This window comes from Oryza sativa, chromosome 4 (assembly GCF_034140825.1).
Source record: "Oryza sativa Japonica Group chromosome 4, ASM3414082v1".
Lineage (NCBI taxonomy): Eukaryota > Viridiplantae > Streptophyta > Magnoliopsida > Poales > Poaceae > Oryza > Oryza sativa.
The window spans coordinates 32,621,804-32,892,151 of record NC_089038.1 but is presented as its reverse complement, the minus strand read 5'-3'; the positions used below and the strand labels follow the sequence as shown (position 1 = coordinate 32,892,151).

Sequence of the window (270,348 nt, the reverse complement as noted above, 5' to 3'; positions counted from 1 at the left end):
GTGAGCCTGAGGAAAATGGTGAGGAGGATGAGGAAGAGCCTGAAGGCCAGGAGGGTGGTGGAGGTGATGACGACGATGACGATGATGATGACAATGAGGATGACGACGACGATGATGATGGTGGTGAAGATGATGATGGAGTAGATGAGGAAGAGGAAGATCAGGACAATGAGGATGATGAGGAAGATGATGATGAAGACTCACTTCAGCCCCCAAAGAAGAGGAAGAAGTGAATATCTTCATGCGGCTATAGTTACCAACTTACCATGCGCTGAGCTGTGCTTGGTTTTCGTCATGTTCTCGGAATCGAACTTGCATTAGGGAGTTAAGAAAAAAGGGCTCCACACGTTCAGTAAGTGTGGATTTGTAGGAGCTTTATGATTTCAAGCAATTAGACAGAACTCTGTTGTCATTGTTGCTTGCTTCTGTGGAGTTGAACAGATGTTTCGCTAACATAATTCGACCTGAATGGTGAAAGCCTGAAGATTGAATATGTCACAAGTTATTTTTACTTCTTTCATGCAACTCAAAATAAAAAAGTTAGTGAGAAAAGAGTGACGTTAAAATTAGGAATAACAGCAACACGGCCCGTAGCCATTTGTGCCCTGAGTGCCTGAATGTGAGTAACTGAGTATGTGACCGGGTTCTTCAGATCTACTTCTAGCGATGTGATAATGTCATCCGGATAATTTCAGAAATATGTTTCGTTTAGATGGAAATTTTAGGAGTATTAATAGCATGATGAATATGTATTCGGGCGGTCAGACCTTCAACACAGAGTTTGAGTCCAATTTAATTATTTCTCGTGCTTCCTTATTTTAGACTGGGATTTCTCGAGTACTAATTAATTTCTAAGTCTAATTGGACATGGAAAGATCCTAGGAAGCAAGTCCATCCCTACTATGAATACAAGGGGGCTAAACCCGATTGAAACAAAAACTAAACAATTGCCAAATTCAATTAAGTATCAAACCCTCTATATTCTACGTCTCCCTCTTTCTTGCTACCTATTTTAAGTCTATTTTTCTCAAATCTCCAATTGCTTATCATGTCTCATCTCTACAGCATTAGAGGACGTCCTAATTGGCTTGATGAGCCTACGACAAACCGGTATGTGTTTACTCTAACAGGGTCCCACTTGGGTGCTCGTTAAGCGGCATCTATCACTCCCTATGACGCGTGCGTCTCCAGGTTCAAGGTGTTCAAGGTGTGGCTGCACATTTCTACGTCAACCCTTCCATCTTCATTAAGTTCTTTTACGAAGTTATCATTTGGCTTGTACTTATGATATTCATACCGCTTATTAGTAACCAAATACTCCCTCCATTTCAAAATGTTTGACACCGTTGACTTTTTAGCATATGTTTGACCGTTCGTCTTATTCAAAAAAATTTGTGTATGTAAAACTATATGTGTATATGAAAGTTTATTTAACGATGAATCAAATGATATGAAAAGAATAAATAATTACTTAAATTTTTTGAATAAAACGAATGGTCACATACATACTAAAAAGTCAACGGCGTCAAACATTTTGAAACGGAGGGAGTAATAATTTATCGGTATAACTTTTATATATGTATCTTAGCGATTTAAAAGCAAATGCTATAAAAATAAGGCATGATTAAAAATCACAAAATTGACTAACAAAAAAGTTTTTAAAATTAAATTCCGGCTTATAAGCGTAAGTATAAACGGAAAGATGGGGTTGTCACTCTCTACTAAAAGTCTAAAACCTTGGCTCGATTGTGGTGAGATATAATTGTTCAGAATGCAAGTCTATCTACTGTTACATTCATGTAAAAAACTTAACATACGAATTACCTTTTGTTTCAGGCGGAGAGGTGTATTTATATGTTTTTTTGTAGCGGTTAGATAACTCCAATTAGAAAGACATTTATTTATATCCGTTATGTAATGAAATACTCCACGTAGGTTGTTACGCCACGAGTAGCGACAAATTTCTCCAACACTACTGGGCAATGCTTAATGGAAGACGACTCTAACACTTTTCTATATATAACAAAAACAACATATTTCTTATCCACTATCCTTTCCTACGTGGTGTTCGTTTAGTGACGTGTACGTTTACTATTGGAGGAATAGTACGATTTTGAAATGGAATATTACTAGATTCCTACATCATATTAGATTCTTTTCGAGGCCACTTTGTTACCATCTCTCTAGTACTAACATATAACGTGAAAGTATATACCATATTTCTCAATCGAGTTCTCTAATACACGATTTTAAGGGTTTTCTGGGGCTAATCTTTTTTTTTTCTCTTAACTCTTCGATTTTTTTACGTCCAAATGAGTAATAATAAATGACGTGTAATAACACTTTTTTTCCTCTAAAAAGGCAAAATAAAAAAAAGAAAAGAAAAAGAAATAGCGACGAAAACACAACACAAACGAAACGCTCTCGAGCCAGAGTCACCCCCTCTTCTTTCTTACCTCCCCCAAACCCTAGCCATCCCGATCCATCCACTCCTCGAGATTTCGGCGGAATGCCTCCGCCGCCGCCGCGGTCTCCTCGCTCCCTTTCCAGCTAGGGCTCTCCCTGCCCACACCCTCCCCCGCCCGCGAGATTTGCGCGCCCCCGCCCAGCGCCGATTCGAGCTGCTCCTGCTTTGCTGTTTCGGTGGGGGAGGCCATGAACAACAGCGCGTTCAGCGAGGAGATACTCGCCGAGAAGCTCGCCAAGCTCAACAACACGCAGCAATGCATCGAGAGTATCCTTTACCCACCCAGCTTTCCTCGTGCTAAATCTTCGCGAGAATTTGGGTGTTTCTTTAGGGGTGTGTGTCGATGTTTCGTGTAAAGTTGCAATTTTTTTTTACACTTCATATCTTGCGCCCTTTCACGATTACTGTTGGGAATCAAGTCTCCCTTCTTCATTTTTCCCTCCTGAGACTGTGTATCATACTTGTATCATACTATCGTGTTATGTTTGTCAATAGCTAGCAACTTCCTTCAACTTTAAGTGGATATATCTACGAGTTGCAGATGTGCGGGTAGCACGCAAGAAAGCATCTTGTAGCTTGAACAAGTGCGGGTTCTTGTGTGTCCTTTTTACACCATTGGTAGAGAGGGTTCTTGTGTTGTTAGTAGCTCTCTGATTGCTATACTGTTTATTAGTAAACCTACCGAAAATAGGTACATGTTGACTTAGAATCCTGTGACATATTTAGGTGGCGCAAATCCATGGTTTTGTTTGTCTGAACATGTCTTTCCATGATCTAATTTGTTCCCTTGACTTTAATTCTTCGCGACTACTAGCTCTTTCGCATTGGTGCATATACCATCGGAAGAATGCAGAGCAAATTGTCCAGACATGGGCGAAGCAGTTTCACAGCTCTGGAAATGAACAGAAGACCCCTTTTCTCTATCTTGCTAATGATATCTTACAGAACAGTAAGCGCAACGGTACAGAGTTTGTAGAAGAATTCTGGAAGGTTCTCCCTGGTGCGTTGAAAGATGTAACTGAAAACGGTGATGAGCGCGGGAAGAAGGTGGTCAGTAGGCTGGTGAGTATAATTTGTCTACTGATAGGAATTTATTATATCTAGTTGGAGATATTGGTGATAAGAGCTATTTGATGATTACTGCTGTATATTTAATATATTCTTTTATAAAATCCTCCAATATCTAATACGAATAACCGTGAAAACTGCAATCATTTAATACTGCAGTAATATGTGCTGTAGGTTGAAATATGGCAAGAAAGGAGAGTTTTTGGTTCACGTGCGGGGGGCATCAAGGATGTGATGCTTGGAACTGTTCCCCTGCCTGTATTAGATATGACCAAAAAACGGTCTCACGGTTCCTCAATAAAGATCGTCAAAAGAGACTCTCGTTCTGTAAAACTTGTAAGCTTTTTTTTTCCTACCCCATCTGCTAAATTATGTTCTTCAGCATTGGAAAGTGTTATGAAAATTCTCTTAAACTCTTATCATTTTGTTTTCAGAGACTAGGTGTTGGGGGAACCGCTGAGAAGATTGTATCTGCACTGCACACTGTTCTCAGTGAACAAGCAGATGAAGACTCTGATCTGGAGAAATGCAAAACCTCAATGCGGCGTGTTGGAAAGATGCAGAAGGATGTTAGCAGTGCTTGTAGTAAAGGTGCTTTATATTATTTGTTATTGACATGAATCCTCCATCTTAGCTGTCTTAGTACATATTCTCAAGTTATTCCTTATCTGTAGGTGATGATCCTCGTCGTGAAACCCTTTGCACAGAACTAAAGGAAGAGGAGGATAGCATGACAGAATGCATTGAAAAGCTTAAAGTAGTTGAAGCAAATAGAGCAACTGTTGTGTCTGAACTGAAGGAGGCATTGCAGGAACAGGTCAGAAACAACTGTTGTGATTATTTATAGTAATGCATTTCCATTTTCCGTATGCAATTGAGTTGGTATTTGCAAAAGCTTACTTGTAATGTTATTTCAGGAATCTGAGCTGGAGAAAGTCCGTACTCAGTTACAGGTAATGTTGTCTAAACATCACAAATTTTATTAAAGACTGATGTTGTAGCATGTATTGATGTAAAATATATTATTCCTATGTTTTGATTAACAGCTGGCTGAAGCTATGGTAGAAGAAGCAGCCGACATGCAACGGAAACTCAAGAACGAGCCAGTCATTCCTTCGTCCAAGCACTTATCCTCAGTAGAACCAGGAAAGCCACTTTCTAATGGGCAGGCGAAGGATCAGCAGAAGACAGCTGCTGCTATCCTCGCAGACAAGATTGCAGCATCATCAAACTCTCAGCAGATACTGCAATCTGCACTTTCCAAGTTTGCTGCTGAGGAAGCCAAAAATTCATCCGAAACTCACCAGGATAAGAGGCTGAAAATTGAACATTCCTCACAGGTCCCAAGTGTCGCGAATGCTGCCGCTTTTGTTCCAATGCCACAAATGACCACCACAACAGCACAGCAGCCCCAGGCAATCTTAGTTCAGCAGACTCCTATGCAAAACCAGCCTCCTGCACCTCAACCCCAATACAATATCTACCAGGCCCCTCCCCATCAGTTTGTCCAGCAGCCTGGTGGTGTAATGATGGGCATGGCGTACAATATGAGCACCATGGCTCCACCACCGCCTCCACCGCCACAGATGATGAACCTAGCAAGGCCCTCACCTTCAACACCCCAGCCACCAATGGGTATAATGCCACAGACTCAGCCGCCACCGCCCGCACCAACGATGCTTCAGCAACAAATGCCGATGAACGTCGGACCACCAATGCAGTTCGCCCTTCAGCAGTCCGGCGCGCCGTCTTTCAGGCCTTTGCAGCCGCCCCCGGGGATGCAATTCTTCCACCCCCAATCTCAGTGACATTTTTGGTAGTCCAGCTCCTGTTAAAACTGTCGCGTTTTCGGTGTTAGTATTGACTGGTAGACAAAAGGTTCTGACTGTTGTAGGGTATACTGTTTGGTTGTTCTTTACCTGGAGATGTTGTACATGTAATGCGAGGAAACTAACAGGAAGATTCAGTTAAGTGTTGAGCCTTTGCTCAATCCTGCAGAGAAGGGCAGAAGACGTCACCTGTTTGTGAGCTCCAGATTGGTTGATGGGCTGACGAACTGGGCAAGTTCGCGTCAAAATCGGCCCGTTGTTTTCTTTTTCTTTCTGGGAAATGGGAATAACGCGGTCGAGATTCGAGATGATTGTAGTTTGTATATGCTGCCCATTTCTGTTGTTCTTTTTTTGTAAGCAGCAGGACAAGTTCTAGTAAAGAGGAAAAAAAAAACCCCAGAACTTTGGATTATGATGATTCGCGAAATACCTTTTCGATTCGAACTGGAAGTGGCCAATCTACAAATGCGAGTATCAGCCAAGGTGATGTTTGGTACACATTCATGTATCGACCGTATTTTCATGTCCTCCGTAGCTAATAATCTCTACCATCCTCACTATTCTTCTATTTACAAAAAAAAAAAACATAACTTTCACCAAATGAACTTCAAATTTTTGATTTGAAAAACATGGTAGTACATTTCATTTTTTTATAGAATATCAAACTGCTGCATCTTCCATCTTTCTGACATTTTTATGGGAAACATTTCGAGTGGCTTTTCTTGTAAAAGAATTGCGTAATAGGCGTGGACGCTCTGAATGGGATAGACACGTGACTGGGCCGTGCGGTGAATTTTACATTTTACCCCTCAGATTAGTTTACCTTAAGCACTCCGCTACCCCACCTCTCCGGAAGCTTTCATTCGCGAAGCCGCACAACACAACGCAACGCCGCGCTTCCGCCTCTCCACCCGCCGCCGCCTCCCTCGCCGGCTTGCCGCCGCCGCCGCGGTCGCGAGGCGGAGACCTTGCGGGACGATCGGAGCGACGTCCCTCTACACCCCTCCCCCTCCGCAGCGGCGAGAAGAACAAGGGGGCCGCCCGCCATGCTGCGCCGGTAAGGGCACACCCACACCCTGTAGATGTTTGTCCCATCCGAGTTAGGGTTTCCTGGCCTAATGCTCGTTCCTCCCCGCCTCTATTGCAGGTGCGTGCGGGATCTGTACCCGCTGCGGCCTCTTAGGAGGATCCCTAGGCCGATCTCCAGCGAGGTTAGCATTTCCGTTTCCGTTTGTTTGCGGTCGATCAAGTTGTTTGTTCTGTGAGGCGCTTGCTGTGTAGGCAAATCGGTAGTTTTCTGAGGGAGCTTTACTTGGGGCACTCTTGAATTGGCATGCTTACTCATTAAATTGATGGAATGTGTACTGATGCGCGAATAGATAGAAAATGCTGCTAATGTTTACAGTTGTATTAACATAGGACCTTAGTGTCTCTGTGTTTTGATATGGGCCTAGCAAATCAAGGACTATTTGGAGCATAATGCTGTTACATTGAACCAGTTTTCTGCTTGATTTGTCTAAGGTCTTATGATGATATTGGGGACCTAAGCTAATAACCATATCTATTTGTATCTTGCATAGCTGCTATGCTGAATTTTGTACCAGTTTTACACATTGTAGGTATTACGTATTTAATGTTGTGGAACATCACATGAACTAAGGAATTGTTGTGTGCGATTTTCTTTTATCTATATTAGATTGATCAATTGACTAGTGCAATCAAATGGCCCTCCTAGAGTATAGAAAGCTTGATTTATTTATTGATTAAAAAAAACTTCTGCTGTGATTCTGTGAAACTTTCTAGTTGATGCGAGACACAGTTCTGCAGTAGTTGTTCCGACTATAATAATGTTTGGAAGGCAGTTGTTTGGATTCAAAGAATTTAACTTGATGTGGTACCAAAAGATAAACAAAATCCACTTAGACTGCCCTTGCTTGAACTATGATATTTGTAACTTGATTTAATATTTTTCTTTATTTAGCTGTATATGCAGTTTGTTTACTTCTCTGTGTAAAATGCTGATTATCACATAAAGAAGCGAAAAACACAGAAAAGTCCATGGTGAATTCTTGTATCGGAAAAAAAATAACCATACTATCTTCTCATGATAATATGTAATGCTACTTATTCTGCTGGGAGCAGTATTGACGCAAGGACAACCTCAGGCTCAGTTGATGACCTGTCAAACTCTGTGCATCTCCATCTTTTTCTTGTGCTCACTCCATTTTGTACACACAAATGCAGTCATTTTTCATGTGCATTGAATGCACAATTCGATAGCAGATTACTAGATTTGGTAATGTGTTTGCAATCTGTTGCTTCTTGTCTATCCCATTCGTGATGCTTTTGCAATATGTTGTTTCTTTTCAATCCCATTCATAATGCTTTTGTGATATACTGTAATGTTTCTTGTTGAATGTTGATCCCATTAATGAGGTATAGAAAAAACACAAAAGTCTCTACGGAAAAGAGGCTACTTATGATTTCTTCTGTCTGTTACTGTCATAAACCACTTTCTTCTTACATAGTATTTTTTGGGGGCCTATAAATGACACACATACCTTTTTAACAGGTCCCAAGTCCAGCATTTCTTCGACCCAGAAGCAAGTCGACAAAAGCTTCCCAACAGAGTTCAACACAGAATACTGTCCCTGGCCCTCAAGGAGAACCTTCTCAGTCAGGAAGCAATGTTCCGAAAGTTCTGCTTGGAACTCTGATGGTCGGCGCTGCTGCTATGGCTGCTTATCAAGCTGGCTACATAGACGATCAATTTAAGGATATAATATTTCCCTCTACAATGAAGGAAAAAAATATCAGAAAGATATACGATGATCTGAAGGCTCCTTCTGAACAAAAAGTTGATGAGAAGCAAGTAGTATCAGATCCAAATGTTGACATTGTTCAGAACAGTAACAACGAGGCTCATCCTCAAAAGGACCTTCCAACTGAAGGGATGGGTCCACCAGAAATTCCAACCACTGATGAGCAGACTGTTTCCTCTGAAGAAAAGGAAAAAGAAACCCTTGCCCAGGGGACACCGCAAATTCCAGATGAACATGGAGCTGCTGCTAAACCACTGTCCCAAGATATTCCTGTTATTGACATAAATCCAAGTGTTGATGATAAGGCAACAGGAGAAGTTCTTCCTGAACAAACTGACAAGACAACCACTTCAGTTTCTCCGGTACAATCGAGCCTAGCAACAGCAGGTCCTTCCCATCATGTACACACAGATACAGATGGACCAAAGGTTTGAACTTCAGTGATCTTCTCTATTATTATTATTTTTGTGGGGAAAACTTATGTCTACTTGCTATATGCCCATCCTTACCATCATATTTATTTTGATTGGTCGACTGCAACATCTTCTATTTTTTAACTTTCCATTTTGGCAACTGCATGACTTTTGTGGGTTGAAGGATGATTAATAACTTCTTTTGCGTATAAGGATTCTATACTCTGGAGCGATGGTTTACAAATGAAACTACTTGTCTTATAATATATATTTTTTGAGCAATCAATGGAAGGCTGAGTCAGTCCACATGAGTTATGTTAAACTTAAAGTCAATATTGGATTACATCAAATGGAGGACAGATGGGGGACGGGGAGGAGGCGTTTGACTGCTAAGTTAACATGAATGAAGGACTTATACTGGAGTAGGACTGACTCAATTGGAATCTCCTTTTGGACTTGAGAGATCCTTTAGAATGTAAAATTTGAAATGAATTCCTATGGTGCTTCATTTAAAACAAATTTGTGTTGTTATGGACTACACAATATGCAGATCAAATGGCACAATCGGTTGGTGCCAATCTATGTTTTAGTTCTTATGATTACTCTTTAGCAACACCCCCACCAATATGTGCATTTAGCATCATCTTGCCAAAGTCTTATGCTTTCATATTATTTGATGATGCAGTTTCTGAATACTGAATAATGACACTGGCACAACAATCTCATCGAACTAATCGTTGTCTGCAGGATCCATCAAGCGCTGGTGCAGTTGAACATAAATCTCTGGCTGAGACATATTTACTACAAGAACCTGATAATTCTAAAGACATGGTACGCTCTCCTCTTTAGTCATTGTTGTGGTACTAATATCGATGAAATACTTTCTAATTACAAGGTTGATAGAAATAATTTAATGGTACCTTTTCAATGTTAATATATCTGATGTTTTCTGTTATCAGGGTGCTAAGGAAAGTAAACACGATGGTGTTATTAGTACGGGAACTTCTGATGATGGGAAAATTGTACTTGATATCATAGAGGCTATTCATGCTGCTGAAAGAAAGCAGGCAGATGCAGATGCTTACATGTATTCAGAAGAGAAAAGGAAGTTGAAGGTTTGCTTTCGATTTCATATTATGACTGCTTCGTTATTTACTGCATTGAGTTTCAACACTAGCATGCCTTTGTGATTTACAGTATTATGTTCCCTCTTTTCTTCTGTTGAACTGATGTTTTGTGGATTTGTAGCAGTTCCAAATTTGACAAATGACGTTTATAATTGATTCTTTTGATTTTATACTATTACATTTTATAATGGTCAGTACTCTGCTTATGTTTTCTCAGGAGAAATATGAAAAGGAGCTGAAGGACACCAGGGCTCGGGAGCTCATGTATGCTGAAGAGGCAGCAATTCTGGACAAGGTCTGTGACATTTTATATTTTATTATCGCTAGTCTCTTTGATCATGTTTCCATAAACATTGTATTCTGCTGGATGCGAACAATGTTTCTCACCGAAAAAAGACCTGCTCAGCTATATAAATATACACAGCTTGACGCATACCTATATCTCAAGATTTAGGTCCTTTTTACTTTTCATCCTCTATCTTTAAGACTTTGACCATAGGTTTTTTAATAATAATATCATGAAAAAAATTACATAAATATTCAGATGCCATGTGGCTAATATACATATATGGAGTTTTAAAGTTCGAAGTGTTTGACTGCACGAATACCATGACAACCTACATTTGGAGAGGGAAGGAGGAGTTAAACCTTTTCATTTTTTCTGTGGATATGTAATTTAAATTTACACAAAAAGCAAAATTTTTTTGCTCTATATGCCTTCGCTTCACTTCACTAGACCTGTATATAATCTCTCTTTCCTATAGAATGCAGATCGTGTCTCTTGTTTATATTTTAATTTCAGATTGATTATTTTTTTGTGGTGGTTTTAATCTTCTTTTCTCCTTTTGTTTTGTTTTAGGAGCTGAAGAAAGAGAAATTGAAGTCAGCTGCTGTGATTAAGGAACTGCAAGAAAATGCTGAACAAAAGCTAAGGGATGAGCTGCAGCAGAAGGTCTGTCAGATTTGTTTTCTATCTGCTATAAACTCTCTGCCCTCTTTATGCTAATCATTACATAGTTGACATTGGTATGGCTAATGTAACAGGATGAGGAAACAAGTCAACAAGTTGAGAAGGTTCGCGAGTTAGCAAAGGCTGAGCTTGCTGCAGCTCTTGCAAAAGAGAGAGCATCCCAGATCGAACAGATTGCTGAAGCAAATCTCAATGTATGGACTTTTGCTATCTTTTATTTTATTGCAGGCAATGTTCTAATTGGCTATTAGATATTAATGCATGCTGTGACCCCATGTTTAAGCACTCACCTAGGTAGCAGCCTTGATAGCCTAAAATATTGGTGCAGATTTATATTTGCAGCTGGTGGGTTACCTTGGATGACTTGCTCTCCTTCTTTTGTGGGTGGTTAGGCCAGGAAAGACAGATGATTTAGTGTGCACATGTTTAGTGGTAATGATTAGAACACTGAGGGCAAAGGATAATGTTATATATTTCCTTTTGCAATTGAAACCACCATAATTCCCTCTTCATAGTAAATTAACTTACTTTTTTAGAAGTTCTTCCTCATGATCTCTGTGTTCATAGCGTGATAAACCTTATGGGTGTGTTCACATATTTTTTTTTTACTGTGTTCCTCTGTAAGCTATCTGGTTGTGCCTATTAGGTTGGCTTGCTTATAATTTGTGATGTTGCAATACACTAAAGCATAATACATTAAAAATTAGTGTCTTAGCATGTCTTAGCATGCTAAGATAAACCTTATGAATGTGTTCACATATTTTTTTTTTACTGTGTTCCTCTCTAAGCTGTCTGGTTGTGCCTATACTGATTAGGTTGGCTCGCTGATAATTTTTTATGTTGCAATACACTAAGGCATAATACATTAAAAAAATAGTATCTACTCCCTCCGTCCCAATATAAGTGCGCCTAGGTTTGGATGCCTGTCCATATTCGTTGTACTATGAAATGTCACATCCGGTCCTAGGTGCACTTAAATTGGGACGGAGGGAGTACATGATATCCTGAAAATTTTCTCATCAGATCGTACAATTAAATACGGATTTTGACATTCAAATATCTTCTTGAGGTTATATGGTTATATCTATCTCAAATTCTCATGATTATTCGTCCAGACAACATTAGGCTCTGACAGTATGCTGTATTTACTATCTATTTGTCTTGCAGCCATAACTCTACACTCTATATTGTGCTAACATATTGAACGTATGGAATTACTGTTTGTTCTATCGATATGAAAATCGCTCATCAAACTCCTCATATCATGCAACTCTACACTCTATATTGTGCTAACATATTGAACTAGAACCAATGATAGCACGCAAATTTCATCTATTGGGGTCCTATGCCTTATATGTTACACCTTTCAATTCTGCTTTTATTAGTCAGTTTTTCCCTAAATATTGACCATTAAGCATAATTTTATATTAATTGGTCTAGTTTCTCCTGGTGAAGCAATATGACATAGTGAACTCTCTTATCCTATCTCCTGATATGTCTTTCATTGCTAGAACAACAATTTGTGCAATACATGGAAGTTCAGATTGCTTGTATTTTTTTAATTTCGCTTTTTTTCTTTTTGCATATTTTTCAGATAGATGCTTTGTGCATGGCGTTTTATGCACGATCTGAAGAAACTCGGCAGAGTCATTCGGTTCATAAGCTTGCTCTGGTAAGATCCTCACTTTGATGCCATCCAAGTATTTCAAGCTTAGTTATCATCTCACTTTTTTCTTTCAGGCTTCCTAAGTTCATGTCAACTGAACGTGTAACTCTTCTTGCAGGGTACTCTTGCTTTGGAAGATGCTCTATCCACTGGATCACCAATCCGGACAGAGGTGGATCAATTGCGCAAATCTCTTGAAGGTATTGATAAGGACTCACTGTTAGAATTGGCTCTTTCATCAATTCCAGAAGATGTTCTCGAGTACGGATCAGATACCCCTATGGATTTGAAACAAAAGGTAAGTTCCTTGTGTTGCAATAAATGATTACAGCTCATAGCCTTATTACTTAGTGTGCCACACCGCTCGACATTATTAATTCATCATTGTGTGAGAATTCTAATGATGCCTCCACCTTCTTGCTTGTTTTGCTCCTAAATACCTGCTCCAAATATTAACTGTTGTTAATCATGAATGCTCGCTGAGAAAAACTGGCTTGGCTACCCAATAATTAGTCCAGAATAAATGATATATCATTATTTCTTGTTGCAGTTTAATTCCTTGAAGGAAACAGTCAGGCATTTCAGCCTTATACCAGCGGGTGGTGGTGGTATGCTGACTCATGCTGTTGCTCATGTGGCTTCATCCATTAAGGTGAAAATAAATTGACGTTGTTTTCTTACTGATCATCAATTAGCTTTTTTATATTGATGTGACTGAAATATTTTGTGTGCTGGTTCTGAATTTTCTGGTCAACTACCTATTAGTAGTGTCTATTCCAGGCATTGTATTTCCTTACCACTTTTGACTTGTAGTGGCCCTATTTGCCCTAGGGGATCTTTACCAGCTTTGATTTGAGCACTTTTTTTTAGATTTCCCTATTGCATTGTTGCCTGACACTGAACCGTCCATTGAATAGAATAAGTTTCTTCAGCTAGCTGGCTATCAAGCTTCCGTTTTCTTGTTCTTAATTTGTTTGGCAGTCAAGTGATCTCAAAAATTCCCTCTTGCATGATAAACACTAACAGTGGTCTGTCATATAACATCAAACTGGATTTCTAAATTTTGTGTAAATGGTTTTCAGATCAAAGAGGACCAATCTGGAGACGGAATTGAGTCTCTTCTAAACAGAGTGGAGAACTTGATTATACATGGAGACTTGAGTGCAGCAGCGGAGGCCTTGGAAAGAGGGTTACAAGGGAGTGAAGCAGCAGAAATAGCTAGCGAGTGGGTGAAGCAGGCAAGGAAACGTGCAATAGCAGAGCAGACGCTTACTCTCCTCCATTCTTATGCTTCTTCCATCACATTCTCGTGATTTTGTTCATCAATGTAGTATTCAACAAGATCTGCGAGTTACAGACTTACGTTACTCAGTCCAATCACAAATATCTTAAGACCATATTGCAAATACCTGAATATATAGGAGCCAGAGCCATTCCTGTCAGGCGGCTGCTGAACTTTCCTCCTTTTAACAGAGCTAATAATTTTTGGCATGTAGCTACAAGCTACTTGGCATTCTTGATGTTTTAGTCGCCAGTTGAGGCACAATTTGGATAGAATTGCCGATTTTGCTGCGGATGTAAATTTTCTTCTGTACAATGATGATGATTTTCGGGGGTCGAGTTTATGAAATCAGAAATCCTGATGCTGGCTAGTAGGAGTACATATTTACAGAGAAGTGAGCGAGCTTGGCTTTCGTTTTTTAGAGTGGAATGTTAGTGTTTCCGCTTCTGCTCATGGTTTTTGCTAAAAATTTCTCCTTAAGACAAACCTTCAAGATTGCACCTGTAATGCAAATGTTGCATGGCCGCATGGGTACCTAAAAAGAAAGTTATAGATAAAATAAACCTAGCTTAGTCATTACTCCCTCCGTTCCAAAAAAAAAGGCAAACCGTGGGTTTTCGTGCCAACGTTTGACTGTCCATAAAAAATTTTATAATTATTATTTTCATTGTTGTTAGATATAAAACATGATTAATACTTTATGCGTGACTTATTTTTTTAATTTTTTCAAATAGGACGGATAGTCAAACGTTGGACACGGAAATCAGGGTTTGTCTTTTTATTTTTGGGATGGAGGGAGTACTCATCTATTGCATACTGTTTGAACCTTAAGGCACTTGTATTGTATTCAATGCAGCACGTTCTCTAGACAAGCACCCTCACCAAATATTTGCATGATTGCATCTAAATTCTAAAGTAATAACTGAATTTTGACAATAGATATACTCCATGTACGTTCTAATAACTTCCTGTTCCAAAAGGGGGAAAAATCTATTCTAGAGTTCGAACAAATGATAATTTAACCAAACTAACAGTAACACAAACACACCGAACTGAAACGCACACGTAGACCTTAACACTCCAAGGACATCGACTTCCGCCTCTCGTCGCCGGAGCTCGTCGGCGGCGGCGGCGGCTGCTGCTGCTGCCGCCTCGCCGCCGACCTCCCGCCGAGCCCGAGCTTCCGGAACAGCCTACTCAGCGCGCCCTTGGGCTTCCCGATCCGGTGGATCTCCTCCCTCATGCTCGAGCACTCCTCCTCGAGCTCCACCACCCGCTGCCTGATGTCGTCCACGCTCATCGTCGCCGACGACGACGACCGCACGTTGTTCCGGGCCTCGTCGTCGTCGTCGTCGCCATCCTCCTCCTCCGGCGGCCCCGCCCCGAAGTCCAGCTCGCCGCTCCTCTCCGGCGCGTACCGGCCGGCGGCGATGGGGGAGCCCTGGTCGACGTTGTCGGCGACGAAGAACCACCCGGCCACCGTGGTGCGCAGCCGGAGCTGCTCGAAGAAGAGCACCTGCACCACCACCCGCAGCGGCAGCCGCTCGTTCTGCGCCGCGTGCGTGCACGCCTCCAGCGACAGCTTCTGGCAGTTCATCAGCCTGCACAGCTGCTCCCTCTCCGACGCCGTCAGCCACGAGTGCGCCTGCGTCCACAGCCAGAGCATCACCACGTTGCTGCTCTAATGCAGTTCGAGACATGAAAGTTATATAAAAAATATTCATAAAATTTGATAATATAGATTAGGGTTAATATGGGACACTACACAAACATGGAAGTTTAAATTCAATCTATACAAGAGGAAAAAAAACAAATTATATCTGTTGTACATGTATTATTAATTGTTAGAATTTTTTTTTCTAATTGTACATCAAATTTAGGCTGTGTTTAGATCAGTGGTGTAAAGTTTCGGCGTGTCACATCGAATATACGAACACACATTTGAAGTATTTAACGTAGACTAATAACAAAACAAATTACAGAATCCGTCTGTAAACTGCGAGACGAATTTATTAAGCCTAATTAATCCGTCATTAGCAAATGTTTACTGTAGCACCACATTGTCAGATCATGGAGCAATTAGGCTTAAAAGATTCGTCTCGCAATTTACACGTCATCTGTATAATTAGTTATTTTTTTCATTTATATTTAATACTCCATATATGTGTTCAAACATTCGATGTGATAGGGGGAACTGTAACATCCCGGCCTAGGGCTTAATAAGATTAATAGAATACTCATATCAATAAGTTGCAACTTCTTTTCCGGAAGCCAATTTCCAAAGAACGACGAATGAGCACAAAGTGTGCAGATGTGTTGGTCTGTGAGGGCACCTATCTGGCCCGGCCTGGGAGAGGCTATGAAAGCTGCCAGATGTAAGTGGGCCCGACCTGGGAGAGGCGGGTCGTTACAGGAACAAATTAATTTTTTACCATGAGATCTAAATATGGCCTTATTCTCACATGTTTTTTTATAGACTTATGTTATCTCAATTAATTTGACTAATTTTTTTAATATTTTTTCCATAGAAAAATGTCCAGTTCAAGACTCTGTCTCTCCGAGCGTTTGCTTACCTTGAGGTAGATGTCAATGGCGCGGTAGATGCCGTCGTCGATGGCCCTTGCGTAGTCCGGGACGAGCTCGGCGATGCTCTGGAACTTGGAGAGCTTGACGTTGGTGTCCGTCGCGACCTCCGCGAGGTAGCCGTCGACAAGCTTGGCCACCGTGCTGATCGGCATGAGCTCACCGGAGGGGCCGTCGACCAGCTGGGCTTCGTCCGTGATCTCCGGCGAGGCGGCGAACGCCGACGTGTTCGCGGCGACGAACTGCTCCAGCATCCGCTGCACGCAGTCGACGTCGTAGAGCGTCTCGACGGCGTAGCCGGTGTTGGGGATCAGGAGGTCCTCCAGCGCCGCCTCCTCGAGCTGGTTCCCGGCCATCCTCTCCAGCGCGTCGCGGCACGCCGCGCCGGCGTTCAGGATCGTGGCGGTGCGGAGGAGCCCGAGCAGGAACCTCGTCGTGGCGACGCCCCTCTCGACGGGGAGCAGCGCGACGATCTCCTCCAGGAGCGCCCTCTGCTCCACGTCCGAGAGCACGGTCCCCGACGCGCCGCCGCCGCCGACGTAACCGGAGTGGCGGGTCAGACCGGAGAGGTGGCGCTTGGCGTAGTGCGTCAGCGAGCCGGCGATGTTCTCGGGGCTCATGCCCTTGGACCTCATCGCCGTGATGAGCCTCTTGTACACCGGCAGCTTCAGCGACGACGCCTGCTTGTACCACCAGTCCGGGCCCGGCGACCTCGGCTTGCCGGCGGTGGCGATGCCGTTCCACATCACCGTCTCCTCGAGGCCCCTCGCCGTGTAGTACTCCACCATCGGCCAGCCGAAGAGGGTCGGGTCGGCGCAGGCCTTGCTCGCCAGCGCGTCGATGCAGCGCGGCACGACGAGGAGCTCCTCGGCGAGCGGGAGGAGCGCGCCGTCGCACGACCGCAGCGCGCGCAAGGCGTCGTCCCAGCTGCCGAGCACGTCGCGGAGGAACGCCTCCGCCTGCTCGACGAGGTTGCCCTCGCCGCCGTGGTCCTCGGTCATGCCGAGGTGCTCCGCCGCGCACCGCAGCGCGACCACGTTCCCGGCGTCGAGCTCCGCCCTGACGTCGTAGCAGAACCTGGCCGCCAGCTCGAACGCCGCGGCGCCGCCGGGGACGTCGTGGAGCTTGACGCTGCACGGCTCGCCGTCGTCGGCGCCGGCGGCTGCTTCGCTTATCAGCTTTTGCAGCGTGCCACTTCGGCTCATCAATGGGAACTGGAAATGGAAGAGCAATTTGACACACGTCAGTAGAGAAAAATCTTAAAATGTTCAGATTATGCAGAATTTAAGGCTTCTGTCCCTGTTCTTGAACATTTCTTTTTAATCTTTGTAGTAGTTAATTCATTCATTTAAACCCTCAAATAGCTGTCACAAAAATCAGATAATCCATCAATATATCGATTTCAGCTACCTCAAACAGGACATGGAACAAGAAAACAGGATGACAGATGATATCTTTTCATCAAGAAACCAAATTGTTGACGCATGTGTAATGAGTTCAATTTATTGCGCATTTGTACTTCAAGACTCAATAGTGAATTTGCACTAGAAAAAGATAGGAGATTGAAAGAGAGATCAGTGTAGCAGATGTACCTTGTGGAGATGGAAGGAGAAATCTCCAACCTCAACGACCACATCGCTTACAAGCTCAGTCATGCAAGTCCTGCAAGATTGAGAAATTTTGATTTTGTCAAAAAAAAAACCAGGATAACATGCAATTCCACTAGCAGAGTGCAGGAAAGAGACCCAAAAGATTCTGCACTGTTCATCTCAAATATGCTCATCTATTCTGTTAATGTGTCAAAGTTTACATCTCAGTTTATTTTCTCTGTTATGTGCTACATTCGGTCAAAACTGAAAGTTAAGTTCATCTTACAGGTGTATTATGATCGAGTTACTGTCATCTTAACCTGATCAAAGATAGCGATATTTTTTTTGGAAAAAAAAAACCTGAAATGAAGAATTTTCATGGAAGAAAATCCATGCAGTCTGTGCGCTACAGGGACACAATCAACAAGTCATATGTTAGGATCACATTGAACCCTAACGAAGGCAAATATATATATACATATATATAGAAGTTAACGAATCGTTTAGGAGATGAACACACGCAAAGCGTCTCAAACATGAACAAGGAGATGATTGGGGATAGATACGATAGGGGATAGGACGAGCGACAGGTGAAGAAGTACCAGGAATTAGGATCTTGAAATTGGAAGCAGTCGGCAGGTTTCGATCCGAGAACCTTCGTAATCGCCATCGCCAAATCCGATCTCAAACCCTCAACGATCGATTAATAGGGATTAGATAGACTGAAGAACACAATCAATTCCGCCCCAGAACGACGCAGCAACTGCACAATTTCGCATTGATCTCCCAAATGGACCTGATCGTGGATGATGAGGAGGCGAAGAAGAAGAAGAAGAAGGTGGTTTGGCAATGGCGGCGAGCTTGTTCGTTCGTCAGTGAAGAACTGGGCAGAGGATTAAATCATCAAACAGAAATGGAAGGTGGCGAGACGAACACCGTGGAATCCAGCAGTTCGCTTCGCTAAAAAACTACGTTAGATTTGCGTCAAAAAAAAAAAAACTACGTTAGATTAGCACCTAGCTGCTGCGTGCGTGGTGTGGGGCCTCTAAAACCGCGCCGTGATTAGTGAAACAAACTCCCCGTTTTGGTCAGTGTCGAACTACTATCTCGATAGGGAACAGTCAGATTTATGCGCTGGAAAACGCGTGTGTTGCATGCACATGTCTTCTGTTTAATTATTCATCTGATGATGATCATGGATAGTCATTTCACTAGAGATAACAAAAAATCCTGGCCAAAATTATGGTGTCAAGACTCAAGAGCATTTCGGGCTTATTTATATTGTTCCTTTACAAAAACAACAAAATTCAGTAAAATTAGAAATAAAGAATGTCTAAATTTGTCATGACTGCGTTAAAAAAATTGCAACGTACCTCTATCATTATTATTTCCAAAAGAATCTGTAACGCGAGTAATTTGGCCCATGCATGCAGCCCATGGGATAATTCACCATCGCGGCATCAAGCAGAAAATCACGATAAAGAGAGAATATCGGCCAGAACTCTGTGGCAAATGAAATCTGCAAAGCCACTCACGTTTGTAGCAAAACTGAGTATGCAACCCAACTTTGGGGCATACTAGCAATTTTTTTTTAAAAAAAATTCTAGTAGGCTATAAAGCAGAAACAGCTTGGTGCAATGAGAGTAGTATAGTCATTGAATCTTGTCTAGATACAATTAATCATACATGTGGATGTACATCTCTTTATGATCAGAAAAGAATGGAATTGGTTTGCTATGTCCTGTTGATTTCAAGCGTTGCTTACTTGTATTACTATGTGGTTAATTAATCAGCATTGTTGGCATCAACTATTCATCGTAAAAATAGAGTCACGTATCACGTAAAAATAAAATGAAATGGATGCGGCCGTTAGATTACACGTGTGGTTAACTTCTGAATTTTCTGAATTCTGAAGCAGCTATCAGTTCAGGCTGGTGATGCGACGTCACGGTTGTGCTCCCCGAAGAGCCGATTCAAGAACATGGCCAGCCTAACTCCCCCCTGCGCGATTCGTCGTGTCACGATCGGGAGCCGTGAGCCGAAGTAGTCATCTGGAAATAACAAATTGACAATCCCATGACATCAGCTAGGTTCAGACTTCAGAGATGTGTGCTTGTTCTAGCAAAGGCAGCATTACCTGACAGAGTTTCGCCTTCACGGACATCGTTGTACGCCCATTTGCAAGCCAAATTTATGCTCTCTGTAGCGTACCTGTTGTATGATAGAAAAATATGATTCGAATGCAAAAAACCAAGGCGATTCTTTCTTTGTTAAACAATACAGAATTGTGGTTTCAGAATTTTGGATTGTACTGACTTGGTTGAGCAAGACAGGAGATCCTCGCAGTCTCCCCAAGAGGATACGTCATCAGACCACGTTCCCTGGAGATGAAAAATTGCAGAAATTCGTTCGTTCAAAATAATTTTGCAGGAATTTTTCTCATGTTTCTTTGCTTGGAAGAGTTGTTTTCAGGCAGTTCTCTTACCGTGGTGAAGTTGTGCACAAGGTCCTTTTGAAACGCATCCATGTCCTTGCCGTAGAATTCAGCAATAGCTGTGAGTATCATCTCCCTATCCCACACCTGAAAAAACACCAGACAGACTTGAAAAGTAAGTAAATTGAGCTTAACGGCAGGTTTTTCACATGGAAGGAATTATGTGCAAGGATCAAGGAAGTTGATTACATGATGGAGATTGGATTTGTGCCTGAACCAGCGTAGATTAATCGTATTGCCCCCTTGGTCGCTCGTGAACCCAACATGCATTGGCTGGATGGACAGATAAAATAGTTAGTATGTTGATGTGTATGAACTGTTGCAGGGAGTGCATGAGAGTAGACTAATTGGTAAGGTTACCTGATGAACATCTCCCATGAAGTGTGACAAGAATAGCAGTGCTTCAGTCATGTTATCTGCGTTACAAGCAGTTACAACAATATGAAAGAAAATGAACAGTCAGACAAGAGATACATGACAACTAAACTATATTGGTTGATATGATATACTACAACTGCGTAGTTCTCACATTTGCGATCGGCGCTGCCGTGATTATAGTGCATAAGCTGAGAGGTGAAGTTCGCGATCGCGCCAGCGACGCACATATCCTCCGCACCATCCGCGCCATGGCAATCCCCTGAAAACCCAAACGCGACAGACAGATCAACATATACACCATTATCACAGCAGATTCAGAGTATAGCATAATTCAGAAACTGATGGAGGAGAAGAGTTGCCTAAGCGTACTTGAGTAGACGAAGCTGCAGGCTTTGTCAGGGGTGTCGATGAAGTGGAGAGGGCTCGTCCACCTGTACTTGTACCAGTGCCTGACCTGATCCGGCCACACGCACAGCGCCGACAGGTCGCCGTCCGCCTCCTCCGTCAGCAGGTTCCTCACCGCGTGCGCCGCGGCTGGCTCCAGCAGATCCTGCATCCAACACGGCATCATAATCATCAGTCATTCAGCCTAAATGTTCAGGAATGGTTCGATTGATAGTGATCATTCACCTGCGCGATTCGGCATGTGAGCATGTGACCCTCCTTGCTCCACGAATGAGCCACCGGCGCCGACGCGAGGACGAGCACTGCAGCCGCTGCCGCTGCTAGTAGAAACGATGAGCACTTGTCTGATGCCATTGATCAACGAGACGAGCTTGATCCTGATGAGAGAAAACACCGGGACACAGCAAGTGATATAGAGCAGCATGCAGCAAGCGGAGCAGTGGGAGGCAATGATTTAAGCTTAGCTTAGCTAGCCTTCGTTGAGTGCAAGCATTGTGTGGCGTGTTACCCCGCATGCTTTGCTTCGCACCATCAACCAATCGCCGTTGGGGGTGGTTTCGCCTTTTTGAAAGAGCTACTAGGTTGCTGGGCCTGGGCCGAAGCAGATTCTCTCGTAATGGGCCTCATCAGACGGCCACGGCCCATTTCTCGCTTCACATGGCCGCATTAGGCTGGGCTTAAGGGAGGCGAAACATTTCGCGGGGACGAGGATAACGTCTGCCCAAGCGGAGCGAAAGGGATGACGGGCGCCGCCGCCGCCGTCTCCCCGCTCGTCGCGTGGCCCCGCTCCGCGCCCGCCTCGCGGGGCGGCAGGCGTGCGGCGCGCGCGTCGGCGTTCCACCCGGACGTGTCCCGCGCGGTGGAGTCGCTGCAGGCGGAGTTCCGGGAGGTGGACCGCGCGCTCGCCCTCAACTCCGCCCGCGTCTCCGCCGCCTTCCACGCCGCCCACGTCGCGCCGCACGTAAACCTCCCTCGTCTTCTCTCCTCCTCCGCCGTATGCGGCTCGCTGTCAGGTTCAGGGTATGACGCGCACGCGGCATCCGCGAATTTCAGCATTTCGGTGGCTCGACGGGGTACGGCCACGACGACGGGGGCGGCAGGGAGGTGCTCGACTCCGTCTTCGCCCAGATCGTCGGCGCCGAGGCCGCCATTGTCCGCCCCCAGGTTCCATGTCCACACGCGCTACCATTTCTCTCTGACTCCCCCCATTTCTCCATACATTCCACTCCACTCTCTCCACTGCTTCCATTGCTGAGCTCCACTGAGCTTCTTGTACCTACACCGTAATATATTGACGCGCAATCCTTTTGCGCGTTCGTGAAAAACTGAGCTTCTTGTACTAGTGATGAGCTCTTTGTTAATCGGTTCCAGTTCTTCTCCGGGACGCACGCCATTGCCTGTGCTCTGTTTGCTCTTCTGAGGCCTGGACACGAGGTAAGAGATTAGAGAACACCTGGATGAACTGAGTTTTCGCATTGCTTCTGCTAGCTTAGAAACTGGGAGCTGATGAAAATTTAGAAAATGTGTAGCTCCTGGCTGTCGCTGGTCCTCCCTATGACACCTTGGAGGAGGTGATTGGGATCAGGGGGTCGGCCAATGTGGGATCGCTCAAGGATTTTGGAGTGGCATACCGAGAAGTTCCGGTTTGTTGATTTCTTCACCTTACAAACACCAGGAATGCTTTACATTGTGCTATTTGTGAGTTACTGATGTGGCTTCAGTTGTAGCTTGCAGCAGATGGTGGCCTTGATTGGGATGCTCTTGCAAATGCTGTCAGACCTGAGACCGGATGCGCCTTCATACAAAGATCTTGTGGTTATTCGTGGCGCAAGAGCCTAAGCATATCGGATATCCAGCGAGCTATAGATTTGATAAAGGCAAGATGATATGTTGTGAATTCATGGACCAGCATGTTCTGTATGTGCATTAACTAATGCATATGGTGATATTTGCTCATGGAGTCATGTTTTGGAACTCATTGCAGATGCAAAATCCAAACTGCATGGTTATGGTTGACAATTGCTATGGTGAATTTGTTGAGACGTCAGAGCCTCCAATGGTGGTATGTTCATGCTTGTAGCCACCTTAAGCATTAGATTTTAGTTACCTGATTGGGTACTTTCATGGCAGGGAGCAGATTTGATTGCGGGTAGTTTGATAAAGAATCCAGGTGGGACAATTGCACCTTGTGGTGGCTATGTCGCAGGGAAGAAAGATTTGGTTGCGGCAGCAGCAGCTCGCCTGTCTGCACCTGGACTTGGGGTAGAGTTTGGGTCTACACCTGGACATGTGATGCGGGCACTGTTTCAAGGCTTGTTTCTTGCTCCGCAAATGGTTGGAGAAGCTGTCAAGGTAAGTTATTTATAAATTTCCACATCTTTAACCAATAAAATGAAAAAATAAAACAGCATGCAAGATATCAAGTGACAGTCTTATACCATCCACAGGGAGGCATGCTTATTGCAGAAGTCATGTCAACCAAGGGCTATAGAGTTCAGCCACTTCCAAGGGTTCCTCGCCATGATATTGTGCAGGTTGGATCTACATGTTTAAACATCACTTCACCAGCACAAAAATATTCATACAGCCATGATAGTGCGGCATATATGGCTGAAGGAACCATCCAATTAGAAGTTTGATTTTGAGTACTGACAGAAGGCCAACCAAGCCTTAAAAGAGTTTAGAACACTGCAGTCTAGGCATTTCAGTGATAAATTATCTCTTCATTTTCTCAGGCAGTAGAGCTTGGCAACAGGGAGAGACTCATAGCATTCTGCGAAATAGTCCAACAAACTTGCCCAGTAGGATCATTTATTAAACCAACTGCTGGGGAAACTCCTGGTTATGCTTCAGAGGTTTGTTTATATGCTTTCCTGCATTGCATTGTGCTTATTGCTTTATCTTTATCAATGCTAGGGTGGTTTATTTCATTTATTTGTTTCTCACTGAAATGATTTCTTTTCCAAATACTCCCTCCATCCCAAAATATACGGGATTTTGGGTGGATGTGTTACATCCATCCAAAATCCCTTATATTTTGGGACAGAGGGAGTACTACACATTGTTCTTTTCTTTTATGTTCTAAAAAGACCTTTCATTAGTGTGCTATGATACAAGAATGGTTAATCAAATTGAATCAGGTCATTTTTGCTGATGGGACATTCATAGATGGAAGCACAAGTGAGCTATCATGTGATGGGCCCTTAAGAGATCCATACGCTGTATTCTGTCAGGTTAGTTGAAGTCATGCTTCAGACTAGTTACATGTACCAATCTTTCACCCTACTATCATCCATCCCTAGTGCTGATGGTTCCTTTCCTCTGGAAATGTAACGGTGCAGGGAGGAACACATTGGACACAATGGGCTCTTGTCCTCAGCGACGTTCTGAAGATTATATAGCTGTCTGTTGCCAAAAGTGCATAATACTTTCATCTTCTGGAATGGGTTGCCTTTTTTTTGGTATAATTGATTGCTAGGTATATGATATTGATTGAAATGAAAATTGTCAGGTGAAGTTCATAATTCTGCTTGGTATTGATGTTGTCAGTTCTGAAAGTTGTCAACTCATAATTGGGATTACTGACTTAATGCAGGAAACAAACATGGCGCACGTCTTTGGTTGAACTGATGAATAGTATTAAAATTTTAAAGAAATCGAGATATTCACAGTTGTGAAGAGGTCAGCAGGCTGCATTGATTAGAGTAACTTCGAACTAAAGAATCCCAAGGACAGATAGCCAAAGCATCACAATTCACAAGGACAGCTAGCTTCAGCCATTGACTTGCCAGTTCATTTGGGCTAGAACTGAGTTGTATGGTTTACTAGTTAGAAACTTCTTACTTGGAAGCGATGCACTAGTTCTACGAGCTTGTAGCTTCAGAAGAGATAGGGCCAAGATGGCTCTCACAGTGCATCATTCTGGAGGATATTTGTGTATAATGAATTCATATTGCTTAGAGTGCCAGCCTGCCAGGACTCGTTTGCGATTGAGATCAAATTTTAGAGTATGCTTTTCCACGTTTCTCTACGAAATATTTTTTGCTGAGGATTATGGCTTCCTGAGTTCGTTTGTAACAATTCTTCTCATGAAGCCATTTTTGTAAACAGTTCGTTTGTCAAAATTATTGTCATGAATTGCTTATTTGCTTATTTGGTAGAAATCCCAAAGATACGGACCACTTTCCTATAGAAAGAAGAGTTCAATGGACTGTATGCAAAGTTGTGGGTTTGTCCAAGGAATAAATTTGTGATCCAAGACATCCTACTCTGGGATCAGATACAAGTGCAGGCATCCTAGCTATTGCCAGCGTCTTACGAGACACTAACAAAAGTCAAGTGCCAAACTTTATGCTCCTAATCTCTATAAGGACTAAATAATCAAATTTTGAAGAGCATGTGCCTCACCTTGAAGTAAGTGAAGCATAGCAGTATACGCTAGCTAACAGCCTGCACCTCCCAGTGCCATGTTTCTCCATCACTAAGCAAGTTACTTTTCTTTCCAGAATCCAAGCAACCAAAAAGACAAGTTCAGTTTCTTCATATTGCTGCCATAGTAGTAGCCTCATTCTGCAGTAAACAGCACAAGATACTGGAAGGGTGTCAATAAGAGGGGGCATGGATTCAAGCAAGTACAGATCAAGAGGCTACACGATGGCAAGCAGCAACAACAAGAGGCCACCTCCTTACCTCCTCCTGCTGCTGCTGGCACTCGGCGCTGCGGCGCTGAGCGTGGGCATCCTGCACAAGATGAGGGAGCGCCGCGTCTTCTCCATCCTCCTCCAGGAACGCGATCAGCAGCTTATCTCCCTTCAAGCCCTCCTGCAGGTATGGATATATTTCTGGAATATCATGCATCGAATTCTTATACATTGGCCATCCAGGAAGTTGTAGCCAAAAAATAGTCTAGCATTATATATTTTTTAATCAACACATCATGTTCACATAATACAAGTACTGAAATAAATTCAAGCTCCCCTAAGAGGCTAGAAGCTGTACTCCCGGAGAATGTGAATGTGTACTCGGTATCCCTGTGCATATTAATATTCCCTCCGTATTTTAATGTATGACGCCGTTGACTTTTCGACCAACGTTTGACCATTCGTTTTATTCAAAATTTTTGTGCAAATATGAAAATATTTATGTCATGCTTAAGAACATTTGATGACAAATCAAGTCATAATAAAATAAATGATAATTACATAAATTTTTTGAATAAGACGAATGGTCAAACGTTGGACAAAAAATCAACGACGTCATACATTAAAATATGGAGGTAGTAGATGAAGTATACACCTCACCCTGCACTACTGCACTCACAAAAGTTATGTAAAGCCCAAGCTGTGTAATCTGGAACTAAAATTCAAACTTGCCAAAGACTTCCATACTGACAGCGTTCCAGAGAAACTTCGAGCTAGATACATCATATCAGAAATCCGGAGTATTACTTTCAAATAGACAGAGATATATACTCAACTGAACATCCTCTTAGTTCAATCTATAATCATTCCGAAAGGTAAACACTGCAATACCAGTAGCATTCTAGATTTTTTTTTAGATAATAGATACAAGCACTCTAGATATGTAAAACTTAAGAATGTATGCCTTTCAGTTACTGGGTTCTATAATCATTTTTTGGGTCAGTTCAGATACCTGATCTTTGAATTCCATAATATATCGTTAATCACATAGTAATGTTTTATTTTGCCAGAAAGAACAAGAAATCAGTAAAGAGATGAGGAGAAAGATGGATGAATTAGAAGCCAAAACATCTGTCCTAAGCATTGAGAGGACAGAACTGAAAAACAAGCTCATGGATTCTGAAACCACCACGACATATCTCACAAATACCCAGAAAGAGCTGGAAGCGGCTCTAGTGGAAAAAGAGGGTCATATCAACCAAATGAAAGAGAATGCGGCTGCTTCAGGCCCTGAACAAATGGCAGCTATAAAGGAACTTCTGCAGCAAAAAGAAGCTGAGCTTGAAGAGATCAAGACCAAGTTGCACGACTACAAGAAATCAGATACAAATATCAGCGAGAGCATTTTGGTTGGCACAAACAATGAGAATACAACTTCTGACACAGCGGTACCTGAGAATTCTGCAAACCCTGGTGACTCTGCTCCAGCAGAAGAACATCATTCTTACGACAATAGTGCGTCAGAGAGTAACCAAGATGAGAGCACTGGAGCAAGCACAAACAACGAAAATGCAACTGTTGATACTGTGGTGGTCGATAAGTATGCAAACTCTAGTGATTCCACACCTGCTACTACAGAAGAACCGCATCCCTACAACACCACTGCATCAGAGAGCAACCCTCAAGAAAATAGTTCCCCAGAACAACACTTTATAAAGCTTAGAACTAACAGGGAAGATGATGAACCACAAGACAAAACAACAGGTGATGCCAATGATAATTCAAATGATGCTCTAGAGGGAAGCCACTTGGGGAAATCTGAACTTCCTCAGTGGAGCCCCAAATTGGCAGATAGTCAAGATAATAGCACAGAAGAACTAGATAGCACTAGACAGTTGGAGAACTCACAAGGTGAGGCCAACTATGAAAGCAGAGGCAGTAATCTGCTGGAGAAAGAGGTGGAAGCCAGCAACGAAGTTGAACCAATGAAGGAAACCAGTCCTGAGACTGAGCTGGAGACTTCGAAGGATAGCTTGAGTGAAGCCAACCAAAACAGTACACAGGCTGTTGAACCTGTGGCTGATCCTGCAGATGTGAAGCCCCGTATGCCCATATATAATGATGAAACAAAAGAGACAAGCAAGAGACGTAGGCGGAGAAAGTTTAGATCCAGAAGGAAAAAGAGGACCAATGCTCCTTCTACCAATGTTGATGGAGAAGTCACCAAAGTAAGGTAGCCACAGCAAAACCAAAAAGATACTTGGATTTGGAAAATGACTGCAATGCAATGATGAATCATAAAAGGTATAGATAGGAAAACTGCAAAAACAATTCAAAAGAGATGACCCAGATAGCTGCCATATGCTAAATAGCCCTGAAGAGAAGGAAAGAAAATAATAGCTAAGCAGCTGCAGTTACCAGTTTGTAGCCGATGGCAGCACAAATAATATTTCTGTTCTGAATATTACACTTTGTTTTGTGTAAACACTTTCTTGCACGACAATTCATCAAAAGTTCTGTAAGCACTAAATTTCTCTCTGAGGTTAAACATGATAATCCTTATGATTACTACGACATCATGTCATAAAGTCACATTTCCTGGATGAGCTAACTTTGTTTATACTTTATACTAACATTGCATGGCCTCATAAAGGGCATGCAAAGTGCAAAACAACATTTAGAAAATATATACGATAATTATGCTTTGTGAGACATTTAAACAATAAGCTTTACTCTGAACATCCAATAAATATATATATCTCAAAACTTGCTGTGACACCACAAGAATTTTAAATCAAATCTACAATTATGCCCTCAATTTTCTCACCCAAAAAATCAAAATTGAAAAAATTACATTGGTGGTTGCGAGTTATGAATGTATATAATGGACGCTGCTCAAATAACAGCCTAATCCATGGCAATCTTGGCTCTTTCTGATGTTTACCTGTGCCAGTCACATCTGTGGTTGCTGTACTTCATCAACTACAGGTAGTATAAACGGCCGCCCATGTCTAATCTGAGGATGTAATTTCAGGACAAAGTTAATCAGTTCTGTTACTGTGTTCACGTGTGGCTGTTGAGTAAGGCATTGAAGCATTTCCACTAGGAAGTTCACAAAAAATTCTAATGTTGATACACATTCATTAGTGCGTGAAGCACCGCTGAAGCAGAGGGTGTGAATAGTCTACATAGTTATCCCAGAAGCCCTTGTACTTCTCCATCCCAATTTTTAGCCATGGCTTCATATTTCCATTGTAATGCAACACTGCACCTTCTTTGATAGTAGCGGGATCCACTGTTGTGTAGCCCAGTCCCAAGACATGCCATTTGGGGTCCAATGGCTCAACCAAGCCATAGAAAGCAAGAAGACCAGGTGGTAAAGATCCAAGCTTCCATAGGGTATGATCAGCATTGCGCTCTTGCCAGTAATGATATATACCTGTCACATTCTTATTCCTCCACATCACAAGATCAAGAACATTCATACCAAATGCCCAGCCACAGGCATCAGGATCAAAATGAGCACGGATTAGAGGATGGGAATGGTTAAGATACTTATGGAACCTGTGAAATGTCTCCATGCAAGTCTCTACAGCTCCCATAACATTTCCATTGAGGTTGATGGTAAACAATTCCGACAAGTCCTTTTGGACAACAATGTCATCATCAAGAAATACGACCTTACGCAATTCTGGATAGATTTCTGGGATATAGAACCTCAGGTGGTTAAGCATTGATAAGTACTTAGGGTTCCTGAATTTGACTGGTGTTCCACGATTACCACTGCCAGAGAAGTAGTAGTTCTGGGTGGCAGCATCCTGGAGCTGTTTAAGAACAGGAACATACGATGAATTGAGCCAAGTGAAATCCTCTACCTTTTGAATCTCCACAGTGGCTCCTCTGTAATCATTCAGGGCGAACCACGCCCTCATGGGAGCATAATTCACCTCGTCAGTCACCAAGTGAAAAACAATCTTTTCAGGGCGCATTGAATTTAGAGTTGTAGAATTGACGACAACAGAAACAGCAAGGATGTTGTCCGAGAAAACACAGTAATGGTAAAGGCTGTTATCCCTTAGGTTGCTCTGTACTGCTGGGCTCCTCTCAGTAAACTTCCTCTGGAGCTCAGTTGTCTTGAACCATTCCATGGTTAACCGGACTCCAAGGCAGTAAAGCCCCTTTGGAAGCTCCTCGGCAGCAATCTGCCCATACTTGGTGCTCTTTTCCGCCTCAGCTTTCGATTTCTCCTCTAGGGATTGAATCTGACCCTTCAACTTCATGATTGTAACTGCACTATCATAGCGGAACTGCTGCGCCTGGAAGAACAACACCGACATGTCCCTAATTGCCTTCTCCGCATCCTGCTCCGTCACCGTGCCACCATGGGCTGCAGCATGCGCAAGGATGCTCTGCGCCCGCCGTATCTGCGAGCTAAGCTCTGCTGCAAACTGCAGGTTATTGGCTTCCTTCGCAACGACGAGGTAGGTTTTTGCAAGGGAAATCTGGTCCATAAGCTGCCTTGAAAACGAGTGAGCACTCAGCATTTCGTCGGTCATGTTGAACGCATCCGTAACGCCATCGAGGTAAGATCTCTGCACATTACAGGAGCCACGAATTTCAAACGCTACTCATGATCATGAACTAATTAAAACCGGATCAACTCAAAAGCCAAATGCAAATGAGCTAACGAAATGTGAAGCAAAGTAGATATGAGACGCGATTCGCTCACCTGATGGAGGAGAGGGGAGGTGGTGGCCGCGGATCTGGACGAGTCGGTGGAGGGGAGCACCACCGGGTCGGGGTCGGGCGAGCCCCGGAGCGCGAGCAGGAGGAAGAGGCAGGCGAGGGCGAGGAGGAGGGTGACCGCGAGGCGGAACCACCACGGGCGCTGCTGCCACCGGCGCTTGAACGACGACGGCCGCCGCTGGTCGAGGAACGGCCGCCGCCTCATCGGATCGCGCGGCCGCGCCGGTGCGCCGCCGGTATCCAGCGGGGCAAGGGCAGGGCACGGCACGGCACGGCGACGAGATCTGGGGGGACGCGGTAACCGCTTTGTGCGGCGAAGGTTTTTGTCCCCCCCGCCCCTCCCTTTTCCTTTTGTTTCTCTCGTGCGTCGCGTCGCGCCGCGCCTTCCCTTCCGCCCAGATCTCGCGCGGCGCGGCGCGGCAGAGGCAGGCAGCTTCGCCTTCGTTGCGTTGCCTTGCCTGCCTCTCTCTGCGTGCGCGGCTTGACTGCTCCACGACTGGTTTGGATCTTGTAACTTGTCGCTCACATGATCGCATAGCATCCCATCCACTGACTGGGTAAGTTTGAAAATTCACAGGGCTTTTCCCGGTTCACCGTTCTCTTCATCAAATGTTAGGTGAGGTAGGAAAAGAAAAGGAAGTCCATTCTATACCATCCCAATAGCACGTCGTAAAAGAATTGATAAACTTGTGTATTATTACTCCGTATTACTCCCTCTCTCCCATAAAAACTCTATTTTTCAGTCTTTATATAACATTTAACTTTTCATCTTATTTAAAATTTTTCTATCATCAGTATTTCTATTTTTATTAGATGATAAAATATAAATAGCACTTTATATGCGACTATATAAAAAATCCATAAAAAATTTAAGTAAGATGGGTAGTCAAGTGTTGGAAAAAGAAAAAAAATGAAATCTTTATGGGATGGATGGAGTATATAAAAGTATAGTGATAAACTATAACAAACTCAATATTATCGAATATTTTTTAAAAAAATATGCAGACAAGTGTAAATTGTTTTTTAATTAGTTATGGTTTGGTTTACCCATTTTGATTTGTTTACTACAGGTAGCCATTAATTAGGAAGTTGATAGATGGTTGTGACAATAATAATATTTTTACTAGTATGATAAGCTGGTTTTAACTGTTTTGGAAAGGATACCAACAAGGATCTGTGGCTGGGGGAAGTAAAAAATGAAACATGGTTTTGATACGTAGGAGCACATGTCTGCATGAAGAAAAATAAATACATAACTTCATAAATTAATAGCTAATACCAATTTCCCGGTTAGTACAATCATTTACACTTGCCAACTGATCCAACAGATTCATTATTGTTCAATCTTAGTCATGCATTTATTGTTTTATTTCCTACTGGAGTACATAAAGAAGAATAACCACCATAACCTCCCTCCATTTGACAAAAAAAAATTAGATTAATTTGAATTTAAGCAAAATTCAAATAATTTACTGATAGTCACCTTCATGGCAGATAAAATTTATTGTTTCTAGCTCCGCCACTGCATTTACGTAAACACAAGTGTGTTTCAGCTGTTGAAATATATGGTATTATGCGCAAACGGTAACACGTATGTCTTCCTTGTGTCTACTAGTGTAAAAGCGGAGCCGTTCTCCACCTTCTGCACTACCGTATTCTCTCAATAAATAAACTAAGCCTCTGTTTGTTTCAGCTTAAAATTATTGTAATATATATTATTAAGCCAGATTACTGTAAGCTGAATTATAATAAGCCGACATAGAATAAGCTTTGAGTTGTTTGTTTCTCTGGATTATAAGCTATTTGTTAGCTGGTAGCCACCCAATAATCTAAAATAAGCATCTTTAAAGTGGATTACTAGATTATAGAGTGGATTATCGAAAGAAAAAGCAATCACACCACATATTTCCAGAAGTCTAATGAACGAGGCTCCAGAAGTCTAATGAGATTAAGGAGGATTTGAAAGAGATTAATCTCACACCTATTATGGTGTGAAATTAAACGAACAAGGCCGAAATGTGTACTAGGCCGGCCTAATTCAGATTCCCAATAGCCCATAAGGCCCGCACCATACAAGAGCCCAGCCCTATATCTAAAGCCTTCTCCTTCCCTTTGCCACCATCCGTACCGACCGAACCGACCACGACGAGCTCGAACCATCGAAGCCGAAGCGCGCACGAAGCGACCCCCCCCCCCCCTCCTCTCTCTCTCTCTCTCTTTCTCTCTCTCGCCTCGCGAAACCCAGCGAGCCCTAGCCGATGGCCTCGCCGGAGCGGGAGGAGGAGGAGGCCGCGCGATCGCCTCCGCCGAAGCGCCCCCGCCGCGACGGTGACGCCCCGCCGGAACCCCAGCCTGCCCGCGTGGGCCTCAACCCGGCGGACTGCGACCTCGGTACGCACGGTTCTTCCTTTGCAGGTTGCAATCGATCACGCGCTCTGCTCACCACTCCCTCTTCCGTTGCTGTGTGGCGGCCAGATTTCGACGTCGGCGGCGGCGGGCTCCGGGGGGAGGCGCTGCATGATGGCGGGTTCGCCTACTGCTGGTCGGGCGCGCGCGCCACGGTGGGCGTGAGGGGTGGCGGGAAGTACTGCTTCGGGTGCAAGGTCGTCGCCGAGCAGGCCGTGGAGATGGAGGACACGGCCGCGGACCAGCAGCACCTCTGCCGCGTCGGGGTCTCGAGGGGCGGCGACCCCGTGGGGGCCCTCGGGGAGACCGGCCACAGCTTCGGGTTTGGGGGCACGGGGAAATTCTCCCACCAGGGCAAGTTTGTGGAGTATGGCGTCAAGTTTGGGGTTGGGGATACGGTTGTCTGCGCCGTGGACCTTGATTCCAAGCCGTTGGCGTCGATCGGGTTCTCCAGGAATGGGGAGTGGCTTGGCATTGCCAAGCACTTCGATGCAAGTGACAAAGGGCTGGGTTTGGTTGAATCTCCTGTGAGCTCAATGCAATGGGAGTCGGCAATCTTTCCACATGTGTTGCTGAAGAATGTTGTTGTCGAGATGCAATTCAGCAAGGAGGATGGATTGCAGCTTGTTGATGGTTATGAGCTCTGGCCCTCAGCTTGTGTCGATGGGAATGCGGTATCTGGCCCTGTGTTTGCAGAACAAAAAGAGTGTGAAATCATGATGATGGTTGGTCTCCCAGCTTCAGGGAAGTCAACATGGGCAGAGAAGTGTATCAAGGAGCACAAGGAGAAGCGCTTTATCCTTCTCGGGACTAATCTTGCATTGGTGCAAATGAAGGTTCCTATGCTTGTTTCACAACTTGCATGCTCTATGATTTCCACTATTTTCAGTTTATGACTTTCCTTTTGCAGGTGCCAGGATTGCTGCGTAAGAATAACTACGGTGAACGCTTTGAACGTTTGATGGATCGTGCCACAATGATTTTCAACACATTGCTGACCAGGGCTGCGAAGATCCCTCGCAACTACATCATCGATCAGACTAATGTTTACAAAAATGCCCGTAGTCGCAAACTAAGGCCATTTGCAAACTACCGTAAGGTAAGCTGCGAAAGGATAACAGTTTCACAGTTTGCCGTGTTGTTGCTGAATTAATAAATGTCAATGTTGGATGCGTTTGTGGGGTGTTTAATTTCATATACTTGTTGTGCAACAGACTGCTGTGGTTGTGTTCCCATCGCCAAGTGAACTCAAGGTCCGGGCAGCAAAGCGTTTCAAGGAAATGGGGAAGGATGTGCCAGCTGATGCAGTAAATGAGATGACAGGTATCCAGCCAAATCCATCACTGCTATCTCGAAATGTTCATTGTCTATGTTCTATGCATCAATTACTTACTATATTGCCATAAACACCTATTTTCAGCTAATTTCGTCTTACCACTGTCCAAGGACATGCCTGATTCTAAAGAGCCCTTTGACGAGGTTGCTTGGCATTGCTGTACTCCATCTTTTGGTTACTATCAAGTTTTTCCTTAGCTCATTACACTTTTCAACATGTGCAGGTAATCTTTGTAGAGCTTTCCAGGGATGAAGCCCAGAGAAACCTGGATGAGATGAAACGTTTGCTGCCAAAAGCCTCAACTCCCAGCTATGCCAATTTCAGTAACCAAAATGTATGTTACCATTATTGCTGCTTATGGATTTGGTCCTATGTTTTGTCATCATGGGTTAGCTTGATCTTTTGATTCATGTACAAGTCCTAACGTAGATGCTTACAGGTGAGCTCAACATATAGTGGGACTATTGCTGGGACAATGCCATCTCTGTCACCAGGTTATCACCGACAAATGGACAGTCCATATGGAAGTGGTGTGCAGACACCAAGGGCCTTGACACACCAACAGGCAGCATGGGGTGTTCAGGGTTTCCAGAGTCCAGCAGGGATTAACCACCATCAAGTCCACTTAAGCAGCTACCCAAATACCCCATACCAACATCAACAAATCCAATCAAACCATCCAAGCACCCCATACCAACATCAAGCCCAATCGACAAGCTACCCAAGTACCCCTTATCAAGATCAAATTCACTCGAGCTACCCAAGTAACCCAACCCAACATCAAATTCATCTGAACTACCCCAGTACCCCAAACCAATACCAAAGCCATTCAACATATCCAAATACCCCATTTCCCGGTCATGGAAATAGCGTATATGATTCCAATGGTGGCCCAGGTCCATACAATCCTAATCCTTACAGCATGAACACCGATATGCAACAAAGAATTCAAGCTCCCATTGGTGACAGGAACCAGTCCTATGCAGTTGTGTCAAATGAAGCCTATGGGAGATCTGGCTATGAAGCGGCAAATTCTGTTGGAAGGCCTATCAATACACATCCTGCCGTGTACAATTCTGGCAGTGGCAATTACATGCCCTATATGCAGCATTCTCACGGTAAGTGGCTAGCTCAGGCTCTTTCTTTTCAGTTCATTTTGTTACAAGCTAATTCAACTTGGTGGATTACAGATTCACTATACAAACTCTTAAAATTACGAAGTGAGAAAAATAAGCTCTGTAACTAGAAACTTTTATAGCACATTTGAGTACATTAGCACTCATCATCATAGGGTTCTTTGACCTATTAATTGGCTACTTGGAATTAGAGATTATGTTGCTACCCGTGAAGTAAAACTACAGATCTTTCTTTGACTGACAGTGTGCTAACATTGAAGTAAAACTAACACATCTTTCTTTGACTGACAACAGATGTGCACAACTCTGGATCACAGTACTCAGCTCCAGTCCCCAGGCCTCCTTACGGAGCTCCTCCACCAAACTATATGAATCCACAGACGAGCATTTGGCATATCTAGCAAGGCAGCTAATTTGTGGCGATAAGCGAACACTGGACATGGTACCAAGAAAAGTAGTTTAAGTAGATATGCGCGAGTGCGTGACCTATAGGTTCCAGGGAACCTTTGGCAGTTCGGCTCGCAGATTTTTGTATAGTTATATGCACGCATAAACCATTCTCCGTATGTATCCAGTTTACGACTTTTGCATGATCAATTAGTATTGGTTTGGCCAACGCAGAGTGTTATGTCGTGAACAACTTTCGGACGCTCGGTCAGGTACGCCTGAATCATGAAAACGTATATTCTAGTCTCTGAAGAACACCTACTATTGATGATGAGAATCCCTTGTGCCCGCATGAATGTCATGTTGCCAATGTACAAACTGACATCCAGCATTTAGCAGCTACAAGCACGTAAATCCATGAGGCTAAGGAATGTACAAATCACGCGAGTTGGCGTTCCAGTAGTTCATTGGAAACTTAATTTGCCAGGCAGACTTAGACTAACAAGAGGTCATCTCCTCCTAACAGCTCCGTAGTTCCTAGTGACCTGCAGAGTAACACAAAGTCGTAAAACCAACAGTTTGTAGGTCGTATTCTAAAAAAAAAACAGTTTGTAGGTCGTAAAACCAACGGTTTGTAGTATCAGTGCGTGTACACAACACAATGCAAACAATTTAATGACAAACCACAAGAAGACCCGTCAAACTGACAAAATGTCAAGGTGATTCACTTACCCGAGGTGGAGGTTTCTTCGGCCTGTCATCTTCATCATCGTCATCATCATCTTTGCTCATCAGCATGCTCTGGATGGATGAAATATCTGCTTTTCTACCCCTTTTTGCAGTAGCGCCTCTACCCCTACCTCTACCACCTCTAGGAGCTGCCCTTTTCCGTCCAGTTTGTTGGGGACTCTCCTCCGGTTCCTGTGAGTATTCAAGAATATACAATGTTTCAGTTCACCAGGTCATTTGCCACGAGCAAAAGCGCACATTATATTTATGCGTATTAATACAGAAAAAGTACAGAACTACAAATAGAGGAAATGATCATACTGAAGATTCAACAACTTCGTTTGCTTCATTAGTCTCATTTTCCTCATCTGAAGAAGATTGCACTTCCTCACTGCGGATAGCAGCACTTGACCTGCAAAATATTGGATGGTAAAATTAGCATTGGAGCATCTACTGCAGAGTTAAAACCAGGGCACACGATTTCAAACACCTTTAACACTCAAAATGCAAATTAGACTGTACCATGGCTATTCCATTTTGGCATAGGTTGCACAGTTATGGTATAAATGCAAGGTAGCAATTAATTTAATAACCTTGATTGGCTGAAATTCAGAGTGGTCTGCTTCATTGAGGCCGTCCCTCTTCCCCTGCCCCTTCTGGAAGTTCCAGTTTTGGCAACATCGGTAGCATCTTTAGAGGGTCTTGTAAATCCAGATGCTTTCCTTCCAGCATTAGTTGTTCTTGCACCGAGAAGCATCTCCCTGGTGTCTTCATCATCACTGAAAGAGTTCAGGTTACTTTGAGCTGTAACAGATCTACCTCCAGTATCCTGGTCAAGTATCATAAGAGCAACAAACAATCAGCAACAATGAAAAAATGGCATACAACATTAAGGGCATAAGGACATTGAAACCACCAAGTTTTGAGAGCTTGACGTGAACCGTGAATCTTCCTTGGAGCGGAGGGACCTTTCCTTCACACGTTCCTAAGTAGTTAAAAATATTAACCTTTTAATCACCCCACAACCTCATAGGAACAATAGTAGATTGCTCCAAATACCTGCATGCACTCGCCAACTTTGACTATTATATCTTCTTCCTCTATTTTAAATTTATCTGCCTCTGAATTCAATTTAGTCTGCAGGTTTCAACAAAGGATTTCAATTTTAGATGCATGCAATTTTATCAGGCAGCAAGCAATCAAATAAGAACTAAAAAAGGCTACCTCTGTATTCTAGTCTCATTTCTATTAATGGAAATGGAGAGCTACGGCCCTTTGATAAAAAAAAAGAACTAAAACCAACAATAGAAAATGTAGCAAAGCATACTCTGGTTTCTTCAAGATTCCGCTGCAAACAGGCATAAAACGCCATCTTGTCATCCTTGCTCACAAAATCATGCAATGCAATGTCCAAGTCATCAACTGGAAGAATCTCCATTTTCTGGAAACAAGATTTGTGTCATGAAGCTTATATTGTTACTCTAATATTTTTTTTTAAAAAAAAGAAGGATGTAAGAAGCTATCCAAAGAATCTATAGAACAAAATCAGGAATTCCAGACCCACAAACCCAACTAAGACAATTAAATAGTCCTTGTTTCACAGTACCACTGTTAGTCTCAGGCTATTATTGTAAAAAGCTCATATGGTGAAGTGTAATGGGACCAGATAGAGATGTCGCTCATTAAATTATTGGCTGTTATTCAATAGCTACCATAATGGGCCTCCTAGCCAGAAGTACCTTTCTTGCCATTATATTTCTGAAAATTTAATTATATTTCAGCCTAATACTGTAGGAGTCAAGAATAAACACATTACCATCCATTTAGTGCATAAGGCAGTATAGGAAAAAGGCAAGATCTTTGTTTTACATTTATGATCATCATATATACAACTAAATGGAATCCCATCAAGAAAAACAGATAGCAGCAATTATTTCTCCTAGGAGAAGAGCAAAACTGCAAAATAATACAGAATATGTAGTTTCAAGAAGTACCAAGTTATTTTCGGCAACCAAAGCTTCAATAGTTTGTTGGTTTAGTTCCTCGGGACGAAGTTTCTCAGAGTCATCAATATTGCCTACTGTATATATACATAGACATAGTCAGTTAAACAAAAAAGTCAGAATAACATGGCATCTGTTGCTCCTCATAGCTTGATGCATTCTGCCACTATGTAAATAACTTGTGCACTGTCTTTCTTAAACATAAAGGAATACCTCCAGTAGTCTGACGCTTTTTTGCTGATTTTGAGAAGATAAGAATATCCTGGGGGTTTGCAACCTTACAACAAGAAGCTATCAAATAAGCTCATTCAGGTAAGAATTCTGAGTAAGAACCTAATTAGGGACTCAGATACCTTCCCGACATACTTCTGACCAAATCGTTGTGGATTAATTGTTGAAAACCCAGAGTAATCTACCTACAGAACAATATGAGCACTTTCATTGTTCCTGTCTTGATTAATTTGTGCGGAGTACATCTCTTCTGTTTTTTTTACCTTGATTCTAATTAGTGGAAGTTTGGTCTCTGGTCTACTGGCTGTTGGCTGACTACTCTTCTTAATAAGATTTCTTACCTGAAACAATTGAGTATTATGAGATTGAGGGTTAACGACTTCATTCAACAAAGAAAACTAGACTGACAACAAACGGGCAAATAAGCCAATGTTGAACCAATTCCACACCAGCATGCCACCATGCTTCTCAATAAAATGGAAAAGATTATAACAAATCATGGAAAACTGAAAACTCACAATTTTATCCAAATGTTCAAGAACAGAGGCCTGATCATTGGGATCAACATCCACTTCATCTTTTAACACAACCTATATATTAGGACAGTGAGACCCAAGCACTGAAATAAGCATGAAATGAGGGGTATCATACCTCAGCATAGTGAAAGGGCCTAACGGATCTCAAAGGTATTTTGGTTGGCCTATACTGGTTTCCCTGTTTAAGAATAAAAATGGAATGAGAAAACACCAAACTGAAGTTTTGTTCAACATGAAGAGGAGAGCTTTCAATAGGACCTTGATTTCTAACAAGAGAACATGCTTTGGTTTTGCTTCACCATCAATCAGGGAGGTTGCAACTGATGAGCCTGGTTGAGTGATGTGAAAACCCATCCCAGGTACCTCCTATAAACAATTGATCATATGACAAGTGCATATTCACGTTATTTTTTAAAAAAGAAATCAAATAAAATCCAAGTCATTACCTGGGGATCAATAAGGCATTCATGCTCATGGCCCCATACTATAAAGTCCAGAAAACGTGGTAAGAAATGCTCATTGATTGCGCTTTTAGGGTTTGTTTTTATCCTGTATGATTTCAGGTTTCAATTTTCTTTTCAGTAAGCGGCATGAAGATTATAAAAAAATGAACAAGAATATTGAACCAGTCAGATACTGACATTCCACTACAGTTTGTCACCATTCATTCACCGCCCATACCTATTCTGATGAAGAACAAGAATATTGAACCAGTCAGATACTGACATTCCATCTTGAGTTTCAGGTCGCATCCATTGTACAGCATGAGGTGTCTGAATAATTGATATAAAAATATGATATCAATGTTCAAATGATCAAGAAAGTTTCTTGCTCTAGTGCTGCCAAGTTGCGAATTAACTTCAAATTCTTAGAAAAGTCAATGGAAATGCACCTGAAACATCCTGTTTAATCGTTCATCTCTAATGTTTCCAAGGCCATAGAGCGCAACAAAAGTTGTACCCTGAAATAACAGGAAAAACAGAGGATTAACATGTGAGAGTTCATGGTTTGCCTGCAGCTGAAGTAGCGCACCTTTTTTACGAGTACAGGATAGACTGCTATTTCACCAACACCAGAGCCACCAAGGTCCATCTTCCCAAAATAATTTACAAGATTGCAGGCTGAGAGAATATCAATTGCAGAGAGATTATCCTACAGAGAGGGGCAAGAATGCATGAGAAAAGCTGGCACCCATCATAAGCATAATAACCATAATAACAGAATGTCAGAACGAGATTCTCATACCACACCAGCTGGATCATCATGGTTTCCATGGATAGTGAACACAGGCAATCCAACATTGAAGTTTGGATCTTCATAATTTACTTGGCCGAATCTGTGATTGTACCAAGAAAATTCATGTAAGAAAATTAAGGGGAAAATGCATATCTGCATACACGTATGATATATCAAACCTAAATTTCAGCAAAAGTGACACTTTTATGAAAGATTACATTGAGGGATCACCAAATTTAGAGTACACTCAAGAAAAAAATGGCATGATAGAGTGATATAACTCATCGTCAAAACCTGTTTGGAAAGTTGATTGTCTGATCACTGACAACCTGGAACTTCACTGGCTGGTCATTCAAGCAGTAACGCCGTAGAATCTCAATGGTCTTAACTAAGGTTGAACGTGAAGGTTTGTTCTCATGGAAAAGGTCACCACCAAGTAGCACAAAATCAACCTGCAATTCAGTATGATTTCCATCATATTATAATTCATAATTCATAAATAGAAGGTTATCCCCCAACAGAATGAGCAGGCCAATAAATTTTGCAACACAAGCAGAAAAGAATGGAAAAATGTGCAGCTCCTACAAACCTTATTCTGCTCTGCTAATGAGCATATCTCTTCAAACGCCTCAAATGAATCAAACCTACGAATCTCGTCCTTTTCCATGTAGCCGAGATGGCAATCGGTTGCCACAAGTACACGGAGTGTGTTGCTTTCGTCTCCCCTGAAACACAAGTTGACAGTGAATATATAATGAGTCAAGCGTCATGTCTGTCGCAGTGTAAGTATCAGGTGACAGTTAATAGGATGCTCTGTGCAACCAAATAGTTCATTCTAAGCAAAGCCCAAAGCAATTCGACATAACAACCAATATCAATGTACTTATCTAATACCATCGCTCCACCAGCCACCAGATACTAATGGCTTAAATATACCATGAACATGATAACTCACATTGCCGGTGTTGGTTCAGCTTCAGACTTGAGCCCAAGCACTTTCCTGATCAAACCCTCACTGCATCGATAACAGTAAACAAGCAGCAAAATGTGATATCAAAACACCACGATTGGTTCCATACGTCCATATTCTATTAGCCGAATAGCATCCTCTAATTTCATACTAATCCACTAATGAAATATCTGACCAAAGCAAAGGAACTCACCGGACCAAACCAAACCAAACCAAAACCCTGCGAGCACCGGCGAAGCTTAGGCGACGACAACGCGGTGGCGGCTTCCCCTACTTCGCGAGCAGTTCGGAGACCGTCGTACGGGCCTCTGCTCTGGTCAGCGTCGGCGAGCTGCTCGGGGACGGCGGGGTGGAGGCGGCTAGGGGGCGGAGCATCAGTCGTCGCCGGGAGGGGCGCCGCGGCGGCGAGCTGTGGACGAGCGGCGGCGGCGGAGTGGGCTAGGTTGTGCGCGCCCTTCTCGATGTAGCAATAGCAATGGGCCGGCCCATCAAGGCCCATTAATATCAATACACGAGCCCACTTTCCATATACACGGCCCGTTTTCCTCTAGGGTTAGGTCAAGGTCTCTTCCCCTCCTCACCTCTATTAAATCCGCAGGAGAGGCCGCCGCCACCACCACCGTCCGCATCGCGATCACCCACCACCACATCACGCCGGAGAAGTAGTCGGCGGCGGCGGCGGCGAAGGCGAAGATGGTGTGCATACGGCAGGCGACGATCGACGACCTGCTGGCGATGCAGGCGTGCAACCTGATGTGCCTGCCGGAGAACTACCAGATGAAGTACTACCTCTACCACATGCTGTCGTGGCCGCAGCTGCTGTTCGTGGCGGAGGATTACGGCGGCCGGATCGTCGGCTACGTGCTCGCGAAGATGGAGGAGGACCCCTCGGAGCCTTGCCACGGCCACATCACCTCCCTCGCCGTGCTCCGCTCCCACCGCAAGCTCGGCCTCGCCACCAAGCTCATGTCCGCCGCGCAGGCTGCCATGGACCAGGTGTTCGGCGCCGAGTACGTCTCCCTCCACGTCCGCCGCTCCAACCGCGCGGCCTTCAACCTCTACACCTCCACGCTCGGGTACCAGATCCACGACGTCGAGGCCAAGTACTACGCCGACGGCGAGGACGCCTACGACATGCGCAAGCCGCTGCGGCAGCCGCAGCCCAAGAAGCACCACCATCACCACCACCATCATCACGGCCCCGGTGGTTGTTGCTCACACGATGCTCCTCCCGCGGCATCTGGGTCTTCTCCGCCGTCCTCTAATTCGCCAGAGAAGACCGATTCATGATGGGTAAGACTCTTGATTAATTTGTTTATTATTATAGCTATAGAGGATGTGCAAAAATCGAATGAAATCTTGAGGTAGTATTTGCCATGTGCGTGCCTCTCCTCACCTTTGGCTCCTTGAGATTGTTCTTTCTCATGGTTGCCCAGTCATGGAGGCAAAAATCGATTTCTGGTGAGTTTAACGTGGGAGATAACAGTAATCTGGTGGTTATGCTTCTAAAATGTCTCACCACATTAATTATTATTTTTTAAGTCTCTGTTTGCTGAGAAACGTGGTTTAAGACAATCTCGGCAATCATGTTCAATGCTTTTGTTTGGTGCGTAATTTAGTACGGTTTTGATTGCTTTTTCTGAGGTTATCACGCTATATGAATTGTATGAGATAAATTTGAAAGCCCTCTTTACAGTATTCTTAATTATAGTGCAAGCTTGTTCAAGCAATATTTGAGTTGCCATCTGTTGTATTTTTTTTGTTTCATTAGTAGACTATGAAGAGTTGCCCAATGTGTGAGATGTAGGTAGCTTCAAGGGCCTGTTTTTCAGGTTTGAACCTACTTGGGGTCCTACATTGTAATGAGTTATATGGGCTTTTTAAACTGAAGTCTACTATTAAGTAGCTCATGATTTTTTGAATTGTAACTCGCTTTTGTAGCCATAGTCTTGTATGTAAGAGAAGATATTTTAGATGGTAATAGAATGTGACCTATGATGCAGTGCCCAAAATGTGAGATGTAGGTTTCTCCAAGTCCCTGTTAGTCAGGGAGAACCTACTTGGGGGGCCTACATTATAATGAGATTAATGGGCTGTTACTGAGGTCTGAACCTACTTGTTGGTACTCCTATTTGTTACAAGTTTTTACTGAGCATTATTACTTGATAGAGATGTATTCAAACTTATGTTCATGTTTTTTGCGAATGATGATATTGTCTGCAAAATGGATGCCCTGTGGACTCAAGTCCCTGTTTCAGGGAGAACCTACTTGACAAATCAGTGGATAACATGACATCAACAGATAAATCTGATGCATTTGATATTCTGTTGAATTTTTTAGTCATAGGGAAGTCTTGTTGTGCTCATCATGTATCCTATCAAAGAGCCATGCCCTGAGTTTTGTGCCTTTTCTAGTTGTTATCAACGATGATCATGTCTGCAAAATATATATTCTGTGGATTCAAGTCCCTGATTCAGGGAGAACATACTTGAGGAAGCAGTAGATAGTATGACATCAAGTGATAAATTTGAGGCACTATCTCTTAACTCATGCTTGTGGCCCTTGTTAAGTTGAGGGTGTGTGCAATGCGCTGTTGCATGATATTGTTTTCATTCAGCTTTACTGGGCCTTTGTTATGATTTAATTCCCTGTTTTGTGGGATGCTGCTCTCCCCCCTGTTTCATTTGTTATGATTGCTTCACTTACGAACTGTCAATGATTGTTCTGTCTGCAAAATGGATATGTTGTAGATCCAAGTATCTTCTTTTAAGACAACCTACTTGGTGAAACAGCATGTAATATGACATCAACTCTTTTCCTGTTTTGATTCTTTTATGCCTGAAACAGCATGCAATATGACATGAACTCATACATCTCAGACATTTGGTGTTTTCCTGTTTTGATTTTTTTTATGCCTGAATAGTGAGCATAGAGATATAAGTTGCATTATTGTGATTGCAGAAGGAAATGGAGAGGCTGAAGGAGTTGGTGAGCCCGTTGGACTTGCATCTGGTGCACTCACTCTTTTGATAAGAAGTCCAGCGAAATCATTTCCTAAGGAAACAAAAGATATGTACTGTGATTATGTGTGTTTGTAGGCATCTTTGTTGGCCGATGATTCACCCATGGGCCAGGGTCCACTGTAATTCTGTTTGATGGACGTACAAATACTTTTGTTAGCTACTTGGCATTTGCTGTCGTGCCTGTAATATCTCCCCATACTTGCGGAATTTTTTTTGGCACATCTGGGCATATGTACTTGGCTACATTCTGTAGCACGCATAAAGTCATTTTTGGTGTATCTCCTTGACTCAAAACACCTGCGTGAAGTTATTGTTTGCCAAAAGAAGTCAGATGACCTTATGAACAAGCTCCTAGCCTTACACTATCGACAAGAAGTATTGGGGCTTTCTAGGATTTGCAAGTACTTTGAAAATTGATGAGTAAAATGTTCAACTGAATGCTAGAAATGAAAAGTTGAAAACAATCCGACAGCAATTTCTGATCCATATATTCTTGAAACTGATTCTTCGTAATTAAGCTGTGTTTCTGGCTTTGGTCTCTGGCATACAAAGGAAGTGATACAGGTCGTCATGTACTGACATGTAAAAAGCCCAATTAGGCACAACGAGTGTCGCAAGACAAAGGAACCCTCTTTAATTCAAAGAAAGTGATCAGTGAGCTCTATCAACCGAGAAAAATGTTGACTTGATGAACCCTGTTTCTCGGTGGAGACGCCGGCAAGACCACCAAATCACCATCATCCATAAACGGATGATGGAGCTAGAAACCAGGGTCGTCCCACTGCAGGACAGCTGAGCCCACGTTCTGCTCCCTCTTGAGCTTGTCCTTGACGAACCAGTCGCAAACAAGGCCTGCGTTGAGCTCCTCAATGGGGACGCCTTCTTGCTCCGAAATCACTCTCAAGAGATTCAACGACGATATCTGTCACAAAAAATCACATGGTTACTCGTCATCGTCAACGGCTCGTTGAGACAAACACCTCACCTAAACTTCACAACTTTGATATGCTAATCTGCTCGCCACTGTAATATCTTTGCAATCGATCAGTAGAGATGCACACTTACGGTGAGGCGGCAGAGGAATCGCTCGTGTGTGCTGAGGCCGGACATCTCCACCAGCCCGGCCTCCTCCAAGCTGAGAAATGTTCTCTGCTCTTGCTCCCCATCACCACCACCGCCATTGCTCCGCTCTTCCTCCTCCTGCTGTTGCTGCTGCTCCTCTTCTTGGCATCTCCTCCTGACCACCAACCGCGACGCGGCGCTGGCCCTCCTGAGCTCCCCACCCGCTCCCGCTGCACAATTGCATCCAGTTAGCACTAAGCAGTAAGCACACACGCGAAGAACCGATGCAGTGGGAGGTAGTGTAACTTGTAACCACCTGCAGGGAGGCAGGGGGACGCTCGCCGGAGCAACGGCCGCGGGGACAGCAGCGCGGCCGGCCGAAGTTGATGGGCCTTGCACAAGCCGACCGCCTGCCGCATCGCCTCGATCCGTCGCGGCACGTCCCCCCCTGCTCAATTCCGGCGACACAAGATCAGCTTGGGAGAATCGAACGTGACACAAACACGAGGGACAGGAGGAAGAGGTGGTGTGCAACCGGATAACGTTAGCTTGACACACAGCCAGGCCGGGCCTTCGTATGATCACATGGGCCTTAGATTCGTCCATGTTAAGATTCGAGAGCCCAAAAAGGATTAGGCGCCGAGAGAAGAGAACTGTGTGGGATGCATCAGCTCGCTAGTGGCGCGCGTCCTTGTCACCTTACTCCATATAAACCCATATTATCCCCACGAATCCCCACGAATCTGCCAGTTGCGCACTTGCGCGTGTGGGACAAAGACGAGACGGGACGGGCGCCAAGATGGTGAGTCACCAACCCAGCCGGGACAGATAGCGAGGAGCAAGCGGCTGAAGGAAGCACCCGGTATCGCGGGAAAACCAGCGAGCGCGGCCACCTGTTTCGCGCCACCCCCACTGGCCTCCCTCCAGTATAAATCCAGCTCCACTCCAACCCTCCTCCTCAACAACAACAACAAAGCATCGTTCAATTCAGTTCACAAATCACAACAACAACAGCGCGAGAAATTTAAAGAGGAGATCATCGGATCAATCTCATCAATGGCGGGTGCAGCGAAGGCGTCGTGGATGGTGGCGATGAGCGTGGGCGCCGTGGAGGCGCTCAAGGACCAGGGCGGACTCTGCCGCTGGAACTACGCGCTGCGGTCCATCCACAAGGCAGCCAAGGCCAACGCCGCCGGCGTCTCGCAGGGCAAGAAGCTGCCTGCCTCCGCGGCGGCGGTGGCGGAGAGGAGGAGAGCGGAGAAGGCCGAGGAGGGGTTGAGGACGGTCATGTACATCAGCTGCTGGAGTACTAATTAGTGTATAAACTCGAGATACTAGTACGTAGCTAGAGCTGAAGTAGCAAACCATGGCTTGAGATTTGGCCGGTTGCTTCCTTGATGTGTATATATATCAAGATGATGATGAAAATTTCTTGTTACTAAATTGCCCCGTGGTTTTTTTGCCATGTGAATTGCGATCACGTTGGCTCGTGGATTTGTTGCCCCTGAATTTCAGTCTCTCTAGCTAGTGGCTAAGGCCATCTCTTATTTGGTTCAGATGACAGTAATTCATCCAGGTCTCCAAGTTCTAGGATTTTCAGAACTGCAACTTATTTTATCAAGGAATCTTTAAACATACGAACAGATCACTTAAAGTTCTTCTGAAGCAACTTAAAGTTATCAGGCATGCATGGATCTTGGAGGAATCAGATGTGCAGTCAGGGACCATAGCACAAGACAGGCGTCTTCTACTGGTGCTACCAGCAAATGCTGGAAGCCGGGAACACTGGGTACGTTGGAAACCACGTGATGTGAAGAAGTAAGATAAACTGTAGGAGAAAAGCATTTCGTAGTGGGCCATGAAGCCTTTCAGGACATGTATTGCAGTATGGGCCGGCCCATTACGCAATTGGACGACAACAAAGACTAGTATTAGTACCACCTCGGCTATCCACATAGATCAAAGCTGATTTAAAAGAGTTGTGCAGATGATCCGTGGCACGACCTTACTTGAACGGGATCTGTTCTATAGGCTCGTACCGTTGCATCCTTGACTAATAAGGAGGCAAGCACTTAAGCTTGGTTGATGACGCATGACCTGTGGGCCAGAGCGTGATTAACGGCCGGATCACTGGCTGATTTGATCCCACGGCTGTAGAGGATCGTTTCTTGCCGGGCCTCGCCTGGCCAGGATGGCTCTCAGGTTCTCTGACAGGCTCCCATTTTTTTTTTCGTTTTGCATTGAGTTTTCTCCGTCGCATGTTTGCAGTTTTATTTTCCGTTTTGCATTGAAATTTCTCCGTCTCATGTTTGCAGCGTGTTCAAAAAGTACGCAGCTGTATTTCACTTATTTACGGCGCCACATTTTCATGCCGTTTGTGCCAACTATCCCGAGCTAGTGAATACAGCTTGGCTTCACACAACACTGGTGACCCGCTGACCTGCTCGTACCTCGTACCGTCGTACGGCACAGCATTTGGAATTAAAGGGTGTGATCGATACTGCTTGCTGCTGCAGCAACTGTGGCTGCAAGAGCTAAAAATGGCTGCAGCGGCAGCAGCTGAAAAACAGCCACAGCCATAGCGGCAGCAGCAGATAGCAGTTCCGATCAGGCCCTAAATCCAAGTCCTACCTAAACAGGATGCTCCATTGAACAGCCAAACCGGCCTCACATGGTCTATCCAAGGACTCTACCACATCAGCTGTCTTTGCATCCCCATGTTCCCAACCCATCTTCCTCATTTTCCGCGCGCACGTTTTTTAAACTACTAAACGATGCGTTTTTTTTAAAAAGTTTTCTATACGAAAGTTGCTTAAAAATCAAATTAATTCATTTTTTTTTAAAAAAATTAGCTAATACTTAATTAATCACGCGCTAAAGGACCGCTTCGTTTTCCGTACGGGAGGGATTGGCTTCCATCACTGGACTCCGAACACAGCCATGTCCTCCAGCTAACGGTTTTCCCTACCAGCTCCCATAACTCCGCTCTAGCTCACCGTCACCCAAAGACACAAACATTAATTTTTTTAAAAAAAAAATGACTTCGACTTATATAAATAGAAACAATAACGATCAAAAGTGTATACTATATTTACAGTCGTGATTTGTTTTATGTACACTTCTATGGATACAATTTTAATTTTCATGTCCGTAAAGTGAAATATTACAAGTTTAATCTATCTTATTATTTTTCTAAAAAATATGATTTTTTTAATTGGTATGTACAAAATGAGTGTATTGTGTATGCCCATTCTTCGAGGGACAAAAACCACCCTCAATTGTCTAATTGAGCATACTGCACTAAGTTTTTTTTTTTAAGAAAAGGGAGAGTGGATTGTATATGCTGCATGGACAAGAGAAAGCGTGTTTGCTAGCTTCTCTAACATCGACGAAGTTTACATGCAAATAAAAAATTCATTTTTTTGGAAAAACAGTTGCCTCAAAGAGGTGAAGTTCATATGAGCATGCATACTGTGTTGGACCAAGGCATATACCATACCAACTCAATCTGCTAGCATTTGATCTTTGACTTCGAACAGCTAGCTTTAGGAGGGAAAGGAAAATGTGCTCCTCAGCTGACAAACTCATCCAGCCCAACGATTTTTATTATGCAGTCACTTGTTTAGCATCTGAGGAGCTGCAGTCTGGTCGCAACTCATGTGCTTCTGTCACAGATCCGACTTTACCAATAGCCAGCTAAACAAATTAACGCACCTGACCCGAACCAAACGATAGTTAAAACTTTTAAGCCACCAATCAACGCAATACTCCGAGTCTCTGAAAAATCCATTACCTTCGCAGTGGCGGCGTGCAAGGCACGAAGAAATCAAGTGAACCAAGTAAGCTCATGTCAATTGGCAATTGCCTATAGCACACAGAAAATGACTCAAGCAGAACGCTGCATTTCCAGCACCCGGATCGGAGATCACACAGCCGTACAGGCCGACAGCCGGGAGCGCAGCCAAAATCACACGGATATTCCCTCGTGTCGACCGCGTGATTACTGGAGTGTGACATGTGCATCGAAAAGCTTGACACAATAGGGCACTTGTATATCTTCGTGGAATTTTTTTTATTTTTAAATTTTTTTCTTTTAATATTTACAGAAATAATCCATCAGCGTAAAAAATTACAAAAATAGACCCTGCCGCCCTCCACTAGAGCGGCAAGCTGACGTGGCAAACGAGGGAGGGACGGGCGGTGACGACAGACGGGGGAGGGAGGGTTTTTTTCACGAAAACCCTTGCCGTTCTCTATTAGGGCGGCAAGGGGCCCCATGCAAAAAAGCCAGCCCGGGCCTAGTACTTTTTGCATCTGGGCCCCTTACCGCCCTATAGTAGGGCGGCAAGGGGTCCAGATGCAAAAAGTACCAGCCAAACTTTAGGGGCTAAATGCAATTTTTTGCAGACGGCGCCGTCGAGCCGCCGTCTGCTACGTCAGCTTGCCGCCCTCCATTAGGACGGCAGGGTCTATTTTTGTAATTTTTTGCGCCAATAGATTATTTCTGTAAATATTAAAAGAAAAAAAATTAAAAATGAAAAAAATTCTATCTTCGTGAGACTCGGCCCTCTACCTGCGTTCAGCTTCGTCGGCCCAAATTCCAGGCCCATTAGCCCAGTTGCATACTCCATGTTGCAAGTTGCAACAGTTGTGTGGGGCACGAGTCCTCGTCACGTAACGTTGTTCCTATCTTATTTCCGCCCGCACCCCGCCCCACGCGAGACGCGACGGACAAACCGCTTCCCCGCCGCGATGTGCCGATGATGCAGCAGACGAGACTAGACGAGACGAGGCGGGCCACCACTGAGCCGGGACGCACCCGGTATCTGGGAAAACCAACGCGCGCGGCCACCTGATTCAGCCCGCACCACCTGATGACCCCCTCCCCCTCCCTTCAAGTATAAATCCCACCTCCACTCCCCACCAGATTCTCATCAAACATAGCACCAATCACCAATCACCTATCAGTAGTACTTCACTGCTCGCTACTAGTCCCCTGAATTCAGCGATCAGTATAACAGCGGGAAGCTCAAGAAGAGATCGTCGATCGATGGCGGGTGCAGCGAAGGCGTCGTGGATGGTGGCGATGAGCGTGGGCGCGGTGGAGGCGCTCAAGGACCAGGCGGGGCTCTGCCGCTGGAACTACGCGCTGCGGTCCATCCACCGCGCCGCCAAGGCCAACGCGCGCGCCGGCGTCTCGCGGGGCAAGAAGCTGCCTGCCTCCGCGGCGGCGGTGGCGGAGAGGAGGAGAGCGGAGAAGGCCGAGGAAGGGTTGAGGACGGTCATGTACATCAGCTGCTGGAGTACCAATTAGTATAGCTGTGCCTTCTACTCTTCTACTACTAGCTTTGCTATAGGAGTCAGGTTGGAACTTGGAAGTGGCAACCATGGCTGAGACTTGCCGGTTGCTTGTTAATTTCCTCCGGGTTGTATATACCACGATGATGATGATGAAAACTTCTGTTACTTGAGTATACTTGATGTCTCGATGTCTCATGGGTTATCAATGCTTTTGCCTTGAGAGATTTTGACAGGCATTTTTCATGGTTGTACATGATTTGGATTTTGACGGGGAAGAACCACTAGTATTTATCTTGACAAAAATGATACGACAGTATGAACCCTGCACTTTGATTACAACAATAAACATCCACGTTGAAAGTTGAATTGCTGATGAGATCATGATCAGAGATCAGTCATCAGGTTGTCAATACATTACCACGCACGAAAATCAGGCAGTGGCGCCATCAATTTATCCAGTCCTATGAATACTCCTATCTGAATAATTCCTTCTTGTTTCCTTCGTTATACCACTCAACCAATCCTAATTTCTGCCATTCTTTTTTTTACCAAATTAAACTGATGTAGCAAAATCACAATACAGTTTCTTTCCCAGTTTGTGCTAAACGATATTGAGTCGGAGGAATTGGATCAGAGTCATCAGACTGGTGCGGAAAAGCACAGGTGTCTTCTGTCTATTGCATACCCAGAATGCAATGCATCAATAAATTAAGCTGGAACGAGAAGTATTATGCAATTATTAAGCCCCTGACATCTTGGAAAACCATGTGCTCCAGCCTCTGGTTTCCCCTGTCCAGCAGCCTCCCACAACTCCGCTCTCACCATCACCCGAAGAAAACGTCGTCGGGCGATGCGAGTTGGTGCGTGAAAAGAAATGCTCACTTGTTTACTCGCTCACCAAAGAATGCAAGTACAGGATCCAGAATCATATTATACTCCCTCCGTTTCGAAATGTTTGACGCCGTTGACTTTTTAGCACATGTTTGACCGTTCGTCTTATTCAAAAAATTTAAGTAATTATTAATTCTTTTTCTATCATTTGATTCATTGTTAAATATATTTTTATGTAGGCATATAATTTTACATATTTCACAAAAATTTTTGAATAAGACGAACGGTCAAACATGTGCTAAAAAGTCAACGGTGTCAAACATTTCGAAACGGAGGGAGTAGTAGATTTGGCAGATTTTGCTGAAACTTTGAGAGCGAGATAGGTAGGAGTACAGTACAGAAAGAATTGCTTTGCTTCCTTACTCTGAAGAAGTTTTACCTGTTGCTGAGAGAGGAAAAATAGCTCACAGTCTGATCGTGCTAAGCTTTCATAAACCCCAAAATTCAGGCCCATACAGGTACTGGCCCTGCGTGGCATCTGCAGCGACACGCGTCCTTATCGGTTACTCCTGCCCATGTGGGCTCCTCGCAACGGACAACCATCTCCCATACCGCGAACAGAGACAACTCGGGCCACCGAACCTGGACGAATGCGAATTCCGGCCTAATCAAGCAGAGCAGAGCACCCGGTATACTGGGAAACCAACGCGCGGCGCCTCCTGTTTCGCCCCAACCCCGTCCTTCTCCTCTCCACAGCCTCCTGCCCTCCTCCTCTATATAACCCGCCCCTCTCCTTCCTCCTCATCCTCAACACAGCATACAATAGTTCACTGCAAACCAAAAGAAGAAATCACAAACAATCCGGTCCAATTCTCAGCAAGAAAGAAGAGATCGATCCAATGGCGGGTGCAGCGAAGGCGTCTTGGATGGTGGCGATGAGCGTGGGCGCAGTGGAGGCGCTCAAGGACCAGGGCGGACTCTGCCGCTGGAACTACGCGCTGCGGTCCATCCACAAGGCGGCCAAGGCCAACGCCGCCGGCGTCTCGCAGGGCAAGAAGCTGCCTGCCTCCGCGGCGGCGGTAGCGGAGAGGAGGAGAGCGGAGAAGGCCGAGGAGGGGTTGAGGACGGTCATGTACATCAGCTGCTGGAGCACCAATTAGTATAGCTCTGTCTACTATAGCTAGCTAATAGTAGTAGGATAGAGTCGGGTTTGGAAGGGGCAAGCATGGCTGAGACTTGCCGGTTGCTTGTTGAATTCCTCCTGATTGTATATACCACGAAGATGATGATGATGAAAACTTCTGTTACTTGAGTATACTGGTGTCTCGATGCCTCATGGGTTCAAAATGCTTTTGAGATCTTGGCAAGCATTTCCTGTAGCATGCAGTACGTGATTTGGTTTTTGAAGGGGAAGAACTACTTATCATGACAAAAACGAGACGACCGTACGAACCCTGCCCCTTGATTATAACAAATAAACATAATTGGACATGGCATAGTGCTACAAAGCACTAGTACTCCTGGACATGGCGTAGTACTCATACTTCTACTTCTACTGGATAGCTACAATTTCTTCTAGTACGTTTGAATTGCCGATGGGATCATGATCAACTTGGCAGTGGTGCCATCAATTTAATTTCAATCCTATGTGGATAATTCTTTCTTGTTTCCTTCTTTTTTCGCGAATGAAGATTGCACATCAATATATTAGAATAACTAGGAAGGTAGCCCGCGCATTTGCGCGGGCATGCATCGTACGCTATGTTTGAGATAAATATAAGAGCGAAATATTAAACGGAGAACATCTGCCGTGAGATATTAAATTGTTTTCATCAGTATTAATTGCTTAATAAGTTTCTAACCTATTAGTAATATCATATTTAAATAATATCTATAAGCAATTATTTATAATCTTCTTTATCATTTAAAAATAAAGTAGACTTTTTTTTAGAATACATGTCAGCGAAAGTAAATGGATATCTATTATAATAGTTCATTAAGAGATGAATTGGGTGGGACATGAAGCTCCATTAAATGTATGGGTTTATATAAGCTAATACGATTGATGTAATTTGAGAGGTGATCCATCTATGAACATTTCAAGTAGGGTGGGTGAGAGGCTCCATGCAACCTAATATGGATACGATAATAACGAAATATAATTGCACAATAATATTTTGGAAATATCATGTACCATGGATACATGCTTAACTTTTATATAAGATAGATCTAACGGTTATAACTAATAGTTCACCGGTCTAAAAGGCATATAAGTATTCCAGTAATGTAGCTGAAAAATTATGGTTATTTTAATATCCAACGTTATTGCGAAGTGAGCGTGGCTCAATTAATTGGTTAGGTTTCTTTTGGTGAAACATGCCCATGTTCAAGTCCTAGACTTGACATGGGTGTTCGCAGTTACGACTAATTATTCTTTCAGTGGTAGGTGACATACCCGTCGACAGCGAGACGCCCGTGGTGACATCGTCAGTCTCAAAATGTGCTGGCTTAGTCTTTTGGAGGTACTCAAAAGGGTAGGGTGTGCGCGGGCGGTGTTTCAAAAAAAAATCCAACATTGTCTATTGTTTTTATTTTAGTTAATAGCTAAGAAATAGCAAGGAGACAACAAAACTTATTTGCTTTTTTCTTAAATATATATGATCCAAAGTAATGAAATTTTTTAATAATGTAGTTAACTTGATTATTTAATTTTAAATTATATAGTAAATAATCTAATTTATCTCCTACTTAAACTACATTCTATCTCATTGGTTGAGCTTATGCCGGGCACGGAAAACAATGTAGGTCATCAACGCAATATTAATTAAGTATTAAATATTACAAACATTAAAATAGATAGTTTTAAAAAAATTATAGAAAATATTTGCAAAACACACACACAGTTTAATAGTTCGAAGAACATGCTCAAGATAAATGAGGGAGAGCCAATCTGATAAACACTTTAGAACTCAACCTTAAATTTATTACTAAATATGTACAAATCAAAAGCGTATATTAATTGAGTCATTAACGGCTAACTATGTTTTGCGAGAAAAAATGCAACATATTTTTAAACAATACATTTTTTATTTGAGTTTCTGACAATATGTCCCAAGTAATATTTTAATTACTCATTGTTTCATCTTGAACTATCAATGTAGACCCACTGATGCAAATAAAATCTATCTATACTCAACAATTGTGGTGTGAAATGATATGTTTATTTGATATTTTATATTATATTATAGATCTATTTTGGGGTGTGTATGTTTTATGAAGTAATATATTTTTCTTATGCTACCACCTTCATTAAATATTTGACGTTGATCATCATAAAGAAAATAAAAAAAATCCAGAGGAAGTATAATAGAAAAATCTAGTTTAAAATCGTTGTTTTCTTTCGGTAGTTTCACTAAATATTTAACGTTGGCAATGTTTTTTAAAAAATACAGAGGAAGTTCCAGTAGTACCTAGTACGTATACATGCAGTATGCTTTTTCTATTTAACTCGTACGTACGTATATGCCTTCTTGGCTTATTCCGGCCATTATATTTAGGTAAGTATTACATGGTAAATTAGGAGAGATAGATTACTATTAAATAATGGATCTAATCTAACGGTGTAAACTAATGGGTCCACCAACTTAAATGAAAATCGAGGGCTAGTTTTTTTCTTTTCTCAGAATTTCTAAGATTTTCTCTATTTTATTAGAGCGCCATGTGGCAGCTTGATAGCGTTTTTAGAGCGCCATGTGGCGGCATGCGAGCGTTTTTAGGAAGTTTAATGGACTTTTAGTATATAATAGAAGATAGAAGATAGATAATAGATAGATAGAAGATAGATAATAGATAGATAGAGTTCTTGTTACGCAATCAGCCAAACCGGTCTATACCAAGGAAAGAAGAAAACAGAGACAAAAAAAACAAGGAAGAAAAAGAAAAACTCGTACGACGGGTTACACTACTCCAAACAGCGGAAGGGAGGCAGAACCACGCTGTACTCCTAACAAGTCCCCAAAGGAAGCAACGTCCACTAACGACCACAGCCGGTCATCCGAAAGGATGGACTCTAGAACCACCGAGACCGAAAAGAGCGCAAAAACTGACTCTTTCTTATTTCCTTCTTTACAACACATCAATGAATCATCCAATCCTGATGCCCTGTTTCTTGACCAATTTAAAACGATGTATTTCCCCTCATCAAAATAAAAGAGATTTCGGTTTACTCCCCTTATCAAAATATGAGTTTTTGGTAGAATTGGATATATCATAGTATTAGTAAATCTGAAATCCAAATAAATTCTCTTATAGTTTCACTTATGTTTTAAAATGGAGGGAGTAAAGTTGCAGTTTCTTTCACAGTTTGTGTACTAGTGTGTTTAGTTCACGCTAAAATTAAAAGTTTGGTTGAAATTGGAACGATGTAATGGAAAAATTAAAAGTTTGTGTGTGTAGAAAAGTTTTGATGTGATGGAAAAGTTAAAAGTTTTAAAAAAAAGTTTAGAACTAAACTCGGTCTAAACGAGACCTATTCAGGAGATATTGGATCAGATTCGGGCGGAAAGGGGTCTGGATTGTATGCCTAGATTACAGTGCATCCGTAAACATGGAAACCATGTGCTCCGAGCCTCGGGTTTCGGTCCAAGCTAGTACTAGCCTCCCACAACTCCGGTCTCGTCACCCGCATAAAATGGTGTGCTCGTGTGATGCGAGTTGGTGCGTGAGAAGAAATGCTCATTAGGACATTTCACAGTGCGGTGAGTTGGCGTGTGGTAATCTTTATCCACGTTAGCAAAATGCATGTGTGGAGGAGAAATGGAGGTGGGGCCCGTGACTACACCTGGTTCGCGCATTCTTCTTTAGTTCCGAGAGCCACGTTAGAGCGTAACAACTTTTGTCAGAGAAAAACGAATCACATGCATCGCTCCGTGGCGAGAAAGCCGGAGAGAGGGGGGCAGAGAAGCTCGCCGGAGAAACCGCATCCGCGCCGCGTCCAAGCTCCCACTGACGTCGTGCTATCAGTGAAGGAGAGAGCGGCGCCAACTAGGGGGAGGAAGAGCCGCGACGACGGTGGGGTGAGAAGCTGCCGGAGAGGAGCTTGAGGTCGTCCACCACCAGATCCACACCAACGAGTTCGATGACATCCCGTTCCACGCCGGTTGTGAAAGCCCATAGGGGCGCCGGCGGAAAGGGGGGCATGGCGGCGGCAGCGGCTTCCCGCCCGCGGCGGATGAAGAGGTGGGGCGCGGGCGCGCGGCTGCGGTGGCTCCCCGCCCACGGCCGTCGCCGTCGCCGCTTGGCCCGCCGCTGCGGAGCCCATCGTCGTCCTCCGATCTGCGCCGACTACGGTTGTCTCCTCGACCCCGAGCTCCGCTGGCTTCGTGTTGAGGAGAGAGAGGGGGAAAGAAAGCGTCAGTTGATGGGGAGAGTATGGGGAAAAGTAAACTGAGAAACTTTTTTTATTTATATAGACCCTACTTGAGACTATATAGCACCGTGAAAACCTGTGGCTAACATTGTGTTTTGGTGTTTTTGGGTCTATATGGCATACGAAGTCCGGCAAAATGCCCTGTGAATGGTCTTAGGCTATGTTCTTTACCATAGGTTTTCCAACTCATCTCCCTCGTTTTTTGTGCGCATGATTTTCAAATCGCTAAACGGTGTATTTTTTGTAAAAAGTTTCTATACGAAAGTTGTTTAAAAAAATCATATTGATCCATTTTTGAAAAGGGAATTAGCTAATACTTAATTATTCATACGCTAATGGATCGTTCTATTTTCTGTGTGCACCGTTCTGGTTAGGAACACGCCTGAGCCAACACAGCCTTAGTTTACTCGTTCACCACGAATAAAAGCACAAATTTCTTTCCCATTAGTGCAAGTACAGACTCTAGGATGCAGGGGAATCACAAAAAGGTACTGTAGTAGATTTGGCAGATTTTGCTGAAACTTTGAAAGCGAGACAGTGCGGAGCAGAAAGCATCGTTTGTTTCCTTAAACTGAAGAAGTTTTACCTGTGTATGACAATGAGGGAGAAAAAAAAATTAAAGAAACTAGGAAGGTGGCCCGCGCGTATGCGCGGGCACTTATATTATTAAAAGGTAAGATTATTGTTTGTTCAAAAATTTTGTCTCATAGATTTAGGGCAAACTAAAGTTTGGATAATTTTATTTTATAATAATTTAAGGGTTCTATTTTTCTTAAGGTATCTTAGAAAACCATTCACGAACTTTTGAGTAGGAGATGGGTTTAGTACTTACAACTTTTAAATCATGTTTTTTTCTCGAGTAAATAAGAAACTATTGGTAGTTAATTATCATACAGTCTATCTATATACATACCGTGTAGTATGGCCGCAAATGAAAAATGCGAGTGCAAGATATTCAAAACTCTTTTGATTAAATCATCTCATGAAGGCGTGTGATATAGTAATAAAGGGAGGGAAGCATATGCATGGGAAAAAAGAAGAAAGAGAAAAATGAAAAAAAGGGAGGGGATGCGTACGAACCCGCGCACGTAGGTGCGCACCTATGCTGAGGTGGGACCCCATAATATTTAGTTTGTTCTAAGATCAATTTAATCTAACGGTTTATAATATTGGACCTACCGATTTAAGTGAAAATTAAGTAATAGATAATTTTATTTTTTTTCTTAGAATTTCTAATATTTGCCCTAATTTATTAGAGCACCACGCGGCAGCTTGAGAGCATTTTAAGAAATTTTAAATGACTAATTAGAATATTAACTGCGCAATATATATGTATGGGATATATGGTAATATTTGTTCCAACTTCGTCCTTGTTTATATAAATGTAGAGAGAAATTAATTTTGTGGCTAGCAAGCCATTAGATGTCTAACTAATAGCAATTAATTTTGACACCTATTTACAATTGTTCAGAGTAACTCTTATATATTCATCTTACGACTTCGATAATCCATTGATCACCAATTTACTAATCACCATGACTTGCATGAAAAAAAAATATGTAGTAAGGTTTAGGATAGCTGAAATTGATGAATTATATAATTTATGTGATAGCTATTTGAGGGTATAAACGAATGAATTGACTTCTAAAACGTTAAAATGTTGTTTAAATAAGACACCATTTAGAAACTTAAAAAGCGTGCAAACAAAAATCCAAAATATGGAATCGGGAAAATAATTAATCGCTGCATCACACCTTTAATTTTCTTTTCATGTTATTAATAAAATTAATCATCTCCATATATGATTTGATATGTGGCAAAACGGTAGCGCTACATCGGTTGTGATCACCTTAGATGTCTCAGACACTGCGCTTTGTTACATGTGCGAAAGGCAAAGGTGCAGACGTATATTGTGCAGCGAGCAAAAAGAGAATTTCGGACGCTTTATTTATTAGCAAACAATAGATCCGATGATTATAATAATATGTCCACCAGTTCTAGTGTAAGTGTAAATGAGTTAATATAGATTTTAAATTGTTATTTTAATGGGTACATAATATAATGGTGTAGACCTTACTTTGAAACAGTGCATTACGTGAGAATAATAGACCAATGTAATAAAAAGTAGATCCGATGATTTATATAATGGGGCCATCAGTTTTAGTGCACGTATAAATTAGTTAATATAGATATTGTTTATTTGATAGGTACATGATATAATTGTGTAAAATTTATTTTAAAATAGTGCATTATTTGAAAATAGTAGTACAAAGTAAAAAAGTACACCGGTTTAAGTTATATGATGGTAGATTATTTGTTTGTAAAATTATGATTAATTATTTAAAAATATATCCATTATATATATAAATGGGAAAAATAAGAAAAAAAAGAAAAAAAGGAAAAAAAAGGGGGGGAAGGAGGCGTACGTATGTACGTACGTATATACTACACCTGCCAATGTGTGGGAAGAGGATAGGTGGGACCATGGTATTTAGTTTGTTTTAAGATCAATTTTATCTAACGGTGTATAATATTGGACCCACCAATTTAAGTAAAAATTAAGGGATAGATGTTTTGCTTTTTTCTTAGAATTTCTAGGATTTTCTCTATTTTATTAGAGCGCCACGTGGCGGCTTGAGAGCGTTTATAGAAAGTTTCATGGACTTTTAGTATACATGATATAATTGTGTAAAATTTATTTTAAAATAGTGCATTATTTGAAAATAGTAGTACAAAGTAAAAAAGTACACCGGTTTAAGTTATATGATGGTAGATTATTTGTTTGTAAAATTATGATTAATTATTTAAAAATATATCCATTATATATATAAATGGAAAAAATAAGAAAAAAAAGAAAAAAAGGAAAAAAAAAGGGGGGGGAAGGAGGCGTACGTATGTACGTACGTATATACTACACCTGCCAATGTGTGGGAAGAGGATAGGTGGGACCATGGTATTTAGTTTGTTTTAAGATCAATTTTATCTAACGGTGTATAATATTGGACCTACCAATTTAAGTAAAAATTAAGGGATAGATGTTTTGCTTTTTTCTTAGAATTTCTAGGATTTTCTCTATTTTATTAGAGCGCCACGTGGCGGCTTGAGAGCGTTTATAGAAAGTTTCATGGACTTTTAGTATATAATAATAATAGAATAGATGATTGAATAACTATTGCTGAAGGAGGAAGAATGGTTTACAGTGCTGAGCTAAACACAAAACTCAGGCCCATGCAGACACTAGCCCTTCGTGGCATCTCAAGTGACACGCGTCCTCATCGGTTACACTGCTCATGTGGACCCTCGCAACGGACAACCAGCTTCCATACCGCCAACAGAGACGCCTCGAGATGAGGTGGATGCGGGCCACCGAGCCTGGACGAAAGCGAATTCCGGCGTAATCAAGCAGAGCAAAGCACCCGGTATCCTGGGAAACCAACGCGCGGCGCCTCCTTGTTTCGCCCAACCCGTCGTTCTCCTCTCCACACCCTCCTCTATATAACCCGAGTTCCCTCTTTCTCACCAGCACAGCATCAACTACTCAGCATTGCAACAACTCTACTGCAAACCAAATCAGGAGCAAGAAACCACAGGACAATCCGGTCGATCTTAGCAAGAAAGAAGAGAGCTCGATCAATGGCGGGTGCAGCGAAGGCGTCGTGGATGGTGGCGATGAGCGTGGGCGCCGTGGAGGCGCTCAAGGACCAGGGCGGACTCTGCCGCTGGAACTACGCGCTGCGGTCCATCCACAAAGCAGCCAAGGCCAACGCCGCCGGCGTCTCTCAGGGCAAGAAGCTGCCTGCTTCTGCGGCGGCGGTGGCGGAGAGGAGGAGAGCGGAGAAGGCCGAGGAGGGGCTGAGGACGGTCATGTACCTCAGCTGCTGGGGTCCCAATTGTTAGATAGATCTCTCTCCCCTTGAGCCCAACGGCTCAAGGGGGCCTTGACCGCGCCCTGATCGGGGGCGCCCAGCCCAATGGCTGGTGGGCCCCCGTCACACTGCGCCATATAAAAGAGGGGTGGAGGCCGGCACGGCACATCGTACGAGATTCACCGCCGCCGCCAACTCCACCCCACAAAACCCTAATCCGATCGAGAGGGGGCGCAGCCAGTGACGGGAAACGCCACCGCCGCGCCACGCCTCATCGCCGGGACGTCTACGACCACCACTGCCGCAGCCGTCATCACCGTCGACCTCACCGGCGCCGCATCCACGTCAAGCCGCGACGACAACGACGATGTCTGGCGCCTCTTCCTCCACGAACTCCTCAACCGGTCGGTATCTAAACCCTCTCCCTTTCATCTACAATGTCGTTCATCAAACCCAAATAGAACCACCCGACTAGATCTAACCTAGGTGATCCTAGAGCAAAGTATAACAATGGTATCAGAGCAACCCTAGTGTTTAGATCGTTTCGGGGAAAGAAATCCAAAGAAAGAAAAGCACAAGATCCGCACGGATCAAAAGAACCAAAAACCCTAACCCTAATTCTTACCTCGTCGCCGGCCGTCGTCAACGCCGGCAACGGAGGGGGGGAGGGGCAAAGAGGCGCCGCCTAGGAGCCACTCGACGGCCGCGCGCGCACCTGCACGCGCGTGCCGGCGAGGGGGCCCGCGGCGGCGCCGCCATCTCCGTCGTCGCCATCTCTCTCTCACACGGTGGGGGTTAGAGACGGTGGGGGGAGCGGAGAAGAGAAAAGAAAGGAGCGCCGGCCATGGCGCGGCGGCGCGAGGGCCGCCGGCGTCGGCGACGCCGCTCGGCGCGACCGCGCCCGCCCGAGAGAGAGAAAGAGAGGAGAAGCTAGGGTTTCGGCGGCCGGCCGGGGCACGAGGGGTTTTGATCCCCGTTTTCGGCGCCCGGCCGTCCGATCGCAAACCCTAAGATCGGACGGCCGGCGGCGGCCGGACCGAAATCGGCCCAAGTGGGGAGCGCGCGGCGGCGGCTTTCCCGGCCCAGGCCCAGGTTGCGGCCTGGGGGAGGGGAGGGGGCGCTCGCCCGCGCGCAAGGTGGCCATGGGCCGACCGGCAAAGGCCGGAAAAAGTCCATATAAGGTCCCTCCGGGGCCGAAAATGAATAAAAGAGAACAGTAGCAATTTTTCCATTTTATTTTGTCAATTTTTCATGCAAATTTCAATAGAATTTTGAATAGATTTTTGCATGTTTTACCTCAGTTTAAATTTGAACCAACGGGAGAATTTTCACAGAGAGAGAATTACAGAGATTTTGCTACTGTTCATATGATTTTATATAGTCTTCCGCTGCAAATAGATGAAATTGATGAAAATTAGTGTTTCTAAAATTAAATTTCGAACCAACGGGAGAATTTAATTTTAGGAACATTAATTATGTGCTATGATGTTGTAATTTTCTGACCAACGTTGTTAATTGCAATATTATAGTTATGGTTATATGTGTTATGTCTAATTCTGCCCAACGGTGATGTAGGCTTAATGCATAATATTTTAATGTTAATTTTGTTCTCACCGCACATGATTATTTCAGGTGGCTACTCCTTGATGGGTTGCATTAAAGATATTCCGACCCTAAAAGGAGATAACTACGCAGAATGGAAAAGAAAACTCGACCTTGCTTTTATCTTGGGAGAGGTGGACTGGGTATTGACTACCCCATGTCCTATAGAACCTGCTGACCTTGTCAGAGGTGAAAATGAGTCAGATGCTGACTGGCAAAAGAGACAGAGGGACAATGCTCCTCTCGTCATGTCGTATGACATTGAACAAAAGAAATGGTCCTTAGCCAACAAGAAATGTTTGGCTGTGGTAAAGAATACAATTGAGCCTACCATATTGGGCTCGATCCCAGAGTGTGACGCTGTCTCAGAGTACCTTGAAAGAATAAAGAGTCAGTTTACTGGCTCTTCAAAGACTTATGCTACACAGCTGATCAAGCAGCTTGTGACAGAAAGGTACCATGGAGGTGGTGTTAGAGACCACATACTTAGAATGAGCAACATGGCTTCCAAATTGAAGCCAATGGATTTGGGCATAACAGATGACTTTCTGGTCCATCTGGTTATGGCCTCATTGCCAAAGCAGTTTGACAATTTTATTGTCAACTACAACATAAGTCCAGAGAAATGGAACTTTGAGAAGCTCATTGCTAATTGTGTGCAAGAGGAGGAGAGAATCAAAGAATCAAATGGTGGTTCAATAAACTATGTTAAAGATAAGAAAAAGAACCACAAGTCTCCCACCTCAAAAGGTAAACAGTCTCAGCATCTGCCTCAACAACAACAGTTCGCTGTTGAGAAAGATCAATGTCTCCACTGCAAGAAGACAGGACACTACAAGAAAGATTGTCCTGACTTTTTGAAAATGATCATGGCAAAGAAAGGTGAGAACATTATTACATTTGTAAATGAATCTCATTATGTTGGTTACTCTAGATCCACATGGTGGATTGATTCTGGAGCAACTATTCATGCTTGTAATTGTTTAAAGGCATTCCGTTCGACGAGGACTACGCAAAGAAGAGAAAGCACCATTAGAGTTGCCAATGGAGTTGAAGAAAAAGTTGAAGCTGTTGGAGATCTTCCTCTAGAGCTCGCGAATGGCTTCATACTTTTACTTCGAGATGTCTTTTATGTTCCTTCTTTGCAAAGGAACTTAATAAGTGTATCAAAGTTGGATTTTGATGGATATGATTGCCGCTTTGGAAGTGGCAAATGTGAACTATGGCATAATAATGCATGTATTGGTCTTGCTGTGTTGCGAGACGAGCTTTATTTGTTATCTCTTTCTGAGAATGTGAATGTTGTGTCCTCGTTGACAAAAGAAAACAAGAAAAGAAAGCGAACTCCCGATGTCTCATCGAAATTATGGCACTGTCGTTTGGGCCATATTTCGAGGGGGAGAATTGAGAGACTAGTTAAGAATGAAATTCTTCCTCCATTGGAGTTCTCAGACTTAGAACAATGCATAGAATGCATTAAAGGAAAATTTGTAAAGAGCATCAAAAAGGGTGCAAAACGAAGCGCAGGAATTTTAGAGATCATTCATACAGATATTTGTGGTCCATTTCCTGTGAAAAGTGTGGATGGCTATGACTCGTTCATAACATTCACAGATGATTACTCCCGCTATGGTTATATTTATCCAATTAAAGAGCGATCAGAAGCACTGGATAAATTTAAGATATTCAAAGCTGAAGTTGAAAATCAGCATGATATAAAGATTAAAGTAGTAAGATCTGACCGTGGGGGGGAGTACTATGGTCGACATACGCCTTATGGGCAAGTCCCTGGACCTTTTGCAAGGTTCTTGCTAGAGAATGGAATAGTAGCCCAGTATTCAACACCGGGCGAACCTCAACAGAATGGGGTAGCAGAAAGGCGCAACCGTACGCTTATGGATATGGTGCGCAGCATGATGAGCTACTCCACACTACCACTCGGTTTATGGATGGAGGCGTTAAAAACCACCATTCATATTCTCAACAGAGTTCCAAGCAAATCGGTGCCCAAAACACCGTATGAGCTATGGACAGGGAGAGTACCCTCGCTAACTCACCTCCGTGTGTGGGGGAGTCCTGCAGAGGCCAAAGTATTTAACCCAAATATTGGGAAGTTGGACCCCAAAACAGTCAGTTGCCATTTTATTGGCTATCCTGAAAGATCAAAAGGCTATCGTTTCTACTGTCCAAACAGTTATACAAAGTTTGTAGAAACGAGACACGCCGTCTTCTTGGAAGACGAAATGATTAGGGGGAGCTCGGTAGTTTGAGAAATTGATCTTGAGGAGAGGCGGGTGTCTGTACCTGCTCCGTCGACTCAGGAACCTTTCTTCTCTCTACCTGCTGATGTTGTGCCTGCAATGCCTGTCATTGAGGTACCAGCACTGACGGAGCTCGTGGCTCCTCACCGGGAGACCGCGCAGGCCCCCCTTTGCCAGTTCGGCCGGGGGCTTAGGGTGAAATCTCAAGCTCTCGCTCTCCCTCTGTATCTGGAAAGATCGTCTGCCCGCAAGACACACGAGACACGGCGATGTATACAGGTTCGGGCCGCTGCGAAGCGTAATACCCTACTCCTGTGTTTTTGTGGATTTGTGTATGAATGAGCTACAAAGTGTGAGCCAACTTCTCCCCCGTTCTAAGCTCTAAATCTGGAAAAGAATCAAAAAAAACCCCCCTCTCTATGGGCAAGGTCCTCCTTTTATACTTCAAGGGGATACCACATGCACCCTTCCCTTTCCAAACTGGACTTTTCTTCTCTTTATGGACGGAGATTGGTATGGTTGCTGTCCGAATGACACTCCGATGGGACAGCCCACACCTACCTCCACTCCCGGCGGAGACAGGCGCAACGTGGGATCGTGGCTGCCCGTTGCTGACGCGACCAGTGCCAGACCGGTCATTCTTGTCCACCACGCGTCAGTTTAACAACATGCATGTTTGCCCTTCCTTGTGTAACACCTTGCCTGTAATGGTTAGGATGAAGCCTGGTATATATCGATCGGGGTTAACGTGCCATCTCTGGGATGTAACACGCTAGCTCCAGCTGGGGACGAGTGCTTAGAAGCTCACACCTTGACGGGATGGGGTAAGGCGTGCGTCAGACCGCCAGTCGCCACCTAACCCGTGATCTGACCGGTCTGTGACTGGTCACAGACCGGATAAAGGAACGCGCCGTACTGCGCTGCATGCAGCGTGACACGCTTGACCAGACTGCAATAAATGCTGTTAGGTGAGCACAGCTGTGCTCACTTATCCCATATATGTGGCGCAGACTTCCTTAAGGGGGTCGGGGTGCCTCGGCCCTCGGGGCCGGGGCAAGCGCAACCCGACCCCCCCTCGGGGGAAATCAGGAGGAGGGCGGACACCTCACCCTCGGGCCCGACGTCCCCGAAGGTGCCAGGCCACGTGGGCGATTGTGTCTGCCTCAAGCCTCTAGTCATGATACTCCCGGTCCCATATCACCGACAGTAGCCCCCGGCGTTATGCCAGAGCAATTTCCCTTCCCAAGGGAAGCGGTCAGGTGTGACGCCACCCTGTGACAGGTGGGACCGGTCTCCGTAGTTGGGCAAAATACCCAACGGTCTCAATCCATGCACATTGGTATTGGTAACTTTGGTTGTCCATAATGGGCGGTCTATTCAAGACTGCCACACCACTTGAGCAGCGCGCGAATCTGGGTGAGCAGATTCGTCTCGCCCGGAGATATGGTAACGCCGCTTCGGTCGGCGAGCGTAATTAACGCGCGCACGATACAATCCATTTCGATTGCCACAACCGCATATCCACTCAATGCGCCGTAAGCGGGCGAATGGGATTAGTGGAAGCGTGGGCACGGGAAACGAGGGAGCGAGATAGCGAGATACGAGGGAGCGAGGTAGTGGGCGCGAGAAACGAGGAGTCAGGCCCAGCGATGGCAAGGGTATAAAAGCATCGAGAAAAGGATTTGCTTCCTTCCTTTCGCCATTGTTCCTCTTGCCTTCGCCACCTGAGCTCTAACTCTTTCTCTGCTACGCCCTACTTTCGCCACACGCGCTCGTTCTCAATCATCTCTTCCTCCGCCGCCATGGCACGGGGCTCTGCTCTGCTCGACGGCAGTGTACTACCGCCTTCCCGCATCGTGAATGAGAGGCACGCCGGACTGCCGCGCCGCTTCATGCCGGAGTCCGCCACCGGTCGGGAGATAGTGATGCTGGGCGAGGGGCGCCCGGCACCAGACTACCCGGGGCGGTCCATCTTCTTCCTCCCCTTCGCGATGGCTGGGCTGGTCCCGCCATTTTCTCATTTCTTCATGGATGTCCTGGAGTTCTATGACCTCCAGATGGCGCACCTCACCCCCAATGCGGTGATGACATTGGCCATCTTCGCGCATCTGTGCGAGATGTTCATCGGGGTGCGCCCCTCTCTTCAGCTGTTCCGGTGGTTCTTCACCGTGCAGTCGGTGTCACCGCCGTCGGTGGTTGGCGGCTGCTACTTCCAGCCGCGGGGGCCGGTGCTGAACCGCTACATCCCCTGCGTCCTTCGCAAGAAGTGGGACGACTGGAAGAGCGACTGGTTCTACACCCCCCTCACCAACGAAGCGCGCCTCCGACTTCCAAGCCAGCCCCCGGCACAGGTCTCCAGCTGGCGGGCACCAGTAGATCTGGGGGAGGACTACGACGCCGTCCTCGACCGCCTGGCGGGCCTGCGATCCCAGGGGCTCACCGGGGCCATGGTGTACGGCGATTACCTCCGTCGCCGGATTGCGCCGCTCCAACGGCGCGCCCGGAACGCCTGGGAGTACACTGGGCCTGAAGACTACATGCGGACCCACCAGGGAGCCAGATGGGATTGGGCTCCCGAGGACTTCAAGATCGTGGTCCAAAGGGTGCTGAATCTTAGCTCCGCGGAGGCGTCTCGCATTCCTCAGGAGATCCTCCCCCTCTGCAGCGATCCCGACCGCGCCTCCATTCTAACCATTATGATGGGGGTCGGGGCCTCAGAGGAGAGAGCCCCTAAGGGCCACGATGGCGCGGGCGAGCGCCGCCGAGGGGAACAATCTGCCCCAGGAGGGAGTCGTGCTCCTGGGCCCCGCGCCGGGGGCTCGGGGAGCAGCCGCCCTGCCGACGCCCAGGGGAAGAGGAAGCTGGGAGGAACACCTCCCCCATCTCCTCCCCGAGGGGGCGGGGCGGCGCGTGCCAGCAGTCGGCGCCCGGAGGGGGCCGCGCCGACGTCGCAGCCCGAGGGGGAGCGCAAGAAGAAACGGCTCCGCAAGACGGGGGAGACGGAACCATGCCGGGGGAACCTGATTTCTCCTCCAAGGTGGCCATTCAACCGACCCCCTCGCAGGTTCGTCTCACTCTCATTGCAACCACCTTTCTCCCAAAGAGAAGTTTTTTCTTACTCATTTTGTTCGTCTTTTGGTTTTTTCTTCTGCTTCAGCGATGTCCCGTCGCATTCCTCCCGCCACCCCAAATCCGGCCAGTCCGAGGCCGAAGATCCAGCGGCCGCAGAGGAGCGGAGGCGAGAGTCTGACCGGCGTGAAGCCGCAGCCCGCCTTCGGGAAGCTGAAGAGGCCGCCCGGGAGGCCGCCCGGGTTCGCCAAGCGGAGGAAGCTGCTCGGGAGGAGGCCGCCCGGGCTCGCCAAGCCGAAGAAGCTGCCCAGGAGGAGGCCGCCCGGGCTCGCCAGGCTGAGGCGACAGCTGCTGCTGGCGCGTCACTTGGGCCTACTCCCTCGGGCGGCCCTCAGGCGACATCCTCTGAGGCGGCTCGCGACGAGGCCGCGGGCGCATCGCCTGGGCCTACCTCACCGGGCGACGCCCAGGACCAAACGGGCCCGGGGGACATCCCCGAGCCCAGCGCATCCTCCGGGGGGCCAAGCCGCGTCGCCTTTTCTCCAAGGCGGCTCTTCTCCTCATCTTCTGTCGCCCCGCTGAGCGCCGAGCCCCTTCTGCAGGCCCTGGCCGCCGCAAACACCGCAGTGCTGGATGGGTTCAACACCCAAGTGGAGGCCCTGCGTGCAGAACGAGCGGAGCTCGAGGCCGCATGGGCGCGTGTTGAGGAGGGGCGGCGCTCGGTGGACGCCATGGTGGAGGTGGGCCGTAAGGCTCACCGCCGTCATGTCTCGGAGCTTGAAGCCCGGAAAGCGGCGCTGGCGGAGATCGCCCGTGAGGTGGAGGAGGAGCGGGCGGCCGCCCTCATCTCTACCACCGCGATGATCGAGGCGCAAGACACTCTCCGCCTTCAGCACGCAAGCTGGGAGGCGGAGCTGAAGAAAAAGCTCGACGCCGCCCAAGGGGTCCTTGACTCCGCCGCTGCCCGAGAGCGGCGGGTAACGGAGACTGAAGCGGCGTTTCGGCGGCGCGAGGAGGCCCTTGAGGCCCGTGCCATGGCGCTGGAAGAACACGCCGGCGCCGTGGAGAGGGGCTTGACGGACCGCGAGGCCGCCGCTGGTCTCCGAGAGGCGACGCTGGCGGCGCATGAGGCCGCCTGCGCCGAGGAGGAGTGCGCGCTCCGCCTCCGCGAGGACGCACTCGCTGAGCGGGAGCGAGCTCTCGAGGAGGCTGAGGCCACGACCAAACGGCTGGCGGACAGCCTGTCCCTTCGCGAGGCGGCGCAGGAGGAGCAGGCGCGCCGCAATCTCGAATGCGTCCGCGCCGAGAGAGCCGCACTGGAGCAGCGGGCTGCTGACCTCGAGGCGCGGGAAAAGGAGCTGGACGCAAGGGCGCCTATCGGCGGGGCGGCCGCGGGCGAAAGCGACTTAGCCGCCCGCCTCGCAGCTGCCGAACACACCGTCGCGGAAATGCAGCGAGCGCTGGACTCCTCCACCGGGGAGGCCGAGGCCCTTCGCTTGGCGGGCGAGATTGGGCCCGACATGCTTTGGGATGCGGTCTCCCGCATGAAGCGCGCCGGTCGGCAAGCAGGCCTCTGGAAAGGCCAGACGACGGTGCCCCCCACCAATCTGGAAGGCCTCGCTCCGCACCTCAACAGGATGGCCTGGGTCCTCGAACGACTCCCCGAGGAGCTCGAGAAGACCATCAAGTCATCCTCGAGGGACCTCGCCCGGGGGGCGGTTGAACTCGTGCTAGCGAGTTACCAGGCCCGGGACCCCAATTTCTCTCCCTGGATGGCGCTGGAGGAGTTCCCTCCCGGGACCGAGGACGACGCGCGCGCGCGCGTCGGGGATGCTGCTGACCACATCGTCAACGGCTTCGAGGGCTCGGCCCCTCGGCTCGCGTTCGCCCCCAGCTCCGACGAGGAGGGCGACGCCAGCGGCGAGGACGACGGTGGCGACGAGGCCGGCGACCCGGGCGCATTTGAATGAGCCCCCAGGCCCCCGCCAATCTTAACTTTTTTCTTGTTCTTTCTTCTAAGGCCTTCATGCCTCTTTTTTGTACAATTTAACTTAATCTGCAATGAGAAATGATGAAAAAATTTTTGTGTTAGTTTTATTTTGCTATATATGAGATGAGGATGATCTGTGCCGTGGTCTTTTTGCGTCTTAGCTTGAAATAAGGGCCCGTGCCCAAGTCCCAGTCCTCGAAAAGCGCGGGTCGGGGCTAGTGCCTGGGGAGATCCGCATGTCGAGACTGGCCAGGCCGGGAACGTGGTGACCGAGGGTTATGGGTGACCCGATTGTGGGTTTTTGCCGATTCCCCCCCGGAGTTCACCACGCCCCGGGGCACGGCTCGGTTCTGGGCCCCGTTTGGCGATTTTAGCTGACCGAACCGAGCCCCCGAGGGCAAGGTTGAGCACGAGTGACATTATTTCAAGTCAAGATTCTTCAAAAGGAAAAAACGGCACAGACACAACCTTTAGAAAATTGAAACTGCTTTTATTGAAATGCTGAAATAAAGGAAAAAGGGATATATGTGCATGTGTGGTAGCCCCCGGCCAATCCTGCACACCCGAGGGGGGTGCGGGGTTGGCCCGAGCCAAAACCTGACACCCGACCCCCCCCCTTTCAGGGGTAGAAGCGACGAAGGTGTTCGATGTTCCACGGGTTTGGCAGCTCCGTGCCGTCGCCCGTGGCCAGCCGTACCGAGCCCGGCCGGGGGACACCGATCACTCGATACGGACCCTCCCACATTGGTGAGAGCTTGCTCAATCCAGCACGCGTTTGGACGCGGCGTAGGACGAGGTCGTCGACGCAGAGTGATCGGGCCCGGACGTGGCGCTGATGGTAGCGCCGCAGGCTCTGCTGGTAGCGCGCAGCTCGGAGGGCCGCGCGCCGCCTTCGTTCTTCCAAGTAGTCGAGGTCATCTCTACGAAGCTGATCTTGATCAGCCTCGCAGTACATGGTGGCCCGAGGAGACCTCAGGGTGAGCTCAGATGGGAGAACCGCTTCTGCGCCGTAGACGAGGAAGAAAGGCGTTTCCCCGGTCGCTCGGCTTGGTGTGGTTCGGTTCGCCCAGAGCACCGCTGGCAACTCCTCGATCCATGAATCGCCGTGCTTCTTGAGAATGTTGAAGGTCTTGGTTTTGAGGCCTTTAAGGATTTCTGCATTGGCGCGCTCCACTTGGCCATTGCTTCTGGGGTGGGCAGGTGAGGCGAAGCAGAGCTTGATGCCCATGTCTTCGCAGTAGTCGCCGAAGAGTTCACTAGTGAATTGGGTGCCATTATCCGTAATAATACGGTTAGGCACTCCAAAACGGGCCGTGATGCCCTTAATGAATTTAAGAGCAGAGTGCTTATCGATCTTGACAACCGGATAAGCCTCGGGCCACTTAGTGAACTTGTCGATCGCAACATACAGATACTCAAACCCGCCCGGGGCCCGTTTGAACGGTCCCAGGATATCAAGCCCCCAGACAGCAAATGGCCATGACAGTGGTATGATCTGCAGGGCCTGGGCCGGCTGATGGATTTGCTTGGCGTGAAACTGACACGCTCTGCATCGCCGGACCAGATCGACTGCGTCATTGAGAGCTGTCGGCCAATAAAATCCTTGACGAAAGGCCTTGCCAACCAGGGTACGCGAGGCGGAATGGGCTCCGCACTCGCCCTCATGGATGTCAGCAAGAAGCTCAACGCCTTGTTCCTGAGGAATGCACTTCAGGAGGATTCCGTTAGCCGCGCGCCGATAGAGGGTCCCTTCTACCAACACGTAGCGTTTGGAAATGCGTTGTACGCGTTCACTCCCTTCGCGGTCCTCAGGTAGAGTCTTATCTGCGAGGTATGTTTGGATCTCAGAGATCCAAGCAATCAATCTAAAGGAGCTTGGAGCGCTCCCTTCGGGTCCCGAGGCCTGGACTCCGACGGGCCTCGGGGGCCGGTCAGGCGCATCCGTCTCCCCTAAGGGGTCGGGTCGCGCCGACGGCTGAGTAAGCCTTTCTTCAAAGGCGCCCGGTGGGGTCTGGGCTCGCGAGGACGCGAGCCTTGAGAGTTCATCGGCAATCATATTATCCCGTCTGGGCACATGCCGAAGCTCTATCCCGTCAAAATGGCGCTCCATACGCCGTACTTGGCGCACGTAGGCGTCCATCTGCGGATCAGAGCACCGGTACTCCTTACAGACTTGGTTAACAACCAGCTGAGAGTCACCTAACACCAGGAGGCGGCGGATCCCCAGCCCGGCCGCCACTCTGAGTCCGGCAAGGAGTCCCTCGTACTCTGCCATATTATTGGTCGCTCGAAAGTCGAGACGGACCAAGTATCTGAGGACGTCTCCGTTCGGAGAGGTCAACGTGACCCCTGCACCGGCGCCCTGGAGAGACAAAGAACCGTCGAACTGCATCACCCAGTGGGCGGTGTGAGGCAGCTGAGAGGGGTTCGTGCTGGCCTCGGGTATTGAGACAGTCTCTGGAGCCGGGGTCCACTCTGCCACAAAATCGGCGAGGGCCTGGCTCTTGATAGCGTGGCGTGGTTCAAAGTGCAGATCGAACTCAGAAAGCTCGATTGCCCATTTTACCACTCGTCCTGTACCCTCTCGATTATGCAAGATTTGACCGAGGGGGTAAGACGTAACCACAGCGATCCGATGCGCCTGGAAATAATGGCGCAGTTTCCTCGAGGCCATCAGAATAGCGTAAAGCATCTTCTGGGCCTGTGGGTATCGGGTCTTGGCGTCCCGGAGGGCCTCACTAACAAAGTAGACAGGGGCGTTCTTCGTCCGAGTGGCCCCTCGGGGCGTTCTTCGTCCGAGTGGCCCCTCGGGGCGTTCTTCGTCCGAGTGGCCCCTCGGGGCGCACTCGTCTTCTGTGCCGATGACCTCGGGGTCGGAGGACGACAGGAGCGGCCTTCCCACAGTGGCCTCGGGGCCGTCCTGGGGGTCGGGGGCTCCTGGCGTCATCGGACAAGCGGGCAAAGGGCCAACTCCGGTCGTCAGGGGCCTTAGGCCACCGTTCGGCTCGGGGGCCTCTTCTCCCTGCTCTCTCCCGGGTCGAATCGGTACAGGGTTAGCCTCGGGGTCAGAGGGCGATAGGTGCGGCCTCCCCGCAGTGGCCTCGGGGCCTTCCTGAGGGTCGGGGGCGCCCAGCACCGTCTGACGAGCGGGGAGAGGGCCGACTCCGGTCGTCAGGGGCCTTAGGCCACCGTTCGGCTCGGGGGCCTCTCCTCCCTGCTTGCTCCCGGGCCAAGTCAGCACAGGGTGGGGGTGCGCGGAATGAGGATTGTCTTCATCGCGCTCCACAGCCAACGCTGCACTAACTACTTGGGGGGTCGCCGCTAAGTAAAGTAGCAGGGGCTCATTTGGCTCCGGGGCGACTAGAACCGGGGGAGAGCTGAGATATGCCTTTAACTGAGTAAGGGCATGTTCAGCTTCCTCCGTCCAAGTGAACGGCCCCGAGCGCTTGAGGAGCTTAAACAAGGGAAGCGCCTTCTCTCCCAGCCTTGATATGAAACGACTTAGGGCGGCCATGCAACCAGTGACGCACTGCACATCCCTAAGTTTGCTGGGGGGGCGGATCCGCTCTATAGCTCGTATCTTCTCGGGGTTGGCCTCAATGCCTCGGGCAGAGACCAAAAACCCGAGAAGCTTGCCCGCAGGTACACCAAACACGCACTTATCGGGGTTCAGTTTTATGCGGGCGGAGCGGAGGTTCTCAAAAGTTTCCGCTAGATCTGAGAGTAAGGTCTCTTGGTTGCGCGTTTTTACAACCAAGTCATCGACATACGCCTCAACATTACGTCCTATTTGGCTACCCAAAGAAATTCGAGTAGTACGCTGAAAAGTAGGACCTGCATTCTTTAACCCGAAGGGCATTGATGTATAACAATAGGTTCCTACGGGGGTAATGAACGCAGTTTTTTCCTCATCCTCCCTAGCCATGCGAATCTGATGGTAACCAGAGTATGCATCTAGAAAACACAAAAGGTCGCACCCCGCAGTGGAGTCGACGATCTGATCTATGCGAGGCAGGGGGTAAGGATCCTTAGGACATGCCTTGTTAAGGTCGGTGTAGTCGATGCACATCCGAAGCTTGCCGTTCGCCTTGGGAACGACCACCGGGTTCGCCAGCCACTCCGGATGGATGACCTCACGGATGAACCCGGCCTCCAAAAGTCTAGCCACCTCCTCGCGGATGAAGGCTTGACGTTCCGGGGCTTGCCGCCGCACTTTCTGCCGGACCGGCCTTGCGCCCGGCCGCACGGCGAGACGGTGCTCAATCACCTCCCTGGGGACCCCGGGCATATCCGCTGGTCTCCATGCGAAGACGTCAGCGTTTGCCCGCAGGAAGGAGACGAGCGCGTCTTCCTATTTGCCATCCAGAAGACCACCGATCCGTGTGGTCTTGGATGGGCCGTCGCCCAAGGCAACCTCCTTGACCGGGACCTCGTCGCATGTGGCCATCCGCTGCCTCGGGGCGGTGGGGGCAGAGGGGCCAAGCCTCTCGTCACCACCCTCGGGCTTGGACGCAGCAGCGAGGCGGTCCGCGCGCTGCTCCATGCAAGCAAGCGCGACTTTAAGGTCGCCACGGACAGAGATGGGGCCACCGGGGCCCGGCATCTTCATCTGGAGGTAGGCGTAGTGGACCGCCGCCATGAACTTCACCAACGCGGGTCTCCCTAGGACCGCGTTGTAGGGCAGACTGAGGTCCGCCACATCGAAGCTCACCCGCTCCGTGCGGAAGTTGGCGGGTCCACCGAAGGTGACCGGTAGGTCGATGTGACCTAATGGCCACGTGTGCCCCGGCGTCACACCGATGATCGGTTGAGACGGCTGGAGCACCATCCCCGGGGCCTTGATAGCATCAAAGGCCGCGGGGGAAAGGATGTTGAGAGCCGCTCCTCCATCTATGAGGACACGTCCCAACTTCACGTTGCAGATGGTGGGGGAAACCGCCATCGCAACCTGCCCTCCCCGGGCAATGCACGGTGGGTGGTCGGTCTGGTCGAAAGTGAGAGCAACCTCCGACCACCGCGCCCGACGCATCGCCTCATGGGTAGGGGCCATGGCCAGAAGCTCTCGCTTCATAGCCTTGAAGCTCCGGCGAGAGACGTGAGCACATGCTCCTCCATCGACGGTGGCAATGGTGGCCCCAGGTTCTTGGAAACCTAGGTCATCATCACCATCATCGATGTCAACAGCGGGGGCCTTCTGCTTGGCCTCACTTCGCCGTTTGCCGGAAGGAACCGCCGGGGACTTGCCCTCACGGCGTTCCTGCCTCCTGTCCTCCTCCCATTTCCTCGTTCGCTCGGCCAGGTTTTTGACCGCACGACAGTCCGCGAGATCATGGAGGGAGGTGTTGTGGACAGAGCACCACCTGCCGGCGAGGCGCTCCCTGCTGGGTGTACCAGCCTCGTTCTTTTTGTCGCTCGCAGGCCTCCCCTTTCGAGTGGCCCGCGGAGCGCCCTCGACGGCGAGGACATGACCCTCGTCGCCGGAACGGTCCGGCCTCTTCTTCCTCCTCCTGTCACGCCGCCCTGTCTGAGCGGCGGATCCGGGGGCGGCCGAAGCTGCCACTCCGGAACCGGAGGAGTTCCAGGTCCAGGCCTCCTCCTTACGAGCCACTCGGTCCGCGAGCTGAAAAAGCTCTGCGGTAGTCTGGGACTCTTTGGAGGCAATCTTTTCGAGCATGCGGTTGTGCCGCACACCCCCCCTGAACGCGTAGATCACCGCGTGTGCAGGGATGCATGGTATAGTATTGCGGACTTGGCAAAACCGCTGAATGTACGAGCGAAGCGACTCATCATCGCCTCGCTGTACTGCATGCAAGTCCGCTTCTTCGCCTGGGCGCGGATATGTGCCTTGGAAGTTCATGGTGAACTGTTGGCACAAATCTTCCCAGGAGTGGACCGACGCGGGTGGCAGGTTCATTAGCCAACCCCGCGCCTGTCCTTTTAGGGCCATGGGAAAGAAGTTCGCCATGACCCTGTCGTCACCCCCAGCGGCCTCGATCCCGGTCGTATAGACCTGGAGAAACTCGGTGGGGTTGACGCTCCCATCGTACTTCTCGGTGATGGTGGGCCGGAACCTTGGGGGCCAACGGACATTCCGAAGACTCGCCACAAAGGCTCTACAGCCAACACCACCGGCCGGGGGCACGGAGGGCTGATCTTCACGTCCGTGTCGAGGTGACACTCTGGACGAGGAGGCGCCCTCCGTTGCACGGGGAGTACGCCGGCTATTACGCCGGCGCTCGATGTTGAGGCGGGCATCCGGCTCCCCATGCTGATCCTCCCGAGTCGACGGTGTCGACGAGGGAGTGGCAGCCGAATGACGTGCAGCCGCCGCCGCTCGCCGCGCCCTCCGCCTTGATGACACGGAGCCGGTGGTAGCGGCGCCGGAGGTCTTGGTGGTGGCGGACCGTCCACCAGCACCCAGGCGCTGCTGTGCCGTCATGACCAAGTTGGCCACGTCTTCCAGCCATCGTTGGGCTGGAGACTCCGGGTCATGGACGACAGGCGGGTGTCGTAGGAGCGCGCCAGCAGCCTGAAGCGCACCCTGAGGCGTGCTGCCGTCGCCGTAGACGAGGAGGCGACGCTCCCCATCTCGCCGTTCTCCTGCATCACCTGCGACTGGTGATGCCACGGATTTGTCGACCCTCTCAAGCGCCTCCCCCTGCTTAGGGCTTTGGCGCGGAGGAGGTGGGGGAGTACGAGCTCGACGGCGTGGATTCGGCTCCCCGTCGTCGCCGCTCACACTCGGAGAGAGGTCGTGCGCTTTTCCTTGCTCGGCCATTAGGCTGAACAAGAAAAACTTGGCGCACACGGAAGAGTCTGAGAGCTCAGAAAACACACGCTGAGCCCCCTACCTGGCGCGCCAGATGACGGAGCTCGTGGCTCCTCACCGGGAGACCGCGCAGGCCCCCCTTTGCCAGTTCGGCCGGGGGCTTAGGGTGAAATCTCAAGCTCTCGCTCTCCCTCTGTATCTGGAAAGATCGTCTGCCCGCAAGACACACGAGACACGGCGATGTATACAGGTTCGGGCCGCTGCGAAGCGTAATACCCTACTCCTGTGTTTTTGTGGATTTGTGTATGAATGAGCTACAAAGTGTGAGCCAACTTCTCCCCCGTTCTAAGCTCTAAATCTGGAAAAGAATAAAAAAAAACCCCCCTCTCTATGGGCAAGGTCCTCCTTTTATACTTCAAGGGGATACCACATGCACCCTTCCCTTTCCAAACTGGACTTTTCTTCTCTTTATGGACGGAGATTGGTATGGTTGCTGTCCGAATGACACTCCGATGGGACAGCCCACACCTACCTCCACTCCCGGCGGAGACAGGCGCAACGTGGGATCGTGGCTGCCCGTTGCTGACGCGACCAGTGCCAGACCGGTCATTCTTGTCCACCACGCGTCAGTTTAACAACATGCATGTTTGCCCTTCCTTGTGTAACACCTTGCCTGTAATGGTTAGGATGAAGCCTGGTATATATCGATCGGGGTTAACGTGCCATCTCTGGGATGTAACACGCTAGCTCCAGCTGGGGACGAGTGCTTAGAAGCTCACACCTTGACGGGATGGGGTAAGGCGTGCGTCAGACCGCCAGTCGCCACCTAACCCGTGATCTGACCGGTCTGTGACTGGTCACAGACCGGATAAAGGAACGCGCCGTACTGCGCTGCATGCAGCGTGACACGCTTGACCAGACTGCAATAAATGCTGTTAGGTGAGCACAGCTGTGCTCACTTATCCCATATATGTGGCGCAGACTTCCTTAAGGGGGTCGGGGTGCCTCGGCCCTCGGGGCCGGGGCAAGCGCAACCCGACCCCCCCTCGGGGGAAATCAGGAGGAGGGCGGACACCTCACCCTCGGGCCCGACGTCCCCGAAGGTGCCAGGCCACGTGGGCGATTGTGTCTGCCTCAAGCCTCTAGTCATGATACTCCCGGTCCCATATCACCGACAAGCACCTGTTGTTACCCCTCCTGTGGCAACAATGAATGAGAGTGAGGAACCTGTTATACAGGATTCAACAGAAATGGTTGCCACACCAGAGGAGGAGCTACAACAGCCTCAAATAGATAATGTGCCAGTACAGGAGACTCATCAAGAGCCTCAGGTACAGGATGTGCCAAATGTGCAGGCCCCTAGAAGGTCTGAAAGAGTCAGAAGATCGGCTATCCGTGATGACTATAAAGTTTATAATATAGAAGAGTCGCATATGGAGGATGATCCCACCTCATATGAAGAGGCCATGAGAAGCGCTCGCTCATCTGAATGGTTGGAAGCCATGAAAGATGAAATGAAATCAATGAAACTAAACGATGTTTGGGATTTAGAAGAAATTCCTAAAGGAGCCAAAACAGTAGGCTGTAAATGGGTCTACAAAACCAAATATGACTCCAGAGGGAATATAGAAAAGTTTAAAGCGCGACTTGTGGCAAAAGGCTTCACGCAACGAGAAGGGATTGATTACAATGAGACATTTTCTCCAGTCTCTTGTAAAGATTCCTTCAGGATTATAATGGCACTAGTGGCACATTATGATTTGGAATTACATCAGATGGATGTAAAAACGGCATTTCTAAATGGAGATTTGGAGGAAAAAGTATACATGGCGCAACCGAAAGGTTTTGTCATGAAAGGAAACGAAAATATGGGATGTCGTCTAAAGAGATCCATTTATGGATTAAAGCAAGCTTCGAGACAGTAGTACTTGAAGTTTGATGGGACAATAAAGAAATTTGGGTTTCAAGAGAATGTCGAGGACAACTGTATTTATTCAAAGTTTAAGAATGGGAGATTTATTTTCCTAATTCTGTATGTGGATGACATTCTACTGGCTAGTAGTGATGTCAGTCTACTGCAGGAAACAAAGAAATTCTTGTCCTCAAACTTTGACATGAAAGACCTTGGTGAGGCTTCATATGTTTTGGGCATAGAGATTCACCGAGATAGAACAAAGTATGCATTGGGACTTTCTCAAAAGACATATATAGAAAAGGTGTTGAAGAAATTCAACATGTACAGATGCAGTGCTACACCTGCTCCTATAATGAAAGGCGAAAAGTATGGGGCATCGCAATGTCCCAGAAATCAGTATGAGCTCAATGAAATGAAAACAAAGCCATATGCGTCAGCTGTAGGAAGCCTACAGTACGCGCAAGTGTGCACACGACCTGACTTGGCATTTGTTACCGGGTTACTTGGCAGATTTCAGAGTAATCCAGGCCTAGAGCACTGGAAATTGGTAAAGAAAGTCTTGCGTTATTTGCAAGGAACAAAAGGCCTCATGTTGTCTTACAGAAGATCAGAATCACTCCAGATAGTGGGGTACTCAGATTCTGACTTTGCAAAAGATAATACAAAGTCAACATCGGGATACGTGTTTACCCTGGCAGGAGGAGCTATTTCATGGAAAAGCTCAAAACAGACTATCACTGCAGGGTCTACTATGTATGCCGAGTTTATAGCATGCTATGAGGCAACGGGGCAGGTGAACTGGCTAAAGAAGTTCATACCCGGTTTAAAGGTGGTTGACAGTATTGAGAAACCACTAAAGTTATACTGCGACAACGAACCCGCAGTAATGTACGCTCACAACAATCAGTCAAGTGGTGCTGCCAAACACATTGACATAAAGTACTATGTTGTGAAGGACAAAGTCCAGGATCAAACAATCAGTCTCGAGCACATTAAAACAGAAAGGATGCTCGCGGATCCGCTCACGAAAGGCCTACCACCCAACGTGTTCAAGGAACATATAGCCGGCATGGGTTTAAGGGAAGCCTTATGAATCCTGGACTACAGGGCCCAAAAGTAAAGTATCTGTTTCTGAATAGAGATGTGTATAGTGGCTGTCGAATCCATCGGCGATTGACCGTGACGATGAAACATGCTCTATTTACAAATCTGTGATGGAATAGAAAAAGCTAAAAGAAAAAGTGAGATCAAGGGGGAGAATGTTAGATAGATCTCTCTCCCCTTGAGCCCAACGGCTCAAGGGGGCCTTGACCGCGCCCTGATCGGGGGCGCCCAGCCCAATGGCTGGTGGGCCCCCGTCACACTGCGCCATATAAAAGAGGGGTGGAGGCCGGCACGGCACATCGTACGAGATTCGCCGCCGCCGCCAACTCCACCCCACAAAACCCTAATCCGATCGAGAGGGGGCGCAGCCAGTGACGGGAAACGCCACCGCCGCGCCACGCCTCATCGCCGGGACGTCTACGACCACCACTGCCGCAGCCGTCATCACCGTCGACCTCACCGGCGCCGCATCCACGTCAAGCCGCGACGACAACGACGATGTCTGGCGCCTCTTCCTCCACGAACTCCTCAACCGGTCGGTATCTAAACCCTCTCCCTTTCATCTACAATGTCGTTCATCAAACCCAAATAGAACCACCCGACTAGATCTAACCTAGGTGATCCTAGAGCAAAGTCTAACACCAATTAGTATATAGCACGATCTAATTAGCTAGGAGTGAGTCTGTAGTAGCAGCCATGGCCTAAGAACTTGGCCGGTTGCCTCCTGATTGTAATATACCAAGATGATGATGATAACTTCTGTTACTCGAGTACAATTGCCTCCTGTCCTCCTGGAACCATTTGCCTTTGCGAATTGCTACCATGTTAGCTTGGGGATATGGATGCTTTGAAGTTTGAAGTAATTAAGGTCACGTTTGGCAGAATTGCAACACACTTGCTACGAAGGGGCCATGGAAGGCAAATAAAATTGCTAAGAACAACCACAAGTTCTTCAAAGTAGTATAATCTGGTAACAACGGCACTAATGAAGTACTAGTATAAATGAAGCTACTAATTAAGCGTGGGGCCTGGAGCCTTGGAGGAGACAGGAGAGTCCCGGACCATGACACTGAGTGAAGTTGGGCTGTTTGGTTATTAACTAACATTTATACCTCACTTTAGGCAAGTGTGGCTTGCCACACTTTTTGTGGCTAATAAATTATGAGCCACACTTATGGCAAAGTTAGACAAAGAATTCAGTCTATAACATGTGGGGTAAGATGGTAAGAAAGTATGACTTGCCATAACTATGGCAATGAACCAAACACAAGGCTAAGGAGATGTGGCAGCCTAAAGTATGGTGTGGTAAGTTGAAGTATTGAACAAAACGGCCCCTAAACATTTCTGTTGGCGTACTCGCACCCGGTATATGGGAAACCATGTCCTCCAGCCCCTGGTTTTCCATGCCACCTCCCATAACTCCGCTCTCAGAGTCACCAGCAGGCAGCAGATCATAATACGCTTCCCAATTCGACGACATGCAGTCTGTTGAACGCGTGCAACACTGATGTGAGTCTAGTGCAGGAAAAAGAAGCAATCGCTCGGACGCTCGCTAAAACTCCAGTCTTCTAGGACGAGCCAGCCTACATTAGAAGCCCCAGTACTCTAGTAGCAAGTACTTGCGAAAACCTGTGTGCTACGACAAGTAAATTATGCTTACTGTACATGAATTTACGTGGTGAGTGTAAATAGATATACTAAATTGTAAATTTATTATTTCGGTATAATAACTTGGTTAGTCCCTACGAACTTACAATAATATGCGTAATTCATTTTATGATAGCCCTCTAATAGATCCACTCCAATTTTTTTTAAGCTGAAATCGTTTGGTTGAGTTCTAACCTCAGGAAAGATATAGCTAGAGTGGAGTCGTGTCAAACAAACACTTACTCAAACGAGAAATTAAGGACTTTACTTATGAAAAAAAAAAGGAAAAAAAAAAGAAATGTGCTGCTAAATTGACAAGCTCATGGACTCCCCGTAGATCCGCGATTTTTCCACTGCTTCGTGGGACCCACATGGAAGTGGCACGTACCATCGTGGGATCCACTACTCCGCTACTCCTATCCTATCACTGCACGCGTGGGCCAGCCGCACGCAGCGGGCCAACTCCAACTCATCCCCAGCCTCCACCATGCCGCAAACAACCAACCAGGACGAGACGAGGTGGGCGCCGGGCGTGTGATGAGCCACAGCCAGCCACCAACCCGCGCGGAAAGCGACGAGTGCGTGCAGCGCCACAGCTAAGCAGTGGAACCACCGGTATCCCGGAAAAACCAACGCGCGCCCGCCGCCTGTTTCGCCAGGCCACTCCAGTATAAAAGACCGCACCACCCCCCACCCGCTCTCCTCAACTTAACCAACACAGCATCAACCCACTACAGTACAACGAGTCCACTGCAAGCGAGGAAAATTTCCACAGATCACCAGTGAATCAAGTCATCAACCTTCAATGGCGGGTGCAGCGAAGGCGTCGTGGATGGTGGCGATGAGCGTGGGCGCCGTGGAGGCGCTCAAGGACCAGGGCGGACTCTGCCGCTGGAACTACGCGCTGCGGTCCATCCACAAGGCGGCCAAGGCCAACGCCGCCGGCGTCTCGCAGGGCAAGAAGCTGCCAGCTTCTGCGGCGGCGGTGGCGGAGAGGAGGAGAGCGGAGAAGGCCGAGGAGGGGTTGAGGACAGTCATGTACCTCAGCTGCTGGGGTCCCAATTAGCTAGGCCATTAGTGTTAGCTCGGATGGATCTCGATCTGCTCTGCTGGGTGTCCGTTTGACGGTAGCAGCCATGGCCGGAGACGTAATTGGCCGGTTGCTCCCAGCTGATCGTAATATATCACGATGATGATGAAAAATTCTGCTACTTGAGTACAATTGCTTCATGGGTCATTTTGCCTTTGTGATTGTGTCGTCTAGAACAATTTATGAACTGACCACTTTTACGGTCATGCACGCAAAAATCCGGCCGTGTCATCAATTTAAGATCCAAACTTTCTGGGAGAAAGGTGTTCTGTTCTTTTGATACTGCACCGTAAAATTTATGATCGAAATGATGGAAGAAATGGTAGCAATCTAGTTTGTACTTAATACTTACCACTTGTTACTGAATGATAGTCAGATCTGTAATTCAATTCAATTTGGTATGGAATTTTTTTAAGAGAATGGAAAGATTCTCAACCTTTGCTTAAAAGAGCTACAGCCGCTCTACATAATTCACTGAATGGAGAGCATAAAAAACATTAAAGATCTAAACAATAACTAATTGTCCCTAACTAATAATACCAACATAAAATATAGAAGCATTTATTCAAGTTTATTTGTAAATCTCCATCCGAATATAGTAAAAATGTGTATGACCATTGTCTCTAGCTTACGGCATGCAATATATATAAGTATTGTGGAATGCACGAACGAGAAAACATAGATATAACAAAAATCGATAAATGCAATAACAAAACATATGATTGTAAAACAAGAAGAAGAAAAAAAATTAGAGAAATAACCGTTTGATGTAACGTGAAAAAAGTTCACATAAATGTTCTGATAAGATTGGACCGTATGTTAAACTTCCTCTAATACTTACATTTATGGCTAATTATTTTAGTGTTACTCTCCCAGAATATAAGAAGTTTTAGAGTTAGACATGGTTATTAAAAAAGTACTCTCTCCGTCTCATGAAACATAGTACTGGATGTGACATATTCTAATACAACGAATCTGGACAAATGTATGTCCAGATTTTATAGTACTATGATGTGTCACATCCAGTTCTAAATTCGTTTTTTTGGGACAGAGAGGGTAGGTTGAAGGGAATGGTGGAGGATTGTGACTGAATGAGTAGTGAAGTTAGACGGAAAAAGTGAATGGTGGATGGTTATGATTGGTTGGAAAGAGAGTATTGATGGAGAAGTTGTTATATGTTAGGATAAATCCTGATAGCTAAAAATTGTTATATTTTGAGACGGAGGGAGCAGGTGATATAGCACTTGACATTCAGATGTTTGTGATGATTTCGTTAATCTTAAAATTTATCGGCTCAATTCATCGGGGGTTCTTAATGATAAGGTGTATGTCCAATCATTTGTTCCAAATAACGCTATAAAAAGATATGAATCCTATAACATTTATCTGTTCTAAACTCTAAAGCCAAAAGAGGCCTAAAGTTATCTATTATATTATTAAAAGAATAGAAAAAGGAGCCTCCACGTTCGCTCTTATGGTCTAAAAATTCTCACATTAATCGGAGAAAAAGAAAAGGCAGAGTCCATATAGAAATACAATTTAGAAATAGTTGAAATTCGGAATTGAAAAATAATGGATATTAGAAAAGGAGACTAGAGTCCATATAGAAATACAATTTAGAAATAGTTGAAATTCGGAATTAAAAAATAAGGAATATTAGAAAAGGAGACTAGAGTCCATATAGAAATATAATTGAGAAATAGCTGAAATTCGAAATTAAAAAATAGGGAATATCAAAAGAGGAGACTAGAGTCTATATAGAAATACAATTAGGAAATAACTGAAATTCAGAATTAAAAATAAGGAATATTAGAAGTAGAGTATAGAGTTCATATAGAAATACAATTAGAAAATAATAGAAATTCGGAATTAAAAATAAGGAATATTAGAAGTAGAGTATAGAGTACATATATAAATACAATTAAGAAAAAAAATAGAAATTCGGAATTAAACAAATAAGGAATATTAGAAGTAGAGTATAGAGTCCATATAGGAATTTAAAACTAATTAAAATTTGGAATAAACATAATAAAATTAAAAGTAGAGTTTAGAGTCCATATAAAAATATAATTTACAAATAACTAAAATTCGAGATTAAGAAAAACATGTGAAGAAGAGTTTAAAGTCAATATAGGAATACAATTTAGAAGTAACTGAAATTCGAAATTAAAAATTAAAGAATATTGAAAGATGAGTTTAGAGTCCACATAGAAATACAATTAGAAATAATAAAAATTCAGAAATAAAAATAAATAATATAGGAAGAAGAGCATAGAGTATATATATAAATACAATTTACAAAAAGTTCGGAATTTAAAAAAAGAAATATTAAAAGATGAGTCTAGAGTCCATATAGGAATATATATAATTTTCAAATAACTAAAATTTGATATTAAAAATAATTAATAACTAACACGTATATAAAATACAATATGAATATTACACATTAGTAGTTTTGTAAAGTTATTATAAAATTTAAAATTATGTTGTCATTTTAATATATTTGAATAATATATTAAGAAAACATATATGCTATTATATGAGAGAAAATAGAATGATGCTTTTGGAGGCCACCATGCTAGTTTGAAGTAATTAAGCACCAGGCAGGTGGCTTCTAGTGGTGTGTTTGTCTGCATCTTAGCACGCATGCGGTCAGCATCGTCAGCAAAACGCTGGGTGCAGCAGAATGCAGCACCTGGTATACTGGAAACCATGCTGTCCAGCCCCTGGATTCCCCCTGCCCGCCTCCCATAACTCCGCGTTCACCGTCACCGGAAAGAACATGTGGTACTAATTTGTTACTAGTAACAATAATCTGCACCTAACGCATGTGATGTGAGTCAGTGCCGGCAAAGAAACGATCCATCATCCATATAGTTTATTGCTCACCAAGAAGGTAAGAAGATCACAAGATGCCTCAGGCCTCAGATTAGTAGTATTATTTTTTTTGATGAAAAGATTAGTAGTATTGCTTTGAACGGATTAGATTAGTAGTATATGGCAGATCCTTATCATCCTGTGTGCTGCAAGGGAGACAGCGGTACTTACTTACTTCTTTAAAATTATAGTGTACCTGCATAGAGATTTGAGATAATAGTGACTAGAGAGAATGAAACAAGAGTCGGCAGTTATTTGAAATAAGAGAAGTTCCCTGTGCAGTGTATATGCTGTATTAGACCTGCTTTGGTCGCAACACATGTGCTTTTGTCAAAACCATTGGAGATACAATAAACCACTTACTGACATGAAGCAGTACATAACGCAAATTAAACTCTTTAGACCAGAAAAGATCAAACAACACAAAATCTAGTCTACTTTTTGACTTGCAGACATGTGGATCACCCCCAGAAAAAACGAAAACAGTTCACCTCTACACAATTATACATTGCACCTGCGCATCTACTTCCCTGCTAGCCAATGGAAGAACTCCATTGTAGAATACCAACTTTCTAAATGACGGGTATTATTCCACTTTCTTAAACAAAAACCGAGTATTTGGACTCCTTAGTCCGTACCATAGTCCAGTACATAATAACGGCGGCACACGCCCTGGTCTCGTTCGGCACCAGAATTTCAACCGGGCACGGCAGGCGGCCGGAGACGAGACGATGGCAAACGTCACGGCAAGTGGCCAGCTAGCTATAGGCTATAGCACACGGACGCCCACAACCACAACCACAAGAAGCACACCGTACGCGCCGCAATTTGCAAACCTCGTTCCGCGCGCGAGCAAGAGCGCGGCCAACCAGAGCCACGCAATTCTGCACCCGGTTTTCTGGGAGCCCCCCACCGATTCACCCGCACGAGTCCAAAACCGCGCGTACGCCCACGCCACGCCACGCCACCGGCAGCGACGGCTCGCGCTCTAGCGATCACTAATCGGGTCGCGCGAGCTTGGTCTCTCCCCTATAAAACCACGGCTCCGCGCCACCACCATTCCGGCAGAAGGCAACACACACCCAAACACAAACAAGAGCATCATCTGAGCGTGCAGAGCTCACACAAACACACGTACAGATCGTTCGTACAAGTGCAACAAACACATGGCGAGCGGCGGAGGGAAGGCGAAGGCGTCGTCGTGGGCGGCGGCGATGAGCGTGGGCACGGTGGAGGCGCTCAAGGACCAGGCCGGACTGTGCCGCTGGAACTACGCGTTCCGGACGCTCCAGCAGCGCGGCAGGCAGCAGGCCGTGGCCGGGACGAGCGGCGCCAAGAGCGGCGGCGGCGCGCGTGCGCTGCAGCCTGCAGCGGCGGCGGCGGCGAGGAGGAAAGCCCAGCAGCAAGAGGAGGAGCTGAGGACGGTCATGTACCTCAGCAACTGGGGCCCAAACAACTAATTGTTACTGAGCTGATCAGTCAGATTAGGATCGTGTTAGGTGGTTAGATTGGTTTTGGTGCTTGCAAGATGGAACTGCTTGTATATGCAGACGAGTTTTGCACAAGATGTATATATACGATATATATGATATGGCAACTAATCAAGAGCTTTGGTTATGCACAATTCTGTTTCTCCTGTCCTTTGTGTTTGGCCATCCAGACGACGCATTGTCACTTCGCTTGAAAGTTGGAACTTGCCTTGATGAATCTGGAATAAACTCAGAATCTGAACCCGTTTTCCTCCCATCCTCCAGGCGTGCATCAGATTAGCAGCAGACCAAAGAATTCTTCAGTATCAAGTGAACTAACGCCATCAGATGAGTCATCCGTCAACCAGTATGACGAGGAAAAAGCTCATTCTTCAGGCAGAAAAGGAATTCGCCTGATGGTCGTTGCTCACTTGTTTTTCGAAGTGATCCTTTCCTTGCATTGGTGGTTGGTAGGATAGATAATTGAGTATCCTTTAGCGGTTCAGCAACACTGTGCACGGCTTTAATCAATTTGTTCTAATCCAAAATCGACTTTTGTCTCGCACAAGATGGATCCTGAAACCAACAAAATACCCGGAAAAAATGTCGCCATCGATACCACTTCCCATCCACCATATTCCAATGCTACCTGTGTGCTGCAACCTTCAAGTGGCACAACAGGGAAGAAGTACTCTCATGCACGACGCTTTACTCCAACACCTCCAAAAAGTACACGATAATACTGAAAATGTCCCCATCCATCCCCATTTCTTCAGAGTTCAGAATTCATATATCCCTCCCCTCTGTGTGCTACGTCTCCTCCGATACATCGCGCTTTCCTGCTCCCTTTTGGATTCAGTTACCATTCCGTTTTGTCCTTAGCGACAAATTGCAACTGAAAATTCAGTTGATGGAATACCACTACTCGCAGTGACGAGAGCGCACAACACATCCCACATACTGGCGCACACCGGAAAAAGAAAAACACGGTCAGGAGCAGGTGCAGTGAATAGTTGGTTGAATACAGCCGCCAATCCAGCATCAAAACCGATGGTTTTGGAACACGACGGAATATCACTATGCTCTCCCTGTATATATACGCTTACCAGCATTAAGCTTTGTACGTGCAAGAAACTTCAAAGGTGGTAAAGATTAATCTCTGAGTTTGAGCGATCGATCCATCGACCGATGAGCCTGAGGTACGCGAGCAGGGTGTTGCTGAGAGCGGCGGCGCAGGCCATGAGGGCCGCGAGGCAGCCGGCGCCTGCGGTGGCCAAGCCGGTGCCAGCGGCGAAGCCATCGGCGGTGGCGCCAGGCACGGCTCAGCGGCAGCAGGCGAAGCGGCTCTCCGGTGGCGTGGCTGAGCCGGCGGAGAAGGCGGCCGTGGCGGAGAGGATGAGGCGGCGGCGCAGGGAGAAGTCCGAGAATGTGATGCAGCTCGTGTGCTGGGGACCCAGTTAGCCGCGATGCTTCTGTTGCTGCTGTAGTGCTGTGACATCAGTTGAGCAGAGTGACTAGTGTGATTTGTGCCTTATGTTCGTTTCCTTTTGTAAGATGGTAGAATCTGTGAAATTTTGACGGTATTGTATTCTGCAAGATGCTATGAAATAGTGAAGTACTGTTCCTTTTCTGAAATTTTGTTTAGCCAATTTCATTTTCTGAACTTAGGAATGTATGCATGGCTCTATTTAGGATTTCTCTTAACATTCTTCGCTCTAAGGAGCTAAGATGTTCTTTTTGCTCGGATTATGTGAAACACTGCAACATCCACTGCCAAAAATCATCCTCTTTTCCCCCTTCTTTCTGTCTTTTTTTGCAGAACATACAGAAGGACGAAAAGGGTACATGCAGCATACTGAAATTTCAAGATTGGTAGTAAAAAATGTCAAAATGGAATCAGTCCACCCTGGAGAAGCCGAGAAGACGGGAAAATGATTCACTACTTGTAGAAGAGGGGAGAGCAAAACAATCTTCAGATAATTGATCCAGTACTTGCAGAAGAGAGCACAATGATCTTCAGAAAAATCACTACAGGAAGTGTATACACAGACAGACTGACTAACAGTATTTACAACAAAGAGAAGAGGCTTAACAACACAACCGAGGTACAAGAATAAACAGTACTAGTATTTTCTGTACCATAGATGAACAGACAGACAGTATTAACAAGAAGTCAACAAAGAAGGATTAACAACACAAGCGAGATCCAAGAATAAACAGTATTTTCGGCATCCATAGACGATGATTCACATACTTAATTACATCTTCATTCACATCTGAGATTTTCACAGACGCAGAACAAAACCTTCACACCACCGTATGCAGATAAGCTATCGCTAGCCTACACATCTACTAGTACTAGTCTTCATCAGGTGTTGGGACCCCAGACGGAGAGGAACATGACGGTGCGCAGCGACTGCTCCGCCCGCCTCCGCTTCTCCTCCGCCGCCCTCGCCGCCGCCGCCGCGCTCACCCTGCCCTTCTCCACCGACCCCGCGGCGGGTGCCCTGCTGCCGCCGCCGCTGCTCCTCGCCGCCGCCGACGACGTCGACGTCGTCGCCGACTGCGCCTTGTCCTTCACCGACCTCCCCGCGCCCTCCCGCACGGCCTGCGCCGCGCGCGCGCCCACTCGGCTCATGTGCCTCAGGCTCATGGATCGATCGCCTTGCACGCAAACTTCTTCTCCGGGATCTCTCTCCTTTGCTTTGCTTTGGTTGGATTGTGGTTTGACGTGGAGGAGGAGGAGACGTGGGGGGTTTATATATGCGGAGAGGAGAGGAAGGCGATGGCCGCTGGGAAGCTCGGCTTCTGGTGGGCGGGGAGCGCGCTTAGCCGCTAACCGGCACACGGGTTTCGCTTTCGCTGGCGTGCGATAGTTATCTTCTTCTGATGATGACGACGAAACGGCGGGCGTTAGCTTAAGCTCCGCGCGGGTGAAGAAAAGTCTAGAACCCGTTTCGCGCGTCGCCGATCATTATCTTATTACTACTACTCTACTTATAGGTGCCATCTGGGACGTGTACATTAGTTGATCAATAATTGTTCTTTTGTACTTTCCGAGATACACAGCGAAAGATATTTTCACAGAAGATAAAACTCGTGATATAGTTCTAAAAGTAAAAACAAAAAAAAATCCGTTTTACTCCGTAAACTATTTCATTGCTTCACTCAACATCTTAAACCTTTTTTTTTCTTATTTTACACTTTGAACTATTAAAAACAGGTCACCTTCCTCTCTAATGATATTGCTTCTTTTTTTTTCCCTACGTAAGTCATGTTTCTCAATAAAATTTGGTAGGATTAATAGATACAATATAGCCTACCTATCAACATTTTTCATAATTTTTTATCATTGTATATATATTCGAAGCACTAAACCTGATTTAAACATCGAGGTTTTAAATTTCAAACAAATAGTCATGAACTTATTTTTTTAAAAAATGAACTTTAATAATCGTGTTGTCTATGGCTATATAAAATTTCAATCTAAAATACAACTCGTATAAAGAGAAACAAATAAGGCAAATGCTTTTAGAGTGAACCATCTATCTTCTATTATATTATTAAAACAGCCTTAAAAGAAAGCACCACGTTCGCTGTGGAGGCTAAAAATTCCCACATTAATCGGAGGAAAGGAGAAAAATATTAACCGTTAGATCATAGTATATCTAGATTTTAGCACCTCAGATCTAATAGATAAAGATATCAGAGTTGTACAGCTAATAGAAATCTTTCCACGGAAGCTTAAAGAAACATACTAGAAATAGGAATCGGAGTAAAAAGGAGAAACGTACTTAGGAATCAGAGTAAAAAAAGAGTTCGAGATCAATACGACTAAATAAACGGCCTGTACATATATGTGAAACCAACCAATCTGAAAAGGAAAAGTTTATTTCTAACCGGGATATTTAAATTCGTTTTGTCTATATGAAGTATTTGAACTTTTTCTCATATTAAAATTAATGTATTGATCCACAGCTTGCGTTCCTTAAAAACGAACTCATGTCCATGTAAAAATTAGAACAATACTGCCTCCTTAATTAATACGGAGAAAAAAAAGAAGAGTCTAAGTAGAAATACAATATAAAAATAACTGAAATTCGGAATTAAAAATATACAATATTGAAAGAGGAGTCTAGATAGGAACCTAATACATGATTAATTAAAATTCGGAATAAAAATAAAATAAATTTTGAAAATAGAAAGAGTAAAAAATAAAAGTTCGAGTAGAAATACAATTTAAAAATAACTGAAATTTGGAATTAAAAATAAAGAATATTGAAAGAAGAGTCCATACAAGAATCCAATACAAAATTAATTAAAATTCGGAATAAAAAATTGAAATTAAAAAAAAGAAAAGAAAATAAGAGTTCAAGTAGGAATATAATTTAACATTAACTTAAATTCGGAATTTAAATATAAGCATTATTTCATGACTACATATAAGAACCCAATAGTAGATTAATTAAAATTCGGAATAAAAAATAATATAAATCCAAAATTAGGAAAATTAAAAATAGAGTTAAAGTAGGAATATAGTTTTGAAACAACTGAAATTGAAAATAAAAAAAATAAAAATATCAAAAGAACACAATTCAAAAAATAAAATAAATTCTAAAATTAGAAAAATAAAAATAAGATTTCAACTGGGAATACAATTTATAAATAACTAAAATTAGTGATAAAAAACTATTGAAAGAAAATACCATCTAAAACAAATGACAAGATTATTTAAGTAACAGACCTCTAGAGGAGCAGAGTGGTGGCTGTTGATGAGACATCTAAAACTATTAATAAAACACCAAATAGAATCCTAATGACGATTAAAAGGAAAGACGACTGGCAGGTCGTGAAGCAATCGATTCAAGGCGGTTGGCGATGACTTCAAGAAAGTAAAAAAATAAACCCCAATGATAATCATATTTGATTTTTAAAATCTTAATTACAATAAAAATGAGAGGCGGCGGGAGGGTCGTATAGGAGTACAATGGCAGACCCGCCGATGGTTGGTGGGTCTTTTAGAAAGTAAAAAAATGAATTCCAACGATAGTTATGTTAGATTTTTATAATCCCAATTACAATAAAGAGTATGCGGCGGACGGGTCGTAGAGAAGTATGGTGGTAGCGTTTGACGGGATTTCTAAAAATTATAAAAAAAACATGAAACCCAACGAGACAATAAACTTTAAAAACTATAAGGTTAAATTTTTAAAGGTTCGGGCTTCAAAAAGTAAAAATAAAAAACCTCAATGATAATCATGTTTGATTTTTAAATCTCAATGATAATAAATAAGAGTGGCAGCGGGCGAGCCGTATAGGAGTACAGTGACAAAGTCGCTAACGTTTTGACGGAACTTCTAAAAAGTAAAAAAATGAACCTAAACGATAATTATGTTCGATTTTAAAAATAGCAACGACAATAAAAAGAACATGCAGTGGATGGTTGTAGAGGAGTATAATGGCAGCTTTTGACGGGACTTGTAGAAATTATAAAAAAGAAGCCTAACATGACAATAAACTTTATAGTTTTTAGATCTAATTTTTAAAAGCTCCAAGGAGAATGAATAGAAACATTGGTAGATCGAGTAAGCTAATAAAGAATAATATGACAGAAGTAAGGGGTAGTAACTGGTGTGACTTTTAAAAACTATAGCATTAGAAACACGAGAATGATAAGGTATGTAGTGGACGGTTGTAGAGGAGTATAATGGTAACGTTTGACGGGACTTATAGAAATTATAAAAATGAAGCCTAACAGGACGATAAACTCTATAGTTTAGATCCAATTTTTAAAGGTTCCAAGGAGAATAAATAGAAACAGTGGTAGATCAAGTGGTAGATCAAGCAAACTAATAAAGAATAATATGATAGAAGTAAGGGGTAGCAACTGGTGTGACTTTTAAAAACTATAAAATTAGAAACACGAGGATGATAAGGTTTGGTTTTTCAAAATCTTAAGACATCGAAATAACTATTTAATAAATTTTAAGTAAAATCATATTAAAAATATATAATTTTATATGGGTGCTAGCCGTGCAATTGCACGGGCCACCCAGCTAGTTTTTAATAATTTAAGGGGGGTAAAATGAGAAAACAAATAGTTTAAATGTTAAGTGAACAAGTTCGGGTAAGTAAAATGGACCGTTTTTTCAAGTAAAAAGCAGCTTGACATGAGTAATTTACACTTCCCCGCAAAAAATGAGTAATTTACGCTAGCAAACCTATACAGAGGGTTCAGGACAAGAAGTTTGTTTTGGGACATGATTTTCTGGGAATAGACCAATTGCGTTGCATGAAAATATGACATTACTCGGAAAATTTTGCAGTTCTCGAATACAGCCGGTCGAATCTACACAGGGCTGATAACTAATAAACTAGTAGTATATATAAACCCCCAAAAAGGCAGTATCGCTAACAGTAGTAGCGAACATTCTGAAATCTGAACTCTGAATCACTTATAGCTCAGCTAAGGTGAGCAACATCAACCTCATCAGGGAACTTGAACGTATCAGCTGCACCAAACTTCTTCCTCCCCTCCTCCCACTCATCTTCGTCCTCCAAGCTGTTGCGCTCGTCGTCGTCGTGGTTGCTACAGCACATCGGCGACGAGGGGTCGTTGACGCTCTTCGACTTGCACGGGTCGCTGGCGAGCATGGTGACCTGACGGAGGTGAGAGATCTCGACGACCACGGTGTCATCGTCCTTGGGAAGAGGCTGCTTCCATGGCTCCCCATCGATCCTCATGAACGTGTGCTCGGCTGCTCCTTTGTGGAACTCGAACCGGATTCTATGGGCCTGAAAAATGTGAAATGTGTGACTGCATCAGCAATGCTAGCTGAAATGTAGGGAGTTCAGGAAATGGGTTGAGAACAGATGCATCACCTGTGCTAGACGAGTTCCATGGCCATTAGGGGCAAGCAAGACAAGACCGTGCCAGGCATCGCGAAAGCCGACAACCTCGATAAGGCCGTCGTCGACAAATGGTGCAGTCAGGTCTCTCTGCATATTGCCATGAAAACTTATAAATTCTTTGCCCATGGCAAAGCCATTAGGAGTGAAACGACAACAGAAGAGGCAAGTGCTCTACTTACATCTTGTACTTTCCTGGTGCCAGGTGTTCCCCAAGGATTCAGTCCTCCAGAAAAACTTGGCAGATTCAGACAGACGATTGATCGAATGCTGAAACAATAGAGGGAATATATGTTGATTTTCATAGCTACATTCTGTGGTGATGATAACATTCTAGAAATGTGTCTAAGAAACTTGGAGATGGAAAATGGGGTTGGGATTTTGGAAGAACCAGACATTTTAGATGAAGCAAAATGGAAATTGCCTTGTACAAATACACTGCAAAGGAAGCAAGGATTTATTTACCTGCGAGGAATCTTAAGCTCTTCCCATTGGCCACCAGGTCTTTTCATGATCCGCACCTTTGCAAGTTGAGCAATGTTCCTGAAAATGGGAGCTGTACACGTCATGCATATCCGACGTAAAGGCATATAATAGCTAAGCGTGGTACTTGAAATGCTAACACCGATCAATGAGGATAATTTGATCAATATCAGGGGCATCATGGTTGCATTAGTGACAGGCTACCTCGAGGATGGGTGAGTTAGTGAAGCAGCAAACCATCCTTGTTTAAGTCCAAGCTTAGCATATGTACTCTGCATCAAAGAAATGCATCACAACATTCAGCATAAACAAAATGAAATGTGCCACAAGACTTGCCCTACAGAAACGAGAAGAACCTGATTTGTTAGCTGGTTCTTGAACTTCTCGGGATTTCTCTTCCTCTCAGAGTGAAATTCGTAAGACACTTGTGCATCCATCCCTGCAGTATGTGAAGTCATGATGACCATGTTTCTATTACTGCCTTATTAATCATGATATGCTTAAAAGATACTAAAATATGTTCTACGATAATATTGTTAACAAGTCCTGATTAAAAGGTACTGGATAACAACGGTGACTGTTTGATATCTGTTAGAGCAAGAACTAGCATAAACCAAAAAAAAAAAAAAACATCATGCTGTGCCTTGGATACCAGAGGAACTCTTACCCATACTAAAGTAATTCCAAAATCCTCCACGGTATGTGTGGTAGCCCTCCTGAACAAAAATATAAAAGAAAAAACTGCTAAGCAAGCTTAAAGATCTATATATTCAGTTCTCAGCCTGTCCAATTGTCCATACTATTCAAAAGTGAAAGTCCATGGCTATTGGCTACTACTTCTGTAATAGAAAGAATCAAGTAAAAACAGTATCCACAGTGAGTTGTCTTACCATATTAAGTGAATCGCTTCCTGATACACGGTGGAATGCATGCAATGAGTGAGGCAGCTCTAACGGAGCAATAGGTTCACATGGACCTTCCTGTGGAGCTCGCATCCTCATGATGATATGCCAACTTAAAAAAGTACATTCAAATGAGTGTTTTCTTTCATATGCAGAATATATAAGGGATTACATTTTACTCATGTTTAAAACTAAAAATGACTGCTACACAACATATATGAAAGAGCTGTCGCAGTGAATTATTGGGCAGGACTTGTACTTTTCACAAGCATGACAGAAAAAACAGAAACAAATATAACATTGTGTGCTTGAGATATTACCTATCAATATTCATTTCTCTTGCTTTTTTAACTTGTCCAAGAAATGATTTCACCGCCTCTTGGTCAGTGGTTGGGTTCTTCTTCCCCTGCAGTCAAATTAAATTTAATAGAGGTATAAAACTAGATGCCAGGGAAGATTCAGAGATCATGGCTGCAGATTATGCAGACTAGGTAAAAAGACGGCCAAGGAATCCAGATCAAACTAACAAGAAAATCTCAGATTCAGTAATCTTCTACTTTAGAATGAAAAATCATGCACCCCTCACAGCTCACAGTCAATAAGACATAAAATTTAGGTATCAAGCGTATGATCACTATTTCACTATTAATTCAAAAATGCATGTTTCTTAATGCTAAACCTTCTTATGTTGTCAAACAGCTCAACAACAAAAACAGCTCGTATATGATCACAAATTCACAACAAGCGTGAATTATCTAAAGGGAGGAGATTATCACAACTGAAGAGAATATATGTGTTGGAACAAAACAATAGTCATAGACATACCCATCCAAATGAGAATGGAAGGTTGTTTCCAGTTCCCAGAGGCACAGTTGCAATAGGAGGTGGGTGAGAGAGCTTAAGGTCACTAACTACACCAAGCAGCCAACTTGCTGTGCCATCACCACCAGCAACCTATTTCAAAGATCATTAGTTAAGAGGACATATCCTAAAGCAAAAAGATCATTCTTTATGTTTTCTAGTTAGGCTACTCACAATTAGTCTTAGGTTGCTCTGAATTTGAAAAGCAATAGGGTCGCCATTAGACTTGAGCTTCTCAAAGTTGCAATACAATCTGTGAAGCACCTTTTCAGGAGCCTCTTCTGATAAATCAAAAACCTGTAAAAATTGTGGATCCAAATATGAGATAATATGAGAGAATGATATGAAGTCCTACTATGGCTCAAGGGAATCTTTTCAGCATTCCATCTTCCCAAACTACTAGATTAGGTACCTGCGCTTTATTGAGAAGCTCACGATACGTTTTGATCAAACTGCTTCCGAGTTGGCCGCCACTTCTAGAGTTGATGAATACTACTACAGGGCAACATGGTGCCTGATCAACGAGGACTTGTTCAGAGTCAGGATTCAGAATGTAATCAGGGATGCAGTAGTCTGTTAATGGCTCGCATGGCTTAGAGCAGGAACCATTAGTGCCATTTGTATGTCCATCCATCCTGCAAAACATTTTTATGAGTGAAAAGAGATTAGACATTATTGATCTATGCGCTTCACGGAACCCTTTTTCCACTTCCACGATTGTTCTTTTTTTTTTTTTGAGCAAGGGCATAAACTTCCACGATTGTTCTACAAACGATAGTATGTAAGTAGAAAATTTTCTGATGTGGAGTGAGCCTGAAAGCCTAAATTTTACTACTGGCTATCCCACCATTGCTTGATGGGAAAAATCAGATCCTCAAAGGAAAATGCGACACTGGCGCTTTACGAGATTCCTACTAAAAGATTCACAATAATTGTTCGATAAGAATCTTGTCAAGTAGGAATTAATAAAATAATGGAAAATCAGTAAAACGTGGCAGTATCAACACCAGAAAGAACGGAATTGTTCATTAAATGAACAGAAGGAGTTGAAAGGAAAAAAAAAAGGATGACAATGCTCACAAAAAAGCACAGCCTTTTAGAATAAAGAACGTAGATCGATACAGACGCCAAGCGAAGCATGTTCCGTAATAATTCTACTAAAAGAGAAGGAAAAAAAGGGTAATTTTTTACATATCACAATGCAGCAGTTTCTCTTGGTAAAACAATGCCATAATCTTCACAGTTACCAAAACTGAAAATGTCTAGTCCTGTCTGCAGGAAGCGTCTAGCATGAACCATGGGATTGGAGAACACAACTGCCATGGACCGAAGCCAAAGAAGCAAATTGGAGATCCTCAATTCACAGGGAAAACCGCGTTTCTTGGACCCATACTATCATCGCCCAAATAACCACACCATACGGATCTAGCGGGGGAAAAAAAAATCTGCCGTACAAATGCATGAATTCGATTCAGAATCTTACGGCAACAACGGAGATGGAATTCGGATCAGCAGCAAGCACATCAAAACTCAAAATGCACAGGCCAATATGCAAGAAACCTCAAGACAAGATCCCTCGCAGGAGGACTCATGAAGCTCGGCGCCTATGGACATTACCTGCGATCTCAAGATTTGGGGGGGCGCCTCCAGTTCGTCTTTCGGCGCGTTTCCGACTCGCTGAGGACTGAATTCGGGTTGTCTCAAATTTGGATTTTGAGGAATATTAATAGGGCGATGGTAGCGAGGACGAAGGGGAGAAGAAGAGGACAAGAGAAATATAGAAAGCGACCTCCGTTCGAAATTTCCTTCTCTACATGGAGTTGGAGTTGGGCATTATTGCCCAATTGTCGTCTCATCTGTCCCAGATCTGCATCATCCATTGGCACCCATGAGGCCATGATGACAGATGCTTCTGACTTTTCTGGCTTTTTATTTATACTTTTTTGCCTTTGCGTGCATCACTGTATTCAGGTTAGTGAGCAGATTACAGTGAGCAAAGATCGATTTCATCAGATTTAAGGTTATATTATTCAGACCTGTTTATGTGGTCGAGGGCTTCAGATTTGTTTAGAGTAGAAAAAATAGTTCATTTTTGCATGGGAATCTAGATTCTAGAGAAGTTGCCGTGTTGCTGACACGGTTAAGATATTTTCCATCACCCATTAAGAAAGACGAGTTGACCAAACACAGAAGTTTCCCAAGCGTTAGAACCTGCATTTGAACATTCTATATATTTGCTGCTTATTTCCTTCTGTCGACAAACGGATTAGGCGCCAACGCAACTACTCCTTCCTCTCGTCTGTCTCTACATGTTCAATTCAATGCCCTCACAAGTCTAACGTAAATCCAATCCTAAGTCCAATTTTCAGAGATGCCAAATACCAACCATGTATGCATCTAGAACTGATCAGTGCAGTAATACAAGTATTGAACTCGTGCGCGAATGAACACGCGACGACCAATCACATGAGCCGAACCGCAAGTTGGACAGTAGCAGTATTTGATTAAGGCCAACCACTCTAGCTTAGCAGTCTCGCTAGTCGCTAGGCGACGCGAGAATCTGTGCTTCTGTAGATTTTCTTTTCGCCGGAACACTACAAGAGGAACCCCCCTCTAGCAGCGAATATATGTGTGGCTAAAGGTCTAAATAAGCGTTGTAAGGTCCAATAGCAACACATTGACTATGTGTTGCCTATGCCGGCGTTGCTAAGGTCTATACGTTGCTACGATCTATAGCCATACATACATAAGCGTTGGTAACGACATAAATAACTGTTGTAAGTGAGCAATAGGATGCAACTGGAAGATACTGTTCACATTTACCAAATACATATTACTTACTTGCCAATTTGTAATTAATAATTTACACTACGATCTTATATAGGTTCCATTTGGACAAGAAAAACTCATAAGTACTATAAGAAAAAAATCACAATATATTAATTCACAAATCTCTTATAAGTACAACTTGTGTATACACCACAGCATATTAGTGAGTGTAGTACAAACATATGTTGAATCTTGCAAAAAAAAAAAACATCATCTTGAATTTTCTCTGTGACCAGATCAACATTAGTTTCTGTAACTTGGGCACTTGGCAGCAACAACAATATCTTCTCCTTAGCAATTTCTTCTTCCTCTATCCCATCATCCTCAAGGCAACACTTCACCATAAAATAGATGTCACTGGATTACAGGAAAAGATATGTAATGGAAATGAACATTTAACATCCCATTACAGCTTGGAAAAAATCCGAAGTATGGGTTGGCTTTCCCTGTCAAAAAATTGCACAAACTATCAACAAGATAGCCCAAAACTGCTATACACAATTGGAAATGATTCCAGGTATTTCTAATTAAATGCCAATGTTTCTATTAGTTTATATAGCTCAGATAAGAACACAAAGGGATAACTTATACACCACGACAATTAAACTGCAATGACATATTCCTAGTAAATCTTACCATTGTTCATGTAGCAGAATGAGATCTCAATTTGTCACTTAACAGCCAGAGTTACTCTTTGGATCAAATTATTTGCTTTCACCAATGGCTAAATTTTTGTGCCAAGCATCTTTGGAACCATCCCTGGTTAAGAATTCTCTGCTAATAATTCTTCACACTGAAATAAATGGAACTTGGACATAAGAAAAGCAGAATATTTCTGTGGCATGAATACACTCATCTTTTAGATGATAGAACAGCAACAAACAACTGTCCACATGTTAAATTTATGTATCTGGTAGCAGGTAGTAATTGGCAAAACATAACTTAAACTAATTAAAAAAAGTCGACAATCTGAGCTATGAACTTTATATCTTTTTATGGTTACTCTGCACTGTATAATGATAAAGTTAATAAAAAAGGCATGGTTCATGTCATTACCACATACCAGAGCAGAAAAATAGCCACAAGATTCACTAATCACTTAGCTTACATTGCAATTCCATCGAGAAACTTGGGGCATGATCAATAACTAATAACTAAGTCACTAGGGATCAACCTGCAGAGAAAGAGGGCATCATTACTTGCCTATCGCAGATATAAAGCTCTACAGGATTTAGGTGTGTTTCTTGCAAAATTAACGAAGTATCTAGAGCACACAACAGTCCACGTCAGGGAATAATGATAATTCGTACATTAGAAGCCGCAATCACATACCAGATCAGCTGAGAACAGCAGCGGACGAGATGGAGCACGATGTGGCGGTCCAGGCAACAGGGTCAGGGGATTCAGGGGCCATCGCGATCGGGGCAATGAGGCGGCGGCGTGCCGGTCAGCCGTCGGCGCAGCACGGGAGAGGATAAAGCGGCGACATGCGGGTCGAGGCGGCGCAGCGTCGACGGCAGAACTGGAGGATGCGGCGGGGTCAGGGCAGGGACGAGGCGGCGGTGCTCGGGCCGGGGCGGCGCAGCATTGACACGGCAGCGATCTGGGATCACGATCCTTTTCGATCGGGCGAGGATTGTGAGGGGAGGTTTTTCAGGAAAAGATAATGGTTGGTTGCGTTTCTGTTGACTTGGGTCGCTGGGCGTGGCCGAGTGGTTGAAAGCGGATGCTTAACAACGATTATCACTTCCGTTGCAGCCTATACGTTGGTGGAGGGGTATTCCTGTTGTAGTGCCGTGAGTGGGGGGAGCACCGGGCACGGGCGGCGGTTGGTGCGCGCGCGAGAGAAGCTCGGCTGCTTTGCGGTTTTGGGCGCGTTCTCGCGTTGGAATTCGTCGCGCGTTCAACGCCGATGTTTGTGTTTCCGAGCGGGTTCTGTGTGTGGTCGCGGTGGCGTTCGTTCTCATTACCGGTGGGTTTCCACCCGCTGACGGACGCCTGACGCGGCGCGGCGCGGCGCGTGCCACGGTGGCGCATGTGGACAGCGCCATCAGAGATAGGACGAGAGAATATGTGATGGACTGATGGTGGAGTGGGTGGCACGGCGACGGGAGCAGCAGCGTTGATGCGGACGCCCGGCGAGGGGTGTGGATGCTTAGGCGCGTTAAACTCCCTACGGTGTGACGGCAGTGACGCGAGCTCTGCCCGCAGGATGTGGTAAACTTGGATAGTGCCGTCCGATGTCTAGATCTTTATTTTTTTCTCTCCTGGATTTGCTTACATGGTTTTTGAAGGAGGGAAAGGAAAACAAGTTCACTGACATGACGTCAAGGAGAAAGAAGAAGGGGGGGTGTTTTCTCTTCTTTTGAATGCGACAGTTCGTTCGTTGGTAAAAAGAAGCATGGTGGCCGTGTATAAATGGGCCTTAATCCCAGCCCAATCAAGCGTGAAAAGGATGAGGATTTGAACTTAAATTCTAGCCCATACAGATAAATGGGCTTGAATTGAGGCCCATTCTAAATGAAGCCGGATTGTAGGTTGTTCCGCATGGGAATAAGTTCACTTGGGTCCCTTTATCTGTCGTCCAGTCCTATTTCTATCCTTTGGTCGCAAAACCAGATACAACTCATCTCTCAACTTACAAAACCATGCAGAAAAAGTCCCTCGGCAGTATTGTGCCCGGTTTTAAATGATGTGGCACCTACGTGGCTCCCTTTGACTAGCTCCTTGTCTCACGTGGCATTGACATGGTGGTGACGTGGCAACTTGATATGAAAAAATATTAAACCCCATGGGACCCACATGTCAGTTTTAGACATAAAGTAATAAAAAATGGTGGGGCCCACGTGGGCCCCGCATGTCACTCACCCCTACCTCTTCTTCCTCCCCTCTCCCCATCTCCCCTCTCCGGCCACGGTCACGGCGGCGCCGGGGACGACGACCTCAAGAAGACTCCGCCCGCGCGTCCGCCCGTCGCTGCCCCAGTCCATCCCGTCGGCTTCGCGCTGCCATCCGCCCCCCGCTCCGCCCCGCCCCGCCGGCTTCGTGCCGGAAGACGACGACGACGAGGCTGGCGCCCTCCGCTTGGCTCCGCCGCCCGCCGAGTCGCAGCCGCACGTGGACGGGAGCTCGAGGCAGCCCGCCGCCGCTGCCGCGGAGGAGGAGGAGGAGACCACGGCGCTCAAGACTCTGCAAGTTCCATCTAGCTTCTTCGTCGTCGTCGTCTCAGAATTCTCTGCGGATGGAATATTCAGACCTGTGGATCGGACAAAGTGTACTCGTTTGAATCATTGATCATAGCTGGAGAAAAAACCTAGGAGCTGGGGATAACTGATATGATATATATGGAAGATGTGATCATCTCAACTAACAATCCATGGTGTTGCTGGTTGTAGTTGCTAGTACACGTTTGATGGGAAACATGCAGGGGCGGCAGCAACCTGCACGGCTGCGTGGACGAGGGCGCCGCGGCAGGAGCAAGCGGCGGAGATCCCCATCGTGCTGTTCCCGTCAGTGGTCTTCCCGGCGCGACGGTGCAGCTCCAGGCGTTCGAGTTCAGGAACCGGACCATGGTGCACACGTGGCTCCAGGATCGGCGTCGTGTACTCCGGCGGGCGGCGGCGCCGCGGCGGAGTGGGGGGCGGGGTGGCGGCCGGCGAGGTGGGGTACGTCGGCGGCGACCGGTTCCGCGTCGTCGGTGCCGTCAAGACGAAGCCGTACGTGGTCGCGAGGATCCGCCGCGCCGCCGCCCCTCACTCCGCCCCGCTCTACCACCCACGCGAAGCTTCTTCGTCGACGGCAATGGCTGATATGGGAAGGTAGGGGAGAAGGGTATAGAGAGGAGAAAGAAATTGCTACAGCCTACATACGGGGTCCACGTGGGCCCCACCATATTTATTTTGTTGTGTAGTTGACATGTGGGCCACCGTGGGCCCCACCATTTCTAAATTAATTTTTTTTGTGTAGTTGACATGTGGGCCCGCTGTTTTTATTATTTTTTGAGATATAATTGCTACGTAAGTGCCACGTCAATGCCACGTGGGACGGAGACCTAGTCAAACCAGCCACGTAGGCGCCACGTCAGCCAAAACTGCTATCCAAACCACCTTAGGACCTGACCTTATGTGCGCTGGTTTTATAAGTTGGGGGATATGTTGTATCCGGTTTTACACTTCAGAGACAAAAATCAGACTGTACGACAAATAGAGGGACCTAAAGTGAATTTATTCTTTCCGCATGTGACAACTAGATCTGGCCTGCTTACGGTATAGGCCGCTAACGGCAAAGCCCATTAGTCGGACTGGCCTCCAGGGGAGGGGATTCGCTGCCGGCGAGGTGGTGTGCCGCGGCGACGGCGGAGGCGACGAGGCCGAAGCCGCCGGCGGTCTGGCCGGCGATGGAAGGGGGGGGGGGGACCCGCCGGCCGTAGGCGCGATGGGTCGGCCGCCCAGATCCTCTCCACCGTGAAGATCTCCCCATCTTATCCTCGGCGATCTGCGTTTCCCTTGCTCGGAAAGGCGACCCAGAATCAGTAACTACGTACTACTCCTCCCTTATTTCACCTCAGATTTTAAGCGATATTTTTGGTATAGGAATGCACGAAATGTCATCCTGCCTGCATGAATGAAGAAATTTCTGGGTTGTTAGGTCCCGCAAAAATTTAATCCCAGTTCCATCCTGTTCCCACCTATACCCGTATAGACAATCTACAGGGATTGTGAGTTAGGGATCGGGAAGATAGTTAGAAATTTTAGTTATTCGCCGCATATGTTGACTAATCTGATAATCTGCAAGGACGTACATTTCCGCGTCTCAATTTTCATTTTTTTTTCAGCACTTGGTCCATGCTAGACTGTCCCGAGATTTCTCCGGCTGCTGTTAATTTGTTGCCACTTGCCAACGAAAAGCATTGCTCTATGAAAAAAATGCATTGCCTTCTTCGCTCCTGTCCTAACTCCTAAGCAAAGCTAGGAGGTGGCATGGTCAGATAGTGACATCCTAAGATTGTTTATTCATGATCTCGTCAACAAATACTGAACTTGTCAAGAACATGGAATGGTTGAAGTGGTCAAGCGAAGGATAACAGTGTCTAATACATCACGTTCCATTGTCTTATAAATTTATCAGTTTTTATTTGTCATTCTACCAATCTTGTTGACCAGTTGTTCTGTTTGATAAGAACGGAGCATTGACAACATATTATCTTGCAAATCCACGAAATTTCGATGTTGACATGCATTCCTCTAGGCAAAGCATAAATGCTCAATTGTCTTAGTGAGCGCTGATACTGCCATCTTCCTTATCGGCATCATGCTCATGCATTTCTGTGTGTTTGGATGCCTGAAGAAATTTGTCATAAAGCAAATGGGTAATATTTTTATTACTGACTTCTTCACATGTATTTGGATTCCTTCTACGATGTCATTAGTGTTTCTTTCTGTTGTATGATTTAGAGGAATAATTTGTATGATACATGCCATTGTTCAGATTATGAATATACAAGGCTAAGACTTCATAATATTCTACGGCCAAACATAATTTCATGACAGTTATCTCTTAGTCTTAGAGATTGCTGATATAGTTCAGTTTGCGTTAACAGCTGTCTGGTAGGTTTATATCTAATATTTTTACTAATCTGCAGGCATAAGGAGAATACAAGCACCACGGCTGATCACAAAAGAAGCTGGACCACCTGCAGATGAAGCTATATTCAGAAGTGATTCAGTGAAATCCGCAGTTCTAAGCTCACCACTAGTTGAGTTTAGCACGATTTATTCAGCAACAAATAATTTTAGCAACAAGCTTGGTGGAGGCGGATTTGGTTTTGTTTACAAGGTATGGTCATTTAAACATTTTATCATTTTATCCTATCTTGTTAATATGAATGAAATTGTTGTTTTTACTATCTTTGTTCTGACCTGGAATTCAAAATCGTAATGCTATAAGATCAATACCTGAACCAACATAGTTGATATTACTTCTAGGGGGTACTACCTGATGGCCAGGAGATTGCTGTCAAGAGGCTGTCAAACAGATCCAGTCAGGGATTGGAAGAGTTCAAGAACGAGGTGATAGTTCTATCCAAACTGCAACACCGGAATTTGGTTAGGCTCTTTGGTTGTTGTGTTCATGGAGAAGAGAAGATGTTGCTGTATGAATACATGCCCAACAAGAGCCTTGACTCATTTATTTTTGGTAACGTTTAGTTTGATTCCTGCAAATCCTGACGTTCTGATTTTGTTTAGATGTAAGCCAGTAACTGAACTTGTCTGCTAATTTGGTGCTTTCATGTGAATCTTATTAGATGAAAGTAAGAGGCTAATATTTGGATGGAAATTGCGATACAAGATTATTCAGGGAATTGGGAGAGGATTATTGTACCTTCATCAGGATTCCAGGCTCAAAATTATTCACAGGGATCTCAAAGCGAGCAATATTCTGCTTGATGATGATTTCAACCCCAAGATATCTGACTTTGGTATGGCTAGAATATTTGGTGAACACCAACTTCAAGCCCTTACCCACCGAATTGTTGGAACCTAGTAAGGCTCTTTTTCACTTTTGTTCACTAGAGTAAAATTGAACAAAAATTCTACGATCCAACTCTTAACTGTACTGACCTGCCTCACTAAACTACTGCTTTCTTCTTGCATCATTAACTCTATGATTTTACTACATTATTTAGATCATAACAAAATCCACCTGCTAGTTGACATTACGAGATGTCCTAGAAGGCAAACTAAATGTGCTAAAATCTGTGAGATGCAGTGGCTACATCTCTCCAGAGTACGCAATGGAGGGCAAATTCTCTGAGAAATCAGACATCTTCAGTTTCGGCGTGTTGATCCTAGAGATTGTGAGCGGACGAAGGAACAGCTCATTTGTTGATGAAGAATGGTCAATGAATCTCTTGGGTTACGTAAGATGATACTATCTTCTTCCCCTTGTCATTTTCCAGTTAAATGGCAAACTATATGGTAATCAATACACGTTTTATGATTGGCATCTTCTAATTCACTGTACCCATTTCAGGCGTGGACACTGTGGAAGGAAGGCAGTGTCTCGGAGCTGATCGATCCACTCATGGGCACCATATGCTCTTACGATGAAGTATGCAGATGCATCCAGGTTGGTCTTCTGTGCGTGCAGGAATTACCAGGTGATAGGCCAAGCATGCCCCTGGTGCTCAGGATGCTCAGTGGGGATGTTACACTTCCTGCTCCGAAGCAAGCTGCATTTTTCGTCGGAAGGGTTCCTCTGGATGATAACAATACTGGATCGGGGAATCAGTTGACGTATACTCAATTGCAAGGCAGATAGCTCCTTGTCAGTGCCTCTGAATCTCTTGTTCAACTTGCCAACCTGGATTACTGAAGTTGGTGTCTCTCATTTTCCCTGTTTGTTTGTTGTTAACCTAGTAATAAACCTGTTATTATTTTTGTATATAGGTTTGCTTGTAATATGTGGAACTGTAAGCGTATTTGGGAATTGGAATGCCGTTTGTTTATACATCTGGGTATCAGGGTATGCAACACCAGGAAATTTATCCTCCTGTTGTGGGCCTGTTTGGTTGATGCCCTGAGCACCATGCTTCTGAGAAGTTCTTGAATGTTACCTGGCCAGGCGGCCTGAACTTTTGCTTGTTTGGTTTGCCGCCGCTGCCTGAGAAGGGAAAAAGTGATTTGGGTCTGATAATTCACTAGTAAGTTAAGTGCTAAACAAGAAGACGCAAATTTCGGCGAGATTGCTTGACAGTTCCAACTGAAATCGTAGCTTTCCAATAGCAATTAATCACATACATAAAAAAAGGGAAACCAAAGGAGTACAAGGATTAAAAATATCCCCAAATCCAAGCAGCAGTCGGCAAGCTTCAATCGGCAACAACGACAGGAGCGAAAAGAATCACAGCATTGGCTGAAGCTTCGCGCCAAGATGTTGCAACAACGACGGGATCCGAAGAATCGACAGCCGCCGCGAAAGACGACGGGATAAATCTGGTGTCGCACGCCGGCGACGGCAGCAGGGGCTTTCGCGTAGACGAAGGCGACGGTGGCATGGACTTCACTCGGCGGCGATAGCTACGGCGGCGGAGGCAGCCAGGCAAGGGCTTCACGCAGTGGCGGCATCAGAGCTTCACGGGAGGGCAGCTTCATTCTGCTGGCTGCCGAAACAGATTATGATGGTAATCTTCTGTCCTCGCTGCGCCTGAGGCTCAGGCCACCGATTTGACTCAGGCTAATCACGCGTCTCCGTGTTGAGTAAAAGAGTGTCAGGCTAGCAACCAAACAGAGCCTAGAACGAGTCAGGCTAGTCTCAGGTCAGGTAAATTTTTTTCAGGGTAGCAACCAAACAGGCCCTAGTGACCGGTTATCAAATCTGTTTGCTATTTTGAGTAGGATTTGAGTGTCTGTAAAAAGTCATTTGTGAGACATCGTGCACGGGAGACTTTTGCCTTGTGTTAACCCATTGGATAACTAGGATGCATATTGTGCTTCTCCATTTCCTTTTTCAGGCCAAAAGAATGTAAAGCTCTGCTACATGGTTACGTGTAGCCACAGGTCGTGCTAAGACGAAGAAATCTTTGGAACGAAGCAGTCACATTGACCTGCACTTTTTAAGCAATTTTTTCACACCCAATTGAGTGCAAATTAATAAATTCAGCCAATTAGTTGGAGTACGACTTTGAGAGAATTTAGATATTGTCGTATGGGATTTGATGTACCTCTTTCAAATTCTAAATAGACAGATCCGGACTACCTGAATTAACTAGTTTATCATCCAATATTCCAATCCAAATATCCAGAAATGCCTATGATCAGTATACATGACCATCCTTCATGGCCATCTGCTGCATGAGCTAGCCTTTCTGCATGCAACAAGAGCTAGAGACATTTTGACCTTGTCATGAGGTCAACCAGGCAATCGTCTAACCTACTCCGCCTGGTCGCCTTCTTCTTCCTCCTCTCCGGCCAAACGTCGGCCGCCGCCGCCGCGGGCGTCGCCGACAAGCTCGACAAGGGCCAGAACCTCACCGACGGCCAGACGCTCGTCTCGTCCGGCGGCGGCTCGTACACTCTGGGGTTCTTCTCTCCCGGGAAGTCGACCAAGAGATACCTCGGCATATGGTTCACCGTGTCCGGCGACACCGTCTACTGGGTAGCCAACCGTGACCGCCCCCTCGACGGCAAGTCCGGCGTGCTGCTGCTCAACGACGATGGCAGCCAGCTCGTCCTGCTCGACGGCGGCTCTCGCCGGACGGTGTGGTCCGCGAGCTTCTTGGCCGCCTCTGCCGCGGTGGTTCAGCTTCTCGACTCCGGCAACCTCGTCGTGCGCAATGGCAGCGGCGGCGACGCCTACCTGTGGCAGTCGTTCGACCAGCCGTCGGACACGCTGCTGCCCGGCATGAAGATGGGCAAGAGCCTGTGGAGCGGGCAGGAGTGGTTCATCACGGCGTGGCGCTCCGCTGACGACCCGTCGCCGGGCGACTACCGCCGCACGCTGGCCACGGACGGCCTACCGGAGCTCGTCCTGTGGCGAGGCGGCGGCGGCGGCGGCGCCACCAAGGTGTACCGCACGGGCCCGTGGAACGGCAGGTTCTTCAACGGCGTCCCGGAGGCGTCCAACTACTCCGACAAGTTCCCGCTGCAGGTGACGTCCAGCGCGAGGGAGGTGACCTACGGCTACGGATCGGTCGCCACGGCCGGCGCCGCGCCATTGACGCGCGTCGTGGTGAACTACACCGGCGTGGTCGAGCGCCTCGTGTGGGACGCGAGCAGCCGGGCATGGCAGCGATTCTTCCAGGGCCCGAGGGACCCCTGCGACAGCTACGCGCGGTGCGGGCCGTTCGGCCTGTGCGACGCCGACGCCGCGGCGACGTCGTTCTGCGGCTGCGTGGATGGGTTCACCGCCGCGTCGCCGTCGGCGTGGGCGTTGCGGAACACCTCCGGTGGGTGCCGGCGAGGCGTGGCGCTGGACTGCGCCGGCGGCGGCGGCGGGAGCAGGACGACGGACAAGTTCAAGGTGGTGCGGGGGGTGAAGCTGCCAGACACGCGCAACGCGTCGGTGGACATGGGCGCCACGGCGGCGGAGTGCGAGCGGAGGTGCCTGGGAAACTGCTCGTGCGTGGCCTACGCCGCCGCCGACATCAACGGCGGCGGCTGCGTCATTTGGACGGACGACATCGTCGATCTTCGCTACGTTGACCGCGGGCAGGATTTGTACCTGAGATTGGCTAAGTCTGAATTTGGTATGTGCATTGCTTTATTTTCAATTTTATCTTGAAAGATTATGTTCTAAAACAATAATGAAAATGGGTTTCAATCCGAGCCTATATTTTGAATGAAAATGACCCCAGATAAAAGATTAGCGAAAGAAATGTCAAAGTAACAGTTCTTTTTTTTAACAAAGTAACGATCCTGATGTCACCGTAAAAGAAATGCCGACATATGATACTCTCTCGAATATAAGTCACTCTCACCTTTTCTTTTTCCTATTCAAACTTTTTTAAGTTTAATTTAGTTTATAGAAAAATATAACAATATTTTCAATACAAATAAACATATTATCAAAATATTTTAATATTATATTTAATGAACCTAATTGATGTCGCAATCTCTTTTAATTTTTTATATAAATTTGATTTAATCTAAAGAAGTTTTAACTAGAAAAGTCAGCGAAGGGAGTAATTCTGAGCATGAACTGATCTCTCTCTATGTCTTTTTTTTTTTGTCTGAGTAACAGTTGAGACCAAAAGGTCTCTGATTGTACTAGTTGTCCCACCTGTAGCTGCTACCATTGCTATTCTTTTGATCGCTTTTGGGGTTTGGGCTATTTGGTGCAAAAAGAATCACGGAATTTTAGGTAAATCCAGGCTTTTAATCTTAAGGATATTTATTATGAAGTTCTAAGCTAACAAACTGTATGCTAAATTGCTAATACCACAGATGTTATTCCAGATAACCCTTCTATGGGCGTTGCTTCAGTCAATCTAGCTACTATAAAGTCTATTACTGAAAATTTCTCAGAAAATTGCTTGATTGGTGAAGGTGGATTTAGCACCGTTTATAAGGTGAGCCTCTCTCTTCAGAAGATAGACACATGTAACATGAAAGTTGCACTAATCCTCATGAAAAAAGAAATTAAACATAAGTTGCAAATACTTAATACCGTACACTGGCAAATGCCAAAAATGCAATTGCAATCACCTGAAATTTGGAAATGACCAGGGAGTACAATCTGACGGGAGAATGGTAGCCGTGAAGAGGCTAAAGCAGTCAGCTCTGACGAACAAAGGCAAGAAGGATTTCGCCAGAGAAGTGGCAGTGATGGCCGGGCTCCATCACGGTAGCCTTCTCCGCCTCCTAGCTTACTGCAACGAAGGCAATGAGCGTATACTGGTATACGCCTACATGAAGAACAAGAGCTTGGACAACCACATTTTCGGTACCCACCCTGTTCTATCTGAATTCAGCTTATTAAGCTACATCACTGACCTGATCATAAATTCACCATGACATGAATAAATAATGTCACCTTCCATGTTCTTCTTCATTTCAGGCCCGTTGCCGCGTCGAGCTAATCTGCACTGGAGAAGAAGACTCGACATAATTCAGGCCATCGCGAAAGGTGTCGCGTATCTTCACGAAGGACCAGACGGGAGTGTAATCCACAGGGATCTCAAGCTGAGCAACATTCTTCTAGACGACGAATTGAAGCCTAAGATTGCAGACTTTGGCACCGCCAAGCTGTTCGTCGCCGATCAGTCAGGCCAGACCCTCGTGGTCTCACAGTAAGTAAACTAATGGCTGTTCCTAGTAGCAATGTTGCTCAAGTTTTGATTTGAAGCCTTGAATTGAATTCGTGAATTGAAGAGGTTATGCATCTCCGGAGTACGCGTTACGAGACGAGATGACGCTCAAGTGCGACGTCTACAGCTTCGGAGTCGTCCTCCTGGAGACGCTCAGCGGCGTTCGCAACGGCTCAATGCAGACGCTTCTTCCACAGGTAATCAAGCAGTGCACTGAACACATCAAATCTTCATTGCAAGACAATGGCATTTGGATCCTTCAGTTAGACCTCTTTCGTGCATACAGGCATGGAGGTTGTGGGAACAGGGCAACCTCATGGACCTCCTTGACCCGGCAATGGCGAGGCCTGCACCCGACGATGCAGAGCTCCTGTACGATCTAGAACGGTGCATCCACATCGGGCTTCTTTGCATCCAGGACATGGCGGACGATAGGCCGACCATGTCCGAAATCGTCGCCATGCTGACGAGCAGGACGTCGCAGATGGAGCAGCCCAAGAGACCGACACTTGACAGCAGAGCCGCCATGCGTCCGCTTCGTCAGAGTGATGTCCAAGGCTCAACCACAACCGATCTCACCTAATGCATGCAGACTGCCTGGATTGGCCGTGCTCAGGTGTAGTAGAAGAGAAGGATTTTCTTTTCTCTGCTTGTAATTGTATGCATGTCTGTGTTGACTTAGTTTCTCTTTGTAGATGTCTCTTCTGCTTGGCTGCTTGTGACTTGTGTCATTGTGTGGTCATCTTTTTTTGCAGATATTCCATTGAATGGCTGATGTATTCATGATTCTAACTACAGATTAACATGATATGAGGAGCAGTTAACTGGAACCATTTTCCTTTTTTTTGGTTAACTTGTTGACAAGCAGCAAAAGACGTTAAGACCCTGTTTAGATGGGACTAAAACTTTTAAGTCGCTATCACATTGGATGCTTGGATATTAATTATAAATATTAAACGTAAACTATTAATAAAACTCATCCATAATCTTGGACTAATTCACGAGACAAATCTATTGAGTATAATTAATCCATGAATACCCTATGTGATGCTACAGTAAACATTCTCTAATTATAGATTAATTAGGCTTAAAAAATTTGTCTCGTGAATTAGCTTTTATTTATGTAATTAGTTTTGTAAGTAGTCTATATTTAATACTCTAAATTAGTGTCTAAATACAGAGATTAAAGTTAAGTCCCTGGATCCAAACACCACCTAACTTCTCAACGGTAATCAACAACCCGGAAGTTGGCGTGCCGTAAAGCACGTCACGGGTAATCCGGCCCGGCCCATTCCAAAGTCACGATGGTAATGGGCCAATTTTATACATGTGCATACGTTTTGTCTCATGTAACACATGATTTTCATCCCACGAGAGGACATCCCCTGTTATTTGTAAATCATTTAAATAGTTATAAATATATTTGAAAAAAATAACAACATAGATTAATATGAAATATATCACTCCACAAACATGTGTCAGGGTTACGGGTTAGGTATACCCTTTACCCTTTGATATACGTCTCATATCGGTATGGTATACCCACGCGTATACGGATACTCTCCGCATATATTAAGGAAACCCCTCACGGAGTTTACAAATGGAAGGAGTTCTACTCGGACAAGACTGGGTCGTCAATGTATCGTGTAAGGTTCGATGTTTCCGAGTTCTACTTGGAAACCGCCTAACCTGTGATATAAAAGGGACCCCCTGGGGAGGGCCTGAGGCATCGAATCTCAGAGCCAACACAACCCTCACAGCCTACGAAGTCGGAGCCTGCAAGGAGCCAAACCGCTAGGGATCTAGTCGAACCAACTCGACTATGATCTCGCTGGATCCGTCGATTTCCATTGTTCCCTTTGTAACCTGTGTTTTCCATCATATAATCCCACATCAACTGGATTAGGGCTATTACCTATCAAGGAGCCTGAACCAGTATAATCTTTGTCTTTTGTCTGCTTGATGTCGTATTACATAGATCCTTGTACCAGCGTACCCCAATAACCTCTATATCCGGTCTACGGGTATCACCCGTCGACAGTGGCGCGCCAGGTAGGGGGACTTGGTACTCAAGGTTCCACTACTATGTCATCCAGCCTCGTCGACAATAGCGTCAACACCAACCTCAGCCAAGTATTCCCTGCTTCAACGATGCTGGTGTGGACTCAAGTCGGCGAAATCGTCTTCCCGGTTTACACCACAATGCCGATCTCAACCGGTCCGCCAATGACTAGAAACGAGAACGCAATGGCTACAAACCAAGACGACTCCATGTCGAAAGATCCTCCCGCCGAGGCGGAGAACGGAACATCGACGACATCCGAGCTCGAGAAGGATTCTAATGCGGCCAAACCTTGTCGTTCCGACATGAACCGCGAGCTGACGAAGATGACTTCCGAAGTGACAAGGTCCTGGTGTCCTATCCACAAAACCAGGAAACACACTTTGTGTCACATCCTGATTTTCGTTTCAGGATTTATAAATTATTTAATAAATTATTAATAGAATTTATATTAAATGTTCTTTAATTTACAAGTGAAGTTAAATGTGGGAAATAAAATTTCCTAAATATAAAGCATGGATGGATTTAATTTTTATTAAATTCTCCATGATTAAGTCAACTCTCTGAAATTTTCTCGGATTTTTCAGAGCTCAACTCTTAATAATACAAAGAACAGTTCAGTAATTATTTGATCATTAATGATCTAATTATAATTGTTAAAGAGCTTTTCTTGTTTAAAAATCCTTAAATTATAAATTGTTGTTTAAAAGGAATTATTAGAAATGATTTTAAAAGCTTATAAGAGAAGATCTAATTTTAATTTGTTAAATCTCAATATAAAATTGGGCTAGATAAAATTTCATTAAATACTTTGCTTAATTCTATAATTCCTAGATTTTTCTGGGATTTATTTGAGCTAAGGAAGTATTTTTAGTAAATGGAATTGCATTTAAGAAATAATTTAAATTGAAAAAGGTTTTAAAAGTCTTCTTTTGGCTTTGGGCCGAAAGTCGGCCCAAAACCTCTCTTCTCTCCCTCCTCGGCCCAGCCGGCCCAGTCCGCCGAGCCGCCGCTCTCCTCTCTCTCTCAGCCGCTGACAGGTGGGGCCCGCTTGTCGGATCCGTCTTCCTCGCGTCGCCGCCGCCGCCCGAAACCCTAGCGCAAGCCGCCGCCGTCTCCTTCCAAATTCGGCCGCGTCTTTCCTTATCCGGCCGAATCGTTTGAGGGAAAATGATCCTCGGGATCTCCTCTACCTTTTCTTCTTTGGAAGCTTCGCCTAAATCGGTTTGGAAATCGATGGATTCGAGTTCGAATTGGATCGGTTTTCCTCTCTCCAAGCCGAGCTTTCCTTCGCCGTCTCCGCCGCCGTGGGCCTTCGCCGCCGCCTCCTTGCACCTATTTAAGGACCCCCGAGCTCTCCTCTACCCGTAGCCACCCTCGCCTTCGCCTCTCGTCGTCGGAAGAGCTCTAGCGCCGTGTGCCCTAGCTTCGCCGTCGCCGCCGCCGCTCCAGCCGTGCGCCGCCGTCGTTTCAGCCGTCGCCGTCGCTCGGGAAGACCGCCGTCGGGTTCGCAAGGTCGTCGCCGTCCTCGTCCGCCCCTTCGCCGTCGCCGGAGACCGCCGGAGCTTCATCGCCGTCGTCAACCCGAAGGTTTCCGCCGCTTCCTCCTCGTCGCCGTCGCCGTCCGTTGCTTCTCCGCCGCTTCTTTGGTCACCGGTGAGTTCGCCGCGTCGCGCTCTACGTCCTGGTGCTCTCCGTTCGCGTCGCCGCGCCGTCGTTCGCCGGCGAGCATGCGAGCCCGAGCCGCCGAGCCGCCGCCGCCGGTGGTGACGTCATCGCTGACGTCATCCAGGCCGTCCGCCGTAAACCGCCGTGGACCCGATCGATCTCGGCCGTCCATCTTGGATTGGTTCGATCTCGGCCGTCCGTTCGCGTGAACCGCCGCCCGTGCGCCCGGTCCACCGAAACCCTAGCCCGCTGACGCAATAATCCTTCTTTTCCTTTTCAAAAATAATTCATTATTGCGTCATAATTCAATTAAAATCAGTTTAAAGGTTTTAATCCGATTTAATCTTTAAAAATTCATATCTAATTCATCTTAACTCAGTTTAATGTGGTTCAAGTTGCAAAAGTTGTATAAAATAAAGATCTACATATTAAAATTGTCCATAAATTGAATTAAATTTATTTAATTCTTTTTAAATGGGCTTTAATTAGATTTAATCTTGTAAAATTCATAATAAATTCATTTGAAGTCAGAATGAGGCCGTTCAAGTCTCATAATTCATCTAAAAATATGATCTACATGTTTGTTTACTTTTTATGTATTGTTTATTTGGTTTTTATTAGTCTTTTTCCTCGTTTTGCGTGATAGCTTGTCGTTTCCGTCGTTGCGAAGGTTCGCGAGTGCGCCGGAAGTATTCAAGAAGATTAATTGAAGACCGATTATTGCAAGGCAAGTCACACAGATCCTAAACACAATCCTTTGAGCATGTTGATCCTATATTTAAATTCTCTATTTATTTCAACTGTGCATTTATTTTCGAATGTCATTGGGTGGAATTAACCTATTCTTTGTTATGGCCCTTTTGTTCTTGATTACTTTATTCCTTGATACCTTGGGTGATTATAATTGGACTAGTTGAGCTTTATATATATTGGTTCAACTAGATATTAGATATGATTGCTTAGCCATGCTTAGAAACATTAGCACACATTTGGGATAACTAATGTTTCACTATCACTTATGGTTATATTTAATGGTAGCTCACGATGGTCAATCGTGATTGGTTAATTAATTACTTGCCAACTAAAACTTGATAATGGTGGGTTGTGAGCACATGGTTTTGAGAGTCGTGCTCATGACAATTAAGGACCGGTTCGCGAGCTACTGTTGTGAAACATTAACCGTGCCAACCACAAGCCAGCGTGGGCAACGGCTTTATCTTTTGTATAGCATGGTTCATTGCGGGGCACCAGACTGAGAAGTGGCGGAGATAAGCCCACGGGGGTCGCTGGGGAGTCCATGCCTTGTTTTATAAGGGGGTGATTATGATCCAGGAATGGTGCGCTGCGGTGGATTGTGTTATGCAAGGGGTACTGTCACAGCCCCTTTCCGAGGTACCGTGGTGGTACTGAGGCACATGGTGACATGATGTGGGGCTGTGTCTTGTGGGTACAGTGGTACACCTCTGGCCAGAGTAAAACTATTCGAATAGCCGTGCCCGCGGTTATGGGCGAGTTGAGCAATGTTTTTCGTGATTAGTCCCACACCTCTCACCATAATTATAGATGTTATAACTGGTAATAATTTGCTTAGCTCCTGGTTTGGAGTTAGATCTGTTCAGCCGGGTATGGTTGTTCAGAATGGTTGGGCCTGTGCAGCATGGGTGTGCTGTTCAGTGTTGGTTAAAATTTCTGATTAATTACTCCACTGTTTTACTTCTCTTAAATGTTTTGCTAAATGCTGCTTTTGCAAATGAGCCGATATTATGCCATCCTTTGGTATCCTTGTGCACTTGCATATTTGCTGTGTGGCTTGCTGAGTATGTCATATGCTCACCTTGCAATAATCAATCAACCTCAGTTGAAGAAAAAGGATCCAGAAGGAGAAGACGTTTGGCTTATACCCCAGTTGAGCTGCCTGTGGGAGTGGAGCCGGAGCTTCGCTAGATTTTATTTTCCGCTGCAGTTTTCTTCTTGGTGAGGACTAAGTGCCTCTTAAGTAAGTATTTATCGGTTTAGTTAATTTGATGAATCTGTATATTAAATTGTCAGTTTGTGTACCTCGGCTGATTCCTGGACGAGGATTTTATGCACAAATAAGTTCGGAAATTACTAGTGAATTTTCGGGCGTGACACTTTGCAAGCCTGCTGAGTTTTCCTCAACATCCGCGCTGAAATTCGCGCCTGCAAAGAGCGTGGAATTCAGCGTATTTCTCCAACTCGTGATGTCTATTGTCCTATTCACAAGACAAAGAATCACGACCTCTCAAGTTGCAAGGTCTTTCTCAGCACCATGAAAGCGCCATCTCCTAAGGTCCAACAGTCACACATCCCCATCAGGGATAAAGACAAGGAACGAGGAGCGACGCCAACTTCAGATCGATTTGTTGGGGTAATCGATATCGATCCTCACGAACCATCAGTCTTGCACCTTCTCGAAGACTATGGATCATCAACAACGAGCACGCCGCGGGAGGTATTGGCTATCGATGATGTCGGCACGTCAGCGCGCACCAATGCAGAAGCGGAGAATCAATTGGCCACCCCGGCCCAGCACATCAGAGCCGTCAACGCTATACTGAGGGAAACCCCCTACGATCCTGTTTTGAACGACGATATCACGCATTGGACAGAACGACTACGGGAATCAGTGACCAACCTCAGCAACGCGTCCGAAGAGGCCGCCGCCGCAGCGCACCCGGAGCAACCACCAACTGGCGATGCCAATGGTGAAGACCCTGAACGGAGGGAATCGCCTCATCGAGCCACCCCTCCACCTCGCGGCACTAGCGATCTCCGAGATCACCTCAACGGCTGCCGAGAGGCACGACGCGCACGAGACAATGAGAATCGTTCCCGGCGTCATGTCTCTTCACGGCGCCATAATAACGAAGATCGAGGAGACCGCTCAAACGAAGACCGAGGCCATGATAACCGCCACAACCGCCACGATCACAACGATCACGAACGGCGGGTGCCAGACGATACTGGTCGAGGACGTCGCCATAACGATGACAATGATGGAGACCGGCGCCGAGACAACAGCGGGAGATGACGACAAGATTCTCGAGATCCAGGCCGACATCCTCGTATTCGTACGCCGGAACCAAGCGACCCATCGTCATCGTCATCATCCTCGTCTTCCTCATCATCAGACAGACATCCACGAAGGACACACGATCGCCGACAACCCACCGCCCCCAGCGCTGGGTGTAGGGCTTTCAGTCGTTCCCTACGTGATGTCCGATGGCTTGAGAGATTCTGACCCGGAGCAATAGAAAAGTACGATGGGAGCACCGACCCAGAAGAGTTCCTTCAAGTCTACTCCACAGTACTCTATGCTGCCGGAGCAGACGACAACGCATTGGCGAATTATTTGCCAACTGCGTTAAAAGGCTCTGCACGTTCATGGCTGATGCATCTTCCGCCCTACTCAATCTCTTCGTGGGCAGACCTGTGGCAACAGTTCGTCGCCAACTTCCAAGGAACCTACAAGCGCCACGCGATCGAAGACGACCTACACGCGTTGACACAGAACTCGGGTGAATCCTTGAGGGAATATGTTCAGTGCTTCAACGAGTGCAAAAATACAATCCCCGAAATCACCGATGCTTCTGTAATTCGCGCCTTCAAATCCGGTGTCAGAGATCGCTATACTACCCAGGAGTTGGCGACAAGACGCATCACAACCACTCGGAGATTGTTCGAGATTGTTGAGCGATGCGCCCACGCAGATGATGCGCTAAGACGCAAGAACGATAAGCCGAAGACCGGGGGAGAGAAGAAACCAGCCACGGACGCACCTGAGTCAAGCAAGAAGAAGAATCGCAAAAATGGGAAAAGGAAAGCTCAAGCGGAGGTCCTCGCAGCAGAATACGCGAACCCTCCCAAGCACCCAGACCCACAAAGTAGCGACACAAAGAAAGCATGGTGCCCCATACACAAGACGGACAGACATTCTTTGGAAGATTGCCTTGTTTTCAAAAAATCGCTCGAGAAGCACATTGCATCTGAAAAAGGCAAACGAGTACGCGTGGTCGAAAAGGACGCGGAGGAATATGTGTTCGCGAGTAGGACTCCTTGTCTCTGGCAGAGGAATAGAAGCAAATCCCGAGAAGATCAAGGCAATCGAGAACATGAAGTCGCCCACAAGACTCAAAGAAGTACAGAAGCTAACCGGATGCATGGCAGCATTGAGCAGGTTCATCGCTAGGATGGGAGAACGAGGGCAACCTTTTTTCGCTTTGCTGAAGAAGCAAGACAAATTTGTATGGACACAGGAAGCCGAAGAGGCATTCGTTGCACTCAAGCGCTACCTATCAAACCCCCCTGTACTTGTTGCCCCCCAACCTAATGAAGAATTATTCCTCTATATTGCCGCCACGCCATATTCCGTTAGCACCGTCATCATTGTCGAGAGAGAGAAAGTACAACGACCAGTCTATTACGTCAGCGAAGCTCTCCACGACGCAAAGACAAGATATCCACAGATCCAAAAGCTGCTTTACGCGGTCATCATGACATCAAGGAAGCTACGCCACTACTTTCAAGCCCACAGAGTCACAGTTGTCTCCTCCTTCCCTCTCGGTGAAGTCGTGAGAAACAAAGACGTTGTCGGCCGCATTGCAAAATGGGTAGTCGAGCTGAGCCAGTTTGATGTCCACTTTGCGCCACGAACAGCCATCAAATCCCAGGTACTCGCCGACTTCGTAGCCGATTGGACTATGCCTGATAACAAATCAGACAACCAAGTCGACAACGAAACGTGGACAATGGCGTTCGATGGTGCACTCAACAGCCAAGGAGCAGGGGCAGGGTTTATCTTGACGTCTCCCTCCGTAGATCAATTCAAGCACGCAATCCACCTCAACTTCAGGGCGACCAATAACACAGCCGAATACGAGGGACTACTAGCCGGGACAAGAGCTGCAGCTGCACTTGGGGTCAAGCGACTAATCGTAAAAGGGGACTTCGAACTAGTCGCGAACCAGGTGCACAAAGATTATAAATGCTCTAACCCTGAGTTATCCAAGTATCTCGCAGAAGTCAGGAAGCTAGAGAAAAGGTTCGATGGGATCGAAGTCCGACACGTCTACCGCAAAGACAACATCGAGCCAGATGACCTAGCACGACATGCGTCTAGACGAGAACCGCTCGAGCCCGGCACCTTTCTGGACATCCTAACGAAGCCATCAGTAAAAGAGGTTAGCGGTGAAGTTAGCCCGGTCACCCCCGACATTAGCTCGGAGGCCACAAAGGCAGAACACGCCGTTGCCGATATCGAGACCACAGACGACTGGCGCATCCCACTAATCAAATTCATCAACAGCGAGGAGTTGCCCGAGGACGATACAGTGGCCCAACAATCTATACAAGAAAGCGCCAAACGGGGTACTTCTCAAATGTGTCTCGTCCGACGACGGTAGACACCTCCTCCTTGATATACATGAAGGCATTTGTGGGTCACACGCCACCGGTCGGACATTGGTCGGGAAAGCTTTTCGACAAGGGTTTTTCTGGCCAACCGCCCTTAAAGATGCATGCGACATGGTCCAGCGATGTGAAGCCTGTCAATTCCACAGTAAACACACAAAGCTATCCGCGCAAGCGCTCCAGACTATCCCTCTTACTTGGCCGTTCTCGTGCTGGGGGCTAGATATACTCGGGCCATTCCCACGAGGACAGGGCGGCTACAGGTTCCTATTCGTGGCGATCGACAAATTCACTAAATGGATCGAAGCAGTACCCACGGGAGAAATCAAGGCCGACAACGCCATCAAATTCATCAAGGGTATATTTTGCAGATACGGACTACCGCACCGCATCATAACCGACAACGGCTCCCAGTTCATCAGCGCTGATTTCCAGGATTACTGCATCGGGCTGGGAGTCAAGATATGCTTCGCCTCGGTCTCCCACCCTTAAAGTAACGGACAAGTCGAGAGGGCAAACGACATATTACTACAAGGGATCAAAACCCGCGTCTACGACAGGCTCATGTCACATGACAAAAAATGGGTCGAAGAACTCCCATCAGTACTATGGGCCGTACGCACCACACCGACAATGTCTAACAAGGAAACACCCTTCTTCCTCGTGTACGGCTTCGAGGCCATGCTCCCCAGCGAGCTACGACATCAGAGTACACTAGTACAGAAGCATTCCGACGAGGACCAGGAGGAGCAGCGAAACGTCGATGTAAATCTACTCGAGGAACATCACGAACGAGTTGCCGTTCGAGCAGCCAGCTATCAATAGACCCTCCGCCGTTACCACGAGAAGCGCATCCAAGCATGCATACTTTCGATCGGCGACTACGTCCTCCGACGGGTTCAAAGCCAAGCAGGGCGAAACAAACTCTCACCCAAATGGGAAGGACCTTACACGATCACACAAGTCTTGCAGCCAGGCGCATTCAAAATCGCAGACGGCGATGGTCGCGAGTTAGCAAATTCTTAGAACATTGACCAACTACGTAAATTCTATGTATGAGTCAATACCATCCGTACCTGTAAGGCACCTTACAGTATCAATAAAGCCTATTCTTAGGCCCATATTACAATCAAAGTATTTCCGCCCGATGATCCCTTACCCTGATGACACCTAGCGTTGAAACCTATCCTCATGTCCCTTTACGCCGTCTTGACAAGGCCTCCGAGGAACCTAAGGGATCTTCGGCTGGGGACGCCCAGAGCCGATAAGGCCTTGTCAGATCCTGTAGAGACGAAAGACCATGTAAGATCTGGTCGTGTAAGAGTTCTCACCGTGCGTATTAACCAAGCCGCGAAATCGGAAATTAACTTTCCAACTTCACGGCTGGGAGCTAGGATCAGAGCTTATTCAACCAAGGCAGATCAAAGGTCCAAGAGCCTTATCCTCCGAGAAAATTCCTCCGACGACAAGGCTGGGGGCTAGGGAGAGTGTTCGACTCAAACGACTGACTAAAGTCGTGAACTGAGAACATACTCTTACACACGACATCCGGAGTAAGAAAGATTTGTTAAAGATAGATCTCTTCTCTATTTCACAAAATACTTCTTACAGTTTTAACACAAATCCAAAGCTATATTACACCTTTTTCCTGAGATATCTATCACAGGGTACGAAGACTACCAAGAAGGCCAACGCCAGTCCATAGACTGGAAGATCTTCTCCGCCAACGGCGCCATCGACCTCGCCAGGTGGTCTATCTCCGCCGGAGTCCTCCGAGAATGAGCAAAACCCTCACGGAGAAAATCGAGGTCCAGGTGCGGGCGATGATCTCGTAGGCAAGCCAACACGTGCCCTCCGGCATATCGGCTCGATCGACGACACTCCTGCTTCAAGGCCTCGTCGATACGCTTGCCGACGCCATCGAGTTGAGCACATGCTCCGTTCAGCCATGAGATGTATCCGGCCGCCGACTCCTCGGGATCTCCATGGGGCACTCGAAGTTCTCTACAGACCTTGGCCATGGATGTGCAGCAACTCTTCAAGTACGAGTTGAACCACACCTCATGACCCCGGAGCGTTTCCACAGCCTGCTCTTTCTTCACTGCAAGCATGGTTCTCTCGAGTTCCGCTACTTCAAATTTTGTCTTCCAATATTGGATACGACGATCTTGGCCAGCAAGAGCACTCTCGAGATCTGCTCAATGTGGGAACAACTAAGTCAAGCTACACGCCTCTTTCGAGAACATAGTTGATCTAGTCGGAAGAGCAGAAAGGGATGAATGGGCTACTAACCTAAGGATGTCGTCGCCATCTCCGTCCCCGTAGCAAGGGTCTGGTCTACATTGTCGGGCGACGCATGTGGTTCAAACGCAAGAACCGGAATAATCGCTGGTGACTCGGGCTGCCCGCGCTGCTGGACATCCTCGTCATCAACATCTCTACAAGGGACAAAAGTTCTCAAGATCAACATACAAGAGTAAGCTAGAACAATAATTGCACGCACAAAGGCGATTAAGATTCAGTTTTACACAGCATGTCTTGGGAGTACAAGAGGTCCTACTCTTCAAAAAGGGGGAGAACAGATTCCCCCAGATCACCGACTTCTTCCATCACCTCCTTATGCGTGTTGCTAGCCGCCCCCTGATCCAAGATCTCGCGCAAATCGAGTTCAGGATGTGCCAGCTTTACACACGCGAGGACGTGGCACGCCCCGGTGTAGATCCCGTTCGACGTCTCCTCCCCGATCCTGGCCGCATGCTTGGAGGGGATCTCCCTCATCGCCGCCGCCAGCTCCGCAAGAGAAGATGTAAGCGAGAACTCGTCGGGATTCGCCGGGATAGTAGACTTAATGCCGCACTCCCCGGCAAGCTGGTGCAGGCCAGTGTGTGTGACCCGCAATGAGCCACGGATTTCCGACAGGTTGTTCCCGAGCTTCGACATGCGGTCCTCGAGCCCCTGCCGTTGTCGCTCGTTGCCGGCCACCAACTCCCTCATCTTCTTGAGGTCTTCACGAGCCTCCGCCAACTCGCGTACCTGCCGGTCAGCACACTCGTTCGCCGACGCCGCTGCCGACCTCGCCTCCGCAATCTCACGGCCAATGCCGCGAGCACCAGCCTCGAGGAGGCGCCCCATCTCGACCTGGAGCTCCTCCCAGGTGAGGATGGCCGCCGGTGGACCACGACCAGCCGCAGGATTGCTGACTGGGCCGCTTGGTGTCGCCTCGCGTCTCCCGGGCGCAAGCACGACATCCGTCGAGGCTGCAGTGGGAGACACGCCGGAAGTCCCTCCAGACTCGTCTTGCACCGCCTTCGCCCGTGCCGCCCTATGAGATAGCTATGGTTCAGATAACACTCGAACAAAATCACGGAGACTTAAGTTCATCTACTTACTTCTCGCCAACCGTCACAAGACGTTGTCGTCGTGGAGGCGGTAGAGACGCGTCCGAGGCCTGAAAAACGGTCGATGCGAAGTAAGGCGAAATTCTTCTGGTTGTACGATCTGATGACAGGATAGCTTACCGAGGGGGTTGATGCCTTGCGACGATGTCCGCTTACAGAGGAGAACTTCCTCCCCTTTGTCGGAACATTGCCACCACTTGTGGTAGCAGCAGCAGCATCAGACGCCTCCTTGGCGACCTTCTCTTTCAGAGATGCCGTCACCTGATGGTCCGCGAGTGGCCCGATGATGTCAGTCAGAGGAAGAGCCTACGCTTAATCAAGTCATAAAGTGATCTCAGAAGGAAAACGCAGGATGCCTATCGAGAACACTTACGTTGATGGCAGCATCACGTTTGGCCGCCCCCTTTTCACAAAGGGGAACGGGGATGTTACTCGCCGTTGCCAGGCCGCTGATCATCACCTGGCTGACACGACGTCCCACGGTTTCGCTGTTCAGTCCTGTGAATCGAGAACCAAATTTTGATAAATCAGGAGGAACGTGGACACGAGCATGTTAGGATAAATGCAAGAAAGATACCCCGAGGAGAAACCCGGGTCGCGTCCTCCGGTCCGGAATAGTCAAAGGCTGGGTGGACTCGAGCCTAGAGCGGCTGGATCCGTCTACCAATGAAGTCTGCAGCGACTTCATACCCCGACAAGCCTCATACTCGGAGATCGTCGACAATGTCGATGAAGGATTGGAGAGAAGGGGTCAAAGGGGGCTTTGCGGTCCAAGACGGGATCTTGTCCGGTTGTTCCTCAGGAACAACAAAGACAGGGTCCGAATCTTTGATCTGAAGGTAGAACCACCTCGTCCACCACTTGCTGCGAGAAGAGGGACACTGGAAGGGGATGTAACGCGACTTCAGGCCATCCCGAAGTCGGAACCCGACGCATCCAGACACCCTGTTGGGCTCCATCCAACGCAGCTCATAGTAGAAGCGAAAGAGATCGAGAAACGGCTCTACCCCAATGTAGGCCTCACAAAGATGAGAAAAGATGCTAAGAAAGGCGATGGAATTGGGGTTCAGGTGGAGCAGAGAAAGACCGTAGAAGTTCATGACTAAGAGAAGAAATTCGGAAGGCGGAGGGAGAAAACCGCAGAGAATGTAGTCTTCAATCGCAACCATGCGACCTAAGACGGGCTGGGGATTAGTACCTCCTGCTTCCCTTTCCATGGTCCCACGACCGGGAAGGGCGCCGTCTTCCTGAATCTTCTTCAGCGACGCGCTGGTGGAGGATGATTTGCCAAGATCCATCGTCGATCGGAGATCGCCGGAGAAGGGGCTAAGGTCGACGAACTAGGGTTTCTTGTGGAAGCGGAGAAGACTAAGAGCGTTTGCAGGCGGGATGTTTTCTGCACGATGGGCGGACTTCAAAATGGATCCCCAAAATTCCTTTAAAGAGACGCACTACCGACGGTGCGAATTCCAAGGAACGGAGAGAGATGCCCGCCGAAAATTTCTGGGTCCGTTACGCGCAACAGTTTTTTGGACTTTAGTTTAAATTCGCTCGTGACCATTGGGTTTCAAACGGTGTTCTCGACTACGTCATGTCTCTACGGTCCTCGCACCAGGAACGACAACAATCTCGACACAGGAAGTCGCGAATGGTTACACGAGCTCATTTAAGCAGAAGTCGGGGGCTACTGTCAGGGTTACGGGTTAGGTATACCCTTTACTCTTTGATATACGTCTCATATCGGTATGGTATACCCACGCGTATACGGATACTCTCCGCATATATTAAGGAAACCCCTCACGGAGTTTACAAATGGAAGGAGTCATACTCGGACAAGACTGGGTCATCAATGTATCGTGTAAAGTTCGATGTTTCCGAGTTCTACTTGGAAACCGCCTAACCTGTGATATAAAAGGGACCCCCCGGGGAGGGCCTGAGGCATCGAATCTCAGAGCCAACACAACCCTCACAGCATATGAAGTCGGAGCCTACAAGGAGCCAAACCGCTAGGGATCTAGTCGAACCAACTCGACTACGATCTCGCCGGATCCGTCGATTTCCATTGTTCCCTTTGTAACCTGTGTTTTCCATCATATAATCCCACATCAACTGGATTAGAGCTATTACCTATCAAGGGGCCTGAACCAGTATAATCTTTGTCTTTTGTCTGCTTGATGTCGTATTACGTAGATCCTTGTACCAGCGTACCCCAATAACCTCTATATCCGGCCTACGGGTATCACCCATCGACAACATGCAAGATCAAATTCAACTTCTACATGTTACAACAAAAATAACAAATTAAACTGAAAATAGTTATCGCATATTCGCAACTATATTTGTTATTTTTGTTACAACTTGTAGAAATTAAATTTAAAGTTGTTTGTTTGTGGAGTGATATATCTTTCCCCCTGTAACTATAAGTGGATTAATCGAACTGTACCGCTAGCATCCTGTAGTGTAGCAAAGTTAGCTAGCAGTTCTACGCGGGAAGGAATCGCTGGTTTTCTTCACTGACCCGTTATCTGACCTCATCGACATGGCAAAATGAAGAGCCAAGCCAAGCGTGTTGACCTCAAATTATTGACCTTAATCACTTACTTTAACCATTTATCTGTGGTATTTTTATCTCAACGATCATGCATGAACGCAAAAAACAAACCCAAAATATATTGTACGTGTAGGTGCGGCTAGGTGCACACTCCTGCACAAGTTGTAACTTACTCCCTCCGTTTCACAATGTAAGTCATTCTAGCATTTCCCATATTCATATTGATGTTAATGAATCTAGACATATATATCTATCTAGATTCATTAACATCACTATGAATGTGAGAAATATAAAAATGACTTACATTGTTAAACGGATGAAGTAATTCCTTGGATGCAAACGCTACTAATACAAAATGTTTGTGCTCTCTAATCGATGAACATATTCGTTCAAAAAAAAATGATGAACAGATGACAAAGTCAGAACTTTAATTTGACTTTACCTTACCAGGCTGTACATACTTGCGTTGTAACCTCTGTAGTAAACTGCACTAGATTAGCCTTGATAACTGATAAGCATTGCAGATCATGTATAAATGAGTAGCTCATGAACTGAGCAAGAAACCAATTAGCGTCGTGGTGATTAATTAATGGCGAAGGCAACGACTGGCATCTGCCTCGTTGACGTCATCCTCTTCTCGTTCTTCCTCGTTGCTCCCAGAGCCTTCGCCGCCGCCGCGGCCGTTACCGACACGCTCCGCGGCGGCCGGAACATCACCGACGGCGAGACGCTCGTGTCGGCCGACGGCACGTTCACTCTGGGGTTCTTCTCCCCCGGGGTGTCAGCCAAGAGATACCTCGGTATATGGTTCACGGTCTCCCCTGATGCCGTTTGCTGGGTGGCCAACCGAGACAGCCCTCTCAACGTCACCTCCGGCGTGCTGGCGATCAGCGACGCCGGGATCCTCGTCCTGCTCGACGGCTCCGGCGGCGGCCATGTCGCGTGGTCGTCGAACTCGCCCTACGCCGCCTCGGTGGAGGCGCGGCTGTCTAACTCCGGCAACCTGGTCGTCCGTGACGCAAGCGGCAGCACCACCACGTTGTGGCAGTCGTTCGATCACCCGTCGAACACCTTGTTGCCGGGCATGAAGATGGGCAAGAACCTGTGGACCGGGGCCGAGTGGGACCTCACGTCGTGGCGCTCGCCGGACGACCCGTCGCCGGGGGCCTACCGCCGCGTGCTGGACACCAGCGGCATACCGGACGTTGTCCTGTGGCAAGACGGCGTCGAGAGGTACAGGTCGGGGCCATGGAACGGCCGGTGGTTCAGCGGCAACCCGGAGGCGGCGACGTACACGACGAACCTGATCACGTTCCAGGTGACCGTCAGCCCGGGGGAGATAAGCTACGGCTACGTCTCCAAGCCTGGGGCGCCATTGACGCGCTCCGTCGTGCTCGACACCGGCGTGGTGAAGCGGCTGGTGTGGGAGGCGACGAGCCGGACATGGCAGACGTACTTCCAGGGGCCGAGGGACGTGTGCGACGCCTACGCCAAGTGCGGGGCGTTCGGCCTGTGCGACGCCAACGCGCCGTCGACGTCGTTCTGCGGCTGCCTCAGGGGGTTCAGCCCGACGTCTCCGGCGGCGTGGGCGATGAAGGACGCCTCCGGCGGATGCCGGCGAAACGTGCCGCTGCGCTGCGGCAACACGACGACGACGGATGGGTTCGCGTTGGTGCAGGGAGTGAAGCTCCCCGACACGCACAACGCGTCGGTGGACACGGGCATCACGGTGGAGGAGTGCAGGGCGAGGTGCGTGGCCAATTGCTCGTGCTTGGCCTACGCCGCGGCGGATATCCGAGGAGGCGGCGGTGGTAGCGGCTGCGTCATTTGGACCGGCGGCATCGTTGATCTTCGGTATGTCGACCAAGGGCAGGGTCTGTTCCTGAGGTTGGCAGAGTCTGAATTAGGTATGTGCTGAATTTTATCAGAGTGATTTCAGTTCTGCACGTCATTTCCAAGCACATTTCTTGGCTTAGCTGACACATTTAGTAAGGATCAGGTTCGATGTAATATTAACCATGGCTATCTATTGATGATTAACTCTGGAAAACTTTTGAGCTATGACAGATGAGGGTAGGAGCCGGAAGTTTATGCTCTGGAAAACTGTTATTGCTGCACCAATATCTGCCACGATTATTATGCTCGTACTGCTACTTGCTATTTGGTGCAGAAGGAAACACAAAATCTCAGGTAAAGTGCTATTCTCCAATGGCTTGTATACGCTTCACTTTTTTTTTTCATCGGCAACATTTGCTTCGGTAAACTCTAGTTTTGTGGTTTTTTTTTAGGATACTCTAAATCTGTGGTAAAATTTGACCATTTTTTAATACATCTTTTTTCCCATGAAGAGATAAAAACTTCACAAAAGATGATTTTATCCTTGAGCCACCTTAGAAGATTAAATCTGAACAAATTTTAGCTGAATTTAAATATATTTTACAAAATTCAAAACTTGTTCAAAACTACAAAAATGAGAATTGTTATATTTTAAAAATAGAAATTGAACATATATTGTCTGAGTTTAAACAAGTTTTTTAAAATGTTTTTCCACAATTTGGAATAAGTTTTATATTTTGCAAAATATGTTTAAATTCAAAAAAAAGCTTGAATTTAAATCTTGCAAGGTGGCCAAGTGTAAACTTGAGAAGATTAGGAATATACGCAAAACGAGGTGGGCCATTAGCGTATGATTAATTGAGTATTAACTATTTTAAATTATAAAAATGGATTAATATGATTTTTTAAAGCAACTTTCTTATAGAAATTTTTTGTAAAAAACGCACTGTTTAGTAGTTTGGAAAGCGTGCGCGTGAAAAACGATGTGTTTTCTCACCCAATATCACTGGAACGAACGCACTAGTTATATCTCACCATTGGAATAGGATATGTTAAAATAATAGTCAGAGCATATTCTGACTAACAACCATAAAATAAGAGTGTCTTGAAGCAAATGTCTGAGCAAATTTTGCCTTCTAGATTACGCTTACAGAAAGAACAAATTTAAGGTAAGCGTTAGACATTTCCCAGGAAGTTCCAGACCCAGACTGATTCTTTTTATATTGCAGAAGGTATACCTCATAATCCTGCTACAACAGTTCCTTCAGTTGATCTGCAGAAAGTGAAGGCGGCCACTGGAAATTTCTCACAGAGCCATGTGATTGGCCAAGGAGGATTTGGCATAGTTTACAAGGTAACCTCCTTTCCTTTTTCTAATTTCTACATGATAGAACATACTCGCTCGGTCATGATTCATGAACTCTTGACACTCGTGTGCTTCCATTTTTCTAATGAAAATTCCTTGTAGTGAGGTTGTCAAAGAGTCAATGTGGATGATTTTTTTTTGGAGGAATGTGGATGAAATTTATGTATTCTCAGTTGCTTACAATATAAATTGTATAATCTGTAGGGCCAGTTACCTGATGGGAGAATGATTGCTGTAAAACGGCTACACCAATCAACCCTCACCAAGAAAGGCAAGAAGGATTTCACAAGAGAAGTGGAGGTGATGGCTAGGCTCAGACACGGCAACCTTCTTCGTCTCCTTGCCTACTGCAGCGAAGGCAGCGAGCGTGTGCTGATATACGACTACATGTCAAACAGGAGTTTGGATCTCTACATATTTGGTACTTAGAGAAACGAATATACAGAAAAAAAAAAGGCTGCATTCTTACAGTTTATACAATTCTCGTATGGCATTTGCTAACTTGATGTACCTTGCACTGGCAGGCGATTCTGGCCTCCGACTCATGCTCAACTGGAGAAAAAGATTGGGCATCATTCATGGGATCGCCAATGGTATTGCGTACCTGCACGAGGGATCAGGCGAGTGCGTCATCCACAGGGATCTGAAGCCTCCGAACGTACTGTTGGACGACAGTTTCAGACCCAAGATTGCAGATTTTGGCACCGCCAAGCTATTCACAGCAGACCAGCCAGAGCCTTCCAATCTCACCGTTGTGGTTTCACCGTCAGTTACTTCACACCCTCCATTCTCTTGCTCATGAACAATCAGCCAACTGGTCATGTTTCGTAGTATTACTGTGTCACTGACATGGTCGAGTTACATTTCCATGAAGGGGATACGCATCTCCGGAGTACGCATGGCGAGGGGAGATGACACTAAAGTGCGATGTCTACAGCTTTGGAGTCGTTCTTCTCGAAACCCTTAGCGGACAGAGGAATGGTCCCATGTACAGTCTCCTTCCACATGTAAGCATCACCATATATACACCAAATCACCAAATATACATATACATTTGGATTAATTCACCAAATCGGCTTTGTGTGCAGGCATGGGAGCTGTGGGAGCAGGGCAGGGTGATGTCCCTCCTTGACGCGATGATCGGTCTCCCTCTCTCAGTCTCAGGGCCTGATCACACCGAGATGGAAGATGAACTGGCGAGGTGCGTGCAGATCGGGCTCCTGTGCGTGCAGGATGCGCCGGAGGAAAGGCCGGCCATGTCGGCGGTCGTCGCGATGCTGACCAGCAAGAGCTCACGGGTGGATCGTCCCAAGAGGCCAGGGGTTCACGGCGGCAGAAGCAGGCCACCGTTGCGCGAGTCGGAGCTGCTGGGCGCCACCGACATTGACGACGATCTCACGTAGTACAACTGTACAGGGTTATATATATAGTCCCTCCGTCTCTACGCCATTTACTTTACTAAACATGTTTTACCGTTCATCTTATTTAAAAGATTTAAGTAATTGTTAATTATTTTCCTATCATTTGATTTATTTATTATTAAATATACTTTTATGTATACATATATTTTTATATATTTAAAAAAAATTTCGAATAAAATGAATGGTCAAACGTGTTTAAAAAATTCAACGACGTCAGATATATTTAGGAATGGAGGGAGTATATGGGTTGTGCTGTTCTAGCTTCTATACGTGTCGAATCATTGAGCCAAACAGAAGTTTCTGCCGATTTCTTTTCCTTTTTTTTTCCTTTGCCAATCAGGCATGAACTGAACTACCTTGTCTCATTTTATATAGTACTCCCGATTTTAATGTTGCCATTCAAATCTGCAAGTTGTCAAGAATATACAAGATACTCGGAAGACAATGCCTTCCTCGCACACAACTCAAATAAAATATTTTTACACTCATTGACAATTATGGTACTACTAGTATTCTGCAGCAGTGCAAGTGACTACTGACCATTCGCATGCTCCAAAGTCCAAACGGTGAATCAATCTGTACTCTCCATTTCATATTATAAATTATTTGACATTTTCCCTAAGTTAAAATTCTTTAGGTTTGATCATTTTTTTTAAAAAAATAGCATCTATAATATTAAATTAGTTTCATTAAATTTAATATTAAACATATTTTGATAATATGTTTGTTTTGTATTGAAAATATTACCATATTTTTCTATAAATTTAATCAAACTTAAAAAAGTTTGATAAGAAAATCAAACGACTTATAATATGAAACGGAGGAAGTATATGCTTGCAGAGAAGACAAAAATGTTCATGGGTAAACAAATTAGCAGGTTGGCTACAAAATGTAATTGCTAGTTATGACTCAGACGCTACCTGCAGACTGCAGTTACAATTATCCTCCGAGACACAATACAAATATATATACAATCACACTCATCAGTTGTATATTCTCTTTTGCCAAAAATCGATGATGACCAAGTCAGCTGCTTAACCTCCAAATGCCAATCCATATAAATATTAGGTTAACCTCCAAGTGATACCAGCTTTCAATCTCCAGTCTATATGTAGACGACAGAGATGCAAATCTAGCTTAAGCATCCAGGTGGTTAATTACCTTCTCTACTAATCAGCCATGAGCTCAATGTTCCTAATCATCCTATCATGCATGCTTCTCCTTTCTAATTCTGGCAGAACAACTACAGGTGCAGAGCTAGGTGACACTCTTGGCAAGGGCCGGAACATCACCGACGGCGAGAGGCTCGTCTCCGCCGGCGGCTCATTCACGCTGGGCTTCTTCTCGCCGGCGTCGTCTTCGTCGTCGAGCACCAGCCGGAGATACCTCGGGATATGGTTCTCCGTCTCCGACGACGTCGTCTGCTGGGTCGCCAACCGCGACCGCCCTCTCACGGACACCTCCGGCGTGCTGGTGATCACCGACGCGGGGAGCCTCCTCTTGCTCGATGGCTCTGGCCACGTCGTGTGGTCGTCGAACACGACGACCGGGGGCGGCGCGTCCATGGCGGCGCAGCTGCTCGAGTCGGGAAACCTCGTCGTCAGTGACCGCGGCAATGGCGGCGCGGGCGCTGTCGTCGTGTGGCAGTCGTTCGACCACCCGTGTGACACGCTGCTCCCCGGCATGAAGATCGGCAAGAACCTGTGGACCGGCGCCGAGTGGTACCTCTCGTCGTGGCGTTCGTCCGGCGACCCGTCGCCGGGGAACTACCGGTACAGGACGGACACGAAGGGCGTGCCGGAGAACGTGCTCTGGGACGGCGACGGCGAGGTGTACCGGACGGGGCCGTGGAACGGGCTGTGGTTCAGCGGCATCCCGGAGATGGGGACGTACTCCGACATGTTCAGCTACCAGCTGACGGTGAGCCCCGGCGAGATCACCTTCGGCTACTCCGCCAACGCCGGCGCGCCGTTCTCCCGCCTCGTGGTGACGGGCGTCGGCGAGGTCCAGCGGCTGGTGTGGGAGCCGAGCAGCCGGGCATGGAAGAACTTCTTCCAGGGGCCGAGGGACCTGTGCGACGACTACGGCAAGTGCGGGGCGTTCGGCCTGTGCGACGCCGGCGCGGCGTCGACGTCGTTCTGCAGCTGCGTGGAGGGCTTCACCCCGGCGTCGCCGTCGCCGTGGAAGAAGATGAGGGACACCTCCGCCGGGTGCCGGCGAGACGCGGCGCTGGGCTGCGCCACGGACGGCTTCCTGACGGTGCGCGGCGTGAAGCTCCCCGACGCGCATAACGCGACGGTGGACAAGCGCGTCACGGTGGAGGAGTGCTGGGCGCGGTGCCTCGCCAACTGCTCGTGCGTCGCCTACGCCCCCGCCGACATCGGAGGCGGCGGCGGCTGCGGCGCCGGGAGCGGATGCATCATCTGGGCCGACGACCTCGTCGACCTGCGCTACGTCGATGGAGGACAAGATCTCTACGTGAGGTTGGCGAAATCTGAGTTAGGTACGAAGCAGGTAGCAATGTATTTTTTTTACGAAATTGCTAAAAAAAACTGTCGCATGTTTTTTGGTAAAAACTTTCAAAATGAGCAAATCTAATAAGATTTGACAAGGCTAATGCTGATGAAATGAGTGAGAGTGAGTGCTGATATATTTGTGGAAAAAACTGTGACAGGCAAAGATGGTATTCGGCAACGGCGGCCTCCAGCTGCTGTGGTTATTGGTGCATCCATTGCTTCAGTTGTTGGGGTTCTTCTCATTATTTTGTTGGTCCTCCTATATGTGATTAGGAGGCGTCAGAGGCCTAGAGTATCAGGTAACAATTCGTAATACTCTGAAAGTCTGAATTCCTGATAACTATTTTGTTCAGTTTACTGGGATTTTTTTTGCCCCTTGAGATGATGACCCATCGTTTCTCCCACGTCAACTGAATAGTCATGAAAAAAATTGATAAGATAGATTAACATATGATATATTGCTCCATGAGACAAATTAAACTTCTACAAATTATAAAAAAAAAACTTCTAATGTATGAATACTTTAATTTGTTGTTTTCTACAATTTGTAGAGGTTAAAATTTAACTTTACATGTACTATTTTTTATATTTTTTCATAACTATTTAGTCGACGTGCACAAACGAGAATTTGACTTTATATGTAATATATTTTATAGTTCTTTTGTTTTTTTAATAACTATTTGACGATGTGCTACAAACGGGAGGCGTCTAGAGAGGAGAAAATCATCCCCATAGTTTTCTACTCCCTCCGTTTCAGGTTATAAGTCGTTCTGACTTTGGTTAAAGTTAAATTATTTTAAGTTTAACTAAGTTTGTAGTTAAATATAGTAATATTTATAACACCAAATTAGTTTCATCAAATATATAATTGAACATATTTTCATAATGTATTTGTTTTGAGTTAAAAATGTTACTACTTTTTTTTCTACAAACTTAATTAAACTTGAAATAGTTTGACTTTTACCAAAAACAAAACGATTTATAATATGAAACGAAGGGAGTGCTTTGATATACAAGAAGGTGTAAATCAATGCAATTATATTCACCAGATGATGATGCGGGCGTTCCAGCTGCTACTGCTGCTGTTCATGCTCGTCCTAATCCTGCTTTGGCTGCCCCTTCAATTAATCTGTCTAGTGTGAAGGAGGCTACAGGGAATTTCTCTGAAAGCAATATCATTGGCAGAGGTGGTTTCGGCATTGTCTATCAGGTCTGCACTTTTTTCAACAATTTGACACCTTTATGTACGCAAACTAAGTTACGATTTGACTTCACTACCACAAATCTTGAAATGCAAAGTCTGCATTGAAACATCTGATTTTACAATCACCAGGGGAAGCTGCCCAGTGGTAGAAAGGTTGCTGTAAAGAGGCTCACACAGTCTCTTGTTACTGACAAACGCAAGGAGGATTTCATAAGAGAGGTGGAGATGATGTCGAACACAAGGCACGCCTACCTTGTTGAGCTGCTCTGTTACTGCCAAGAAGGAGGCGAGATGATACTAGTCTATGAATACATGGAGAACATGAGCTTGGATCTCTACATATTTGGTACCCATTCCTAACCAAAAAAACAAATTCATTACTCACTGTAGTCTGTTAATCTTTGTAGAAATGTGATGCATAATTATCTTCTGTATATTCCTGTAAAGCTCTGATCTTCTGCATGCTTATCACACGGGCCTATTTGGAACTGACAGGAGAAGATCGTAGACTGCGAGCCTCTCTGAATTGGGTGCAAAGATTAGACATAATCCGCGGGATCGCCATAGGTGTCGAGTACCTTCACAACGTGAAAGTTATTCACAGGGATCTGAAACCATCCAACATACTCCTAGATGACAATCGGAGACCTAAGGTAGCAGACTTTGGCACTGCCAAGCTGTTTATCAACGACCAGACTGATCCAACATTAGTTCTGTCAGCGTATGATTTTTAACTTCATTACTTCAGCTAATGTTCCTATTCAAGTTTTTCTGGCATTTTCTGCATGTTTTCCTTAGAGGTCTCAACTGACCGACAAGCTTTTTTTTTTTTGTTAATGAAGGGGCTACATAGCTCCAGAATATGCAGCTCAAGGAAATCTGACGCTCAAGTGCGATGTGTATAGCTTTGGAGTTGTGTTGCTAGAGATAATCAGTGGTAAAAGGAACAGGACATTACCAACTTTTCTTCGTGAGGTAAGTGAACATATAAGTCGCACAATTGATTTGCCTAAAGCAAATAAGCACATAAACAGAAGTTGAGAAGCCAGTGCCAACAGACTGAACTAAGCACCCGCAAAAAAATGACATAAAAGTTCATAATTTTCAGTACTACTCTTTTAGAAAAAAAATAATGAATTTCCAGGCAAAGTTAATAATTTTTTGAAAGGAAAAATATAGCTATTAGAAAATGCAAATGGGCACTATCATGTAAGTGAGTTTTTTTCTTTTTGGCAGACCTGGGAGTCTTGGAAACAGCATGAGATCGAGGACATTCTTGATTTAGGACTGATCAAACCTGAGCCTGATCTCCTGCTTGGGCTAGACAGGTGCATCCAAATTGGGCTTCTCTGCGTACAGCAATCTCCCGATGACAGGCCTACCATGAATCAGGTTGTCTCAATGCTAACCAAATACAGTTCACAGATAGCCATGCCCAAGAATCCCATGATCAACAGCAGATGCGAGCCTTCAGTTTCACAAGTAGTATCTGACACAGAGCCGGCCTCACACGACAGACCTGGGCCGAGCCTGAACTGACCGTCTCGTGCTTGGCTCGGCATGTCACAGCTCACAAGAAATCGCATTGGATAGAGAGAGTTTGCTGTTGTTTGTGGCCCCCTGAACCTTCTTCTCAGCTATTCCTGTGTTGATTAGTGTACTTATCCCCATGTCCCAGCGTCAGAACGCCGTCAACACTGAAAAATTCGGGTTTCTGATGAACGGAGGAAAATCCATCTCGTGTCCTTGAGGTCTTTCGGACTATTCTTAAGCTTCAGCAATCATGTGTACAGAAATCGTTGTAGGAAGTTTTTGCACACAAGTGTACTGTGATGACCAGCTAACAAAAGCAAAGCAGCTCCACCCTCATAATGCACTCATCATGCGTCAATGCCACCAACTAAACGGGTTACGCACGCATGCAGCGCTGACTTCTCGCAACTTTTACGAGTTTTCTCATTCTCTCCAAGGTGATTTTAGTTCCCAACTTTTTCTTCAAATTTCTAACTTTTCCATCACATCAAAACTTTCCTACACACACAAACTTCCAACTTTTCCGTCACATCGTTCCAATTTTAATCAAACTTTCAATTTTAGCATGAACTAAACAAACCCTTAGTATGATTTCGTAGCAACACTTTCCTTTGCGCGTGCACCTCCACTCATAGACCCGTAGACGAATAAAAAGTCTCGGCCATACGTTGACTCACGGGAATTACTCCAAAGCTATTTGTGAATCAGTGAATGTGATGACCAGACAAGTTATTTCTTCAGGCTTCACAGTCACAGGCAAGTGAAGAACAAACCAAATGAATATGGCATGCCTCCCCTTTCTCATCTGCTTGCTCCTCATCTCCTTCTGCAAGTGCGATGATCAGCTGACACAAGCAAAGCAGCTCCACCCAGGCGACGTGCTTGGCTCCAAGAGCGGGGTGTTTGCGCTCGGGTTCTTCTCCCCTGGAACCTCCAACAAGAGCTTATATCTTGGCATATGGTACCACAACATCCCGCAGCGCACATATGTTTGGGTTGCCAACCGAGACAACCCGATCTCCACACCTTCATCATCCGTGATGCTCGCCATCAGCAATAGCTCTAACCTTGTCTTGTCAGATTCCGAAGGCCGAACTCTTTGGACAACGAACATCACCATAACTGGAGGCGACGGTGCTTATGCAGCGTTACTTGACACAGGAAACTTGGTTCTCCAGCTGCCAAACGAAACAATCATATGGCAAAGCTTTGATCACCCAACTGACACCATTCTGCCCAACATGAAGTTTTTGCTGAGGTACAAGGCACAAGTCAGCAGGCGACTTGTCGCTTGGAAGGGCCCAAATGATCCATCCACCGGGGAATTCTCCTTGAGTGGCGACCCCAGCTTAGACATTCAGGCCTTCATCTGGCATGGGACCAAGCCATATTACCGCTTCGTCGTGATTGGTAGTGTGTCAGTGTCCGGCGAAGCATACGGCAGCAACACCACCTCTTTCATATATCAAACTCTGGTGAACACACAGGATGAATTCTATGTTAGGTACACAACCTCTGATGGCTCAGCAAATGCACGCATCATGCTTGATTACATGGGAACCTTCAGGTTCCTGAGTTGGGATGATAGCTCGTCATCATGGACAGTTCGCTTACAACGCCCAGCGAGCACCATCGACTGCTATACCTACGCCTCATGTGGCCCATTCGGCTACTGTGATGCCATGCTAGCCATCCCAAGGTGCCAATGCCTCGATGGGTTCGAGCCTGACACCACCAACTCTTCGAGAGGATGCCGAAGAAAGCAACAGTTGAGATGCGGAGATGGGAATCATTTTGTGACCATGTCCGGAATGAAGGTCCCTGACAAGTTCATTCCTGTCCCAAACAGAAGCTTTGATGAGTGCACGGCTGAGTGCAACCGCAACTGCTCGTGCACGGCTTATGCTTATGCAAACTTGACCATAGCCGGCACCACGGCAGACCAATCAAGGTGCTTGCTTTGGACTGGGGAGCTAGTCGACACGGGGAGGACTGGTTTTGGTGATGGTCAGAACCTGTACCTCCGGTTGGCCTACTCTCCTGGTATGCCCACCTTTTTTCCCCTGCAGTTGCAATATAACTCTTAGGGCATCCACAATGTACTACAAAAGTAGTCCATAGGGAATAAACTATTCCATTCAGTCATCTAGTAATATTGTGCAACTAGTCTATATAAAGAAAATAGCAAAAGGTATCCATATGCATATGGACTACCCATATGACATAAATAATATTATCTATCTCTACTTCTCTCTCTTCTCCTAATGTCACATTGTATCCATATACATTGTGAGGATTGCTATAGGTAAAGTTTATTTATGTGGATCCCATCTATATAGACTACTTTTGCCATATACATTGATGATACCCTTAGATAGCTTGTACATGGAATTCTGAGAAAAAAAATCACTTTTCTTGATAGGGTACACTTCTGAAGCCAACAAAAAGAACAAAAAAGTAGTGAAGGTTGTAGTCCCAATTATAGCATGCCTGCTGACATTCACATCCATATACCTTGTCAGGAAGTGGCAAACAAAAGGTACAGTGAGGGTCAATACTCAATACTAACTAACACTATGCAGTCTTCCTGTAACTACTGACCGATAATGATGTTCTTATTAGGCAAACAGAGAAATGACGAAAATAAGAAGAGAACAGTGTTAGGAAACTTTACAACTTCTCACGAACTTTTTGAGCAGAAGGTAGAATTTCCAAATATTAATTTTGAAGAGGTTGCTACTGCAACAAACAATTTCAGTGATTCCAACATGCTTGGCAAAGGAGGTTTTGGTAAGGTTTATAAGGTAACAATTTACACTAAGAGTTGTAGCAGTGGACAAGCCTTATAATTTTTATCCTGTTAAAATAATTTTACTATACAGGGGAAGTTGGAAGGAGGCAAAGAAGTTGCTGTCAAAAGACTCGGTACAGGTTCCACACAGGGGGTAGAGCATTTTACAAATGAAGTGGTTCTTATTGCCAAATTGCAGCACAAAAATCTAGTCAGGCTTCTTGGTTGCTGCATTCATGGAGAAGAGAAGCTTCTTATTTATGAATACTTACCAAACAGAAGCCTGGATTACTTCCTTTTTGGTATGTAATAATTATATATTCTCTTTTTACCTTTTTCACTTTTGGTGGGAGAGGCCGAGAGGGTTCCCAAAGCCTGAACAACAATAAGTTTCCTTTCATAATGTCCGTCGTAGATGATTCAAAAAAGTCTATGCTTGATTGGCGAACACGGTTCAACATAATCAAAGGAGTAGCTAGAGGACTTGTTTATCTCCACCAAGACTCAAGGATGACAATAATTCACAGAGATCTCAAAGCCAGCAACATTTTATTGGATGAGGAGATGAGCCCCAAAATATCAGATTTTGGTATGGCGAGAATCTTTGGTAGCAACCAGCATCAAGCAAACACTAAGCATGTAGTCGGGACATAGTGAGTAACTCTTCAACTACCTGTGTATAAAATACAAACTTCTATATACTTGAACGCATTCAAACTACTTACACTCAGTTGGTGACATGATTTAAACAGTGGTTACATGTCACCTGAATATGCGATGGAAGGCATCTTCTCTGTCAAGTCTGACACCTACAGCTTTGGTGTTTTAGTCTTGGAGCTTATAAGTGGCTCTAAGATCAGCTCACCTCATCTGACAATGGATTTTCCAAACCTTATAGCCCGTGTAAGTTGTATGACATATAGTGCACAAAGTTTCAACAGCTAAAGTTTTGCACTAATTAGAAACTCTCTTCTCTTTGTTCAGGCCTGGAGCTTGTGGAAAGATGGAAATGCAGAGGATTTTGTGGACTCAATTATTCTGGAAAGCTATGCAATTAGCGAGTTTTTGCTCTGTATCCACTTAGGACTGTTATGTGTCCAGGAAGACCCAAGTGCTAGACCATTCATGTCATCAGTTGTGGCCATGTTAGAGAATGAGACCACAGCACGTCCTACTCCAAAGCAACCTGCATATTTCGTGCCAAGGAATTATATGGCCGAAGGGACGAGACAGGACGCCAACAAATCTGTAAACAGCATGAGCCTTACCACACTACAGGGGCGTTAGAAGTTTGGATTCAGAATCAACTTGTTGCAGAATTCATCACTTGATCTGATCATATGATTGTCCCTCTTTAATTTCAGAATGAGCTGGTTATAGAATTAACCGCTACGGAATGAAATTTACAGGAAACAAAATTGTCCCAGTGAAAATGTGATTGCTCTTTGGGTCATTGGGCTTATGAATTATCATTCATATTCAACAGTTTTCGGATATTATGGCCTTGTTTAGTTCTCAAAAACATCTCATCGAATCTTTGGACACATATATGGAGCATTAAATATAGATAAAAAGAAAAATTAATTGCATAGTTTACATGTAAATCACGAGACAAATCTTTTGAGCCTAATTAGGTCATGATTAGCCGTAAGTGCTACAGTAACCCACATGTGCTAATGATGGATTAATTAGGCTCAAAAGATTCGTCTCACAGTTTCCAGGCGAGTTATGAAATTAGTTTTTTCATTTGTGTCCGAAAACCACTTCCGACATCCGGTCAAACGTCCGATGTGACACCCAAAAATTTTCATTTCACCAACTAAACACGCCCTATATGTTTTACGAAAAGAAAAAGGTAAAATCCTTTCGTCGTCAAATTTCACTAAATTATTGGAACTGGAAGGTTGGGTACCTGGGTGCATTTTTGCAATTTGCACTAGGCGATAAAAAAACGAAGAATACGAATCCGCATCTATGTGATTCATCACTGTTTTAATCAGTAGTAGTACTAGTACCTGCACTCGAGGGGCGTTGAAATGGCACGCCTGAACCTGAACCTCCTCGGCGAAACCACGTCACGACCGGAGGTTGCGCGTCTGCTTCGGTTCCCCCTCAGCCGCCGCCGGCGGCTGCGCCGCCGCCGCTTGCCCAACAGCGCGTCAGCACTAGCGGTTCCTCTTTTTGCCGGGTCGGCCGAAGGAACCGGCGACCAATTTTATTAAGATTAGGAGGAATAAAATCAAAGTACAAGTAGTTTTCGCTTGCAACGACAGGTGTCGAATTAGACTGTGGCAGGAACCACAGCCCGGCAAACTAAAGAACTGGAACGTCAACACAACAGAAAGAAAACTAAGAACTGCAATTCTCGAAATAGCCTGCTTCTTTCCACACTAAGATCTCTTCTTTGATAGCCTCTGCTAACTGGTTAGGGCTTCTCGATCTTTGGTCGAAAACACGCGCATTTCTTTCCTTCCAAATCTACCAGCAAATCAGCATACAAGCGCTGTCGAAGTTTGTCCTGTAGCACTTCCGAAAATATGTTCTGGCCTGCAACCACCACTCTGTCAGGCATGTGTTCTCGCTCCCAGGGATGGGGAAGTAAGCGCTAGCTGATCCATTGCCGCATCCACTAGCGGTTCCTCTCCTAGGCTGCAAGGCTGCAAAGCCTCCACCACCTCGCGGCGTACCACTGCCATCGCAGTGGCGGACGAACCAACCCCAGGAGGTCCGCGACTCCGCCCCGCCGCGGTCTCGGTGCCCTCTACTCCGGTGGCTCCGGCGGGCGGCGGCCGAACACCTAACTGGGGTAGAGGCGCATTCGGCGGCTTCGGACCATCTCGAGCACCTATGGCCCAAACCCATCAGTGGGGGCCTGTGTTGGCAGGAGGTGAGGCAAAGCAGGCCGGCCCAAGTCGGTGAAAGCTCGTTGATGGACTAATGGGCCTCAATGAGGCCTCCGCCCGCCGGAGTCAGCCCATCCGTGGAGTAAGAGCCCACCGAGCCGGCACTGGGGCGGCCCACCCGAGGAGGCGATCCGCCACTGCAAGCCGACGGCGCGGGCGAAGTGGCGGAGATGTTGCCGACGATGGCGCGGCGAGGCGGGAGAGCGAGCGGCCGCCGGCCAGGACGGGGAGGCCGGATCGAGGATGCAGGCGGTGGCGGTTGCGCGAGCTCACGGAGCAGGCCAGGTTCCGGACACCCCCCCCCTCCCCCCCAAACCTCCGATTTTTCGATGCGGATTGAGTTGATCCGACTCCGTGCGGCACGGCCATTCGCGAGTCGCGACATCATCCGCTGCACGGGCGCGCCGGAGAGGAGGGAGAGCGTGTGGCGAGCGGCGGCGCGTCCAGGGTGCAGACGGTATGAACCCAGCACGGGCAGGCATGATTTTAACTAATTTTTCGACCCAAGCCTCCAATTTTTGGTTCTAGGTTGGGCATCTGGGGATGGCTGATTCATGCATGAGTCAAGCCCGTGAGGTAGAGCGGGGATTGGAACCACCCGCCACACATAAACATAGACCCCAAGCGCTGCTGGAGCACTTCGCCTTGGATAGATTCTTCCATCCTTAATTAGATGACCTTTCAAATACCTGCTCAATATATTTCACAAAAGAAAAGACGCATGGCAAATGATCACTTGTGTGGATCTCTAATCATTATTCTGTTAGAGGAGTATCTATTCAATTTTTGAACATAAATTAGCTCTTCCTAATATATTGATAGAGCAAAGCAGATGAGAAAAAAACAAGTAGCACAAGCGCACAACCACCTACGGAATGCATTCTTTCCAATATCTTTCAGTTCATTGTTTACTACTCCCTCCGTTTCACAATGTAAGTCATTCTAGCATTTCCCACATTCATATTGATGTTAATAAATCTAGACATATATATCTATTTAGATTCATTAACATCTATATGAATATGAAAAATGCTAGAATGACTTACATTGTGAAACGGAGAAAGTATTCCGTACTAATGTACTATACAACCATCCATCTGTTTAGAGCTTATGCTAAAACATTTATTCAGCGGCCTTCTAGTATAGTCAGACTCACATTATTAACAGATTTATCTGAGTATTCTCTTGGTTCTTCTGATTCATAATGCCTCTGCACAAAATATATAGGTTGTGTTGGAATTGGGTGTGGCATGTCCTCGTTCTCCAGCATAGACACAACGAATGACATCAGTGGCCTAGCATTTGGGCTGTCCTGAACACACATGAGTCCAATATGGATGCATTTAAAAACTTCGCTGAGGGAACAGCTCTCCAAAATTGATTTGTCCACAAAATCCCTTTGTCTTCCATCTTTCCATAAGTTCCATGCCTGAAACAAGAGAATAACTTCAATATTTGTTCTGGCAATGTTATGTTTGTTCTTTGATTGTTAAATTTTGAAGCATTGGGTACCGGCAACACTTACGTAAGCTATAAGGTTTGGAAAATCCATCACAAGATGATGAGGTGAGCTGATCTTTAATCCACTTACAATTTCTAGAAGCAAAATACCAAAGCTATATGTGTCGGACTTGACTGAAAAGGTGCCTTCCATTGCATATTCAGGTGACATGTAACCACTATTTGAATAAGAAAGAAGTTTAATAATTTCCAGAACCTGGGTATTTGAATAATTTTGGTTGGCAAGAGCAGAAGTTACTTACTATGTCCCAACAACTCGTCTAGTACTTTCTTGTTGCTCATTGCCTCCAAATATCCTCGCCATACCAAAATCCGATATTTTGGGGTTCATCTCTCCATCGAGCAGTATGTTGCTTGCTTTGAGATCTCTATGAATTATCTTCATTCTTGAATCTTGATGGAGATAAAGAAGTCCTCTTGCTACCCCTTTGATAATGTTGAACCTTGTCAGCCAATCAAGTGTAGCCTCTGTTGTATGATCTGCCCAGAACACAGTTAGGATAGTAGAATCAAACAAATAATTAACCAAGCAAGAGTATTTCTTTGGATTGGTCGAACATACTGAAAAGGAATTTATCTAAGCTTTTGTTGGGCAAGTATTCGTAAATAAGCAGCTTCTCATCTCCATGAATACAGCAACCAAGAAGTCTAACTAAGTTTTTGTGTTGCAGTTTGGCAATAAGAACCAGTTCATTTCTGAACTGCTCCATCCCTTGCTCAGAACACTTGCTGAGCCTTTTAACAGCAATTTCCTTGCCATCCTCCAATGTTCCCTGTGTGATTTCATCATTATTAAAGTAATAGGAGTAAATGACATCGCTATTCCTCATATCATTGACAGAATGACAAGGTAAAATTATATATCACCTTATATACTTTGCCAAAACCTCCTTTTCCAAGCATGTTGGTGTCATGGAAACTGTCTGTTGCAGCAGTGATGTCTTCAAAGCTAATACATGGAAATTCCAGATTTTGATCCCACAAATCATGAATAGTGCTCAACTGTTGAATGACAGGTCTTTTCGTTTTTTCCTTGTTTTGTCGGACGCCTTATAGTAAAATCAACAATGTCAATACTTACAGTTACTGACAAGATATATGCACGCTTTGCAATTAAGCAGGTCCTACTGCTTATAGTACCTCTTGACTTGCATTTACTGACAAGATATATGCACGCTGTGAGTATTAGTAGGCACACTATAGCTGGGAGTACAATATTTACCACCATGTGCCTCTTCTTCTTTCTGTTTACTGTAGAATTTGACCCTGTGAAGAATGTGGGTGAACAGAAGTTACAGCGTCAAACATACAGTAGCTTGCAAGCTTGTGGGAGATAGTAACCTGGTGGTCGTGTTCAAAAACAGGCATGCTAAATTTAGACTACCACCTTCACTAGATTCTTTTTTCTTTCTGTTGAGTTTGAAGTGTGTCCTATCAACACAAGTGAACAAAATTCAGGACTGCTAATCTAAGAGCTATTCTATCGTCGCAGGGGAAAAAGGGTGGGCATACCAGTAGAATCGGCCAACCGGAGGTACAGGTTCTCAGCAATGGTGTTCCTGATGTCCCTCCACGCGTCGGCAAGCTCCCCTGTCCAAAGCAAACACCTTGGCTGGTTGGACATGGTGCCGGTTGCGGTCAAGTTGGTGTAGGCGTAGGCCGTGCACGAGCAGTTGCGGGTACACTCGTCCGTGCACTCGTCGAAGTTTCTGTTCTGGACATGCAAGAACTTGTCAGGAACCTTCATTCTAGACATGATCACAAAATGGTCATCTCCACATCTCAATTGTTGCTTTCTCCGGCATCCTGAAGAAGAATTGGAGCCAACAGGCTCAAACCCATCGAGGCATTGGCAACTTGGGACGGCCGACGTGAGGTCGCAGTAGCCGAATGGGCCACACGAGCCATAGGTATCGCAGCCAGGGGCCCTTGGGAGTTGATTTGCGACAGTCCATGAGGACAAGCTGCTGTTCCAACTCATGAACCTAAAGTTGCCCATGTAGTCAATCATGACGCGCGTGTATGGTGAATCATCAGAGATTGTGTACTTGAGGTAAAACTCATCCTTAGTGTTCACGACTGTTTTATAGACAAAAGAGGTGCTGTTGTGCAAGTATGTTGCACCGGACACCGAGACACTATCAAACAGAATGAAACGGTAATATGGCCTTGTCTCGTGCCAGATGAAGATCTGAAAGTTTGACGTGGGATCGCCGCTGAAGGAGAAATCCCCGGTGGATGGGTCATCTGGGCCCTTCCAAGCGATGAACCGCATGGCGACTTGTCCGTAGGATCTCACTAAAAACTTCATGTTGGGCAGAATGGTATCAGTTGGTTGATCAAAGCTTTGCCATATGGTTGTATTGTTCGATAGCCGAAGAACCAAATTTCCTGAGTCGAGCAGCACCGCGTAAACTCCGTCGTCTTCGGTGACAATACTGTTGGGACTTGCCATCGTCGTCCATAGGGTGCGGCCTTTGGAATCTGACAATACAAGAGCAGAATTGTTGCTGATGGAGAGCGTCGCGGATGAAGATGCAGCGATCGGGTCGTCGCGGTTGGCAACCCAAACATAGGTGCGCTCGGAGATATTGTGATACCATATACCAAGGAATAAGCTCTGGTTGGAGGTGGCCGGGGAGAAGAATCCGAGCGCAAAGTCTCCACCTTTGGAGATGAGCATGTCGCTAGGAGAGATTAGTCGCTTCGCATGTCTCAACTGGTCATCGCATCTGCAGAAAGAGATTAGTAGTAGCAAGTGGATGAAAACTGGGAGGTTGTGGCTCAGGCAGGCCATATTTGTTCTGCCTTGTTTCTTCGCTTAGCTGCGAGCCTGCGAAGCACGAAGCACACAGAAATATACATTGTTATCATTCAGTATATATGTTACTGACGTACGTATACATTGTTTCCAGAATCTTGAGACCGAAGGAACTAGGAAGCGACGTGTATGCAGATACTTTTTTGTCCGTCATATCGGGATGAAACACAAAGGAAATTAGGAAAACCTGTACGTTCAAAAACCTACTAGACAGAAAAACCCAGCACAACAGGCTGCGTTCTCAACAGATTACGGATTACTAACGACGGATGAAAATGACTTTATTGACTATAAATCGAGAGTACAAACGGAAAATATTAAAAAGTTGCCGTGCAAACTAAAACTTTAGAAATAAAATATGAACCAAAGTATAATTTGCTCTGGGCAATTAAAAGGCTGACTAGCAGCTGAGTCCATAGACGAGCAAGGTGGTGCAACCTGCAAAGAAGGCTTACCGTGATGATACGTGGCCGCGCATTATCTTCTCATCCATCAGCCCTTTTCTCGGCTTACCGTGATACAGGGCAGAGCATCTTCATGGCCATGGTAAAAAGAGATGCATGGCAGATAAGTGAGGATACCGTACGTTGCCCTTGACCCCAAGAAAAGGATATCGTAATAGGATGGCATCACCATAAATGTCATGCTGTTTATTCTTAGAAAATGCAGTTAAAGGAGAATTCTATGGTTTATCATTGACAAACGCTCGAATCTGGTTTCTCATTAGGGAACATGAGTCGTACAGTGTATATGCAATCCTACTATTGTTTTCCTTTCCTTAACCAGATTTATTGTACCTAGACAGGGTGGGTCGACCGATCCAGCTACACAATGACGAAGCCAGGATTTAGAGATAGGGGTGGTGGCACGAGACGTAAGAACTCATCAACGCCTCGGTAGACAATGATGTGAATCTTGGTGGCTTAAATCCTGCAGAGTGGCAGATTGGCCTCACGCCCAGTCGACTTTTGTTCGCTCTAATATACGTAGTCGCCCCTCGTATAATTATATTTTGAATTTTGTGGTTATTTGTCGTTTGCACTAATATATACATAAAATGATTGTTGATATGATTTTTTTTATATATTTCAACACATTCTTCTAGATTCATATATAAAATTGAACTTATTTTAGGATGGAGAGTGTATGTCCGAGTCTGAATGTACTTTAGGGGCTGTTCAGATTTATGCCATTTTTAGCCATACCATTTTTTGGGTAAAGTTGTTAAAAAAGTGCCTACGTTTAGTTTGTTGCCAAACTTTGGTAAATACATAAGAAATCCTGCCAAAATTTTGGGAATATTATCAACTTGCCGCCAATGCCAAAATTTGGTAAGGTTTATTTTGGCTACAATCAGAACATACCCTTAATATAGCATAAAAAGAACCAATTTTAAACTATGTCACTAAATAGCACCAACTTTACTCAATACTTGAATGACACGACATCATTTCTATTCATCCTTTTTAGTTTTGGAGACTTGCAACCACATCGCTTTGATATGTTAATTAACTCAGGTGGACAGCTAGATATAGGCTCAACTTGCAACTAATTAATGAGCTAATTGTATGGATTAGATGGATAATCACCCGAGGTTTGCATGCAGCGCATGCATGGGGATGGGGGTGGGGGTGGGGGTGCCAGGTACTTCGGCACTGCAGCTACGACCTGTGTCGGCCTACATTTCCAAGACCCCCTACCTCTTTATAGTAGTCATTTTTTTCAAACCTCAGTTTTATAAAGAGGTCCATCGCAGCGAAATTTAACCGTCGATACTCGATCGAACGGTGGGGGAGGAGAGAAAGGAGACACGTGGCATATTTTCAGAGGCGCAAAACTTGATTTCTGAGACGCCACGTGGCCCAATCTTTGGCTAGGGTTAGAACCCTATAATCGGTATTAGAGATTAGATAGGCACTGCACCTTTGAGAGGTGTGCAAGTTCAACAGAGACCTGCCGCGCTTCTTCCCTTGATGCCGTCTGCTCCCTGCTTAACCGCCACCGCCTGCATCCTCGATCCGGCCTCCACGTCCTGGCCGGCGGCCGCTCGCTCTCCTGCCTCGCCGCGCCTTCGCCTGCAACATCTCCGCCACCTCAGTAGCGGATCGGGAATTCGGGAGGAACGGCCTCCACCTCGGATGGGCCGCCCCAGTGCCGGCTCGGTGGCCTCTACTCTACGGCTGGGCTGGCTCCGGCGGGCCTATAATTAGTCCATCAACGATCCTGTGATTTAATCCATGAAGCCTATAAGGAAATGAACGAGCACCACCTCCAGCATCATCGAGATGGGCCGAGTATTTACAGCCCAACTCTACCATTGACTACCTGCTGAGGAAATAAGTTCACTTTAGGTCCCTCTATTTGTCGGTCAGTCCGATTTTCGTCCCTTGACCGCAAGACCGGGTACGACCCGTCCCCCAACTTACGAAACCGGGTAAACGAGGTCCCTCGGCAGTATGGAGGGCGGTTTTGGCCGACGTGGCTCCTTTGACTAGGTCTTCATCCCACGTGGCGTTGACGTGGCGCTTACGTGGTAATTTTATCCCGAAAAAATAATAAAAACCGTAGGACCCACATGTCAGATACATGTAAAAATAATTTAAAAAGGTAGTGCCCATGTGGTCCTACATGTCAGCCTCCCTCTTCTCTCTATCCCCTCTCTCCCTCTCCCATACACTGCAAGCCTGCAAGGAGAAGGGCGAGCGGTGGCGGACGGTGGCCTTGCTCCCGGTCTCCGCGGGCGCCGCCAACGACATCGGCGCTAGGGCTGTCAACGAGCCGAGCTCGAGCGAGCTTGCCTGCCTATGCTCGAGCTCGATATAAGCTCGAACTAAGCCTGTTTGAGCTCGATCAAGCTCGAGCTCGACTATCGAGCTCGATTTTTAATTAGAACAATGTATATTTCAAAGGATAATTTTTAAAAAAATTTAATTTATTGTTTATCATATTAGTATAAGAGGAAAAAGAATAAAATAAACATACGATGCTAATACAAGGCATACAAATAACATATTTGATCTACCAATTTATTAAATAGCAATAAAAAATCATATATTACTAGGCTCGTTAGAAGCTCGAGCTCGGCTCGACAAAGCTCACGAGCTTTGGGACAGCTCGGGCTCGGCTCGTTTGGAGCTCGAGCCGAGCTCGAATCGAGCCTAGGACGAGTCGAGCTCGAGCAGCTCGCGAGTCTCGAGCTTTTTTGACAGCCCTAATGGCCGCGGTGGCGGCGGCAACGTGTGACGACACCGTCGGGGAGTGCGACGTGGACGATGAGGAGGAGGTGGAGGAGATGGCGTTGATGGGGGCGGCCGGCGCCGCCGCCGGGGAGACCGGTTGTCGCACGTTGCAGCGGAGGCTGCTCGATTACCTCGCCGCGCGCCCCGAGTGGCGGAGGTCCGGCGGGAGGGACCACGTCGTGCTCGCGCACCACCCCAACGGGATGCTCGACGCGCGCTACAAGCTCTGGCCATGCGTCTTCGTGCTCTGCGACTTCGGGAGGTACCCGCCCAGCGTCGTTGGCCTCGACAAGGACGTCATCGCGCCGTACCGGCACGTCGTCCCCAACTTCGCTGGCCAACGACTCCGCCGGCTACGATGACCGGCCGACGCTGCTCTACTTCCAGGGCGCCATTTACAGGAAAGATGTGAATGCCTTGTTACTTACTGTACTCTTTAAAAGATTCTTAGGTTCAGGCCAATAATATAATGCATGCTACCACTTTGGCTTGTATAGATCGAGCTGAGAGAGAAACTGAAGATTTTTTTTGGCAGCAGTAGCAGTTGCTCACGTACGCTTTGGATAGAGTCGATATGTACATACACATATGAGAGCAGCGTATTCACTGCCGCCGCCGGCAACGGCAGTGACGCCGGCGAAGGAAGAGGGAGATCAGTTGGTGTTGCGAGCGCATCGGGTGATGGCGGAGCAGCCGCGGCGGTAGGGGTTGCCGGCCTTCTGTGAGGCGCAGTTCTGGTAGTAGGACTGACCGCGCTTATTGCACGACACCTTGTTGGCGTCCAGCACCGCGTAGCTCACCTACCAGTTCGTCGGCCGCCGCATCAGCGTCTCCCCGGCGGCGGCGGCGGCGGCCGCCCCCATCAACGCCATCTCCTCCACCTCCTCCTCGTCGTCCACGTCGCACTCCCTGACGGCGCCGTCGCACGTCTCCACCGCCGCCGCCATCTGCCACCGCCCCGACGCCACCACGCCCATGTCGTCGGTAGCGCCCGCGGCCAGGAGCAACGTCCACCGCCCGCCGCCGCTCGTCCTTCTCCTTCAGCGTAAGGGAGAGGGAGAGAGGGGATAGAGAGGAGGAGGCTGACATGTGGAACCACATGGCCCCACCTTTTTTAATTATTTTTATATGTAGCTGACATGTAGCCATATGGGTTCTACGGTTTTTATTATTTTTTGGGATAAAATTGCCACGTAAGCGCCACCTTAACACTATGTGGGATGAAGATCTAGTTAAAGGAGCCACGTAGGCGCCACGTCGGCAAAAACCGTCCTCTATACTGCCAAGGGATCTCGTTTGTCCGGTTTTCGTAAGTTGGGGAATGGGTCGTATCCGGTTTTGCGGCCAAGAGACGAAAATCGGACCAACCGACAAATAGAGGGACCTAAAGTGAACTTATTCCACCTGCTGAGTGCTGAGCAAGAGCATGAGATTACTTCGCCATGGCAAGGACAAAAGCATATCTGCATATGCCGCGAGGTTTCGCTGCCGTCGACTTTTCTCGATCTCTATCGAGAGTTCAGTTTTGTAGCGATAGTTTATCTTTTCGGCTTTTGACGGAAGAAAATAGGTCTCGGCGACAGATTGTTCTTTTTTTTTTCTTCACCAGATTTTTGTCACATGTTATTTACTCCCACGCTCGATCTTCTTTTTTTTCAAATAGTTTGGATCATTTATTCTAAGCTATTTGTTCTATGTAAAATAATCTATTTTAATAGCCCGTGCAAAAATCATATGTGTTGTCTCAGTTTTCCAAATATGTGTTTATAGAGGTGAGTGTGTGAACGTTATACTGTGTTTTAAAAAAACATATATATTGTAGGCCAGCTATTTGCTCTAAACTATTTTGTGTTAAGCTACCTGTACTAAGTTATTTTGTTTTTTTAATGTTTCTTAACGAAAAATGAGGTATGTAACTAGGACTTCCCATGAGGTCTCGTCAACTATAGACTTGTTGGCTGACGGGTGGTTAGTACAGCGCTACCGATGCCATGAAATGGAATTTGGTTAATCGTGGAGTGAGGTCGATGTCATGACGCAGATCATCAACGTGCCGCGTTCAACTCTCAGATCATTTTGGTCTTCTGGCTTATTTGGAAACAACGTTAATGCAAAAATCTTCCAATCTGAATCCAATACGCCTCTGGAGTCTGGAGGTTAGAAGATCAAGAAGGAATTTTGCGTCTCGCCTGACTGCTGATTTCTATTTTTTTTTGAGCGGAACATATATTCCATTTACTTATTACTGATACGGCCAAATCGCCCTGATTGCTGATTTCTTTGTTTCATACCGGTTTGATAATACTTTTCGTTTTGGATAAGGGCACGGTCTCTAAAAAACAACTTTGACCATTATTTTTCATTATAATATGTATAAAATTGTTAACAAATATACGATTATATTAAAGTACTTTTTAAGACTAATCTATACATATAGTCACCATATTTAAAAGACAAATATTTTAAAAATGATTTATAATCAAAGATTATAAAGTTTGACTACACCCTTATCCAAAACGACAAGTATTATCAGCCTGGAGGGAGTAGTAAACTTTCAGAAATTAACTAGAGATTTCTCCTTTTGCTGTAACCGTTTTTAACAGGATCTATTGTACTTGTTGGCAGCCTTGTTTTATTAGTTACAGTTGTACTGTTCTGGCCAGGTTCTTTTGCCGTCCCGGGAAAGGTAAAAAAGGAAAAAGGAAAAAAAAATAACAGTATAACGGTTTCGCTCTCGTTGATTTTCTCGTCGTATCCGAACTTCGTTTTCGCTTTGCGCGTGCATCCTGATCTGGAAGGACAGAAATGTCTTGGCCGTATGTTTGCTTTCTTCGGTCCAACCATGCTCTAAGACTATGGGAAATCATCTAGTATGCATCTGATAATTGGATACATATGCTCTATTTCTTCACATTTACATTTTTGAAGGCAACTAGGAAACAGAAGAACAAGACCTAATGAGATTTAGAGCCAAAGTATGGAAGGAAAAGGAAGATGAATGCAAGAACCTTGGTGGTTGGTGTGGCAGGAACGGAACAGAAGAATTTCCAACACCAAAGCCAGAGGGAGAAGCAAAAGTAGCTGCCCAATTGTGCAGGAGTTAAATCAGATAGAGCTTAGCAGAGCTTAGCCTGGTAATTTCAAGAGCTACGAGAGCAGTTCTCCTTTTTATCAGATGTACATCTTCTTTTCCAGTTGCCTCGCCTCTCCTCGGGCTCTTCTTTTGTAAGACTCTGTGTCTTTTTAATCGCATAATCTAATTTTGATTTTGCAGAGCTCCTGCCTTGCTTGTCCAAAAAAGAAGAACAAGGGCCAGATGAATATGGCCTACCTCCCAGTTCTCATCTACTTGCTGCTCATCTCTTTCTGCAAATGCGATGATCAGCTGACACAGGTAAATCGATTGATCTCCCCCAGCGGCAAGCTCGTCTCCAAGAGCGGCGTCTTTGCACTCGGTTTCTTCTCCCCAGCCACTTCCAACCAGAGCTTATTCCTCGGCATATGGTATAACAACATCCCAGAGCGAACATACGTTTGGGTTGCTAACCGTGACAACCCAATCACCACACCTTCATCAGCGATGCTCGCCATCAGCAATAGTTCTGACCTTGTATTGTCAGATTCCAAAGGTCGCACCGTCTGGACGACAATGGCAAATGTCACCGGAGGTGACGGAGCTTATGCAGTGCTGCTCGACTCAGGAAACTTGGTTCTCCGGCTGTCAAACAATGTAACCATATGGCAAAGTTTCGATCACCCAACTGACACCATTCTGTCGAACATGAAGATTCTGCTGAGGTACAAGGAGCAAGTAGGCATGCGGCTTGTAGCTTGGAAGGGCCTTGATGATCCAACAACGGGGGACTTCTCATGCAGCGGAGACCCCAGCTCAGACCTTCAGGTCTTCGTCTGGCACGGGACCAAGCCATATTACCGCTCCATTGTGCTTGACAGTGTGTGGGTGTCCGGCAAAGCATATGGCAGCAGCACCTCCTTCATGTACCAAACATATGTAAACACACAGGATGAGTTCTATGTTATCTACACCACCTCTGATGGCTCACCATACATGCGCATCATGCTTGACTACACGGGCACCTTCAGGCTCCTGAGTTGGAACGTCAACTCGTCATCATGGGCAATCTATTCTCAACGCCCAGCAGCCATTGGCGATTGTGATCCCTACGGCTCGTGTGGCCCATTCGGTTACTGTGACTTCACGTCGGTCATCCCAAGATGCCAGTGCCCGGATGGATTTGAGCCTAACGGCTCCAACTCTTCAAGTGGATGCCGGAGAAAGCAACAATTAAGATGTGGAGAAGGGAACCATTTCATGACCATGCCTGGAATGAAGCTCCCTGACAAGTTCTTTTATGTCCAGGACAGAAGCTTTGAGGAGTGCGCGGCTGAGTGTAGCCGAAACTGCTCATGCACGGCCTATGCTTACACCAACTTGACCATAACCGGCTCTCCCGGTACCACAGCCAGCCAGTCAAGGTGCTTGCTTTGGGTTGGTGAGCTTGTTGACATGGCGAGGAACAATCTTGGTGACAACTTGTACCTCCGGTTGGCCGACTCTCCAGGTATGCCCACCTTTTATCCCTGTGGTGACAAATGACAATAAAGATCTTAGATAGCCTGAACATCCAATTAAAAGCAACATCCATGCATATACCTGCAATCTATGGTTAGAAATTCTGAAAGCTTCTTCATTTCTCTTAATAGGTCATAAAAAGAGCAGGTATGTAGTCAAGGTTGTAGTCCCCATTATAGCATGCGTGCTAATGCTCACGTGCATATACCTTGTCTGGAAATGGATATCAAAAGGTACAGCAGGAGCCAATACTCAACACCGACTCATATCATGTTTTCCTCCTGTAATTGTACTTATGATATTGATGTTCCTATTAGGTGAAAAGAGAAATAATGAAAATCAGAATAGAGCGATGCTAGGAAACTTTAGAGCTTCTCATGAAGTATATGAGCAAAATCAGGAATTCCCATGTATTAATTTTGAAGATGTTGTCACTGCAACAAACAATTTTAGTGATTCAAATATGCTTGGAGAAGGAGGTTTCGGCAAGGTTTATAAGGTAACAATTTACACAGACAAACGCAACAGTGGAGAAACCTACAACATTTTATCATGCTAAAATGATGTTATTATACAGGGCAAGTTGGGAGGTGGCAAAGAAATTGCGGTTAAAAGACTCAGTACAGGTTCCACACAGGGATTAGAGCATTTTACAAATGAAGTGGTCCTTATTGCCAAATTGCAGCACAAAAATCTTGTTAGGCTTCTTGGTTGCTGCATTCATGGAGATGAAAAGCTCCTTATTTATGAATACTTACCAAACAAAAGCTTGGATCACTTCCTTTTTGGTACTGTTCAGAAACTTACCACATGATCCAGATATAATTGGCTGAATGCTTACTAATTAGCATTATTCACCATTGTTGATAGATCCAGCAAGTAAATTTATTCTTGATTGGCCAACAAGGTTCAAGATAATCAAAGGAGTAGCTAGAGGACTTCTTTATCTCCACCAAGATTCAAGGTTAACTATAATTCATAGAGATCTCAAAACAAGCAACATCTTGTTGGATGCGGATATGAGTCCTAAGATATCGGATTTTGGTATGGCAAGAATCTTTGGCGGAAACCAGCAAGAAGCAAATACTAACCGAGTTGTTGGAACATAGTGAGTGATTTATGTGTTAGTGTTTAGAATGATATTTATTTCCTTTCCTGAAACAATATTTGTTACTTATTGCTAAAACTGTTAAGCAGCGGTTACATGTCTCCTGAATACGCAATGGATGGGGTCTTTTCAGTCAAGTCTGACATATATAGCTTTGGTGTTATACTCTTGGAGATTGTAAGCGGTTTGAAGATTAGCTTACCTCAGCTGATGGATTTTCCCAACTTGTTGGCCTATGTAAGTACGGTGAAATGATCTATCTTCATATAATGCAAACTTTTTTTCTTTTTTTTTTGCCGGGTCGGCCGAAGGAACCGGCGACCAAATTTCATTAAGATTGGGAGGAATATAATGCAAACTAACTGTACTGATTTTATATGGACCCTATTCTATTGGTTCAGGCATGGAGATTATGGAAGGATGATAAGACCATGGATTTGGTGGACTCATCCATTGCTGAGAGTTGCTCAAAAAACGAGGTTTTACTATGTATCCACATAGGCCTGTTGTGCGTGCAAGATAATCCAAATAGTAGGCCACTCATGTCTTCTGTTGTTTTCATGTTGGAGAACGAACAGGCAGCACTTCCCGCTCCAATACAACCTGTGTATTTTGCACATAGGGCCTCTGAAACCAAACAAACAGGGGAAAATACCAGCAGCTCTAATAATAACATGAGTCTCACGGTATTAGAGGGACGGTAGATGTTTATGTTACCTATTTTCTGCATAGAAAGCATTTAGATTTTACCACTTCTGTAATTAGTTTGTTCTTTTCCATAAAATATTAGAAACAAAGGGCAGATGTTACATTTTTTTTGGATGAGTTTTTTCTTTTATCATGGCCCTTGAGATGGTATTTTTAATGTGCAGGTATTACAAAATAACAGTAGATAATGTGGTTCTCGATACACTGTCCTGCAAAAGAATCGCAACATATTTTTACCATCAATTCATTAAACTATTCTAAGTTGGATGTATACAGTTTAAAAGTTGGGAAGTTATAAAATACTCCCTCCGTTTCACAATGTAAGTTATTCTAGCATTTTCCACATTCATATTGATACATGATGTATCAATATGAATGTGGAAAATGCTAGAATAACTTACATTGTGAAACGGAGGGAGTAGGCTATATCAAAAAACACTCCCAAGACAACTGTATGGAGTGTAGGATCATAACATGCGTGATTGTGTGCAATATATTTTGGCATGACAATTTTTTTTGAGGGGAAATATGGGAATAACAAAGTCTTTGATGACAAAATTAATTATTTACTATCGCTTTTTATCCACTTTCAATCATTTTCTTCAGGCTCACTCAATACCACCAATTAAAAGTCTGAAAAATATCCTCAATCTAAAAACTTCGACCAAGTCCTAGTAGTTAATCTTGGAATATAAATCCAAATCAGAACTTCAGAAGTATACCTTGGCTTCAAGTGGCTCGCGACGAGGTGGCACCGTGGCACCGGCCACCGGGAGCTTGGCGCCACGACTTGTAACCCCGTGAGGGCCGCCGTCTTCCCCCCTCAGCCGGCTGCCGTGGCGTCCGCCGCTACTTCTCCAAATGCTTCAGCCGAGAGCGATTCCCCCTAGGCTGGCAAACTTCCTGTCGATGCCGTCTGCTCCCTCGCGTGGCAGCACCCGCGTTGACGCCACCCGACGCGGGCTCGCCGGCCATGGCCATGGCCGCAGCCACTCGCTCTCCTCCCGCCGCGCGGCGCCGCTCCCGTGCCGCCGGCGGCCGCCGCCGCACGGGATTGGGTCAAATCAGGCCGCATGTACGGGAGACTCCTGGTCCAATGGGCTAGTGGGCCGTACTGAGTTATTGAGGCCCATAAATACGAGGCCCCAGACGGCTCAAGGCCTACCAGGTCGGCACATAAAACGAGAAAGTCATTAGTTTAAGATTAGTCAAGTTTTAATTACTAGTATGAATTAGAAAATTAAATTTATTTGTGGTTTTAGAAAAACCTTTGTATAGAAAGTTTTCTCATAAAACATATCCTTAAGCAGTTTCGAAACGTAATAGTGAAAATCGAGATAGAATCTACATCTTAATCGGAAAATAACAGGGTTCACGCGGGCTTTTTGAATGAGGCGAGATGTTAATCAGATGATCACTACGCTCCTTGCTTTTCTGCGCGATATGATTCTGAACCACTTAAGTACAGTAGTACTAGCATTTAGCACGACTTCACGGATCTTTAGCTAGGTCAAACGAAGTTTAATAAAGCTATCGTCACTTTACCAGCAGTTTTCAACAGCACGACTATGATAGGGATGTGTTGTGGACTTATCACTTTGATGAATTATGGTTTCCTTTTCTTGGGGTCGAGGGCAACAGTATCCCTCACTTATGTTTCCATTCATCTCTCTTTTGACCATTGCCATGAAGATGCTTTACCCTGGCTATCACGACGGAGAGTACACCATGCATGTTATATGCAGTCACGAATCATCCATGATTCCATGGACAGCCAATCTTCTTTGCAGTTTGCATTACCATGCAACTCACCCATATGGATTCATCTAGCTAGTCAATCATGGGATATTACTGTACTACCTCCGTCTCAGAAAGATCATAGTTTCACGTTATTTATGTTCAACGTTTCACCGTTCGTATTATTTAAAAAATTAAAATTTTTAAATAAGATAGTCAAACGTTAGAGACGAGAATCCACGGCTGCATTTAAACTGGTACGGAGGGACGGAGGTGGCAGGAAGTAGGAACGCACTTGCAGTCTTCCTATGCGGCGGGGCACTACTAGTTCCTAGATTCCGTATATGGCTATGTTTAGTTCAGCGTAAAGTTTATATTTTGGTTAAAATTAGAGATGATATGACTGAAAAGTTATGTGTGTATGACAGGTTGATGTGATGGAAAAGTACTGAAGTTTGGATCCAAAATTTAGATTAAGCACAGCCTATGTATGGTGCTCGTGAGTCGTGAGACACTGAGGCCGGCCGGCGTACGTGCTCCCTGCACAGCGGCCGTGAACAATTTTCCAAGGAGATGCAAGGAAAAAAAGAATCAACAGTTATGGAAGCAGCAACCACCAACATTTTCTACCGTCCCGTCATCTTCTTCTCCGTGCTCCTTTGTTTCCAATACCGTGCCGCCGGCGTTGCATCGGACACGCTCAGCAATGGCCGCAACCTCACTGATGGCGACACGCTCGTGTCAGCCAATGGCTCCTTCACTCTGGGGTTCTTCTCACCCGGCTTGCCAAGCAGGAGATACCTCGCGATATGGTTCTCCGAGTCGGCGGACGCCGTCTGGGTGGCCAACCGCGACAGCCCACTGAACGACACCGCCGGCGTAGTGGTTATCGATGGCACGGGCGGGCTCGTCCTGCTCGACGGCGCCGCCGGCCAGGCCGCCTGGTCGTCGAACACGACTGGCTCGTCTCCATCGGTGGCGGTGCAGCTGCTCGAGTCTGGGAACCTCGTCGTGCGCGACCAGGGCAGCGGCGACGTGCTGTGGCAGTCGTTCGACAACCCGTCGAACACCCTGATCGCCGGCATGAGGCTCGGCAGGAACCCACGGACCGGCGCCGAGTGGTCCCTCACGTCGTGGCGCGCGCCCGACGACCCGGCGACGGGGGGCTGCCGCCGCGTGATGGACACGAGAGGGCTAGCGGACTGCGTCTCGTGGTGCGGCGCCGGCAAGAAGTACCGCACGGGGCCATGGAACGGGCTGTGGTTCAGCGGTGTCCCGGAGATGGCATCGTACTCGTCCATGTTCGCGAACCAGGTGGTGGTCAAGCCCGACGAGATCGCCTACGTCTTCACCGCCGCCACCGCCGCGGCCCCCTTCTCCCGCCTCGTGCTGAGTGAGGCCGGCGTGATCCAGCGCCTCGTGTGGGATCCCAGCAGCAAGGGGTGGAACACGTTCGCGCAGGCGCCGCGCGACGTATGCGACGACTACGCCAAGTGCGGCGCGTTCGGGCTGTGCAACGTGAACACCGCGTCGACGCTCTTCTGCAGCTGCATGGCGGGGTTCAGCCCGATGTTCCCCTCCCAGTGGTCCATGAGGGAGACCTCCGGTGGTTGCCGGAGGAACGCGCCGCTGGAGTGCGGCAACGGGAGCACCACGGACGGGTTCGTGCCGGTGCGCGGCGTGAAGCTCCCCGACACGGACAACGCCACGGTGGACACGGGCGCCACGCTTGACGAGTGCAGGGCGAGGTGCTTCGCCAACTGTTCCTGCGTCGCCTACGCCGCCGCGGACATCCGAGGCGCCGGCGGCGGCAGCGGATGCGTGATGTGGACGGGTGACGTCATTGACGTTCGGTATGTCGACAAAGGGCAGGATCTCTATTTGAGGCTGGCAAAGCCTGAACTAGGTACAACACTGAAACTAATGTGTTCGAGCTAATGTGTTCTTGAGGAGGTACCATAAGGTACCACTTTTTCTATTGTAAATTTGGTACCTTTTGGTAACTAGGTACTATAAGGTACCAAATTTTACACTAAATTTTTGATACCTCATGATACCTTCTTAAGGACCGTAGAATTGCTCAATGTGTTTGGCAATGGTTAATTACATATATATTTCCTTCGCTGTAAAATATCCTAGTACTCGGTTAAACATCGCCTAGTACTCGATTAGAGTCTATAATATTTGTGATGTCTGATTGAGTACTACGTTACTATATTTTAGCGTGGAGGAAGTACTAATTATTTTGGTGAAATATTTCTTTTCGCAGTTAACAATAAGAAGAGGACTGTGATAAAAGTTCTGCTCCCAGTTACAGCAGCATGTTTGCTTCTGCTGATGAGCATGTTCCTTGTGTGGTTACGCAAGTGCAGAGGTAGATACCGAGCCACCTCACTTCTCAGTTCTCACAGCTTATCTAATTAAGAATAATACTACTATTAATATTAAAATACACGATATTGATATTCCTGTCAGGCAAACGTCAGAATAAGGTTGTCCAGAAAAGGATGCTAGGATACTTGAGTGCATTAAATGAACTTGGTGATGAAAATTTAGAACTCCCGTTTGTCAGTTTTGGAGACATTGCTGCTGCAACAAATAATTTTTCTGACGACAACATGCTCGGACAAGGTGGCTTCGGAAAGGTTTATAAGGTAGCCCACAAAAACTGTATTGAAAACTACAGTAGGACAAAACTATCGCACAATATTCTTCAATTTTAGAGCATATTTTTTAGGAGTATTACAGAAGAAGTGCCACAATTAGTACTCCCTCCGTCCAAAAATATAAGAGATTTTGGGTGTCACATCTACCCAAAATCCCTTATACCATAGGACGGAGGGAGTAGTTTACTACTGAAAAGTGAAAACAGTGATACCATATGAAAATCCCAATTATGGATGATGAACTTTATTTTTAAAAAAGGGAGAACCGACAAGAAACATGGTGTTAAATAATTAAGAAGAATGTGTGAGCGTGTTAAGAATCGAATAAGGAACCTTGGGGTCGAAACCACGTCCCTTATATTGCGGTAAAAAGTGCATCTCGAGATGAACTTTCTTAATAAAAAAATTAATTGATTAAATTGTGTAGGGCATGCTGGGTGATAACAAAGAAGTGGCAATTAAAAGGCTTAGCAAGGGTTCTGGACAAGGAGTAGAAGAGTTCAGAAATGAAGTTGTTCTAATTGCCAAATTGCAGCACAGGAACCTCGTTAAACTTCTTGGCTGTTGCATACATGGAGATGAGAAGCTGCTAATTTATGAATACTTGCCAAACAAAAGCTTGGAAGCTTTCATTTTCGGTACTGTTCAAAAACATACCATGCGATCCAATAAACTTCACTCCATGCTTACTGATAGAGAAATTTTATTGTTCTTGAAAAAGTATCTCAAGATACCTAAATTTTACACTAAAATTTTTGGTACCTTGAGATATTTAGTATCTGAAGGTACCAAAATTTACAATAAACAATGTGATACTTACCAGTACTTTCTCAAAGATGATAAAATTATCCTTACTATAAGAACATTGTATACCATTCTTGATAGATCCTGCAAGTAAGTATGCTCTTGATTGGCCAACAAGGTTTAAGATAATCAAAGGAGTAGCTAGAGGACTTCTTTATCTCCACCAAGACTCAAGGTTGACAATAATTCATAGAGATCTCAAATCAAGCAACATCTTGTTGGATGTGGATATGAGCCCTAAGATATCTGATTTTGGTATGGCAAGAATCTTCGGTGGCAACCAGCAAGAAGCCAATACTAACCGAGTTGTTGGAACATAGTGAGTGATCCAGGAATTTGTTTTTTACTATTACATTGATTTCCTGAAAAATCCTTTGTTACTTATTACTAAAACTGTTAAGCAGTGGTTACATGTCTCCTGAATATGCAATGGATGGCGCCTTTTCAGTCAAGTCCGACACATATAGCTATGGTGTTATACTCTTGGAGATTGTAAGTGGTCTGAAGATTAGCTTACCTCGGCTGATGGACTTTCCCAACCTATTAGCTTATGTAAGTACCATGGAATGCTCTATGTCCATAAAAATTCAAAATAACTATACCGCTTTTATATGGACTGATCTATTTCACTGTTTAGGCATGGAGCTTATGGAAGGATGACAAGGCCATGGATTTGGTGGATTCATCCATTGCTGAGAGTTGCTCAAAAATGGAAGTTTTACTATGTATCCACATAGGGCTGTTGTGCGTGCAAGATAATCCAAATAATAGGCCACCCATGTCTTCTGTTGTTTTCATGTTAGAGAATGAAGCTGCAGCGCTTCCAGCTCCAATACAACCTGTGTATTTTGCACATAGGGCCTCTGGAGCCAAACAATCAGGAGGAAATACCAGCAGCTCTAATAATAACATGAGCCTCACGGTATTAGAAGGACGGTAGATTTACTTTTTGCACGCAAAGGCACAAAGCGTTTCCTTTGGACAAGTCCTGTAATCGGATTGTGGATTTCCATAAAATTAATAGAAACAAGAGACATATACTCCCTCCATCCCAAAACATTTGACGCCGTTGACTTTTTTAAAAATGTTTGACCGTTCGTCTTATTCAAAAAAATTAAGTAATTATTAATTCTTTTCATATCATTTGATTTATTATTAAATATACTATTATGTATACATATAGTTTTATACATTTCACAAAAGTTTTTGAATAAGACGAACGGTCAAACATGTTTAGAAAAGTCAACGGCGTCAAACATTTAGGGAAGGAGAGAGTATTAACATTACACTAACTAGAATATGTGGAATATGTGGTTCTCCCAAGATTGTGTGTTGTACAAAAGAATATTTCAACATCCTTTCAGGATCAGTTTCGTCAAATAACTGCTAGTAAGTTGGATGTTTTAGTGTTTCAAGAAGTCGGAAGTTCTACACCAGGTTATACGTACCAAAAAGGAGGAATGCACGGTGAACATGCATAGGAGTAATTAATCTTAAGGAGCTAGAGTAGGATCATAACATATATGCCATATAATTATATTCTACAAAATTTATTATTCTAAGTTTCTAACAAATCTTAACAAATTCCTTAGTACACAAACTTTGATCCCATTGTACTGGAAACGAGTTTCCTTTTTTATTTTCCCAAAGATTATAGCTGATCTTGAAATAGAATTCGAAATCGAAATTAGCAATACCTGGCTTGGATGGGGCTCGCGACGTCGCGTCGTGTCGAGGTGGCACCGCGAACTTGTGTCACCGCCGCACAAGCATGTGACACCCGTGAGCGGCCGGAACAGTGCAGGTTAGGCTCGCCGTGTCTTCCGCCTCATCAGCCGGCTGCCATGGCCGCTAATCCGTCCCCCTCCCTACTGCCTCAGCCGAGCGCTTCTTCTGTCCTCTCCCTAGGCGGCAATGGCATGATGCAACCCCTCCGGCCTCCATCTCGCGCGCGCTGCATTGGGAGCGGCGGACGCCGGGCGTCGGGGCACTTGGACGTGCGGGCCGAGCCGCCCTCCGCCGGTTCACTGCCCCTGTTCGACGGATGGCTCCGCGGCACCCGCGCCCGCTCGCCGGTTGACGTGGCGCCTCCGTGCCGGGGCAGCCGACGTCACTTGGGTCTTCCACCGGCCACCGCCTCAGCCCTCATCCAAGCGCTTCCCTCTCCTGATCTCCTCCGCTACCTCGCCGAGCGGGAGTGCGGGACAATGGGGTTGGACGCGGCGACCCAACGCTGGGTCACCGGCTCACTGCCCGACCCTACTCAGCTCGGCTCACCGCTCTGCCGGTCTCCAGCACTCACGGCTCATCGAATTTTTTTTATTTATAATTTTTTTTATTAAAAGTTTTACAAAAATAATTTTCCATTTTGAAAATTAACGGAAATAGTCGCCTACCGCCCTCTGGGAGGGCGATTTTTAAAAATCGCCCTCCCAGAGGGCGGCGAAAATGACGTGGCAGACGGCCGTCAACGAAATTTGCAGGCGGCCCCCTTGCCGCCCTCCGCGAGGGCGATTTTCTACTGTGCGGGGGGCCGCCTGCAAATGGGCGGCGAGGGGGGCATGGAATTTTGCAGGCGGCCCCCTTGCCGCCCTCCGCTAGGGCGATTTTGCACTGTGCGGGGGGCCGCCTGCAAATGGGCGGCGAGGGGGCATGGAATTTTGCAGGCGGCCCCCTTGCCGCCCTGGGGGAGGGCGATTTTGTACTGTGCTCTATATTTTTTTATATAAATATCAATAGTTATCAAATCTTTTTATATTGAAAACTATACAAGATTAAAATCTCCAAGACTGGTAAAATACAATTTTATTATTTTTTAGGGCATATTTGGAATGTTACCGTACAAATATTTTGTTAATGCCAAAATATAAGCAAGTTTTGGCACTACCAAATATTTGGTAAGGTAAAATTGCATTTGATCATATTTGGTTTGCTGCCAAAATGTAAAATTGTAGTGAAGAATGTTGTACATAATCTCAATTCTAGATTACGTATTACCAATTAATAGGCTTCCATTTTCGTGTGTGGTGTGGTAGTGGGAAAGAAGATATGAAGAGGTTGCCTTCAGATTGTCAATTATATAGCGTCGTTTTCACTGCAATACATGTGAACTCAATGAGATACATTATTCATTAGATGTGACAAGACGATCACGCGTGGGCGTGATTCACTTTATGTCAACAGGCAGCGCCGAAAGTTGATAGTGATAACTCGAGCTGCCGCTTTTCATGTGTGCTGTTGTGGACTGTGCGCGCTACTGGATATGGCACTACCGTGAAGCGCCGAAAGTGTGTTGTTGTGAGCATAAGTTGTTCAAGCACCATACGAATGAAAAGAACTACGTAGACGAGACAAACACAAGTAGTACTGCAGTAGTAATAGCAAAAGTAGTACTGCTTTACAAGTTTGTAAGCCAAAAGAAACGGTCACATAAGGACTGAAGAGGTAGAACACTACTGACGAGGCCTCTTACCCCTGTCCCTCCTACCCTGCGCCCTAATGTGCCCCTGGGAGTACGTGAGTCGGTCCGGGGGTACGGCACGGCCAACCCGTCCTGCCTGTACAGGTGTGACCTCTGGCTGCTCCTGAGTGTGCGCCTCTGGAGCTCCTCCAAGCTGAGAGGAGCCTAGTACGTCCTGGTGGTCTGCACCGTGCAAGTCGTCGTCGTAGAACTGGCTAGTAGGACCAGTCCTACCGGCGTGAGACGAAGAGGCCCCAGTACCGAAGATCCCGGCTGCAAATCCTGCTGGACAAGGACCATCAGTTTCGTACAGGTATTTAACAGTATTAATAAAAAGTAAAGTACCGTGTGGGCGAGGGAACGACGCTCCGTGAGAGGAAGAGCTGGCGAACGCGCCCGAAGAGGTGGCGAACGCCCCTGCGGAGCTCGCGGAAGCGCCGGTCGTGCCTGCGAACGCGCTCGAAGGCATACGAGGTCCTGCGATGAGGAAACGTGCAGTTAAAACATGGTGACACATTCGTGCAAAAGCTGAAACAAAAATGAACTAATATCTGGGCTGAACTGTACCGTGCGAAACCGGTGCTGTAGGTCGCACTGCTCCGAAGCTAGGGGCGCTCGAAGACAAACGAGGTCCTGCTCCGACGGTAGGACCGCGAGGCCGTGGGTGTACCGGACCAGCTGGAGGTACGACGTCCACGGCGCTGCGACAGGAGAAGACGCGCATGACCGCACGCATCTTCTCCTGCATCCGGTCGAAGGTCGACCTCTGCTCAACGTCAGTCAAGTGCAAACCTCTGCTCAACCTCACCTGGACTGCGGTGATATCGGCACTGATATCCCGTGCCGCATCAGCCTATGCAAGATGGAAATAAAAAATTCAGTAGTTGTCCTATATTATGCAAGATAAATGACATAATTGTTGGAAGTAATACAAATTGGACGTACCGCCACGAAGTAGTCTCGGTCACGGTGCGTGGGATACGCGTCCGTGACAGCGGCAACGTGCGGCTCTGGGGCGTCTGGAGTGAAGGTCACACGCGCACGAGTGCGAGGAAGGTACCAGCGAAGGTAGTCACGGTAGTTCTCCTCCGTGTGTGGGAAGAGCTCGTTGATCACCTCCTCTGTAGCTAACACCCAGTCGTCAACGTACTGCTGTACACGTGGAGCCCAAAGTGCGCCTGCTAGCTGTCCCCGTCGAGTCAACCTGTGAAGAGAGGTAAATTGTATGGCTCGATGATGTAATTATCATAAAAATTTAGAAATGAACAATCCGAACTCACGAGTGGTCGGCAGGGGGGACGGTCGGCTGCACGTTGCCCGGAAACACCTGCCTAAGTCCGAACTGTCGCATCACACGCTGCGGGCAGTGAGGCTCAACGAAAATGTCGAACACCATCGGCAGGATGGTGAGCCAGTAAGCCTGGTCGCGTGTGCACAAGGACGAAAGTCCTAGCGGTGCTCTCGCAGCGACGGCCTCTTCTGTGTACGGCTCCCAGATGACGTCGCTCGGCTGGAGACGGTCAAACTCGAACACGAAGTCCGGGTAACCACGTCTCACCTGGACGTGAGCGTAACGACGCTGCAATAAACATGATCGGAATTAGACATGTTATGTGAAGGAAAAAAAAAGAAGAGGACTGATAAACTTATAACGCAGCGAAGTTGCACTAACCCCACGTCGACACCAGTAAGTCCCCATCGTGGGACCGTCCTCTGGCCACTGCGCGCTGCGACCAACCCCGTAGGGTGCGCTGTCCACCACTGGTCGCCCTATGGCAAACCTCTCGGCTGCCCAAAGCTGAAGCAACATAGGACAGCCAGCGATGATCGCTCCCGCGTCAGTCTTCGTGCACGCCTCACAGAGGGCACGGTACGTGGCTGCTAGCACGGCAGAACCCCAGCTCCACTGCGGCACGTCCTGTGGCTGAGCATCCGCGATGGACCGTGCGTAGTGGACCAGCCGGAAGTCCACAGCGTGCCCGTGGGTGCTAGTGAACATCACCCACCCGAACAACCACAACAGGTACGCCTCAAGGGAGCGTCGGACCGAGTAATCATCAGCGTCAGGGTGCAGAAGGTCCGCCTACAGTTAAGAATGAAATGTTAGTACAAAACACTCATCCGGTCGCAAATAAGCATGTATGATAATAACAACTTATTTACTTACAGTGAACTGGAGCAACCAAGCCTTGCTAGGCCCGACTGTAGAGTACGGAGGAAGGGTGGTGGTCGGTCCTAGGTGTGGAAGGCGCATCACCTGCTCGAAGCGCGCAGTGATATCCTCCTTCCACCCAAAAACACCGTCGACGGGACCAACTGGTGCTCCCGCCAGCGGTAGCCCGAGCAGGTACGACACGTCCTGCAGTGTCGGAGCCATCTCCCCACAGGGAAGGTGGAACGTGTGCGTCTCAGGTCTCCAGCGGTCTACAAGAGCGGCAAGGAGTGACCGGTCTGCATCCCACCGCTTCGCTGGGTCACGGTCGTCCGCCGCCGCCTCAACAAGCCTACAAAGTGGTAGAAGGCCTGCCGCACGCAACCTGTATAGAGCAAACTTCAAACATAAGTGCAAAACAAAGCAAAGTTGAGTTCAAATGTGAACATACGCGTACCAAGGAACGTGACGGGGGTCGACACGCAACCACTCGCGCGACGTGCGTGGACGGAAGGTGCCGAGCTGTGCACCCTCGACTGCTGACAGGAACGAGCGGTGGTTCCTGTCAATCCCACAGTTCAACAGCGCCGGTGTGTCGTACGCCATACCTGCATCAAATAGGTTGATCAGAAACATATAAATAATTAGTTCAACATAAGTAATAAATGTTCATAAGCGAATTACTAACACATATTAAACAAGAGTACAAACAAACAAAAGTGTTTAGTCCGAACACTCATCACGATAACATTACGATACAACACCGAATAGTTCGCAATACTACTAGTACAACAATAGTCGGAGGTACTCATTACAACAAGATTGAATTGAAATTACACGATAGAAGTATTTAGTCCGAACACTCATTACATCATTTTATTTCCTAAATCGAAAGCATTGTTACACCATGGAATCGCCTGCTGCGCGACGACGCCTTGGCCTTGCGCGCCTGCTTGTTGTTCCTTCACCAGGTGGTCGCCTACCATCACTTGCCTGTCCAGATGGACTAGCATCAGCGCCGCTTGGAACTTCTGCATTCTTCGGGCATTTCTTGTAAGTATGGCCGCGCAGATCACACTTGCTGCAGCGTAAAGTCCTCCCACCTGCTTCTGACTCATCCATATCATTTCTGATGCGTCTAGTTTGGCGTCGACCCTTTTTCACCCTTAACTTAGATGGATCTGGAATATAAAAAACTTGGGCACTCAGCGTTGTGTAAGATCCTGAGATCCCGAACCCATATATCTCCTCACTCCATGTATGAAAGATTGCTTCTTTCCTGAAATAATTTGAGACGTACACATTGGGAGATATGCCACAATCACCGGCAGCAGCAAGAACGTGTGAGCAAGGAAGGTGATGAAGCTTCGGCTTCATACAACTGCAGGTACATCCACCATCCGCCTTCAAGACACATTCCTGCACGGCTTGCTTGCGATAGATACCACGCCTGCTCCTATCAACACACATTATTTCATACCGATGAACTTGTGTGCCTTGAGCAACAACTCTATGTCTCCGTGCCTTTTTGATTTTATCTTCCATGTACTTTGTCACTACGTTGCCAAACACTATGTTGTTATCGGCCATGGACGGACCAATTTTCTTGTATCGATCCCTAAAGTAGGCTTGCGTGCCGTGAAGGATGAATTCAACAATAGCAACCAATGGAAGTACCCGAACTCCTCGCATTACCCAGTTGTACACCTCTGCCAAATTGGTTGTCATTATGCCATACCGAGATCCATCGGTGTCGAACAATAGAGCCCACTTCTCCTTAGGCTCATTCTCAATCCACTGAGAGAAATTTCTGATGGCCGACCCTGACCTCCTTCTCATTGTTGGTGGGTCATCATGTAATGCACCAAGAGGTATGGGAGGCTCGTCACCTTCAACTTGTGGTCTGCGAGATTGCTCATCTGTTTGCTTCGTTGTCAACTCATCCAACTTGTCCCACAACTCATTAAATTTCTTCTCTTGGTTCTGTGCACAGAGCCTCTTAAAGAGATCCATAAGATGCTTGTTCTTGAATTGCTTGTAGAAATTTGCACCCATGTGACGCATGCACCACCGACTCCGAACATCAGGCCACTTAGCTGGAAGTCCCTTCTCATCCCAACCGTTCTGCAAGTAGTCAATAGCCCGCAACATACCCGCATGACGATCATGTATAAGGCAAACGTTGGGCCTCATACGCACCACTGCAATGTGCACTCTCTCTAGGAACCAGTACCAGCTTTCAGTGTTCTCACTCTCTACAAATGCGAAAGCCATAGGTAGAACCTGGTTGTTCCCATCACACCCAATTGCTGTCAATATCTGACCTCGGTATTTACCTGTCATAAAAGTTCCATCTATGCATAGAACAGGTCGACAATGCACAAAAGCATTGATGCAAGCACCCAATGAGAAAAAGGCTCTTTGCAGCACACTCTTTGTTCGATCTTCAACCGATGTAAATGTATGTAGGTCATAGTAAGTATTATTATTCCTCTGGGCAATGGTGGCTAACAAACGAGGCAAATTATCATAAGAAGCTTCAAATGTGCCATACCTCATCTCAATGATCTTTTGTTTGGCTCTCCAGGCCTTTGCATAGCTTATGGTGTACTTGAATTTGTTCTCGATGTGCCTAATAATTGATTTTGGTTCAAAGCCAATGTTACCAACAACACTGCTGTACATCTCACTTGCCACAAAAGCTGAAGTGATGTTTCGGTGATACTTCTCCACCCCTTGTAAGTAGCACTTGTGCTCGGTCACAATGCTAACTTTCCAATAATCATTCCATTTACCCTTATATGCATGGACACGCCACGGACATTCTTCCTTCATGCACCTCACTTCATACACATAATTTGTTGACTTGACCACCCTAAACTCTCTCTGCAATGAAACTGCCCAATGCTTCACCGCCTCCTTCATCTCATCCTTATGAGCATACCTTGCACCCTCAATTACCTCGTTCTCCTTATACTCCCAGGGTACATGATCACCCTCTGATATAACAAGACCAGAGAAGTCCTCATTTGCCCAATCAGTGGCCATTACATCACCTTCCTCATCGGATGATGCGTCGTCCTCCGCTTGCTCATTATCCGAATCTTCCCTCTCCATTTCATCAACAATTATACCGACTCTCTCCCCCTCATCCGCCATGCCCATGGCCTGCTCCTCCCTTGGTTGATTTTCCTCATTTTGCATCGATGGTCCAACAACATCCCCTGCATTGCTAGGACCCTCCACATCTTCGGTTTGCATTGAAACATTTGTATCTTTCTCTTGTACCGACACAAATATAACGAGGGGCCATGACCGTTCAAAAGCCATTTCCACATACCGTCTCCAAGCAGCAGTGCTGTCCATCGGCATTAGTTCCCAAAAATAACCTTCTATTGCACGACTCACTACAACAGATACTGACATTGTGTAGACTTCTTGGTCTATTCTAAATCCTCTCAACAACCAACTATAAATTGACTCAAATGTTCTCTCCGCAGGCCTATCGATGCCCTTAGATGTCATTACAAAATCTGACAGATCAACACCATCTGGACCAAATCTAATATTTCCTTCACCGTGAACTATCTGAAATGTGACCTTACTTGACATTGTGCCTGATGAAAACAATAACTGCGTTAACCTCGCATTTCTGTACTACGCCCTAAGTTACATTCTCTACAATATTGTTCTCTAAATTTCTAAAAGTAGGTTACATTCTCCAGATCAAACTAAACTACATCTTACAATTAACACTACTGTCTATGTCTCAATTCATACTATTATATTCTATGCTCTGGATCTACACATATGTGCTGTGTGCTACAGATCTGCTAAAATATATGGAACTAAAACTAAAACGCAACATATGTACTCAAACGTAATATATTAGTACAAATGCAAAAGATGTATGGGAGCATACCTGTGATGAAGTGAGCGAACCAGCAGGGCTTCGCCGCTCCCCTTCTGCTGCCCTCCCCTCTCTCTCTCTTTCGTTTTTTTGGATTTTTAGTGAATATAATGAAATTTCACAGGGGAGGGGCTGGGCTTTATAGGGGGGAGGCAAAAATCGCCCTCCCCCAGGGCGGCAAGGGGGCCGCCTGCAAAATTCCATGCCCCCTCGCCGCCCATTTGCAGGCGGCCCCCCGCACAGTGCAAAATCGCCCTCGCGGAGGGCGGCAAGGGGGCCGCCTGCAAAATTCCATGCCCCCCCTCGCCGCCCATTTGCAGGCGGCCCCCCGCACAGTAGAAAATCGCCCTCGCGGAGGGCGGCAAGGGGGCCGCCTGCAAATTTCGTTGACGGCCGTCGCCCGAGAGCGAACGGCCGTCTGCCACGTCATATTTGCCGCCCTCTGAGAGGGCGATTTTTAAAAATCGCCCTCCCAGAGGGCGGTAGGCGACTACTTCCGTCAATTTTCAAAATGGAAAATTATTTTTGTAAAACTTTTAATAAAAAAAATTATAAATAAAAAAATTATAAATAAAAAAAATTCACGGCTCATCGCGCATGGATCGGCCCATCTCGAGTACCCGTGGCCTATTAAGATGGCTCGGGCATCAGAGGTTGTTCTTGTTCAGATTATAGCTAAAATAAATCTTTTTAAAATTTGATAACAAATCTTTCGAAAGATGTATAGGTACTCCCAATTTGGTAACATTATCAATTGGTAAGATTTTTTTTATTTACCAAAATATGGTAAAAAGCTAAATGGTTGCTCATGTTTGGCAACTTTACTTTAAAAAAATGGTATATCTTATAATGACGTCAATCTAAACAACTCCTTAGGGCAGCCACAATGTAGCAATAGGAGGGGGGTCTTAAGCCTCTAAAGTAGTCCTTATACATTTGTCGACGTTTGATGTCTCGACTACGGTATTTGGACAGTATGGGGATCGTTGGTGCTAGGATATATGCGAGACTGAGGTAAAAGAGATGGAGACAGGGATTTTTATACATGGTTCGGGCCCCTGAGTTGTCAGGTAATAACCCTACATCCTGTTGGCCAAAGCCGGTATTGCTCTTATTCACCATAATCACACCAGTACAATATGTGGGCAGCCTATCTAACTGTTATCAACATGTTGGTCTGAAAGTCTGACTCGTAGTCAACAACAGGGTAGTCTTCCTCCTCGAATCCGTGCCCGGCGAGATCAGAGATAGCGCTTTCGTATCTCCTGACGGTATCCGGAGATACCGTAGGGGAATAGCCATGCCTATCCCTAAAGTCGATATCTGGCAGCGTGTCTTGGCGTATGTAGGCTTGTATGTTGATTGTGTTGGGCGTTGATGAGGTGGTCGTCCCGATCGTGGTGATCGTGTTGATCGTCTCATGGTGGGTGTCCCCCCTGTCCTCCTAGGGAGGCTTGTATTTATACCCATAGGTGTCCCCTTGTCCAAGTAGAACTAGGGAAACCAATATGGATACAATCTGAGTAGTCCTTGTCGTTTCCATGTAAAACTCTAGTTGTCTTTCCTTATTCGGAACTCCCTCCATATCTGAAGTCGGTTTTCGTATAGGACATGGTATGTGGTGGGTCCTGCCGAGATTTAGTCAACTACTATTAGGTATGTGGTATCCATAACCATGACAGCAGCCCCCGACTTCGATGCAAATGAACGAATTCCTATTCTCAACCGCGCGCAGACATTGGAGTAACTGTTATCAAGCTCATGTGACCGTTCTCGGTGAGTTTAGAGATAATGTTGGACTTCCTTTGTCAGCCCCGTGTGGGCACCGAAAGGGTTTGTCTAAGTGAATCTCTGATGTCGACCGAAAAAGTACAGAGCGTACGACTAAGTCTCCCGTTTTGCTGTAGTCGAGAATTTGGATTGAAGTCAAGAAATTTTATCTCGGCGGGTACACCATCTCTTCAGTCCGTATTCCTTGTCAAGATCTAGCAACCGTTCTCGAGCAATCGAGAAGGCGTAGAGTCTGCAAAGGAGCTTTGTCAACATTGGTCGTACTCGCCTTAGTCGATCCTGGTGTAGAACCATAGAGACATGGAGTCTTCCACAATGTCGAATAGAATTTTCCTAAAATGAATACTCAGAAAAGAATATCAAATAGAAATAGCCCCTGAGCGAATGCCCAAAGGGTGACATGTTATAATATGTATGGTAAATTGAAAATGAATTAAATTTACCGACCAATGTTTTGTGTAAGAGTGTCTTCTCAGTTCACGACTTTGGTCAGTCGTTTGAGTTGTTCACTCTCCCTAGCCCCCAGCCTTGTCGTCGGAGAATCGTTCTCAGAGGAGTAGGCTCTTGGACTCTTGACCTGCCTTGGTTGAATAAGCACTGATCCTAGCCCCCGGCCGTGAAGTTGGAAAAGTCAATTTCCGATTACACAGCTTGGTTAATACGCACGGCGAGAACTCTTACACGACCATATCTTACATGGTCTTTCGTCTCTGAAGGATCCAACAAGGCCTTATCAGCTCTGGGCGTCCCCAGCCGAAGATCCCTTAGGTTCCTCGGAGGCCTTGTCAAGACGGCGTTAAGGGTCAGTAGGATAGGTTTCAACGCTAGGTGTCGTCGTGGTAAGGGATCTCTGGGTAAAACACTTGGCGATATTGTGTACCTGCTACCAACTTTGTTGAAGTAAAGGTAGTGGGAGAAATCGCTACATCGCTGGTTGAGAACCAGGCAGTAGCCGTAACTCGACCACTGAAAGTGGAAGTAGTCGGAGGAACGTTACATCGCTGGTCGAGGACCAGGCAGTAGCCGTAACTCGACCACTGAAAGTGGAAGTAGTCGAAGGATCACTACATCGCTGGTCGAGGACCAGGCAGTAGCCGTAACTTAGCCGTAACTCGACCACTGAAAGTGGAAGTAGTCGGAGGAACGCTACATCGCTGGTCGAGGACCAGGCAGTAGCCGTAACTCGACCACTTGAAGCAAATGTACGAGAGATCACTACGATCAACTGGTTGAGGACCGGTGAGTAGGTGTCCCTCGATCACTTGGAGTCGTGGTACGAGGACCGCTACACTGTTGTAGTCGTACCTTGACCATCTGAAGTAAAGGTGCGAGAGATTGCTACGTACTGGTGCAAGAACCAGTGAGCGAGCAGAATTATCTCTCGAACACCAATGGAAGTTGCGGTGTGAGAGATTGCTGCGTACTGGTGCGAGAACCAGTGAGCGAGCCGAATTATCTCTCGAACACCAATGGATGCTGCGGTGTGAGAGATTGCTGCGTACTGGTGCGAGAACCAGTGAGCGAGCGGAATTATCTCTCGAACACCAATGGACGCTGCGGTGTGAGAGTTTGCTGCGTACTGGTGCGAGAACCAGTGAGCGAGCCGAATTATCTCTCAAACACCGATGGAAGTTGAGGTGTGAGAGATTGCTACGTACTGGTGTGAGAACCAGTGAGCGAGTAGAATTATGTCTCGAACACCGATGAAAGGTGCGGTGCGAGAGATTGCTGCGTACTGGTGCGAGAACTAGTGAGCGAGCAGAATTATCTCTCGAACACCAATGGAAGGTGCGGTGCGAGAGATTGCTGCGTACTGGTGCGAGAACCAGTGAGCGAGCAGAATTATCTCTCGAACACCAATGGAAGGTGCGGTGCGAGAGATTGCTACGTACTGGTGCGAGAACCAGTGAGCGAGCAGAATTATCTCTCGAACACCGATGGAAGTTGAGGTGCGAGAGATTGCTGTGTACTGGTGCGAGAACCAGTGAGCGAGCAGAATTATCTCTCGAACACCGATAGAAGTGCTAGAGTTGGTTTATTGCAAGTGTATTTCATGTGGCCAGCATGACTCACGTACCCAACTTATAGCATATCCGGATGTCCGTTCGCAATCATGTCGGGTGATCAAGCCGACGACGTTCGCGAGGAATCATCCGTTAACAACCTTTCTTCAAGTAGTCCAGCGATGGCCGATGCTATGAGACAGGTCGTCAGTCTTTGTTGGTAGGTTGGGTGCGATAACTCCGCATTTGTCGAGAATGTTCTCGATAATGGAGTGTACTCGACCATAACCTACTCGAGTGCTCAATTGTTCCTGAAAAATATTTTCTAGAAGGCAAGATATATAGCAGATAATATCGAGTATGTACTAAAAACTGCATGGATCTTCTAGCATTATCAGGTTATAACGAGCAGATGTAATTATCAGGCATTATGTAAACCGTAAACAAGCATGATTTATACAGAAGAAAACGGAGTGAGCCCCCAGCGTTAGACTGTAGTTGGTTTAACGTCGGAAGCACTCGTGCAACGGATATTGTATAAGAAACATGCTCTAGGTAAACATAATAAATTATAGATCTGACAATGCTATATGATCTGAATAGGTACGATAAATTGCATATAGAATATTGCGTACCTTTGTAGATACATGCCGGATGTATGTCACACCCCAATCTGGCACCGCCGTACAACGGCACCTGATAGGAGTGTGTCGTAGGAAAAACGGTGCGGACCGCTTCCTACGAAACCGCGATCTCAGTACCAGTCCCAGGACATAGTGCTGGTACCCACGGTGACAAATATGAATCATTGCAATCCTTAAAATAAATAGAGGACTTATTTACCTTAACTTAGGTTGCAGCTCAGAACAGCCCGAGATTGCAACCGACGACGCGAACGAGGAAACACCAACAACAGCGGCAGCAGCGGAACCAACGGACTAACACCCAACACCACAGGCGACGGCTGGGAACCAGGACGAAACCCTAATCTTCACTTTACTTCATCTTCAACTTCCGGGTGGAGGAACTATATATATTTATATAGAGCAAGGGTGAGTACCTTCGTACTCAGCAAGTCACGGGAACTTAGGTGTTTAATGCAAGCTTGGAAGAGAGGCAAGGTTGTTTTGCAAATCTTTTATTTGAAGACGTTTTGAAATCACTAAGTGATTTATCTCTTTCTAAGTTTAGGCCGAAAAGAGACTTGCGTCTCGTTTCGTCTTTAAGAGATGTTTTTCAACAGCTCATTTGGTAATGTACCGACCTCCCGGGTCAGATCATTACTTCTCGGCTCCCAGAGCCATTCCACTTGATTAATCGGCTCCCAGAGCCTTTTTCATTTTCTCGGACTCCTAGAGTCCAGCTGCCCAGCAGCACAACAATCCGCTTCCACTCGGGAAGCCTAGACTATGATGCCCATAGACATCCCGAATCACACAGATTCGTTTCTTGACCACTCAGGTCATCCATCTGCCACATAGGCTGATTCTGGTAACGATTCCCACACCACAACAACTTTTCACAAAGCACAGGCAAACAAATCTACGCTACAGGAAACACCTCACATCCGCCCATGACCGTGGGCACGGCTGTTCGAACAGTTAGTTAACCTCTGCAGAGGGGGCACACTTTACCCACACGACATTACTAACCCGGATCACCCAGCCCGTGAGATCAGCCACGTCGGGAGACCTTAAGGCTTTCATGACAAGGCATTTTGAAAGCCGACACAGGTTCACCATATGCCAACAAGAGGGGTCCCAGACCATACTGTGCCAGGAAGCCCGAGGGTTCTCCCCGACACCACCCCGTTGAATCCACATGTCTCTTGGCATCATGGCTCCCCCGATTAGCTAATTACTCAGCCAGGGGCGTCCCATTGCACCCGTGTGGTCGCACTTGTTATATTCTCGGATGAATTTCCCACAGGAATCGGTCCTTATATGCGAATACGGGACAGTGCCACACAGGCACAACCCCCGCATCGCGAGTTTTCACATTCCATTTTATTTTCAAACACACCGACGCCACATGTCGGGCTTTCAAGGCTTCTCAAACCCATTTCCCAAGTTTTCGACAAACAACGGTGTATGTGGGATATTTGGTATTCGCGCTCAAAGAGCACGGATACCGAGGTACCACAAAGGTGGAGCGACGAGGAAATCAGGGTAGTACAACCTACAGGAATTAGTGCGACTACTTGGTAGGTCCGTCGGTTTGGCACGCAAACCGAGGCCAATCAAGTTGAGTGTGTGATTCTACTAATGCAAGTTGCAAACAAAATAATAATGATTTTCCAATTATAGGAGCAATTGGTCAAAGGGTGACTTGCCTTGCTCAAGGTCTTCACGAATCTTCGAGAAAACCCGCGATCGACGAAAATCCGGCAACCGCAACTGTACGCAAACAATTAAAACCTAAACAAAGACCAAGAAAAGATCCTATTTTAGACTAAATAATAGTGCCATTAAATAGATCTCAATTTTATGGAATTATTGGAAGTTGAACGGAGTCAATCGGAATTACGGATAGGGAGATATGAATTTTGGAAGTTTAAGTGGAATTTCTGGGCGAAGGAAGATATTTGTGGAACAAGGGGAAATTGATTTATGAAATTTATATAAATAATATTCTCAAGAATATTATTGACAGTCACTGACGTGTGGGACCAATGGAAATGATTTATGGAACAAGGGAAAAAGATTTATTAACTCATGGAATAAGATAAAATGATTTTTGAATTTCTAGAAGAGGGAAATATTTGTGGAATATTGGAAAAGATATTCTCGAGAATATCTTTGACTCATTGACAAGTGGGGTCAACAAGAAGGTAAGAGAGAGTAAATTGAGAGGGAGCAGATATGGACTTTTGGTCACTGTGTTTGGGGAAGGGATTAAAGATGGACTTTAGCTCTTAGGTGTGGGTACTGGGCTCGGGAGGAGGGATTATAAGTGAACTTTTTCTGTTTCATCAGGCCGAAGGGAAGGTTGGTTGATGGGCCAAGCCCACGAGCGGGAGGGGCTGAGGAGGCGGCTAACCAGGTCGCCGCTGACTCGGTCAAGCGGGCCCGGCCGCTGAGGTGGCGGCCACAGGAAAGGATTGGGGAGGTCGAGGGGGTCCCGAGGAAGGCAATGGCGAGCGGGCTTGAAGAGAGGGAGACCGACGGTGGCGCACAGCCGGGTGCGGCATCGGCGAAGCTCGCCGCGGCTGCTCACGCAGCGGCGCCAAGCGGCGGTGGCGAGAGCTACACGATGCGGAAAAGGAAAGGGGGTGCCAACGGGAGGGAGGAGCCGAGGAGCTCACTGTTGAGCGGGGAACGGCGTCGCCGGACTTCAGTGATGGGAAGGGGAGGAAGGCCGATGGCGGCGCATGGACGAGCAGCGGCGCACGGCGACGAACACGATGCCGAGGTGGCATGGTGCCGCGGCGGGCGCGCCGGGAAAGGGGTCGGAAGCGTGTGGGAACGACGTCCTTGGTCGCGGCGGTGGCGTTCTTGGCCGAGACGATGAAGGAGGTGGCGGTGCTCTGGGGTTGGCCGCGCGACGGCCACCGGGGTCGAGGGAGGAGGCGGTAGTACTCCGTTTCAAGGAGCACGGGGTGAAGGGCAAAGGATTGTGGGCATGGGGTTGGGATTTTATAGGTGAAGAGGCGCTTGGCTGGCGACAGCGGCGGTTTCGTGGGCGGTGGGAAAGCGGCGACGACGTGGATGCATTGGGCGACGAAGGCGGTGGACCTTGCGGTGGGAATCGAACCGCGAGCGCGGGCTAGCACGGTCAAGGTGGGGGCGGCGAGCTGGCATGGTCGCGGTGGTGGCGTGGGCGCGGTAGGGCGCAAAGGCGGCGTCAGCGGCACCCTGTGTCCGCTCCCGCACCAGGACAAGGGAGAGAGCGAGGCGGCCTTGCCCGTAAGGGATAAAGCGAAAGGAGGAGGAGGAAAGGGAGCCTTGCTCCTTCCGTTTTGGGGGGGAAGAAAGATGAGAGCACGAGCCCAGCCTCACGTCTTTGGACGCATGCGGCATGGAGTGGCGAGGGCCATGGATGACGTCGGCGATGACGGCGGCGGGCGGTTTGTCATGGAGTAGGGGCAAGGCGGCAGCACGTGGCGTCGGTGGCGCAAGGGCTGATGGCGGCGGCGGCCAGTCGGTCGGCCACCTCGCGAGCGAGCGCGCGCGCGACGCGGGGGTGCGGCCGGATTTCGAACAGCGGTGGCGGGAAATCGGCGCCGGGGAGAGGGAGTTCGACGAGGGAGAGAGTGAGAGATACAGAGAGAGAGAGAGCGAGCACCCTCGCTCAGAGCGGCGCACGAGCGAGGCACGCGAGGGAGGAAGGAGCGGCTGAGGGAGAGAGATGGGCCGAGAGGAGGGGATGGGCCGGGAGAGAGAGGAATCAGCCCATCGACAAGGGAGGCAAAATAGACTTTTGCTGAAAGATTTTGATTTGGAGAGATTTGGAGTTTGGGCTTTGAATCTAAATTTGATACTTTGTACACAAGGGTTCAAGGAGTCAAGGAAGGAAACAAAATGGGAGTTTGGATATTTTGGGATTCGGAAATGTATTTGGCGAGGATTCAAAGGAAGGGATTGACTTTCGGAATTAGATTTCGGAGACTTGAATTGGTAGAGGAAATTTGAGGCGGGGGATTTTGATTTCGATGAGAGGGAACAACGGGATTTGAATTGAGATCCACGGCACGACTTAGACTCGCACTCAAAGGACAAAATTTTTCACAATTAGGATTTGCCGAATTAGTTTTTAACATCTCACGAGAAGTGGAGCGTTACAATGTATCTACGAAATTAGTAGATTAATTAATAAGTCAATCCACTAATTACCTTTTAGCCAAATTGAATTGTACTCCACAATTAGCACGTCTAGATGGCACCTATGTACGCATGCAAGCATACCTATGGCTAAAAAAGCCTTCGGTACACGCCGTGCATTACTGTACATGGTTCCCACCGCATACATGCTTAATACATGTGTAGATGCAGTCGGCCAGCTGATTGATTGGCGGGTAGACGACGTGTAGTTGACCCTGGTCCGGCGGTAATTCGTCAAGGTCTTCCGCGACGGCGACGTCTTGAAGCTTGGTCGATCTCGCCTGATCGAATAGTCGATGGTGATGATTCTGATCTCGTCGGAAGATGTATTTGGACAGGTTGGATCTCCCAGAGCCGAAGTTGTCGAGTAACTTGTTGTCGGAGAATCCATCGTTTGAACCCATCTCGTCGAAATCCTAGAGCACCAAAATCCCCCTACCTGGCGTGCCACTGTCGACGTTTGATGTCTCGACTACGGTATTTGGACAGTATGGGGATCGTTGGTGCTAGGATATATGCGAGACTGAGGTAAAAGAGATGGAGACAGGGATTTTTATACAGGTTCGGGCCCCTGAGTTGTCAGGTAATAACCCTACATCCTGTTGGCCGAAGCCGGTATTGCTCTTATTCACCATAATCACACCAGTACAATATGTGGGCAGCCTATCTAACTGTTATCGACATGTTGGTCTGAAAGTCTGACTCATAGTCGACAACAAGGTAGTCTTCCTCCTCGAATCCGTGCCCGGCGAGATCAGAGATAGCGCTTTCGTATCTCCTGACGGTATCCGGAGATACCGTAGGGGAATAGCCATGCCTATCCCTGAAGTCGATATCCGGCAGCGTGTCTTGGCGTATATAGGCTTGTATGTGGATTGTGTTGGGCGTTGATGAGGTGGTCGTCCCGATCGTGGTGATCGTGTTGATCGTCTCATGGTGGGTGTCCCCCCTGTCCTCCTAGGGGGGCTTGTATTTATACCCATAGGTGTCCTCTTGTCCAAGTAGAACTAGGGAAACCAATATGGATACAATCCGAGTAGTCCTTGTCGTTTCCATGTAGAACTCTAGTTGTCTTTCCTTATCCGGAACTCCCTCCATATCTGAAGTCGGTTTCCGTATAGGACATGGTATGTGGTGGGTCATGCCGAGATTTAGTCAACTATTATTAGGTATGTGGTATCCATAACCATGACAACATTGTGATAGTAGTCCATATAGTAGTCTTTAACATGAGCTACCCATATGCATAATGCCCACCCATAAGAATAAAATAGCAATACTTTCTCTTCTCTCTCTCATCTTCTCTCTCACATGCCATGCAATTGAGTGGGACCAGTGGGACCCAGGCTAATGTCTTCTCTTATCATATACATTGTAGCAAACACTATAACTAATACCGGGTCCTACCTTATTATCCAAGTAGACCTTATACATTGAGCATGCCCTTACTACTCCATCCAGATTATAAATCGTTTTGACTTTGATCAAAGTCAAGCTGCTTCAAGATTAAATAAGTTTGTAGACAAATATAGTATAATATTTACGACACCAAATTCGATTCGTCAAATCGATAATTGAATATCTTTTCATAATATATTTTGTCTTGGGTTGAAAATGTTTCTATTTTTTTCTATGAGCTTAATTAAATTTGAAATAGTTTAATTTTGACAACAAATTTAAACGACTTGTGTAACCTAATACGGAGGAAGTACTACCCAACGCTGGTAGGAGAACCCGCCACGCCATGGGACAGACGCGAGGTTTGGCTTTCGCCTGCTCTGCCCGCTCCCTCCAAAGTCCAACCTAAATTCGTGGTCATGGCGTTCTTTTTTCGTGCAGCGTTGTCACAAGACTTGGAAGTATCATGACCAGTTTTTTTTTTTAAAAAAAGAAAACTTTATCATGATCAGTTGAACTGGCCATGAGATATTCAGCTTTCGACTAGTCCCTTCACCGTCTATTTCCATTGGTCTGAATCAAGACTTAAACAGCTTCATTTCTTCCAATCCCCAAAGGTGTTGATAGCAATGGAATTAAACTCTAACTACACAAGTCAGTTTCATATCTGCATTATGAATTTATGATATAATTTGACTCATGAGTCGTGACAATCAAACGAATCAGAAATCCTAAGGTTCATTATGGTCTACTTTTCTCATCTCCTGCGGCTGGTCTCGGTCGCCGAACTGATGATCGGCTGACACCAGGAAAGCCACAGTTTCCATCAAATAATCAGATTTTCCATTTGAGGTTGAAAAACAAATTAAGTAGAGATAATACATAAATATACTATAAACTTTGAAACCAATCATACGTGTAAGGGTTTATTTATATTGATGCCATTTTAATTCATATCAGGTAAATTCGATAAATATATGGATTCATTTAGTTTGTTACGGAACATTGGTAATGCATATGAAAATTTAATAATATTGTCAACTTATCAAAGTTTTGGTATTACCAACTTTTGAAAAGGTTGATTTTGTGAGTAGTTTGAACACCCTTAAATGTGTGCACTATCATAGTAACTTGGCTAGTACGTTATATTCAGAATCAAATTACCATGGGCGCACTTTCCAAGGCGTTAAATAGGGAAAACTGTTTTAACAGCTCGAATGGATGTTTATTGCATGTCATCTAAATGGTTATGAAAAAAATTAAAAAAATATGAACAAGATAGATCAATATGTAATATATCAATCCACAAACATGCAAGATAAAATTCAACTTCTACAAATTGTAACAAAAATAACAAACAAAACTCAAATTATTACATATATATTTACAATTAAATTTGTTATTTTTGTTACAGCTTGTAGAAGTTGAATTTAAACTTGTATGTTTATGGAGTGATATAATACATATTGATCTATCTTGTCAATTTTTTTAAAAATTTTTCATAACTATCTAACTGACATGCAATAAACTCCGCTGCTTTGCAACTTATCCGTATGGACTCATGCATCTTTCTTCTCTACAGTTTCCGCTGCTTTGCAACTTATCCGTATGGACTCATGCATCTAGCTAGCTAGTCAATCGTGGGATATTAATTACTGTGTTGGAAGTTAGAACGCGTTTGAATTCCTCCTACACGGGCACTAGATTCCGTGTATGTATGATACTTGTGAGGCCAACCTGTTCCCGTGCACTGTAGTCCGTGAACAATTCTGGGCAAGGACGTGCAAGAAAAACTCACCCGTTATGGAAGCAGCAACCGCCAACATTTTCCACCTTAGCCTCACCTTCTTCTTCATGGTCCTCCTTACTCTCGGAACATCTGCCGCCGGCGTTGCATCGGACACTCTGAGCAATGGCCGCAACCTCACTGACGGCAACACGCTCGTGTCGGCCGGTGGCTCCTTCACTCTGGGCTTCTTCTCACTCGGCTTGCCAAACAGGAGATACCTCGCGATATGGTTCTCCGAGTCCGCGGACGCCGTCTGGGTGGCCAACCGTGACAGCCCACTGAACGACACCGCCGGCGTACTGGTTAACAATGGCGCGGGCGGGCTCGTCCTACTCGACGGCTCCGGCAGGGCCGCCTGGTCGTCGAACACGACTGGCAAGTCTTCATCAGCGACGGCGGCGCAGCTGCTGGAGTCCGGAAACCTCGTCGTGCGCGAGCGCGACCAGCTGAACACCGGTGTCTTCATCTGGCAGTCGTTCGATCACCCGTCGAACACACTGATCGCCGGCATGAGGCTCGGCAACAACCGGCAGACCGGCGACGCGTGGTTCCTCTCGTCGTGGCGCGCGCACGACGACCCGGCGACGGGAGACTGCCGCCGCGTGCTGGACACGAGGGGGCTCCCGGACTGCGTCACGTGGTGCGGCGGCGCCAAGAAGTACCGGACGGGGCCATGGAACGGGCAGTGGTTCAGCGGCGTCCCGGAGATGGCGTCGTACGAATCCATCTTCTCGAGCCAGGTGGTGGTCACGCCCGACGAGATCGCCTACGTCTTCACCGCCGCCGCCGCCGCCGGCTCCCCCTTCTCCCGCCTCGTGCTGGACGAGGCCGGCGTGACCGAGCGCCTCGTGTGGGATCCCAGCAGCAAGGTGTGGATCCCGTACATGAAGGCACCGCGCGGCGTGTGCGACGACTACGCCAAGTGCGGCGCGTTCGGGCTGTGCAACGAGGACACCGCGTCGACGCTCTTCTGCAGCTGCATGGCGGGGTTCAGCCCGGTGTCCCCCTCGCGGTGGTCCATGAGGGATACCTCCGGTGGGTGCCGGAGGAACGCGCCGCTGGAGTGCGGCAACGGGAGCACCACGGACGGGTTCGTGCCGGTGCGCGGCGTGAAGCTCCCCGACACGGACAACGCCACGGTGGACACGGGCGCCACGCTTGACGAGTGCAGGGCGAGGTGCTTGGCCAACTGTTCCTGCGTCGCCTACGCCGCCGCGGACATCAGCGGCCGCGGCTGCGTCATGTGGATCGGCGACATGGTTGATGTTCGTTATGTGGACAAAGGGCAGGACTTGCATGTGAGATTGGCAAAGTCTGAACTAGGTACACATGACTATCACAAAATTGCACGCATGTGCATTCATTTGCCTGAAACTAATGGGTTCAGCAATTAATTACTTTATGGTTTTCTCGGTGAAAATTTTCTTCCCATTCAGTTAACAATAAGAAGAGGACTGTGGTAAAAATTATGCTCCCACTTACAGCAGCATGTTTGCTTCTGCTGATGAGCATATTCCTTGTATGGTTATACAAGTGCAGAGGTAATACTCGCAGCTTATATCCTCTACTCCTACTAGAGCTAATATTAACACACTATATATATTTGTAGTCCTGTCAGGCAAACGTCATCAGAATAAGGTTGTCCAGAAGAGAGGGATTCTAGGATACTTGAGTGCATCAAATGAACTTGGAGATGAAAATTTAGAGCTCCCGTTTGTTAGTTTTGGAGAAATTGCTGCTGCCACAAACAATTTTTCTGATGACAACATGCTCGGACAAGGGGGCTTCGGGAAGGTTTACAAGGTACAAAATAAGTTCTATCTTGAGAATTACAATAGGGACAAAAACTAACATATATAATACTATAATTTTTAACTAATAATATAGTTAATATAGGCTAAAACAACTAGAGATTGAAATTTTACCTAGGGTCTCGTGACCCCGTATAGTATGCTGTAGGAACTAGGAACTAGGAAGTAGCATGTCAAAAAAAAAAGGAACTAGGAAGTAGGAATGCCCCTGCAGTGTACTGATAAATTAGCAGAGAGATTTTTACCATCCCAAATATGGAGGTACCTCAAATTAACATTAAGACTGTAGTACCTTTTCAGACTTCAGTCTTTAGGAACTGTAAAACCACTCATTTACAAATGAACAGCCTTCTTAATAAAAAAAATAAAGTGATTAAATTATGCAGGGAATGCTAGATGACGGCAAAGAAGTCGCAATTAAAAGGCTTAGCAAGGGTTCTGGCCAAGGAGCAGAAGAGTTCAGAAATGAAGTTGTTCTAATTGCCAAACTGCAGCATAGAAACCTCGTTAGACTTCTTGGTTATTGTATATACGGAGATGAGAAGCTGCTAATTTACGAATACTTGCCAAACAAAAGCTTGGATGCTTTCATTTTTGGTACTGTTCAGATTTATATACTACAGTATTGCATAAACTTATCATATGATCCAAAGAAACTTGGCTGCATACTTAATAATAACATAGTTTACCATTCTTATAGATCATGCAAATAAATATGTTCTTGATTGGCCAACAAGGTTCAAGATAATCAAAGGAGTAGCTAGAGGACTTCTTTATCTCCACCAAGATTCAAGGTTAACTGTAATTCATAGAGATCTCAAACCAAGCAATATCTTATTGGATGTTGATATGAGTCCTAAGATATCAGATTTTGGTATGGCAAGAATCTTTGGAGGCAACCAGCATGAAGCAAATACTAACAGAGTTGTTGGAACATAGTGAGTCATTCATGCATTAATGTTCACAATGTTTATTTGCTCGAATCTTTACTTACTGCTAAATCATTAAGCAGCGGTTACATGTCTCCTGAATATGCAATGGATGGCGCCTTTTCAGTCAAATCCGACACATATAGCTTTGGTGTTATACTCTTAGAGATTGTAAGTTGCCTGAAGATTAGCTTGCCTCGGCTGACGGACTTCCCCAATTTGTTAGCTTATGTAAGTATGGTGGAATGCTTTATCTCTACAATTCAGATTAATTGTACTAATTTTATATGGACTTGATTCCACTGTTTCAGGCATGGAACTTGTGGAAGAACGACAGGGCGATGGATTTGATGGACTCATCCATTTCTAAGAGTTGCTCACCAACTGAAGTTTTACTATGTATCCAAATAGGTCTATTGTGCGTGCAAGATAATCCAAATAATAGACCACTCATGTCTTCGGTTGTGTCCATGTTGGAGAACGAGACCACAACGCTTTCAGCTCCTATACAGCCTGTGTATTTTGCACATAGGGCCTTTGAAGGCAGACAAACAGGTGAAAATAGCATCAGCTTATTAGAGGGACGGTAGGTGTTTATGTTATTTTTCTGCACGCTAAGTGCTTCCTTTAGGAGCACATGGTGAAACATGTATAATTGATATTTGGAGAGGAGTAGGACCGTAACATATGTGGCATACAATTGCATTTTTTGTGATGATAAAATTGATTATTTACCATCGATTTTGTTCCTCGGTACCCAAACTTTGAGCCATCGCACCGGAAACGAGTTAAGAAGACACACCCGTAACCCATTGATCTCGACTTGAAATCGGGTTCTTGTCAACATGGGCTTGGCGTCCTTGTGGGCATTAGCGGGCCGTATTTGTTCTGGCAGAATTGAACTAGATGACACAGGAACCATTCGAGGAAAGGGCTCTCATCCTTCATCCTCTTCCTCTCATCTCCTCACAGGACCAAGCTTGGCCTCCCTCCCATTGAAGGGAAGCCCTTGCCATGCTTATTGGATTTTGTTCCAACAAACTTGGTGTTAAATAATTGAGAAGAATGTATGATTGTGTTAAGAATCAAATATAGAACCTCAGGGGTGAAACCATACATCCATGATACTGTGTGAACAAGTGTATATCCCGATGAACTTTCTTAATAAAAATTAAAGTGATTAAATTGTGCAGGGCATGCTAGGCGGTAACAAAGAAGTGGCCATTAAAAGGCTTAGCAAGCATTCTGGACAAGGAGTAGAAGAGTTCAGAAATGAAGTGGTCCTTATTGCCAAATTGCAGCACAAAAATCTAGTCAGGCTTCTTGGTTGCTGCATTCACGGAGAGGAAAAGCTTCTCATATATGAATACTTGCCCAACAAAAGCTTGGATTACTTCCTTTTTGGTATGTCCTAATCATATATTCCTTTTTTACCTTTTCTTTTTCCACGTTTGGTGGAAGACTGTTACCAAAAGGCCATGTGTGAACAACTATAAGTATCGTTTTATATTGTTCACGGTAGATGATTCAAAAAAGTCTATGCTTGACTGGCAAACACGGTTCAACATAATCAAAGGAGTAGCTAGAGGACTTGTTTATCTCCACCAAGATTCGAGGATGACAATAATTCACAGAGATCTCAAAGCGAGCAACATTTTATTGGATGAGGGGATGAGCCCCAAAATATCAGATTTTGGCATGACAAGGATCTTTGGTGGCAACCAGCATCAAGCAAACACTAGACATGTAGTCGGGACATAGTGAGTAACTATTGCACTACTTATGATTACAATACTAACTTTTATATACTTGGAAAACACTTAAATAACTTACACTCGTTGGTGACATGATTCATATAGTGGTTACATGTCTCCTGATATGCAATGGAAGGCATCTTCTCTGTCAAGTCTGACACCTACAGCTTTGGTGTTTTAGTTTTGGAACTTATAAGCGGCTCTAAGATAAGCTCTCCTCATCTTATAATGGGTTTTCCAAATCTTATAGCCTGTGTAAGTGTGTAAGTTCTAAGAAATATCAAAATGCATAAAGTTTCAATAGCTAGGATTTTGCACTAATTAGGAACTTTGTTCCCTTGGTTCAGGCATGGAGCTTGTGGAAGAATGGAAAGGCAGAGGATCTCGTGGACTCAATTATTCTGCAGATATATTCACTTAATGAGTTTTTGCTCTGTATCCATGTAGGACTGTTATGCGTTCAGGAAGACCCAAATGCTAGACCACTCATGTCATCAGTTGTGGCCATGCTCGAGAATGAAGCCACAACACTTCCTACTCCTAAGCAACCTGCATATTTTGTGCCAAGGAATTGCATGGCAGGAGGGGCAAGAGAGGATGCCAACAAGTCTGTGAACAGTATAAGTCTTACCACACTACAAGGACGTTAGATGTTTAATTTCAGATTTAGCTGGCTGTAGAATTCACCACTTGATCAATTGTGCAAGAACCTAGGAATATGATTGCTTTGTGGGTGTATGGTTCATTTTCAATGGTTTACAAAAAAAAAAAAGAAGGAAAGTCTCTTGGGGTAATCCCTGTCGTCTCCTTGCGTAACGCAAACAACTTCCTTGATCCTTCAGTAGTCTCCATCAATTGTTCTTGAGCATAAATCGTTGATCCTCCAACCTTCATGTTGTCGTCTACAGAAATAGTTGTAGTAAGTTTTCTGTTGTGCACAAGCGTTCAAGCGTCGATATTTCTAGTTGCGAGGTTGTCCCGGTGCCACCGAGCCAGCCAGCCAGCCACAAACTGCACAAGTTAGCATCACAACACTGAGTACTAATACCAGCTACGCCTATGCTCTCGTCAGGCCACTTCACCGTAGTCTCCCCACAGTTCAGTTTGAATTCGTAGCAAAACTTTATCTCGACGGACAGAATAGTCTCGGCCATTCGTTATTACGCTGCTTCCTTTGGTCCAACCGCGTGCTCCTCAAGAGTCAAGAGTCAAGACTCAGGAGAATCATGTATGCATCAGATAATTAAACACCCATATGTGTGTGTGCTATTTCTCTACGCTTTGCAGGCAACTAGGCAAAGCTAAGAACAAGACCAAATGAATGGTATGGCTTGCTTCCCTCTTTTCATCTTCTCATTCTGCAAGTGCGATGATCAGCTGACACAAGCAAAGAAACTCTACCCTGGCGACGTGCTCGTCTCCCAGAACGGGGTTTTCGCACTCGGCTTCTTCTCCCCAGCAACTTCCAACCAGAGCTTATTCCTCGGCATATGGTACAACAACATCCCAGAGCGCACATACGTTTGGATTGCCAACCGTGACAAGCCGATCACTGCCCCTTCATCTGCGATGCTCGCCATCAGCAATAGTTCTAACTTTGTATTGTCAGATTTAGAAGGCCACACCTTTTGAACGACGATGGCCAACATCAACACCAGAGGTGACCGAGCTTATGCAGTGCTGCTAGACTCAGGAAACTTGGTTCTTCGGCTGCCGGACAATACAACCGCATGGCAAAGCTTTGATCACCCAACTGATACCCTTCTCCCCAACAAGAAGTTTTTCCTGAGATACAAGGCACAAGTCGCCATGCGACTTGTCGCTTGGAAGGGACCGAATGACCCATCCACCGGGGACTTCTCCTACCACAGCGACCCCAGATCAAACCTTCAGGCCTTCATCTGGCACGGGACCAAGCCATATTACCGTTTCATTGCACTTTCACTTAATAGAGTGTTAGTGTCCGGTGAAGCATACGGGAGCAACATTGCCACTTTGATGTACAAATCACTTGTGAACACTAGGGATGAGTTGTACATTATGTACACAACCTCTGATGGCTCCCCATACACACGAATCAAGCTTGACTACATGGGCAACATGAGGTTCCTGAGTTGGAACGGGAGCTCATCGTCCTGGACAGTCATCTCTCAACAGCCAGCGGCCGCTGGTGACTGCAATCTCTACGCCTCATGTGGCCCATTCGGCTACTGCGACTTCACATTGGCCATCCCCAGATGCCAGTGCCTTGATGGATTCGAGCCAAGTGATTTCAACTCTTCGAGAGGATGTCGAAGAAAGCAACAGTTGGGATGCGGAGGTAGGAACCATTTCGTGACCATGTCTGGAATGAAGCTCCCTGACAAGTTCTTGCAAGTCCAGAACAGAAGCTTCGAGGAGTGCATGGCCAAGTGCAGCCACAACTGCTCATGCATGGCCTACGATTATGCTTATGGCAACTTGACCAAAGCCGACACCATGTCCGATCAGTCAAGGTGCTTGCTCTGGACTGGGGATCTTGCTGACATGGCGAGGGCAAGCCTTGGTGACAACCTATACCTCCGGTTAGCCGACTCTCCTGGTATGCTCACCATTTCTTCCCCTGCAGAGACAACAAAATCTTAGATAGTCTGCACATCAAATTAAAAGCAACATCCATGCATACTTATGGTTTAGAAATTCTCATAATTTTGTTTACTTCTCTTGATAGGACACACTTCTGAAGATAAGAAAAAGAACAGATATCTAGTGGTGGTTTTAGTCACAATTATTCCATGCCTGCTGATGCTCACATGCATATACCTTGTCAGGAAATGGCAATCAAAAGGTATGGCAAGGGCCGTTACTTATGAATTCATAGTATGATGTCTTCCTGTAATTGTACTGACAGCATCGGTGTTATTAGGCAAACGGAGAAACAACAAAAATCAGAACAGAATGCTGCTAGGAAACCTTAGATCTCAAGAACTAATTGAGCAGAATTTAGAATTTTCACATGTTAATTTTGAATACGTTGTCGCGGCAACAAACAATTTCAGCGATTCCAACATTCTTGGAAAAGGAGGTTTCGGTAAGGTTTATAAGGTAAACAATTCAGGCTGACAATCACAAACACTGGAGAATCCTACAATATTTTATAAATTTAAAATGATTGTATTACACAGGGGAAATTGGAAGGCGGGAGAGAAGTTGCTGTCAAAAGGCTCAACACAGGTTGCACACAAGGGATAGAGCATTTTACAAATGAAGTTGTTCTTATTGACAAATTGCAGCACAAAAATCTAGTTAGGCTTCTTGGCTGCTGTATTCATGGAGATGAAAAGCTTCTTATTTTTGAATATTTACGCAACAAAAGCTTGGATTACTTTCTTTTTGGTACGCCTAATCATATATTCATTTTCCCTTTATCACTTTTGGTGGGAGAGGTGCCTGAACAACTTTAAGTCTTGTTTCATACTGTTCATGGTAGATGATTCAAAAAAGCCTATACTTGATTGGCAAACAAGGTTCAACATAATCAAAGGAGTAGCCAGAGGTCTTGTTTATCTCCACCAAGATTCAAGAATGAGAGTAATTCACAGAGATCTCAAAGCCAGCAATATTTTATTGGATGAGGAGATGAGCCCCAAAATATCAGATTTTGGTATGGCAAGGATCTTTGGTGGCAACCAGCATCAAGCAAACACTAAACATGTAGTCGGGACATAGTGAGTAACTCTTGCACTACTTATGATTAAAATACTAAATTTTATATACTTGGATACTTTCAAATTACCCACACTTCTTGTTATTGGTGGCACGATTCAAACAGTGGTTACATGTCTCCTGAATATGCAATGGAAGGCATCTTCTCTGTCAAGTCTGACACATATAGCTTTGGTGTTTTAGTCTTGGAACTTATAAGTGGTTGTAAGATCAGCTCAACTCATCTTATAATGGATTTTCCAAACCTTATAGCCTGTGTAAGTTCTATGAAATATTGAGATGAACAAAATTTCAACAGCTAGGATTTAGCACTGATTAGGATATCTCCTCTCTTTGTTCAGGCATGGAGCTTGTGGAAAGATGGAAAGGCAGAGAAATTTGTGGACTCAATTATTCTGGAGTGCTATTCGCTTAATGAGTTTTTGCTCTGTATCCATGTAGGACTGTTATGCGTTCAGGAAGACCCAAATGCTAGACCACTCATGTCATCAGTTGTGGCCATGTTCGAGAATGAAGCCACAACACTTCCTACTTCTAAGCAACCTGCATATTTTGTGCCAAGGAATTGCATGGCAGAAGGGGCAAGAGAGGATGCCAACAAGTCTGTGAACAGTACAAGTCTTACCACACTACAAGGACGTTAGATGTTTAAATTTCAGATATAGCTGGCTGTAGAATTCACCACTTGATCAATTGTGCAAGAACCTAGGAATATGATTGCTTTGTGGGTGTATGGTTCATCTTCAATGGTTTACAAAAAAAAAAAAAAGGAAATTCTTCCATAAGCAATTTCGCTCAATTATTGGTGAGTTGGAAGTTTCTGCACTAGGCGATTAAGAAAAAAGAGAGTGGAGAATTGAAACCACTGTGCTCAAAACTAGGTAAGCTAAAAGAGAGCAGTAAAGACTACGATTACTTGCCTTTCCTTCAAAAAAATATATATATAACTTGGGATAAAAATCATAATTGGTTTTAATACCTATTGTACTTCTTCAAATGGAGAGTGGCAGCATCAAGGGCCTGTGACACCACGTGGAGCCATGGAACGCACGTGAGGTTTCGCTTTTGCCTGCACTAGCCTATCACTCCAAAGTCCATGGCAGCAGCATTCTTTCGTTTTCGTGCAGCATTGTCACACGACTTGGAGTATCATGACCAGGTGACCTGGTCATCAGAATTCAGACAGGGTCCTTTACTGTCTCTGTCCATGAGTCTGAATCAGGACTTAGCCATCTCACATTTCTCCTGATCTTCAGATGAGGTGACAGCAAGGGAATTGAACTCCAACTACACCAGTCCATATCTGCATTATGAATGAAAGATATAACTTGACCCATGACAAGCAAACGAAGCAGAAAGTCTAACAGGCAATATGGTCTATTTTCTCATGTTCCTCCTGCTGCTCTCGATTCCTCTATGCAAAACCGATGACCAGCTGACACTGGGAAAGCCAATCTTTCCCAGCGAGATGCTCATCTCCAAGGGCGGCATCTTTGCCCTCGGCTTCTTCCCCCCGGCCAACTTCAGCAATAGCCTCTATGTTGGAGTCTGGTTCCACAACATCCCCCAGCGCACCGTTGTGTGGGTTGCCAACCGCGACAACCCAATCACCACCCCTTCGTCAGCGACCCTTGCCATCACCAACAGCTCAGGCATGGTGCTGTCGGACTCCCAAGGCCACATTCTTTGGACAACCAAGATCAGCGTCACCGGAGCCTCCGCCGTGCTGCTCGACACGGGGAACTTCGTTCTCCGGTTGCCAAACGGCACCGACATATGGCAAAGCTTCGATCACCCGACTGATACCATCCTCGCAGGCATGATGTTCTTGATGAGCTACAAGTCCGAGATCATCGGACGCCTCACTGCGTGGAGGAGCCATGATGACCCATCCACTGGAGATTTCTCCTTCAGCCTCGACCCCAGCTCGGACCTCCAGGGCATGACCTGGAACGGGACCAAGCCATACTGCCGTAACGGCGTCAGAACCAGCGTGACGGTGTCCGGCGCCCAGTATCCGAGTAACAGCAGCTTATTCATGTATCAAACACTCATCGACTCAGGGAACAAGCTCTACTACTCATACACTGTCTCCGACAGCTCCATCTACACACGCCTCACACTTGACAGCACGGGCACGATGATGTTCCTGAGCTGGGACAACAGCTCGTCGTCATGGATGTTGATCTTCCAGCGCCCCGCCGCCGGCAGCTGCGAGGTCTATGGCTCGTGCGGCCCGTTTGGCTACTGCGACTTCACGGGGGCCGTCCCGGCGTGCCGGTGCCTCGATGGGTTCGAGCCTGTAGATCCCAGCATCTCGCAATCAGGATGCCGGAGAAAGGAAGAGCTGAGATGCGGAGAGGGCGGTCACCGCTTCGTGTCATTGCCTGACATGAAGGTCCCCGACAAGTTCTTGCAGATCCGGAACAGGAGCTTCGACCAGTGCGCGGCCGAGTGCAGCAGCAACTGCTCTTGCAAGGCATATGCTTACGCCAACTTGAGCAGTGGCGGCACCATGGCTGACCCGTCAAGATGCTTGGTTTGGACAGGGGAGCTTGTCGACTCAGAGAAGAAGGCCAGCCTTGGTGAGAACCTGTACCTCCGCCTTGCTGAGCCTCCTGGTAAGCAAAATTTCACACTGTCGCCTCGTTTTCAGATAGTGGCAATGCTCATGATATTATATGAGAGTTCCTATAAAAAAATGTAGTTATATGAACACTTAACTTTCCAAGTTATGCTCCATGCCATAACACTAACATCTGAGGTGTACATTTCTGCAGTTGGAAAGAAAAACAGGTTACTGAAGATTGTTGTTCCGATAACAGTATGCATGCTGCTACTCACATGCATAGTCCTTACCTGGATATGCAAGCACAGAGGTAGATGATATAAGGCCTTGTCTTCCAAATGTAAAGCTACTTCGTAATTTGAAAGATAAATGCATTGACAATGACTTACGGTTCTTGAGATAGCACTGGTGCCTCGACACTATAGAGATACCGGGAATTTACACTAAAATTGTATAGTGCCTCCAGATGGTACCTTCTTAAGTATATTGTAAAAATCTCATGTGTTGAACTTTATCAGGGAAACAAAACAAGGAAATCCAAAAGAGACTGATGCTAGAATATCCGGGCACCTCCAATGAACTTGGAGGTGAAAATGTGAAATTTCCATTTATTAGCTTTGGAGATATTGTGGCTGCAACAGATAATTTCTGTGAGTCCAATCTACTTGGAAGGGGAGGCTTTGGCAAAGTTTACAAGGTAAGAAAGAGTACTAAATTTATCTACATCATAACACGTTTTGAAACTATATAAAATATTACTGCCCCAGCGTTTCCCTATTTATATTGATGACAACATGAAGGGAATATTGGAGGGAGGCACGGAAGTTGCTGTCAAAAGGCTTAATGAGGGTTCTGGACAAGGCATTGAAGAGTTTAGGAATGAAGTGGTTCTAATTGCAAAACTGCAGCACAGGAACCTAGTTAGACTTCTTGGTTGCTGCATTCATGAAGATGAGAAGTTACTGATCTATGAATACTTGCCTAACAAAAGCTTGGACGCCTTCCTTTTTGGTGTGTTATGACTTTCTATCCCATTGCAAAAAGGTTCTTACATTGACTAAAATATATTTATGATGACTAACATTAGATTTTGTACATACTGATCTTGTTGAAAGATGCTACAAGAAAATATGTGCTTGATTGGCCAACAAGGTTCAAAATAATCAAAGGGATAGCAAAAGGGCTTCTTTATCTTCACCAAGATTCAAGACTGACAATAATTCATAGAGATCTCAAAGCAAGCAACATCTTGTTGGACACAGAAATGAACCCCAAAATATCAGACTTTGGTATTGCAAGGATTTTTCATGGTAATCAGCAGCAAGCAAACACCACTCGAGTTGTTGGAACATAGTAAGTAATAACTAGTAATTAGCCCACTAGATAGTTTTCAACACTCTAGGTTTTATTGACTAGTTAAATTCAAACTGTGAATTAATCCTTGCCAACGATTGTGCATTCATTGCTAATGAAATGGTTTATACAGTGGTTACATGTCTCCTGAATATGTGTTGGGTGGTGCCTTTTCGGTCAAGTCAGATACATACAGCTTTGGTGTTCTTCTTTTGGAGATTGTCAGTGGCCTGAAAATCAGTTCATCTAAACTCACACCAAACTTTTTCAGCCTTACAGCCTATGTAAGTACTCTAAAATGCCGATAATTTTGATACCAAATTAAACTTTAGCAGTCAGCAGTATTTTGGAGCAACAGGCATTAGTAACTTTGGTCAGAACTTCATTCTACAGGCATGGAGATTATGGAAAGATGGAAATGCAACAGAATTGTTGGACAAGTTTTTTGTTGACAGTTATCCACTTCATGAAGCTTTCAGGTGTATTCACGTTGGGCTCTTGTGTGTTCAAGATCATCCGAATGATAGACCATCGATGTCATCTGTTGTTTTTATGTTAGAAAATGAAAGCACGCTGCTTCCTGCACCAAAGCAGCCTGTGTATTTTGAAATGAAGAACCACGGAACACAAGAAGCGACAGAAGAAAGTGTGTACTCTGTGAATACAATGAGTACCACAACACTGGAGGGACGCTAGACTAAGAGGTCAAGCTTTACTATACATGATTTCAGCATAGATAATTCTATGTTTTTACAATTTAATGCTTATGATAATGAATTTCAGTGATGTGATATATGACTTTAAATCTTTAATGGAAAACAGTGGAGTTTGCTGCGTGGTGAAGAATGCTTGTGAATATTAATCTTATTGATTGGTATTTATATATAAAAAATGTTACATTGCAGACAAGGTATTGCTTACAAATTTGCAAACACTGTATTTCTATTCCACATGTGGTTGCTTTTATCTGAAGTTAATCATAAACCTAAAAGAATGTGACATGTTTACAAATACACAAATTATAATGGCATTTTTAAAAACCAATTAAACCATTTGTTTTAGCCAAAAGGTCATAAGCCGGCTTTTAATAGAAGATAATAACCAAAGACTATGGTTGGTATTGAAATAGATATCCAAATTAGCAATGCCTGGCCATGATTTCCATTCCATAGAGGCCGGATTTCTATCCATTTACCTCTAAAAAAAAAAAGAAGAAGCTGTACCTGGCCTCAAGTAGCAGGGATGTTGCTGCCGGCGTGGAAGTGGCAAGGGCCAAGGGGAACCAGCTTGGCGTCAATGGCTTGTGACCGCGTAAGGGGACGGGACAGTAGCAGGTTAGGCCCGCCGTCTCTTCCGCCTAAGCCGGCTGCGGTGGCGGTGGCGCCGGCACCTGCCCCCACGGCCGCCGCTACTCCGCCGTCCACCGCCTCAACCGAGCGCTTCCTCTCCTAGGCTGCAACGCCTCCGCCACCTCGCCGAGCTCCACCGGGAGCGGCAGACCGCGGACGCCGGGCGCTTCGACGTGCGGTGCCGACCGTCGCCGGCTCACCGCCCCCCACCGCCGCCAACCACCACTCCGCCGGCGAAGTAACCGAAGCACGTTCGTCTTCGTCCACAGATCAATCGACCTAGGCCCAATAGCCCATCACGAGCACTTTCACGGCCCACGAATCTCACAGTTCCGGTCGCGGACTGGTGGGCCGAATTTGTTCTGGTATTCCCTCGCCGCGGCCCATGCCAATGCCTCTCCGCCGCTGCCCGGTGAAGCACCTCCACCGTCTCACTCTCATCACTGGCTCGGAAGTCAGGACGCTGGGAAGAATCACCGGGAAATATTTGTGGAGATGCACAGCAAAACACTTGCCTGTAAATCTGTGATTAGTTGTGCTGGTAAAATAGCTTGCCTGCCGTACTGCCGTTGCAAGTGGTTCTCCTGAAGACTAGCAAATGCCCTGTGCGTGCTGACTTGCTTCATCAAGCACTGAAAATAAAAGTCATTGAGCAATAAATCGGGTCTTCAATCTTAACGGTGACATACAACTACTAGCGTGTCGTTCTGATCATCTGGCCACTCTCAACGAGAAAATTGGGATTATACTATCGTAAAAGAGTGGTTTCGCTGGAATGCTATCTCTTCAAACTAATTCACTAAAATGCTATCTTAAACTGGAGGTGTTCACCAAAGTGCTATTTTCACTCTTTTGGGTAAATAGAAATTTTTTTCCTCAATTTTAACTTTTTTCTGGACCAAAATACCCCTGCTACGGGCCCACATGTCATACTCTCCACTCTCTCCTTCTCCCCCTCCCCTCTATCGAGGGAGCGCCGGTGGCGGGAGGCGAGCAGTGGCCGGCGCCGCGTCGCCGTCGCTGGCGTGCCGGCTCGACCTCGAGAAGCTGATGGCGGCGCAGCTCGGCTAGCCCGTGCTCGACGACCTCCTCATCCCGTCCTCCTCGCCCGACGCCGCCGCCACAACGGCCTACGACATTGACGCCGTGCAGAGGATCCTGGCCGGCTACCTCGACCATGAGGGCGACGCGGCGGCGGCGCCGCCACGGCTGGACTGCACCACCGACGACGACTTCAGCTCAGCGGTGTCGCCGCCGCACAACGACGTCGCCCAGGTCGGCAGGCTCATGGAGAGCTACCTCGCCGAGATCGCCTCCGACGAGAACCTGTCCATTGACTAGTTCACCGCCCTCGCCGAGCTCATCCCGGAGCACGCCAGGTTCAACGAGGACGGCATGTACCACGCCATCGACATCTACTTGAAGGTTAGAAGCTGCCATTCACATCGATCACTAAAAAATGGCTAAATCCTTCGTTAATCACTCCACTAAATGCTTATGTGGCCGGTGCAGACGGTGGTGCAGGTGCTGTACCACGAGCAGCGGCGCCTCCGCGCGCCATCGCAGCCGCCGAGCACCGCGCCGTCGTACGCCGGTGGCGAGTCGCCGGCGCTGTCGTACAGGCCGACACCGAGCTTCAACGGCGCTGTCGGCCACTGCTCGCTTCCAACCACCGGCGCTCCCTCGAGAGAGATGAAGAGGAGGAGAGAGTAGAGGGAGTATGACAGGTGGGCCCGCATCAGGGGTATTTTGGTCCGGAAAAAAGTTATAATTGAGAAAAAACATTTCTATTTACCTAAAAAAACGAAAATAGCATTTTGGTGAACACCTTCAATTTAGAATAGCATTTTAATGAATCAGTTTGAAGGGATAGCATTCCAGCGAAACCACTCTTTTACGGTAGTATAATCCCAATTTTCTCACTCTCAACACAGGAATACAGAATATCTATTGCGCTATTTCAGGGCCTGGGAAATATAACAATTACGATAGTATAATCCTACTCTTTTACGAAGCTAGCTGCACTAGTTACTCTATACTGCCGACAAGAAGGTTGGCCCAATAATCTCACAACTCTGTTCTATCGTCTCTATGTAGGATTGTAGTGCTTTCCAAGGAATTTACAAGAGAATATGACCAGACTGCATGTAGTCATCTTCATGTTCTTGATTAGTTTCTGCCAATCCGATGACCGCCTAACACCGGCAAAGCCACTCATCTTCCCCGGCGGCGACAAGCTCATCTCGGATGGCGGCGTCTTTGCTGTCGGCTTCTTCTCCCTGACCACCACCAACTCAACCCCAAGCCTGCTCTACCTTGGCATATGGTACAACAACATCCCGGAGCGCACCTATGTCTGGGTCGCCAACCGCGACAACCCAATCACCACCCATACGGCGAGGCTGGCTGTTACCAACACCTCCGGGCTTGTGCTATCCGACTCCAAGGGGACCACGGCGAACACGGTCACCATCGGAGGTGGTGGAGCCACCGCGGTGCTGCAGAACACGGGCAACTTCGTGCTCCGGTTGCCCGATCACCCCACGGACACGATCCTCCCTGGCCTCCCTGGCTTCAAGCTATGGACGAACATACAAGAACCATGAGGCGGTGCGCGTAGTTGCTTGGAGGGGTCGTCGCGACCCGTCCACCTGCGAGTTCTCCCTCAGCGGTGACCCTGACCAGTGGGGGCTCCATATCGTCATCTGGCATGGGGCGAGCCCGTCGTGGCGCAGCGGTGTCTGGAACGGCGCGACGGCCACCGGCCTCACCAGGTACATATGGTCCCAGATCGTTGACAATGGCGAGGAGATCTACGCGATATACAACGCAGCTGATGGCATTTTGACACACTGGAAGCTGGACTACACCGGGAACGTGAGCTTCCGGGCATGGAACAACGTATCATCGACTTGGACGAGCCCATTCGAGCGACCAGGCCATGGCTGTCTCCACTACGGCGCCTGCGGGCCGTTCGGCTACTGCGACATCACCGGCAGCTTCCAGGAGTGCAAGTGCCTTGATGGCTTCGAGCCGGCCGATGGATTTAGCCTCAACTCTTCCAGAGGATGCCGAAGAAAGGAGGAGCTGAGATGCGGTGGCCAAGACCATTTCTTCACCTTACCAGGGATGAAGGTGCCGGACAAGTTCTTGTACATCAGGAACAGAACCTTTGAGGAGTGTGCCGATGAGTGCGACCGCAACTGCTCGTGCACGGCATACGCTTATGCCAACTTGAGAACTATCCTCACGACGGGTGACCCCTCAAGGTGCTTGGTATGGATGGGGGAGCTTCTCGACTCGGAGAAAGCCAGTGCCGTTGGTGAGAACCTGTACCTTCGACTCGCCGGCTCTCCTGCAGGTATGCGCCGTCTCATGATGTTTTCTCTAGCAATTGCCCCACATTCTCCATGAACATGACGATAAATGTCATTCTGCAGTAAACAACAAGAACATTGTAAAGATTGTACTCCCAGCTATAGCATGCCTGCTGATACTGACAGCATGCTCATGCGTTGTACTCTGTAAATGCGAGTCAAGAGGTAAAGCAAGAGATAACAGCTACTTGCAATATGCAGCTGCTAAATGTAATATTGTTGTGTTGACATGTTTTGATATTTATATTAGGCATACGACGAAACAAGGAAGTACTTAAAAAAACGGAGCTAGGATACTTGAGTGCTTTTCATGACTCATGGGATCAAAATCTAGAGTTCCCTGATATTAGCTATGAAGACCTCACCTCTGCAACAAACGGTTTCCATGAAACTAACATGCTTGGAAAAGGTGGTTTTGGCAAAGTATATAAGGTGGTATAAAATTTTACCTTGTAAATTACACAATGTGAGTGTAGCATTCATGTCACTTTATTCTTGTTTAACACCATGTCTCCATGGTAATGAAATACCACAGGGAACATTGGAAGATGGCATGGAAGTTGCTGTTAAAAGGCTTAACAAGGATTCTGAGCAAGGGGTAGAGCAATTTAGGAATGAAGTAGTTCTTATTGCAAAACTGCAGCATAAGAACCTAGTTAGACTTCTTGGTTGTTGCATTCATGGAGATGAGAAGTTGCTTATTTATGAATACTTACCCAACAAAAGCTTAGACAAATTCCTCTTTGGTAAGTTTTATCAGATATTAAATGAAAAGCTTGTTTTTCAGAAAAGGATGCATTAAAAAAAAGTCTTGATTTTTTTTTTTTGGAATGTTCACCGGAGGGGAGAGGTTCCCCACCTGAATTTCCATTAAGACAAAGTGCATACTCTAATGGAGGAGTCAACATTATCGAATTCTCTAATGGTTTCATTCCTGTCCATTATCCATTTTCTTGGTAGATCACGCAATGAAGTCTGTGATTGATTGGCAAACAAGGTTTAACATAATCAAAGGGGTAGCTAGAGGACTTCTTTATCTCCATCAAGATTCAAGAATGATGATAATTCATAGAGATCTCAAGACAAGCAACATCTTGTTGGATGCAGAGATGAACCCAAAAATATCAGATTTTGGTATGGCAAGGATTTTTGGAAACAGTGAACAGCAAGCAAGTACTAGACGAGTCGTTGGGACCTAGTAAGTGGACTTGTTCTCTAGCCGACTAGTTCAACATATTCATGTGCTTGAACTTATTCACTTTTTTCCTGCTTGCTTGCAAATGATTTAAATAGCGGCTACATGGCACCTGAATATGCAATGGAAGGCATTTTTTCAGTCAAATCTGACACCTATAGCTTTGGCGTATTGCTACTGGAGATTGTAAGTGGATTAAAGATCAGCTCCCCTCATCATATTGTGATGGATTTTCCGAACCTTATAGCTTATGTAAGTGCATGCTGCTACCAATACTTATGTTAACAATTCGAACACAATATAGTTAAAACAAGTTAAGAAATCTTTACTAATGTTATTACTTTCAGGCATGGAACTTGTGGAAAGATGGAATGGCAGAGGCTTTCGTAGACAAAATGGTTCTGGAGAGCTGTTTGCTTAATGAAGTATTGCAATGCATCCATATTGGACTATTGTGTGTTCAGGACAGCCCAAATGCCAGGCCGCATATGTCATTAGTTGTGTCGATGCTGGACAACGAGGACATGGCACGCCCAATACCGAAGCAGCCTATATATTTCGTGCAAAGGCATTACGACGAAGAAGAAAGACAAGGCTCGGAAAGTTCCGTTAATAACGCGAGCCTGACAGCGCTAGAAGGCCGCTAGACTGTAAGAGATTAAACTCTCAAGCAGTTTCTGCAGTTGTACATTACTACAGTAGGAGCTGAGGTTTATAGATCTTGTAAAAGAATGCATTGCATAAGCAGATTGATGTACCCCTAATCCGATTTGCAACATATGGGTAAAAATAAATAAGTGGTTCCATGTGCAATTCACTCATGAGATGTTGAAAAGAATGACTTGCACAGGCAGTTTTGTTGTGATTTGATCACCTGCTATGCTTGTTCAGGTCTCTGAAAGTCCATCTTCGTTTGGCGGAAGGTCTCCAAACCAAAGTGCTCCCGCAGCACCGAAGGACTGAAAAAAAAAGAAGAAGCTGTTGTGTGAATCTTCAGCGCCTGTGGTTCCTACTTCCAATGCAAATGATGTCTCCTCGTCGCTTCCAAATGGGCAAATCGGCAAGAGATTTGGGGGCAAAAGGATCAAGGGGGTGGTAACCAACCTGCCCTGCCACGATGTGGTGAATCCGTGATACGTCTGCTCCCCGGACACGCGGAACCACTAGCTCTCTCGCCTGGCAACACCGGCGCTGACGCCGCCGCCGCGCCACCTCGCGCGCTCGCGGTGGCGGACGAACCGCCTTCCCGGTTGGCGCCGCCCGCTGCCGGCTCGGTGGTCGGTGCCCTCTTCTCCGTCGTCTGAACTCCACGCGGAAGGGTTTTGTACCTGCGGCCCAACTGGGTCTGATTCGGCCCTGCGTACACGGCCACGGATGGATTGGCCCACATATAGCACCCGCGGCCCATGTTTAATCCATGAAGCCCATAAGGCCAGGCCGGCTGTTTACAGCCCAGCGCTGCCATGGAGCACGTCAGCAAGCCGTTGACGACACAAATTCTGTTTATTATTAATTTTATTTATTGAAATATTTTTTCAAATTTCTATAATCTACACCCCTACCACTTTTAGCAGAACGTTTTTTTTTGACGTGGCACATATTCATTGGTGCATGTTAACGGTCACATAGAAAGAGGCTGAAGTAGCATTCTTACCGCCTTATTAGAAGGTTATATGGGATTATATGTGAAATGATGGCTAGAGCATTTTGCAAGCGGCCATTTCACAACATCTCAAAAGATGTGACAAGGGGTTGCCTGTAAAATAACATTCTCGGTTATTTTTGCAGGTGGCCTCCTTATAGTCTTTTGGGAAGATGTCAAGGCAATTGCTTGCAAAATAGCCGGCCTCTTTTTACGCGGTATGCCAACACCCGTGTGCCACGTCATAAAAAAAATAAAACTCTCTCCTAGACGTCGTTTTTTAGGTGTAGATTTCTAAAAGTTTTCTAGAAAATTATTATGTAAATATTTAAATAAATAAAATTCAAAAAATCGACGACTTGACGCCATCAACTCCTGTGTTGATTAGTGTACAAAGTCCCCGTGTGTCCCAGCGTCATCACGCTCACGCGCAACGTTTTGAGACTGAAATTTTCGTTTTCTTTGTTGTTTTTGTTCAGGAGAGTCAGCGAAGATGTTTCGGACTTCCCGTGTGCCAGGCACAACCGCACAAGTTGCATTACAACACTGACTACCTGCCTACCTGCTGCCTCTCGGCATTGCGTAACGCGCCATGGCGGCGACCGGCCGACACACGCGCATGCCGCGAGGTTTCGCTCTCTTGCCAACTTTTCACGGTCGCGTCTCTCTCGAAAGTTTAATCAGCTGACCCTGATGTCGTAGCTACAGTAATTAGTTTGCGGTTTGACACTGCGTCTTCACCAGAGGGGCAGACAAGTCCCGGTCAGGCGTTACTTCGTTGGCCCACCGTACTAAATTCACTGTTCAGAAAAGAGTCGTGTATGGATTAGTAGCAAAAATCAAAGGTGCCAATTGTTCACGCTTCATAGCCACAGGCGAGCCAAGAACAAGGCCATATGAGATTTACCAGATTATGGCCTGCCTCCCAGTTTTCATCTCCTTGCTGTTCCTCATCTCTTCCTGCAAAGGCGATGACCAGCTCACACAGGCAAATCGACTGATCTCCCCCGGCGACGTACTCATCTCCAAAGGCAGGGTCTTCGCGCTCGGCTTCTTCTCCCCAACAGCCTCCAACCAGAGCTTCTTCCTCGGCATATGGTACCACAACATCTCCGAGTCCGAGCGCACGTACGTTTGGGTCGCCAACCGCGACAACCCAATCACCACCCCTTCATTCGCAACGCTCGCCATCAGCAACAGCTCTAACCTTGTCCTGTCGGATTCCGGCAATCACACCCTTTGGACGACGAACGTCACGGCCACCGGAGGCGACGGAGCTTACGCGGCGCTGCTCGACTCGGGGAACTTGGTTCTCCGGTTGCCGAATGGTACAACCATATGGCAGAGCTTTGATCACCCAACTGACACCCTTCTGATGGGCATGAGGTTTTTGGTGAGCTACAAGGCACAAGTCGCCATGCGGTGCATCGCTTGGAAGGGCCCAGATGACCCCTCCACCGGAGACTTCTCCATCAGCGGTGATCCCAGCTCAAACCTTCAGATCTTCCTTTGGAACGGTACCAGACCATATATCCGCTTTATTGGATTTGGGCCTAGCAGCATGTGGTCTTCGGTCTTCTCATTCAGTACCTCTCTCATCTACGAAACATCGGTGAGCACGGATGATGAGTTCTACATCATATACACAACCTCTGATGGCTCACCTTACAAGCGTCTTCAACTGGACTACACGGGTACCTTGAAGTTCCTGGCTTGGAACGACAGCGCGTCGTCATGGACAGTCGTCGTCCAGCGCCCATCACCCACCATCGTGTGCGATCCCTACGCCTCGTGTGGTCCATTCGGCTACTGCGACGCAACGGCAGCCATCCCGAGGTGCCAATGCCTCGATGGGTTTGAGCCTGATGGCTCCAACTCTTCTTCGAGAGGATGCCGGAGGAAGCAGCAATTGAGATGCCGAGGCAGAGATGATCGCTTCGTGACCATGGCCGGAATGAAGGTCCCTGACAAGTTCTTGCATGTCCGGAATAGAAGCTTCGATGAGTGCGCGGCCGAGTGCAGCCGCAACTGCTCGTGCACGGCCTACGCTTACGCCAACTTGACCGGAGCCGACCAGGCAAGGTGCTTGCTTTGGTCAGGGGAACTTGCTGACACTGGGAGGGCCAACATTGGTGAGAATCTGTACCTCCGGTTGGCCGACTCTACTGGTATGCCCAATTTCTCTTGCCCTGCGGTGAAAATAAAGCTCTTAATTAGATAGCCTGCTCATCGAATTAAAAGCAACATCCATATATACACTTGCAAGGCATGGTATAGAATTTCTGAAGAACTGAATATGCAGAGGTCTTGCCAGGCCAAGATTTTCCACGAACAAAAAAATGTTCACTACTTGATAGGACTCTTCTGAAGAAAACAAAAAAGGAATATATACCTTCTGTTAAAGGAAAAAGAACATATATCCAATGTGCTACTCCATATCAACCTCAAATTTTATAATCCGTGTTCTCTTGGTGGGCCGTATTCTGCAGTTAACAAGAAGAAGAGTGACATCCCGAAGATCGTACTTCCGGTTATAACAAGCCTGTTGATACTCATGTGCATATGTCTTGCGTGGATATGCAAATCAAGAGGTAGGCCAACACCAACTAAGCTTTTCAGGCTGCATTGTTTCTAAGGTAACAATTTATATGAAAGGCTTTCCTGCCAGGCATACACCGAAGCAAGGAAATTCAGAAGAAACATAGACTACAACATTTGAAGGATTCCAGTGAACTTGAGAATGACAATCTAGAACTTCCATTTATTTGCTTAGAAGACATTGTCACTGCAACGAACAATTTTTCTGATCACAACATGCTTGGGAAAGGTGGTTTTGGAAAAGTTTACAAGGTACAAAAGGTTTTACCTTGGCAATTTCAGAAGAAATATCTTTTATATTCTCTTGTTCAATTGAAAGAGTGTGTGCTTGTGCAGGGAGTGTTGGAAGGTGGCAAGGAGATTGCAGTCAAAAGGCTTAGTAAGGGTTCTCAGCAAGGTGTGGAGGAGTTCAGAAATGAAGTAGTTCTGATTGCCAAATTGCAGCATAGAAATTTAGTTAGGCTTATCAGTTATTGCATTCACGAAGATGAGAAGTTACTCATCTACGAATACTTGCCTAATAAAAGCTTGGATACTTTCCTTTTTGGTACGTTGTTACTCACTTATTTGTGGTCGTATAATACAAACATTCTTGAGGATATTCATGGTTAATGACAATTAACTTTGTTTCACATTAATCTTGGAAGATGCTAAAAGAAAATCAGTTCTCGATTGGACGACCCGGTTCATGATAATCAAAGGTATAGCGAGAGGGCTTCTTTATTTGCACCAAGATTCAAGGTTAACGATAATTCACAGGGATCTCAAAGCAAGCAACATCTTGTTGGACACAAATATGAGTCCCAAAATATCAGATTTTGGGATGGCAAGGATCTTTGAAGGAAATAAGCAACAAGAAAATACTACCAGAGTAGTTGGGACATAGTAAGTAACCTGTAGACCACCTAATGATATATGTTTTCATTATAACTAATTCAAACTGCACATTACATTGTTTTTGGAATGATCTAAACAGCGGTTACATGTCTCCTGAATATGCTTTGGAAGGCTCCTTTTCTGTCAAGTCTGACACCTACAGTTTTGGGGTGCTACTGTTGGAGCTTGTAAGTGGCTTAAAGATCAGTTCGCCCCATCTCATAATGGATTTCCAAAATCTTATAACCTTCGTAAGTGGACTGCAATCCTCAACATTTTAATCAGTAAAACATTGCAAAATAAATTGACCACAACTTTCTTGTATATCTTGGTTCAGGCGTGGAGTTTATGGAAAGATGGAAATGCAATGGATTTGGTGGACTCATCAATTCGGGAGAGTTGTCTACTTCACGAAGTTTTACGATGTATTCAAATAGCACTTTCATGTGTTCAAGATGACCCAACTGCCAGGCCACTCATGTCATCCATTGTGTTCATGTTAGAGAACGAGACAGCTGCTCTTCCTACCCCAAAGGAGTCTGCTTATTTGACAGCTAGGGTCTATGGAACTAAAGACACTAGAGAAAACAAGGAAAGATCTGTAAATAACGTGAGTATCACAGCACTAGAGGGACGTTAAATGTTTATTACACCATTCCCTGTTTAGTCTATAAACTTCTGTAGCTTGTAGTTGTACACTTATACATTAGCAATTCAAATTTATACACAGAAAATGTTCTGAGCAATACATTGTAACCAGCATTTTCTTTGTTGCTTGGTTGCATAAAAGGAATGCTTCCATACATCCATATTTCAGAAACTTAACTATTTCTGCTACTGCAGCCTTGGCTTGCTCTGAAATTTGCAGACTAATAAATGCAAATCGTTTGGCCAAATCCTATCATTTGATAGCATTGCATAGGAAAGAAGCAGTCTGCTTACAGGTGACGAGTTTGAACTTTGAAGGGCATCCGCTGCTGCGTTGTCCAAAGCAGCAAAGCACGCCGGCGCCGCCTTATTCATGGAAAGCCCCAGGCCAAGGCGAAACCTGCACACCACCACCAACCAGGAAGCAATACTCTCAATCACAATCCACATTCCACAGTGGAGATCTGGATAAACCCTATTAATCAATGGCGCACTGGAACTCTCATGGATCTAAGGCCTGAAGAAATACGCACCATCTGCGTTAACGGAACCAATCCCCATCCTTCCATGGGAGCGCCGCCCGACGGGAAGCAGCCGAGGCGGCTGCGCCGCTGCGGCATTCAGGATTCGCCAACTGATCGGTCTTGCAAGCTATCGAGCACGCGCAGGCAGATCCGGTTCCATCCAGCGGCGGCGGCGGCGACGGCGGCGACGGCGACGGCGGCGATCTCTGACGAAAGCGAAGTGGGGTGGATGTGACGGGCCGATTTACTGGGCCGCATGGTGAGGAAACGGCCACGATGAACTTTGCAGCTCAGTATGGATATGGGCAAGCCCAGATTGATTCGGAAGCAATGGTTTACGATCCAATTCATGTCCGTGGGCCGAATCCTTCGGCGGCGAGCCGGCGAAGCTTCTCGGTCCGACAACCTGTGCAGCCGGCGGCGCGCCGCCGCCGCCGCCGCCGCCGCGCGCACAGCCTGCCCACCATGCCCGCCCGCCGGTGCCTCCTTGTCCCTCCGCTTCAACCTCCCTCGCCGACGGCCACGACCGGGGCCTCGTCGGGGGACTCGCGTCATGTCCCCTTCGACGGTGCCCTACTCCTACCTCCGCCGCCAGGGACCTCCCATCACAGCCGCCGGCCGTCTACGGCGAGATTTCCCCGGAGACCTAAGGTCCGCTTCAGTCGCCTCCGCCGCGAGCTAAAACCGATGGTGACTTGGTGAGCCAGCCAGTTTCTCAATATTCCCCCCTTTTAACTGTCATACTCACACATGTTCGATGAACTTTCGACTTTGTATTTCTGGATGGAGATGTGCCGATGTATTTGACTTACTGTCCCTGGTAATGAAATTCAAGGAACCTTCACTCAGACGGCATTATGTAGTTGCTGGCTCAAGTTGGGCAGACGATTTGCTGGATGGCCAAATCATTTGAGTCAACTTTGTTCAGCTGGATGAGACCGACCCTTGTTTGGCTTGTTGTTCATAGTTCCTACCAATTGCGTGTCCTCGCTGATAAGAGCTTCCTACAATTGGAGGGAAGAATTGCTTCCATGCTTACTCAACCTTACACAGAATAGAAGGCCTAATGGGCACGGCTTTCGCTACCGTTTTCGTACTCGTGTTCTTGATTTCTTTGTGCAAATCAGATGATCAGCTAACACCTGCAAAGCCACTCTACCCTGGTGACATGCTAATCTCGGATGGTGGTGTTTTTGCTCTTGGTTTCTTCTCCCCAACAAACTCAAATGCTACCTTATATGTTGGCATATGGTACCACAAGATTCCCAATCGCACCGTGGTGTGGGTTGCCAACCGTGACAACCCAATCACTGCCCCTTCTTCTGCCATGCTCTTCATCTCCAACAGTTCTGACCTTGTGTTGTCTGAATCGGGAGGCCACACTCTTTGGGAAGCAAGGAACAACATCACCACTGGAGGTTCTGGAGCCACGGTAGTTCTTCTTAATTCTGGTAATTTGGTCCTTCGATCTCCTAACCACACAATCTTGTGGCAGAGCTTTGATCATTTGACTGATACCATCCTCCCTGGCATGAAGCTCTTGCTGAAATACAATGGCCAGGTTGCTCAGCGCATTGTTTCTTGGAAGGGCCCTGATGATCCATCAACCGGCAACTTTTCCCTCAGTGGTGACCCCAACTCGGATTTCCAGGTTTTGGTTTGGAATGGAACAAGTCCATACTGGCGTAGTGGGGCATGGAATGGTGCGTTGGTCTCTGCTATGTTCCAGAGTAATACCAGCTCTGTGACATACCAGACAATCATCAACAAAGGGAATGAGATATACATGATGTACTCTGTTTCTGATGACTCTCCTAGCATGCGCTTGATGCTCGACTACACAGGAACAATAAAGATGCTGATCTGGAACAGCAACTTGTTTGCATGGTCTGTGTTATTCAGCAATCCCTCTTATACTTGCGAAAGATATGCCTCCTGTGGACCATTTGGTTATTGTGATGCTGCGGAGGCATTCCCAACATGCAAGTGCCTTGATGGATTCAAGCCTGATGGTCTTAACATTTCAAGAGGATGTGTGAGAAAGGAGCAGATGAAATGTAGCTATGGAGATAGTTTCTTGACCTTGCCTGGCATGAAAACACCTGACAAGTTCTTGTACATCAGGAACAGAAGCCTTGATGAGTGCATGGAAGAGTGCAGGCACAACTGCTCTTGCACAGCATATGCTTACGCGAACCTGAGCACTGCCAGCATGATGGGTGACACATCGAGGTGCTTGGTTTGGATGGGGGAGCTTCTAGACCTGGCAAAGGTCACTGGTGGTGGTGAGAATCTGTACCTCCGGCTTCCGAGCCCAACTGGTACTTTTTATCATTCCCTGCCCATCATATGCCTCTACATTGTGATTAATGCCCATACTTACTCCACTTATGCACTGTTAAGTATTAATTAATTTGATTACGCATTTTTTTTTATGCTTTTTAACTTGACCCAGAGCTTTCTAAACTGTTTTATAAAGCATTCTTTCTGATCTATGCTTTCTAATCCATTTCATACTGAATGGGCACCTTGCTGAATTAGGCACTTGTTGCTCTTACTCTTTAGTTGAGGAAGTTATATTAGGAAAGATAATGGTGGTCACGAAACATAGCCTAGTATATTACGACCAATTGTTCAGTTGACACCGATTTCAGTAATTTGTTTTTTCTAGCCGATGCATTTCTTGGTCAGTCCAGTTCATGTACCATTGACAGGACTCAAATTGGTATCCTGCTGCATTAGCAACTTGTGGCCTATCTTTTGGCGTGCCACTTCTGCTACTATGGGACCCAATACTCTATTGCCCAATGTGTAAAGATTTGCCAATTTACCACTTCCTCTGATGTTTGCAGACACACTAAATCTGCCTGTAAAATTCACAATTCATCTGAAGTCTGTAGTAGCATCAAATATGGTTAAAATGAAACATTACTAATAGTAAAGTGCATCTAGTCCATGCACTTGCAAGCAGCTTATGAAGAGAACCTGAAAGTCCCATTCTCTTGTATGGACTATATTTCTGCAGCAGTCAAGAAGGAGACTGATGTAGTGAAGATTGTCCTTCCAGTTGTGGCTAGCCTACTGATCCTCACATGCATATGCCTTGTGTGGATATGCAAATCAAGGGGTACAACAACACTCACATCACTTCTCAAAATGCAGTCCATGTAGTTTTGTTAGTAAAACAATTTCTATATAATACTGTTCTTGTTAGGCAAACAGCGAAGCAAGGAAATCCAGAACAAAATTATGGTACAATACTTGAGTGCCTCAAATGAACTTGGGGCTGAAGATGTGGATTTTCCATTCATTGGGTTTGAAGAGGTCGTAATTGCAACAAACAATTTCTCCAGTTATAATATGCTTGGAAAAGGAGGTTTTGGCAAAGTTTACAAGGTAAGGAGAAGATATATCTTGATATTTCTTTTTTTTTTAATGTCATAGCTTGACATTTCCAGTTAATATTTGGCTTTTACTTGTTTAATTGAACATTTGGTTGCTCACATAGGGAATTCTGGAAGGTGGCAAGGAAGTAGCTGTTAAAAGGCTCAGTAAGGGTTCTGGGCAAGGAATAGAGGAGTTTAGGAATGAAGTCGTCCTTATTGCAAGATTGCAGCACAGAAATCTAGTTAAACTTGTTGGTTGCTGCATTCATGAAGATGAAAAGTTACTGATCTATGAATACTTGCCGAACAAAAGCTTGGATGCCTTCCTTTTTGGTATGTTCTGATTTCCGGCCTTATATTAAATGATTAGTGAATTAGTAAAAATATATACTGAATGATGGCTGACGATACACTTTGTTCATGTTAATATTGGGAGATGCTACAAGAAAAACAGTGCTTGATTGGCCAAACCGGTTCAAAATAATTAAAGGGGTAGCAAGAGGGCTTCTTTATCTCCACCAAGATTCAAGATTAACAATTATTCATAGAGATCTCAAAGCAGGCAATATCTTGCTGGACGCTGAAATGAGTCCCAAAATATCAGATTTCGGCATGGCACGGATCTTTGGTGGAAACCAGCAACAAGCAAACACCACCCGTGTTGTTGGGACATAGTAAGTGATGCATGAATTATCTAATGCTTAATGTGATCAAATTTACATGTTTACTGATTCAAACGGTGCATTCCTCACCGCTTAACAAACAGTGGGTACATGTCTCCTGAATATGCAATGGAAGGAATCTTTTCTGTCAAGTCTGACATATATAGCTTTGGTATTCTACTTTTGGAGATCATAAGTGGCTTCAGGATCAGCTCACCCCATCTCATAATGGGCTTCCCAAACCTTATAGCTTATGTAAGAGCAGCAGAATGCTTAATTTCTTCAGCTCAAACGATGCATACTTTTGTAACTGATTCTTATATTCTGTTGGTGTAGTCTTGGAGCTTATGGAAAGATGGAAATGCAAGGGATTTGGTGGACTCGAGCGTTGTGGAGAGTTGTCCACTCCATGAAGTTTTGAGATGTATCCACATAGCGCTCTTGTGCATTCAGGACCATCCAGATGATAGGCCGCTGATGTCATCTGTTGTGTTCATGTTAGAGAACAATACTGCACCGCTACCTCAACCAAAGCAACCTATATTTTTTGTGCACAAAAAACGCGCAACTGAATATGCAAGAGAGAATATGGAAAATTCCGTGAATGGCGTGAGCATTACAGCCTTGGAGGGGAGATGAATGTTTATATTTGTTTTATCCTTGTCTGTAAATTTCGGCATTTTCTGCAGCTATGCGTTATTGTAGGAATGGTGATTCATTGCTTCTGCTTTTGAAACGAATATAATCCATTATCAACAAATTTTGTATCCGTTGCCAAATGGACGACGGACAATTGTCCTGACATCTATTGTAGATCCTAGTTATGTCAGTGAAATGCAATCATCTTATTAAGGGCGCGTTTGGTTGGAGGAAATTGTTTGGATGGTGGGTGTCGGAGTTTTAGAATGAATTAGGAAGGAGAGTTTGAGAGCAAAATCTCAACTTTTCAATATGTGTTTAGTAACAGTTAATTTGGAGGGGATTCCCTTCTTAAGTATGTCAGGATATATCTGAATTGTATGTCATCACTTGAACTTTAATTCCCACTCAAACTTTGTATGATTCTCATCTCTACTACCAAGGGACGAGAAATAAAAATGAAACTCCCAACTTCCTCCTCTAAACTACCAATCCCTTTTTGTTAAGTCGCCAAACATGCCGTAAGGGTTAGCTCAGAATGGAATGGATGGAAAACATCAGTATAGTTCCATCTTCTAATCTTCTATGCCATTTGTCCATTGCCTGACTGCAATCTAAAACTTGAACAAGCCCATTCCTGCTGCATCGGCCCACTCGTGGGTACGGGCCGATTTGTTTGGACCCAAGTTGAAGAAAGGGCCCGTATAGTTAGTTATTCGGGCCTACCTTTGGAGCGGAATTTAACTATTTGCCACTTTTAGGTTTGCCAATTATTCAAATATCCCTCTTATGTTTGTATTTAATAATTTGTAGAGGTAATTTCTTAACTATTTGCCACTTTTGCTTACGTGTCATGCCACCGTACGTGCCAGCGTGAAAAGCAACGTGGACCTCACCCGTCAGCCCCTCTCCTCACCTTCTTCTCTATCTCCGGTCGCCGCCCACCTCCCACCGGCCCGCACTGACCCTGAGCCGTCGTCGGCCACCAGCCCGCGCTCGCCCATCCCCCCGCCAGCCCCGCTCGCCCCGCACCGTCGACAGTGTCCACCACCACTACTCCTTCTCGTCTCCCCCGACTCCGATCCGACGTGCCTCGCCGATCCACGCGACAGCGGCCGGCGAGTTCGCCGAAGCCATGCCGAGCTCGCCGAAGGTCTTCTCCTCGGCAACCACCTCCCGCCGCGCCACGCTTCGCCGCCTCCTCTCCACCCCGGCCTTCTCCGCCGCATGCCTTCTCTTTGGCCTCGCGGGCTTCCTCGCCGATGCGCTGTCCATTTGTTGGTCGCCAGGGAGCGCGCCACGCGCCTGCTGCCAGGACTCCTCGCCTGCTCTTCGTCTCTGTCGCGTGGGGCCAGCGGCCGACGACGGCGCGGGGCTGGCGGGAGGTGGGCGACGACCGACCGGAGATAGAGAAGGAGAGGAGAGGGGCTGACGGGTGGGGCCCACGTTACTTTCCACGCTGGCACGGTACAGTGGCACGTCACATATGCAAAAATAGCAAATAGTTAAGAAATTACCTCTCTCCAATGGCAAATTATTAAGTGCAATATTTGGATAATTGGCAAACCTCAAAATGGCAAATAGTTAAATTCGGGTCAAGATTGGATCGGTACCCTATCTGCCTCTTCTCATGGGCCGAAACCGCCGAATCCCTCGCCGCCGGCGGTCTGCTCTCCGGCGGCTCGTCCTCCATCTCCTCCGCTTCCCTGACCTCGCTTCGCAGCCGCCGGCCGTCACCTCGGTCGCCGCCGCCGCGGACAATCCCGTCGGATCTACTACAACTGACGGCGACCAACCCGTCTGTGTCCATCACCCATCGAGGTTAACGAGAACTCGTCGAGATCTCAAAGCAAAGCGAGGAGGAGATCTGACATGGAAGCACATGCTTGACTTTCATCAGAGATTCAGAAAAAAAGTGAATAATTTTACAGCTGTGAGCAGTCGGATTTGAGATGCAGCTGATAGAAACCGTTGGAAGTACAAGGGCTTGACTTCCAGTAAATGACAATGTCAGCAAGTGAGGCTCTTGCAAATCTCTCAGTATCAGGAAGGTAGGAAAGCCCCTTTCAAGTGACCATGACCTGTAAGATTTCAGAGATCTGCTTTCTTCAACATTGCAGCCTAACTCAGCCCAATCATCCACATTTCATCACTTTGTCAGCAGAAAAAGAAAATGGCATTCAGCAATAGTATCATATTATAGCTACAAAAACATTGTCTTGCTGATCTTTGTTGGATCTGATAGGTTCAGTTAACAGGTGGCCGAGACTGAGATGAGTTTGCAGTGTAGCCTTCTTTTGTCACTGTCAGGTACTCTCGCAAGCCGGCCATATTGTGCATTCTGGTGGCTAGTCATGTAAAAATGTTCTAACAGAATTGAGCATGCAGAGAACCAATGCAGCTATGTGAGTCTCTGAGCTGACAATACAGGGCAAAGGCAAACCGGGGAGGCAGATGGTGGATGCAATGCAGATGTCTAGCTCATGGATTTCTAAATGTTTTGGTAAATAAAGAGAAAAAGGGTAATGCTCCTTATTGATTGACCAAACTTTTATATATTTTTATAATATATATCTTCTAGATGTACATAGTGGTTCAGTAAGGACTGAATTCTATTATTGTGTTTTTGCGCATGATGTTGAATTGTTCTTGTCTGCTAGCTTTACAGGAGTTCGTCGCATTTGGTTTACCATTTCACTAAGGAGAATAACATGTATGGTTGTAGCTCTCATACAAGTGAAACTTGAATCAAATTCCATGACAGATACACATGATGGTTCACTCAGTTCTAAGAAATAAAGGGTTCAAATAGAATTGTATTCGTGCAGTACAAATATTAATGGATTGGGTGAAAATCAACTATTTGACATATCTCCCTCTACTTTTTGGCACTGAAATTCTTTTGAAGAGCATTTCTGTTGAATTTTGACTCTGTATACCAACCATGAATCTTGGTAAAAAGTTCGTTTTGGGGGTTAAAAGCTATGGTTTTACTCATGCTATTTGAAATTTCAACACCCTCAACAGAACCAGAATTGTATTGGACATGTGGTGCGTTGAATTTCTTTTGAAGAGCATTGGTGTGATAAAAAAAAGTTCAATTTTCTCTGGAAAAAGGGTAAAGGCTTCGCTCATGCAGTCACTAATCCACGCGTATGGACTCAACTAGACCATAAGGGTTGGATGGGAGCGTATCCTATGCACACATGCCCTCACGTGTACACACCATGTACACCAACTAAAAATTATCACAAAAAATTCTAGGAAAATTCATACATGTACTTTCAATAGTATTACATCTACGTGCAAAGTCGCATCTTCAAATTCATTCTACATAGAGAATAACAAAAAAGATAAAATTCTGACAAAATTGCAACCTTAAAACTGTTAGATTTTTTGTTTTTTTTGTTACGGCTAAAATATAATGAATTTGACGTTAAGATTTTAACCCTAGGTGTAATACAATTGAAAGTATGTGTATGATTTTTTCTAGATTTTTTTGTGATATTTTTTAGTTGGTGTGCACGTGTGTACACGTGAGGGCCTGTGTGCATAGGATATGTTGCCGGGTTGGATATGGTGCAATGCTACCAGCATAAGCATACTGGCATATATAGACCAGCCAGTCGAAGTTAGCGTCCCTAACAAGGGGGTCAGTGGGTAAAAGAGATATACGGAATTACCGAAGTCAGTAGTCAAGTCACAAAATGGTAATTATAAAATTATTATATTTGTGAAAATATTTTTCTTGCCAAATTAAATGGTTTGCATTTCCATATATGATAAATCTAACCATTCTTTGATATAATACTGAGCACCGAAATTATAGGAACTTGACAGCATACGTCAAAATATCTTCCTAATATGATTTTATCAATGGATCAATTTGCATTTTTCCTATCTTTGTTCATATAATAATAAAATGCAGTAGATGAGTAGAATATGCCCAAGCAGAAGTGTTCGGCATGCTGATATGCACTACAGAAATGGAATTGTTAACCTGAAAGTTCTGGAAATAATTAAGCAAAAGAAACACATGCACAAATTCTTGAAGCTCTACTTAATAGCAAAACATGCGGTCAGATTTAAAAGAGAAGCAAGCAAAAGGTATCATTAATCAAAGAGATGGCACTTTTATTTGGTACAATCAACAGAGAGAAACCTGCTACATTACTTAATTGATCCACCATTGAATCGAACCATCAATTCTATAACAAATTCTTCCGCAACTACTCATTGATACGATGCAACCTAGCAACCAATCATAAGAACCTGATGATGATCAGTACATAATTCTGTCCCCTCTCAACTAGCCGATTCCTTATTCTGTGATGAACCTGAAGAATGAATCCAAGTCTTCAAGCACTCATTCCAAAGGTTCATCTAGCTAACTAGCTCAGTGCTTTGCTGATTACAGCCACAGCATCAGTACTACTAGGGTTACGAAATTATCATCATACAACTAGTACGTAGATACAATCAAGAAACATCAGATCTCGATTTGTGCTAGCTAGGCGACTATATTAGCAGCTAGCTACTCGATCGTTAATTTGACGCTTCTGATCAGTGTTCTTCAGTTCCAGGACTTGTTCTTCTACCTAATAAAGTTGGCACCAAATGGAGTCCACAGCTCGACGGGCACCTCGCTGGCAACGGCGAACGTGCTCGATATCGGCACCAGACAAAGCCCCCGGCCCTTCAGTGATATCTCGCCGTGCTTGGACTTGTCAGGACTTGAGTTCTGAAACGAAACAAATCAATTGCAGAAGCCATCATCAGCACTGGCTTGAACAGAGATGACACACACAGATCGATCATAAGTACAGTGATCGATCAGAATGCTGAAAAGGAGAGCAAGCATGCAGCATCCAACACTGGCAATACCTTCAAGTGGGGCACTTGATGGGCACCGTTCTTCAAGTATGGAGCACTAAGAGCCTGCAGAAAACAAAACACAAGACAATGTTCAGGTAACACTGATCATCAGTCTCTCTTCTCTGAATCTCTGATGCATGATTCATCTGAAGAAACGTGCGAGTTCGTGCTCCAGGATGCTATAATTAAAGGTGGGGAATCATGGTGTACTTGCACACACTTACACCAACTTGGTCGTGCAGGAACTTGATGTACTCGATGGTCTCATGGAGCACCGATGCGGTATCCGTCTGCACGCGCGCACATCGAGAAGAGAATAAGATTGTGTTGTTTTGCATATAGTGTATAGATCTCGAAAGGAGGAGGAGATCAAAAAGGAAGAACTCTTTTGCACAGAAGATGTTGATGCATAGTTCCAAGCACTCTTGTTGTTTGTAATATAGTGCACATTGGCCATCAAAAGCCTCCCTCACCTTTCCAAAAGGAGAGACTAGTTGTTGGAGCGCTGTGATCCTGTCCCCTAGCTTCTCCTTCCTAACCTGAAGTATATTGCAATTTGCACATACGAACAACTTTAGTAAAGATGCATCTATATCGATCTCTTAAATTGCATGACCTATATATTATTGTGACATCAAATAATGCAGACTGTTTTATACTAATTAAACCAGATTGAGTTCAACTCATGATGCATAGCAGCTAGCTATGTCTCTGTGAGTATCTATCTACCTTGAAGGTCGGCAATGGCGACGGTGTCTCGAGTCTCGGTTTCTTGAACGCTGTCTCCTTCTTGGTGATCACTGAGCTAGAGTCCCCTACTCCTTCCATAGCAGTCTACACGTATACACATAACAAAACATCAATCACAATGCCCTAAAATTAAAGTAGCTAATGACAGAACTAGCTAGCTATCTTGTATGCATGCATCATCTATGTACAAACCTTTAATGCAAGGGTTGCTGCCGCACGCGGCGGCGCCGGCGACGAGCGTTTGGCAGAGCGAACGCTAGCTTGATCTTGCGCCGCCGCCGCCGCCACCGCCACAGCCGCCGGCATGCCGAATCCGGCAGAAGGGTTCCAGAACGGCGCGTCGTTGGTGAACTGGAGTGAATCCCTGGCCCCAACTGCCTGCGCGAACTTGGCAGCAGCTGCTGGTGCGTGTCCCATCTGCTGCTGGTACTGATGATACTGCTGGAGTCCAGCCAAAGCCGGCTGCTGCTGCTGCTGCTTCGCCGTCGGCTCCATGAGGCTCCTCAGCAGCGAGGACTGGAATCCGCCGTACGGCGACGTCGGCGACAAGAGCAGGTCTGAGCCGAAGCTGGACAGCAGCTCGTGGTGGTGACCTGCTTGCTGCAGTGCTAGGTTATTTGATGAGTGATTCATCAAGCTCGACGCGCTCATGTCATGGTGGCCATCTTGCAGAAACTCATGCAGACCAGCACCGTTGTTCCTGATGAAACGTACACAAAATCGCATGCAAACATGTCAGGATCGATCTCAGCTAAGCTAGCTCTCCATATGATATGGTAGCTAGTACGAGTTAATTAATTGGCTTGTATATATAACTCACATGAAAGGCTGGGTCCAGTCGGTGAAGCCGGCGAGCCCCGGCTGCGGCACGGCGGCGACGGCGGCCGGGTCGGGGATGCTCGCCGGCTCTTGGAAGGTCACCGAGCTGTTGTTGCCGGGCGACTCCGACGACGCCGTGGTGGTGCTCTTCGCCTGCTTGCCGCCGTTGTCAGCTACCATGCCATCGTATCCAGCGGCCAGAGCCGACGACCAGGCGGTGTACCCGGCGAGCTCCGTCGTCGTCGAGCACGTCGCCGCCGCCGGTACCCCCACCGCGTTGCTCCACCACACGCCATGAGAGCTCGTCGTACCACCGCCGCCGTTGTACATCGCCGCCGGAGCTGCGTGCATCATCTGATGATCCCCCATGATCGACGACCACGACGATGTAATAATCTCTATCCTGAACCTCGATCGATCCTCCGTTTCTTGGCTAGCTAGTTTCTTCTTGTGGTGGAGAGAGCTAGCAAGAGAGAGTGAGTGCTTGCTTGGTGTGTGGGTGATGAGCAAGTTGCAGTGGTGAAGGGGAAAGCGAGCTGAGGAGAAGTAGTGGAAAGATGTATAGCTTGTGTATATATATATAAACCGTTTGGAAAGAGGGGAGATGAGATCGAGGAGGAGAATTTTGGCTGTCTGACCACACCGGAGATGAGGCGCCGGATAAACCGGCCGGGGGTCGTTGCCGGTCGTCCGGCATTGCGTCAGGTTATTCTGGTGCAACTGATCATGATCCAGCGGTTGTTCAACAACCCACAGAGAGTTCAGTACTACTACTGCACTAATGGATGTTAGAAGAGCTTAATTCCCCTTGGGATATGTGTACTTAATTTAGTTATGTCAGTAGTATATGCATGCATGCATAAATGTAGTCTATGCATGGTAGTCTTAGGGTTTTGACATGCCCTAGCTAGAGGTGGCCAAATGGGCCGGGCCAAACGGGCGGCCCGGGGCACGGCCGAACCTGTAGCAGGCACGGCCCGGCACGGCCTGCTACAGTAACGGGCCGTGCCGGCACGGCACGAGTAGCCGTGCCGTGCTTGGGCCGCTGGCCGAGCCCGTGGGCCGGCACGGCACGGCACGGCTACTGTAGCGGGCCGGCACGGCACGGCCCGCGGCACGGCACGGCACGGCACGCCGGCGGCCCGTCAGGCGCGGACAGGGCGGGCGGCGGTCGAATGGGAAGGCGCCACGTGGCACTAACGGCTATTTGACCGTTCAAATTTGAAAATAACCGTTGGGAGGCTAAAAAATTCATAAAAATTTCGAAAAAATTCCAAAAAATCTCAAATTTCGCCCTATAAATAGGGCATGAACCCCAGCCATTTCTCCTCATCCCACACTCCTCATCTTGTGCTCTCAAGTGTTTTAAGTGCTCTCTTTGTTCTCAAGTGTGCATTTTTTTTTATTTTGACAAAATTTGCTCAAATTTTGTCAAAAATCAAAATTAGTTTCGTAGTTCAACAGTTTGATCGCAGAGGTTTGAAGAGCTCGCAGTTGGAAAGATGTAAGTAATATTCAAATTTGTGTATTATTTGTATTGTGTTTGTGAATTCAATAAATATTCGAAAATTTGTTTATGTCGGTTTAAATTTTCAGAATGGATCCGAACTTTCCATACCAGTCGCCGTCGTTCACCTTGGGTGATTTCGACCCCAACTACATGTCGGGGTTTGACGGTACCTCCGGATCGGCTCCAACTCCACCATCTGTGGAGGAGGTACCGGTTCATACGGCTGTCGTTGAGGAGGTACCGGTTCAGGCGGAGACAGCTTCGGAAGGATTTTCCGGAACCGCGAGCGGAAGTGTTTCGACACACACCGGCTCGAAGAGATCGAGAACCTCCGGTGTGTGGCAAAGCTTCGACGAGATAAAGGAAACATGCCCCGACGGAAGGGAGGTATCGAAAGCCCGTTGTAGAATATGTAGGCAAATTTTATCTGCTCGTTCTTCTGGTGGTACAGGTCACCTCAAGCGCCATGCGGAGTCGTGTGCCAAGAAGCAAGGAATACAACTCCGGCAGCAGCAACTTATGGTAAACCCAGACGGTACGGTACACAGTTGGGAGTACGATCCCATGGTTGCTCGGGAATCTCTTGTCCGGTTAATCGCCAGGCAAGATTTACCCCTGAACTTTGGGGAGTCCCCTGCTTTTGAACATTACATTCAGCAATCTCATAACCCTAGGTTTAAAACTGTGAGTAGGCAAACATCAACTAGAGATTTAGAGAATGTTTATCACAAGGAAGCAACTGCACTTAAGGAACTGTTTAGTACATGTACTTTCTCTGTTAGTGTTACTTCAGATATATGGAGTAGTAGAGCTAGAGAGGATTATCTTAGCGTAGTTGTTCATTTTGTTGATGATGATTGGCAATTACAAAAGAGAGTTTTAGGGCTTAGGTTAATAGATGTCTCACATACAGGAGAAAACATAGCTGAAAGAATTAGGGAAGTAATTAATGAATTTAATCTTGCTGATAAAATATTTGCTGTCACCCTAGATAATGCATCTGCTAATTCTAGGGCTATTGAAATATTGCAACCTTTATTTTGTGTGTATGCTCAATCTTTTCTACTCCATCAGCGTTGTGCATGTCATATAATTAATTTGATTGTTAAGACTGGCATGAAGAGGGTAGGTGACCACATCGATGCTGTTCGTCAAGCAATCGCGTGGTTAACTGCTTCTAACCCGCGGATTGCTGCATGGAAGAGGTTTTGCAATGCGGCCGGTGTGAAAGCTCGTAAGTTTGCCACCGATGCAGAGCATCGGTGGAATGCAACGTATTTAATGTTAAAAGTTGTTTTACCTTATAGTAGTTTACTTTCTGATTTTGTTCAGTCACGTGGTGGCCCAAGAAACAGTGACGGGTCTTCAGTACTGAACGAGCATGTTTGGGCAATTGTCCAAAAATTTTACCAATTTCTAGAAACTTTTTATGATTGTACTCTAACTTTGTCACAAGTTTATTATCCAACTGCTAATATAATTTTGCACAACCTTCTTGAAATTGCTACTTTATTTAAATAATACGAAAATGATGACGTTCTAACTGAACCTGTCTTTCACATGAAACAAAAATATTTGAAATATTGGAAAAATATACCTATGTTGTATGCTCTTGCTTTTGTTTTAGATCCTAGGTGTAAATTAAGGGGATTGTCTGCTATTTTATCACTTGTTGGAGATACTATAGGTGTAGATTATAGTTCTTTTTATACTGAGGTTAGATGTAAATTATATGAGGTTTTTGGAAGATATGAAGTAAAGTTTCAGGAAGTTCGCCAGCAGAGACCCCCTCCTATCCCCACTACAGGTAAGAAGAAGATACAGTGGGGTAGGATTTGGGGTGGATCGTCTTCAAGTTCAATCCAAGGTGGTGGCAGTTCGTCGGCTACAAGTGGAGACGCCTCTTCGCATGTTGTGGCCGAAGAGTTGTCCGGTTATTTGGACAGCGACGCCATCCACCACGAAGCACAAGATTTCAACGTCCTCGGGTGGTGGAATGACCACAAGATAACATATCCTGTGCTTTCAAAACTAGCACGGGATGTGTTGACGGTGCCCGTGTCGACGGTGTCCTCCGAATCGGCCTTCAGTCTATGCGGCCGAATCATCGAAGACCGGAGGACGACTCTGCGCAGCGACCACGTCGAAATGCTACTAAGCGTTAAAGACTGGGAGCTTGCTCGACAACATGCCCAATACACTGCGGACAACCAAGAATTGGCCGCCCAGTTCGAGCAACTCTACCTGGATCCAGACCAACCCCAGTAGAATTTTGTTAGAAGTAGTTCTGACCTTTGAGCTGTACTCTTTTCTTTGTCATGGTTTTCTCATTTTCCCCTATGAGTTTTTACATGACAAAGTTTTTAACGAGGCAGCATGTATCATTGTATCCTGTAATGATATAAACATCAATAAAGGTCATTACTATTTTTAACAAATTCTTTTGCAATATTTTCGCAAGTGTGGATTTATCTTTAAATTATTTCAAAATAATGAATCACAATCTATATTTTTAAATTTTTCAACACAACAAAAAAATACCATTTTTTCTTTTTTTTAACATTAGCAAATCATTACTTTTTTAAAAAACTTTTATTTCCATTTTTTAAATACCATTTTTTCATTTTTTAACATTAGTAAATCATTACTTTTTTTAAACATTTTATTTCCATTTTTAATTTTTTTTTCCTTATACATTTCCTTTGCTTTTTTTTTAAAAAAAAACACTGTGCACTGCAGGCTGGCGGGCTGGCGGCCTGCCTTCACGGGCCGCCGTGCCCCGAACGGCCCGTGGGCCGCGGGCGTGCCGTGCCGGCACGGGCACGGCCCGGCCATCCACGGGCCGTGCTTGGGCCGGCGGCTCGGCACGTGGGCCGGCACGGCACGGCCCGTTTCATCAGCCGTGCCTAACGGGCCGTGCTGAAACGGGCCGTGCCGGAACCGTGCCCGTGCCGGGCCGGGCCGTGCCGCCCGTTTGGACACCTATAGCCCTAGCTGCTTGTGTACTACTGTAAAAAAAATGTACCAGCTTTGTTTTTTGTCTGGTAATTAATTAGTTGGATCATAATTGTCGTTCCTCAGAAAGAGCATCTGTAAGAAATGTAGGGGGGGTGGATGTGTGCAGTGTAACTCATATAGGAATATAGATTATATTATTCCTTTGGAATTAATTAAAAGGAGATTAGACAAAAAAGAAAATTCCCTTTATTTGTGCCAAACATATCACATCTAGCTATACTGTTGTGCTATGTCTAGAAATTCCTACCTCCATTTCTTTCTTTTTTTTATTTTACGATGTTCCAGTAGTGGTAGCACACACTAGTACTAGCTAGACATGCCATTTGTCAGCAATTTTGAGATTCTCTTATATTTATTTTTTTTGGGGGGTACACAATATTAATATCACTTCAATAATTGATTAATTGATAGCAATATGCATGCATGCTTTTCACGATAGAATCAGGATAAATATGTCGAATCAGTTTAAATTAATGTCTTATTATCCTTCTGCAAATAAAACAAGCAGTGAAAGACTAGCGAATAAATTCTATGTAATCAAAGGCATTGACCTCTCAAAAGAAGTCTTAGCGATAGCAACAGAAACAAATAAAAATTAGAACGATTAGAGGGAATGTTTGATGATATCACCTAACCGTAAAGGGGTAATGAGCTGCGGCACCTAATTCCCGGCCTGTACCAAGAAGTCTTGTTTGTGTGTACCATAGTCTTCATCAATTGCTCTAATCTAACTCTCTACGAATTACTTTCTCGTTGGTAATTATTGTTAATCTTCCCATCAACTTTAGTTTATTGTATAGCATTTCACACTAGAAGATAAACTCAACGTCACAATCTAAACACAAATTACACACGTACCCTCTGACCTCTACAAATTATATTTTATTTGCACGCCTGCTGTCATTGTAGTATATATATGATGTTGCGCTAATTAAATCATGTAGTACTTGAGTGGCATGCAGAATGATATGCACATATACTGATTGTTATATTGTAAGACTAAACGACTTATTAATTAAAGCGGGTATGTGTGAAAGTCATTTTTCCTATGGGACGTCCCTCTTTTTTATGTCACCTAAAAAGCGGTTTTTTTAAAAAAAATAGATATATATATATATATATATATAAATTCACGAACATATAGATTTAAATTTAATTTTTATATACAAGTTTTAAAAATAAAAAATGTGACTGTGAATCTCGCGCACTTCTCACAGAGTCACATCCATATATACAAGTTGAGATTATCTCCTATCACTACTGGAGAAACCCACGTCACTCCCAGTTCGAAACACCTTTTAATCCTGGATATGTTACCGGGATGCCCAATCCGGAATTAAAGATGTCCATTTTTAGTCCCGATTCAAATAACTGGGTTTAAAGATAAATCTTTAGTACCTATTGGTGTTACAAACCGGAACTAAAGTTTTTTTTCCTTTTTTTTCATTGTATTTTTGTTGTCAGCATATTGATTTCACGCCGAACTCACCAACGTCACAAATTCACAGCTAAACTCACCAACATCACAAAATTCACGGATCAAAATGACTACACGAATTCATAGAACATTGACATTACTAATTCACATGCTCAACAAACAACACAAGTCCACACATCACAAAACCAACAATCCGCACATCGACATCAGCGTTGCCGACGACCCCTCCGCCCGCTCGGCCGCCGCCTATGCCACCCTCCCTTCCACCTGCCCGCCCGGGCACCGCCTCCCTTCCACCGAGGAGTGTGCGGTTGAATTTTTTTTTCAATCTTTGGTCCTGGTTGGTATAAATAACCGGGACTAAATGTTAATCTTTAGTTCCGGTTGGTGGGACTAAAGATAGTAAGGCCTGATGACTTTTTAAACCGGAACTAAAAATGTTATCAACCAGGACTAAGATCAAAAAATTCCCTTCAGCTTTTTAACAGGGACTATAAAGATAATCTTAGTCCCGGTTCTTATTCGAACCGTTTTTTAGCGATCCAACAAAGATTAATTCTCTAGTAGTGTATTAGTTGCCTGAAAACATGCGTATGTGTGTAAGAAGTGAAGATAGAAGAGTGACAGATCAAAATAAATCAAAGAACAATACACCTCTGTCCCAAGTACAGTCGTAGCATATAACTTCGCAAATTACAAACTTAATGAGAAGTAAATTAATCTCATACGTACTCATATCAGTTTCGTTTGGAAAAGCAGATTGTGATAGAGGAACAAGAACCCCTCATGTCGCGTTAGGCATGCATCGGCCGGCGATTTGTCTTGGATTCTTATGATTCTGCCTTTCTCCTTTTTGGATTTTTGTCCATGTATTATATTCTCTCTCAGAGTTCAGACCTGCAGGTCGACAGTCAATGCGTATTTGTACTCTTCGACGTTTTTGTTTTTCCTCGCCGCTCGCTCCTGGCACACATATACATCCAATCAGGACGTTAGATGCATGGCACGGTGCAATATGGCCAAATTAAGCGTGCATCCGCCCATCATGCATAGTCAACACATTATTCTTCTACTTATGGTCAGGAAACCATCGTATTCGCCGTAGTACATAGAGAGATCCTCTGAATGAAGAGACTGGTTATTGTTCTAGCTGTGAGTTCACGCCAAAATTGAAAGTTTGGTTGAAATTGAAACGATGTGACAGAAAAGTTAGAAGTTTATGTGTGTAGAAAAGTTTTGATGTGATGAAAAAATTGGAAGTTTGAAGAAATATTTCGGAACTAAACACGGCGCTAGTACTATTAAAATTTTGAAATGAAGGCAAGGGCATAAGTCATAATTGAGTACTAGTTGGTAATTTAGAGTACTCAGCAGATATATAATTAATGTACTTTCTCCTTAAACGTAAATTCTTCATCTGGTTTGCATTTTAGCAGCGTTGCTGGACGGCTGATCTTCTCCAGAAGCGTGATATTGATAGCACTCAGCCTGCCCCTTTTGCACACAGAATCTTGAGATGGCGAACCACACCCTCTTCAACTGTGTATTCGCTCGACAGATCTAGCACCACATGTTGTCGCCCTCTGGCTAGGTTGCCCTCCCCCCGTGACAGCTCGCTTCAGGTCTAGTGGCTGTCTTCTAGGGTCTGCTTATCTAAGCATCTTCGCGCCAACTTCGACTCCCCGGTCCTTCTCGTCTCTTGGTAGCTATGGAAGGAGTGGAACTCTAGGGTATTCGACTCTGCGCTCTCCTCGGTCTCAGTAGTTCTGGAGTCTATCCTCTCGGAGGGTCGTATACTCGTATGTGGTCTTCTGCTGGTGTTGCTGCTTTTGGGGGCTTATTAGGAGTGTGGTATGGTTCTGCCTCCACCCTCCCGCTGATCGGAGTAGCCTTTTCCGTAGTAGTTTTTTTTTCTTTCCTTTACCTGGTTGTAGCTTTTGTTTTTTTCTCCCTCCCCCCATAGGCATGTCTGACTGATTGAGTTGTATAACAAAAACTCTTCTAATATATTGACATGCAATGAGCATTCGCGAAAGAAAAGTTACTTTCTGCTACACCATAACTAAGGCCAGTGATCCTATGCAGTCGTCTAGGCTCGTCGATTTGTGACTGATAATAATAGACATGCGATGTCAATATAATCAGCTAATATTACTTAGATGATACCCCTGTAATTTACTACGGAATAAATTTTTTAATGCATTGCTTTGCCCATATGTTTTAAATTACATATTTATCAAAATACTTAACATATGTTTACAATTAAATAGATAATCTGTCGTAATAATTTACTCGACAATCTGTTTCAAACAAAATCTTGGAATATTGTAAAAGATGATAATATATATGTTTCAAACAGAATCTTAGAATCTTTTCTAGACAGACGGTGGCCGGCCTAGGCTACAACACACGGCGGGCGGCGGACCGGCGGTACAGCTTAGGCAATTAGTTAGCCATAGTAGCCAGTTTAAGCGATTGAAGAATGAAGACCCCGGGCGTTGACGTCACGCTTATGACTGCGGCGGCGAAGGCGTCAAAAGCGCGGGGCCCGATTGGGTCGCACGCGTGCCCGGAAAAAGCCAGCCGCCCACTCACCCTCCATCCCGCCTTGCCAAGCCACACACCACAAACGCCACCCGTTCTCATTCTCTCTCGCGCACACACGCACGCACGCATGCACCTGCAACTCTGAACAACGCACGGCACTCCACTGCTGCTGCTACTACTCGCTTAGCCGATCGACCGATCGATCGATCGGAACGCCGAGTCAAAAGGCGGGACAGGGACAGCATCCTCCTCTGAAATCTGAATCGCGGCGTCCAGCGACACACCACGCCGTGTCCCTCCCTCCCCGTGGCCGGGGGCCAGCGACGTCGCTGCCACGTATCGACGAAGCTTTGACCGCCCGATCGGAATGATTGGGGTTTGGAATGGAGGTCAACTTTCGATTCATTCCGTTTTTTTTCCCCTATCGAGTGCTGGGGGTGTTTTTTTCAGAGGTGAAATTACTAGTTTATGTTCAGAGGTTGATCTCTTTCCTCCTCCCCTGCCTGCCTGACTTGATCGAGTAGTAGTGATACTTCACCGGTAATTCGCACTTTGCAGAACCTGGAGATGATGACAGCAGTAGTAGTAGTAGTAATCTCGATCGATCTCTTGGATGCGTTTTCGTTGAAGGATTGGTTATTAGCACAAGGTGGGATGGTAGCTTGACCCATAACTACAAATATATAGTATTATTATCATGCTCGTGCATGGTTTGTGTTAGAAGCGTGCAATCAATTTCCTCTTGCGAACACTTACTTATCCTGCCTGTAACTTTATACTCGAATTTACCATTTTTGCTAGCCACAAACATATATACAGATTTTAATTTATAGAGTCTAATGTTTTGTTGGTGGAGTCGTCCAGTCGTAGATGGCAAGCTACGCTACGCTACGCTGTCCCCCCTGCCACTGCCGTGCCACCCAGGGCACGAGGTCTCCCGAAACCGACCGACCTGCCGCTCGCTCGCTCGCGCCCGCGCGCCGGCTAGAATGGTCCGGCTGCCGGTGTGCGAAACACGGCGGCGTGCGCGTGCGCGCGGGGCGGCGTACGTACGTGGACACGCACGCCGCGCGCTCGATCGCCACGGCAACCTGTACACGCGACGAGTCCTCCGCTGGCTAGTGCGCACCGCAACATCGCGGAGCAAACCAGACGCGCGTGCGTGCGCGCGGCCGCGCGATCGATCGAGGGTTCCCGGCCTGTAACACGTGCCTCCGAAACCGACGAGGCCAGCGACGACGTCGACGCTGACCCAAGACCCAAACCCAACCCGGCCGCGGCGTCGGTTTCGGAGGGGTAGGAAGTAGCAGTAGCGCCGGCATCCGTCGCGTCAGGAAAAGCACACGCTCTGCGACACGGATCGTTGACGTGTTGGCCGGTTTAGGCTGGGCGTTGACACGGCCGGGCTAAGGACAGTAGGACACACGAGGGCATCTTTGGGCTATTAGGCTGAGACAAATGCTAGTTTCCTACTAGCTGTTTGATTCCTGGGTCGCAGTGGGTCAACCTGTTCGTCAAAGTGTGCTCTGACTTTAGAATTAGATCGACACGCTCGGAGTCTACTCAGTTTGTCCCGACAGCTGCCGGGACGGTTGGGTTGGGCACGGATCGATTGGAGCTTAGCTAAGTTGGGTGAGTGATCTGGCATCTTGTTTTAATTTCGGCGTAACTGTATGGTAATGTAGTGTGGCCGTACGTGAGATCGATCTAGCAAGCTTGTGATCTCTGCGCCTAACACACGTGGTTAGGACAGTGGACAGATAACCCAACCAAGCAAGAGGTCAACCATACGTCTGATGATGCTTTTAATAACCCATATATGCACGGGATTGTTCACGAGACTGATCTCATCACAGTGGGAACACATGCTATTGAGACAAAACAAGTGTACGCCGTGTTAATGATCTTGAACTCTTAATGATGAGGCTACATTCTCAGTACTACTTACCTAACAAAACCCACTGTCTAGTGACAATATATACTGGTGCGCGCCCGTTACGTCATAAACAAACAAACACTATCCTGTCCATAATTAAAGGCAATAAAACAACAGGTTTTGTGATGAATAATTGAATGCATTTCTATGTTGTGAATTCACTTACTTTAATGATGTACTCACTCTGTGTATGTGAAACCAAGGAAAACTCTCCATCTGTTTTGTTACCCTTTCTTCAGCAGAGTCAACACTCGATGGACCCCGAAAACTGCTGCACATGCCAACAGTTCAGGTGGGCTCTGACGAAAGCCCAAAGGCCCGCGGATTCGCTATCTGTCTCGCTGACCGGCTGGGCCCACCAACCCCCCATCGTGATTGTGTTAGGTATACCGGGCCAGCTGATGGGCCTGTCAAGCCAGTGTCTATCGCATTCATAGCCTGGGTGGGCGGGTCAAACCCTTTTTGACCCCCGGCTACTTCGATCGTTTTCACAACTCTCCTTTTCCTTTTGTCCTGCGAAAAAAAATTTCTTGTCGAGTCACCTTCGGATTATTGCATCAGTTTCCTGTGTGCATTCTTTCCTCGTCGCTGACGAAACCATTGCGTAGATCGCAACAAGAACTAATTAGGCAAAACTTAGTGTACATTCGTTTTCAGTTTCTGTGTTTGACTTAGACGTTTAATTAGCAACAGGTAAGAGTATTTTCTCTGCATTGTCGTCCATGGCAAGCATGCGATGATCTGTGAAAAGTAGCCGGGATGGCGTCGGATCATCCCGGCCGTGATGGTCGCCGGCGGCCGGGGCCAAGCTGCTAGCTAGCTCCGATGTCCCTACCTGACAATATATATCAACCGACTTGATGAATGCCCTGGTGACTACTGACAATGGGAATATACTTGGTGGTGCTTAGCTTATTGGGCACTACCAGCAGCATGATCACAGAAAGGGCACTTCCACACACAAAAAAAAATGTTTTACTGTATATATGATTGCGTTTCGTGACGAGTTCCTGCACAATGAGATGTACATAGTTCTGTACTTTCCATGCATTATACACTGGGGCAGCTGTATATGGAGCCTTGGACACCACTACATCAGAAGATGGGATCATTCTTGAAATGATTCCTTTGACGCGCGTTGTATACAATGTTGACAAATTAAGCATTTATATTTTGCTTCACATCATTGTGCACAGGAACCTGCTATAGTACCCTGTTACCTAGGTCTTCACTGATCAAGAGTACTACTGTATATGCACCAAGCCGCCAGTTGCTCCTTAACCTAGAGAGCGTGTGGGACTGCAATATTTTCGGTGATGAAAACGTAGAAGCCAGCACAGCACGGGGGCGTCAGGTTCATGTATGGACCGACCAGGTGAGGACCCAACTAATTGGATGCCCCATATCATTAGCTATAGCACTACTGCACTAACACAGTAGCAGTAGTCCAGGTATGAAAACTGTGAACTGGCGCCCGAGCTTTATGTGAATTATTAGGCAGCGTTCAGATAGTCAGAGTGCTCATAAGATCACCCAGAAGACTTTCTTGAAAAGAAAGTAGAGATCATACGATGACACGTCTTCTTTCACAAGTGAAGATAAAACCACAAATGTGTTCGCAACTTTCAAGGAATCTCAAGTGAGGCGTCAGAGGGATCCCCCGGGGCATGGCGAAATGGCCCGGACTGTTGCCTGTTGGCGCCATGTGCGCGCTACAGCCTTTGCGAATTTAGTAGATCGAATCATCGAACGGGATTCGATTACTGCATGCTGGTCTGGGTCGATCTCTGGGAGAGGCTCTGGGCTAACCACCGAAAGGAGGAAGCCTTTGCAGCGAGACATATGGCTCAATCAGCTCCTCCATTACCCTGCAGTGCATGGATGTCCCCGCAGCAACAATGCCACGGATCATCAGGCCCGCACGCATACTCATTTCAGTGCAAAAAGGGCTTCAGCCTTCAGCTGGCTTTTCACGAAATATTTCGTGGCTAACTGGCAGGTCCTTGGATAGACCATGTGAGGCCGGTTTGGCTGTTCAATGGAGCATCCTGTTTAGCTAGGACTTGGATTTAGGGCCTGATCGGAACTGCTATCTGCTGCTGCCGCTATGGCTGTGGCTGTTTTTCAGCTGCTGCCGCTGCAGCCATTTTTAGCTCTTGCAGCCACGGTTGCTGCAGCAGCAAGCAGTATCGATCACACCCTTAATTCCAGCAATGCTGTGCCGTACGACGGTACGAGGTACGAGCAGGTCAGCGGGTCACCGGTGTTGTGTGAAGCTAAGCTGTATTCACTAGCTCGGGATAGTTGGCACAAACGGCATGAAAATGTGGCGCCGTAAATAAGTGAAATACAGCTGCGAACTTTTTGAACACGCTGCAAACATGCGACGGAGAAAACTCAATGCAAAACGAAAAAAAAAATTGGGAGCCTGTCAGACAACCTGAGAGCCATCCTGGCCAAGCGAGGCCCGGCAAGGAACGATCCTCTACAGCCGTGGGATCGAATCAGCCAGTGACATGATCCGGCCGTTAATCACGCTCTGGCCCACAGGTCATGCGTCATCAACCAAGCTTGAGTGCTTGCCTCCTTATTAGTCAAGGATGCAACGGTACGAGCCTATAGAACAGATCCTGTTCAAGTAAGGTCGTGCCATGGATCATCTGCACAACTCTTTTAAACCAGCTTTGATCTATGTGGATAGCCGAGGTGGTACTAATACTAGTCTTTGTTGTCCTCCAATTGCGTAATGGGCCGGCCCATACTGCAATACATGTCCTGAAAGGCTTCATGGCCCACTACGAAATGCTTTTCTCCTACAGTTTATCTTACTCCTTCACATAGCCATCACGTGGTTAAAAACTCCACCTGTAAACATTAGTAGATGGAAATTGTATCCAATAGTGTACTGTCGTACTGATCCGTGCCCAAACTGATGATAATGCAATTTAACATGGGGGTTTATGTTTCTGAGGACCCAGCTGATGTGATCAGGGCCTTGACATAATCATGAAAGATGCTGTAATTTAATTTCGTCCAAGTCTGGACCTGCATAGCAGTCTTCAGGGCAATCCCTTTGATAAAATTTTACACAATGTCACATCGAATGTTTGGATACATGCTTAGAGTATTAAATATAAACGAAAAAATAATTAATCACATAGATTGTGTGTAAATTACGAAACGAATCTTTTAAGCCTAATCGCGCCATGATTTAATAATGTGGTGCTACAATAAACATTTGCTAATGATTGATTTATTAGACTTAATAAATTCATCTCGGGGCGAATTCTGTAATTTATTTTGTTATTATACTACATTTAATACTTTAAATATGCGTCCGTATATTCGATGTGGTATGTCAAATCTAAACATAGCCTTAGTAGTACCACTATGTATGCTCACTTAATTTCACTAGTTAGGATTTGTCTTTTTTAGACGGAGGGAGTACGTTGTTGAGATCTTGTACCTCAGATTTGTTGTGTATATGCATGATGTGACTAAAACACCTTAATTATCAGTCCAATGCTCCGTAGCATGAACTTGGATTTCCATTTATTACGAGGTAGTCCAAATGATCAATGTGAGCAGCAGAAGTATCAATTGATGAATGATCAATGTGAGCAGCAGAAGTATCAATTGATGAAGGATAATAACACACTATGATTACAAAAATCTACAAATTACTGTTTGGATTGTCATGCGGATGACTTGGGCTTGTCAAAGATTTTACTGTTAGTAATTCAGGCTTCTCCTAAATATTGAAAAAACGGCCTAATTAATGGAGTGGTGAAGATAACTGAAAAAAAAAATGATGCCTGTCAGACAACCTATGGGCCAACCCTGACCAAGCGAAAGCCCGGCAAGGAACGATCCTCTACAGCCGCGGGATCAATTCACACGGAAATGATCCGGGCCGTCAATCACGCTCTGGCCCACAGGTCATGCGTCATCAACCAAGCTTGAGTGCTTGCCTCCTTATTAGTCAAGGATGCAACGGTACGAGCCTATAGAACAGATCCTGTTCAAGTAAGGTCGTGCTTAGCGGTCAAAGGTTTTGCATTTTAAGCTAGATTCATTTCTTGAAGACTTCCGAGGTGGTACTATGTTTGGCAAATGACGCCCTCCCATGTTTTGTTTTGTATTGTCTCAAACTCTAGGTCTGTGCACATGGTTGTCATGTACTGGGCTGCTGGGCCTTCCTTCCTAAAATGAACCCAGGCCTTCGGCTACACCATGGAGCCGTAGAAAGTGGAAACATGGTTAGTGGTAAAAACAGTTACAGAAATTCTTAACCAACCAAAATAAACTAGTAATTTGCCCATGCTAACGCTACGGCGATATCTAGCAAATTTTCTACTTAAAAATTATTTTACTATTTCGAGGTCCAAATTTATTTAAATATTATTATCACAAACCGGAGTAGCTCTCAGTATGAAAGTTCAAGTCGCAATCAAGAGAAGTAATCTGTTCACTATTATTTTTCTACTTCTACATGCATAAACAAATATCAATTAAAGGTTTTCTATTTTTTTCATCAATAATCACCATTTGTATCACAATTCTCTATCCAGCATTTAAGAAAGGTTTAAAAATATGTATGGCTATTTTTGGAAATATCATATTTGATAGAGAACCTCCGTCCGTCGCTCCTCCGTTGGCCTCTTCCTGTCCCAGCGACAGTACGCCGTCGATCTTCTTCAGCGAGCCGGCATGTCTGAATGCCACCCCACCGCCACCCCGGTTGATGCTCGGGCCAAGCTTTCCGCCTCCGACGGCGCCCCCGTCAAGGATCCGACCGAGTACAGGAGCCTTGCAGGCACTCTGCAGTACCTCACTCTCACTCGGCCAGAGCTCGCCTATGCTGTTCAGTAAGTCTGCCTCTTCATGCATGATCCACGGGAGCCCCACCTTGCCTTGGTCAAGTGCATTCTGCGCTTACGTCAAAGGCTCTCTCCACCGGACTCCACATCAGCACCGGCCCTGTCAAGTCTCTGACGGCTTATTCTAATGCCGACTGGGCCAGCTGTCCCGACTCCCGGCGCTCCACCTCCGGATACTACGTCTTCCTCGGCGACAATCCGATCTCTTGGTCTTCCAAGCGTCAGACGACTGTCTCCCGGTCTAGCGCGGAGGCTGAGTACCGCGCTGTTGCTCACGCCGTCGCCGAATGCTGCTGGCTTCGACAGCTTCTCCAGGAGCTTCATGCTCCCATCGCCTCTGCAACCGTTGTTTACGGTGACAACGTCAGCGCTGTCTACATGACGGCCAATCCGGTGCATCATCGTCGTACGAAGCACATTGAGATCGACATTCACTTCGTTCGGGAGAAGGTGGCTCTAAGACAGGTCCATGTGCTCCATGTACCGTCGTCCCATCAGTTCACCGATATCATGACCAAGGGGCTGCTTGTGCAGTTGTTCACTGATTTCAGGTCCAATCTTTGCATTCGTGATCCTCCTGTTGTGACTGCGGGCGGGCATTAGGAATGTATAGCCATATATGTATAGGATTCTTTTGTATCCTTAGCTTCCTTGTATACTCCTCTAAGGATCTTGTATATTGGAAAGACTATAATATATGGTCACCCCCCTCATTGGGGAGAGTGGTGTTCTCTCCTATTCTCTTTACAATATATATGTTAATGAATCTAGACACACATTAACATATATATATCAATGTGGGCAATGCTAGAAAATCTTATAACCTAAAACGGAGGCAGTAATATATTTGTTCAGAAATAACGAAATGCTCTATTCTCATTCATCAAAAGTTGCAAGTAACGATTGTGGTTACGCTGTTATACCCAAATTAATTAATAATGGACTAAAAAGCTATGGTTATCCTTTAAAATGATTTAGTAGAGCGTGTACACATAGATGGTAACATTATCTGCAAACGATATATGTAACTCGTTTTCCCTAAATAAATAATTTTAATTAAGTACAAAGACATAGAATTAAAATTTTTATGCAATTAAGCAAGAGATCTGCTGGTTGCCTGGGCATATAAAAGGCTAAAACAGGTTAGTGCATACTGTGTTGGAGTCATGATTGTCAATACACATAGAAAGGAGATTCATGGACTGAATTGCTTGCTCCAAGTATAGACAAGCATATGAATCAGCTCCATTTTAGACCAGAAAATAGTGCACTATGCATCTCGAAACATATGAAAGCCCCTCATTCTTTTTTTTTTCCGGGTTGAAAGCCTCTCATTCTTCATTGTTAAGATAATGTTGTGCTGCTTTTATACTGAATAAGGTGTGTAGATCAACGTCAGCTTACAGTTGAATAGGACTTAGCAAATTGGTAAATGATCCAAGTTAATGAGCTAGTTTTGCAATTTGCAGTACATTCAGTTATTCAGACGATCGCACCCGAACTTGCAGCCATATATAGTACGCCAAAAGAAAATCCGAATCTCATTCTGTTGGACATACCTGGTCCAAATCGAATTTCTAGAAACTAATCTAGACAGCAATGAGCATTTGTTTCTTTTGCAAGGACCCATGAACAACTTACAGAAAGGGCATATCAAACATTAAAGTATCAAAGTAAGATTAATACTATTGTTTTAGACTAATAGAGCTTTGATAGCCACCCATCAAGAGGTACAAGGCAATCTATGAATTAAGAAGACCTAAATTATAAAACAAGAAACACATATATATTACATCCAAATCAAGGTCTCCAAAATACTGCTACGTACTTATTTGCAAATGCATATCCACATGGGAAAAAAAAACGTGAACAGTGATTTGACAAACTGATATTTGCACTAAGTTAAGATAGACAAGGTTCGGCAAAACCCTGATCAATCTAGTTTGTGAAATTAATCTGAATTATTTCTCTAAAAAAATTAATCTGAATTCTGAAGCTCTTTATACAAGGAGCAGATCATGATGATATATGCCATAGACAAATCACTACTTGCAGTGCTTCTCCCCTACTTACATACTCATTTACTCACACAGAACTCAACACTTCCTGAAGACTGCACAGATCAATATTCATGTTTCTCAATTCTGAACATTACCGATCGATTTGACTTTCTTACCGGAACCATCATACAGTTTTGTAGAAGTGATTTTAGCAGGTATAGACAAGCACGATATAAGCTAGCACATCAAATGGTTTGGTCTAAAAGATTTTACCATGTCCCAGCAGCGGAACAGCACCTCGCCATGGTTCGTGTGGAAGCCCAGTGGGCGTACCTTGACACCAAGCATCACTGACAGAACAGATCAGGAACATGTAATGGGAAGGATGCCACGATCCCTCAGCATATCAACGAATTAAATCAAGATTACAGCAAAAGCTCATATTAAAAGTTGTTGGCCTATACCCCATAATACAAATGAAATGTACATTCAGACTTTAGTAAAGTGCCACAACTCCATAATTTGGTTAAGCTATCCCATTTGCAGACATATCAACAAAAAGAACGCCACAAGTCTCATCTATGGCAACCCGGGCGGCTAGGAAATTTTGCATGCAACATCAAGAATCAGGTAAATTTGAGATAAATGTACCTGACCTTATCCGCAAATTCCACTGCTGAAGCATTATGATTTTGAAATTGCAAGATCAAATTAGTGGAAGAGCAAGCAGCAGCCGACCAGGGACGAAATGTGGTGGGGCGTTGCGATCTATTGACCGGCGAGTTGGGTAGACAGAGAACCGCTTATGGCAGCCGACCGGTTACGGCGATCGGTGCAGAAGGGTGCAAACGATTTGTGGGTTGGGTTGGAGTCTGGGCTTGGGCATTGCGCTTGACCCTCGCCCCATTCTCTAGCAACAGATCAATAGGGAAAGGAGGCGCTATCGGCTGTATCGGTGACGGCGACCAACAGATTTTGACGGTCTCTCCATGGTCATCGGCAAAGGACTTGCACGTGGCATGGTGGGCAGAGAGGGAAACGAGGGTGTCGTCGCTTCGAGTGAGGGCGACCTAGGCGCAAAAATTCGCGAGACAATGAGGAATTGAGGAGGCGCAATCTGTAGCGTGGAAGACGGGAAGGAAAGGGGAGGAAGAATCGCGTGGAAGACGGGAGTCGGGTTGGGGTTATGGTGCGAGGTGGGAGGTGGAGATGACATGGAGCGTTGGATTTCACAGGGATGATCTCAACCGTTGAGTGATGAATGTAAGAGTGTAAGAGTGAAAGATGAGTAAAACAAGTTGGTGAATTATAGGGTAGATCAGCAGGTAGCCAGTTAGCAATTCCTTTTATTTTACTGGTCGAGTTATATGGAAAGGGTTACCGACAAAAATGAAAACGGAAACAATTTTGCTGTTATATTTTACTGTTTCTAAATGCGCCATCATATATATGATCTAATTCTTTACTCAACCCATAGTCTATAGTATCGTCAATTCATCAATCAAACCCCTAATCTATTGTTGAAAGAAAGACAAATTGTAATTTACATAGTGTAACTTTGATTTTATTTCATCAGAACATATAGCTATGCAAATTGAATTGTGATTTTTATGGTCAATGTTTCTGATATTTCTTACCGGTTTTCCGTTGATAATCATCCGTAGTATCAGTTGTTTTTTTTTATATTTTCGATACCGTTTTCTTTCCAGTATTTATGTTTTGAATTCCGTCTTCGAGAAAATATAGTGATGGATACGATTGAAACGTTTTCTGGCCGTTTTCATCCGTAGATACAGTGTTGCCTCGTTCACAGGTGTACACCTAGCTTGGAGCTCTCTCGCACTTGCTGCATTCAAAAGCAAAAGCAAGGTATTATTACGTCTCCAAGTTGCGCCGTTGCGGCACATCTGCATCTGTATTTTCGGTGGTATACACTAGTCCTACATTGGTACAGAACGTGCCAATCAATCACTCGCTCTGCATTCCCTCTACGGTCTACCACTCTACCGGCATACGTATAGTACTACTGCGACCTGTCCAGCTGTGTAGCTGGCAAAAGAAAGACAAGCCGAGAGAGTTTGGCTAAAGCGAAAACTAGGCTGGTCCCTTCAGAACAAAGTGAGCATGCAAAAGAGGGATCAAGGCGAAGGCAAGAGCATCATCTCGTGACCATCTCAGCTGTTTCAGTATTCTGATTCTACTGACCCGTGATGAGGAGGGGCAAGGCAAAAGCCTGGTCAGTCCTAGTACTAGTACTGATCGATGCCTTATCTCTTCGGACTCTCTCGTCCTGCACCCCAAACAGTGAGATCTGTAATAGTAATAATGTACGAGTCGATCAAATGGACCACAGGTTTATTGTACCTCTCGGTACACCTCTTCTTATTACTCGGTTGATCTCTGAATTAAAGCCATCAATACATCAGTGATCTTTCAGATGGCATTCATTGATTTTTCACCGTGAGGAGGACCAAATGAATGAATGATGGCATTGGGCATTTGCATTTCGATTTGAAGTTAAAAGTGAGCATCGTCCAGATCGGAAGACTGAAGAAATGCAGCAGCAGCAGAACAGCAGTGGAAGCCGAGTAACAATTTTTTACAGATACACCCCCACAGAGACACAGAATTACGATGAACTACCATCACCTAAGTTCATCTGAGATAAACTACCTGCCATTTGATTTGCTAACCAAGAAAGAAACCAGCAGTTCCATCCATCGATCCATCCTAACCGGCGACGAGATCGACGGTCACCGTCCGGCGCACTCCGGCGGCTGGACGGGGAAGCGGTCGGTGTCGACGCAGTAGTCGTAGACGAGGTGGTGCGCGCGCGCCCACACGAGCTGGTGGTTCTGGTGCACGGTGAGCTCCTCCATGTCCTTCTCCTTCCACCAGTACCTCCCCTCCTTGCCCCACGAGCTCCCCGTGCACCGCGCCACCTCGCCGGCGTCCGAGTCCGTGGCGTTCGCCGCCCACGCGCAACCCTCGACGCGGACGTCGCGGAACGTGGCCACGAACGGCGCGTGCGACCAGTCCGTCTTCACCCGCCCGCCCTGCGTCGCCCAGTCGTCCGCGTTCCAGATGGAGCTGTACACCGACATCGGCTGCGGCGACGGGAACGGCGGCACGGACGCCGCCGCCGATGTGGCGTTGCTGGTGCCATTGGCGGCGGCGGCGTGGCGGTGGTGGCCCTTGACGGCGGCGGTGGCGTTCTTGTTCTCGTAGACGCGGATGGGGGTGTCGTCGACGAGGAAGACGACCTGGCTGGGGTTCCAGAGCACGGCGTAGGTGTGGAAGTCGGCGGTGGGGTCGAACCACAGGTCGATGCGCTGCTCCCGGTTGCCGACGCCGTCGATGTACAGGTTGGTCTGCACCAGGTACGGCTCGCCGGTGACGTTGCCCAGGAACTCGAAGTCGAACTCGTTGTGCTTGTCCCCGCCGGACGACAGCTGCAAGCCAAATTCAGCTAAATTTAGTTTTAACTCCAGTTAATTAAGTAATGGATTAATCGGGGGTGATTAGTGAAAAGCGGCCATCTTTAAAGAACGTTGTCCTATTGCTGCACGAGTTCACGTGCCGCTGTTCTTTGTAAATTGATTCTTGGCAGCTTCCCCCGACAGACATGGTCAAGCATGTCCCCAACACTGCCTCGAAAAACGTTTGTACTGTATTTACTACAGTAGTGCATACTACTAATGGTGTCATTTACCCCAGTTAATCTTGTTTAAGCTAATGCAGGATGAAGAATCAATAATGGCAGGTTCGAAGCAGATGGAGGAAAGCGTAGCGAAGCACAGAGCACAGCCTGATGCACTCACTCACATAGAAAGCAGTGACAACTCCGGCGGAATCCCCCGCCACGAGCTTCAGGTCGGCGGTCGCCTTGCCGTACAGGAACTTGCTCTTCGACGCGAACCCGCCGCCTGCATCCACAACACAAAACATTCTGGTCATCTGTCCCCCAAATGCAGATCGAGAACATCTTCACCCATTCACCACAAAAACTTCAACGGCGAAGACGATGAACAGTTGAACACGTACCGGACGAGCTGTCGAGGCGGAGCTTGAGGAGGTCGCCCTCGTACACGACGTGGTCGTTGGCCCAGCTCGGCTCCACCACGTCGTCGAACTTGCCCGCCGCCGCCACACCGGCGGCGCACACCACCGCCACCACCACCACCACGACGGCCAGAGACGCCATTGTCACTGCTCACTTGCTGTGCTGTTCGATCGACTCGACTGATGGGCTCAATCTCAAGCTGAAGCTGGGTGCGATGTTTATATAGGCGAGACGTTTGGCTTACGGTGGAAGGGTGGCACGTGACACGAGGGCGCCACGTCGGAGGCCAAGCTAGCCGTTGGGCAACGGGGGACCCACGCGTCAGGAGATAGGGACCAGTGGTCAGTCTAGCGCTCTACTACTACTACAGTCTGCGTGCACAGCTCAGCTGCTGTGGATTTCTCCAACTTTTGCGGCTTTGTTCACAGCGAGCTTTCAGCACGCTTGGGCCTCTTTAGTTCCCCAAATTTTTTTCCCAAAAACATTATATCGAATCTTTGGATATATGCATGAAGCATTAAATATAGATAAAAAGAAAAACTAATTGCACAGTTATGAAGGAAATCGCGAGACGAATCTTTTAAGCCTAATTAGTCCGTGATTAGCCATAAGCGCTACAGTAACCACATGTGCTAATGACGGCTTAATTAGTCTCAAAAGATTCGTCTCGCGGTTTCCAGGCGAGTTCTGAAATTAGTTTTTTCATTCGTGTCCAAAAACCCCTTCCAACATCCGGTCAAACGTTCAATATGACACCCAAAAATTTCCTTTTCCCCATCTAAACACACCCTTTCTTTCTTTCTTTCTCTCGCTGAGCTACGCGGCTACTGGCCACAGCCGCTGTGACCAGTCGGGGAAAGAATTGTTTCTGCCTCGCTTGCTCTTGCTTGCTCAGCACAGCTAGCCAGCTAGCCGTACGTGAAACAGTACACTAGTTGGTTACAGCTGGCGAGTGGGCCCGTATGTAGGACTAGTACGTGACACGGTAAAGAGAAAAAAAGGTGACAGTAAAAACAGCTTGGCCCAAACAGAGTCGTGCAGGGGAAGTAGAAGATCAGCGATACATAAAGTGCTGCGCCCTCTGTTGCTAGCCTGCTTGCACTTGCATTGCACGGCTAGCACGGCTTGATGGAGTCTGCAGGATGGCTTGCAACGGAAGGAGCATTCAAAAACCTGATGCAGATCTATTGACCCACTTACCCGTGTGGATTATAGTCAAGTCTTTGATTAAGTAGAACTAACACAGCAGTACAAAGTATCACTATACGGGGTACTTGGATTAGAAATGTGAAATGCTAGATGTTCAGATCAGAAATGGAATCTCAGCTGCAGCAACTATACTACAAGCAGTAAAAAACATTCAAGGATCAGGCGGTGACGTCGAAGCCTAATACCAGCACCCTATTTTAAGGCTGTCAATCCACGTGATTAGCCAATTTAGTTAATGCTAATCACTCGATTAGGAACAGTTCCCCAGGAGGGAGCAGGGAGGCGTAGGCTCCAGCTGTGAATGAGCAGGGAGCCATCACCACCCTTTATCAAAGGCGCCCCCCCGGTTGTGAAAAAAATGCTGCGATGCGATCGATGGCATGAGTTTTGGTGCAGAGAACGACGATGATGCCTCTCCTGCCCCGTCGATTTTTTACTGCAGAGAACGAAACTCATGACGCATCATTCCACGGGCTCTCTCCTCCTCCTCCTTTCGCTTTCGCGACGCCCCAGCCGATGCGCATAATCTTTTGTCCTTGTCGAGTTCACACAAAAGTCACAAAACCGCTCGTGTTAACGTTACAGTTTTTACCGCGCCATCAGAGTTTAATCGTACGCTAAGCTTCCATTTTAGTAGGACTAGTGGGCAGTGGCTTACTGGCTTTCATCCCCCGCAAATCTGCATTGTTCTTCAAGGAAGATACAGTCGGAAAGAGGTGATATATGGCTCATGCTGGTATGGTACGGTATGGAGGATGCGCATAACCAATGCGTGCTTGCCTGGTGTCCATTTCAATCGTGATTAGCTTTCGGAAAATGATACTCTCTTCGTTTTAAAATATAAGTATTTTTAGCTATGTAAAAATTATTATATTTTAAGACGGAGATAGCATATTACAGTATTCCATTCGAATTCAAACGGAATTATACATCAGAGATAGCAGCTGATATTAGGTATCAAGCTTTTGTCCAAACAGAATATCAACCGATAATTATTGGATACACTCATTTCGTCCGAACGGTTTACCATTCTGTAGTATTTTCCTTATAACCTTTACTGTACTCCAGTAAAGATATTTACTGAATGTGGGGACATTCCTTTACAGCGGATAATAGTGACATCACCCACTGAACCTGCAATAATTATGCTTTTCTCCCGTGTACAACGCGAGTACTCTCCCCGTCTCCCGTGTCCCGTCCGTGGAAAAGCAAAAGTTTTGGGAGTTTGGACTCATCTTTTCAATCCGCAACTTTTCGAAGTGAAAACCGCAAACCTCTCCTGCTGCTGGACCCCCTCTCCAGCTGTCAGGTCTCAAGTGTTTGATTTTTGTTTTCAAATTTAAAAATTGTACCGTTGATGGTAGAGACAACGTTTAGGGCGTTTAAAGGATTTCTAAATGTTTTCCTTTTAAAAATTGAAACCTTTGGATTTTTTAGTATTAAAATGGATCAAATCTTATTTAACTTATTTTGAGACAAGGGGAGTAGTAGTAAAATTGTGTGTCATACTATCTCATACTCGTATCTCATTCTAAATTAGTTTAATTTGGAATGTAAGGAGTACTCTTGTCAACATTAGCACTGCCGCACTAAAATTGTTACGTGCTCCCTCTGTCCCATTTTAAGCGTAGTCATAAGTTCTTGTGTGCATCTTTGATCATATATCTTATTTAAAATACTTTTTAAAAAATTAAAGAACATAAGTCATACATAAAAGTATTATTTATATTTTATCATCTAAAAATAATAAAAATACTCCCTCCGTCCCAAAATGTAGCAGCATAGGATGGGATGAGACCCATTATATGACTATGAATATGGACATACTCATTACAAAAAAAGGTTAAATAAGACAGAGGATCAAAGTTGAACACAGAAACTTATGACTGCACTTAAAATGTAATGGGGGAATATCATTTTGTGTGGTACTGTTACTAGTGTGCTAACAGCTGTATAAGACTATGTTTAGTTCACACTGAAATTTGGAAGTTGGTTGAAATTGGTACGATGTGATTGAAAAGTTGTGTGTGTATAAAATGTTTGATGTGATCGAAAGTTGAAAGTTTAGAAAAAAAACTTTAGAACTAAGGCTGTGTTTAGTTCAGCGCAAAGTTTGGATTTTGGTTGAAATTGAAGATGATGTGACTGAAAAGTTGTGTGTGTATGACAGGTTGATGTGATGAAAAAGTTTGGATCCAAACTTTACATCTAAACACAGCCTAAACAGCGCCTATGTATACGAGAAATGAATGTACTCGTACGTACATATACGGCCACCGTATATTATACAATTATCCGCACAGCACCGTGCATTTCACAGCATAAATGGCCGTCCAATCAACGTGACCCGAATGCTCTGCTCTGGACGCTGCAGTTTTTGAGCCCATTTTTTACCTCGTCGTCGTCCCGGTGAAAATTTGCTCCCGCCACGGTGCGTCGCTGTTCACCGCGGCATTGGATAGGTTGATATGGACTTGCTCGGCTTGTCCCGTTGCACTCGTGACGCATCCGATTCAAGTATGCAGTATACCACACGAGCTGCAACCGCTGCTCGACAACGACCTGAGGCTGGCTGTAAACGTCGTTCGTGCACGCTTCAGCCTGCAGCTCGCACTGTGCTTCTCCCATCTCTTGTACTACTGATAATTGTGTTCAGCGGAGCACAGTAAACTGCCCCCACGGTACGGAGTACTACGTACAGTAACTGCTCTAGTAACTTTGGAAGTGTGGTTTAAGACTGTCAGTACGTGAAGCTAATGGTGCTCAGAGGAGGATTAATTAGTCCTAAATGAGTTGTACTACATGAAAAAAAAAAGAACACGTGATGGTTATGGCTAGTGGCTAGCCCTTGGCCATTGGCAGCATCGTGTTGGCAGTGACTTGACAGGGTTGGCTCGGCGTGTGTGGTGATGATGTGTGATGAGATGATGGGCTTCTGTGTGTCAGGCGTGCGAAATTATTGCGAACCAGCTCGCGTCACATCGCATTGAGCACAGTACCGAGTGACTACTCCCGCGGCAATGGCGTTGTTGTTGGCCATGGCCGGGAAATGGATGCATGGGGAAGAAGCTGGACATGTCGTTGCTTCCATTTCTGAATTCCTTCAGATGGCCACTTGCGTCTCAAGCGGTCACGCATTTCGCATCGGCATGGAAGGTAGAAGTAGGAGTATACTAGGGTGGTAAGCAGGTGATAGAGATCAGATGTCCCGTAGGATTTGATCAAACTATTATGATGCACATTTCAGGTTATTCAGCTAACCGATGTCCCCAGTATATAACTGAGTCTACCGTTGCCGTTGCAGATCCAAGATGTGGGTTAAGGGCTGTGTTTAGTTGGATCCAAAGTTTGTATTTTGGTTGAAATTGGAGATGTGACTGAAAAGTTGTGTGTGTATGACAGATTGATATGATAGAAAAGGACTGAAGTTTGAATCCAAACTTTAGATCTAAACACAGCCTAAGTGCACAGTTAGTATTCTGAAGTAGACGGCGCTTTATAGTCTTGTACCGGTGCAGCCAACAGCGGCTCTGTTCCTGCTCGTTTCAGTGTTTGGAGTTGTTTCACGAGTAAATACGGCTAGTGGCTCAGTTAACTACCCATTCAAACGACAATGAATTTCGATCAGGTACTCACAGTAGTAGTTACTGGTACGAAGCAGGTTTCATGATGGAGGCTGATCGGTTCAGCGTTTTCATTACTAGCTCCTGAATGAGAAAGGAAGAAATTAAGACGGGAACAGAGCAACACAGCAAGTGTAGTCAGGATTCCGAAAGAAATTTGCTGTAGCTGTACTGCTTAGTAGACTTGCTGTGGTAGTAGCCAGGGCGACTCATGAGCGTAGTCACAAAAGCCCAGCCCAAACACGGTGTTTCCAGCGGAAAACGGCCCAAAATCAATTTGTCTCCGGTTGCACGAGCGACCAACACGTAGAAGAATCCACCAATTCCCGCCGATTCCGAGCAGAATCACTCGCATCACATGCATGTTTTCCATGATCATTTTAGGAGGGTCTTCTCCCCTTCCTCCAGGCCGGCCATGGTGTCGTACATGGGCTTGTTCTTCGTCTCCGGCAGGCAGAACACGAGGAACCCGCCGACGAGGCCCGACACGCCGAACAGCGCGAACGGCACGCGCTCCCCGAGCACCACCACCAGCGGCGCCAGGATGGCGCCCATCTGCGACGCCTGCGACGTGCACCCCAGCGCCGCGTTCCGCACCGCCGTCGGGAACAGCTCCGCCGTGTAGATGAACAGCAGGTTGTACGTCGCCGCCATGCCGAAGATCCCCACCACCCCGCACGCCAGCCTCGCCACCCTGCCCTCTATCGATCAGAAATTTGTTCGCGTAGCTGAATTTGATTGGATGATTGGAGATTACGTATACCTCATGGCGCCGGCGCCGGCGATGAGGCTGCCGGCGGAGCAGGAGATGCCGCTGAGAAGCATGGTGCCGATGGCGAGCGGCTTCCGGCCGAAGCGGTCGAGGAGCAGCGCGGTGAGGAGGTAGGCGGGCATCTCGGCGAGCGAGTTCACCAGGACGCTGACGTAGAGGTTGGTCTTGAGGTTGACGACGTTGAGGCTGAGGCCGTAGTACACCACCGAGGCGAGCAGGTTGATCACCACCGAGAGCACCAGCCTGAACCTCGTCGTCCGCGACCGGAACACGTCGATGATGGAGCCCGACGCCGACGCTGACGAGTCGACGACCTTGCCTGCGCCGGCGCCGTTGTCGTCGTCTCCCTCGTCGTCGAGCTTGAGGGACACGTCGTCAGGAATGCTCCTGCCATTGCTGGACGCGATGGCGCGCACGACGCGCATCGCGTCGTCGGCGCGGCGGCGCACGAGGTACCACCGCGGGGACTCCGAGACGAACGGCAGCACGGCGACGACGAACACGAGCGACGGCAGGGACGTGACCACGTAGAGCATCCTCCAGGACGTCGGGAACAGCGCCGCGATGCCGGCGAGGGCGGCGATCCCGCCGGAGAAGAAGTAGAAGGTGGACATCCCCGCGGCGCCGCGTCGGGAGGGGCCGACGGGCTCGGTGGCGAGGACGAAGGAGCAGAGGCCGACGCTGCCGGCGCTGAAGCCGGTGAGGAGGCGCAGCGCGGCGTACGCCCAGTAGTTGGGCGCCATCGCGGTGAGCATGCCGAAGACGCCATTGAGGACGCAGACCACCTGCAGCGAGCCCTTCCGACCGAGGAACGAATCCGATAGGTGTCCGAACACGCCGGCGCCTGCCAAGACAACACAGCTAAAATTATTTCTACTTCTTTTTTTTTTCTTTTTCTTTGTGGAACTCAGCTACAATTACTTCTGTCACCAAATCAAAAAGGAAAGGAAAACTGGCCCATCGACTGTGTCAGCTACTGGGCCAAGGCCCAGCCTAATAACTAGCCTACGTTGATGATGAAAATTAGGCCCAAATGGGCCACCAGCGCCGGCGATCTTGACTGGTTAATGCCACCGCCGAAACAGACATGGTGAAGTAGCTATTAGTAGTTCTAAAAAAAAAAGGTTAGGAGCTATTGATCACTACCAGGATTCGACAAGCTTGATTTTGGTGATTATGTAGTAACCGATATAATGCGATTCAAATGATTTATTGATCTCACATCTTGGCTTCCAGTCCCCATCCAAAATTCCAAAGATACCGGTGTCAGGCAGGGAGATGCTAGTACCAGTCAAAAGATTCGAAAGTATATCTTGTTCTGGCCAATCCAAACAAAAAGCTTGAAAATAACAGCTATTTAAACATGCGCTGAGAAACAAGGAAGGAAATTTCTGCGAGACACAATCTGCATCCGGCCTATTGCCACGTGATTTAGATCAGATCAGCCGAACTAGACGGCTAGCTTTTCATCGAGCACCGTGAGATAACGTAATCAATTCAGTGACCTGATCAATTATATTGACAGTAGGTTAACAACAGTGACAGGTTGGGCTAAAGCAAATAACGACAGTGAGCGCAGCCACGCATGCAGGAACCCACGGCTAACAGGGTCCAGGCAGCATATTGGGTTCGATCGATCGACAGCTTTTGGAATTAAAGTTAGCGAAAGATGATGTTAAGACGGTACAGGAGTCAAGCAAAAGCTGAACACCGAACTGTCCGGAACCTAATTAATTAATCTCCCAGCCGCCAGCAGCCGCGGAAAGATAAGGGAGGCATTGGCACGGCGCCGCTTGTGCAGATAATGCTCAGTAATTTACATCCATTATGTCGACGATGCTAATGCTGAGTGGCTGATGGCATAAAGTTGACCTGTCAAATCTAATCTCATGTGTAATGACAACCAATCTAAATTGTTAACGAGTGTGATGCAAATATGCAATTGTTCAGTAGTAAATCGGACCCTTTATCTGTTACTAGTAGAAAAATTAAACGGATGGGACAATGAACTACAGTAGCACACGCTGGGATGTTGGCTGGCTGGCTGGCTGGCTAGCTAGCTCCAAGATGCGGCCGTATGCAACCAAACTAGCTGGAGCCACACGTACGATTCCGGGCTGCAAAAATGCACCACCACGAAATCTCCCGGAACGTCGCGGTCTGCAATCCATCGTCCAATCTAGTTTGAAATGCTAGCCTATTTTTGTTTCACGGATTAGTCTCGTATATTACGTATTGCCTCTCACGTCGATGCCACAATTAAGGCAAGCGTTTCATCCAATCTTAGTATTTTGCATTTTGGCATTCCGTTGCGTAATTCGTCAAAAAAAAAAACTACTTGGAAACGAAGGTAATTTGGACGAGAATTGGAGCACTGACCAATCATGCATCCGGCGAAGAAGATGGCCTGGACGAGGCCGACCTTGTACCGCTCGCCGCAGACGAGGCCCCACTCGGACACCGTCGACGAGGCGCGCCCGCTGGCCCACTCCCACCCGGTCCCCGCGGCGGCGCCGGCGCCGGCGCAGCGGTCGCCGCACCGGCCGTCCCCGGCGGCGCACACCATGGCCGGCTCCCGGTCGGCGAAGATGATGACCATGGTGTGCAGCGCCTCCAGCAGCCACGCCGACGACACCAGCACGAAGTGCCGCAGCTGCCACCGCCCGAACTCCCCCGCGTGCCACGCCAGCGCGTCGTCGATGCTCACGCGCCGCTTCACCTCGCCTCCACCGCCACCGCCGCCTCCGCCGGCGAGGAGCGCCTCCGTCGACATGGCTATCCGCTCGGTCGGCGCGCGCGTGTGCGTGCGTGCGTGTCGCTCGGTGGCGTGGGGGGCGATGCGTTTTTGCACGGTGCGCCCTGTTGTATTTGTAGGGAGAGCGAGTTGCCTGTGTTTGTGAGTTGTGTACTTTGTGTGAGTTGTGTGTGTTTTGTTTGTTTTATTTGGAAGTTATTTACGCAGTTTCTTAACTCTGCTTACTGTCAACAGTTGCGACAAAATCATTTTTCTGGACTACTGCTAGTACATGCTCTTCCGATCCAGGATTTGGATCTACAGCGTATTTGTCACATCTGGCGTGGTGATTACCATCGTTGGATGCATTAGGGCTGAGTTTAGTTCTAAACCTTTTTTTTTTCAAACTTTCAACTTTTTCATCACGTCAAAACTTTTTTACACATATAAAATTTTAACTTTTTTTGTCACATCGTTTCAATTTCAACCAAATTTTTAATTTTAACGTAAACTAAACGCACTCCAAGGTGAAGTATCTTTGGACAAGTTGGAATTGGAAGACTGTAATTGCGATTGGCTTTGCATTTTACAGTCATGTACTAGTACTTGTGTGCTTTTTGGACAGGTTGCCGTGCTGCACAAAAATACCTATCCGATAAGGCGACTTTGAATCTAACATGGATTAAGTATGGCAATGCATGCCGTGGCTGATATGGGCGCCTGCGTTTGGTTGTCTTGAGCTGTTTATTAGTGGCGTATATATGCTCAAGAGAAATGTGCGTAATGTATTTGGTCTACTCATAGTCCAACCAGATGATTTGAGAAGTCAATTTTTTATATCTACAAGGCTTTATCCGGCTGAGAAGAAAAGGATTGCCATCGATGTATCGGAGTGGGGCAGTGCTGCACTGCTGCCCAAGTGCCCATAGCTGGCCATGCCCGACACATCCCTAATGATAAGGTTTTTTTTTTTCATTTTTATGGAGAACTATGATTATTTAGTTCGGCAGCTATATATTGAGAGAAGATTTCTCTTTAAGACCGTGTTATGCAGTTGTACACTGAGAAAAGATTTCTCTCATTCTCTGCACACACGTTTCCCGAACTATTGATGGATTTTTTTAAGAAAATTATATAGAAAAATTATTCTAAAAATCATATTAACTTATTTTTAAATTCAAGATAGTTTATAATTACTCTCCGTTTTAGGTTATAAGACGTTTTAACTTTGGTCAAAGTCAAAGTTTATAGGTAATATAGTAATATTTATAATACTAAATTAGTTTCATCAAATCAATAATTAAATATGTTTTTTAATAAATTTGTCTTAGTATTTTTTTTACAAAATTGTTCAAACTTAAAACAGTTAAAACGTCTTGTAATCTAGAACAGAAGGAGTAATAAATTATATACTAATACTTCACCATACGTTCCTTCTAAATCTTCTCTTTTCCTCGTGTCCACCATGCGCTCCCTTCCAATTCTCCCGTCATCGATCGAGCACGTACGATCGTGTACGTTTTTTTAGTCCCACATGGTGTCCGCCCGGGCAGTGGCGTTCTATTCGCTCGCGACGTCTCAAGGGTTTTGGCATGCAGTAGTAGCTGCTGCCACCACGTCAGTCCAAGTCCAGCACGTGTACGTACGTGCAGGATGTCACGACTCCTGCGTTGGATCTTAACGCCGCACCTCACTCGCTCCGAGATCAATCGTCGTCCCGTCCGGATCCCATCCCGGCCGCGCGCGATCGATTCTGCACGCGTCGCGTGGCGTCGCGCGCGCGTGGCGCACGCAGATTCACCGGTACGCGGGGGGGCTCATCGCGAACAGCATTATGTGGCGGTTTCCGCTGCGATCGCGGGTGCCTGCGTGCGGAGTGCGGTGTCGCTGTTGCCCGTGCGGGCGTCGCGTCGCGTGGTGTGATTCAGAATCGTGCGGGATATGACGCTTGCATTGTGATGGGCCTAATTTGTGCGGCCGATCCATCGCTTCCTTATTTGTAGTAGAGCCCATAACAATAGAAGTACTTATCGTATCTTGCCATACCGTGTGTCGTGACAAGTACTAACACACCACGACAATGACTTCATTTCACACAAGAGTGACCAGTCCAAACTCCAAAGTGAAGGAGCATCATCAGCGGTTCATTGCGGTAGAATCCCCAGGACCTTGCCATACTCGATGAGGTCGTCAAATACCTCGTCCAGATCCGTCCACTTGAACTCGAACCCTTCCCTCACCAGCTTCTCCGACGAATAGCACACTCTCGGCTTCTCAGGGAACCCTTGGAAGCTGCCAATATACGCATACAAGAGACGATCACCGATTCACCGTCAGTTCTCTTCCCTGATTCACCGTACTACCTCCGTAAAAAAAAACCCAATCCTGAATTTATGTCCAGATTCAAATTTAGAATTGGATTTTTTTTAAAACGAATGTAGTAGAAGTTTGTGTCGCTATAACTCGAAACTGAGAGTGCCAGATTGCCAGTTCGTACGTAAGTACGTACCCGTCAGTTTTGACGTTGTACCGAGGGTGCTTTCCTGCCACGAAACGGGCGAATGCCACGACGGTGGTGCTGAGGCTGCTGCAGATGTACCTCCCCGACGCCGACTCCTTCTCGGCGACGAATACCTCGGCGCGGCAGAGGTCGTCCACGTGAACTGTCGGAATGGGGCCGGTTGCTGCCAGGCCTTTCAGGGTTTTTAGCTGCGTCTCATCACCTGAAAAAACAGAAAACAGCTAGCATCGATCAGTCGAATTTGTGCTCGCTGATCTTCTTAAACTAATTTGGCGCATGTCTCTCGATCAGGTTCTCACTAGATAGCAAGGAGAGCATAGCTGAGACGCTTGTTGCGGCCGTCGGCGTCGGCGCTGCACCCAAAGTGAACACCGGGAACACGGTGATGAGGCTGATGTTGTTCTCCTCCGCTAATTTGCATGCTGCCTTCTCCATGAGCACCTTTGAGACACTATACGCCTGCGAAAAACAATAATGGGGTATGCTAACGTTAGTATAGATGCCAAATAGATCGCCCGGCACAGCCATGCCTAGGGTGAGGTCAGTCGGGCCGGCCTGGCCCTACACACCGGGACGTGCCGTGCCAGCTCACGGGCTACACACACGGCCCAGTAAGACTCAAGCCGTGCTGGGCTAGCCCGAAGGCACGACAACCTATCGTGCTTCTCTACAGAATAAGTCTATTTTTCCTACCTAAACTCTGTGGGCTGTGTTCATATGGCTGAAAAATAAATCTATTTTGTATTCCTCTTGTCTTTGGGCTAGCATAAGTCTATTTTACATCCCTCCACTATTTTTGTTCGATCATGCCGTGCCGGACCGGTCCACCGTGCCAAGGGAGTGGCCCAAGCACAGCCCGGCTGTCGGGTCAGGCCGGCACGAGCACGACCCCGGTTGGGCTGTGACGTGCTTGGGCCGGGCTAAATTGGCATGCCTTGGGCTGGGCCGCGGGTCTCGAGCCATATGGCCATCTATAAGCATTAGGGCGTCATCATCTTTATGGAGTATACTAGTCTTCTAGTAGTAGCATTGTTTCTTCTTTTTAGAGTTTAAGTACTTCTATTCGTAACGTTTGTTTGAGTGGATATAGAGATGGATTTCTATGCATTATCAAAAAAATTGTAGGGATGAGATGGAGGCTCAAAAAAGGTAGAACGTGACCCAAGCTGGTGGCTTCTCTTTCGTCAGGTACTCGACGTCGGACCAGGAATCCTCGTCCAGGACATGGCCGTCGCCTTGCAGCGGCCTGCCGGAGACGGCGGGCGCCGACGATGTGAGGATCACGCGCTTCACCGTGCCGGCTCTCACGCACGACCTCATCACATTCATGGTTCCTTGGACGCCGGCTTCAATAAGCTCTTTCTGCCATAAATTAACGTACAAATGCAGCTTTGTCATCGTAGAAATCAAGAGCAAATTAATTTCAGAACTGGAGACTTAGAGAGCATATATATATATATATATATATATATATCATCAGAGATGAGACAACACAACATGCAGTGGTGTCGATTAGAGAAAGCGCGCTAATTAGCTAGCTGTTCACCTCAGGATTCTGTGACTGGAAATTCACCGGAGCGGCGACGAGGAAGGCGTAATCGCAGCCGGCAACGGCATCGTCGAAGCTGCCTTCTTCGTCCATGTCAGCGCGGAAGACCTCCAAGGGGCCTAGTGCTTCCAAGTCCTTGAGATGGGAAGTCTTCTTCATGTCATCTGAATACACAAGAGTAGGATCTTCAGAGGCAGAACTGAACTCTGGAAACTCGTAGTAGCGTCGTCTTGAGAATTGAGATCATAACGATTTGCATCCTTTCCAGCATATTTCACTATATGAATTAGGTGCGACTATCGGTTTGAACATGTAAATATTTTCTACATTATCTAAAAAAAATATTTTCTACATGGTGCAGGTAAGAGTGGCATTTGGCATTTGCTAAGTAGAAGGGAAAATTCTATTCATCCTCAGGACCCTGGTGCTCTGGTCTCTTGGCAGCCGTGGAAGGAACGGAACTTCTGGGTTTTTGACTCGGTGCTCTCTTCAGTCCCTGTGGTCCTGGAATCCATCCTCTCGGAGGGTCATCTGTGGTGCCACTTTTGGGGATTTTTTGGGAGTGTAGCGTGGCTATGCCCCTTCCCGCTGTTAGGAGTTGCGTTTAGCCGCCGTAGTACTTCCTAAGCTTTAGTTTACTTTTTTTTTTTTTTGCTTTTTTCCTCTTTCCTTGGCATAAGCCAGTCTGGCTGATTGTGTTGTGTAACAAAAACTCATTTTCTTCTAATATATATTGAAGTGCAATCTTTTTGCGCGTTCGCGAAAAAAATATTCATCCTCGGGAATGTTCTCTCGTTATTTTGCATTTCGCCAAAAAAAATCATTATTTTTCTTAAAAAATTAACAAGATTGATCAATATGTGATATATTATTTCACAAACAATACAAGTTCAAAATCAGCTTACATAAGTAGAAATGAAAACGACAAATTTGACTCAAATAAAACGTGTAATTTGCAACCAAATTTGTTATTTTTGTTCTAATAATTGTATAAGTTGAAATTTGAATATATCTCTGGATTGGTATATATCTTATTATTTTTCTAGAATCTTTTTTATCACAAAGTAGGACTTTCTTTCTGTTGTTCATGACGACAATTCAGAAAATATGCTACTGCGGACCAAAGATTCCACCCCTGAATCTGAAAGGAAGGAAAACTTTAACTGTGCTTAGTTCACGTCAAAATTGGAGGTTTGCTTGAAATTAGAATATGGAAAAGTTGGAAGTTTGTGTGTAGAAAAGTTTTGATGTGATGGAAAAGTTGGAAGTTTGATAAAAATGTTTGGAACTTAACAAGGGCTGAATACGTATGAACAGAAGATTAAAACGGGAAATAATACCACCTGGGTTTCTGACCGTCGTGTTGACAGCATATCCCTTCTGAAGCAGCATCTTGATGAGCGCCGAAGCGATATACCCGTTCCCGCCGGTCACGCACGCCGTCTTCATCTCAACCGCTGACATCTCGTCGGGAGGACACGCCGCCTACTTCGACCCCTCCCAGTCCGCCTGAGAACTAGCTAGGACGACGATAGTTCAGTTATTACCGGCGTTCCTCTGATCTGATCGCCTGTCGCTAAATGCAACAACCAGAGATGGTATCATATCATCGCTGTTTCAATTTAGGGCGATGATGCAATCATGCAAGGCGTTGTTTGTAATTCATTACCGAAAGAGTCTTGCATCCACAAACTAGTCCCGTGTGTCCTCTGTCCTGTCCACCCCTTCTCCACTGTGCACCATGTATATTTCTTTTTCAGGTCAAAGTACGTCCACCATGTGTTTATACACGTCTGGTTGTACGCGCATGGCTCGAGCAGTGCAGGACGCCCGTATCAAGATTGCTAGTTCCCGCAAGTCAGCGAGCGTTTCGCGACGGCAGCGCCTCAGCTTCGCGTCTGACATGGGCCTGCTGGGCCTAGTGACTTTTCAACGGTGATTAACGATGATTCAGTCATGTACGTATATATGCCCCATATGCACGTTGAGTAACACACTCAATTAGTAATAGTATCTCCTAATTGTAATTGGACAATCCACGTACATACATGCACGCAGTGATTAGAACATTTAACTAAACTTTTTAACAGAAGATTAAATTTTTAAATTGAAAATTTTGAAAACTTTCAACTCAAAATTTGAAAACTTTCCACTCAGCATTTGAAAACTTTCGATTTAAATTTGAAAGTTTTCAACTCACAATTTTAGAATTTTCATCTCAAAATTCAAAAACTTTCGATTCAAATTTGAAAGTTTTCAACTCACAATTTTAGAATTTTCATCTCAATTCAAAAACTTTCAACTAAAAATTCGAAACTTTCAAATCAAATTACAAACTTTCAAGTCAAATTTCAAAACTTTCAACTCAATTTTTGAAACTTTTTACTCAAATTTAAAAACTTTCAACTTCAATTTTGAAAACTTTCAACTCAACTTGAAAACTTCTATATCAAAATTTAAAAAGTTGAAATCAAAATTTAAAATTTTCAGCTCAAATTTCAAAATCTTTTGACTACAAATTTAAAACTTTCCATTACTTTTCTAAAAAAAACTGGTAACTGAATTATTTACGTTGTTACTGTTTTAAAAATAATACTAATGACAGTAATTAACACTAATTGCCATAATTAGCGGCGGAAGCGCGCGGACAAGACGTCGAGGAGACGCGCGCGGCTGCGCGAATTAAGCAGTCGGCGCGCACGCGCCTCCTAGGAACCCCCGGTAAGTCCGCGCTAATGCTAGTTAGCGCGCGTGCTGCCGGCGGCGCGCGTTTCAGGCCCAGAAGGCCCAGCGCCGCTGCGTCGGCGCACGCGCGACTTCTCCGCGCTTTTTTTCGTTTTTTTAACCTTTTTTTCCTTTTCTTTCCTACTTTTTTCTGATTTTTTTTATCTTTATCATGTTTTGAGTTTGAAAGTTTATAAATTTTGAGTTGAAAATTTTCAAACCTAAACTTGAAAGTTTTCAAATCTCGACTAGAAAGTTTACATATCTCGATTTGAAAGTTTTCAAAATTTTCAAATCTCGAGTTGAAAGTTTTCAAATCTCGAGTTGAAAGTTTTCGAATCTCGAGTTGAAAGTTTTCAAATCTCAAATTGAAAGTTTTCAAAATTTTCAAATCTGGACTTGAAAGTTTTTGAATCTCGATTCTCGAGTTGAAAGTTTTCAAATCTGAGTTGAAAGTTTTCAAAATTTGACTTTAAAATTTAAAACTTAAATCGAAAGTTTTCAAATCTAACCTAAAATATTTTCAATCTGTTAGTAAAAAAATCTCCCAAAAAATCTCCAGAATCTTTCCTAGTTACCACCATTAGTGTTAACTATATTAACTAATATAGTGGTTAAGACTAAAGGGGAGGAGGGAGTGCTCGCTGTTGGCGCGCACGCGCCAGCTAGCAGCCCCCGTATCGTATAGTTGTATGCGCCACTGTTAACAACAGAATTTGGTAAGTATTCGTATCAGTAAAGGGGATTTGGTCAAGAAGAGTTGGAGGCGGAGATCGAGTTCTGGAACAGAGCAAGAATCGGCTGGAGTCTGAATCGGCTACGGTTAGGATCGGCTATGGCTAGGATCGCCTAATGTCGGGTTAAGCTAAATAAGCCGATACAGTCGATTCTGACAAAAGAACTTGTGCGCGACGTCCGGCTCAGGTTGATGTGCTTCAAGATGATTGCCACGCATGGATAGAGTCCTGGGAAATCAATTGTATCTATTAATTAGGATTATTTATGTAAATTCCTTATAGATAAGTGTGGGCAAGAGTCTGCCGCAAAGACTTGTGATAGTTTAGAGTTTGTTAGAGATAATAGTCGTGTCCGGTATGGGCATATCTTGTAATCCTCGGGTATAAATAGACCCCGAGCCCTATGTAATTTAGACAGACACATTCAATATAATTCCGGCGCATCGCCACCTTTTGCTTTAGTTTTATTTCGACGAGTTCTTGCTTTCGGGTTGAGCTGCATCGGTTTCGATCTTCGACAAGAGGTAAAACTCGTTATGACGAATTATGTTCTTAGGGATTAGCGCTTCCATCTTCATGACACTCGTATCTCATTTATATAATTCGTCAAGTTATCATATATTTTACATAATCTATAGCAGTATCATTGTCTAATCTATCTTCGGCAGACATTTGCACGCAAAAGACAGCCGATTAGGTTAGATCTCAACGTTGATTTAGATTATATAAGATATCTACCATTCTATGAATCTTCTAGCGGCTTGATTGTCTAGATATTGTTCTTCTTTTCATACTTAATGCTGCATCAATCGAGTTTGATCTATTAAGTCGTGCTTAGAATATTGATCTCTAGCCTGCCACCTAGTTGTTGATTAGAATAGCATCGGAGTTTCAGCCGATCGTATCTGATTTAACTACAGTTATCCTATTTGCTTCATTAATATGTTAAATCTGCCATTTATGTTAAGATACTGCCATAACTAAATATGTTAAACTCTTGTTTGATATATTATTATTGCTTCAATATCTTAATATAGAGTAGTATCGGAGTATTAGCCGATACACGCTAGATCTATCTGATCGGCTACGCTATAAACATATATAGTCCTGTTATAGATGTATATTTCGATCTAAGTGATTTATACGGTCTCGGCATGATGACCGATCTATCCCAATCACCTGTGACGGAGCATGGGGCTCCTCACCGGGAGACCGCGCTGGCCCCCCTTTGCCGGTTCGGCCGGGGACCCTAGGTGAGACTCTAAGCTCCCAATCTGTATGTGGAAGGTTCGCGAGACCGGAAGCACAGAAGACACCGGCGATGTATACAGGTTCGGGCCGCTGAGAAGCGTAATACCCTACTCCTGTGTTTTGGTGGATCTGTGTATGAAGCAGCTACAAAGTGTGAGCCAACCTCTCCCTTGTTCTAGGTTCCGAATCTGGAAAAAATCAATCCAAGAAAAAGCTCCCCCTTCTCTCAGTGGTCAAGGTCCTCCTTTTATATCTTAAGGGGATACCACATGCACCATTTCCCTCTTTTTTCTGTGGGGATTTCCCCCACCTTCTCAGAAATAGACGGAGATTTGCATGGTTGCCGTTCGAGTCACCTTCTGATGGAACGGCCCGCACCTACCTCCACTTTCGCCGGGAGCAGGCGCGACGTAGAATCATGGCTGTCTGCTGGCGACATGACCGGTGTCAGAATGGTCACAAATCGGTCATTCTTGTCCACCACGCGTCAGCTTAGCTATCTGCACGTTGGCTCTCCTTCACACTACATTTTGCTTGTAATGGTTAGGATGAAGCCTGGCATATATCTGATCAGGGCTAACGTGCCATCTCTGGGAGGTAACACGCTAGCTCCAGCTGGGGACGAGCGCCTAGAAGCCCTCGTCCTGACGGGATGGGGCGAGGCGTGCGTCAGACCGCCTGCCGCCACCTAACCCGCGATCTGACCGGTCTGTGACTGGTCACAGACCGGATAAACGAGTGCACTGCACTGCGCTACATGCGGTGTGACACGCTCAGCCAAACCGCAATTAATGTGGTTAGGTGAGCCCCACTGTGCTCACCTAACCCATACACGCGGAGCGAAAACCCACGAGGGGTCAGGGCGCCTCGGCCCTCGGGGCCGAGGGGGGTGCAGCCCGACCCCCTCGGGGGGACTAAGAGGAGGGCGAACACATCACCCTCGGGCCCGACGTCCCCCGAGGGTGCCAGGCCACGTGGGCGATTGTGTCTGCCTCAAACCTCTAGTCATGATACTCCCGATCCCATGTCACCGACAGTAGCCCCCGGCGTTATGCCAGGGCGATCGCCCTCCTTAAGGGAAGCGGTCGGGCGTGACGCCACTCCTAAGGCCTGGTGACAGGTGGGACCGGTCTCCACAATTGGGCAGAAAACCAAACGGTCACAAATCACGCACATCGGCAGTGGTAATTCGGCTGTCAACAATGAGCGGTCTCTTCAAGACTGCCACATTACTCGAGTAGCACACGAATCTGGACATGGCGATTCGTTTCATCTGAAGATATGGTAACGTCGCTTCGGTTGGCGAGCGTAATTAACGCGCGCACGATATGATCTACCTCGACCGCCACAACCGCATATCCACCTCATGCGCCGCAAGCGGGCGAATGGGATTAGTGGAAGCGTGGGCGCGAGAAACGAGGGGGCGAAATAGTGGGCGCGAGAAACGAGGAGCCGGGCATAGCGTTGGCAAGGGTATAAAGGCACTGAGGAAGGGACTTGTTTCCTTCCTTTCGCCATTATTCCCCTTGTCTTTGCTGCTTGCGCCCTAACTCCTCCTTTCCTGCGCCCTACCCTCGCCACACGCGCTCGCTCTTAATCTTCTCTTCCTCCGGCGCCATGGCACGGGGCTCCGCTCTGCTCGATGGTAGCGTGCTGCCGCCCTCCCGCATCGTGAGCGAGAGGCAGGCTGGGCTGCCGCGCCGCTTCATGCCGGAATCGGCCACCGGCCGGGAGATAGTCACGCTGGGCGAGGGACGCCCGGCGCCAGACTGTCACGTCCTGATAAATTCATCCCGAATTAAAAATCATTCGCTAAAAGGAATAATAGAATTAATTAAAATTCGAAAAGAAATTGGCAAACACTAAAATACGTACAAGAAAAATTCAAATGTGGCCCGGAGAATTTTTGTTAAATTCTCCTTGGTCTAAAAAGAGCCCTCAAATTTTAGTGGAATTTTCAGAGCACAAATAATAATTATTAAGAAATAAACAAAGTTAAAAAGGTTTATAAAAAGAAAAACCCTAAAAGAAGTCTTCTTCCCCCCCTTCCTCTCTTGGGCCGGCTCGGCCCACCTCGCTCTTTCCCTCTCTCTCCTCCCCGCGGCCCACTCGGCCCCTCCCCCGCGCGCACGCCGCTGACAGGCGGGCCCGCCCGCCACCCTCGCTGACGGGTGGGGCCCACCTGTCATCGCCTTCCTCGCGCCGCTCCCGCCGCCCGCCCGTGCCCTAGCGCCGCCGCCGCCGCGGATTCCGCCGCATCCCGCCATCCCCGCGCGCATTAAAGAGGGGGAAATCACTCCCCGTGATTCCCTCTCCGTTTCCCCCCGCTTTTCCCTCTCTCTCTCCCTCGGATTCGCTCGGAATCTTTCCCCTAAACCTCGCCGGCATCAATGGCGCCCGAGATCGCCGCGGCCGTTTCCTTCCCCTCCGGCCTCTCTCTCTCCCTCCCGGCGCTATATAATTGTTCCCCGTGCCTCTCTCCTCCGTTTCCGCCGCTCGCCGCTCGCTCTCCCCGTCGGATTCGTGCTCGCGCCGTCCTCCTCTCTCTCCGCCGTCGCCGCCGAGCTCCGGTTCGCCGCCGTCGTCGCCCCGGACTTCCTCCCGTCTCGGCGTCACCTCCATCGGCTTCGCCGCGTCGTCGTCGACCTCGTCCGCTCCTCCGTTTCGCCCGCCGACCGCCGGAGCACCGTCGTCCTCGCCGTCCCGAACCGCGCCGCCGCTTTCCTCCACTCCGGTCGTCGTTTCCGCCGTCCTCGTCGTCCCGGGGTGAGCCGTGGACCGCCCCTTTCGCTTCCCTCTCTTCTCCGCTCTCTCGGGCGCCGCTCCGCCGCGCCGGTGGTCGCCGGCGGTGACCATCGGGGCGCGGGCGCGCCGTCTCCCGTCGGCCGTGCCGGCGAGGCCGCCTTCGGGCGCGCCCCGCGGCTGCCAGGTGGGGCCCGGCCGTCAGCCGCCCGCGCCCGCGGGTGCGGCTGACGCGTGGGACCCACGGCGCCGGCCGCCGTCAGCCGCGTGCACCCGGTCCACCGTGGACCGAGAGGCTGACGCGTGGGCCCCACTCCCGTGGACCCGGTCCGCGCGCCCTCTCTCCCGGCTGACGCAATAAATGAGTTTTTAATTAAAATTTAAATGAAGAAATTCGTAAATATCCATTTAAAGAGCATATAAACTTCAAATGGCTATATCTTGGCCATTTGAACTCGGAATTGGACCGTTCAAGTCTCTAATTTTTCCTTAAGAAGTCAAGAACCCATTTTTGTGCTTTGTTTCTGCTGTTATGTGGAGTTTATTAGAGTAAAAGCCGTTTCTTTTCCGTTGGTCGTGTAGACGCTGCAGCTTCGGAAGATCCGCTCTTCGTGGAAGTTGAAGCCGGTGTTTGGGAAAGCGAGCAAGGCAAGTCACATCATCCTTGAGCATATTGAATCCCAGTTTATAAAATTATTTTGATTTAAATTATTGCATTACCGCTTTATTTAAATTCCCGCGTTATCACTGTTTTATTTAGCCATGCCTATTTATCGTTGTTAAGACATTATTATTGCTATTGTTATTATTACCTTGTTCACCCTAGGAAAATAAAACCCCAACTAGTGGGTACTCTATTTATGGTTCCACTAGTATGAACTTAGGTAGATGCTTCGCTGGTTAATTAGGCAACATTAGGTGATTTTATAACTTTAGACTTTGGGAATTCTCATATCATTTGGACACTTTGGAATTGTTGGTTTATGGTGGAATTGGACATACACCTCTCTTCCCCTTTCAAAACCCCTAAAACCTGTTTTCGGTGGGGTTTGGGTGCATGCCAGTTGTGGGAAGTAGCACCCCGGCCACTATAAGGATTAAGCTCGGGCCTCTGTTGCAAAGCACTACCGTACTTCCACATGTCTAGTGGGTAAGGCTTAGTTTGTGGCTCAGTCTGGTTATAAACAAAAGTACACGGATTGGAGATGGATGAAGTCGGGGGTCGATGGACATTCTCCAGGGCAAATGAAGGCTACACGAGCTGCGGCCCGGTAGTCGAGATGTCGTGGCAGAGGGTTGGTGCCCTGCTGCTTGGGGCTCAGTCCTGCCTGCCTGTCCCGGGGGTTCCGGCCGTAGGCAGGATTGGGTCGGTACTCTTGTTTATGGCTAGGATGGGTTGGGAACTATGTCACGTCTTCCGTCCGTATACCGTGGTGGTATGTGGCACGTGGTTACACGTGAGGAAGATGTGTCTTGTGGGTAAAGATGTACACCTCTGATCAGAGTATAATCTATTCGAATAGCCGCGCCCTCGGTTATGGGCAAGCCGAGCAATGTACCCAAGTCAGTGTTTTAATTCTTAAAATTTGCTCAACAACTAAAATGTGGAATGGTTGGCCTGGGTTGGCTTGGGACGAGCTGGGACCCAGGGTCGGGTTGCCAGTTCGGTCTGAATCATCGTAGGCCTTGGGTTAAGGCAGGTTCGTGTGGGTTCACGGCCTTGATTAATAATACTGTGTAGCTCTAGGATCGTCTTTATAAAATGGCTTTGGGCAACTAAGTGACTTTTAAATGCCGTTTACTGCAAAACTTAACCCCTATCTTATTATCCCCTTGTACTCCTTTGCATTAATTGTGCATCTCCGGTGTGGCCTGCTGAGTACTGTGGTTGTACTCATTCTTGCTCAATCTTTTCCCCCCTTCAGTAAGAGAAGCTTTGGAGAAGAAGTCTTAGGTGGAGTCCTGGCTTATACCCCAGTTGAGCGCCTGTGAAGATGGAGCCGTAGGCCCGCTAGTCCGCTGCTGTTTATTTTTGTTTGTCAGGCCTGAAGTACCTTTGTAATAATGTAAATATTATCGATATAATAAAGATGTGTCTTTTATACCATGTTTGTGTGGTGTACCCGGCTTTTCCTGGGACGGGGATTAATACACTGGTGTTCGGGAAAAGGCAATTTTCCCGGTCGCGACAAGATGGTATCAGAGCCATCTCGACTGTAGGATAAGCCAAGTGGATAAAACCTAAGGACATATTTTATAAATAAAACTATTTGCGAAAGTTCCTTTTTTTTCTCCTTCCCCTAATGCTATTTGCAAAAGGTTTACTCCCTTCTTCCTTCTTCGGATTTCCACTAGTACTAGATGGTTAGTTTGCGAAGAAGAAGATGTCGCCAATTGTTCGCCGAAGCTCCGGAAGACTGCAGGATCCGCTAGCGAAGTGGAGGAAGCAGTGAAGCCAGCTGTGAAGCAGTGAAGATCTTGGAGAACCCGTCGCAGAACCTAAGCCACCCTGTAGGGTAGTGTTGTTAGTCGTGTGTTCCTTGCTTGTGTGTGTAGCGCGTGGTTTGCATCGGGGGGTTGTGATGTAACCATGCTAGGTTGTTTGCTTAATCAACTTGCAGAATAAGTGAAACAAACAACACATCAACAAAGAGAGTTAGTTCCTTTAAGGTCCTGTCCCTAGTTCTGGTCTATTCTTTCCTAGCTTGTTTCCTCTCTCACCTCAATCCCTGTAACAGATGTTTAACAGAGAAAAAGGAAAGAATGTCAGAGGGTATGCCTCCAGTAACTCAAGTTTTCAACTCAATCCACCACTGGCCTCAAGAGAGTTAACCAGGGCACACCCTTGGTCCATTCCAAGCATGCCGCTTAGTTCACAGCTACCATTGGTTGGAAGTCAAGACCAAAATCAGTATGTGTTTGATCGAGCATTTGCCACCCAGGTCAATGAGCTTCCAATGCCAGAAGAGGATGTCCCCTTTTGTCACGATTGTAGAGAACAAGGACACTATGCCCTGAATTGTCCATGGGTATATGCCAAAGAAGCCCCTTCCTTTGGTTTAACAGGGCAGACATCGCTAAACCAGCCTCCTCGCACCAAGTCAAGCTTGCAGCCTAGTGTGCAAAGTAGAGAGCCCAATGGAGAGAATCCATTGAATCCCGGGAATTGCTTTCCTCCTAGCCCTTCGTACCACGTGGGGTCACGTACTAAGCAAGCCAAAGGCAAGAAGAGTAAGAATCAGAAGAGAAAAGCGCCGATGCGAACTGAAGAAGAAGTACGTAAGATGGCTATTAGCAGCACCGAATGGCCTCCCGCAGGGATAACTATTCCTAGACGTCAAAGAGGAAATACCTTCCGAGGTGCACGACAGTTGACCCAGCACCTTCTAAGCCATGGTGGCAGAGTATCTGATAGTGAAGGGTCAGATCAAGTCTCCTCGGATGATGAAGATGAGTCTCCCCGACATCTCGGTGAGGAAGAGATGGAATCAAAAGCATGTATCCGTTGTGGAGAAATTGGACACATTGCTAGCATGTGTCTCACACTCTGCGCTTATTGTGAAGAAGACCATCCACCAGGGGAGTGTCCCACCCGCAAGGTCACATGCTTTCTGTGCGAAGGTACAAATCATGTGCCCAAGGATTGCCAACTCAGTGTGTTGTTGACCAAGACCGCAGAAATCCAACGAACGACCCTACGATTGTCTCGTCAGCTAGTCAGCTCCAACAGCAACATCGACGATATCATCCACAACACCAATGCTCCTCCTGCTCCACCTAACTCTGCAATAAATCATAGCAATAATATCTTTAGCACCAACCATTCTCTGCACCGACAGCCTCAGCAAAGAGTTGTCGTCGATGGAAGAAGTTGTGTCTCTCCCCGACCTACTCCAGGCCAAGCAAAGGGCAATCAACCTCAGGAGGGCGATACCAAGCAGAAAACCGTCATCCGCTTCAACCAGCAATCAGAAGGAAGCTTCTCCTGCGAATGATAGCATTATGCAGTCCTATCACATCATCACAGAACCAATCAAGGATGATGCAGTCACTAGAACAATGCCAGCTATATCTCTCCGGAATCAAAATGAGCAGCCATGTTTGTGGTTTTCAGTTTGCTACTTATCATTGTGTAATCGAAAGTATGCAGCAATCATGTAATAAACAAATATATTCATGATTTTAAACAATGAGCTTGCTATGTTTAGGGATGATTCATGTTGAGGATACAATGTACCAATGATAAGCACCTTCCCTTTTTGTTTAAGGCAGTGCCTTGTATTCGTGTAATAAGGGAGAAATGGGTAATACAGACAAGTTCTAAGAGGATTCTTGTGGAAGATGCGGATATGTGATCATATGTATAATTGTTTACTGACAAGGAGACCTAGGGTCTCGTGTCAGAAGAACTATATTATAAACTCGAGTTAATAACCAACCTGTTGATGGAAAAGAAAACCAATTAAACTGTGTTGGGTTAAAAAGCCAATGAGACAGTAGTTGGGGATAGGAGTTTGGATACGCCTTTTACAGATCAAGATAAGGATTGTTGGATGAAACCCATAAGGGTACCCGCCATGCCTCTACATTGATAAGTTCGGATATACCTGCAAACAGTTAAGAAGATCCAGGAGACATCAATATTTGAGAACATAGTAGTCGATGGTTGGTAATTAGTCTATCAGGTATCAGAAAAGGGTCAAAGGTGATATGGCAGAAGAACAATTTGGATGCTCCCCATCTCGAGGAAGCACTAAAGATGATCATCGGCAATTAAACCCTAGTGGCATAGATACAGATAGCAAGCAACGTATTTCCTTGAAGGTAGTCAGTGCAGCTTTTTGACGAACCACATCAAGGTTTCACGGAAAGGCAGCAAGCCAAAGGACCTCATCGTCCCCAGAAGCGTCCGCAATCCACATTAAAGAATACCACCTGTTAGAGATAAGCCGAAAGATGATTGATAAAAGAGATTGGCAAAGACGTTCTCCAGCATGAAAGAAGTAGGCCGAAAGGTGATTGATAAACAGAAACATGCTCTGCATCGCTCAAGGAAGACCCCTGATAGTAATTGCCCCGCAACAGTCACCTTGTCATTAAGTAAGCAAGATGACCTAGGTAAAAGTGTTTCTATGAAGGCAAAGAGTGAAATCTTCAACTCGGTATCAGATGCTGCACGGAGTGAAAAGTGCAAGCACCGGTTACCAGGCAACACCATGTCTTGGGAGATTGTCACGCCCAGAAATTCACGAACCAGAATTTCTAAGCTGAATGTGCATTAAACCCCTGTCCAGGACCGGCCAGGGTACACAAACGACAATTGTTGACATACAGATCCACGTCTTACAAAAATATAAAAGATTACAAATGCAGCGGAAAAAGAGAAAAGCGAGCTAAGCCTGAAGACTTGACTCCTGCAGCGGGCGACTCCATTCCACAGGCATCCTTGACGGCAGCGACGAAACCAACCTCTTCGAGACATCTTCAACTGAGAAGGACTTCAACTCTGGTGTGGGGGAAAAGAGAGCAAGACTGAGTACTACCCACTGTACTCAGCAAGTCACACCGGAAGAGGAGGTATGATGCAAGATATATCCAAGGGAGGCTAAAGGTTCTTTTGCATAAAGCCGGCATTTCAAAGCAGTAGTTGAAAGCAGTAAAACAGTTGTAGTAATTAATCCATATTAACCAATCACTGTCCAACGTTACACCACGTTGCAACAGGCCCAAACCACCACCTGACCTAACCAGTTCCAAAAGCTAACTAGGGTGAAACTAATCACGGTGAATCTGGTCGACCGCCCATAACCGCGGGCACGGCTATTCGAATAGTTTTACTCTGATCAGAGGTGTACAACTGTACCCACAAGACACAGCCCCACGACACGTTCCCGTGCGCCGACATGCCACCACGACATACCGGAAAGAGGCCGTGACAGGACCCTTCGCATAACCCCCTCTAACCGATCGCACCACACCTTAGGGTTCGCCCCCGTCCCCAGCAGGCAACGGGCAGCCCCCCTTTCGTGCCGCGGTGAATCCGGCAGCCGATCAACCGGACACCCCGGCCGACCCAACTCCATCACGCCCACCCTCGCCTGGGTACGTCGGCTAGAGAAAAGCTACACTACAAGCCCAGCCGTTGCCCACGCTGGCTTGTGGTAAGTACGATAAATTCTTCCAGGGCATCCCGCGAACCGGTCCTTAATCGCCATGGGCACGTCTAGCAAAACCATGCACCCACAGCCCACCATGTAGTGTATTTTAATTAGCCAACACCATTGCGGTGGCACTAATCCAAAGCTATTGCCAATAATCAAGTCTATGCTTTAATGTGGTCCCCTTTTGTGCACTAGTTGAACTAAGCATGGCTAAGCATCTCCTAAACCAACATCTAGTCATTTTAATACCCAAGTTATCATTGGCATAAGGGAAACAACATATAGCTGAGTAATAGGACCCATCCCACATGATATTGTAAAACAATGCAATATTTAATAGAAATGCGGGACATTTGTAAATTAGGTACAATATGATCAATTGCAATGTATGACTTGCCTTGCTCTCGCACTGATGGAACCACAGCAACGTCTTCGAGAAACTGCGGATCGACGAAACGGGCGAAATCTACGCGACAAACAAAGCACACAAGCAAAACATGCTATAAGACTACTGAAACAGGAAACAAAACCATTTTTAATGGATTCTACACATTTTTCTTGATTTACTGAGACTTGAATGGACTTAAACGGAGCTCGGATGAATTAGTTATGAATTTTAGAAGATTCACTGTGTTTTTACTAATAAAGAAAAAGTCCTTAATTAATTATTGCGCAATATATTCCAGGGCTGACGTCAGCACGGGGTGGCGCGGCGCCGACAAGCGGGGCCCACCGGTCAGCGGCACGGGGAGAGAGAGGGGAAGGGCGCTGGTACACGGGCCCACTCGGCAGCGGCTCAAGGGGGGGGCACGGCTGGCAAGCGGGCCCCACGGCTCCGGCTCCACGAGCCGATGTACCGGCCAGGCCCGGCATCAAGCCGGCCGGGCGGCCATGGCAAGGCGGCGGCGCGGGCATGCGACCGCCAGCGACGGCGAGCGGCGGCGCGGGCGGCGGGCGGCGGCGCGAGCGGCGGCGCGGGCGGCGGGCGGCGGCGCGAGCGGCGACGACCGAAAGCGACGGCGAGGGCGCGAAGAGGGCGGCGGCGCACGGGGAAAAAAAAAGAAGGAAAGGAAGGGGAGGGAGACCTCACCGGAGGGGCGGCAATGGCCGGCGGAGAAAAACGAGGGAGGCGGCGAAGACCGGTGATGCCGAGGTGCGGACGAGCGACGGCGACACCTAGGGAAAGAGAGGAGAGGAATTAGGGCGGAGGAAAACCCCCACAGCGACCATCCACGCCGGCCGGAGTCGGAGGGGAGAGAGAACTCACCGACGACGCGAGGGAAATGGGGTTTCGGTGGTATTCCGGTGACGCAGAGCAGCGGCCGGGAAGGGTCTTGCGGCGGCGAAGCTAGTGGTGGCGGTGGCTTAGTGCGGCGGCGGCTCTAGCGACGGCGGCACACGGCCGGAGTGCGGCGACGGGCGGCGGCGTAAGTGGCGGCGGTGCGAGCTCGGTAGGGGGCACGGGATGGAGCGGTGAGAGCGAAAAACGAGAGAGGAGGGCATGGGGAGCATTTTATAGGCGGAGGGGGAGGCGGACGTGGCCGGGAGGCGCTCCGATTTCGCCGGCGACGTGGGGGAGGAGAGAGAGAAGGTGGGGGGAGATTCAAAATCGAATCCCGCCCCTCTCGTGCGCTGGCGCGGCCGGGAGACGCGGGGAGAGGGCGGCGACGTGGCGTGGGCGCGGCGACGTGGCGTGGGCGCGGGGAAAGCGGAGGAAGTGGGTGCGGCGGCAGCGGTTTCGGCGGGACGGCGCGAGCGGGAGAGGCGGGAGGTGGGAGACGGGTCCGACAGGTGGGCCCCACCTGTCGGCGACCCCGGGAGGGAGGGAGGCGGGCGGCCGGCTGGGCCTCGGCCTGCGGCCGGCCCAGCAGGGAGGAGGGGGAGGAAAGGAGGAGATGGGCCAGCGGCCCATCCGAAAGAAAGGAGGAAAAAGAGAAAAAAAAGAAAAAGAAAAAAGAAAAAGGATTTTTTTTTCCTGGAATTAAAATTGCACTTTGGTGATTTTTAATTGGTTAAAATTATTTCTAGGGCTCTGAAAATTCCACTAAAAATCCTGTTAGCATATTTTGACATGTAGAATCCAAGAAAAATTCCACATGCCGATTCCGATTATTATTTGCATTTATTACTTTAGGGTTTCTCTCTAGGTTAAATTAAACAATTTCTTCGGACGATTTATTTTATGAATTTAGAGCAAGGGAGGGGAACTTCAGGGCGTGACAAACCTACCCCCCTTAAACAGAATCTCGACCCCGAGATTCGGAAGAGCTGGCGAAGAGGTGCGGATGGGCGGCCTTCAATTCATCTTCTCTTTCCCAGGTGGCTTCTTCTTCCGAGTGGTGGCTCCACTGAACTTTGCAAAACTTGATCACCTTGTTTCTGGTCCTTCTCTCACTGGTCTCGAGGATACAAATCGGCTTCTCCACATAAGTCAGATCTTCCTGGATGTCAATGTGCTCTGAGCTAGCTTGTTCCTCAGGTACCCTCAAACACTTCTTCAGTTGAGACACATGAAACACATCGTGGATACCAACCATATTAGATGGGAGCTCAAGCTGGTAAGCGACTTCACCTCTGCGTTCCAAGATCCTGTATGGTCCCACAAAGCGTGGTGCCAACTTGCCTTTGGTTTGGAAGCGGTGTACTCCCCGAAGCGGAGTGACACGAAGGTACACATAATCCCCTGCTTCGAAAGTAAGCTCTCTTCGGCGGTTGTCAGCATAACTCTTCTGTCGAGATTGCGCAATTCTTAGCCTTTCTCTGACAGTCCTAACTTTCTCCTCTGCTTCGGTTAACACTTCTGTCCCAAACAGTTGGCGCTCACCTGTTTGATCCCAGAAAAGTGGTGTGCGGCACTTTCGTCCGTACAATGCTTCAAACGGTGCCATTTGCAAACTGGACTGATAACTATTGTTGTAAGAGAATTCCGCATAAGGCAGACTTTTATCCCAGGCTCCGCCAAAGTCAAGCGCACAGGCTCTCAACATATCTTCCAAGATTTGATTTACTCGCTCGGTCTGACCATCTGTTTGCGGATGATAAGCCGTGCTGAAATTCAAACGAGTCCCCAATTCTTCTTGCAGTTTCTGCCAGAACTTTGAAGTGAACTGACTCCCTCGATCAGATACTATCTTCTTAGGTACCCCATGCAGACACATGATTCTCGAGAGGTAGAGCTCCGCCAACCTTTTGCCCGTATAGGTAGTGTGTACTGGAATAAAATGAGCAACTTTGGTGAGTCGATCCACGACCACCCAGATTGAATCGTGCCCCGACGACGTTCTGGGCAAACCTGTTATGAAATCCATTCCGATTTCTTCCCATTTCCATTCCGGGATCTGAAGGGGTTGTAGCAGTCCTGCGGGCCTCTGATGCTCTGCTTTGACTCGCTGACAAACATCGCAGAGTGCGACGAATTCGGCTATTTCTCTTCTCATGCTGGCCCACCAGAATTTCTCTTTGAGGTCCTGGTACATTTTAGTACTGCCGGGATGAATTGAATACTGAGTTTGATGAGCTTCTGTGAGTATGAGATCCTTCAGTTCTTTGTCGTCAGGCACACACAATCTTTCTCCCAACCAGATTGTGCCATTCTCATCCTCATGGAAATCTCGAGCTTTTCCAACCCTCATATTCTTTTTCAGCTCAGCTATTTCAGGATCATTTACTTGAGCTGCTCTGACTTGATCCACGAGCGTAGGCCGGGCCTCTAGGGCAGCTACGTACCCGTGTTCTACGATGCCCAAATTTAGGTGCTCAAGATCTTGCTGCAATTTGTCACACATGACTTCGGTATATACTGCATTGCAATAGCTCTTTCTGCTCAGAGCATCTGCTACCACATTTGCTTTGCCTGGATGATAGTGTATCCCCATGTCATAATCTTTAATCAACTCCAGCCATCTTCGTTGCCGGAGATTTAAGTCGGGCTGGGTGAAGATGTACTTCAGGCTCTTATGATCAGTGTAAACTTCACAGCGGTTGCCAATAAGATAGTGCCGCCAGATTTTCAGAGCATGAACCACTGCTGCCAACTCAAGGTCATGAGTGGGATAATTGGTCTCGTGTGGGCGCAACTGTCGCGAAGCATATGCGACCACTCTGCCTTCTTGCATCAACACACATCCCAATCCTTGGCGAGATGCATCACAGTAGACCTGGAAGTCTTTCGTCTGATCTGGCAGAATTAGAACTGGTGCGGAGACTAACTTCTTCTTGAGTTCTTCAAAACTTTGGTTGCACTCAGCTGACCATTTGAATTTTTCATCTTTCTTTAGCAACTGTGTCATGGGCCTGGCAATCTTAGAGAAATTTTCGATGAACCGACGGTAATAGCCCGCAAGTCCAAGAAAACTCCGGATCTGAGAAACTGTCTTTGGTGGGGTCCACTTTGTAACTGACTCCACATTTGATGGATCCACTGCCACGCCTTGAGCAGAAATGATGTGACCCAGAAATTTGACCTCCGATAACCAGAAGTCACACTTGCTAAACTTGGCATATAGTTGGTGCTCCTTCAATATCTCGAGTACCAGGCGGAGATGCTGCTCATGTTCCTCTTCTGATTTTGAATAAATAAGTATGTCGTCAATGAATACCACGACAAACTTGTCAAGAAACTCCATAAACACTTTGTTCATCAAGTTCATGAAGAAAGCCGGTGCATTGGTGAGTCCAAAGGACATAACCGTGCACTCAAACAACCCATACCGAGTGGTGAAGGCTGTCTTGGGAATATCCTCTTCCCGAATTCTCAACTGATGATAGCCTGATCGTAGGTCTATCTTGGAAAACACCTTAGCTCCTTTTAGCTGATCAAACAGGTCATCAATTCTTGGCAACGGATATTTGTTCTTGATTGTGACCTCATTAAGGGCGCGATAATCCACGCACATCCTCTTGGTCTTGTCTTTCTTCTCCACAAAGATAACCGGAGCACCCCAAGGTGAAGTACTCGGTCGGATGTACCCTTTCTGCAGCTGTTCGTCAACCTGCTTCTTGACCTCTGCTAGCTCATTAGCTGCCATTCTGTACGGCCTCTTGTAAATTGGAGCAGTCCCGGGTGCCAAATCGATCCGGAACTCGATTTCTCTCTTCGGTGGCATTGTAGTGAGGTCTTCTGGGAACACCTCAGGATACTCTTGTACTATAGGAATATCCTCCAACTTCCTGGGACTTTTCTCCACTGTTTCTGTCTGACCCTCAATAGCAGCCTGATTCAGACTCGCTACGGACTTCTGCGACGCTGGGGAACGGAAGGTGATCTTCCCCCCTTTGTCGTTGGTTAGGGTGATGGTGCGGCTTGCGCAGTCAATCACTCCCTTGTTTCTGGTCAACCAATCCATTCCAAGAATGACATCCAGGTCTTTAGATTCGAGAAGGATGAGGTTGGATAGAAACGGTGATCTTTTGATCTCTATAGTCACCGAGGGGCAGTAGTGTGCTGTCCTCATATCATTTCCAGGGGTATGAACCTGCATCGGTATTTTAAGTTCCACTACCGATAATCCATGTGTCCCAGCAAATCTTTTGGAAATGAAAGAATGCGAGGCACCTGAATCAAAGAGAACTGTTGCTGGATATGAGTTCACTGGAAACGTGCCCAACACGACCTCTGGTGCTGCCTGTGCTTCCTCTGCAGACACATGATTGGCGCGGGCCTGGATGAACCTGGGTCCAGTGCGATTCAGCTTCGGACACTTGCCAGCAAAGTGGCCGTGCTTGCCAC

The 270,348-nt window shown here is 46.2% G+C and overlaps 40 protein-coding genes, 7 long non-coding RNA genes, 6 other non-coding genes and 3 pseudogenes across 76 annotated transcripts in view; 36 read left to right on the top strand and 20 right to left on the bottom strand.

The window, feature by feature from the left end:
* LOC4337146 (protein bfr2) overlaps positions 1-233 on the top strand; it is a 2,107-nt gene extending 1,874 nt beyond the window's left edge. The window contains exon 2 of the mRNA XM_015780092.3: positions 1-233. This exon is cut by the window's left edge and continues 196 nt beyond it. Within this exon, the coding sequence (XP_015635578.1) occupies positions 1-233 (233 nt within the window).
* The window catches only part of LOC4337147 (UBP1-associated protein 2B), an 8,504-nt gene extending 8,011 nt beyond the window's left edge, over positions 1-493 (top strand). For all 3 annotated transcript variants that reach the window (XR_010740535.1, XR_001545362.3, XR_001545361.3), the window contains one exon: positions 1-493. This exon is cut by the window's left edge and continues 196 nt beyond it. The gene's annotated coding sequence lies outside the window, so the exon portion shown is untranslated.
* Positions 494-2,479: 1,986 nt separating this feature from the next.
* On the top strand, positions 2,480-5,776 carry LOC4337145 (uncharacterized). The gene is made up of 7 exons (XM_015778067.3): positions 2,480-2,734; positions 3,282-3,529; positions 3,710-3,871; positions 3,970-4,126; positions 4,210-4,352; positions 4,453-4,488; positions 4,582-5,776. The coding sequence occupies exons 1-7, from the start codon at positions 2,656-2,658 to the stop codon at positions 5,341-5,343; spliced, it is 1,587 nt and encodes a 528-aa protein (XP_015633553.1). The 5' UTR covers positions 2,480-2,655; the 3' UTR covers positions 5,344-5,776.
* Positions 5,777-6,215: 439 nt separating this feature from the next.
* LOC4337144 (MICOS complex subunit MIC60, mitochondrial) lies at positions 6,216-14,014 on the top strand. Its single transcript, XM_066309938.1, has 12 exons — positions 6,216-6,421; positions 6,512-6,575; positions 7,937-8,614; positions 9,347-9,430; positions 9,559-9,714; positions 9,944-10,021; positions 10,586-10,678; positions 10,771-10,890; positions 12,291-12,368; positions 12,481-12,660; positions 12,913-13,014; positions 13,445-14,014. Exons 1-12 carry the CDS (start codon positions 6,411-6,413, stop codon positions 13,673-13,675), a joined length of 1,875 nt encoding a protein of 624 aa, XP_066166035.1. The 5' UTR covers positions 6,216-6,410; the 3' UTR covers positions 13,676-14,014.
* A 508-nt stretch (positions 14,015-14,522) lies between these two features.
* LOC4337143 (BTB/POZ domain-containing protein At5g03250) lies at positions 14,523-18,799 on the bottom strand. Its single transcript, XM_015781576.3, has 4 exons — positions 18,419-18,799; positions 17,820-17,889; positions 16,218-17,441; positions 14,523-15,289 (listed from the first exon to the last, which is right to left on the bottom strand). The coding sequence occupies exons 1-4, from the start codon at positions 18,484-18,486 to the stop codon at positions 14,717-14,719; spliced, it is 1,935 nt and encodes a 644-aa protein (XP_015637062.1). The 5' UTR covers positions 18,487-18,799; the 3' UTR covers positions 14,523-14,716.
* A 646-nt stretch (positions 18,800-19,445) lies between these two features.
* LOC9269929 (endonuclease 1) lies at positions 19,446-21,555 on the bottom strand. Its single transcript, XM_026024740.2, has 9 exons — positions 21,319-21,555; positions 21,058-21,238; positions 20,840-20,947; positions 20,671-20,726; positions 20,500-20,583; positions 20,302-20,397; positions 20,133-20,197; positions 19,954-20,027; positions 19,446-19,867 (listed from the first exon to the last, which is right to left on the bottom strand). Exons 1-9 carry the CDS (start codon positions 21,445-21,447, stop codon positions 19,743-19,745), a joined length of 918 nt encoding a protein of 305 aa, XP_025880525.1. The 5' UTR covers positions 21,448-21,555; the 3' UTR covers positions 19,446-19,742.
* A 236-nt stretch (positions 21,556-21,791) lies between these two features.
* LOC9267409 (uncharacterized) lies at positions 21,792-25,245 on the top strand. 3 transcript variants are annotated; one of them, XR_003241861.2, is made up of 12 exons: positions 21,792-22,054; positions 22,147-22,257; positions 22,465-22,527; positions 22,623-22,736; positions 22,821-22,970; positions 23,078-23,155; positions 23,224-23,445; positions 23,541-23,627; positions 23,829-23,948; positions 24,234-24,326; positions 24,435-24,571; positions 24,689-25,245. XR_003241861.2 is itself a non-coding variant. In XM_015779435.3 (11 exons), exons 1-11 carry the CDS (start codon positions 21,833-21,835, stop codon positions 24,492-24,494), a joined length of 1,320 nt encoding a protein of 439 aa, XP_015634921.1. In that variant the 5' UTR covers positions 21,792-21,832; the 3' UTR covers positions 24,495-24,605. The 3 variants fall into 3 exon arrangements, 1 of the variants encoding a protein (XP_015634921.1); XR_003241860.2 differs by having other exon boundaries at positions 24,435-24,604; XM_015779435.3 differs by lacking the exon at positions 24,689-25,245 and having other exon boundaries at positions 24,435-24,605.
* LOC112938669 (uncharacterized) lies at positions 25,164-25,929 on the bottom strand. Its single transcript, XR_003241862.2, has 2 exons — positions 25,783-25,929; positions 25,164-25,684 (listed from the first exon to the last, which is right to left on the bottom strand). It is a non-coding gene; the product is annotated as an uncharacterized lncRNA (long non-coding RNA).
* LOC4337140 (uncharacterized) lies at positions 25,372-28,327 on the top strand. Its single transcript, XM_015780791.3, has 3 exons — positions 25,372-25,506; positions 25,599-25,920; positions 26,804-28,327. The coding sequence occupies exons 2-3, from the start codon at positions 25,711-25,713 to the stop codon at positions 27,968-27,970; spliced, it is 1,377 nt and encodes a 458-aa protein (XP_015636277.1). The 5' UTR covers positions 25,372-25,506; positions 25,599-25,710; the 3' UTR covers positions 27,971-28,327.
* Positions 28,328-28,461: 134 nt separating this feature from the next.
* LOC4337139 (probable galacturonosyltransferase 10) lies at positions 28,462-30,962 on the bottom strand. The gene is made up of 2 exons (XM_015780790.3): positions 30,463-30,962; positions 28,462-30,325 (listed from the first exon to the last, which is right to left on the bottom strand). Exons 1-2 carry the CDS (start codon positions 30,682-30,684, stop codon positions 28,877-28,879), a joined length of 1,671 nt encoding a protein of 556 aa, XP_015636276.1. The 5' UTR covers positions 30,685-30,962; the 3' UTR covers positions 28,462-28,876.
* Positions 30,963-32,713: 1,751 nt separating this feature from the next.
* LOC4337138 (uncharacterized) lies at positions 32,714-35,973 on the top strand. The gene is made up of 8 exons (XM_015780182.3): positions 32,714-32,870; positions 32,955-33,721; positions 33,796-33,984; positions 34,100-34,208; positions 34,306-34,364; positions 34,445-34,555; positions 34,661-35,339; positions 35,652-35,973. Exons 1-8 carry the CDS (start codon positions 32,738-32,740, stop codon positions 35,756-35,758), a joined length of 2,154 nt encoding a protein of 717 aa, XP_015635668.1. The 5' UTR covers positions 32,714-32,737; the 3' UTR covers positions 35,759-35,973.
* A 44-nt stretch (positions 35,974-36,017) lies between these two features.
* On the bottom strand, positions 36,018-41,884 carry LOC4337137 (double-strand break repair protein MRE11-like). Its single transcript, NM_001419895.1, has 23 exons — positions 41,643-41,884; positions 41,435-41,494; positions 41,069-41,204; positions 40,774-40,931; positions 40,489-40,579; positions 40,276-40,395; positions 40,136-40,204; positions 39,925-40,016; positions 39,690-39,792; positions 39,502-39,609; positions 39,359-39,421; positions 39,226-39,297; positions 38,971-39,048; positions 38,830-38,892; positions 38,690-38,753; positions 38,468-38,553; positions 37,801-37,914; positions 37,533-37,610; positions 37,390-37,458; positions 37,067-37,302; positions 36,795-36,885; positions 36,477-36,665; positions 36,018-36,289 (listed from the first exon to the last, which is right to left on the bottom strand). Coding segments are annotated over exons 2-23 (2,118 nt in total). The 5' UTR covers positions 41,437-41,494; positions 41,643-41,884; the 3' UTR covers positions 36,018-36,253.
* Positions 41,885-42,067: 183 nt separating this feature from the next.
* LOC4337136 (N-terminal acetyltransferase A complex catalytic subunit NAA10) lies at positions 42,068-44,751 on the top strand. Its single transcript, XM_015780184.3, has 2 exons — positions 42,068-42,742; positions 44,412-44,751. Exon 1 carries the CDS (start codon positions 42,143-42,145, stop codon positions 42,737-42,739), a length of 597 nt encoding a protein of 198 aa, XP_015635670.1. The 5' UTR covers positions 42,068-42,142; the 3' UTR covers positions 42,740-42,742; positions 44,412-44,751.
* On the top strand, positions 43,223-43,336 carry LOC112938876 (small nucleolar RNA Z278). The gene has a single exon (XR_003242195.1). It is a non-coding gene; the product is annotated as a small nucleolar RNA Z278 (small nucleolar RNA).
* LOC112938875 (small nucleolar RNA Z278) lies at positions 43,440-43,555 on the top strand. The gene has a single exon (XR_003242194.1). It is a non-coding gene; the product is annotated as a small nucleolar RNA Z278 (small nucleolar RNA).
* On the top strand, positions 43,650-43,764 carry LOC112938877 (small nucleolar RNA Z278). Its single transcript, XR_003242196.1, has one exon. It is a non-coding gene; the product is annotated as a small nucleolar RNA Z278 (small nucleolar RNA).
* Positions 44,752-44,961: 210 nt separating the features above from the next.
* Positions 44,962-46,047, bottom strand: LOC4337135 (uncharacterized). Its single transcript, XM_015780186.3, has 3 exons — positions 45,852-46,047; positions 45,539-45,765; positions 44,962-45,395 (listed from the first exon to the last, which is right to left on the bottom strand). The coding sequence occupies exons 1-3, from the start codon at positions 45,952-45,954 to the stop codon at positions 45,234-45,236; spliced, it is 492 nt and encodes a 163-aa protein (XP_015635672.1). The 5' UTR covers positions 45,955-46,047; the 3' UTR covers positions 44,962-45,233.
* Positions 46,048-46,495: 448 nt separating this feature from the next.
* On the top strand, positions 46,496-46,978 carry LOC4337134 (uncharacterized). Its single transcript, XM_015780187.3, has one exon. The coding sequence runs from the start codon at positions 46,592-46,594 to the stop codon at positions 46,850-46,852; it is 261 nt and encodes an 86-aa protein (XP_015635673.1). The 5' UTR covers positions 46,496-46,591; the 3' UTR covers positions 46,853-46,978.
* A 556-nt stretch (positions 46,979-47,534) lies between these two features.
* LOC112938834 (small nucleolar RNA U3) lies at positions 47,535-47,752 on the top strand. The gene has a single exon (XR_003242154.1). It is a non-coding gene; the product is annotated as a small nucleolar RNA U3 (small nucleolar RNA).
* Positions 47,753-50,468: 2,716 nt separating this feature from the next.
* Positions 50,469-51,009, top strand: LOC4337133 (uncharacterized). Its single transcript, XM_015781760.3, has one exon. The coding sequence runs from the start codon at positions 50,586-50,588 to the stop codon at positions 50,847-50,849; it is 264 nt and encodes an 87-aa protein (XP_015637246.1). The 5' UTR covers positions 50,469-50,585; the 3' UTR covers positions 50,850-51,009.
* A 1,467-nt stretch (positions 51,010-52,476) lies between these two features.
* Positions 52,477-52,982, top strand: LOC112938695 (uncharacterized). The gene has a single exon (XM_066309391.1). It carries the CDS (start codon positions 52,567-52,569, stop codon positions 52,825-52,827), a length of 261 nt encoding a protein of 86 aa, XP_066165488.1. The 5' UTR covers positions 52,477-52,566; the 3' UTR covers positions 52,828-52,982.
* A 7,637-nt stretch (positions 52,983-60,619) lies between these two features.
* On the top strand, positions 60,620-61,332 carry LOC107280826 (uncharacterized). The gene has a single exon (XM_026024839.2). The coding sequence runs from the start codon at positions 60,729-60,731 to the stop codon at positions 60,990-60,992; it is 264 nt and encodes an 87-aa protein (XP_025880624.2). The 5' UTR covers positions 60,620-60,728; the 3' UTR covers positions 60,993-61,332.
* Positions 61,333-82,023: 20,691 nt separating this feature from the next.
* LOC4337130 (uncharacterized) lies at positions 82,024-82,564 on the top strand. The gene has a single exon (XM_015781758.3). The coding sequence runs from the start codon at positions 82,124-82,126 to the stop codon at positions 82,382-82,384; it is 261 nt and encodes an 86-aa protein (XP_015637244.1). The 5' UTR covers positions 82,024-82,123; the 3' UTR covers positions 82,385-82,564.
* Positions 82,565-86,348: 3,784 nt separating this feature from the next.
* Positions 86,349-88,389, top strand: LOC4337129 (uncharacterized). Its single transcript, XM_066309937.1, has one exon. The coding sequence runs from the start codon at positions 86,452-86,454 to the stop codon at positions 86,743-86,745; it is 294 nt and encodes a 97-aa protein (XP_066166034.1). The 5' UTR covers positions 86,349-86,451; the 3' UTR covers positions 86,746-88,389.
* A 570-nt stretch (positions 88,390-88,959) lies between these two features.
* LOC4337127 (uncharacterized) lies at positions 88,960-89,485 on the bottom strand. Its single transcript, XM_015778574.3, has one exon. It carries the CDS (start codon positions 89,405-89,407, stop codon positions 89,123-89,125), a length of 285 nt encoding a protein of 94 aa, XP_015634060.1. The 5' UTR covers positions 89,408-89,485; the 3' UTR covers positions 88,960-89,122.
* Positions 89,486-93,018: 3,533 nt separating this feature from the next.
* On the bottom strand, positions 93,019-97,695 carry LOC4337126 (diacylglycerol kinase 1-like). 2 transcript variants are annotated; one of them, XM_015778369.3, is made up of 13 exons: positions 97,527-97,695; positions 96,322-96,544; positions 96,084-96,206; positions 95,874-96,002; positions 95,369-95,454; positions 95,037-95,160; positions 94,814-94,862; positions 94,503-94,585; positions 94,351-94,418; positions 94,129-94,206; positions 93,846-93,933; positions 93,637-93,753; positions 93,019-93,549 (listed from the first exon to the last, which is right to left on the bottom strand). In XM_015778369.3, the coding sequence occupies exons 2-13, from the start codon at positions 96,541-96,543 to the stop codon at positions 93,217-93,219; spliced, it is 1,500 nt and encodes a 499-aa protein (XP_015633855.1). In that variant the 5' UTR covers position 96,544; positions 97,527-97,695; the 3' UTR covers positions 93,019-93,216. The 2 variants fall into 2 exon arrangements, with proteins under 2 accessions (XP_015633855.1, XP_015633854.1); XM_015778368.3 differs by lacking the exon at positions 97,527-97,695 and having other exon boundaries at positions 96,322-96,559.
* A 1,130-nt stretch (positions 97,696-98,825) lies between these two features.
* Positions 98,826-100,492, bottom strand: LOC9272449 (uncharacterized). Its single transcript, XR_003241997.2, has 4 exons — positions 100,071-100,492; positions 99,847-99,912; positions 99,375-99,531; positions 98,826-99,184 (listed from the first exon to the last, which is right to left on the bottom strand). It is a non-coding gene; the product is annotated as an uncharacterized lncRNA (long non-coding RNA).
* A 1,000-nt stretch (positions 100,493-101,492) lies between these two features.
* On the bottom strand, positions 101,493-102,546 carry LOC136356273 (uncharacterized). The gene is made up of 2 exons (XR_010740967.1): positions 102,110-102,546; positions 101,493-101,994 (listed from the first exon to the last, which is right to left on the bottom strand). It is a non-coding gene; the product is annotated as an uncharacterized lncRNA (long non-coding RNA).
* Positions 102,547-103,015: 469 nt separating this feature from the next.
* Positions 103,016-106,338, top strand: LOC9269838 (cysteine-rich receptor-like protein kinase 10). Of its 3 annotated transcripts, none has more exons than XM_066309992.1 (6): positions 103,016-103,269; positions 104,380-104,573; positions 104,723-104,933; positions 105,043-105,280; positions 105,507-105,657; positions 105,771-106,338. In XM_066309992.1, exons 3-6 carry the CDS (start codon positions 104,882-104,884, stop codon positions 106,056-106,058), a joined length of 729 nt encoding a protein of 242 aa, XP_066166089.1. In that variant the 5' UTR covers positions 103,016-103,269; positions 104,380-104,573; positions 104,723-104,881; the 3' UTR covers positions 106,059-106,338. The 3 variants fall into 3 exon arrangements, with proteins under 3 accessions (XP_066166089.1, XP_066166087.1, XP_066166088.1); XM_066309990.1 differs by having other exon boundaries at positions 103,016-103,277; XM_066309991.1 differs by having other exon boundaries at positions 103,016-103,277; positions 104,707-104,933.
* A 1,185-nt stretch (positions 106,339-107,523) lies between these two features.
* On the top strand, positions 107,524-111,483 carry LOC4337123 (receptor-like serine/threonine-protein kinase SD1-8). 3 transcript variants are annotated; one of them, XM_026024987.2, is made up of 8 exons: positions 107,524-108,984; positions 109,479-109,598; positions 109,682-109,806; positions 109,964-110,180; positions 110,295-110,526; positions 110,609-110,741; positions 110,831-111,160; positions 111,300-111,483. In XM_026024987.2, the coding sequence occupies exons 1-7, from the start codon at positions 107,643-107,645 to the stop codon at positions 111,125-111,127; spliced, it is 2,466 nt and encodes an 821-aa protein (XP_025880772.1). In that variant the 5' UTR covers positions 107,524-107,642; the 3' UTR covers positions 111,128-111,160; positions 111,300-111,483. The 3 variants fall into 3 exon arrangements, with proteins under 3 accessions (XP_025880772.1, XP_025880773.1, XP_025880771.1); XM_026024988.2 differs by having other exon boundaries at positions 109,694-109,806; positions 110,831-111,377; XM_026024986.2 differs by having other exon boundaries at positions 110,831-111,377.
* Positions 111,484-126,218: 14,735 nt separating this feature from the next.
* LOC4337122 (receptor-like serine/threonine-protein kinase SD1-8) lies at positions 126,219-130,364 on the top strand. Its single transcript, XM_015779677.3, has 7 exons — positions 126,219-127,560; positions 127,721-127,843; positions 128,719-128,843; positions 129,060-129,276; positions 129,380-129,620; positions 129,730-129,862; positions 129,944-130,364. The coding sequence occupies exons 1-7, from the start codon at positions 126,243-126,245 to the stop codon at positions 130,256-130,258; spliced, it is 2,472 nt and encodes an 823-aa protein (XP_015635163.1). The 5' UTR covers positions 126,219-126,242; the 3' UTR covers positions 130,259-130,364.
* A 1,154-nt stretch (positions 130,365-131,518) lies between these two features.
* Positions 131,519-135,926, top strand: LOC4337121 (receptor-like serine/threonine-protein kinase SD1-8). The gene is made up of 7 exons (XM_015779559.3): positions 131,519-132,779; positions 132,951-133,091; positions 133,842-134,002; positions 134,126-134,342; positions 134,492-134,717; positions 134,839-134,971; positions 135,233-135,926. The coding sequence occupies exons 1-7, from the start codon at positions 131,840-131,842 to the stop codon at positions 135,533-135,535; spliced, it is 2,121 nt and encodes a 706-aa protein (XP_015635045.2). The 5' UTR covers positions 131,519-131,839; the 3' UTR covers positions 135,536-135,926.
* Positions 135,927-136,266: 340 nt separating this feature from the next.
* Positions 136,267-139,747, top strand: LOC4337120 (receptor-like serine/threonine-protein kinase SD1-7). The gene is given in 6 exon segments (XM_066309297.1): positions 136,267-137,572; positions 137,952-138,073; positions 138,160-138,622; positions 138,736-138,973; positions 139,073-139,223; positions 139,305-139,747. Coding segments are annotated over 6 exon segments (2,544 nt in total). The 5' UTR covers positions 136,267-136,305; the 3' UTR covers positions 139,608-139,747.
* A 1,592-nt stretch (positions 139,748-141,339) lies between these two features.
* On the top strand, positions 141,340-144,932 carry LOC136356379 (uncharacterized). Its single transcript, XR_010741134.1, has 3 exons — positions 141,340-141,508; positions 144,002-144,108; positions 144,237-144,932. It is a non-coding gene; the product is annotated as an uncharacterized lncRNA (long non-coding RNA).
* LOC107276298 (G-type lectin S-receptor-like serine/threonine-protein kinase SRK) lies at positions 142,320-145,652 on the bottom strand. The gene is made up of 7 exons (XM_015778135.3): positions 144,257-145,652; positions 143,885-144,010; positions 143,612-143,793; positions 143,307-143,517; positions 142,987-143,224; positions 142,749-142,902; positions 142,320-142,652 (listed from the first exon to the last, which is right to left on the bottom strand). Exons 1-7 carry the CDS (start codon positions 145,539-145,541, stop codon positions 142,350-142,352), a joined length of 2,499 nt encoding a protein of 832 aa, XP_015633621.1. The 5' UTR covers positions 145,542-145,652; the 3' UTR covers positions 142,320-142,349.
* A 6,006-nt stretch (positions 145,653-151,658) lies between these two features.
* LOC9266638 (uncharacterized) lies at positions 151,659-156,320 on the bottom strand. Its single transcript, XR_003241745.2, has 2 exons — positions 155,937-156,320; positions 151,659-153,406 (listed from the first exon to the last, which is right to left on the bottom strand). It is a non-coding gene; the product is annotated as an uncharacterized lncRNA (long non-coding RNA).
* LOC4337119 (G-type lectin S-receptor-like serine/threonine-protein kinase B120) lies at positions 152,121-155,485 on the top strand. 2 transcript variants are annotated; one of them, XM_026024566.2, is made up of 7 exons: positions 152,121-153,387; positions 153,530-153,631; positions 153,716-153,897; positions 153,976-154,186; positions 154,269-154,506; positions 154,596-154,743; positions 154,908-155,485. In XM_026024566.2, the coding sequence occupies exons 1-7, from the start codon at positions 152,121-152,123 to the stop codon at positions 155,208-155,210; spliced, it is 2,451 nt and encodes an 816-aa protein (XP_025880351.1). In that variant the 3' UTR covers positions 155,211-155,485. The 2 variants fall into 2 exon arrangements, with proteins under 2 accessions (XP_025880351.1, XP_025880350.1); XM_026024565.2 differs by having other exon boundaries at positions 153,530-153,897.
* Positions 156,321-157,452: 1,132 nt separating the features above from the next.
* Positions 157,453-161,461, top strand: LOC4337118 (receptor-like serine/threonine-protein kinase SD1-8). Of its 3 annotated transcripts, none has more exons than XR_001545363.3 (7): positions 157,453-158,857; positions 159,221-159,325; positions 159,427-159,605; positions 160,045-160,255; positions 160,503-160,740; positions 160,870-160,973; positions 161,059-161,461. XR_001545363.3 is itself a non-coding variant. In XM_015780096.3 (7 exons), exons 1-7 carry the CDS (start codon positions 157,525-157,527, stop codon positions 161,359-161,361), a joined length of 2,517 nt encoding a protein of 838 aa, XP_015635582.1. In that variant the 5' UTR covers positions 157,455-157,524; the 3' UTR covers positions 161,362-161,461. The 3 variants fall into 3 exon arrangements, 2 of the variants coding, with proteins under 2 accessions (XP_066166033.1, XP_015635582.1); XM_015780096.3 differs by having other exon boundaries at positions 157,455-158,857; positions 160,826-160,973; XM_066309936.1 differs by lacking the exons at positions 160,045-160,255; positions 160,870-160,973; positions 161,059-161,461 and having other exon boundaries at positions 157,454-158,857; positions 160,503-160,702.
* A 20,211-nt stretch (positions 161,462-181,672) lies between these two features.
* On the top strand, positions 181,673-185,237 carry LOC9271091 (receptor-like serine/threonine-protein kinase SD1-8). 2 transcript variants are annotated; one of them, XM_015780099.3, is made up of 7 exons: positions 181,675-183,067; positions 183,181-183,285; positions 183,354-183,547; positions 183,942-184,152; positions 184,256-184,493; positions 184,568-184,715; positions 184,796-185,237. In XM_015780099.3, exons 1-7 carry the CDS (start codon positions 181,759-181,761, stop codon positions 185,072-185,074), a joined length of 2,484 nt encoding a protein of 827 aa, XP_015635585.3. In that variant the 5' UTR covers positions 181,675-181,758; the 3' UTR covers positions 185,075-185,237. The 2 variants fall into 2 exon arrangements, with proteins under 2 accessions (XP_066166024.1, XP_015635585.3); XM_066309927.1 differs by lacking the exon at positions 183,942-184,152 and having other exon boundaries at positions 181,673-183,067.
* Positions 185,238-185,601: 364 nt separating this feature from the next.
* LOC136356261 (cysteine-rich receptor-like protein kinase 10) lies at positions 185,602-187,589 on the top strand (annotated as a pseudogene).
* LOC136356242 (S-locus-specific glycoprotein S6-like) lies at positions 187,422-188,863 on the top strand (annotated as a pseudogene).
* A 163-nt stretch (positions 188,864-189,026) lies between these two features.
* Positions 189,027-190,732, top strand: LOC4337116 (cysteine-rich receptor-like protein kinase 34). The gene is made up of 5 exons (XM_066309934.1): positions 189,027-189,322; positions 189,403-189,613; positions 189,708-189,945; positions 190,050-190,200; positions 190,285-190,732. Exons 1-5 carry the CDS (start codon positions 189,176-189,178, stop codon positions 190,585-190,587), a joined length of 1,050 nt encoding a protein of 349 aa, XP_066166031.1. The 5' UTR covers positions 189,027-189,175; the 3' UTR covers positions 190,588-190,732.
* Positions 190,733-191,060: 328 nt separating this feature from the next.
* Positions 191,061-194,708, top strand: LOC112936134 (G-type lectin S-receptor-like serine/threonine-protein kinase At1g11330). 4 transcript variants are annotated; one of them, XM_026024574.2, is made up of 7 exons: positions 191,061-192,564; positions 192,724-192,822; positions 193,031-193,209; positions 193,313-193,523; positions 193,628-193,865; positions 193,999-194,149; positions 194,259-194,708. In XM_026024574.2, the coding sequence occupies exons 1-7, from the start codon at positions 191,316-191,318 to the stop codon at positions 194,559-194,561; spliced, it is 2,430 nt and encodes an 809-aa protein (XP_025880359.1). In that variant the 5' UTR covers positions 191,061-191,315; the 3' UTR covers positions 194,562-194,708. The 4 variants fall into 4 exon arrangements, with proteins under 4 accessions (XP_025880359.1, XP_066166028.1, XP_066166029.1 ...); XM_066309931.1 differs by lacking the exons at positions 193,999-194,149; positions 194,259-194,708 and having other exon boundaries at positions 193,628-193,989; XM_066309932.1 differs by lacking the exons at positions 193,628-193,865; positions 193,999-194,149; positions 194,259-194,708 and having other exon boundaries at positions 193,313-193,573.
* Positions 194,709-197,041: 2,333 nt separating this feature from the next.
* Positions 197,042-198,692, top strand: LOC136356260 (G-type lectin S-receptor-like serine/threonine-protein kinase B120; annotated as a pseudogene).
* Positions 198,693-199,449: 757 nt separating this feature from the next.
* On the top strand, positions 199,450-200,599 carry LOC4337113 (G-type lectin S-receptor-like serine/threonine-protein kinase At1g11330). Its single transcript, XM_066309935.1, has 3 exons — positions 199,450-199,789; positions 199,885-200,038; positions 200,134-200,599. Exons 1-3 carry the CDS (start codon positions 199,560-199,562, stop codon positions 200,431-200,433), a joined length of 684 nt encoding a protein of 227 aa, XP_066166032.1. The 5' UTR covers positions 199,450-199,559; the 3' UTR covers positions 200,434-200,599.
* Positions 200,600-202,249: 1,650 nt separating this feature from the next.
* Positions 202,250-205,816, top strand: LOC112936011 (G-type lectin S-receptor-like serine/threonine-protein kinase B120). Of its 2 annotated transcripts, XM_026024573.2 has the most exons (7): positions 202,250-203,596; positions 203,918-204,019; positions 204,097-204,278; positions 204,363-204,573; positions 204,674-204,911; positions 205,003-205,153; positions 205,240-205,816. In XM_026024573.2, the coding sequence occupies exons 1-7, from the start codon at positions 202,342-202,344 to the stop codon at positions 205,540-205,542; spliced, it is 2,442 nt and encodes an 813-aa protein (XP_025880358.1). In that variant the 5' UTR covers positions 202,250-202,341; the 3' UTR covers positions 205,543-205,816. The 2 variants fall into 2 exon arrangements, with proteins under 2 accessions (XP_025880358.1, XP_066166027.1); XM_066309930.1 differs by lacking the exons at positions 203,918-204,019; positions 204,097-204,278; positions 204,363-204,573; ... (1 more) ...; positions 205,003-205,153; positions 205,240-205,816 and having other exon boundaries at positions 202,250-203,809.
* A 587-nt stretch (positions 205,817-206,403) lies between these two features.
* Positions 206,404-210,926, top strand: LOC4337108 (G-type lectin S-receptor-like serine/threonine-protein kinase B120). 5 transcript variants are annotated; one of them, XM_026024568.2, is made up of 8 exons: positions 206,404-206,772; positions 206,910-208,395; positions 209,103-209,201; positions 209,289-209,470; positions 209,583-209,793; positions 209,897-210,134; positions 210,227-210,377; positions 210,459-210,926. In XM_026024568.2, the coding sequence occupies exons 2-8, from the start codon at positions 207,141-207,143 to the stop codon at positions 210,759-210,761; spliced, it is 2,439 nt and encodes an 812-aa protein (XP_025880353.1). In that variant the 5' UTR covers positions 206,404-206,772; positions 206,910-207,140; the 3' UTR covers positions 210,762-210,926. The 5 variants fall into 5 exon arrangements, with proteins under 5 accessions (XP_025880353.1, XP_066166025.1, XP_066166026.1 ...); XM_066309928.1 differs by having other exon boundaries at positions 209,100-209,201; XM_066309929.1 differs by having other exon boundaries at positions 209,027-209,201.
* A 3,948-nt stretch (positions 210,927-214,874) lies between these two features.
* LOC4337107 (transcription factor bHLH112) lies at positions 214,875-217,777 on the bottom strand. The gene is made up of 7 exons (XM_015778483.3): positions 217,207-217,777; positions 216,579-217,086; positions 216,366-216,470; positions 216,110-216,175; positions 215,861-215,926; positions 215,646-215,699; positions 214,875-215,502 (listed from the first exon to the last, which is right to left on the bottom strand). The coding sequence occupies exons 1-7, from the start codon at positions 217,572-217,574 to the stop codon at positions 215,356-215,358; spliced, it is 1,314 nt and encodes a 437-aa protein (XP_015633969.1). The 5' UTR covers positions 217,575-217,777; the 3' UTR covers positions 214,875-215,355.
* A 365-nt stretch (positions 217,778-218,142) lies between these two features.
* LOC136355968 (uncharacterized) lies at positions 218,143-221,153 on the top strand. The gene is made up of 2 exons (XR_010740574.1): positions 218,143-218,709; positions 218,802-221,153. It is a non-coding gene; the product is annotated as an uncharacterized lncRNA (long non-coding RNA).
* Positions 221,154-230,079: 8,926 nt separating this feature from the next.
* On the bottom strand, positions 230,080-230,302 carry LOC112938835 (small nucleolar RNA U3). Its single transcript, XR_003242155.2, has one exon. It is a non-coding gene; the product is annotated as a small nucleolar RNA U3 (small nucleolar RNA).
* Positions 230,303-231,466: 1,164 nt separating this feature from the next.
* On the bottom strand, positions 231,467-231,690 carry LOC112938833 (small nucleolar RNA U3). Its single transcript, XR_003242153.1, has one exon. It is a non-coding gene; the product is annotated as a small nucleolar RNA U3 (small nucleolar RNA).
* Positions 231,691-234,411: 2,721 nt separating this feature from the next.
* Positions 234,412-235,299, bottom strand: LOC112938651 (uncharacterized). Its single transcript, XR_003241824.2, has 2 exons — positions 235,186-235,299; positions 234,412-234,884 (listed from the first exon to the last, which is right to left on the bottom strand). It is a non-coding gene; the product is annotated as an uncharacterized lncRNA (long non-coding RNA).
* Positions 235,300-237,009: 1,710 nt separating this feature from the next.
* LOC4337104 (xyloglucan endotransglucosylase protein 6) lies at positions 237,010-238,787 on the bottom strand. The gene is made up of 3 exons (XM_015778816.3): positions 238,579-238,787; positions 238,360-238,460; positions 237,010-237,986 (listed from the first exon to the last, which is right to left on the bottom strand). The coding sequence occupies exons 1-3, from the start codon at positions 238,736-238,738 to the stop codon at positions 237,288-237,290; spliced, it is 960 nt and encodes a 319-aa protein (XP_015634302.1). The 5' UTR covers positions 238,739-238,787; the 3' UTR covers positions 237,010-237,287.
* A 4,681-nt stretch (positions 238,788-243,468) lies between these two features.
* LOC4337103 (organic cation/carnitine transporter 4) lies at positions 243,469-247,042 on the bottom strand. The gene is made up of 3 exons (XM_015781653.3): positions 246,581-247,042; positions 244,193-245,045; positions 243,469-244,123 (listed from the first exon to the last, which is right to left on the bottom strand). Exons 1-3 carry the CDS (start codon positions 246,972-246,974, stop codon positions 243,805-243,807), a joined length of 1,566 nt encoding a protein of 521 aa, XP_015637139.1. The 5' UTR covers positions 246,975-247,042; the 3' UTR covers positions 243,469-243,804.
* A 1,846-nt stretch (positions 247,043-248,888) lies between these two features.
* LOC4337102 (anthocyanidin reductase ((2S)-flavan-3-ol-forming)) lies at positions 248,889-252,617 on the bottom strand. 3 transcript variants are annotated; one of them, XM_015779723.3, is made up of 6 exons: positions 252,349-252,617; positions 251,003-251,169; positions 250,618-250,818; positions 249,756-249,915; positions 249,445-249,658; positions 248,889-249,227 (listed from the first exon to the last, which is right to left on the bottom strand). In XM_015779723.3, the coding sequence occupies exons 1-6, from the start codon at positions 252,467-252,469 to the stop codon at positions 249,080-249,082; spliced, it is 1,011 nt and encodes a 336-aa protein (XP_015635209.1). In that variant the 5' UTR covers positions 252,470-252,617; the 3' UTR covers positions 248,889-249,079. The 3 variants fall into 3 exon arrangements, with proteins under 3 accessions (XP_015635209.1, XP_025880289.1, XP_015635210.1); XM_026024504.2 differs by having other exon boundaries at positions 248,943-249,260; positions 249,421-249,658; XM_015779724.3 differs by having other exon boundaries at positions 249,144-249,320.
* Positions 252,618-269,136: 16,519 nt separating this feature from the next.
* Positions 269,137-270,348, bottom strand: part of LOC136356241 (uncharacterized) — a 1,762-nt gene continuing 550 nt past the window's right edge. The window contains exons 1-2 of the mRNA XM_066309844.1: positions 269,612-270,348; positions 269,137-269,181 (exon numbers count right to left, since the gene is read on the bottom strand). The exon at positions 269,612-270,348 is cut by the window's right edge and continues 550 nt beyond it. Of these exons, the coding sequence (XP_066165941.1) occupies positions 269,137-269,181; positions 269,612-270,348 (782 nt within the window). The remainder of the gene's footprint in view (positions 269,182-269,611) is intronic.

Coding starts and splice junctions, on each gene's coding strand:
- LOC4337145 (XM_015778067.3), top strand. CDS start 2,656: ATGAACAACAGCGCGTTCAGCGAGGAGATACTCGCCGAGAAGCTCGCC. Junction 4,127..4,209: donor TAGCAGTGCTTGTAGTAAAG/GTGCTTTATATT, acceptor CCTTATCTGTAG/GTGATGATCCTCGTCGTGAA. Junction 4,489..4,581: donor AAGTCCGTACTCAGTTACAG/GTAATGTTGTCT, acceptor TTTGATTAACAG/CTGGCTGAAGCTATGGTAGA.
- LOC4337144 (XM_066309938.1), top strand. Junction 9,715..9,943: donor AAGAGAAAAGGAAGTTGAAG/GTTTGCTTTCGA, acceptor ATGTTTTCTCAG/GAGAAATATGAAAAGGAGCT. Junction 10,679..10,770: donor GGGATGAGCTGCAGCAGAAG/GTCTGTCAGATT, acceptor CTAATGTAACAG/GATGAGGAAACAAGTCAACA.
- LOC4337143 (XM_015781576.3), bottom strand. CDS start 18,486: ATGGCGATTACGAAGGTTCTCGGATCGAAACCTGCCGACTGCTTCCAA. Junction 17,890..18,418: donor TTTCAAGATCCTAATTCCTG/GTACTTCTTCAC, acceptor TCAATCTTGCAG/GACTTGCATGACTGAGCTTG. Junction 15,290..16,217: donor CCATTGACATCTACCTCAAG/GTAAGCAAACGC, acceptor CTGTGGACGCAG/GCGCACTCGTGGCTGACGGC.
- LOC9269929 (XM_026024740.2), bottom strand. CDS start 21,447: ATGGCATCAGACAAGTGCTCATCGTTTCTACTAGCAGCGGCAGCGGCT. Junction 20,727..20,839: donor CGGCAGCGCCGATCGCAAAT/GTGAGAACTACG, acceptor CTTGTAACGCAG/ATAACATGACTGAAGCACTG. Junction 20,398..20,499: donor ACAAATCCAATCTCCATCAT/GTAATCAACTTC, acceptor GTGTTTTTTCAG/GTGTGGGATAGGGAGATGAT.
- LOC9267409 (XM_015779435.3), top strand. CDS start 21,833: ATGACGGGCGCCGCCGCCGCCGTCTCCCCGCTCGTCGCGTGGCCCCGC. Junction 22,971..23,077: donor GAGCTATAGATTTGATAAAG/GCAAGATGATAT, acceptor AACTCATTGCAG/ATGCAAAATCCAAACTGCAT. Junction 23,156..23,223: donor CGTCAGAGCCTCCAATGGTG/GTATGTTCATGC, acceptor CTTTCATGGCAG/GGAGCAGATTTGATTGCGGG.
- LOC4337140 (XM_015780791.3), top strand. CDS start 25,711: ATGGATTCAAGCAAGTACAGATCAAGAGGCTACACGATGGCAAGCAGC. Junction 25,921..26,803: donor CCCTTCAAGCCCTCCTGCAG/GTATGGATATAT, acceptor TTATTTTGCCAG/AAAGAACAAGAAATCAGTAA.
- LOC4337139 (XM_015780790.3), bottom strand. CDS start 30,684: ATGAGGCGGCGGCCGTTCCTCGACCAGCGGCGGCCGTCGTCGTTCAAG. Junction 30,326..30,462: donor CCTCCCCTCTCCTCCATCAG/GTGAGCGAATCG, acceptor TGTAATGTGCAG/AGATCTTACCTCGATGGCGT.
- LOC4337138 (XM_015780182.3), top strand. CDS start 32,738: ATGGCCTCGCCGGAGCGGGAGGAGGAGGAGGCCGCGCGATCGCCTCCG. Junction 33,985..34,099: donor CATTTGCAAACTACCGTAAG/GTAAGCTGCGAA, acceptor GTTGTGCAACAG/ACTGCTGTGGTTGTGTTCCC. Junction 35,340..35,651: donor CTATATGCAGCATTCTCACG/GTAAGTGGCTAG, acceptor GACTGACAACAG/ATGTGCACAACTCTGGATCA.
- LOC4337137 (NM_001419895.1), bottom strand. Junction 40,017..40,135: donor GATTAAACAGGATGTTTCAG/GTGCATTTCCAT, acceptor TCAATTATTCAG/ACACCTCATGCTGTACAATG. Junction 39,610..39,689: donor AATGCCTTATTGATCCCCAG/GTAATGACTTGG, acceptor AATTGTTTATAG/GAGGTACCTGGGATGGGTTT.
- LOC4337136 (XM_015780184.3), top strand. CDS start 42,143: ATGGTGTGCATACGGCAGGCGACGATCGACGACCTGCTGGCGATGCAG.
- LOC4337135 (XM_015780186.3), bottom strand. CDS start 45,954: ATGCGGCAGGCGGTCGGCTTGTGCAAGGCCCATCAACTTCGGCCGGCC. Junction 45,766..45,851: donor GTCCCCCTGCCTCCCTGCAG/GTGGTTACAAGT, acceptor GCAATTGTGCAG/CGGGAGCGGGTGGGGAGCTC. Junction 45,396..45,538: donor GATTCCTCTGCCGCCTCACC/GTAAGTGTGCAT, acceptor TTTTTGTGACAG/ATATCGTCGTTGAATCTCTT.
- LOC4337134 (XM_015780187.3), top strand. CDS start 46,592: ATGGCGGGTGCAGCGAAGGCGTCGTGGATGGTGGCGATGAGCGTGGGC.
- LOC4337133 (XM_015781760.3), top strand. CDS start 50,586: ATGGCGGGTGCAGCGAAGGCGTCGTGGATGGTGGCGATGAGCGTGGGC.
- LOC112938695 (XM_066309391.1), top strand. CDS start 52,567: ATGGCGGGTGCAGCGAAGGCGTCTTGGATGGTGGCGATGAGCGTGGGC.
- LOC107280826 (XM_026024839.2), top strand. CDS start 60,729: ATGGCGGGTGCAGCGAAGGCGTCGTGGATGGTGGCGATGAGCGTGGGC.
- LOC4337130 (XM_015781758.3), top strand. CDS start 82,124: ATGGCGGGTGCAGCGAAGGCGTCGTGGATGGTGGCGATGAGCGTGGGC.
- LOC4337129 (XM_066309937.1), top strand. CDS start 86,452: ATGGCGAGCGGCGGAGGGAAGGCGAAGGCGTCGTCGTGGGCGGCGGCG.
- LOC4337127 (XM_015778574.3), bottom strand. CDS start 89,407: ATGAGCCTGAGGCACATGAGCCGAGTGGGCGCGCGCGCGGCGCAGGCC.
- LOC4337126 (XM_015778368.3), bottom strand. CDS start 96,555: ATGTTTTGCAGGATGGATGGACATACAAATGGCACTAATGGTTCCTGC. Junction 96,003..96,083: donor AGAGCAACCTAAGACTAATT/GTGAGTAGCCTA, acceptor TCTTTGAAATAG/GTTGCTGGTGGTGATGGCAC. Junction 95,455..95,873: donor TTCCATTCTCATTTGGATGG/GTATGTCTATGA, acceptor ATTTGACTGCAG/GGGAAGAAGAACCCAACCAC.
- LOC9269838 (XM_066309992.1), top strand. CDS start 104,882: ATGTTGCTGTATGAATACATGCCCAACAAGAGCCTTGACTCATTTATT. Junction 104,934..105,042: donor CCTTGACTCATTTATTTTTG/GTAACGTTTAGT, acceptor GAATCTTATTAG/ATGAAAGTAAGAGGCTAATA. Junction 105,281..105,506: donor CACCGAATTGTTGGAACCTA/GTAAGGCTCTTT, acceptor TGTGAGATGCAG/TGGCTACATCTCTCCAGAGT.
- LOC4337123 (XM_026024987.2), top strand. CDS start 107,643: ATGAGGTCAACCAGGCAATCGTCTAACCTACTCCGCCTGGTCGCCTTC. Junction 109,807..109,963: donor GATTTAGCACCGTTTATAAG/GTGAGCCTCTCT, acceptor GGAAATGACCAG/GGAGTACAATCTGACGGGAG. Junction 110,181..110,294: donor CTTGGACAACCACATTTTCG/GTACCCACCCTG, acceptor TCTTCATTTCAG/GCCCGTTGCCGCGTCGAGCT.
- LOC4337122 (XM_015779677.3), top strand. CDS start 126,243: ATGGCGAAGGCAACGACTGGCATCTGCCTCGTTGACGTCATCCTCTTC. Junction 127,844..128,718: donor AAGGAAACACAAAATCTCAG/GTAAAGTGCTAT, acceptor TTTATATTGCAG/AAGGTATACCTCATAATCCT. Junction 129,863..129,943: donor TGTACAGTCTCCTTCCACAT/GTAAGCATCACC, acceptor CTTTGTGTGCAG/GCATGGGAGCTGTGGGAGCA.
- LOC4337121 (XM_015779559.3), top strand. CDS start 131,840: ATGGCGGCGCAGCTGCTCGAGTCGGGAAACCTCGTCGTCAGTGACCGC. Junction 133,092..133,841: donor TCAGAGGCCTAGAGTATCAG/GTAACAATTCGT, acceptor TATATTCACCAG/ATGATGATGCGGGCGTTCCA. Junction 134,343..134,491: donor CTTGGATCTCTACATATTTG/GTACCCATTCCT, acceptor TGGAACTGACAG/GAGAAGATCGTAGACTGCGA.
- LOC107276298 (XM_015778135.3), bottom strand. CDS start 145,541: ATGGCCTGCCTGAGCCACAACCTCCCAGTTTTCATCCACTTGCTACTA. Junction 143,794..143,884: donor CAGTAAATGCAAGTCAAGAG/GTACTATAAGCA, acceptor TTTTACTATAAG/GCGTCCGACAAAACAAGGAA. Junction 143,225..143,306: donor CTTAGATAAATTCCTTTTCA/GTATGTTCGACC, acceptor TGTTCTGGGCAG/ATCATACAACAGAGGCTACA.
- LOC4337119 (XM_026024565.2), top strand. CDS start 152,121: ATGAATATGGCCTACCTCCCAGTTCTCATCTACTTGCTGCTCATCTCT. Junction 153,388..153,529: donor CCGGTTGGCCGACTCTCCAG/GTATGCCCACCT, acceptor TTCTCTTAATAG/GTCATAAAAAGAGCAGGTAT. Junction 154,187..154,268: donor CTTGGATCACTTCCTTTTTG/GTACTGTTCAGA, acceptor CATTGTTGATAG/ATCCAGCAAGTAAATTTATT.
- LOC4337118 (XM_015780096.3), top strand. CDS start 157,525: ATGCAAGGAAAAAAAGAATCAACAGTTATGGAAGCAGCAACCACCAAC. Junction 159,606..160,044: donor GCTTCGGAAAGGTTTATAAG/GTAGCCCACAAA, acceptor TAAATTGTGTAG/GGCATGCTGGGTGATAACAA. Junction 160,974..161,058: donor TTCCCAACCTATTAGCTTAT/GTAAGTACCATG, acceptor TTCACTGTTTAG/GCATGGAGCTTATGGAAGGA.
- LOC9271091 (XM_015780099.3), top strand. CDS start 181,759: ATGGAAGCAGCAACCGCCAACATTTTCCACCTTAGCCTCACCTTCTTC. Junction 183,068..183,180: donor ATTGGCAAAGTCTGAACTAG/GTACACATGACT, acceptor CTTCCCATTCAG/TTAACAATAAGAAGAGGACT. Junction 183,548..183,941: donor GCTTCGGGAAGGTTTACAAG/GTACAAAATAAG, acceptor TAAATTATGCAG/GGAATGCTAGATGACGGCAA.
- LOC4337116 (XM_066309934.1), top strand. CDS start 189,176: ATGCTGCTAGGAAACCTTAGATCTCAAGAACTAATTGAGCAGAATTTA. Junction 189,323..189,402: donor GTTTCGGTAAGGTTTATAAG/GTAAACAATTCA, acceptor TGTATTACACAG/GGGAAATTGGAAGGCGGGAG. Junction 190,201..190,284: donor TTCCAAACCTTATAGCCTGT/GTAAGTTCTATG, acceptor CTCTTTGTTCAG/GCATGGAGCTTGTGGAAAGA.
- LOC112936134 (XM_026024574.2), top strand. CDS start 191,316: ATGGTCTATTTTCTCATGTTCCTCCTGCTGCTCTCGATTCCTCTATGC. Junction 192,823..193,030: donor CTGGATATGCAAGCACAGAG/GTAGATGATATA, acceptor GAACTTTATCAG/GGAAACAAAACAAGGAAATC. Junction 194,150..194,258: donor TTTTCAGCCTTACAGCCTAT/GTAAGTACTCTA, acceptor TTCATTCTACAG/GCATGGAGATTATGGAAAGA.
- LOC4337113 (XM_066309935.1), top strand. CDS start 199,560: ATGAAGTCTGTGATTGATTGGCAAACAAGGTTTAACATAATCAAAGGG. Junction 199,790..199,884: donor AGACGAGTCGTTGGGACCTA/GTAAGTGGACTT, acceptor TGATTTAAATAG/CGGCTACATGGCACCTGAAT. Junction 200,039..200,133: donor TTCCGAACCTTATAGCTTAT/GTAAGTGCATGC, acceptor TATTACTTTCAG/GCATGGAACTTGTGGAAAGA.
- LOC112936011 (XM_026024573.2), top strand. CDS start 202,342: ATGGCCTGCCTCCCAGTTTTCATCTCCTTGCTGTTCCTCATCTCTTCC. Junction 203,597..203,917: donor CCGGTTGGCCGACTCTACTG/GTATGCCCAATT, acceptor CGTATTCTGCAG/TTAACAAGAAGAAGAGTGAC. Junction 204,574..204,673: donor CTTGGATACTTTCCTTTTTG/GTACGTTGTTAC, acceptor TAATCTTGGAAG/ATGCTAAAAGAAAATCAGTT.
- LOC4337108 (XM_066309928.1), top strand. CDS start 207,141: ATGGGCACGGCTTTCGCTACCGTTTTCGTACTCGTGTTCTTGATTTCT. Junction 209,794..209,896: donor CTTGGATGCCTTCCTTTTTG/GTATGTTCTGAT, acceptor TAATATTGGGAG/ATGCTACAAGAAAAACAGTG. Junction 210,378..210,458: donor TCCCAAACCTTATAGCTTAT/GTAAGAGCAGCA, acceptor CTGTTGGTGTAG/TCTTGGAGCTTATGGAAAGA.
- LOC4337107 (XM_015778483.3), bottom strand. CDS start 217,574: ATGGGGGATCATCAGATGATGCACGCAGCTCCGGCGGCGATGTACAAC. Junction 216,176..216,365: donor CGCCATTGCCGACCTTCAAG/GTAGATAGATAC, acceptor AATATACTTCAG/GTTAGGAAGGAGAAGCTAGG. Junction 215,700..215,860: donor TCCTGCACGACCAAGTTGGT/GTAAGTGTGTGC, acceptor TGTTTTCTGCAG/GCTCTTAGTGCTCCATACTT.
- LOC4337104 (XM_015778816.3), bottom strand. CDS start 238,738: ATGGCGTCTCTGGCCGTCGTGGTGGTGGTGGTGGCGGTGGTGTGCGCC. Junction 238,461..238,578: donor CCGCCTCGACAGCTCGTCCG/GTACGTGTTCAA, acceptor TTGTGGATGCAG/GCGGCGGGTTCGCGTCGAAG. Junction 237,987..238,359: donor GAGTTGTCACTGCTTTCTAT/GTGAGTGAGTGC, acceptor TTTGGCTTGCAG/CTGTCGTCCGGCGGGGACAA.
- LOC4337103 (XM_015781653.3), bottom strand. CDS start 246,974: ATGTCGACGGAGGCGCTCCTCGCCGGCGGAGGCGGCGGTGGCGGTGGA. Junction 245,046..246,580: donor CTTCGCCGGATGCATGATTG/GTCAGTGCTCCA, acceptor TTGTCTTGGCAG/GCGCCGGCGTGTTCGGACAC. Junction 244,124..244,192: donor GCCGGCGCCGGCGCCATGAG/GTATACGTAATC, acceptor GATAGAGGGCAG/GGTGGCGAGGCTGGCGTGCG.
- LOC4337102 (XM_026024504.2), bottom strand. CDS start 252,469: ATGTCAGCGGTTGAGATGAAGACGGCGTGCGTGACCGGCGGGAACGGG. Junction 251,170..252,348: donor CACGACGGTCAGAAACCCAG/GTGGTATTATTT, acceptor TTGTGTATTCAG/ATGACATGAAGAAGACTTCC. Junction 249,916..250,617: donor AAGAGAAGCCACCAGCTTGG/GTCACGTTCTAC, acceptor TGTTTTTCGCAG/GCGTATAGTGTCTCAAAGGT.